Source organism: Hemicordylus capensis, chromosome 1 (genome assembly GCF_027244095.1).
Source record: "Hemicordylus capensis ecotype Gifberg chromosome 1, rHemCap1.1.pri, whole genome shotgun sequence".
Classification (NCBI taxonomy): domain Eukaryota; kingdom Metazoa; phylum Chordata; class Lepidosauria; order Squamata; family Cordylidae; genus Hemicordylus; species Hemicordylus capensis.
This window is the reverse complement of record NC_069657.1, coordinates 434,994,394-435,243,851: the sequence shown is the minus strand read 5'-3', so window position 1 is coordinate 435,243,851 and position 249,458 is coordinate 434,994,394. Positions and strand designations below refer to the sequence as shown.

The 249,458-nt window shown below is 43.3% G+C and overlaps 2 protein-coding genes across 10 annotated transcripts; both read right to left on the bottom strand.

The window, feature by feature from the left end:
* Window positions 1-6,932: 6,932 nt before the first annotated feature.
* SOS1 (SOS Ras/Rac guanine nucleotide exchange factor 1) lies at window positions 6,933-106,653 on the bottom strand. Its single transcript, XM_053242998.1, has 22 exons — window positions 106,038-106,653; window positions 94,550-94,675; window positions 93,097-93,228; window positions 84,813-84,977; window positions 78,841-79,050; window positions 75,794-75,937; window positions 66,958-67,068; window positions 66,778-66,876; window positions 64,521-64,648; window positions 63,213-63,868; window positions 39,940-40,021; window positions 38,586-38,708; window positions 36,541-36,644; window positions 34,103-34,325; window positions 33,261-33,380; window positions 31,446-31,608; window positions 27,967-28,084; window positions 21,718-21,890; window positions 20,512-20,628; window positions 20,064-20,328; window positions 16,611-16,729; window positions 6,933-12,861 (listed from the first exon to the last, which is right to left on the bottom strand). The coding sequence occupies exons 1-22, from the start codon at window positions 106,122-106,124 to the stop codon at window positions 12,367-12,369; spliced, it is 3,960 nt and encodes a 1,319-aa protein (XP_053098973.1). The 5' UTR covers window positions 106,125-106,653; the 3' UTR covers window positions 6,933-12,366.
* Window positions 106,654-124,952: 18,299 nt separating this feature from the next.
* Window positions 124,953-247,256, bottom strand: MAP4K3 (mitogen-activated protein kinase kinase kinase kinase 3). 9 transcript variants are annotated; one of them, XM_053242928.1, is made up of 35 exons: window positions 246,910-247,256; window positions 237,112-237,169; window positions 229,796-229,886; window positions 226,869-226,933; window positions 223,620-223,675; window positions 222,258-222,305; window positions 218,823-218,865; window positions 218,062-218,134; window positions 217,153-217,284; window positions 214,990-215,052; window positions 214,819-214,900; window positions 214,216-214,326; window positions 203,019-203,094; window positions 200,720-200,778; window positions 190,043-190,105; window positions 180,109-180,167; window positions 179,024-179,062; window positions 178,618-178,674; window positions 176,246-176,344; window positions 175,004-175,046; window positions 172,209-172,368; window positions 171,185-171,297; window positions 170,286-170,327; window positions 167,576-167,660; window positions 164,228-164,307; window positions 160,081-160,141; window positions 159,879-159,996; window positions 150,880-150,938; window positions 145,845-145,948; window positions 143,609-143,780; window positions 132,018-132,086; window positions 131,835-131,927; window positions 130,764-130,834; window positions 129,611-129,666; window positions 124,953-128,019 (listed from the first exon to the last, which is right to left on the bottom strand). In XM_053242928.1, exons 1-35 carry the CDS (start codon window positions 247,015-247,017, stop codon window positions 127,932-127,934), a joined length of 2,796 nt encoding a protein of 931 aa, XP_053098903.1. In that variant the 5' UTR covers window positions 247,018-247,256; the 3' UTR covers window positions 124,953-127,931. The 9 variants fall into 9 exon arrangements, with proteins under 9 accessions (XP_053098903.1, XP_053098910.1, XP_053098921.1 ...); XM_053242935.1 differs by lacking the exon at window positions 179,024-179,062 and having other exon boundaries at window positions 170,286-170,328; window positions 171,183-171,297; XM_053242946.1 differs by lacking the exon at window positions 190,043-190,105 and having other exon boundaries at window positions 170,286-170,328; window positions 171,183-171,297.
* Between the last annotated feature and the right edge of the window lie 2,202 nt (window positions 247,257-249,458).

Here is a 249,458-nt window from a genome sequence, read left to right as displayed (position 1 = left end):
ACCAACAGAACAAGTCTCTCCCTGCCCAGAGGTGAAAAACATAAGATTGAACATTATGCTCATGGTAGGATATTGGTTGACCACTCCTGGGTATTCAGCAGCCCTTGACCTATTGAACATTCCATAAGCTCCCTTGGAGCCTCCAGCATGTGCCCGAACGGTACTCAAAGTTAGCACTTTAAGCCTAAGAGGAAGAAAGAAAAACCCACATCTCAAACTCGAGAAGAAATAGGACACATCAGACTCCTTGTAAAAAGAGAAAGGAAAAATTGCTTGCGAGAAACCCTATGTAAATAAGAGTCAGCCGTTTGCTTGCAAACTCCGCAGGAAAGCTTCAGCTTGGGCCGGATTGCTGTAGCGATGCATTCTGCCTTCCTGGATGCAGCAAAGAATGGCAGGATCTTTGAAAAAGCAGGTTACATGCTTTTCTCTAGCCCAAATCCTGCAGCGTTGAAATTTCTTCCTTTGATCCAGGACTGCCTTTGGGAAATCATGAAATAGATAGATCCGACCGTTATCTGGGCCCCATCGAAGAGAACCTTTCTCTCTGGCCCATGCTAAGAGATCTTCTTTGGTTGTAAATCTCAGCAGTTTTAAAATGATGGCCCGAGGTGGAGCACCTACTGCTGGGGTGGGCCCCAGGGCTCTATGAGCTCTCTCAATCTCAAGGTCGTAGTCGTTGGGGAGGTCCAAGGCTTGACGTAGTAAAGTGGTAACAAAGTCAATCATGTTGCGGTCTCCTGAGCCTTCTTCCACCCCCACTAAACGCAGATTATTTCTTCAGTTTCAACCCTCCAGATCAATCAGCTTATCTCTAAAAGATGCCAGTTCACAACTGGTTTGTAGAAGAGAGGCCTCTGTAATGGAGGCTCTATCCTCTACTGCCGAGATGCGTTCCTCAGTTTCTTGTACCCTGGAAGTGAGCTGTTCCACGGAGGTCCGGATTTCACCTATCTCTGCCTTAATCACCTCCTGACCCATTTTTATGCTTTTGGTGTTACTTGCCACTTCCTTAAGAAGGGAGAAGAGGGCTTTGATATCTACCCCTTCCTCAGCCATGCTGTCTGAGCTTGACATCTTAGGGACTGCTTTAGTCCCACTTTTGGGGACTCCCTTACATTTACTTCATGACCCCAGGTTGCCGCCCTCTTTCCTTCTGTCCTCTTCTTGCTCTGCTATTAAGAATGGCTTAGGGGAGGGTGTTGATGATTTATTGTAACCTGCTTTAGATATTTAAATTTGTAGACTAAGCCAATTCCTCCTCTGTAATTCTATATTGCCCACTTAAAACAATGCCAAATGATCCTTCTCTTTTTTTGTCCTCTTCCGATGGGCTCTCACCTCTCAAGGAGTAATTCAGGAGAAAAAGCAAAGGCAGGGGAGGGCACCCCCCCTCCAAAGCCGAATTTTGAGACAGCAAAGGAGCTTTACTTGATCTCCTCCACCTCAAATCCCCACAACTGTTATTCTGCCACGTGGCACGGCCCTCCCTCCTCTGGCTCTCCAAGTATGCAAATCTGCACCTTCCCGCTCTCTCAAAAACAGCCAGAGTTGCCAACCAACTCACTCAGGAGTCAGAACAACAATAACAATGGCAATGATAACAGTTTCTGTGACCCGGGAGATAAGGAGGGAAGGGGAGATAAGAAAGATTCGGCTGGAGGAGGACCGAGGACCTGTTGCTCGATAGTCTGTTGTTTGAAGTCAGATATAGCAGGGGCAAGAGCTTCAACAAGCCATCTGATATGCTAAATAGGTAGCTACAGATGTGAGCTTTCTCTGAAGGTGACAATCAGTACTTAACGAGCTCATGAAAAACTGGATTTTTAGGATGCAGGTGGGGGCTCATGGAGCTCACTGGGAAGCCGCCATTTCAGCCGAAAGAGCCCACCGGAAGTCTCACTTTGATCTGTTTTAACCCTCATCTGGATGTTGGGATGGATTTCTAGCCCCGACTGCGTAAAAGTGCATAAACAAGCAAACCACTGTGCTCCCAGCCATGCTCTTATAGTTAAACTCTTACCTGCACTCTGGCGCACAATATATCCACAAGTATGGCCCCTCACCAGTTATATTTATGTTATTAAGAAAAATATGACACAGGTATCTATCCCATACCCATGTTAAGCACTTTGGGATAGGGAAGAGCTCCCTGTTCCTCTTTGGAAACTTGCATTCTGTTTCCCTTGATGATGATAGTGTCTCAAAACCAGTCTGAGGCAGTGTTCCCTCTAACAGGAATTCCCAGATGCTGTTGACTACAACTCCCATAATCCCCAGCCAAAGGCCATTGCAGCTAGGGATGCTTGTAGTCAGCAACATCTGGGAATCCCTGTTAGAGGGAACACTGGTCTGAGGCACTGCATAGATCCACTGGCACTGCAAGAGCCAGCGTGGTGTAGTGGTTAGAGTGCTGGACTAGGACCGGGGAGACCCAAGTTCAAATCCCCATTCAGCCATGAGACTTGCTGGGTGACTCTGGGCCAGTCACTTCTCTCTCAGCCTAACCTACTTCACTGGGTTGTTGGGAGGAGAAACATAAGTATGTCGTACACCACTCTGGGCTCCTTGGAGGAAGAGCGGGATATAAAATGTAAAATAAAATAAAATTTATAGATAGATAGCGCTGTTGGGACCACAATTTCCAGCCTATTTTTAAATGTTAAAGTGCTGCTCTTTTAATTCGTGGGCATGCAGGGGAGAAGCAGCAATATAGTACAAATACTGGCTTTAGTGCTCAAAAAAAGGTGAGGGGCGCACAATAGAAGAGAAAGGGATGGATAAGTTAGTCATAGTCTGACAAAGAAGGCATGGAGGATGAAATCGGCAGTTGCTGCTGCCCCACCTGGCTATTTTAGTCTTTCTTCCCAGTGCTCTAGCTATAGACTACAATACGAAATTACCAAAACACTAATAACCTGCTGGCGGTTACTTAGCTGAATGGGATGAAAATTCCATGCATGGTGGACCCTTGGGAGGCCACTATACCATCTCTAGGTGCAAGGGTGTCTGTCCACACATGGCTTCAGGATCTCAGAGCAGTGAGATGGAGACAATGTTTCCAATTCCCCTTTGATGTAGCTTCTCTTTTTCTGCAACATTGAATGAAGAGAAGCAGGCCTGTCCTTTGGGCGGGCATCCAGAGTGGTCACCCCAAGCCCTGTGCTTCTCTAGGCCACCCCCGGCAGTGCATCTGTTGCTTGGAGAATATGTAAGTTACATGTCGCCTCCCCCACCCCCCGGGGGTTGCATGCGCTTCCTCCTGTGACCATGTCCCCTGAGCAGCTGCCACTCAGAGGGAATGTGTGGTCCAGGCTGGGACTCAGCCCTGCTCAACTTCGGCTCCCCAGCTGTTTTTGGACTACAGCTCCTATGATCTCCAGTCACAGTGGCCAACAGCCAGGGATTATGGGGATTGTAGGTCAACTGCAGGAGGACTAAAGTTGAACAGCCCTGTTGTAGAGGCAGCAGTGGAGAGGAAAGCAGGTGAGGAGAGCAGCAGGTGCACACTCCCTGGTGCCTGCCTGGCACCTACCTTCCTACCCTTTGCCTGCTATGGCCAGGAGAGTACCCTGTCAGGTGGTGGGGCACCCAGGCAGGCAGTGAGGGGGGGTCGTCACCCCAGCAGGCTTGACTTGTGGTGCCCCTAACCCTTGGGTTGGCCCTGGGGAGGAGACTCATCCCCCCAACCATTTGTGGCTGCACACATACTGTCCCCCACAACCACCTCTCCATCAGGCGCCACACATGCTGCCAATTTTGAGAGGTCAAAACAAGAACCAGATTAGTGAGCCCTGTTCAGGCATTATAACACCTGGCAATGCTGTAGTCATTTACAGCATTGGAGAGAAGCACTGAATCCCCATGTTGACATTCTCAGGAGCTCCTCCCCACCCCCATGGTTACAGTGCTTGTCTCTTGTAGAGACAAACATTGTACTCATGATCAGATTCTTTCTGTGATGCAGAATAGTGGGATAACCCAGCATTCTGAAGACACAAAGCATCAGTCCACAAGTATAGCTTTTGTCTATACAAACAAATGCTGTAAGCCTAGACAGCAGGGGCGGGGGAAACTTCTGAGTAGGGATGGGCCCGGACCGGTCTGGACCTTGGTTGTCCGGATTGGGGGTGGGGGGGTCGCTTTAAGAGTGGCGGGAGGGTTTACTTACCCTTCCCGCCGCTTTCCTGATCTGGCGCCGTAATCAGTAGTGTAATTGGGGCGGCAGGATATCTCCCTGCCGCCCCTTCCCCGCTGCGGCTCGCTCGGCAAAGCTCCCAGTAATGCTTTGCACGTGTGCGCGCACGTCAGTGACGTGAAGCGCGCGCACATTGTGCGCGCTCGCAAAGCATTACTGGGAGCTTTGCCGAGCGAGCCGCATCGGGGAAGGGGCGGCAGGGAGATATCCTGCCGCCCCAATTACACTACTAGTTACGACGCCAGATTGGGAAAGCGGCAGGAAGGGTAAGTAAACCCTCCTGCCGCTCTTAAAGCGACCCCCCACCCCAGTGCTGGACCGCAATGTGGCGGTTCTGTGCACACCTCTGATTCAGAGCATGTCCATGGGGATTCAGAGCATGCTCTTGGGGATGCTGTATGCAAGTACAGTGTCACCAGTTTTCATAACATCTGAAGAGGGTTTTGATGGGTAGTCTACCCATCCCAAATATAGGCCTATTGGGGAATCTTCAGCTGAATTGTGGTTACCCTTCTAGCAAGCAGTTGGCCAAGTAGCTGCAGAGACCCGGAGGAAGATGGGTCAGTGGACTCAGAGTACCGCACTGGGAGAGCGCTGGTGTCGGGCACATCCTCTGCCTCCACCTCCCCCACCGCAGCAAGCGTGGCTGCTTTCTGGGCTGTTTGCCCTTCATGGCTGCCTTGCAGAGGGAGCGGGGAACCACTTTGCTCCTTTCTATTTTCTTGGCCACGGCTGAGAGAATTGCCATCTTCCACTCCTGCCGACACATGGCAGTAGGGATGTGCAAACTGGTTCAAATTTGAACTGGTTCAGTTTTGGTTCTCATAGGGTATAATAGGACTCGAACCAGCCCATTATTCCCTATTGCAGAGCACCCATGGGTGCCAACACCCAAACCCCGAAGCAATGGGACATTCCTATGATTTTTTAATGCATATTTGAAATATTTTTAATTATTTTTCTCATAGGGTATAATGGGACTTAAACCACCCCATTATCCCCTATTGTGGGCAGGGGTGCCTACCACTCACCAAACTCCAAGGCAACTGGACATTCCTCTTATTATTGGTGAATTTTAAAAGTATTTTTGAATTCCTCATAGGGAATAATGAGGAGTCTAGCAAATGTATAGCTTCACATTGGGGGGAAGGGGGTGGCCTAGAGTGGAGTGTGGTGAGTGGTAGTGCCCAAGGGGGGCAAGGAAGCTATCAGAATTATTTCAAAGGAACTGGGCAAATGGCTGGTTTTTAAAGTTTATGTGTCTTTAAGGTTTTTCTCCATAGGGAAGAATGGAGGTTTCAGCAGCCCCATAACTGCACCTTGGAGGGTGCTGGGGTGGCCCAGAGTGAGTGGTGGTGTAGTGCACAGAGGGTGCTAACCCAGGGGGTACTGGGTTTTGTTGTTTCTGAGGTGTTCTGAGTGTAGATTCTCTGGTAGCAAATGAGTGGAGTCATGGTTTGTTGTATTAGAACACTCGTAGGAGTGTCCAATTGCTTTGAGGTTTGGGTGGTAGTTGGCACCCATGGGTGCTCCACAATAGGGAATAATGGGCTGGTTTGAATCCCCTTATACTCTATGAAAAGAAAATATAAAATTTTTCAAAAATTCATAACAAATAAAAAATGTATAGCTTCACATCAGGGGGAAAGGGGTTGGGTGGTAGGCATCTATGGGTGCCAACTACCACCCCACCCACTTTTTGAGGTTCAAACCAGTTTGAAACAGTTCAGATTTGAACCGAACACAAAACTGACCCTCCCCCTCCAAGTACAAACTCAAACTGAACTGGGCAAACCGGTTTTATGCACATCCCTACATGGCAGTGGTGTCTTCCGAGAGAGAGGAAGAAGCCTCTCTCTCCTTGCTGCCTGCCTGTGCAACCATGGTGAAAAACTCTGCGTGGGAAGAATCAGGCTCAACTAGGGGAACCACGACAGCGGCGTTATCCGTCTCCCTTTCCCCCACTGAACTACTGGCTGGATCAATTAGGAAAGCCGGGGTCGGGGCAGGGGAGACTACAAGATAATTGCAACCCCCCCCAAAAAAAACCCACCAGTCGCACCAAGCGCCAAACAGCTCCTTTTCCGAGCGAGACATGGTGAAGACTAGAGCCTGAGGGGGTGGATCCTCCGCTGGGGCTGTGTGTGTGTGTGAAAGCTTATTGGCCCTTTCTCCAGGCAGGTTGGAGGATCAACCCATCAATCTGAGGAGACACTCCTACACTGTGGGAGAATATAGGGTTGCCATAACCAAAACAAGGCATACAACAGTATGGCAGAGCCAACAAGCTGAGTATTTCAGTTCCTCACATACTGAATTCTAGCCTTGAATTTCATGGTGTCCCCCGCCCCCAAAGTAATTCACATTTTATTTGTAGCACATTTTCCTGCAGACTTATCTAACCTCATTGTTTACGTTGTATTAAATTTTTGCAACATGCACATAGCCAGGTCCTCAGCTTCTCTACCAGCAGACATCAAATGGATACAGGAAGAACTGCAGGATGCAACTATACTATCAGACCTGCAATTGTGGGACAACGGGCTGGCATTATGTCAACTAGTCCCACTCACTGTTGTGTTTTCTTCCTATGCGAGACAGGAATACACCTTTGAGAGGTAACAATACTGTAACCCTGATTGCTTTGTAATAGAACATTGTATTAAACTGAATAAAAACAACTGGGCAGACTGATGGACCTCAGTTGTTACATATACAATATACACTTATGGAATATGTAAGGCATTTTTATTTATTTATTTTTTAAGAACAGATCTCTTGAATGCCAAAAAGTAACAGCCACTATTAATTTTTCACTTTAAATGCAATCGAAATACCATTGCAGACATAGCATACAAAGCTCACCTACAGACATGATTAGGTACACACAGGCCCATAAGATGTGCCAGTTTAGATATCACCACTTCAATCTTACACAGCTGGATTGGACTGCCATAGCTTCTTAACCATTTAGCAAAGTATCCACACCATTAAACAAAAGGCAATACATTTTAAATATATTATCAGAATTCATCAAAAACTTAAACCTGTACATAGCGAAAGCAGGAGGTTTGGTTTCTATCAAGTCAGCCAAATAAGAAATGTTACCTGAAATAAGACTCCACCAAACAAGATAATCTACTGTTTGAGGGGGGAACCAAAATATTTTTTTCAAAAGGCACAGTTGGCAGCTACTGAAAGTTGCATACATCTGGCACAAGATTTATTTTTCCCTTTCACTCACCTAGGTACAGGACTTCATGTTTGTTTTACAAAGGTCACTCAATCTGCAATTTTGCAGCAGTTAACTGCTTAATGCACTATTTTGTCTTTAAAGGCAAAAGGGGAATTTGCTCACAGTCAACAAAAAATGCACTTTAAGGTTTCTTCTTAATAAATGGCAAATAAGGCGTGAAATTTACATAAAAACCCAAGTGCTTTTGGCTTTACATCTGTTATCAGCAATAGGCCCACATTTGTTTCATAGGTAGTAGAGAAAATAATTTAGCTCATAAGATATGTGACATGACCGTTTAGCAGTTGAAGAGCACAATTTACAGCAACCATATGCAAGTTAGCTCCTGCACTGGCTGAGTCAGGCCTTAAGTTGTTTTCTTTTGCGGGGGGATCCCCAAATGGGGGTCATCTCTCACTCCCCACCCTTGTTAATTAAAAACAGAACAGGTTTTACATCAAGCTCCTCCCCTTAATTTTAGGAGGAACAGAAGAGATTTATTCTCTGCATTTCTTTACATGAAATAGTAGGCAAGACACACTGACAAAATGGAAAAGCATTCAGAATACAGCAATCCCATTTCCACAGAAATAATTGAGGAACTTTGAATTCAAATGCAAGGCTACCCAAAATGGATACATCTGTACAGAAGGCTGATCTTCCACAGAGCTGCTAACTACCACCACCTCCTGCCAATGGAGCTTTAGCGGGACAAAATACTACTTTCTTGAATGTATTGAAATTGACTACTTCCCTCAATTTCAAAAATCAGTTACAGAAGCAAAGCAGCCCTGTGCATGAGTGGGAAATAGTTCCATGGGTGCCAATTCCTTCCTGCCACTGAAGAGACTTTTTCAGGGAGAGGGCAGTGTACAGTGGGGATGCAAAGTACCAGTATATGCATGGACCACCATATGTGGCTGTTTGGATCCCAACCAATTTAAGTATCGCACACCTAGGCTATCTGAAAGACAACTGAATTCTATGGGAGTGTTTCTAGCTAGAGTTTTCTAGCTAGAGAGAGGGCTTGTTTGGTAGTCACACCTCGTTTATGAATAGCCTCCCCAGTGAGGTTTGCCTGGCACCATCACTCCTTTTAGACAACAGGTGAAGACGACCTGTTTACCAGGCTTTTAAAAAATTGATTTTAAAAAACCAAATTTTAAATCATTCTGTATTGTGTTTATTTTTTGGTGTGTGGTATTTTATTGGTTGTTTTATGTGTCTTTATGGGATGATTTAATGTGTTGCAAGCTGCCCAGAGAACAATTTGTTATGGGGTGGCTAACAAATAATAATAATAATAATTATTATTATTATTGGTAGCTTCATGGAAAGCATGAAGAGGTGGACTTATGAGGGCATGGGTACGTGAGAGCAGTTGCAACGCATGCCATCATACAAAATCCTTATTTTTGAAGTGTCCCAAGACCAAAATATGACCAGCTATCTGCCCATAGATTTCAAGATGTTCTTCCTCCTTTAATTCTTAGACAGACTGCCACTGTCACACTAGTGCCAGATAATGGAGAGAAATGTATTCTCCACTTCCAAAAATAATATTTGGTTGAGTAATAAGTTTATCTTAGGAAAGGCAAGGAAAAGGCTTTCCTTAGGCAAGGAAAAAACTATAGCTCTGCTACCAGGCACTCTCTGAATAAATAGGTACTCTATTCTGTGTGATATACAATTATGAAACTAAACAACTGAATGCTCCTATTCTAACAAACATTGGTTCTACAAAGATAGTGGCCAACATCCAGAGCAAATTGTTGGGGATACTGTGCTAGTTAGTTGCACTAAGTCTTGAACTTATACTCCAGAACAGTGCTGTGCTTCTGCAAGCATGCTTGTGCACCAGTTGTGCAACTGTGGCATGCCTCATTTCTTTAATGAGGATATTTGTGCAAGAATATTCTAGTGCTATAGCACCATTCTGCAAGTCGCCATTTTTAGTGCAACTAAGCTAACTTGCACTAGCACAAATTTGCTTGCTCTGCCAGAAGTACATTGCTCTGGATGTTAGCTCATTTGTGTTATTTCTTGTTCTTTAAGAGTCCTGTGCAAGTCAAACATTTGCATACATTAACATACTATCTTACCTCCCTTATATAAAATCGTAAGTGATTCAACCAGTCATGAAACAGTTTATGGAGAATGCACTAGCAACTCCTGGCAATGGATTTTGAAGCAAGCAGCAAAGTTCACTTCTGAAAATCGCTATCAAATCCCATGGCAAGAAGCACATGGTAATAAGCAGTTACATGAAAATTAATGTTTTGGAGGTGCATGAACCATCACGTAGAAAATGTTCTCCATGCTACAAATGGGGCATTTTTAAAATAACAGACTCTAAAATTGTGCTTAGTAGGATACTTGAGGCTCAACCTACAATTTGCTTCCACACAGCCTCAAGCTCAACAGGTTGTGGAAATCTTTATCACATTCAGATGAAGATGTGTAATTTTGGAATCTGACCAAAGTCTTACTAAATATTTTATCCCAACCACTGCAAGAGATCCTGAAGTCCTCTAACAGAGCATTGACTAAAACTGCAAATTCTAAACATGCTTAATAAGGAGTAAGCCCAATTGAACTGAACTTACATGCATAGGGTACCACTATTGCACTATTTGTATCTTAGCTCTCTAAACCAGTTAATTTGGCATCTGGGGCTAGGTATCTGGGTCATTTAGCAACTCTGGGGGTTGGTGCAGATATTAAAGTGAACTTAATTTCCTTTTTGAGAGATTTCTCACTCAAGACGGATTTGAATAAGAAGCTGCTGCTTGAAGATGCTAAATGGAATGAGCAAGCATCAAGTCTAGACTCTCTTCCCCTGCCACCCACTTCCAGTGGCTTGAGTGGGAATCTCTCCAAGCTTTTCCCTTCCAGAGTGGTTCAGATGGGAGTGATAACATCTGCAGGATTTTAAAATTCTTATGGATAGGACCTTTGTGTTAAGTGCTATGAACTAGGAACAAAATGAGTAGGGGCCCATTTCCCAGCTCTCTCTTAAAAAGGTCAGCCACTGTAGCGTATCCATTGCCTTCAGCTGAATCTCAGCTTATTTATCGGAGTCCAGAATTATACAGTTCCCCCCAGAATGCCCTTCCAAGTTGATTCTGCACATTGTACATGTAAAGTTTTTTAAAAGATTCAATAAATGCAGATGAAATGAAAACATTTTCTGAAATGCAGAGACCATTGCATAGTGCTGAAGAAATGTCTTAGAACAGTAGGCTTCCCTGGTGACAGGCTTCTACTAACACTGTTCCAACAACATGACTTTCTAGCTTGCTGAAATGTATTTTTGTTTTGCCAAAGAGTCTTAGTTACTAAGGATACAATACAGCACCATTCACAAATCTAATGTACAGAGATGACTACAGTTTCTTCAATAAGTGGCATGCATTACCATCACAGTACTGGAATCAGAAGCGCAGTTCACAGGTCTATGGAAAAATCCAAGGCAGGTTATTCTTGTAGATTAGTCTCTTTCAAATATTTCTGACGTAGTAAAGATCACCTTAAAGGTTAAGAGGTTAAAGCAGAGTTTGGAAATCTAATGCATAATATCCATTACATTTTAAACACACAATTGCTCACTTTGAATCACCCCCAATTCACCTTTATATGCCAAACCTTGGTTTCTTCTCAGCTTGTTCTTTATAGACAAAACAATGAGCAAAAAAAGAAAAGAAAAGAAGTGTGTGTACCACAGCATGTGCCGCCTTCTCAGTGCTTCAAACTGAATTGTACATTTAGCAATGTAATAATTTAATATATGTCAGCCAGACAAAATATCTGTATCTTTATTTCAATTAAATTAAAAACAATTTGCAAGTTTATTTAAGCAACATTCACTATATACATATGGTTTATATGCAACTACAAGGTAATCCTATGGGTGCTGATTATTCATCTACCTACTGCTACTTAAAGCATGGTGATAACTAGGGAATCCTTTGCTTTTCCATGACAGCCAAAGATGTTGCATTGCCAGCCATAAAGTGGGTTACTGGTAAACCTTAAGATGAAGACCACTTAACCTAGTCTAGATTTAACAGTTTTCTAAGGGTAGGAGCAGATTTAACTGACAATAGTGCTGTTTTGCGGATATTGTCATTTGGTGTCATACATATAAGACTTAGGAACATAGGAAACTGCCATATACTGAGTCAGATCATTGGTCTATCTAGCTCTGTATCGACAAATCTCATTTGTTTCTATGCAGTAAAAGTTAGGCATCCTGCTTTCTGGCAAAATTTGTTTTTGATCTGGCACCATAATATTAATAAAGAAAGAAGGAAAGTACCTCTTTGGTGAAGCCTAGGTACCCATATATGTACTAGTAACTGTAACAGTTTCTGAACAGGACTGCAGTACAGTGCTATGCTATAGCTCTATGTTGGTTCAGTACCACAGATCTTCCTCAGTCCAGTTCATGATTTTAAAGCAGGGATAAAACAAAAGGAAATTAAAAAGACTGTCAAGTTCCCTGTTTGAGATATTTGTCTTTTTTAAAAAGTGCATATTTTCGCTCCACGAATTTATGTTGCAGTGGACAGATGATTACAGGACTATGATCCATCAGTTATAGGTAAGCAGCCTGTTCTTCCCCCATCTCTCACTGGATATTATACAAAGCACAGTGTCTGCTTATTGGCCTGAAGAGATCTGCAAGTCTGATTTCTGGTACATTCAGATGTCCAGTGACTTTAGATCAGTGCCCTGCATACTATACTAACAAACAGCAACAGTTTATTCACGAAAAGATTCATTTTTGTACACCATATCTCAAACGTATTGTAGAGTCTTTAGTGTTAGGAGCAACACAGCTCAATGCCCTGGTGCCAAAAGGTACAGTGCATCTATTGCCAGCAACAGACTTGGCACCAGGAAAATCACTCTCTCAAGCACAAGGGAGAATTCAGGTGGAGTGGGCATTCTCCAGCAATGGGGGTCCATCACGATGCATCGATGGATGCGTGTGCTCCCTTTTGTAAGTTTTTGGAGGAAGCTTTGGGATATGTTGAGAAGTGCTTTGCCGTGGAGGAACAGGTGGCCCAGCAACAGAATGGAGGTCTGTATCTTGGGGTATCAAAGGAGGTGACGGCAAATGCCTCCGTGGTACGTGAGGAGAAGGTGTTTGAGGGGGTGGTGGAGTAAATGGAGAAGGACTGTTAGGAAAAAATGTGTTGCCAAGTTCACTTTTTCTGCCTAAAGGTGGCGGCTGGAGGTGTAGAGGTGAACTAGAGAAAACATCCGGAGTTCGCACAGGTTCTCGTGGCGGCAATACAGGTGGACTTTCTGGGGGGTCAGATATTGATGTCCTGTCTGGCACTGAGTACCTTGGTGAATAAATTTTTGATGTTGGCTGTCGAGGAGGGATTGCTGGTGGATTGCCCAGATTTGTAGAAGAAATCTGAAATAAAAAGAAATATTCTTACACAAAAGTTCAATGGCTTCACTGTTGAACAAATATACTAACATTATGCCAACACATTTTAACACACAGCTTTCAGGTTTAGCTACTAGAAATCAGGCAACTGAATTAAAACTCAACATTTTCAACGCATCACAAAAGTTTCTAAAACCATCCGAGGCAAAAGGAGTGGAATGTTTTAGTTGTGCAGAGAACCCTGAAGGTCTAACCCAGAGAAGCTATGGGCATGAAGCACACTTTTTTTTTGTTCCCTCAAGGCATATTCACTTGGATAAAGTTGCTAAAGTTATCCTTAGCAGATGGATTGAGAATTATCCTCATTTATCAGTCCTAGAATATCTTCTCACAAGCTGGCATTCTGACACATGCTATTGGAGGTACCTCAGTGGCCTTTCCTTCTCCACCAGTGGTATATGTCAGTGGAGATCAGTTTATCACCTATAAAGGAGCATCCACCATCCTGTGGCATTATCAGACTGACACATTTACTTCTGTGAAAGTTTCTTTTGGACAAAGGGTGTTGCAACAGGTGGTGTAAGTTAACCAAGGCAAGTGAGTAAAAAGAACCTTCATGGTAAGTCTAAGATTCTTTTATGTGAATACTGACTGATAATATGAACAATTATCACAGGACACTTCCCACGATCTCTCTCCCTACAGCAGCATAATCAGTGCAGACCAAAAACTTAATGTCTACAGTCAGAAAGAGAAAGGAAGAAAGTATACAAGATTAAATTTAGAGCACTTCAAAATATGTTTTGGATTTAAACTCAGGGAAAAATAAATTTTCATGGTGGCTATTTGTTTGTTCACCATAGCACTATTTTGGACTAACCATTATCTCTCCCAAATGCAATAGAACAAGAGAAGGAATGCAACTGGTTGGGTAGTGTGTGCTCTGGCTAATGAGGTGGAAACATTTGAAAGCAAGATAGACCGAGTTAAAGGTGAACCTGTCTAAGATGCAATTTTTCCAGCAGGGAAAAACCTTGAGAATACTTCCTATAGGACTGATGAGAGTTTAAGAAGCTGCCAGCAACAGAGAGACATAAGACTTGTTCATTCATTCATTCGATTTCTATACTGCCCTTCCAAAAATGGCTCAGGGCGGTTTAAACCAAGAAATAACAAATAAATAAGATGGATCCCTGTCCCCAAAGGGCTCACAATCTAAAAAGAAACATAAGGTAGACACCAGCAGCAGTCTCTGGAGGTACTGTGCTGGTGATGGATAGGGCCAGTTACCCCTCCCCTGCTAAATAAAGAGAATCACCATGTTAGCAGGGGCTAACTTAGTTCACACAATCATTTGAATCTAGGTTTAATGTGGGTTACCAACTAGGGGCGTGGAGACAACCGTCCTTTGGATGCCAGGATCTGGGGGTGCCACCAAGGCACGCCCTCAACCTCAGCCAGGGCATCCTCTTGCCCCCTCTTGCACCCAGCTAGCAACCGAAGCGTGCATCGGCTGGGAGTGTGAGACATACCCCTCTCCTCCTCAGCCAGCATTTAATTGAAACACTGGCTGGGCTGGGGGCCGCGGGGGCGGGGGGAAGCCCAGCCACTCAGCATTTCAATGCAATGCTGACTGGAGAGGATGGGAGAGAGTCCAAATAGACCCTCTCCCAGGCAGTGGCCACCCCACTTCCCCACATCTGATGCAGGGCCGTGGACAATACTGGGGGCATGGCCAATCAGCCCCTGCAGAGCTTCCCTAGTCAGCGGTTTGTTGAATCGCTGACTGGGAGCAAATTTCCCTGCCTCCTTGGACTGATTTGACTGAAACCAGTGGGCCACCTCAGTAAAATGAAGTAAAATGCTGTTTACTACAAACTGAGTTTTATCTCTTCTTTAAGTGAATCTTTTACGTCCTTATGTAGACAACTTTGTCTGCAAATGATATTACTCATCTCCTATCCTGCAAGGGAAACAGTTGGCCACTAATACAAAAGAAGGAGGAGGAGGAGGAGAAGGAGAAGGAGAAGAAGGAAGATGCAACCATTGGGGAAGGATGAAGTCTGTAAAGGAAGCCATATGTAAACTTGGCTATTCATAAACATTACAGTTCTGTCTTCCATTTTTATGGTACCTGTTTTGACAAATGGACAATGAAGGAGATTAAATCATCCTTGTTGCTAACTGTCCAGTCAACCATCAGACTCATGCACTTAAATACTATATATACCAGAACAAAACCTATATACTGGTTAAATGTCCCCCCCCCCCCCAGTAAAACAAGTTTGAACTCCAAGGAGGCAGGGAAAGGAGCTCCCAGTCAGCGATTCAGTGAACCACTGACTGGGGAAGCTCTGCAGGGGCTGACTGGCCCCATCCCTGGTATTGGTCAAGCCACCTGCATCTGTCATCAGATGCAGGGGCCGTGGCTTGGGGCGAATACACACTTCGTGCACACAAGTAAGAATCAGAAGGGGTGGTAGAGCTGCCGGGCAGGACTTCATCCTCCAGCCACAGGCAAGCTCCCTAGGCCTGTTACCAACATATAAGTGATTGTATGAATCCATGCCACGGTGGTTTATAGCCTGAGATTCCCACCTTGGGATGGGTTCACACAACCACTTCAATGCTGGTAACCCACTTTTAACCTACATTCAAACGGCTGTGTGAATAAGGCCAGAGTGTGCCTCTTTCAAAATGGCACTAGGCTGCTAGGCTAAGTATGGATTGGAGGGGAGGAGTTGCTCAAACTCCAGTTTGAACACACAATCCAGTTATTGCTCCTTTCTGTAAGACCTTTACACTGGGTACAAAAGGGATGCGCTTCTTTTGCCTCTGTAGAGGCCAGCCAAAATCTGTAGACTGTTCTTACTAGAGCAGCCAAATCACCACCACCATCATGGCGTTCACAAAATCACATAAGGTGAGTACATGTAGTTTATCACCAGCCATATTAAGCATATTATTTATTTATTTATTTACACAGTCAGACAGGTGTTATTGACTGGTTTGTTTGATCCAGACATTGAGTCCTTCCCAAGGACCTGGGATGGCTGGCTTGCTTGCTTGCTTATTTATTTATTTATTTCTTGTTTACACAGTCAGACAGGTGTTATTGGCTGAATTTTATTGTCAATTGTTATAGATATCGTCGCAGAATATAGGCTGTTCCCAGTAAAGCTGCTTTTTGTAATTGGCTGATGGTGATTTCTGTGGCCCCTATGGTGTCACAGAAATCACCATCAGCCAATTACAAAAAGCAGCTTTACTGGGAACAGCCTATATTATTATTATTAATTCAATTTCTATACCGCCCTTCCAAAATTTCTATACAATTTCTATACCGCCCTTCCAAAAATGGCTCAGGGCAGTTTACACAGATATTCAATAGGTGCTCATGATAATCATGAATCCACATTCCATTTTGTAGCAATGGGTGTGCTAGCAGTGTAACAACTGATTGTTATAGAATGCTACAGTTTGATTGATGGAGAAAAAGTAATGTATTGATGTACTGCTTTGAGGGAATAAATCTGAAACCTATCCAACAGATTAGTTGGGATAGGTCAGAAATCCTCATCCTCTATTGCACTCTGGCCAACTTCATTTATATTTACCACTCTGTAACAACAGTCACAGAGGAAAACAAAAAACTGGTTTTAATTCTATCTGTGAACTTCATGATTACTGCTATTCTAACACATCAATATGATATGAATGGGATATTTCTATTCACATCCCACTGTTCTGCACAGGGAAATGGAAAGAGTTACCTTTGATGGAGAAGATTCTGCAGGAGCAGATTCTGGGCGTCTTCGGGGAGGAATAGGTGGGGGAACAGTCATTTCATCAGAACTTTTGGGAAAGGTTATGGAGGACACAGAAGCAGACCCTGAAGATACATGAAAAAGTCATTATCCATCTCATTTGGATTTCATTCTTTTCTAGTACTTTAATGGACAATTCTAAAGCGCAGCATATAAAATATGGATAAAGACTGGCTGAGTGGGTTCAGACATCACACTAAACAATAGTTTAGTTACTAGCACAAGCATGGTAAGATATTGCGGCTTAAGAAAATAAGAACAGCCCTGCTGGATCAGGCCCAAGGACTATCTAGTCCAGCATCCTGTTTCCCACAGTGGCCCACTGGATGCCTCTGGGAAGCCCACAAGCAGGTGACAAAGGCATGCCCTCTCTCCTGCTGCTGCTTCCCTGCAACTGGGATTCAGAGGGATCCTGCCTCTGAGCCTAGAGGCAGTTTATAGCCATCAAGTGTAGTAGCCATTGATAGACCTGCCCTCCATGAATTTATCTCAGCTCTGCTTGAAGCCATCCAGGCTGATGGCCATCACCACATCCTGTGGAAGAAAGTTCCACAGTTTAATTATGCACTGTATGAAAAAGTACTACCTTTAGTTGGTCCTAAATTTCCTGGCAATCAGTTTCATGAGATGACCCTGGTTCTAGTGTTGTGTGAGAGAAAAATTTCTCCCTATCTATTCTCTCCACACTATGCATAATTTTTATGACCTCTATCATGTCTCTAAATTTGATTTAGAAATTTTTAAATCAAAAATCCTCATAAGGAAGGTGTTTGAGGCCCCTGATAATCTTTGTTATTTATTTATTATTAAAACTTGTATACCACCCTTCCAAAAGGCTCAGGGCGGTTTACATTAAACCACCATTAAAATCAGTTAATAATTAAAACAAAAATTATAAAGCATAAAACAATGATTAACAATTAAAAACATCGTTGCCCTTTTCTGCACCTTTTCCAGTTGTACAATGTCCCTTTTGAGATAGGGAGTTCTGGTCATCGTAAGTTGCTGTGATGTCATGAAAACTCTAGTCCCATTCAGATGTTACTGAGCGCAGCAATGCTCACAGTGAGGGCTCTGAAGGCAGGGAGGAAGTCCTAGCCTGCTGCTGTCATTCACCCCCTCCTGACAGCCATTTGTGTGAAGCACTGTAACTGTGATGGCCAGCACTTCTGTGAGTGGCAAACTTGGGTGACAAAGATCTGATTGAAACCAGTGGGCCACCTCAATAAACAATAATCATCTGAAGTAGAATGCTGTGCACTACAAACTGAGTTTTATCTCTTCTTTAAGTGAAGCTTTTACACACGTGGACAAATGTGTTGGTACCCCTCCACGAAAAAAGAACCCACAATTGTCTCTGAAATAACTTGAAACTGACAAACGTAATTGGCACCCATCATTGTTTATTCCACATTTAACAAAAATCAGACTTTGCTTTAGAGTTTTGATGCAACAGAATATTTCAAATAACACACAAATGAAAATGGTATAGACAAAAATGATGGGACTCTTAACCTAATATTTTGTTGCACAACCTTTAGAGGCAATCACTGCAAACAAAATATTCCTGCAGCGCTTAATGAGACTTCTGCACCTGTCAACAGGTAGTTTGGCCCACTCTTCCTGAGCAAACTGCTCCAACTGTGTCAGGTTTGAAGGGTGCCTTTCTCCAGACTGCATGTTTCAGTTCTTTCCATAGATGTTCAATAGGATTCAAATCAGGGCTCATAGAAGGCCACTTCAGAACAGTTCAATGTTTTGTCCTCAGCCATTCTTGGGTGCTTTGAGCTGTGTGTTTTGGGTCATTATCCTGTCGGAGGATCCATGACCTGAGACTGACAGAGCTTTCTGACACTGGGCAGTACGTTTTGCTCCAGAATGTCTTGATAGTCTTGAGATTTCATTGTTCCCTGCACAGATTCAAGGCACTGTGCCAGATGCAGCAAAGCAGCCCCAAAACATAACTGAGCTCCCTCCAGGTTTCACAGTAGGTATGGTGTTGAAAGCTTCATTTTTTCATCTGTGGACATAGAGCTGATGTGACTTGCCAAAAAGCTCCAGTTTTGTCTCATCTGTCCAAAGGACATTCTCCCAGAAACATTGTGGCTTGTCAAGATACATTTTAGCAAATTCCAGTCTGGCTTTTTAATGTTTTTCTTTCAACAGTGGAGTCCTCCTGGGTCTTCTTCCATTGATCCCAGTGTCACTCAAAAAGCGATAAGACACTGATGGACCTTGACCTTGGAGTTCAGCTTGTATCTCTTTGGAAGTTGTCCTTGGCTTTTTGTCTACCATTCTCACTATCCTTCTGCCCATTCTGGGGTCGATTTTCCTCTTGCGGCCACGTCCAGGGAGGTTGACTATAGTCCCATGGACCTTGAACTTCTTAATAATATTTGCAACTGTTGTCACAGGAACATCAAACTGCTTGGAGATGGTCTTACAGCCTTTCCGTTTAACATGCTTGTCTATAATTTTCTTTCTGATCTCCTCAGACAACTCTCTCCTTTGCTTTCTCTGGTCCATGTTCATTGTGGGATACACAATGATACCAAACAGCAGAGTGACTACTTTTCTCCATTTCAATAGGCTGAATGACTGACTGCACGATTGGAGACGTGTGATACCAATTTTAAAAAACAGCCAATTTGAAAAATCACTCTAATCCAATTGTTTATGATCTTTCTACGGTACCAACAAATGTGTCCAGGCCACTTTAAAATATCTTTGTAGAATAAGCAATACGTTATTTCTTTTCACACTTGCTTTGCTTTACTCGATGACATATCAAAGGCATGCAGGTATACATGGGACAATTGCTTTCCATTTAATTGCTTTTCAGGAGGCATAAAACACTTTTTCAATGAGCTGTAAGCGTACCAACAAATTTGTCCATGTGTGTATGTCCTTATGTAGACACTGTCTGCAAATGAAATTACTCAACTCTTATCCTGCAAGGGGAAAAGCTGGCCACTAATGCAAAAGAAGGGAAGATGCAACCATTAGGGGAAGGATGAAGTCTGTAAAGGAAGCCGTATGTAAACTTGGCTATTCATAAACATTATAATTTTGTCTCATTTTTATGGTGCCTGTTTTGACAAAGTGACAATGAAAGAGATGGAATCATCCTTGTTGCTAACTGTCCAGTCAACCAACAGACTCATGCACTTAAATACTATACATACAAGAACAAAATCTATATTTTGATTAAGTGTTTCCCCCCAAAAGCAACTTTGAACTGAATCAAATTTAATCAGCAAGTAGATTCTGTTCTCACAGATACAAGTGCCAACTCATCACTGTGCTTTTGGCATATGACACCACCATCAAAAGCCATTCAAAACATGATAGAAGCAAAAGCTTTTAAATCAAGAATGAACTCCAAGCTATAGCACCTACTTGAATGAAAGGGGCTTGAGGGATCAGAATCAAACACACTGCAGACATCTGTAGTGCTGGAAGTGGAGGATTGAGGAGGTGGGGTGAGTGGTGTTCGTGGAGAGTTCGGTGCTGAAGCTGCGCTTTCTGTTTCACTCTCAGGGACACGACTGTAACTGATTTTTCTAGGCTCTTGTTGCAGAGGTGTAGGGTGCCTCATAGTGCCTGGCCTTGGGTTGGAAGGACGAACACCAGGGGACTTGAGAGGATAGCTGTATTTTTTTGGCTGCAAAGACAATGCAAACCAATATTCAGATGAACAGATTTAAATTTGAACATTTTTACTATATGGTTACTTTCCACTGCTTTCTTTAAAAATGACTTGTATACAATACCACAAATAAATCCAAAAGAGAGCAACTGTAACTGATAGGAAACATCTATCAAGAATGAAGTCATGAATACTCACAAATCTTGGGGGTGGCTTGACGTTGCGTGGCTCTATTTCTAGGGATTTGTTGAACAGATAGTCTGCACATTCCTTTTCCATGCCATTTATCATTGGATTCAGATTTTCAAAAAACCTCTGAAATCCAAAACATTCAAGAAGATTAGTGCACAACAAGCAAATCTTGAAGGCAATGGGATAGACACTTGAGCAACAAGGCAACTGTCTGTCGACTCCCAGAAAAACTTTGTGATCCAAGACAATGTTTCCTAACATGTGCTACATGCAGTTTGCTCAAGATGCATCATCTCAAACAAGAGCATACTTGTCTGTTCTAAAAAATAACATAAGCAATGGCAGATTTTCCTTTCAGGACAATAATCAGCATTTTACAATAAAAAAGGAACAGACTATAATGACCCATGAGATGACACTCAGGGCCAAACACTGCCCCTTTATTGCTTGCTTGTGCTCTGTGAAGTCAGGTCTGTTTCAGCTGCCTTTTTATATTTCTGCTACTAACTGTTTTGATTGTTAGTTAATCTTTGTTTTTAAAGCTATGTTTCCGTTTGCTTTGTATAGAAAGGTGGTATATAAATCACAATATGTATAGAGACTTGCATTTTGGTATACAAATGTGTTAAATAAAAAATATATAAATACAGAATATTGTGGATGACAGATTTGTTAAGAAGAGCAAAACCAAATAAAAACAATTTCATATTTGACGAGGAAATAAATCCTGAAGAAGTTGATTAGGAATAAAAACACTATAGGAGAACCACAATCATGAAAGTGCAATTTAGACAACCCAAGACTCTTCTAAAAATAAACTCAGAGGGCAAGACCACAAAATCAGCACTCCATGGTAGTCAGCAAAGATGCTTTACTTTCATGCATGACTTGTCCCCTTAGCGAAGCCCTCCCTGGTTGCATTTGAAAGGGAGACTAGAAGTGTGAGCCCTGTAAGATATTCCCCTCAGGGGACGGAGCTGCTCTGGGAAGAGCAGAAGGCTTCGTTCCCTCCCTGGCTTCTCCAAGATAGGGCTGAGAGAGATTCCTGCCTGCAACCTTGGAGAAGCCGTTGCCAGTCTGTGAAGACAATACTGAGCTAGACAGACCAATGGTCTGACTCAGTATATGGCAGCTTCCTATGTTCCTATGCATTTCCACATTGCTTCCAACAAGGAAGTTGATCCAGAAAGAGTAAACACAAGTCTTACTTACCCTGATGTCAGATTCTACTCTTAGGCAGTATGGCTGGTTCTGGTACTGTTGGATCTCCCCCGTTATCTCAGCCACTTTCCTCCGCTTGCTGAAATTGATAAGCTCTTTCCCGTGTCGTTTCAGAAATTCAGGATTGCCTTCTTCCGTTTTCAAGATGTTTGTTAAATAAATTCCTAGAAGTAACATGCAAAATTGAACATAAAACCCATTTAGGTGTTTCAATAGAAAAATGGAGCTAAGATTTGAGCTACAAATATTTTGGGAAATGTTAAATATACATGTCGACAATTTATAATGAGAATATAGTATAGATTTGTAGATACCTGCTTATCTGTTCACTTTCTTATAACCTGGCAAAAAGGTTTTAGAGAATTGATCCTTTTAGGCTACAAACAGAAATGTAAGGGCAGGTAGGCTAATAACAGTATTATTATTTATTATTTAAAATATTTCTGTACCATCCAAAACTTGCGTCTCTGCGTGGTTTACAATTAAAATCATTTAAAATATCAAATCAATTAATTAAAATCATTTAACACATTGAAAACATTTAAAACCCAATATTAAAAATATTAAAACTATAAATCTAATTAAAAGCCTGGGTGAATAAATGTGTCTTCAGTGCCTTTTAAAAAGTTGCCAGAGATGGGGAGACTCTTATTTCAATAGGGAGCGCATTCCAAAGTCCAGGAGCTGCAATGGAGAAGGCCCATTCCTGAGTAGCCGCCAAACGAGTTGGCGGCAACTGCAGATGAACCTCTCCAGATTATCTTAACAGGCAGTGGGACTCATGGCGAAGAAGATGTTCTCTTAAATACCCAGGGCCTAAGCTGTTTAGGGTTTTATAGTTAATGACCAGCACCTTGTATTTTGCCCAGAAACGTATCGGCAGCTGGTGCAATTCCTTCAAGACAGGAGTAATATGGTCACTCTGAGATGACCCAGAGACCAACCTGGCCACTACGTTCTGAATCAACTGCAGTTTCTGGACTATGTACAAAGGCAGCCCCACATAGAGCACATTGCAGTAATCCAGTCGAGGTTACTAGCAGATGCAACACTGTTTTGAGGTTGTTCATCTCAAGAAATGGATGCAGCTGGCGAATCAGCAGAAGCTGATAAAAAGCACCTCTGGCCACCACCTCAGCCTGGGACACCAGGGTGAGGTTTGGATCCAGAAGCACCCCCAGACTGCGTACCTGTTCCTTCTGGGAGAGCGTGACCCCATCCAGAACTGGCAGATCAAAATCATCTCCTGAGTTCCGACCCCGCATGATAAGTACCTCCGTCTTATCTGGATTCAGCCTCATTTTGTTATTCCTCATTTTGAAGAACAACAGTCTCCAAGAGACACCATTTGGAATCTGCCTGTAAGGTAGGAGTGGAACCACTGCAAAGCAGTGCCTCTCACCCCCAATCCCCTCAAATGTTCCAGAAGGATACTACTGTCAATAGTATCAAAAGCTGCTGAGAGATCCAAAAGGACCAACAGAGTCACACCTCTGTCAATTCTCAAATGGAGATCATCCATCAGTCTAAGACAACTAAGGCAGTCTCCACCCCATAGCCCACCCAAAAGCAAGTTTGAAATGGGTCTAGATGATCAGTTTCCTCCAAGACCGCCTGGAGTTGGGAGGCCACCACTTTCAATCACCTTGCCCAGCCTTGGAAGGCTGGAGACAGGCCTGTAATTGCTTAAGTCTGAGGGATCCAAGGCAGGCTTCTTCAGAAGCAGTCTAATGATTGCCTCTTTAAGACAACGCGGCATCCTGCCCTCCCTCAGAGAAGCATTTATAATCTCTACCAGGTAGAGATTTTCCCTGTTCTGTATTGAAGAATCCACTTTTACCATATTTCATATATCTGAAGTATATTCAGTTGTTGGATGTGCATACAAAATTTGCCTAAACATGGAACACTTTGAAGCATATATTGTGGCTCTAGCTGACCCTGAGAAAGCAAAAGGATTGAGATGCGTGTGTGCTCCAAATAGTGCTTAAGAACATACACTGAGGGAAATAAGTATTTGATCCCCTGCTGATTTTGTCAGTTTGCCCTCTGACACAGAAATGACCAGGCTATAATTGGAATGGTAGGTTGATTGTAGCTGTGAGAGACAGAATAACAACAAACAAACCCTCAAAAGCCCAGTGCCCAAAAGTCAGCGATGGATTTGCATTGTAGTGAGGGAAATAAGTATTCGATCCCCATCAACCAGCAAGATTTCAGGCTCCCAGGTGTCTTTTCACTATATGCAGGTAACGAGCTGAGATGAGGAACACCCTCTGTAAGGGAGTGCTCCTAATCCCAGCTTGTTACAGTACCTGTATAAAAGACACCTGTCCATAGAAGCAAGCAATCACTCAGCTTCCAAACTCACCACCATGCCCAAGACCAAAGAGCTGTCGAAGGATGTCAGGGACAAGGTTGTAGACCTGCACAAGGTTGGACTGGGCTACAAGACTATCGCCAAGCAGCTTGGTGAGAAGGTGACTACAGTTGGCACGATAACTCGCAAATGGAAGAAACACAAAACAACTGTCAATCTCCCTCGGTCTGGGGCTCCATGCAAGATCTCACCTCGTGGAGTTGCAATGATCATGAGAACGGTGACAAAGCAGCCCAGAACTACACGGGGGGAACTTGTCAATGATCTCAGGGCAGCTGGAACCATAGTCACCAAGAAAACAATTGGTAACACACTACGCCGTGAAGGACTGAAATCTTGCAGTGCCCGAAAGGTCCCCCTGCTCAAGGCAGCACATGTACAGGCCCGTCTGCAGTTTGCCAATGCACATCTGAATGATCCAGAGGAGAACTGGACGAAAGTGTTGTGGTCAGATGAGACCAAAATCGAGCTCTTTGGCATCAACTCAACTCGCCGTGTGTGGAGGAGGAGGAATGCTGCCTATGAGCCCAAGAACACCATCCCCACCGTCAAACATGGAGGTGGACACATTATGCTTTGGGGGTGTTTTTCTGCTAAGGGGACAGGACACCTTCACCGCATTGAAGGGACGATGGACGGGACCATGTACTGTCAGATCTTGGGTGAGCACCTCCTTCCCTCAGCCAGGGCATTGAGAATGGGTCGTGGATGGGTATTCCAGCATGACAATGACCCAAAACACACAGCCAAGGCAACAAAGGAGTGGCTCAAGAAGAAGCACATGAAGGTCCTGGAGTGGCCCAGCCAGTCTCCAGACCTTAATCCCATAGAAAATCTGTGGAGGGAGCTAAAGGTTCAGGTTGCCAAACATCAGCCTCGAAACCTTTCTGACTTGGAGAGGATCTGCAAAGAGGAGTGGGACAACATCCCTCCTGGGTTGTGTGCAAACCTGGTGGCCAACTACAAGAAACGTCTGACCTCTGTGATTGCCAGCAAGGGTTTTGCCACCAAGTACTAAGACATCTTTTGTGAAGGGATCGAATACTTATTTCCCTCACTACAATGCAAATCCATCACTGACTTTTGGGCACTGGGCTTTTGAGGGTTTGTTTGTTGTTATTCTGTCTCTCACAGATACAATAAACCTACCATTCCAATTATAGCCTGTTCATTTCTGTGTCAGAGGGCAAACGGACAAAATCAGCAGGGGATCAAATACTTATTTCCCTCACTGTAACACAAGAACACTTGATCTTAATCCACTTATAGGGGTGTGCACGGAACCGGCTGGCCTGGTTCAGTTCGAGGCCGGACCAGCTTCAAACCCAACTGGGCCAGTTCGATACACCACGCCCACAAACCCCCTCGCCGGTTCGGCTCAGTTGGGGGGGGGGGCGGTTCGCAAGCCTTTTTGTTTTTGTTATTTTAATCTTAAACCCCCCTTCCAGCAGGTTGCCGAAGGCGGCAGGGGGGTCCATGGAGGTTCCCTCTCCCCCCATAGGCCTTAATAATCATCTCCGCAGCTGGTTCTATAGCCCTTTCTGGCCCATTCGGGCCTCTGTAGCGCAGTGTGGCAGCAATGGCCAGTTTGGTCCGGCACCGCCTCATACCTCCCCATCAGGTTCGGCTCATGGGGGTGTGTGGTTCGTGAGCCTTTTGTTTTTTTAAAAAAATATTTTTAACCTTAAACCCCCTTTCTGGGGGGTTGCCGAAGGCGGCGGGGGCGCGGAGGTTCCCCCTCCCCCCGCAGGCCTTAATAATCATCTCTGCGGTGAGTTCTATAGCCCTTTTCAGCTCATACGGGCCTCCATAGCGGAGCGCGGTGGCAATGGCCGCCATGACGCGCTACAGAGGCCCGAGCGGGCCGAAAAGAGCTATAGAATGGGCCACAGTGGTGATTATTAAGGCCTGTGGGGGGAGGGGGAACCTCCACAGATCCCCCACCGTCTTCGGCAACCCCCCAGAGGGGGTTTAAGGTTAAAAGAATTAAAAAAATATTTTTTTTACAAAAGGCTCACGAACCTCCCTGGACTGCCAGGGGTGTTTGGCTCCATGTCGAGCCAAACCGGGGTGGGGATGGGGGTTCGGCTCGACAGCAAGCCAACAAACCATTGAGCCGGTTTGAATATCCCTATCCACTTATAACGCTTATTGCCTGCTTGCTCCTGCTTCCCCTGTGGGGCTGCTGCCTCTGTGTAACACCTGTGGGGAGTGTGTATGGGACTGGGACCAGCTCCTGAGTGACTCAGCAGTTCCTGGGGTCACCTTCCCAGCTTTGGGCCTTTATAGGAACACTGCCTGCCACTCCTTTGGGGGAGCCACTTCGGGGAATAACGAAGGTGAGGGCCAGGCTGTTTGGCTCAAGGTCCCTCATGGGTATGTAAACGATGGTGGGTATTATAATTGGGATTCTTTTTGAAATCTTGGGTGAGTTGAGTTTTAATGTGTCTGGGTCTGTCTGGAGACAGGGAGACAGGGGGTGTATCCACTAATTAGGGGGCAGCTATTCCAGTGGTGATGGGTAATAGAAGAAGTAACATTGACAGGTCAGCAGGCCGTTACAGGGGAAGGGAAATCAGAAATTTAATTCCTGTTTCCCCTTCTGGCTGTCTTGCCAGCTCTTTGACCTTGGAAAGCAATGCCAACCACCCACAGAGCCTCATCTTGCTCCTTTGTAATGCTAGGTTAGTCCAGAATAAACCTGAAATCATCCATGATCTGATTCTGGATGAAGGGGCCGATCTGGTATGTGTTACGGAGACTTAGTTGGGCGAGGCTGGTGGCCCGGTCTAGTCCTGGCTTCATCCTCCAGGGTACTGTGTTGAGGAGCAGGTGAGGAGATGTGGGTGGAGAGATGGAGTGGCTGTGGTCTATAAGAACAATATCTCCCTGACCAGGATCCCTGTTTGACCATATTGAATGTGTGTACCTAGGTTTGGGGACCAGGGATAGACTGGGACTTCTGTTGGTGTACCGATTGCCCTGCTGCCAGATGGAGTCCCTAACTGAGCTGACAGCCTTAGTCTCTGGCTTGGCATTGGAGTCTTCCAGGCTTGTGGTACTGAAGGACTTCAGTGTTCATTTGGGGGCCAATTTGTCCAGGGCGGCTCAGGAGTTCATAGTGGCCATGGCAACTATGGGCCTATCCCAGGTGGTCAAAGGACCGACGCATATTGTTGGTCACATGCTTGATCTGGTCTTTCACTCTGAACAGGGTGGTGCTCCATGGGTGAGGACTCCTGTTATTTCCCCATTGTCATGGATGGACCACCATCTGGTTAAGGTTGGACTCACGACCACGTCCCACCTCCTCAGGGGCAGAGGGCCCATTAGGACGGTCTGCCCAAGAAGGTTACTGACTCCAACAGGATTCCTAGAAGCTTTGGAGGGGTTTAGTGTTGGCTCTGCTGGTGACCCTGTTGACGCTCTGGTGGAGAATTGGAATAATCAGCTGACCAGGGCAGTGGACACAATTGCTCCTAAGCATCCTCTCTGAACCACTTCGAAACTGGCACCTCGGTATACGGAAGAACTACGAGGGCTGAAGTGGTGAGGTGGACAACTAGAGCCCAAGTGGAGAAAGACTCAACTCAAATCCAACAGATTATTACATAGAACGCATTTGAAGATCTATGCTCAGGCAATACGTGCCTGAAAAGCGTTGCCTGAAAAGGGAAAATACGTGCCTGAAAAGGGAAAGGGGTTTTCAAGTTAGGTTGCCATTTTGATGCTCCTGGTTATTTTAGCCAATAGCTGAACTGCATTTAAGAAACTTTACTTTTATATTTTAACTGATTCCACAGCTTAGCTCTTTAAAACAATGTCTATGAATGTTTTCATTGAGAATAAAAGCTTCTTACCAAAGAAAGGCACACATGGAGGATTAATAGACCTGAGTTTTGCCAAGTATTTCTTATGGTGATCCTCGCTCAGTTCGTGAGCTTCTTCTAAAATCTTTTTCTGACGGCTTGGGATTTGCTGAAGTAACAAGGAAACAAGAGATAAGTTTTGCTCCACTAGCAAACTACATCAGTTAGCACTAGCTGTGCCCCGATTTGGTTTAGAAAGTCACCTAATAGGCTTTATTCTTGATGAAAAAATGAGTGGAGGCAATAATATTTAACACAGTAATCCTATATATACCTACTCAAAACTAAGTCTTTACAAACTTAGTGGAGACTACTTCTGATTCAACATGTTTAGGTCTAGGTTCAAAAATACCATTTCTGTGTAGAGTTGATGGATTTAAAGTTGTGCATAGCAGTGACCTAGTTGTCATCTTAAAAAGTACAATTTAAGTCTGGAAAGAGTCATGGAAATAATAAGCTCTTTAAAGACTCCTTGTTAATCCATTCAGCTGGCCGAATCATCATTGTGATGCATACTTTTTAAGCCATCTAACACAAGGTTTTCATATTGTGAGCCCTCTTTGGACCGGGAACCATCTCTCATAACTTTTGCTGTACAGTTTTAACATTTTCCTGAAAAACTGTGTATAAAAGAAACCAAACAGCAGAAATATCACATTATTAGGTTTTGTCATTTTCCCCCTTTCACAAAACACCTTTCTAGCTCTCACTCACAGTTTTTATTTACAAAGATGGGTCATGTCAAATGTTATGCGTTTCCTATATGGAGAGTAATTTTATATAAGATGATGCACGAAACCTGCATGTAGATAGATACGTGTATATGCATCACATACGCCTGCCACATTGGGGTTTCCCCCACCACCATCAGAGTTCCACAAATTTGCTGGCCGTGGTGAGCCTTCCTCCTCCCTTTGGTAAGCCTTGAGCCAGCAGGCATGTGGGGAGAAAGAAGATTGTCACTGTAGTCACGCAGTGCTTTCAAGGTGCTACTCAAAGACAGAGAGAGAGAGACAATCTCCAGCTGCCCTCCACAGCTCAAAACCTGCAAAGAGGATTGGGGTTCATCTTTGCTGGATGGCATTTCAAAGGCACACCATGTGAGTTTTGAGGTGGGGACAAGAGATTGCCATGGAGTCACACCGATCTGCAATCCCTCCTCCCCACCTTGCAAGGAAGGTTGAGGTTTGTAACGCAGGGAGGATGATGTTTTAGTTGATATGGAAGCCAAATTATTTTAGGCATAAAAGAGGGGTGAGTCTTTAGTATGGGGTGGGGTGGGGTCTAACCTTAATGCAGTCAATTCACTGACCTTCCTTGCAGTTGTTATAGTTACCAAAAAGGCCATGTTTAGGGTTAACAATTTCAACCGGGCAGAGGCAAGTGGTTCAAATGGTGTCTCCGTACAAGAAGGAAGTATAAAGAAAGGCTCCATGGTTCTAACGTGGTGCTTCTCTTTTTTTAGTGGGGGAGAGTAACTCGCCCTATCCACCCCCAGCACAGTACCTCCAGTGACTGTTGCTGGGGTCTATCTTGTGTTTCTTTTTAGATTGTGAACCCTTTGGGGACAGGGATCCATTTTATTTATTTATTATTTTTCTGTGTAAACCGCCCTGAGCCATTTTTGGAAAGGTGGTATAGAAATCGAATCAATAATGATGATGATGATGATGTTGATGATGATGATGATGATGATAATGATGATGATGTTTTCTCACTGGGGAAAAAAAAGTTAATACCTCTTTGAGTCAGGGTGGGAGAAGAGTGTTTTAGTGTCTCAACCTGGGTGAGTAGCTGAAAGAGCCACCATGTAGGACTTGAATAGAAGAGTTAGAAAGTCCCAACTGTTTAAGGGAGGTAAGATAAAAGCAAGACTTGTGTTAAGGAGACCCAGAAAGGGTCAAAGTTTGTTTTTTGCATACTGGGAGGATATTTTCCATTTGCAAGAGTGATTGCACCTAGTGAATGTTTTTCTTTCATTTAGTAAAATGTTGTTTAGTAATATAATTACCACACCATCAGATTCAAAGTCTGAAGATTGTGGTGGACGACATGGCCGTTCGTTTGAGACAATATATTTTGGCACTGAAGGAGGCAGTGGTAGATTCCCTTGGAGAGTCAAGGCAGAAGAGTGAACACAGTGGCCTTGGCCACAATGGAATGAGAATGATTTTGTTTTTTCTTGTAAAATTTTGTTTAAGACTGGTTAATAGCGGGAAAAGAGGAAATGGGTTAAAAAAGCCATCCTTCCATGGCATTTGGAAGGCATCCCCAAGAGACCTTTTCCCTAGGCCCGCTCTTGAGCAGTATTGCTTACACTTCTGTTGGATGCAGTTACAAAGAGGTCTACCACGGGTGTCCCCCATTGTTGGAATAGATTGGTTGACTTCCCATTCGTGTTGTTGAAAAGGATTTGAAGGCATCGGAGAATTGCCCGTGCCCTTTATGTGGAGAGCTATAGGAAAGACGTTGTGCTGAATGCTCCAATACCAAAGACTTGAGGTCTCCGCTGGGGTAGTTGATTCTGTGATCAATGTTGAGGAGGAAGTCTTATATTCAGAACCCGAGCACGAGGAGGAGGAGTCCTCATAATGTTTCCGCTTCTTATGGTGCTTGTGATGTCCTTTATTGGAGAAATCATGGGGCTTCTTAAAAACTTCCTTAGAGCACTTCGAGCTGGTGTGCTGGATATGGGAGGCTCTCTCGAGTGAATGTTTCAACATCAACATCGACTTCAAGCGTCAATCGTTGGGCAAGATTGAAGCCATGGATGTTGACAGCAACAGGGGTTGTGGAAGGCACAATGCTTTTTCATATAAAGCAGCACTCAAACACAATTCTCTAGTTTTTCTGGTCTGTTTAGAAAAAGAGAGGCAGATCTTACACGTCCAGATGATATGATCGTCCTCCAAACAGAGCAATCTAGTCATGGTTATCCGACAATGGAAGAGTCCCCCCGCAAGATGAACACTGTCCGAGTCCAAGCCTTGAAATACAAGCCAATTTCTTTGAATTCTCACAGGAACCGAGGTGAAGACGAGGAGCAAACCCTAATGAGGTACATGCTGTGGCGGTTGAAGAGGAACTGAGCTACAAGACCTCTGCAGCTCAAGATACTGAGCACACTTTGCATACAGAGGGCAGAGCTTCAGAGCACCTAGAGGAGCTATCAAATCCTTCCATTGGGCTACTGCACAGGTACATTACCAAAGCTGGGAATGATCCTGGATCACCAAAGTTGATCGTGCTCTTGTACTTGAGGCCAAATCTTCATAGCACACTTTGCAAATGACACTATAACTTAACCCAAAATTATCTGGGTTAAGAAAAATGTGTTTAGCAAACTTCACAATACTCAAACTGAACACTGCAAAAGAAACAGATCAAATATATATTTCACTCCTTTCAAATAAAGTCATTATATAACCATAGTTAAATCACTGCAGTCCATAGATCTACATCTGACTTACTTCAAAAGTGTGATCTAGTCTGTAAATAGGTGCAGAATTCATAGCACTGACAACCTCAAGGACACCATTAAAGTTGTTTAGTTCTTGAAAGACTTGCAAGATCTCGATTATCCGACATACTACCATTACTCTTTCCTCTAGATTTTCAGTTTCTACGATGCATCTAAATGTTAAATAAAGAGAGATCAGAAACATTATCCTAAAACACAAAGATTTAATCACTTCTCAACAAAAGTATTTTTCGTAGTGCACCGCACAATCAAGGGATTCCTTGACCCCATCTGACAGCTGAGGTCCACCTCTTTTCTGAATTAAAATAGTGCCAGACATTACACTTACACATTGGAAGAAAGATTACTTTTACAAGTGTAGAAGTCAAAAGCCCACCCCATGTTTCTGTACAAGTCACTGATCTGTGCACACTTTCCAGTAGAAAGAAGCAGCCCAGAACAATAAAACTCATACAGAGAAGCAAACAGGTAATTGCCTCTTATGGTGGGTATTTTACTGTGTTTTTGCACCAAGAACAACAAAGATCTGATCGTGCCTGATTAACTGCCCTCAGAAGTTGCTGCTGCTGAGGTTAACTGCAGCAAAATTTAACTGCCCTCAGGACATGGTACTTCACCATAGCTACCAAAGCTGTTTCTATCCCCAAACCAGGCCTCAGGCCAGATTGAAATGGATCTGGATCATCCAGGTGCATCTGGAAGATATGGATTATCTAGATTCATTTCAATCTGGCTCCAGTCCTGGTTCTGGGATGGAGATTGCTTTGGTTGCTGCAGTAGATGAACAATGTCAGGAAGTGGATTGGGGGAAAGCATCCCTGTTGGTTCTGCTGGGCTTTATCAGCAGCCTTTTGATACCACCAACCATGGTATCCTTTTGGAGCACCTGACTGGGCTAGAAGGCACTATTTTTTGGTGGTTCTAGTCTTTCCTGGAGGAATAGTTCCAAAAGGTGGTACTGGTGGACAACAGGGGGACTCCTGTTCAATCATCAGCCAATGGTCCCCTTGTCCACTATCTTATGATTGAAACACAAGGTTCAAATTTGTCCCCCATGCATTTTAGTATTTATAGGAAACCATTAGGAGAGGTCATCTAGAGTTTTGGGGTCCAGTGTAATCAATATGATATCCAACCTCATTACTATTTTCCCCCTCACAGTCTAGGGAAGCTCTCAAAATCTCAATCCACTATGTAGTTCCAGGCTATAAAGCTTCTGCCCAAGGCAAGTACGCCATCCTGTCTCTGGTGGCATTTGCCATTAGTTGAAGCTCTTCCAATTCATCCAGGCTTTGAATATCCTAGTTGTGAGATAATCTTTTATTTTTATCTTGAGAGTCCACAGAGGGTGGTGGTGGTGATGGTAGTAAACTGTCATATTTATTGGTGCTATTTTAAAGATATTTTGTAGTTTATTTCACTAAATATAAAGTTTTATGCTATTCAATTTTTCTGATGATAGCTGTCTTAAACATTAAAATACAAAATGGAAAGGTGAGATACAAACATTTTAATAAATAAATGAGGACAGACTAGATAAGTGAATCATGAGAAGATACAATGTTCAATGGAGGGGCACTGGCCTCACATAAGCCTTTATATGGCTTCTAACAGCAAAGTGGCAGTTATCTAAAAGCAGCACATAGTGGTCTGGCTCCAGATGATCTGACTGACTATAAGCCAGAATCTCTTCCTAGACATTTCCTGCTTTGAAACCTGTAAACAATTTGCTATGTTGCATCTCAGGACCCATATTAATACAATATGCAGAAGATGTCTGAATTTTGGAATTCAGTTAACTTACTTTTCAAACCACAAGGTAAGATTAGTGGTATGCCGTATCATTTTGAGAAGGTTAGGAGAATTAATTTCTTTATCTTCTTTTGTCCACACACTTCCAACCAGCTCCGATGGCTGCACGGCTCTACAAAATTAATATAAAAATCAGTGTAAAACAGGAAAGGATAAGTCTCCTTTTATCAATTAAGCAACCTTTCTCAATTAGGTTATCTCAAATAAATACCACTTTTATTTGGTGTTATGATTATAGAATTATTAATGAATGAAACAACTGGCATTCACATTTAGGATTCTGTTTTGCACCACACAATACTGCTAGCATCTGCTTAAAAAAACCCAGCTCTCAAGCTCCAGTAAGTACAGTCTACCATTTAGTTGTATACAAGATTCTGAAATAAAAACATACAATTTGCATAATCCTGTTTTCTATACTTAATTTCAAAAGTGTGCATGACAATCCACAACAGGTGAAGAATCCTTATTTTGTACGACCATACCAAACACACTGATACACATTCAAACCACATTTTATAACGTTTTATACAAAGATGCAATATAAACTCACTATCTAGTAGAATTCATCACTTCATTATTTATTTATTCAATTTCTATACTGCCCTTCCAAAAATGGCTCTGGGCAGTTTACACAGAGAAATAATAAATAAAGAAGATGGATCGATACTTTGTGTATTGTTTGGGTGGAAAAACAGTATAAACATGTAACTAAGTATGTGAGAGAGCGTGAGCGTGAGTATAGCAAGCAGAAGTGACCAGGTCAGAAGAATAAATGGCTCATATATCATAGCATAAAAGAGAACAATATTTTTCAGGAAGAAAATATGCTACCTGTAAAGTTCAGATTCAAGCAGAGTGAGCTGTCTAGCAATTTCTATTGGATGTAAGGTGAGAAGGTCAAATGATTCAGTCTGTCCAGCCCTGCTTATATGCCACTCAATCGGAGGTGGTAAGCTTTCGAAGGTAATATTGTGACTTGGTCCAATAGCTTGTGCTTGCTTTTTCCTATGGATTATCTTTGTGATTGACTCTACCCATTTCTTCATAGCTTTACCTGGGAAGGACAAGAAAAGATAGATATATTTCAGCATTCATACTTAAATCACCTAGCCATTAGCAAGTTCCAATAATAAACAGCTGGTTTACATATAGGAACACAGGAGGGAAAGAATGTAATTGCTACTTAAAAATAGGTCCACTTAGTTCAGCACTGTCAACAGGAGACTTACAAGATGTACCCATAAAGCCTACAAACAGGACATGATGGACACACTATATTGCTGGTCACCAGATGCTAGGGAATACAACAAATATTTATATACCACTTTTCAACAAAAGTTCCCAAAGCAGTTTACAAACATACATAAATGGCTGCCTGTAGCTAGATTAGAAAGTTAAGATTTATTTAGCTTTCATGGCTAAGCAGTGCTGGATAGTCTTATCTTCCATGAATGTCTGTTTAAAACCATCTCAACTAGTCTAGTGGCCATCATATCCAGGACTATCCCTAGGGGTGTGTGGGGCTAGGGGTGGAGCAGCACATGTGGGGCCTCCTTAACATGAGGGCGGGGGCCTTGATCAGGGGTCCAGATCCCTCCATTTTACTGAACCACCGCCAAACCTAATCACCCATGTTTTCAGTCCCCAAAGCATGCTATTCTCTTCCCCAGCCCTGCAAAAAGTGTCTCCCCTCCAAAAAAACACAAAACAAAACATAACAAAAAACAAAACTGAAATGAGGAGTGGTTGGTCCTCAAGGAGCAATCTCTGTCTACATCTGGGTCTCTTAGCTTGCTTCCCCTCCGGAATGGAGGGTGTGCACTCACATATTGGCCAGATTTGCCCTGAAGTTCCTGCAAGTTATTGGGGAGCACTCCAGACAAGATTTGGGCCTGTGGCAGCCAGCAGTCCTGCGCCAGGGGTTCTGGCAGCCGCCAAGGAGGCACCAGGCATCCTGTCTTTGCTCGGAGGGATCCAAGTGGGAGTGGGGCTCAGGACTCTCTTCACCTGCCGTGGGACGTTGGACCTTGCAGGCTCTTTTTCGCTGGCAGTGCTTTGCCCTGGCGGGAGCACCCCAAGGGAAGAGCGGGGGCTGAAGGGAGGCTTTGACTTGGCAGAGTTTAGCTTGCATTCCCTCTCAGGTGAACCCCGGAATCTGGCCCCTCTTCCCAGCCTCTGCCCTCTTCCAGGCAAGCCGCCTAATAATGGGGGTGGGAGCTGGAGGCTGGACCAATGAGCCCCGGGAGCACATTTCTCTCCTCCTGTTGGAAGCGGAGCCTCCCCCCGCTTCTGCAGAGCTTGTTGGACTCCTTGAAAAGTGCCCATTTGAAGGGGGGGAGTTCTCGGGTGGCAGAGCAGGGAGAAGGGGGGGGAGCGTGAGAAAGTGAGGGCCTGGGGAAGCGCAGAGCCCAAGCTTCCCCTCTGAGCAGCGGCCGCCCGCTGGCTGGGCAGAGGCGGTGTGGGCAGAGAAAACAACAGTCGCCTGCTCTGTGTCCCACTGCTGGATGGTGTGGCCACGGCGAGGTGGGAAATACCTGGAAGAGCTGCTGCTCCTGAAGTCTGCAGACTGAGGGAGCAGTGCAGTGGGCAGGGGCAGGCTGTTTGGTGCGGGGTGATCACAACAGTTGCCCCGCCCTAAGGACGGCCCTGATCACATCATATGCTAGTGAATTCCATACAGTAATTGTGCTGCAAGTGCTTCATCTTGTCAGTACAGTAACTATTTCCAATCAATTTCTTGGATGACTCTTACTTTTAATATTTTGAAAAATATCAAACATTCTTCAAGCCATTCATGATTTTATAAACCTCTATAGTGTCCTCGTTTAGTTTTTCCTCTCCTAAAGTAAAAAGCTCTCAACCCCTTTAGACTTAGTGTGGGAAAGATTTTCCATTCCCCAGATAATTTTATTTGCCTTTTTCATAAGCTTTTCAGCTCTACTATATCTTTTTTTGAGACTGAGTGTGTTGAGCTAAAATATGGATACATCACAGATTTTAAGTGAAGACTGTTCCCAAAACAGCTTTGCTGATATCCAATTGACCTTGAATATGGATACTGGACTGCAGACTGAGGGGAACATTTTATTCACTGTTGTCTGGACTGTGATCAATATTTTACGATTACACTGTTTTACCTTGATTTTCTATGGTTTTACTATATGCCACCTTGAGTACCTTTGGGCACAGAAGGCAGCTGACAAAGATAAAACGTTAAAGGGCTACAGAGGGGGTGAAACACACAATAAATGTTTGATGTAATCCAATACCTTTGACTTTGCCAATGAATTCTTCCAGTTGCTGCAAAAGTTCTACATCTCTCTCAAAATCATAGAAGTGATGCTCTACCCAGTGTCGGCATACATTTAACACTCTAGAATATTAAGAGATAAAGTAATTGGAGAATAAGAAATATTCAATACCTTTTTGACAGTACCTACCACAGAAGTTGACAACAACTCAACGGCACAACTTTACCTTTTACCACAGCTATAGAACTAACCACCTCCTAGAGCAAATGATACAATACTGCACTGGGGAAGGACTAGACAGCTGTAAGTATATCTGTTGAAACTCCAGTCTGACTTGCTGGATACAGAAAAGGATGCCCCACACCCAAGTTTACCAATCTCCATCCTAAGCTCAGGTAGGTGAGGTAAGCAGGGGTAATGTACCCAGCAAAAGAGAACTTGGGTCAAATGGTGCCATCGAAATGGTCTCATTGAATTATGAGTCAAGACTCACTGAACTAGGAGTCTAGGGTTGTAAACCTATGCATGTTTATCTGGGAGGAAATCCCACTGAACTCAGTGAGACTTACTACTGGATAAACTCACACAAGATTAAGCTGCATGTTCTACTATGAAAAAGTACAGATCATGTATTCAGTGAATGACACACTTCATATTTCATATTACATATTTACAAGAGAATACTTTATTATCTGAGGACCTGTGAAACACTTGCCTTCTAAATACAAGAGGACCTTATCTGCGTTTCTATTACTCGCAGTTTCACATATCCACAGTTTTAAAATAGTGAATGAGCCTCATTAGCTGTGGTTAAGGGGTTTACATATCTGCGGTTTTGCTGGTGAGAGAGGGGAAAAAGAAAAGGAGCGCTGTTCTTTCCCCATGAAGGTGACATCCAGCACTGGCCTCTCTCCATGCCGAGGTTTCTCCCAAGCACTTGCTTTTCTCCCTGGCAGAGCACACTAAGGCAACATCCCCTGTAGAACAGGGCTGCTGGAGAGCCAATCGCAAGCCACCACCGCTGCCCTGGACGCTCCTCGAGCCCTAGCCTCTTTCCCTCTCTTTAAAGAGACACACACACACAAAATGTAGGCACCCGCTTCTGCCCTCACTTGTCTCTCCCTGCAGCGGGGTCAAACAGCCACTGCCCTGCCATTTGACCGGATCTCATGAGACTTGTGAGGCCTGGGGGTGTGGGAGATAAGGTCAGATCTCCGAGGAAGACCCTGCTCGTGCCAGCACTACCCTGCCTCCAGCGCTACCCCGGTATGTGGGGATGTCCCATTTGACCCCCATGGGTAGAGAGGGTGCTGCGCCAGCACCGCAGGTAAAAAGGTGTGCGCTCAAGGAGCGTGCAGGGCAGCAGCTGTTCAATCCCATTACGGGGAAAGATGAGAGAGGGCAGGGGCATACAAGGTGTTTTTCATGTCTCTTTAAAGAGAGGAAAAGAGGCCAGGGCTCAAGCAGTGTGTGGGGCAGCAGCAGCGGCTGGCAATCGGTGGCCCACTCCACAGGGAACGTTGCCTTAGCACGCCCTGCCAGGGAGAAAAGCATGCACTTGGGAGAAAACCTGGCAGGGAGAGAGACCAGTGCTAGGTGTTGCCTTACCTGTGATAGTGTTGCTAGAAGATACTTGCTTTCTGGAGCTACTGTATGGTGTCCCTGAGGGCTCAATTCTATCTCTGATACTTTTTAACATCTACATGAAACCACTGGGTGAGATCATCAGGAGATTTGGAGCAGGGTGTTATCAATATGCTGATGACACTCAAATCTATTTCTCCATGACATCATCATCAGGAAATGGCATAACCCCACTCGCATTACAGGCAGTAATGGACTGGATGAGGGATAATAAACACAGTGTATGTGCAGGACACTGAATGCAGTGTTCCCAGCCTTTGGATCCCAGCCACTAATTTTAAAAGATGAGGTCCAAATAAGATACCATTTTTACATTTTCTGCAATTCCTACATTAATGACACAGAGCTACCAAATTTTGCAATGAGAAAACTCTGAAGCACTTCTGAAAACTGAGCATTTACATGTCTATGATACTTACCGAAGCTGTACAGGTTGTATATATTCCTTTCTAAACCTTTTAAGCTCTGCACTAAGAGGCTGATCTCCATTCTCAATAGCTATGCGGTCTGCTTCTGTGGGTTCAGGTTCTGGAATTTCAAATCTAATGCAGGGTAGTAAGGAGAAATTCAGATGACTTTGCATGCAGTGAATGACAGTGTTTTTCTCATCTAGCTAACTATGTGCAACAAACACATAGTGAGAATACTGAAGTATTTCATTTCTGAAAAGAAATGAAAGTGATGTGCTAGCAGGTAGGGGAGGGGGCATAACTTCTATAGCATTTTAAGCTTTGTAGAGGTTTCCAGCTGGCATAGGCACAAATCCCATGAGATGCAAGGAAGAACTACATATCCAAGATGATCATTTACTTACTTTAAACAGATTACATAAACAAATACATATTACATACATGGATTACATGTAAATTTTGTGCATTAAATACTTTACATTTTACTTTACATTAAAAATAGACACATAGGCATAAACAAACCACTTAACACTAAACACACAAGTGTTACTACCTCATTTGTTCAGATGTACATATATAGCACAGAATGAGGAGTTCAGGCTTCCTCTATATTTAGGTAAACATTAATGGGTTTTCACTCAATTCACATTTGGGATTTCCTTCAATACTTTTGAATCATTAAAAGATAAAATAAATAGTTGACAGTTCTTCCTAAAACTTTCCTACCCAAAAAAAGTTTGGAAAAAATTCATTTTACGTAGTAAAAGTTAAAATGCACACTAGAGCTTTCGTTTGAAAGTAGTAACCATGCTGAACAATGAGCAAGAACTGCTTCTATTTAGGTACATTGTTAATTGAGCACTCATGAGGCTTAATCTGTCCCTCAAAGCATGAGTGGATAACCATCCCTATCAGTTTAGTTGGGAAAATAAAATGATTTTCCAGTGATTTTGTAGTAGTTCATAGCCTCAAAACGATTCCCCTGCTAAATGAGCAAAGAGGCATCTTTTAAAAGTGGTGATTCTCTTTATTTAACACAGGGATAGCGAGTGGCCCTATCCATCCCCAGCACAGCATCCCTCCAGTGGCTGTTGCTGGTGTCAATCTTATGTTTTTAAAAAATAGATTGTGAGCCCTTTGGGGACGGGGAGTCATTTTATTTCTTTCTTTCTATGTGAACCACTTTGGGAACTTTTGTTGAAAAGTGGTATATGAATATCTGTCGTATTCATATTCTTACTTGCACTTTTTTCTTTTTTTTTTTTTAAGTAAAGTATCTCTCCTTCCAAAAGATGACAGATGCCCAAGAACTTCTCTGGTGGACAAAACAAAATTTGAAAGAATTTTTTCAGAAAAATCTTACCTTTCTATCAGGAGACTTAATAATACTCGAGGCTTACAAAAAGATCTATATGTTGTAAGAAATGTCCGAACAAAGTTGGGATCTAGGTAAGAAAAGAATGCCTATTTCAATACATGCTTTTAATTAGATAGCAAAAGAACCAGTCACATTTTAACGTTAAGTTTGAATCCCCAACCATTAGGGTCTATGCAGATGTAACGGCAGCTGCTTGTTAACCATGGCTAAGAGACTGGGAAAAGGAAATTGTGGATTTTTGTTCCTTTTGTAGATTGGGCATTCCACTCAAGGAAGATCCCGTCTCTGGGACCCGGTAAGCGGAGCTAACAAACACTTCCTAAGGAGGTGGGATCTCTCCTGAGGTTCCCAGGAAGATTTCAAGAACTAAAAAGTTATTCTAGTAAGAACTAATCAGCCTACTTTCCTTTCACTGTCTCTACAACTGGACTATATCTGGTTCAAATCGAGGTCCACAAGTTAGATCTCCTGCACCTCAAATGTTCATGCGTCTGCCAACGTGGATTGGGGTGGATGACAACATTACAAATTACACCATTGAGGTTTCCCTGTGCATCACGCACTACAACGTACTGAATTTAGTTCAAATTGGTTAGATAGTCCTCACATTAGTGCACTTGCACCTCAAAAGTTTACATGCCTGCCATCTTGAATTGGGGTGCATGACATCATCACGATCTATGCCGCTGAGGTGTCCCTACAGCTGTACCAGATTTGGTTCAAACGGGTTAAGCGGTTTACAAGTTAGCCCACTTGTGCATCAAAAGTGTATGCGTCCACCATCTTGAATCAAGGTGGATGGCATCATCACAAAATATACCATTGAGGTGTCCCTGTATGTCACTCACTGCAAATGTATCTAATTTGGTTCAAATTGGTTAGACAGTCCACAAATTAGTCTGCTTGCGCCTCAGATGTTCACACGGCCGCCATCTTGAATTAGAGTGGATGACATCATCACACATTAGGGCACCCCTATGTGTCCCTACAGCCATAGCAAATTTGGTTCAAATTGATTAGGCGGTTCACAAGTTAGCCACTTGCGCATCAAAGGTTTACGTGTCTACTATCTTGGATCAGCGAGGATAACATCACAAACTATGCCATTGGGGTGTCCCTACAACTGTACCTTATTTGGTTCATATTGGTCCAGGTGTTACAAAGTTGATGGAAAGTGTGCGCGTGCAAACACACACTGCCAGGTGATCTCATAAACCTACTGGAAAGTAGGCTAAAAATTAACACAGGTGAGAGAATGGGGTGACCAAACAGCTGACTCAAAGCACAAGAATACATTCTCTACACTTTCAGTTGAAGGAGCTGGTGTTGCATCATAGGTGACACATGCAGACTCCCCTGTCTTCCAGAAGAGCAGAAAACCTATCAGGTAAAAATCTCCTCTTCTTCATTTGAAGGCAGGAAAGCAATTCAATACTGAGGTGTCAAAGCAGTTTATGTCACAGGGCAGGAAAGTCCAACACTGAAATAACTAGGTCCATACAGCCCAGGTATCCTGTAAGACAGTGCTTAACGATTTTAACGAGCTTGCCATGGTGACTAGAAATTTAGATGTGGTGCTTGAGTCAGGTGATTGACAGATGTGAGCAAGCATAGCGGGTGTGAGCTGCTGCTTCCTCTTTCTATCTGGCTCAGGAAGGTGCTGAACCAACACAACTAGGAGGTCAAGGGAGCAACTTTTCTCCACTTTGCTTTCTCATTTCTCTTCCTGGTCACATCTGTCCATTGACTGCCTGGGCCAGATGAATAGGTCCAGGAGGAGAAGTGAGCAAGCAACAACAACTATTTATATACCAATTTTCAAAAGTTTCCAAAGCGGTTTACAAAGAACAACAACAAATAAATAAGATGGCTCCCTGTCCCCAAAGGGCTCACAAGCTAAAAAGAAACATAAGGCAGACCCCAGCAACAGTCTCTGGAGGTACTGTGCTGGGGGTGGATAGGGCCAGTTACTCTCCCCCTGCTAAATAAAGAGAATCACCACGTTAAAAAGGTGCCTCTTTGCTCAGTTAGCAAGGCAGGGAATCCTGCCCCCTCCATGGCGCAGAGCACATTGAAGGGGCTGAGTGGCAAATCTGCACCCCTCCCCACACCCATGGAGTAGAGGGCAGTTTGACATCCAGAGTCAGACATTTTTTTGAGACTCGCTGTAAAACAGGCTTCTAGAGACCCTGGACAGAATCATTTGCTCAAAATTCCTCAGGCAGACTAGCTAGGGACTGTCAGAGCAGGGCAACAATAAGCAGCTTGCTCAAAACAGGGGAAGAAACTTCAAATGATTCTCTACAGTTTCAACTTTGCTGGGTAGCAAAGACAATATGGCTGCTCCCCATAAGGATAACCTGAAATGGATTATTCAGAATAGTAAGATATTCATAGCGGCAATCATAAGACTTTTGATATTGGACTCTAAAGTTTAAGAAGCTGAGGGTCTGCGAGGAATCATCGGGGGAAGAAACAACTGCAAGATTCATGTTTGGAGAGTTAATATTCATTTGCTAGGATGAATAATGGGGATGTGGAGGGGAATGACTCAACACACAGGGCAATCAAGGTGTGATACTGGCTATTCCAGTTGCATGGTCTCAAATTGGAGGATGGGGCCAAGACAGAGTACTGTACTGGACCCCTGCCATCACTTCTATAGGATGCCAGTAACTACTGAAGGCTCGTGTTGACAGTTATGGTCCCTCTAGGTTGGAAAAATGGGGGTGGAGATGGTATTCAGAGCTATTGTTGCTGTGTAACATGAAGTAATCATTTGAGTAATAGTTGCCCCAGTTGCTGCCTGTCCCTCCATAATAGACTAGTCCAGCAAGCAAGTGTGGTGTGACTAGACTGCCTCAAGCTTCTAGCCCCGAGAGGCATAAAGCCCTTATGTTATCTCTCTAATCTTCTACTTCTTCTATTTTGTTGTTGTCATTTCTCAGCTCTCCAAGGAAGCCATGCCTTGCCTAGTCTCTGTAGAAAGATTATCTGGAATCTAGAGAGAGATATTTCATTTTCTCACTATTATGTTAGCCCTACCTGGTCCCAGAGGAAGGATCATGACAACTACAGGATCATGACGACTACCTCCAGGCTCAGAGGCAGCATGCCCTTGACAGGCATCTACAATCCACTTGCCAGTGCAGCAGTGGCAAGTGTCCCAAATCCTCTGGCAAGCAGGACAACCAAGCACTACAATGATCTCCTCACCAGAAGTCTCATTTCCTTTCTGAACATCATGAGATGGCTCCTCCTGTGTTTTTTTTAAACCCACCTTGATTGATTGATTAAGTGCTGTCAAGTCGGTGTTGACTCTTAAGTAAAGTAAAGAGTGCCATCAAATCGATTTTGACTCCTGGCGCCCACAGAGCCCTGTGGTTTTCTTTGGCAGAATACAGGAATGGTTTACCATTGCCTCCTCCCGTGCAGTATGCATCTTCCTATATCGCTGCTGTCCGATAGTACCAGCAGCGATTTGAACCGGCAACCTTCTGCTTGTTAGTCAAGCATTTCCCCACTGCACCACTTAAGGTGACACTGTTGACTCTTAGTGACCACATAGATAGATTCTCTCCAGGGTGATCTGTCCTCAACTTGGCCTTTGAGGTGTCTCAGTGGTGCATTTGTTGCTGTCAAAATCGAGTCCATCCACTTTGCTGCTGGTCGTCTTCTTCTCTTTCCTTCAACTCTCCCCAGCATTATGGACTTCTCAAGGAAGCTAGATCTTCGCATAATGTGTCCGAAGTATGATAGTTTGAGCCTGGTCATTTGTGCCTCAAGTAAAAATTCTGGATTGATTTGTTCTATGATCCATTTGTTTGTTTTCCTGGCTGTCCATGGTATCCTCAAAAGTCTTCTCCAGCACCAAAGTTCAAAAGCTTTAATACTTTTTCTATCTTGCTTCTTCAGAGTCCAGCTTTCGCAACCAAAGGGTGTCACAGGAAAAGCCATTGTCCGAACGATTCTAATCTTTTACAGTTGATGGTTGATCCACTTCTCTCTCAGCCTAACCTACTTCACAGGGTTGTTGTGAGGAGAAACCTAAATATGTAGTACTTTTCTCTGGGCTCCTTGGAGGAAGAGTGGGATATAAAATGCAAAATAAAAAATAAAAGGCAGAAGCTAACCACCACTTCAATGTCTTAATTATCAATTCTGAGGCTAGTTGCTGTACCTGTTGTCATTCGTTTAGTCTTCTTTACATTTAGGCGTAGTCCCATTTTTCCACTGTGCTCCTTTATCTTATTTATCTAGCATATTTTATACTGCCCAAAACTTACATCTCTGGGCAGTTTACAACAAAGTAAAAACAGAAAAAGTAAAACAAAACAAAAGAAGTAAAAATGTTACAATTAAATTTTTTAAAAATATTTTAAAACAGTAGAAAAACCATTAAAACAATATATTCAAAAGTCTGGGTGAATAGATGCATCTTTAAAGACTTTTTAAAAGCTGTCCGAGATGGGGAGGCTACTCAGAAATGGGAGTGTGTTCCAAAGCCTTCCAATGCAGAAGGCCCGTCCCGGAGCAGCCAACAGATGAGCTGGTGGCAACTGCAGATGGACCTCTCCTGATGATCTCAATGGGCGGTGGAGTTCATGACGAAGAAGACGTTCTCTCAAATACTCAAGGCCCAAGCCATTTGGGGCTTTATAAGTTATAACCAGGACCTTGCATTTTGCCCGGAATCATATCAGTAGCAGTGTAGCTCTTTCAATACAGGAGTAAAATGGTCTCTCCGAGATGACCCAGAGACCAACCTGGCCACCGTGTTCTGAATCAACTGCAGTTTCTGGACTACATACAAGGGCAGCCCCACACAGAGTGCATTGCAGTAATCCAGTCTGGAGGTTACCAGCAGATGTACTACTGTTTTGACGTTGTTTATCTCAAGATACTGATGCAGCTGGCATATCAGCCATAGCTGACAGAAGGCACTTCTGGCCACTGCCTCAACCCGGGACAGGTTGATCCAGAAGCACCCCCAGACTGTGTACCTGTTCCTTCCGGGGACGTGTTACACCATCCAGAACAGGCAGATCAAACCCATCTCCCGAGTTTCAACACCGCACGAGTACCTCCATCTTATCTGGATTTAGTCTCAGTTTGTTATCTCTCATCCAGCATATCACAGACTCCAGGCAGGCATTTAGGACTTTCACCATGACTTTCATTTCTAGAGCTTGCAGATCATCCACCTTCTCAGTTATCAGAGTGATGTTATCAGCGTAGCACAGTTATTGATGTTTCTTCCTCCAACTTTAAAACCATGCTCATCATCTTCCATTCCAGCCTCTCTCAGTATATGTTCAGCATATAAGTTGAATAAGTTGAATAAACAAGGAGAAAGTAGACAGCCTTGTCTTACTCCTTTGCTGATCTGGAACCAGTCTGTTTCACCATGTTCCATTGGACTGTGGCTTCCTGTCCTGTATATAGATTTCTCATGAGAACAATGAGATGTTCTGGGACGCCCATTTCCCTAAGGATATTCTACAACCTGGCACGGTTGACACAATCGAAGTATTTTCTGTAGTCAATGAAGCACATATTGACTTCTTTTTCATATTCTTTGGTTTTCTCAATTATCCAGAGTGCATCAGCAATGTCGTCTATATTCCACTGCAAATGACAGAAGACCCACATTTCTCCTCTGCCTGTATACTAGAAAGGGATCTGAGGGAAGAGTGGGGATTGGGGGTGACAACAAATAAAGGCTTGCTAGTGAGCTAAGCCTAGGTTTATGGATCCTTGGCCCCTGAATATCAAGTGCAGGGAAGCAATAGCAAGTGAAGAATATGACTTCATCTCCTGCTTGTGGGCCTTCCTCGGGCACCTGGCTGACCGCTGTGGAAAATAGGATGCTGTACTAGATAAGCCTTTAGTCTCAATGAGCAGGGCCACTCTTAGGTTACTTTACTTTGCTGAATGCCCTTCTGCCTACAAGGACTGAACAAATGACAGGTACTCCCTTCCCCCAGCTCCTCACTGCTTATGAGCAAATTTCTCCCTACCCCACCATTAACCACAGTTTGTTGTGGGTATACTGGCATTCATCATTATTAAATGGGATGTTGTCCAGTATAAGAGAGGAGGTACTGATAGGAAGTATACAATCCATGGCCTATTCCTGATTGTTCAACTATAGCTTAGGAACGTCTACTAGTGGTGTGCATGGTTCGGTTCGGGGCCATTAAAAAAGCCTCCGGACTGGTCCGGAATTCCGGCGGTCCGGAAGGGCGGGGGAGTGTCGCTTTAAGGGGTGGTGGTAGTACTTACCCCCCCCCGCCGCTCTTCCCCCTCTGGCGCTGGTGCTTTTAAAAACCTTCTTGGGGCGGCAGAGTTCCTCCCTGCCGCCCCTGCCCCCGTCGTTGTCCTTCTAAGCCTTAAACGAGAAGAGCTGGCGGCGCGTATGCGCCCTTCATGGTGCACGCGCTCGTTTCTGCTGCTGGTGCGCGCTGCGTAACATATGCAGTGCACGTACGCCAGCAGCGGAGACAAGCACACGCGCAGCGAAGGGTGCATGCGTGCCGCCAGCTCTTCTCGTTTAAGGCTTAGAAGGACAACGACGGGGGCAGGGGCGGCAGGGAGGAACTCTGCCGCCCCAAGAAGGTTTTTAAAAGCACCAGCGCCAGAGGGGGAAGAGCAGCGGGGGGGGGTAAGTACTACCACCACCCCTTAAAGCGACACTCCCCCCAGTGCCGGACCACCCTTCTGTGGTTCCGTGCACATCCCTAATGTCTACTCTTACACAGTTCTAGTACCAGTGCAGAGGTAGTTATATATACCATTCAACATGCGCATTTATATATAAAATACACTATGTCTTTTGATGTTACTAGATATTATGTATGTTTTTCCTACAAAACAACTCCAAGTAGCTAGGTTAAAAATACACACACCTAGCCAGTCAGGATGTTGTGTGATAAATCTCTCTTCAGCTCAGCCATTTTAAAAAGCTAGAAGAACAACAGTGTCTTTAAAAAAAAAATCATAAATAATCATTCCTGAATGCCTAAAGCAAGGAAATGGATGCTATGCTGACGCACAAGCATTCAACATATCAAAGCTCTAAAAATAGAACAGTGCAGCCCTACAAAAGGAAAAGTTACAAACTCTTTCAAAACTGGAAGCTGCAAATCAGGAAATGCAAGGTAAACTGAAGCACACATACAACCTTCTGAGGAAAAGCCATTTGGTAAGATTCAAAGTTCTATTCAAACAACCCTAGCACTGTCCACCATATGGAACCCAAATGTCAATGACTCAATATGAACACCTTCCCCCATCAGAAGCAAACGTTGTTCTGAACATCCCAGTTTCACTTTAGTCCACGCGTACTGGTATTGCTATCAACCAAATCACCCCAAAAGATTGGGTGGTATGGAAAGGATACAACAAATCTTCTCTGCAAGATGAGGGTATGCATGCATACATCCACCCTCACTTATTTCTACTGGCAGCAAGCAAAACCTCTACATCCAAGACAGGGGGCGGGGGAATGAAGTCCCTGTTCTCCAAATATTCTGAATCAGAAGCCCCTCAACTTGTAAGGGCATACAATTCCACCATCTGATGGAGTTACAATTGATTATACTTCCTTACATACAACTTTATTTATTTATTATTTATTTACATTTATATCCCGCTCTTCCTCCAAGGAGCCCAGAGCGGTGTACTACATACTTGAGTTTCTCCTCACAACAACCCTGTGAAGTAGGTTAGGCTGAGAGAGAAGTGACTGGCCCAGAGTCAAGTCCAGCACTCTAACCACTACACCACGCTGGCTCCTTTACAGAGTATACAGAAATATCTTGTGCACTGGATAGTTTCAGGATTTCTTGGCTACAAACCTTCATTTGTTTAAAGCAGTTACAGAAAAAGGGCATGAGATGCTGTAGCCAAAAGCATCTTAGCATATTCCTAGTTCAAATTTGGGATACAGGACATATGAATAGAGATCACATGAGCACAGGCATATATAAAGGGTATTCTACCAGGTCTAAGTTACTAACAGTTTTTATGTAGTAATGTTCAAGTATTTATACCTCAGCCAATCTAGAACAGATGGCCAATGAAAAGTGCTTGATCTTTTGGTGATCCATGTTAGCTCACAAAATGGGTTCTGTACCTGCACAATAACCTCCATGGAAAAATTCCTCAAACTCCTCAAGGCCCATCTAGACCCATTTCAAACTGGTTTTCGGGCCGGCTATGGGGTGGAGACTGCCTTGGTTCGCCTGATGGATGATCTCCAATTGGGAATGGACAGAAGTGTGACTGTGTTGGTCCTTTTGGATCTCTTGGCGGCTTTCGATACTATCGACCATAGTATCCTTCTGGAACATCTGAGGGGGTGGGAAACACTGTTTTACAGTGGTTCCGCTCCTCCCTCTCGGACAGATTTCAGATGGTGTTGATTGGAGATCGTTGCTCTTCGAAATCTGAGCTTAAGTATGGTGTCCCTCAAGGCTCTGTACTTTCTCCAATGCTTTTGAACATCTACATCAAACCGCTGGGAGAGTTCATCAGGGGATTTGGAGCTGGGTGTAACCAGTACGCTGATGACACCCAGATCTACTTCTCCATGTCAACTTCTTCAGGAGCTGGCATATCCTCCCTAAATGCCTGCCTGGAAACAGTAATGGGCTGGATGAGGGAGAATAAACTGAAGCTGAATTCAGATAAGACGGAGGTACTTATTGTGAGGGGTCAGAGCTCCAGAGATGATTTTGATCTACCTGTCCTCGATGGGGTCACACTTCCCCAAAAGGAACAGGTTTGCAGTCTGGGAGTACTTCTGGATACACACCTCTCCCTGGTTTCTCAGGTTGAGGTGGTGGCCAGGGGTGCTTTCTATCAGCTCCGGCTGATACGCCAGCTGCGCCTATTTCTCGAGATCAATGACCTCAAAACAGTGGTACATCTGTTGGTAATCTCCAGACTTGACTTTTGTAATGCAATCTACGTGGGGCTGCCTTTGTATGTAGTCCGGAAACTTCAGTTGGTTCAGAATGCGGCAGCCAGGTTGGTCTCTGGGTCATCTCGGAGAGACCACATTACTCCTCTGTTGCTGGAGCTACACTGGCTGCCAATAGGTTTCCGGGCAAAATACAAAGTGCTAGTTATAACTTACAAAGCCCTAAAAGGCTTAGGCCCTAGGTATTTAAGAGTACATCTTCTTCGCTATGTGCCCCACCACCCATTGAGGTGGGGCACATAGTTGCTGAGGAGGTCCGTCTCTAGTTGCTGCCAACTCGTTTGGTGGCTACACAGTGACGGGCCTTCTCGGCTGCTGCCCCAAGTTTGTGGAATGCTCTCCCTACTAAGATACAAGCCTCCCAATCTCTGGCAACTTTTAAAAAACTTCTGAAAACGCATCTCTTCAACCAAGCTTTCTCAGCTTTTTAAAACTTGTTTTTAAATTGTTCTGGCTATTTAATTGGTGTTTTATGATGTTTTAATTGTTAATTATTATTTTATGCAGTTTTATAATTTCTGTTTTAATTGTTAATCTATTTTAATGGTGTTTTAATGTAAACCGCCCTGAGCCTTTTGGAAGGGCAATATAAAAGTTTTAACAACAACAACAACAACAAGACACTCGACTCTGTCCATGAGGTGCATCCATTATTTTTGGCTCCTGTTGCTCAGTTCCTGAAGACCTCTGAGAGGATCAGAGAAACATAAGGTAAGCGATTATTACTGTGGAAGCATCCTAGCAGCAAGGAAGGGGTCTTGTGAGTGAACATGGATCACACCAGTTACAGGTAAGCAAACTGTTTATCTTTAAGATGATCCCTGTTTCTTCACAAAATGGGTGACTGGAGATATCACCTGAACAGTGGCAGGTGCTAGGATGTAGTTACAGCACCTTCTCCAGAACTGCCCAACCAAAGCTGGCCTCTGCCATCGAGCAGATGTCCACAACATAATGTCTTACAAAAGGGAGGTCTGAAGACCATGTTGCTGCTTTACAAATGTTCATCATATAAATGTCCATCAGACATAAGAGCTGCTGAAATAGCTATTGCTCTCGTATAATGTGTCTTGACTCTAGACAGAGGATTAACCTTCTGTATACTGTACCACATGAAAATTCCTTCAACTAGCCAGTGTGAAAGTCTCTGTCTGGAGATGTATTGTCCTTTTTCCTTTCCCTTAAAAAATAGTCTACGGGATTTTCTGAAACATCCACTGAGTACATTGGCTTCTCTAGAGGAGTAGATGGACTGATGAAGAAAAAAGTTAAGACTATGTCTTGGTATATGTGAAACTCTGAGACTACTTTAGGTTTAAAGGTTAGATCTGTCCTCATCACAACTTTGACTTCCCTTACACAAAGTTATTTCCAGACAATCTTAAGAGCTGTAAGTACGCTGACTCTCCTTGCTGATGTTATGGACACTAAGAAAGTGGTCTTTAGGAAGAGCAACAAGTGGAAGCTAGAGATTCAAAGGGAGGCTCTGTTAGTGCCTAAAGGACTGATGAAAGGCTCTAAGGTTCAACAGGCTCTCTGAGGGAAATAAGTTATTGATCCCACTCAAGAAACTTTTTGAATCAAGTTGAGAGAAAATAAACCGTGCATCCCACCCCAGATGTCTTGTTGAGAGTGCAGCCATATGGACTTTTATGGAAGCATTTGACAGGCTGGAGTTCTTTAGATTAGTTAAGTATAAAAGAATCTGTTGGACAGAAGCTTTGTATGGATCAAGTCCCTTAGTTGCCCCATAGTGTGTGGATCTTTTCCATTTGCATTTATAATTGTGTCTTGTTGATTCCTTCCTTTCGTTTAGGAGGATGTCCTCTAAAGGTTGAGCTTCCATGCTGTCAAATTTAGCACTTGGAGGTTGTAGTGGAAGACATGACCCCCTCCCTAGTACAATAGATACTGATGGGGAGGAAGGCATAGGAACATAGGAAGCTGCCATATATCGAGTCAGACCTTTGGTCCATCTAGCTCAGTACTGTCTGGCAGCGGCTTCTCCAAGGTTGCAGGCAGGAATCTCTCTCAGCCCTATCTTGGAGAAGCCAGGGAGGGAACTTGGAACCTTCTGCTCTTCCAAGAGCAGCTCTATCCAGAGAGGAATATCTTACAGTGTTCACACATGTGGTCTCCCATTCAAATGCAAACAGGGTGGAACCTGCTTAAATAAGGGGACAAGTCATGCTTGCTACCAAATACCAGCTCTCCAGTGTTGTCCCTGTGACAAGCAGTGCAGAATGGGAAACCCTTTCTAGGGCAACTAGTTGTCCTTGTTGTTTGGGCAACTACGGGGTGAATAGAATGCATGGTGTGTCCTCCTGAAGTATCTTGCTCATTATTTTAGATAATAGGGGAAACAAAAGGAAGAGGTAATAAGAGGTTTTGCCTCCATAGCATTTGGAAGGCATCCCCCAACGAGTCTTTCCCCAGACCTGCCCTGGTACAGTAAAGTCTGCATTTCTTCTTGTTTTGTGTTGTGAATACTGTAAGTCTATCTGGGGGATGCCCAACTTATTGATTAGATTTACACACCACCCTTCCTAAAGTGGCTCAGGTTGGTCTACACTAAAACAAAAAATACAAAACTAAGCTAAAATAAAAAACATTTAAAAGCAGATTAAAATTAACATTAAGACTAAATATCATTAAAAACCAGGATAAAAAGATTGGTCTATCTTCCTTGGAGGCCTTCAGGAGAGCCTTAATCCCCTCATTCACTGGGAGCGTGTTCCACAACCTAGGAGCGACAACTGAGAAATCTCTATCCAAGGTCACCACCAGATGAATTGGTGGCACCCAAAGACAGACCCCTCCTGATGATCTCCATGAGCAGTGGGGATCTTGTAGAGAAAGGCGCTCTATCAGGTAACCCAGACCTAAGCCATTCAGGCCTTTAAAGCTAATAACCAGCACTTTGTACTTTGCCAGAAACATCAGCAGCCAGTGTAACTGTTTAAGAACAGGCGTAATGTAGTCTCTCTGGGATACCCCAGAGACCAATCTGGCTGCCGCATTTTGAACTAACTGAAGTTTCTGAACTATGTACAAAGACAGCCCTACATATAGCGCATTACAATAGTCCAACCTGGAGATTACCAGCTGGTGCACCACTGATCAGGTCATTCTCCTCAAGGAATCGGTGAAGTTGTTGAATCAATCACAGCTGGTAGAAAATGCTCCTGGCCACAGCCTCAACCAGAGGCACCAGGATGAGACCCGGGTCCAAGAACACTCCCAAGCTATGAACCTGTTCTTTCTGGGGGAGCATAACTTCATCTAGAATAGGAAGTCCTATCCCATTTTACAGGCTATGACCCCCACCAATAAGCACCTCCATCTTGCTTGGATTTAGCGTCAGTTTATTATCCCTCATCCAGGCCATTACTGCCTGTAGGCAGGCATTTAAAAGGCTAATACCATTTCCTGATATTGATGAAGAGGAGAAATAGATCTGGGTGTCCATCAGCATATTGATAACACCCAAAACCAAATCCCCCAATGATCTCACTGAGCGGTTTCATGTAGATGTTAAAAAGTATTGAAGAGGTTATGGAGACCAGTGGTCCCTCTAATTTTTCTCATTTCTGTGCAGAATTAGTTTTGTTCTGGGCAGCAGTATAATGGCAATGTGTGCACACGTGTTCAGAGTGGGACTTTCCTAATTCCATCTGAGAGGGATCTAAAATTAACTGAGCAGACATTAAAAAGCTTGTGAACACACACATGTGTGCACCCCTTAGAGGGAACAGTGATGGAGACTCTGTTTTATCTCCCATTTGTGTTGCTGGGGGAAGTTCAAGTTCCTGTTGAGAGTGTCTGCTAGTCCACTCCCTTTGATATGAAGGGCTATTGGGAGTACACCGTGATGCAGACTCCAATTCCACTGTTCAATTGTTAAATTGCATAAGGATTGGGAGACACCCTCCCACCACTGTTAGCTCTATTAATAGCACTGCTATTAGCTCTAGAAAGTCTGTATAGAGAATTCTATTGTGGGGTCCATTTCTCTTGAGTGCAGTATTGTGCACAATAGGCTCCCCAACCTTTTAATGAGGCATCTGTTACAGTTATTCAAGTAGTTGGAAGGCGGAAAGGAACGTTCTTGGACAGACTGCAGTTTTGTCCACCACTGGAAGGACCAAAGTACTGCGATTGAAAGAGTCAGCCACTCGTTCTGGTTGCCCGCATTTGGTTTGAACACAACATAAACCAAATTTGGAGTCGCCTCATCCTTAACCTCACATGGTTTATGTGGCTGTACAAGATGCCAACTAACCTATCTTTGAATGGTTCTTGCACTTTGTTTTGGAATGGCTGTGAATGTGGAGATTAAGTATATAATCAAGGGCCTTCTGCCCTCGGGGAAGTAGGCCCTTTTCGTTATTTATTTATTATATTTTTATACCACCCTTCCGAAATGGCTCAGGATACAGGTTTTGTGTATGGCTCAGGTATTTTGTATCCAAAACATTACCTATGTATTGTATTTTTCTTTGACGTAGGTTTGACTTTTCCAGTTATCCTGGATTCTAAGTTCTTTTAGAGGATCTAAGATGTTTAGAACCTGGGAGCTTAAGGTTTCCTTGCTGGGTGAAGTCACTACCCAGTTGTCCAAGAATTGAAGGATGGTTATACTTCAAGTCCATAGGTGTGCTATTCTCATGCTCATGTATTTTGTAAATATGTGAGGTACGGAGGATAGGCCAAGGATGTATAGAATATTGGAAGACCTGGGATCCCAGGGCGAACCTCAAACATTTTCTGTGATCTGGTCTTATTCCTATATGAAAATAGGCATCTTAAGTCCAATGTCACAAACCATTCTTCTTTGGCTAGCAGGAGAAGAATGCCCTGTAAAATTATCACTCTGAATTTTGGTCTCCATAACCTCTTCAGTGCTTTTGCATGAACTTGTTTAGGTGACCATAGGTCCATGATGGGACAGAGGCCTCTGTCCTGCCTGGGAATCTGAAAGTATCTCTAGTAGAAACCCTTCCTTTGAGAAACTGGTACTACTGCCCCCTTTTCCGGCAAAGATTGAACCTCTTCTCATAGCACAGGAGTTGGGTGGGTATATTTTATCCCTGAGAAAACAGGGAGGGTGGTGAACTCTATGGCATATCCTGTTATAATACTCAACACCCATGCATCGGATGTCATGAGATACCATGCTTTGGAAGAGTGGGCGAGCCTAATGTCTGAAGAGGTTTCTAAACGAGTGAGGCAGTTGACCAAGGGGTCAAAGATTTAGTTTTATCTGATCTTTCCATTTTGTTCTTTGTTTTTGTTTCTGACCATAGGAGTTTTTTAGGTTGCATCTGAAAGATCTTCTGTGGTCTCTATGATCAGACAGCTTGTACAAAAAATTTCTCTAGTGTAACCTCTGAATTTTTGGGAGGAGGAATGTTAGGATGGAGAGGAAGTAAATTTGCAATGTCACATGATTTCTTCATTTTCTCCATGGTCTCATCAGTCTGTGAGCTGAAAAGACCCTCTACACCGAATGGCAAGTTTTCAATCTAGTCCTTCATATCATTATGAAGGGAGGTTGATTGAAATCCACGCATGTTATCTTAGGGACCCTGCATTTGCAATGGAATGGGACTCCTTTTCTGTTAGGTGTTTAGTTGTGCTCAAGTGTTGTCTTGTGACATCAGCTGACTTGGCTAACACAGCTTTAAACTTATCTCCAACACCTTCTGGTACATTTTTTAAATCATCTTTGAAATTATACCAAATAAAATAGTATTTGGCCATGCAGGCAGCTATCTTTATAGACAGACATGATGCTGAGTAGAACCTACGGCCCATGGTGTCCAGTTGTCTACCAGGGCTGAATGTCTTTTCCCCAACTTACTGGCCATGGCACAATCCACCACTGAAGATTTTGGTGGTGGATGCTTGAAAAGAAAAGGGTATTATTCTTCCTGAATCCTATAGAAGCTTTCTAATCTTTTGGAAGTCAAGGTAGGGGCTGATGTGGTCTTCCAAGCCGATTTAGCTAAGTTTGTCAGAACTGGCAATATAGGTAACAATGCTGGCTATGCCAAAGAAGCACATAACATCACATCATAGATTGGATCTTTTACCTCTTGGGTTGGAGTTCTCAACTTCATACCCAGAATTTTAGCCATTTCTGCCACTTTGATACAGTAAGATTTTGTTTCTTCTGTAGGTGAGTTAGATGTTTGGTTGGGTGTATTTTTGTCTGGTGATGGATCTGAGGGATTTTCTGGGTTTGGGCAGAACCCCCATCAGAATCATTGGCAGCATCAATCAGGGGATTTTCCTGAAGGCGCTGGAGACTCTGGGATGGATGATTTCCATATCAGGTCTTTTATGACAAGTTTGACCAACTCCTTGAGAAGTTTTTTTCATACAACACTACAGTTGAGATGGTACTGAAGATCTTTTAAAAAGAAGAGTCTGGGCTTTTTGGTTGTCTAGGTTCTTTCAGTTTATCACTTTCAGGGTTTCTTCATAATTTCCTCGATTTCCACAATCTGTATTCATTTAAGTCATAGTTGAGTACAGGTGATGGAAAACAACAGGGATCCCTGAGCAGTCTAAAGCCATGTACATAGTCAGGGTCTAGGGCCCCTGGTGTACTCCAATAATCCATTGGGCATCCCATGGATGAATAGGTTAAGACTGAGTAGTGGTATCTCTCCAACAAAAACTTGATGGAGAAGACACAGGTGTCACTCTAGCTGGAGATTCTGGAGGAGTTTTTGGGATACGAGTTGCTTCCATTTCTTCATCTCTGTCTAAACTGTGCACTGAGAAACCTCTGAAGGTGGACTGTGTAGAACGCATCAATGACTAAGTTTTTTTGAAGTAGTCTTCAAAAATCCGGAACAGGTACAGCCTAGGAGGCTTCTTTAGAAGATTGTCCTTTCTCACTCAAATTAGAACCCTTGTCCTGGCCAGAATTGGTTGGGGAATTCTCAGGCAGGGAATCCACAATGACAGGTGAAGCATGGGAGGTGCCTGCAACATTCCATTGTGGGGTTGTCTGTGTCTTCATGAGGTGAATGATGTGATGCTCGGGAAGGAACTGAGCAATGGGTGCTCTAACCAGCAAAAATGCATGGTGGGAAGAATCAAGAGCACCTTGAGTAGCTTAAGAATTCTTCTGAGGGGGTTACTGCATATGCACAGAATCTCATTTTGTGATGGGACCTTTTGTGATCACCTTAAAGATAACTTCCCATCCATTTCTGTAGAAATGCTGTTCAATACAGTGTCACAAAATACATAATAATTTCACACAGTGCCAGACTCATTTTCTCACAACTGCAGTTTTTAATTTGGGGCTCATGACAAATGCATTTAATACTAAGTTCTTATTTGAGGATTTTTGCAAAGGACCAAATGAAGAAATTTCTCGGCAATATTATTGAACCATTAAAACTTGCTGGCAACTGGTTATCCTTGTGCCTCTGGGTGCAAGTGTGGAAAATGTATTCTGTTCATCATCTGCTACAAAAGCCTAGGCAGCGATATGGAGATTCAAACTAGCCAAACATATTAATTCCCCATCCTTGGAACCGCCCCCGCCCCATGGTATAAACAAGAGCAGAAGTAGCTGCCAATTAACTTGGAGCGACTGGGGTTGCAGATTCTTGGAAACGAATGCTGGAGAAACATGTATGCAGAACACAAAAGGTCCAAAGGGAAAGCAAACTGGAAATACATATAAAGGAAAATATTCCTGTCCAAAAGTATTAACACATGTACGCATGTAAAATGAAGGGCTGAAACAACTCCTGGAGAAGGCAAATATGATTTTTCCTGGGATACCCATGGGGCTGTGCACACACTACAAGTCTGCAGGAGTGCAGAATGTGGCAGAATTCACTTCCTGAGAATAAATTCTTTCATTTCATTTATTTATATTTTCTTATACAGTATACTGCCTCCTTCAAAGACTGTAGGAGGTGAACAATACCAATACCAATTAATTTAATAATATTAATGATAATAATAATGGTAATAATAATACTGGCTGCACAAGAATAGGCACTAAGAACAAATGTAATAAGAGCAAAAGTCAAAAAATCAACAACAAACAGCAAGTGCCGCCTTTGTAAAGAAGCAGATGAAATTGGGGACCACCTAATCAGCTGTTGTAAAAAGATCGCACAGACTGACTACAAAGAAAGGCATGACAAGGTAGCAGGGATGATACACTGGAACATCTGCAAAAAATACAAGCTACCTGTAGCCAAGAATTGGTGGGACCATGACACTGGAAAAGTTGTCGAAAATGAAGATGCAAAAATATTATGGGACTTCTGACTGCAAACAGACAAACATCTGCTACACAATACACCAGATATAACTGTAGTCGAGAAGAAAGAAAAACAAGTTAAAATAATCGACATAGCAATACCAGGGGAATAGCAGAATAGAAGAAAAAGAAATAGAAAAAAATCACAAAATACAAAGATCTACAAATTGAAATTGAAAGGCTGTGGCAGAAAAAGACCAAAACAATCCCAGTGGTAATTGGCACCCTAGGTGCAATTCCAAAAGACCTTGAAGAGCACCTCAACACCATAGGGGCCACAGAAATCACCACCAGCCAATTACAAAAAGCAACTTTACTGGGAACAGCCTATATTCTGCGATGATATCTATTATAACAACAGCAACAACACTGATAATAAAATTCAGCCATCCCAGGTCCTTGGGAAGGACTTGATGTCTGGATAAAACAAACCAGTCAACAACACCTGTCTGACTGTGTAAACAAGAAATAATAATAAAGTGCAAACATCTGGTGAAACAAATGGGTCTTAAGAAGGGCCTTAAAAGCAGCCAGGGAGGGGCCTGAACGAATCTGGTGGGTTCTAAAGAAGAGGTGTGGCCACAGAAAAGGCCCTCCTATGGGCCCAGGCACCACACACTACACCAGGGCCCGGGACACCAAGGAGGGCCAGCTGAGAAGACAACCAGTCAAGAGAGGTAATCCCAGATATATACAGGTGCTAAGTCCATAAGGGGTTTGTAGGTGAGAACCAGCACTTTGAATTGGACCCGGAAGTGAACAGGCAACTAGTGCAGCGACCATAAAAGAGGTGTGACACTATCAAATCTACGGCCATCCATAAAGAGGCAGGCCACTGCATTCTGGACTAGTTGAAGCTTCCAAATCATTTTCAAAAGCAACCCTAGGTAGAGCGCATTACAGTAATCCAAACAAGAGGTAACAAAGGCATGAGTTACTGTTGCCAGGGCCTGCAGGACCAGAACCATAACTGGCGAACCAGCTGAAGCTGGGCAGAGGCACCCCTGGCCATGGCCTCCAGCTGCAGTTCAAGCAGGCGCTGCAAGTCCAGAAGGACCCCCAGATCACAAACTGTCTCTCTTAAGGGTAGCGCAACCCCGTCAAGAGAGAAACTCACACACGGCAATTGGCCAGATAGCAAACTGAACAAGAGCAACTCAGTCTTGAAGGGATTGAGCCTGAGCTTGTTTTGGCCCATCCGGGTCCTGACAGCCTCTAGGCACTGAGCCAACACATGGCTCAGTGCCATTTAAAAAAGTATAGTAGGTTTCTAACCCTTGTGGCAGCAAAGGTAAGCCAAACATCTGTTGGTAATCCCTGCAGAAGTGTTAGAAGCCAGAAAGGTGATTAAGATTTTCAGTAGTTGGAGAAATGGGTTTCAGTGTTCTTGTTCCTATTACTAGCAAAACCATAATATAGTTTACAAATTAAAATAAATGGTAGAATTATGCATAATTCATATAGGCCATATGAATTCAGCTTTTCTTGGAACAGAATGAACTTCTTTTTTTTTTTTAAAGCACAGAATACATACAGTTTTAGATGCATTCTAAGACTGTGGTGCAGCAAACCAGTCACGGCAACTTCATAGTCCATGCTATTGCTGTAACAGCCTCCCTGCCCCCATCAGCCAATAAAAGAGAAGGGAAAGGTCCTCCACAAGAGGCTATATAAAGTATGCTTCTTCAGATTTAACTCCCTTTCTGAAACCAGATGAATCACCTAAACCTCAACAGAAACCTATCATAGACAAAGAATATCCTAAATCAGACTCATACACATACAATTTCTGTCAATGAATAGTGATTTAAGACATTAAATCACATGTTAGGATCAAACATTTCTCAATTCTATCCTTTAAAGTGGAATGGTCCTTAAGAAAAGTGCATTACTGACACCTGTACTGAATTAAACTACTGAGTTGTATCAACATTCTACAAACCAAGCACGCAGAAGTGGACAGGAGGGTGTGTCACTTTAATCAATTTAGACATCTGCATTCATGATGCACCCCAAAACATTATGGGTATTTCCACAATTGACACCAAGAACAACTTTCATAAAGATTCAAATGATATAACAGGTGCATATTTGCTTTCTTTTTTAATTAAATGAACTGATGTGATCTTGTACATCCTATGAGCACCATTACAGAACATGAACATGGGGTTTCTCTTTCTAGTAGTGTGACCCATTCCACAGTAGAATACTGTGAGGGTAGTAACACAGGAATAAAAACAATTTGCCACCCCACCTGCATAATGCTGTTCCTCCAATGAAAGCAACCCCCTCCACCTCTGCTCCCATCAACAATTGCATTCTGCTAAACTACTTAAGACTGTAATTGTGAAGAAAATTAGCCGACAGTATCTGCTTGTGCTCTTGATGTTAAGAAGCACAATTTCGTCTACCCTGCTGCCCAACCGACTCCCTAACTGAGCTGATGGAGCTGGTCGCGGAGTTGGTGTTGGAGTCTCCTAGACTTTTAGTGCTGGGGGACTTCAATATTCACTTTGGGACTGGCTTGTCTGGTGCGGCTCAGGAGTTCATAGCGGCCATGAAAACTATGGGCCTATCCCAATTATTTTCTGAACCAACTCATGTTGCTGGCCACATACTTGATTTGGTCTTTTGTTCAGATCAGGAGGGTGTTCCGTGGGTGGGGGATCCTGTCATTTCCCCATTGTCATGGACGGACCACTACTTGGTTAAGGTTGGTCTCACAGCCACAATCCACTCCTGGCACTCATTCCCTAAATGGTGGTGGATCTATTAGGATGGTCCGTCCGAAAAGCCTGCTGGACCCAATGGGATTTCAAAAGGCATTGGAGGATTTTGACGTTGGTGCGGCCGGTGATTCTGTCAATGCCCTGGTGGGAACCTGGAACAGGGAACTCATCAGGGCAGTAGACATGATTGCTCCTAAGCGTCCCTTCCAACCTGTTTCAAAAATGACCCCTTGGTATACTGAGGAATTGCGGGGGCTGAAGCAGTTGGGTAGGCGACTAGAGAGCAAGTGGAGGAGAACTCGGTTCGAATCTGACAGGATATAGCATGTGACCCATTTGAAGAGTTATGCGGTCACGGTGCGTGCGGCAAAAAAGAGCTTTTGGTCTGCGCGCATTGTGGCTGCAGGTACAGCTCAGTGGAGCTATCCCGGGTTGTGAGGAGTTTGGTTTCTGCTCCTTCTACTTCAAATCAGTCCCCCGGGGTTGTTCTGCTGTGATGCCTTTAATGGTTTTTTTGCAAACAAGATCACCTGTATTTGGGCCGACTTGGATTCCACTGTTTTTGCAGGATCTATGGAGGAGGTGTCCAGCAATCCCTCTTGCAGTATTAGATTGGATTGGTTTGGATGTGGACAAGCTGCTTGGAGCAGTGAGGCCTACCACCTGTTCTCTGGATCCTTGCCCGACTTGGCTGCTTCTGTCTATCAGGGAGATTGTTGGAGGTAGCCTAGTTAAAATCATAAATGCATCACTGAGGGAGGGTAGGGTGCCTCCTTGTTTGAAGGAGGCATTGATTAGACCACTCCTAAAGAAGCCTTCTCTGGATCCCTTAGTGATGGACAGTTACAGGCCAATCTCCCTTGGTTGGGCAAGGTGATTGAGAGGGTGGTGGCCGACCAGCTCCAGGCAGTCTTGGAGGAAACTGATTATCTAGACCCGTTTCAAACTGGCTTTAGGGCTGGCTAAGGGGTTGAGACAGCCTTGGTCGGCCTGATGGATGACTTTTACCGGGGAATCAACAGAGGGAGTGTGACTCTGCTGGTTCTTCTGGATCTCTCGGTGGCGTTCAATACCATCGACCATGATATCCTTCCGGATCGCCTGGGCGAGTTGTGGATAGGGTGCACTGCTTTGCAGTGGTTCCATGCCTAACTCTTGGGTAGATTCCAGATGGTGGAGCTTGGTGACAGTTGCTCCTCAAAACAGGAGCTGTTATATGGAGTCCCTCAGGGCTCCATTCTGTCACCAATGCTTTTTAACATCTATATGAAACCGCTGGGTGAGGTCATCAGGAGGTTTGGTGCTGGGTGTTATCAGTATGCTTGCTGATGACACCCAAATCTACTTCTCCTTTTCATCTTCAGGAAATGGCACTCATTCTCTAAATTCCTGCCTACAGGCAGTGATGGCCTGGATAAGGGATAACAAATTGAAGCTGAATCCAAACAAGAAGGAGGTGCTCATTGTGAGGGCTCAGAATCTGAGGGGTGAGTTAGATCTTCCTGTGCTGGATGGGGTTACACTCCCCCCAAAAGAGCAGGTGCACAGCTTGGGAGTATTCCTGGACTCAGGCCTCACCCTAGTATCTCAGGTAGAGGCCATGGCCAGGAGTGCTTTCTATCAGCTTCGGCTGATTCGACAGCTGCACCCATTCCTTGAAGAGGATGACCTCAAAACAGTCGTGCATCAGCTGGTAACCTCCCGGCTCGACTACTGCAATGCGCTCTATGTGGGGCTGCCTTTGTACGTAGTCCGGAAACTTCATTTAGTTCCGAATGCGGCAGCCAGGTTGGTCTCTGGGGCAACATGGAGAGACCATATGATGCCTGTTTGAAACAGCTACACTGGTTGCCGATATGTTTCCGGGCGAAATACAAAAGTGCTGGTTATTACCTTTAAAGCCCTGAATGGCTTAGGTTCCCCACTGCACTTTCAGATCATCTGAGGAGGTCCGTCTCCAGTCGCCACCGGTTCGTCTGGTGGCAACGCAGAGGCAGGCCTTCTCTGTAGCTGCTCCTGGGCTGTGGAATGCACTCCCGGCAGAAATTTGTAATTTGAGATCATTGCTGTCCTTCAGGAGAGCCCTTAAAACCTACCTATTTGGCCTGGCCTTCCAAGGTTTTAAATGATTAACTATTTTAAATTGTTTTAAATTGTTGCCCTGATTTCCAGGGCTTTTAGCTGTTTTATTGGTTTTATTGTGTTTTAATAGTTTGATTGTAATTGTTAATTTGTTTTAATTGTTTTTATCATGCTGTGAACTACCCTGAGCCATTTTGGAAGGGCGGTATATAAATCTAATAAATAAATAAACAAACAAATAAATATACAGAATTTTGTTTGGCGTAACTATTTTACAACAGGCTTTTAACCAATGGCCCACATTCTTTGCAGGGCAACACAGGAAGCAACTGTACTCTTGTGTGCTTCTAACACATCACTTGCAGTGCTGCAGAACAGGGCTGTTCTGTTCCAATTTCAAATTGCATAATCACAGTTGTGTGATGCCCATTGGAAATAATGGGCATTGCGCAACTGCGTTAGCACAATTTTACGTCAGATCGAACAGCCCTGTTCTGCAGGTAGTGTGTTAGATACACACAATAGTACAAGTGCTGCTGAACTGCCCCACATTCTTTGCAGGGTATTGATAAAGGTTCAGTAGATGCATGCTAACACTTTTGTTCAGTGATTACAGCTCTAGCTACAACTTAACCTTCACCTTACTGCTTGGGATAACTGCTTTTCCCAGGTGTAGCTTTCTTGCAAAAACTGAGAAGTTAGTGGCTCTGTCACTTTGCTCATGTAGACATTGTCACCAGCAGTCTGGTCCATGAAACGCACAAAGGAAAATGAGTTAACAGTTTTCTTCCTATGAGCAAAAGTACATACCTATAGCACATTAGCCCAGGGAAAAAACCAACCCTGGAGCATCCCTTTGGGTAACTTTGTATGTTAGCCCATATTATCTTATCTACTAGCCCATATTAAGAATTTAGGTAGACATTTACCCCATCTAACCTTCATTTGTTTATGCTATTTGCTGCAGTTGTTTACTCTGTTTTCAATATAATGTTTACTTTTGTAACAGAACATAATGGTCACTGGATACTCCTAAGTATGGTACCATAAAACATACACACACCACCTTACTTTTCTGAGGTATTAAAAATATAAATCATAGGCTAACCATAATTTCTTTGAGAGGTTTCAGGTATTTCAAAGATCTAGAAGGATTTCTTACCTGCATACATGTGGTAGGTAAGTCTCTCAATGAGTTTGAGAACAGTTCCCGCCTTGATAATAGGGATCCCAGATTTGGGCTGGATGTTCTCCTCAAAAACAATATTTTCCTCAGAATCAGGTTCTGCAAATCTATAAAGCTCAGGACTTGGGAACCTCATCTGCTCCTCCTTCTCTTCCTGTAACATTGTTGCATCTAACATGCGCTCAAGAGTGCTTCTGTACTGTAAAGAGATCAAGGCTGCCATCCAGTTGTTTTTTTCTTCGGCTGATTTAGCAGCAAAAATAACACTGTTCTCATCTTTTAAAATGATTTCAAAGGCATGCTTGTACTCATTAGTATCGTCTTTATCGTTGATCTGTACCTTTCGCATGAAAAACTTTTCTTTGAGACGATATTCTGCATTACTGGCACCAGGCAGTCTTGGCTGGCCATGATTGGACTTACAGCAAATCATTAGACCGTCAAAGAGAAATATATGCCTCTCATGCTTTGCACCCACACGTGTAAGAGTCCCCTCCATTATAAATTCGTTGCAGCACTGTCCAATATCTTTACCCTCCCAACCATCAATGTTCTTCTGGATTTCGTTCATTTTCTTGATTGCTAGTTGTTTCCCCTTCATTTGCTGACTATAAAACCGGCATGCAGATTCACTTCGAAAGAGTGATAAAAAACACATTAGCTCATATAGTAATACATACTAACTAATGCATGTTTAGTTCTGTTAATGACTAGTCTGGAGAAGTGTTTAATAGTATTTAAAAATATATGTGACAAAAAACCCATGGGCTAACTTCAATTAAGTACAATTTCAGATCAAACAGAGCTAGGCTTACAGTTTAATATACATACTTAATACAGAATTTCAGTCAGTCAGTCAACAATGAAACCTTTATAAGCAGAAATAAAAAACTTCTCAGCACACAAAAAATAAAGTAACACCATGTAATTATCTGCTTTAATCACAAGAGACACAACAATAATTGCATCATGAGTTTACATAAAAGTCTGTTAAGCATTTTAAGAGCATTTAAACAGTTAATGAAAAGTTATTTTTCCTTCTGCTTACCAGTAGATTCTCAAGATGCCTTCACTAAAAAGTGAGTGTGCAAGGACACACAGACATACAAGAGATTTAAAACAATAGCTATCTGGAGTTTGATGTCACTTCCTCTCAAAAAGTAGGCTTGCCACAAACTACTTTGTTCATTGTTTACTGAAAGAGGAAACTGGAAAGCCTGGATTTATAACAGAGCAATTCAGGGCTAAAAGCGGTGGGGGGGGGGGGAATGAAAGTGTGTTTACCTAAGCCTTCTCTTTGCAAGATTTTTGGAGCATATCCTTTCCATACTACTCTGAAGATTAAGCAGGGCTGTAATCGCTTGCTTCAAACACTCTTTGTCCTCTTCATCTTCACTTTTCTCTTCTAATTGCTATTAGTATGAGAAAGCAATAAGAATACAGTAATATTTTATACTCCTATAGAAGTTTTACAAAATCAGATTCTATCCTTCAGTGGATGCAATCTCTGAATTAACAACTCAGACCAGAGAATAATCTGTGCTAACAAAGCATAATTAGGAGGACATCTTTTAAATAAATAATGTAACTAAGAGCATGGACTGTGTGATGACACCAACATTCAACTCCCAGCTTGATAATCCACTAGCAGGAAGGTCTCTGTTTTAAGACTTTGGCACTCCTACCTGTAACATAAGGGTACTAATACTAGCCTTCCTTAGAAGGATGTAGCAAAGGTTACTGAGAATGTATATGAAACTTTATGAGTGATTAGAAATATTACTTATTGCAAGATATTTAGATCAGGCCTTGACAAAAATTAGAAGCCAGACAATGGATATGACAAAATTCTGGACTTTGTGATGAACATTGTGGGGTGGGGAGCATTAATGTGCTTCTCTTTATCCCCTTTACATGTAACATGCTTAGAACAGAAACTGGGCAGCCTGGGACAAAATATTAAACAACTATTGCTGAATATCCTAGTCAGGACGACAAGAGCCAAAAGACTCATATGAAAAAAGGTGCGTGTGCAGAGGCACACTTTTATATAACTGCATTACCTAAGCATGCCCCCCTCAAAAAGCAAAAATATACCATGGGAAAGGTGGAAGAAAGGCATCTTCTGCCCATGGGGAAAGCGTTTTGGCTCACTTGTTTTTTGAAAAAGGTTTTAAGTGTAGGCAAAAAAAAATAAATTACAGATGTTAGAGCACATACTAGGAGCGGAAGGAAGAAAGGAAAGACTGGAGGAGGCTACTTCCCAGTAAGGAAGGAATGTGCAACCCAGAACTTCCCCCTCTTCACAACAGCAAGCCCAGTTGTGAGCATGGCTGACATCTTTGCTCCTCCTCCTCCTCCAACGCTGTGGCAATCAATATCTCTGCTACTACCTTCAGCACAGAGCAGTCCTTACCTACCTTCAAGCAGTAGCACCAAGTTCTTACAATCTAGCAGCTGCTTGTAATATTGCTCCATTATTACATGTTCAGCTGAAGGAGGAGGGTGGCACACCCAGGAGCACTCAGAGAGGTGGCAGGAAGGGCGGTGTGACAGTAGGCTCCGGACAAGGGAGCAGAATTGCTATGAAGCAGTTGAGCCAGTTAAATTTCTAGGCACCCCTGACAGATATTTAGGCAAGCATAAATAAACTGAAGTCATGGCTCCCATAGCCTGTTTCTATAGCATGTGTGCAAGATACTCCTGTGGTAATCTAATACAGTAGGACTGAAGCAGTTCCAAAGCTAGATTTTTTTAAAGCATGTACATTCTTCTGCAGCAACAACCTCTCTTTAAAACACAGGTGTTATATATTGTAGTTCAACACCATCTAATGTCCAAATAGGGTAACTGCAGAAAACAAAATGAAAATGCACAAAATCTGCACTTAAGATTCTGAGAGGCATATTTTTTTACTCTAATTACTCTAATCATTTTTATTATGGAATTCAAAATATTAGAAGAGGCCCAGGAAAGAAACATGAATCAGTATGTGCCTAAACATTTAACCTTTATGTTGGCAGATAAATTTGGTATTGGAAGCTGATTCTAAAGCCTTTAACCGAGGATAAAAGAGGATTTTAAAAAAATGTTAATAGCTAGGATCCAAAGCATGAGTAAGATGCTGCACACAAGTAGTTTTTAGTTCCCACTTCTGGAAGCAACACCTGCCCTGCATCTACTAACCATCACCACCCTAAGGTCAGGGAAACATTTATATGCTTCTGCAGCAACAGTCTTTTTAGAGCAGAGGTATTATATATTGTAGACCAACACCATCTGTAATGTCTAAGCTCAGCTTATCTAATACTTTTAGCAGTTGTGGGTCAGTAGTTCTTTGTTCAAACAAATTAGCAGAGGACTACTGAATTACATTTACTGTAAAATGAAACCCATGCGGGGGTGGGGGGAGGATGTAGGGTCTTTCTTTTTAGCAGAGGTGGTCCAATGCCTTTTTTATGCTCCACTGACAATTTCTTCAAAACTGAAACGTTAATATAAAAACATACTTTAAGAATACTATATGGTATAGTTTTCTTACCTTCAAAAGTTCAAAATAGTGGAGGCAATGATAAACAGGAACTAGAAGTAGTCTAGGTAAAACATACTGAACAGCTTCTTTAAAACCATCTCCTATTGACTGAAATTAAAAAACAAATAAATCAGTCTTACGAACAAGTATGTTGCAACATCTCCTGCAGTGTCTATTATATTAACATACCTGTAAATAAAATGCTGCCCCAGGTTTTGATAACTGGCTAAGAAAATGGTCATGAAAACCAGTCCGTAAAATATCTTGAGTGTAGGATTCATAAGGATCAAATGCTAGCTCCTAAATAAAAGAATACAGAATAAGAATTTCAGTTGTCTGAAACTCAAATATCATGCAAGAGTGTGACATTCAGTCAAATTTTTAAATTCAAATATTTGAAGTGAGCAGCTCATATGCTATCTATACCTTCAAAGGCCGTATACTCAAAGGATTACATACTCCCCAAACCACAAGACCAGGAGGATACCTGGTAGGTACCCTCCTCCACTTCATACTTTATGTCTTAGCTAGGGAAAATCAGGAACTGGCCAACTATGTTTAATCTGTAGGCAAGGTGAAAAAAACAGGTTGCTTACCTGTAACAGATGATCTGGTAGTAGTTCCATACATTCATAACAAGTGGGTCCTGCGCCTGCGCAGATCAGCTTCGGGAAGAATTCGTTAGCTCCTCGCGATGCCAACTGCCCACTGCACATGACTGCAGTAGCCTCTAGTGGCGGTTAGGCGTCTCCATTTTCAATTTCTTGTAGGCTGACATAGCAGCCCAGGCTTAAGGACAGAATGGTAAGTGCAAAATAGTCAGTAGCTTGCAACCGTCTTAGCGGGGATGGATGGACGGGTGGGATTTATGAATGTATGGAACCACTACCAGATCATCTGTTACAGGTAAGCAACATCTGGATAGTGGTTCCAACATTCATAACAAGTGGGTGAATTACAAGCTACCCAGATGGAGGCAGGTAAGCATTGCAAGTTACTGTAACACCCTTTTGAGAACCGCCTATCCGAATTCAGCAGCCCTGGCCGTACGTAGATCTATGGCGTAATGCTTTACAAACGTCTGGTGAGACAACCAAGTCACAGCTGTGCAGATATCCGGGAAGCGAATGCCAGACAGATGCGCCGCAGACGTGGCGTAAGCCCTAGTGCAGTGTGCCCTAATTGACATCGGAGGGATGACACCCTGTTGGTCATACGCCAATTTGATCAACTCCACCAGCCAGAAGGACAATTTCTGTCGAGTAGGTGAGTGACCCTTACACTTGCCCTGCAAGCCAACAAACAGCTGGGGTGTCCTCCGAATGTCCCTAGTGGCCCTTAAGTAGAAGGAAAGGACTCGACAAACATCCAAAGAATGTATTGCCCGCTCAAGTGCGGATGTAGGATCTCTAAAAAAGGAGGGCAGCACAATTTTGGTATTAAGGTGAAAATCTGTTACAATCTTCGGGCGGAAATCGGGATCCAAGCGCATGATGACCCACTCTGGATAAATCCTCATATAAGGCTCATCGACGCGGAGTGCACGCAGCTCACTTACTTGTCTGGCCGTGGTGATGGCCACCAAGAAAAGCGTCTTCAAGGTTAAGTTTTTCAACGATGCAGACGCCAAAGGCTCAAAAGGTGGCTCCGTCAGTGACGAAAGTACCAAGGAAAGACTCCACTTCTCTGCTGGTGGGAGAACTGGAGGATACAAATTATTGATGCCTCTCATGAAATCTTTACATCTTGGATGGGTGAAGACCGTCTTTCCATCCCACCCATCATGTTGCGCCGATATAGCTGCCATATGCACCTTAATCGAGACATTTGCTAGGCCGCTCTGTTTCAGAGTTGTTAAGTACAGGAGGACAGCTTTCAGGCTTGCTTCCTTGGGGTTATAGCCCCTCGAGGCAACATGCGCCACAAACCTACGCCATTTTGCCCGATAGCTCCGCCTAGTTGATAGTTTACGGGTATTTAGGAGAATCTTCTTTAGAAGCCGATCCTCCGCGCTGTGAGATTCAGCACGGACAAATTGGGGTGCAGCACCTCTCCTTGGTCCTGAGTTATCAGATCTGCCCACAGTGGCAACCTCCTGTACCTGCCCTGGGACAGTCTGAGTAGCAGCGTGTACCATGGGTGCCTTGGCCACCAAGGGGCAATAACTATCGCTTAGGACTTGTCTTGCAGAAGTTTGGCCACCACCCTGGGCAGCATTGGAGTTGGAGGATAGGCGTAAAGCAGCTGATGGTTCCAATGATACTGAAACGCATCCCCCTTTGAATCTGGGCCGATACCCATCATGGAACAATAGTGATCGCACTTGCTGTTGTTGCATGTTGCGAAGAGATCCACCTTCGGTTTGCCCCAGGACTGGAATATCTATTCTATTATCACTGGGTTCAACTCCCATTCGTGCTGATCCAGCACTAGTTCCCGGATCAAAGAGTCCGCCAAAACGTTTAAGGTGCCCTTGATGTGAATGGCAATGGGATAGATCTTGCGTGGAATGCACCAATTCCACAACTGAAGACTGAGGCTGCACAATGACCTGGAGACCACCCTGCCTTGCTTGTTGACATACGCAATGGCTGTTGTATTATCCATTTAAACTAGACTATCTGCCCCACGAACTTCTCCTGGAAGGTAACCAAGGCCTTGTACGCAGCCAGAAGTTCTAGAAAATTTATATGTAGAAGTCTCTCTTTTGACGTCCATCGACCCTGAACCTTGTGTTGCAGCAGATGCGCACCCCAGCCTTGCAACAAAGCAACTGAGGTTACCGTGGCGGTCGGGTTCAGCGACTCAAACTGTACGCCGTTGAGCTTCTTCGACTCTTTTGTCCACCATGTCAGAGAGGCATGCACTGCGCCCAGCAGTATTAGCCGTTTGGACTGGGGATCCAGCATCGGTCTGTAAGCCCTCAAAAACCAAAGCTGCAGCTTGTGCATGCGAAGCCTCGCATACAAAACCGTGGTTGTACAGGAGGCCATCAGACCGAGAATAACCTGTATCGTTCTTGCTCTCTGTACCGGATGACTCTGACACATGTGGATGAGCATCTGTAGGCATGAATACCGATCCCTCGGCAGAAAAGCCCTCTGGGCCGTCATGTCCAACAGTGCCCCAATATATTGAAGGTGTTTTGCAGGTTGTAGAAAGGATTTCTCCCAATTGATGTTCACGCCCAGATCACTCAACAGGGAGATTACCATGTGTACATGCTCTTGCATTTCCCCCCACGTATTGGCTGTCAGCAGCCAGTCATCCAAGTACGGAAAAATGGACAGTCCTTTTGTTCGGAGATAGGCTATTATCACCGCGACACACTTCGTGAACATGCGTGGGGCGGTGACCAAGCCGAAAGGTAGGACGTTGTATTGACAGACTTCACTTCCCATGGTGAAGCGGAGGAACTTGCGGTGGTTCTCCTGAATGCCAATATGAAAGTAAGCATCCTTCAAGTCGAGTGTTGCAATCCAATTCTCCCCATGAAGGAGCGGAAGGATGGCTTGCAACGTCGTCATCCTGAATTTCTTTACCTCAATGTATTGATTTAGGCCCCGGAGATCCATAATAGGTTTTATGCCCCTATCGCGTTTGGGGACTTGGAAATAATAAGAATAAAAACCTGACTGGCTGAGAGCCTACTGGACCGGCGATATTGCCCCTTTCATCAAAAACTTTTCCACCTCCTCCCTCAGGACAGGGGTTTCCAGAGTGTACTTCACGCCCAGAAACGGAGGGTACTCCTCGAACTCTAGCACATAGCCCGTCGTCACTATGCACAAGACCCACCGGTCTGATGTTATGTGGTGCCACGCTTGAGCATGGCTTGCCAGTTTGATAGTAACTCTGGCAATGTTCAAGGAGATGGTGTTCCTTGCTTTGATGTTGATCAGGTTGTTTCGTAGGGGCAGGTTGCTTGATGGCAGTGGGCTCGCCTCCAGATCAAAGCTGCTGCTTTGATTGTGGTGCTCTTTTAGTTTGGCCAGACTGGCTGGTTCTGTTCTTGGGATAATAAGGGCACTTGTTACTGTTCCCAAATCGCTGGAAAGGTCGTCTAAAGTCTCTTTTATCCGACTGCCGGTAACTGCCCTGGTGTCTTTGATACTGATTGTACTGACCAAATGGGCGGTATCTGTTCGTATATCGAGGGTTGGTAAAAGAGCGTGCGGTGTTCTGCGATTTCTTCCATTGCTCCATGTTTTCATCGGTCTTGTCTGAAAACAGGTCCGCACCATCAAATGGAAGATTCTCAATCCTATCCCTCATATCCTGCTGCAAGCCCGTAGCTCGCAGCCAGGCGTGCCGTCTCAGAGTAATAGACGAAGTCAGTGTCCGGGATTCCGACTCAGCTAAGTACTTTGCATTAGCCAGTTGCTGACGGGTAGCCACAGTCGATTTTGCAAATACAGCCTCAAATCTTTTCATAAATTGCCCAGGGCCCAGTTTTGAACGCTGATCGTACAGAGCCTCCCACAGGGAATGTGTATATTGTGCCTGGCAAGCCACATAGTTGGCAATTTTGATGGACAAACAGGCTGTCGAGTAAGTGCGTCTCCCCAGAACATCTAACTTATGGCCCTCCTGGTCCACAGGTGTGGTATGACGCTTGCCGCCCTTAGAAGTCGTCGCACAATCAACTACCAACGAGTTTGGAGCAGGGTGTTGTACCAAATATGCATTCTCCTCCTCCTGGACAAGATAAAGAGCCTCCAAACGCTTCGAGGTTGGTGCTGACGTCTGGAGTACCTCCCAAGCCGACTTTGCTGCCCTGGTGATATGAGGTAGCATAGGCAAGTATACCGGCTTCAAACCCGAGGCCATCTTCATCATGTTGCAGACAGGGTCCTCTATGTCACTGGTTTTCTCCTTTAGGGATAGGCCCAAGACCTGAGCCACCTCTGCCACTTGTTGATGGTAGCCCTTCATTTCCTCATTAGGTGAAACCAATGGGACAACTGCTACATTAGAATCAGGATCTGGGAGGGCAGGTGCCTCTGGGTCGTTCGGATCCGGGGTTGAATCTGAGGCATAGTAATCTTCTATGTCATCATCTTCACCATCGTCAGATGGGACAGGAGAGTTCCCCACGCCAGTCGAGGTCACATGAACAGGTACGTATGTTGTCTGAATCGCTGCCTGGTGCAGGTAACCCGTGTTACATTAGCTTGCAGGGAAACCGAGCGTTGACGTGGTAAAGGCGCTGATGCCTGAACAAGCATTTCCATGCGCCGCACTGGTGTCAGAACAGCCTGCACAGCCGTTTCCTTAATAATCTTGGGGGTCTGATCTTTTACACGCAGCCACTCTCTAAACAAAGCATAGTCTGCGTTAGATATTTCCACCATGTCACCCCAACTGTCACCAAATGAAGGTCCTGCAATCGGTGTACCCCTCATTGACAATAAAGGAGTCTTAGGAATATGACCATGGAGTAATCACCCACGTGAAAACCCGTAAAGGTGCCCGTCGAGGGTGTACTCTCCTCAGAGTTAAGCATGAGAACTAGTCTAGCCTCTTGCTCGCTTGCCCCTGGTGTGGTTGGGGATGGCCCTGGTAATGCTTGAATCATTGACGCCGACTCATCCTCGATGTCAATGTGCTCTTCCTCGATGTGCTCAACATCAGGATCGGCGTCGGGTTCAGCGTCTTCAATCACTGCGACTGTAGATTCCGGAGCCACGTTCGACATCAATATCGACGTCGAAGAGTGAGCGACGGGTGCAGCATCATGTCAACATCGAGTCTCTGGACTTGAAGCCTGCCCCATAGACTCCAACCTGGGTTCAATCGACGTTGACCGCTCACGATGCCGAGAGCTTCGCGGTCGATGCCCAGGAGTCAGAGGGGATTGATAGGGCATCGGAGCTGGGGACAACGACGCTGCTCTGCGTCAAGGAATTACATAGCCCTGTAGTCCCGAAGGTGAAGGAGTATGTTCCAAAGCCTGGTCATGTTTGGGTTTCTTGTGGGCGGTGCCATGGCCCAAGGCGTCACCCCTGTGCTTTCTCTTCAGGCCCGACCTATGATCTTCCAGAAGTTTAAAGGTCAACGAGGATTCCGACGCAGAGACGCCCGATGTTGAGGCCCTCGATGCCGAGGCGGCTGATGACGACGGGACCCCTTTCGACTCTTTCGATCTGCCCGGGTCTTTAGACTGCGTTTTTGGCGCAGGACACAGCATCGCATCCTTCCACGCAGCCTTAGGCAACAAGGCGTCCTCCATCAGATAAACCTTAAGGCGCGCTGCTCGACTTTTAAGAGTCTGTTTGTTAAATGTGATGCACACCGAGCAAGCCGTATCATGTGCCTCCCAAAGGCAAAACAAACAGAGGGTATGGCTGTCTGTTGAGGGGATCTTCCCCCGGCAATTTGTGCAATGTTTAAAGGTCGTCTTGCCGGAATTACCCACCTTACTCACGCCGCTCATCCTGCTCAGTAGTCGTTCCGTTCCGTGGTCATAGGGGGAGAACCGAGATTGAGTCCGAGTTTAAAACGTAAAGAAGAGACGTCGTCAGGTCCATTCCAGGTCAAAACCGTACCGAGTTATTCCAAGCCAAATCGCAAGTCCGTTAAAGAAGTCCTAGTCTGTTTTCCAAAGTCCAAAAGCCAAAAATACCAATAACAAACTTTCCACGAGGAGCAACAGTCTCCGAGTAATGATCACTATGGCGGTCAGAAAGAAACTGAAAATGGAGAGGCCTAACCGCCACTAGAGAGTACTGCAGTCACGTGCAGTGGGTGGTTGGCGTCGCGAGGAGCTAACGAATTCTTCCCGAAGCTGATCTGTGCAGGCGCAGAACCCACTTGTTATGAATGTTGGAACCACTATCCAGATCCATAGTTTGCCAACTCAAGACATCATGGCAAACTAGGGAAGAGAAAACAAACTAGGGAAGGGAAAGCAAGGAGAGAACCCACTTGAGCGGAGAAGGAAGAGGGGAAGTAGTGTGTGAGCCCTCCACATATCAGCCTCTAAAGCAGGCATCCCCAAACTGCGGCCCTCCAGGTGTTGCTGAACTACAACTCCCAGCATCCCTAGACACAATTTTTTGTGGCTGGGTATGCTGGAAGTTGTAGTTCAGCAACATCTGGAGGGCCGCAGTTTGGGGATGCCTGCTCTAAAGCATGATCAAGAGGCTTGCGTTTGGGGGCATCTAAACCGGGCCCAAGCCTCAAAAACCAGAAGCAATAGCCTTGCATTGAGATAAAACAGAAACACTTTCAGGATGAGGATCTTGAATGTGTAAATTTTTATTTGCAATTACAAAGGATAAGCCTGACTTAAAGGAGTAGGGCAGTCACTTGATTTAAATAATTTTTAGTTGATTAATCAGATTTGCATATGCAATTCTTCATTTATAATGAAAAGTTATACTTAAATTAGGCATTCAAAGACAGGCATCTAAAAACAATGTTTTCCAGGTTTGCAACTTTAGAACATTATGCAAAGTAAGATTGCAGCATTTAGTTCTCTTAAGGCATTCTAGGAGAAAACAATTTAGTTTAAAAAAACCACTAAAGGCTAAAACTAATTTTTAAGAGTGTGGTTTTATACACGAAGACTCCAACTGACAGTATAAAAGAATTGCTTTGCAACACTGTACCAAGCACTCAGCAGGTACAGCATACTTTTCCCATCAGCAGCTAGCAAGATGGAACTGCTCCCCTCATACCACCATAAAAAACGCTGTACAAAGTTGTTTTATTTGCTTGAGAGCAGCAGTCACATGGAAAGTGTGGCTTGTTTTGGTTTTCTAAGCCCCAGATAAGAGACTGGGGATCTAGCATATAAGGGACTTGTTGGACTCTCCAGGACACCTCCCCCATCTCAACTAGAAAGACAAAACACAAAAGAGAACCCTGCCATACCAAACAGGGGCTCCCTCCAACCCCTTAACTCGCCCCCCACCCCAAGCTCCAGCTCCAGAGGGAGCAGCATTCAACTCTCTTCCCATCACATTGGTGCCAGAAGGACAAGAAGGAGCGAACAAGAACCACTGTTTTGAGACTGCTAAAAGGCATGAAGGATTTCTTCATTTCTTACTATGTTTTAGGAATAAGTTATATGCATTTGGAGAAGATGGGTCATTTTTCTCCTTGGAAAATACTGCATATCAGAACACTTTGGGAATAAAAGAACAATCCATGCAGCTATTTTTTCTTTGTTGTAATGAACAAGTGCTCCAAATGTTCCCAATAGGTTGCAGGGGTCTCTGGAGTGACCTCCCATTTCCTTATGGGGTGATGCCTAGAGGCAGTCTCTCATGCTCCTTCTAGCCCAACTGGCTCTTTGCAGCATGAAAAAATAAAACCACATTCCCACCCTTGACACCCCTCCTGCTGGGAAATGGGAGACTGTCCCCAAAGCCCCTATGATCGGCTGTTTCTTGATGGGAGGGGCATCTGGGCAAGATAAGGAGGCAGTGAAAAGCCACATATATGGCTTGATAACCAAAATAACAGTATCAGATGAGGTCTAGAAGCAGAAGGCTTCTATCAAATAAGACTGGGAACAGGCCACAAGCTTGCATGCTCCTTTTCTTTTCTTCTTCTAGTGTAAATTCTGCCTCTTTTTTGTTGGCTTTAACTATGGTTTAGCATTATGTCTGCACTGCTGCTGACCAGGTTTAACACTAATCAGGTCCCTCTTAACTCAAGTCTGGAGACCTGCTTAAAACCCTAGGAACCCTAATCATAGTTAAAATGGGTGCAGATAAAAAGCATGTTTAGGGCCGGGAAGGGTGGCAGAAATTTGCACTTGAGGAAAGAGCTAAGATCAGTTGTATTACATCCGCACTGGGCTTTGAGAAACCTTTACATGATTTTAAACGTCTTTGGTCAAAAAGCTGGAGTTCCCCTGCAGTGTTGCTATGCTTATTTATCTGATTTCTAACAAGTCCTATAGATTGGGAAGTTCAACCTTTTAGACAACAAAAAACTGCTGATAATGGGGCAATATAGGTATATATGATACACCAAGCATTTATCAGGACACAGGATATAGCCTGTTACCTACCTCTGCTAAGTCTTCAAAACAGCTCCCTACTAAGGGATGGGGACTGCCTTCATCAGTCATTTCTACTGTGTCTTCAATATGGCCCAACAACTTCACACTAAGTTCATGAATATCTGATATTCGACTGAATATATTTTCTACATCCTGTAAATATAAAGAGATTTAGAAATACTAATGGGAGGTATGAGAGCACCAAGACATTAAATGTAAACAAACAGTACACAGTGGGCAGGTTCAGATGACTGCATGTGCCATGGTTTAATGTAAGTCACAATTAAACCAGAATTGAATCTTTGTTTCAAAATGGTAGTTTAATTGTGGTTTGTAAGCACAATTAAAGTACAGCTCCAGGTTTCAATAAGCCAGTCTAAACAAAATCATGATGTCAATGGTGTGAGCAGAAGAAGGAAGAGAAAGGAGGAGGGAGGAGCATGTAGGATCTGCTCGTTCACAAATAAATCATTGTTTCTTTGGCTGTTTGAACCCATCCACAATTAGTGCTAGTGATATTATACTAATCTGTTATTAAAGCAAGAATACAAACCACTGGAAGTCAATAGATACTGCAGAAAGAAAAAGACTACATACATAAATGAGGATAATTTAAGAAATAGGAAACAACATACACTAACACTCATCAAGTGGGTTATCAACTACTAAAGAACAATTTGACTCTCAAAAAAGCAATTGACTTCCAGGCAATTGCTTAGATTTATAATTCCATCAAACAAATGACTTATTCATTCATTCATTCATTCGATTTTTATACTGCCCTTCCGAGCTGGCTCAGGGTGGTTTAGAATTAAAAACAGAAATCATTAAAAATAATTAAAATATAAACACCAATTTAAAAACATCTTAAAAAACAAACTATCAAAACAATTAAAACCCAGAAAACCAGGTTAACATTAAAACAATTAAAACTAATTAAAAACCCTGAAAGGCCAGGCCAAACAGATGGGTTTTAAGGGCTCTCTTGAAGGTCAGTAAAGAATTAAGATTATGAATTTCTGCAGGAAGTGCATTCCACAGCCCAGGAACAGCTACAGAGAAGGCCCGCCTCTGAGCGGCCACCAAACGAACCGGTGGTAACTGGAGACGGACCTCCCCAGATGACCTTAACGTGCGGTGGGGATCATGTAAAAGAAGGCGCTCTCTAAGATATCTCGGACCTAAGCCGTTCAGGGCTTTAAAGGTAATAACCAGCACTTTGTATTTCGCCCAGAAACTTATCGACAGCCAGTGTAACTGTTTCAAAACAGGCATCATATGGTCTCTCCGGGTTGCCCCAGAGACCAATCTGGCTGCCGCATTCGGAACTAACTGAAGTTTCCGGACTACGTACAAAGGCAGCCCCACATAGAGCGCATTGCAATAGTCAAGCCGGGAGGTTACCAGCTGATGCACCACTGTTTTGAGGTCGTCCTCTTCAAGGAATGGGCGCAGCTGTCGAATCAGCCGAAGACAATAGAAAGCACTCCTGGCCATGGCCTCCACCTGAGATACCAGGGTGAGGCCTGGGTCCAGGAGTACTCCCAAGCTGCACACCTGCTCCTTCTGGGGGAGTGTAACCCCATCCAGCACAGGAAGATCTAACTCACCCCTCAGATTCTGACCCCCCACAATGAGCACCTCCGTCTTGCTTGGATTCAGCTTCAATTTGTTATCCCTCATCCAGCCCATTACTGCCTGTAGGCAGGCATTTAGAGAATGAGTGTCATTTCCTGAAGATGAAAAGGAGAAGTAGATTTGGGTGTCATCAGCAAGCATACTGATAACACCCAGCACCAAATCTCCTGATGACCTCACCCAGCGGTTTCATGTAGATGTTAAAAAGCACTGGTGACAGAATGGAGCCCTGAGGGACTCCATATAACAGCTCCTGTTTGAGAAGCAACTGTCACCAAGCTCCACCATCTGGAATCTACTTGAGAGATAGGAACGGAACCACTGCAAAGCAGTGCACCCTATCCCCAACTCGCCCAGGCCATCTGGAAGGATACCATGGTCGATGGTATTGAACGCTGCCAAGAGATCCAGAAGAACCAGCAGAGTCACACTCCCTCTGCCGATTCCCCGGTAAAGGTCATCCATCAGGCCGACCAAGGCTGTCTCAACCCCATAGCCAGCTCTAAAGCCAGTTTGAAATGGGTCTGTCTATCATCATCATCATCATCATCAATTCACACAGTCAGACAGGTGTTATTGACTGGTTTCTTTTATCCAGACATCGAGTTCTTTCCAAGGACCTGGGATGGCTGAATTTTATTGTCAATATTGTTGCTCTTATTATTTATTATTATTATTACATTTATATCCCGCTCTTCCTCCAAGGAGCCCAGAGCGGTGTACTACATACTTGAGTTTCTCTTTCACAACAACCCTGTGAAGTAGGTTAGGCTGAGAGAGAAGTGACTAGCCCAGAGTCACCCAGCTAGTTTCATGGCTGAATGAGGATTTGAACTCAGGTCTCCCTGGTCCTAGTCCAGCACTCTAACCACTACACCATGCTGGCTCTCATATAATCAGTCTAGATAATCAGTTTGCTCCAAGACTGCCTGGAACTGGTCGGTCACCACCCTCTCAATCACCTTGCCCAACCAAGGGAGATTGGAGATTGGCCTGTAGCTGTCCATCGCTAAGCGGTCCAGGGAAGGCTTCTTTAAGAGTGGTCTAACCATTGCATCCTTCAGGCAGGGGGGCACCCTACCCTCCCTCAGCGATGCATTTATGATATTAACGAGGCCACTTCCAACAATCTCCCTGCTAGATAGAAGCAGCCAAGTCGAGCAAGGATCCAGAGAACAGGTGGTAGGCCGCACCGCCCCAAGCAGCTTGTCCACATCCTCAGGAGTCACAGATTGAAACTGATCCAATCTAATACTGCAAGAGGGATTGCTGGACACCTCCTCCATAGACTCATGCACTTATCCACTATACATACAGTATATTTTGGTTTTAAAACCTTTGACGTCTTAAGTATTTATGCTAAGATAGATTGCCACTCAGATTTTATTCCAAAATAATGCAAAATTCAGCATACTTACATGACCTGAAAACAGCTTGGGATTGGTAATAAAAGGCTCTCTAAAAACTTTTATGATGAGATTCAGTTCCCTTATATACTGCCGAACCTCTGCCATGAATGACTTTACAAGATCATAATAAGTTTGCTCCCCTGAAGTGGAGGGTTCTTCATCAGATAAATTCAGTGTACTCATGTCCTCTACATCCTGATGGAACATATCCATCAGCACCTGTTCAAATAAAGATGGAAAAAAGAGGAACAGTTTTTCCCTCCTCCAAAAACATGTACTTGTAAATCAAAGCTAAGTGGCACTGGAGAAGTTAGGTTTTTACAACCCAAGCTGAAATTAAATGGAAAAAAGTGAGCCCTTTATCTTGTAACAGGTTTATTATACCAGGCTCTGGTTTCAGAGAGTCTCTAAAAAACTGACATCTGTTATATATCCAAGTTTAGGTTACTCTAATATAAATCTGTTAAAAGTACTTAGTGTAGACAAGAAAGAGCAAAGATGTCTCTATATTCTATAATGTACAATAGAAAGTTAGGTATAATTTTGCTGGGCAAGTACTGTTCCATTCAAAGTATTAAACTGTTGCTGAATATGATACAGAAGTCAAGCAGTCATGCAAGGAAACAATGGGCAGCATCACTCAGACAAAGAATATATGATATGGAGCGTCAAATTGATCAGGGCTCTATTCCTGTTGGTGTCCATTTGGGTAACCAAGTTCTGAGTTTCAACCCTGCCAGATACCTAAGCCATATAACCATGCCAAAATATCGCAGAGCTCTGACACAGGCACAATGCAATGCCTTGCAATCAGTAGTCCTGGAAGGGAGATATCAAAAAATCCCCTACAAAGAATGTACTTGTCTCTGCAAGTTGGGAGATATTGAAACAATGGCTCATGTGCTCCTTTACTGTTAATTTTACCAAGATAAATGGCATAAACATATAATGCCTTTTATTAGCTGCTATCCAGGTTGTACAGAGCTTTTTATCTTGAATATCTTTTAACTGACCAGAATGACCTGAGATATTATAATGTGGCTAAGTTCTGCTTAATAGCCAGTAAAATCCGGCAGGAGTTCATTAGGAATAATTGTTAATTGATCTTTATGCTTAACTATGTGCTTAACTACTGTATCACAAACCTGTAGGTTATGTAGGGTTTTTTTGTTGGGCTTCTGTTTGTAAACTGTACTGGTCTGTGATCGTAATAAAGGAATTGATTGATGGGCAGCATCCAGGCTAAGTTAATAAAGACTAAGCCCCACTGAAGCTAGTGGGAGTTAATTTAGTCTTGACTAACTTGTCTCATTAATTTCAATAGTGACTCAGCTGTACTTCGAGGGACACCTCTCCCTCGTCCTCCTCCACATCTAGACCAGGGTGTTGGAAACCACGGAAGGTTGCTGTGGAAGGGGTGGACTCATCTGAACGGGGTAAGCGCTCCAAGTCAGGATTTCTGTCATCTGGGCTGTCCATCCCTGTGCTGTAAACTTCAGCTTCAATGATATGCCCGGTAGTGATGGTAGTATCATTTCTGTCAATAGTAGAATCTATGGTATTTGAGGGAGCAGCCCTAGTAGTAAGTTGTTCAAAAGACGGTCGCTCCGTCACTGTAACCCTTGACGTCGAGCCTCTCAATGTTGATAGGTCATTTGCTGAAAGGCTTGCTCTCGATATTGAAGTAGGCTTAGTTACACGTTGGTGAGTATGGGCACTTTCCCCCAGCTTTGCAATGTTTCCCTACTTCACTGTCGAGAGGTATGGGCATGGTGTTGATGGAGAAAGTTGCGGTGTGGGAGCAGGCAATGAAGCCACACAATGCTGAGTTTTTGCTTCCTGTAATCCCGTAGGGGAAGAGGTTGCCTCGGGAGGGTGGTCTCGCTTCTTGTGTTTTTTGGGAGGTGGGCTACTCCGCCTCCCAAAATCTGCCTCCGCAGATTTACGTCTGCATTTGGAGCCCATCTTGCTTTTGGTTTTTGAAATCTGGTGTCTTGGCTTGGCACCGAAACAGTCCGCCCCGCTCCTGGGAGTTTAGACTGCAATATTATGGCAGCTCCCGGGGGGGATCGCGACATAGACGGTAGAGGGCGCAGGGCATCCTCCATTAGCGTGATCTTTAGGCACGCTAATCTATTCTTAAGTGTTTGCTTAGAAAAGCCCACACAAATGGTACAAGTCGTGGCCGTATGGCCCTCCCGGAAACAAAGTAAGCAGGGCCGGTGCCCGTCAGTCGAGGGGAGTTTACTCCTGCAGCCCTCGCACCTTTTGAAGGTGGTCTTTTCCCAGGATTTTCTGCTCATTGACAAGGGGAGTCTTACCAGGGACAATCTATTAAACTTTATACTGTCCAAGATGAAGTTGCAGATACCACATTTGTGAGGTAAATCCTAATCACTAAGCAAGCCATAGTTATTTATTGGTCCATGGTCTTATAATCACTATTTCTTTCCTGAATCTGTAGGTTATGCAAAGAGTAGTCAAACTGTCCAAGTTCTAGCCATAATTTTTACTAAAATATCCAAATCTAAGTTATTTCTTTCTGAGGAGCTTAACAGTTTCTGAAGTGACTGAATGCTGAGGCGGTCAGAGAGAAACTGGTAAAACAGCCGCCTAGCTGCCGCTATAGGTACTGCAGGCTCGTACAGAGGTGGTTAAGGGCATAACGAGGAGCTAACCAACTTGACTGAAGCTGGTCTGCGCAGGCACAAAACCCATGTTTATGTATGTCGCTGGAATCACTATCCAGATCTGTTGCTTACCAGCTTGACTTGGTTGTGCCTTGCCCATTGTACCTGCTGCCTTCTGTCTATCTTGGACAATCTGCATGGCTTCTACCATGCCATCTAGTCGAATCAATGTCATTGCCTTTCAATGAGTGCTGATACAGACAGTGCGCTTTGTAAGATTGGAAACACATTATTGACCCTCAGTGACATGTTTCTGATGCTACAGAATACTGAGGCAAGTCGTTAAATACAAGTCTGTACTATCTTTCACAATACACTATGATTTTATTGTTGCAACTCACCTTTGGCATTATTTTAACTAAGATGGAATATAATTATCTGATAAAACACAACAAAATAAGAATGGATCAGCATGGCAACACCATTAATTGCTATTTGAAGCAACCCATCTTAGGCCATTGAGGCCAGGAATACAGTATATCCATGGGTACTGGCTAAGATGACTATTGGATGCATTGTAATGCTTGAATGGTTCCCTCAGATCTGAACTACTGAAAACTTGGAAGAAAACATGCAACAGTGTTACATGCTATAAATTGCTCAATAATATCTTAAACTAACATTTTGGAACTAAAACCTAACAGAGCACAGTTGATCCAGTAGTTTGGCTCAGCTAAGGCTAATCTGTGCTTCCCAGAGGAAGAGCAAGACACTCTTATCATAACAACTTAAAACTGATATGATACTGCAGCCTGGAGCAGAGTGAAGGAAGCATAAATGGCCTGGAACATTCAAAGATTTTATTTGATCAAATACACTTTCCATCAACATTATGCATGTTAGGGCAGTGGTTTTCAGGTACAATAAGGATTGCAGCCTGTGTTTGGGGAACCTTGGAGTTGTTTGGCAACTGGGGTTCCTCAATGAGAGGATCACTAACCACAAACAAGTTACACTGAAAGAGAGATTGGCCACTGCTGTTAATCTTCCCCTGCAATGTGCAGATACAGTAGAGAAATTGGTGTGTTTTAGTGTGAACACTCAGTTCACAGAGAGCAACATGCCGGGATAATGAAATGATTGCACACCCTATAGTACACCCCAGAATTTCCTGAGATAAACAGAAGTTCCACAGTAAAAGGTTTGAAAGACACCCATTGAATGGGACTTACTTCTGAGTAAACATGCTTAAATTTGGGCTGTTATATTTCATAACACTCTATGGACACTCCATGGACGCAAAAGCTGGACTTTGAAGAAGGTAGAATTGACCCTTTTGAACTTTGGTGCTGGATAAGACTTTTGAGGATACCATGGACAGCCAGGAAAACAAACAAATGGATCAATCCAGGATTTTAACTCGAAGTACAAATGACCAGACTCAAACTATCATACTTTGGACACATTATGTGAAGACACAAAGTTGAAGGAAAGAGAAGACGAGGACGGCCAGCAGCAAGGTAGATGGACTCAATTACAACAACAATGAATGCACCACTGAGAGACCCTTGATGAAGTAAAACTTTATTTGGGTCTGGTTCAGGCCTAGTCAAGTACATAGTGCACATCTGCAATATGTCACTCAAAATGCATGAAAATCATCAGCAGCTATTCAATTCTATTTTCATCAGGGGGGTGCTCAATTTGTTCCAGCAGCACTTAAATTATTTTTGGCTAAATCTTGCCCTCAGATGTTGTACGGATCGCAATTGGGTCCATATGCTAATTTTGCAGCTTTGGAGGTTGTTCAAATTTTGCAGCTTTGGAGGTTGTTCAAAGTTTTTAAGATCTGTTTTGCAGACCCCTAGATGCGTCCCAAACGTGATCCTGAGGCTGGAAGCTGGTATTCCTAGAGTGGAGGCCCGGGTGTGGCTTTCCATTTTAAGTTACTGGCTGTTAAGTTACTATTTCTTTCCTACAGGCCCTGCTCATCTTTCCCTTATGGATAGTTTTAACTCCTGTTGGAAATCTTCAATTTTTTGTAAGCCTTTATGGATTTAGCTTAGATGTCTTGCTGAAGATGAGATTCATCCATGTGAGATTGGAACTAAGGAACTAAAACAAACAGATATATGATATGGAGGTGCAAACTGATTGGTCTTTAATCCCCAAGGAAGTTTTTTTTTGGGCTACAACCCTATAACAACAAACCTGCGAGTTATTTAGATAAAACTTACAATTGCTAAATACTGCAGGATGTTCATGTTGGCCCGATTTAATATATTACCTTCAGCTCATTTGGATGATAGGTTCAGAAGGATTCCTAAAGAACAGAGACTGTGCCTGTGTGATTCTGGAGATCAGAAATCTATTTTTCACATTTTACTTTACTTTTCCCTTTACAGGGACTTTCGTCAGCATTTTATTGCTCTGCTATTGGTCGGATATCCAGGGCATACAGACATATTTTATGTTAATTACTTGCTTTCTGATCACAAGAAGGAGATAACAACTAATGTCGCAAAGTTCTGTGTGGTGGCTAGGAAAGTTAGGCATCAGATAGTAGACCAGCTTGTGTAACAGGGTTTATTTGTTATGCTGAAACATTATACCAAACTACTGTTGTAAGCACTGTTGATTCTTATTTGTACATATGTTTTGAATTCTGGTCTTTGACTGTAAATAAACTTGACTCTATTGCCTAGTCATGTATCTAAGCTAAACCTGTGAGTTATGAACTTCAGCACTGCTGTAAGAATTCCTATGGTAACATTATGTATCCATATGCTATTTGGAGGAAACTGAAAGAATTGGGACAACATATAGACTGGAGTGTTAAGAACTGCTGGCAAATGCTGATTGATGCATACTCTCAATGTTACTAGCTATATAGTCCGATGTTTGACTTTTACTGTAATTGGGTAACTGGTTATGTTATATGCTCCTGATTGGGGTGAACTTTACAATCCTTACTTTGCATAATGCTGAAACTTTGTTCTATTATGATTGGTTCAGACAGTGTGCTGTAAGCTCCTAATTGGTGGGCCTATGTTTGCATTAAGATCTGTAACTGTATAAAGCACTCTTGCCAAGTCTACTGGGTGTGCAGGCACCCGGCATGTTGTGATAATAAACCTTGAACCTGATGGATGGTGTGGCCTCCACTCATTAAAATGAACTCCTGGAGATTTTTCCAACACCCTAAAGGCCAAGACAGATCATCCTAGAGAGAATCTATGTGGTCGCTAAAAGTCGACACTGACTTGACGGCACAATCAATCAATCAATCTTATAAGTATTATTTGGATACAGAAATATTGGTTAACAACTGCAAATATGAATCATACCTACCTTATCAGCACACATTGCCACTTTAATATCTTGCTTTGTAATTGTTTCATGTCTTATATTGCGAACATAATTCCCAACCAGTTTTAAGATATCAGCAGAAATATATTCCAATACTGCTACAATGTAAACAGATACTTGGTGGTCAACCTTATAGCCGAGAACTTCCTGAAAGAAAGAGTTTGATGATAATTTAAAGGTCCAAAACACTAAAAATGCATATTTCGAAACACTGAACCTATTCAATCAACCATATTTGGCAGGTTCGGGGGTTTTTTTAGTCAGTGTTTAATATAACCAACAGTAACATCTCAGCTGGAACATTTATAGTTGACAACCATATCAATATTTTAAAATGTCATATAATGTATTTTAACAATTATGGATAACACCCACAGCAGTGCTAGCACCACAATATTCTTCTTCTCATCCTCCTCCCTGCAGTCTGAAAAGTCTTTTCCAAGGATAGAGGGGCCCACGGCAACAGTGTGGGCTATGACAATGCTGGGAGAGGGGAGTCCATGGAAAGCATGTGGAAGCAACTTCCATTAGCAGGTGTCTCCACACAAAGAGCCCCTGGTGGCGCAGTGGTAAAACTGCCGCCCTGTAACCAGAAGGTTACAAGTTCGATCCTGACCAGGGGCTCAAGGTTGACTCAGCCTTCCATCCTTCTGAGGTCGGTAAAATGAGTACCCAGAATGTTGGGGGGCAATATGCTAAATCATTGTAAACCGCTTAGAGAGCTTCCAGCTATAAAAAGGTATATAAATGTAAGTGCTATTGCTATTGCTATTGCTATTCTTCCCTCTCCCACTTTAGCCAGACATGCCACAGTTCATATCCCTCAACAACGGCTTTTCGGGATGCTAACTCCAACTTTCATTAGCACTGGTGTGGATGCTGCCCATTATTTCTTGTTAGCCAACTTGTATAAGAGTTATTGTATATTTTATCTTTTCATCAGATAAAACAAGTACAAAGAAAAACAGGTTGCTTACCTGTAACAGATGATCTGGTAGTGGTTCCATACATTCATAACTAATGGGTTCTGCGCCTGTGCAGATCAGCTTTGGGAAGAATTCGTTAGCTCCTCGCGACGCCAACTGCCCACTGCACGTGACTGCAGTACCCTCTAGTGGCAGTTAGGTGTCTCCATTTTCAGTTTCTTGTAAGCCGACATAGCAGCCTTAAGGACAGAGTGGTTAGTGTATAATAGTCAATAGCTTGCAACTGTCTTAGCGGGGATGGACTGGCGGGATTTATGAATGTATGCAACCACTACCAGATCATCTGTTACAGGTAAGCAACCTGCTTATCTGGTTAGTGGTTCCAACATTCATAACTAATGGGTGAATTACAAGCTACCCAGATGGAGGCGGGTAAGCACTGCAAGTTACTGTAACAACCTCTTGAGGACCACCCATCCGAATTCAGCAGCCTTAGCCGTGCATAGATCTATGGCGTAGTGTTTTACAAACGTCTGGTGAGACGACCAAGTTGCCAGACAGATGCGCTGCAGACGTGGCGTAAGCCCTAGTGGAGTGTGTCCTAATTGACATCGGAGGGACGACACCCTGTTGGTCATACGCCAATCTGATCAACTCCACCAGCCAGAACGACAATTTCTGCCGAGTAGACAAATGCCCTTTACACTTGCCCTGCAAGCCAACAAACAGCTGAGGTGTCTTTCAAATGTCCCTTGTGGCTCTTAAGTAGTAGAGAAGGGCTTGACGAACATCCAATGAATGCATCGCCCGCTGAAGTGCAGACGTAGGAGCTCTGAAAAAGGTAGGCAGCACAATTTCGGTATTAAGGTGAAAATCTGTTACAATCTTCGGGCGGAAATCGGGATCCAAGCACATGATGACCCGCTCTGGATAAATCCTCGTATAAGGCTCATCGATGCGGAGTGCACGCAGCTCACTTACTCATCTGGTCGTGGTGATGGCCACCAAGAAGAGCGTCTTCAAGGTTAAGATTTTCAACGACGCAGACGCCAAAGGCTCAAAAGGTGGTTCCGTCAGTGACGAAAGTACCAAGGAAAGACTCCACTTCTCTGCTGGCAGGCGAACCGGAGGATACAAATTATTGATGCCTCTCATGAAATCTTTACATCTTGGATGGGTGAAGACCGTCTTTCCATCCCACCCATCATGTTGCGCCGATATAGCTGCCATATGCACCTTAATCGAGACATTCACTAGGCCGCTTTGTTTCAGAGTTGTTAAGTACAGGACGACAGCTTTCAGGCTTGCTTCCTTGGGGTTATAGCCCCTCGAGGCAGCATGCGCCGTAAACCTGCACCATTTTGCCTGATAGCTCCGCCTAGTTGATAGTTTACGGGTATTTAGGAGAATCTTCTTTAGAAGCCGATCCTCCATGCTATGAGACTCAGCATGGACAAATTGGGGTGCAGCACCTCTCCTTGGTCCTGAGATACCAGACCTGCCCACTGTGGCAACCTCCTGTACCTGCCCTGGGACAGTCTGAGTAGCAGCGTGTACCATGGCTGACTTGGCCACCAAGGGGCAATAACTATCGCTTGAGACTTGTCTTGCAGAAGTTTGGCCACCACCCTGGGCAGCATTGGAGTTGGATGATAGCCATAAAGCAGCTGATGGTTCCATTGATACTGAAGTGCATCCCCCTTTGAATCTGGGCCGATTCCCATCATGGAGCAATAGTGATCGCACTTGCTGTTGTTGCATGTTGCGAAGAGATCCAACTTTGGTTTGCCCCAAGAATGGAATATCTGTTCCATTATCACTGGGTTCAACTCCCATTTGTGCTGATCCAGCACTAGTTCCCGGCTCAAAGAGTCCGCCAAAACGTTCATGGTGCCCTTGATATGAATGGCAATGGGATAGATTTTGCGTGGAATGCACCAATTCCACAACTGAAGACTGAGGCTGCACAATGACCTGGAAACCGTCCCGCCTTGTTTGTTGACATACGCAATGGCTGTTGTATTGTCCATCTGAAGCTGGACGGTCTGCCCCACGAGTTTCTCCTGGAAGGCAACCAAGGCCTTGTACGCAGCCAGAAGTTCTAAAAAGTTGATATGCAGAAGTCTCTCTTTCAACGTCCATGGACCCTGAACCTTGTGTTGCAGCAGATGTGCACCCCAGCCTTGCAACAAAGCATCTGAGGTTACCATGGCGGTTGGTTTCAGCGACTCGAACTGTATGCCGTTGAGCATGTTTGACTCCTTTGTCCACCACGTCAGTGAGGCAAGCACCGTGACTGGCAGTGTCAGCCGTTTGGATTGTGCATCCAGCCTTGGCCTGTAAGCTCTCAAAAACCAAAGCTGCAACTTGCGCATGCGAAGCCTTGCATACAAAACCGTGGTTGTGCAGGACGCCATCAGACCGAGATTAACCTGTATCGTTCTTGCCCTCTGTACCGGATGACTCTGACACATGAGGATGGGCGTCTGTAGGCATGAAAACTGAACTCTCGGCAGAAAAGCCCTCTGGGCTGTCCTGTCTAACAGTGCCCCAATATATTGAAGGCATTTCGCTGGTTGTATAAAGGATTTCTCCCAATTGATGTACACACCCAGATCGCTCAACAGGGTCGTTACCATGTGTACATGCTCTTGCATTTTTTCCCGTGTATTGGCTGTCAGCAGCCAGTCATCCAAGTACAGAAAAATGGACAGTCCTTTTGTTCGGAGATAGGCTATTATCACCACGACACACTTCGTGAACATGCGTGGGGTGCTGACCAGGCCGAATGGTAGGACGTTGTACTGATAAACTTCACTTCCCATAGTGAAGCGGAGGAACTTACAGTGGTTCTCCTGAATGCCTATATGGAAGTAAGCATCCTTCAAATTGAGCGTTGCAATCCAATTCTCCCCATGAAGGAGCACAAGGATGGCTTGCAACGTTGTCATCCTGAATTTCTTTACCTCGATGTATTGATTTAGGCCCCGGAGATCCATAATAGGTCTTATGCCCCCATCGCGCTTGGGGACTTGGAAATAGCGAGAATAAAGGCCTGACTGGCTGAGGGCCCAATTGACCGGCGATATTGCCCCTTTCATCAAAAACTTTTCCACCTCCTCCCTCAGGACAGGGGTTTCCAGAGTGTACTTCACGCCCAGAAACGGAGGATACTCCTCGAACTCTAGCACATAGCCCGTCGCCACTATGCACAAGACCCACCGGTCTGATGTTATGTGGTGCCACGCTTGAGCATGGCTTGCCAGTTTGATAGTAACTCTGGCATAGTTCAAGGAGATGGTGTTCCTTGCTTTGATGTTGATCAGGTTGTTTTGTGGGGGCGGGTCGCGTGATGGCAGTGGGCTCTCCTTCAGATCAAAGCTGCTGCTTTGATTGTGGTGCTCTTTTAGTTTGGCCAGACTGGCTGGTTCTGTTCTTGGGATAATAAGGGCGCTTGTTACTGTTCCCAAACCGCTGGAAAGGTCGTCTAAAGTCTCTTTTATCCGACTGTCGGTAACTGCCCTGACGTCTTTGATACTGATTGTACTGACCAAATGGGCGGTATCTGTTCGTATATCGAGGGTTGGTAAAAGAGCGTGCGGTGTTCTGCGATTTCTTCCATTGCTCCATGTTTTCATCGGTCTTGTCTGAAAACAGGCCCGCACCATCAAATGGAAGATTCTCAATCCTATCCCTCATATCCTGCTGCAAGCCCGTAGCTCGCAGCCAGGCGTGCCGTATCAGAGTAATAGACGAAGTCAGTGTCCGGGATTCCGACTCAGCTAAGTGCTTTGCATTAGCCAGTTGCTGACAGGTAGCTGCAGTCGATTTCGCAAATACAGCCACAAATCTTTTCAAAAATTCTCCAGGATCCAGTTTTGAACGCTGATCGTACAGAGCCTCCCACAGGGAATGTGTGTATCTTGCTTGGCAAACCACATAGTTGGCAATTTTGATGGACAAACAGGCCATCGGGTAAGTGCGTCTTCCCAGAACATCTAACTTATGGCCCTCCTGGTCCGCAGGTGTGGTGTGACGTTTGCCGCCCTTAGAAGTCGTTGCACAATCAACTACCAACCAATTTGGAGCAGGGTGATGTACCAAATATGTGTTCTCCTCCTCCTGGACACGATAAAGAGCCTCCAAACGTTTCGAGGTTGGTGCTGACGTCTGGAGTACCTACCAAGCCGACTTTGCTGCCCTGGTGATATGAGGCAGCATAGGTAAGTATACCGGCTTCAAACCCGAGGCCGCCTTCATCATGTTATAGACAGGGTCCTCTAAGTCACTGGTCTTCTCTTTCAGGTCAGGCCCAAAACCTGAGCCATCTCTGCCACTTACTGATGGTAGCCCTTCATTTCTTCATTGGGTGAAACCGATGGAACAACCACAACATTAGAATCAGGATCTGGGAGGGCAGGTGCCTCTCGGTCGTCCGGATCCGGGGTTGAGTCTGAGGCGTAATCATCCTCTATATCATCATCTTCACCATCATCAGATGGGACAAGAGAGTTCCCCATGCCATTCAAGGTCACATGGACAGGTACGTATGTCGTCTGAGTCGCTGCTTGGTGCAGGGTGGAAGGAAGAACCCATGGTACATTCGTTTGCAGGGAAACCGAGCGTTGACGCGGTAAAGGCACCGATGCTTGAACAGCCATTTCTATTCACTGCACTGGCGTCAACCATCACCGAATGAGGGTCCTGCAATCCGTGTACCCTTCGTTGACAATGAAGGTGTCTTAGGAATATGTCCAGGGAGGTAATCACCCACAAGAAAACCCGTAAAGGTGCCCGTCGAGGGTGTACTCTCCTCAGAGTTTAGCATGTGGGCTAGTCTGCTAGCTTCTCGCTCGCTTGCCCCTGGTGTGGCTGGGGATGGCCCCGGTATAGCTTGAATCACCGACGCCGACTCATCCTTGATGCCGATGTGCTCAACGTCGGGGTCGTCGTCGGGTTCAGTGTCTTCAATCACTGCGACTGTCGATTCCGGAGCCATGACCGACATCGACGTCGAAGGGTGAGTGAGGGGTGTGGTCTCATGTCGACGTCGAGTCTCTGGACTTGAAGCCTGCCTCGCAGACTCCAACCTGGTTTCATTCAATGCCGACTGCTCACAATGCCGAGCGCTTCACAGTCTATGCCCAGGAGTCAGAGGGGATTGATAGGGCATTGGAGACGGAGACAACGACACCGCTCTGCATCAAGGAATTACATAGTCTTGTAGCCTCGAAGGCGAAGGAGTACGTTCCAAAACCTGGTCATGGTGTTTGAGCTTCTTGTGGGCGGCGCTGTGCCCAGAGGCGTCACCCTTGTGCTTTCTCTTCATGCCTGACCGATGATCCTCCGGTCGTTTAAAAGTCGATGAGGATTCCGACGCCGAGACGCCCGATGACCTCGATGTCGAGGCGGCCGATGTCGATGAGGCCCCTTTCAACTCTTTCGATCTGCCCGGGTCTTTAGACTGCGCTTTCGGTGCAGGACCCGGCGTCGCATCCTTCTGTGCAGCCTTAGGCAACAAAGCGTCCTCCATCAGATAAACCTTAAGGCACACTGCTCGGTTTTTAAGAGTCTGCTTGTTAAATGTGATGCATACCGAGCAAGAAGCCGTATCATGCACCTCCCCAAGGCAAAACAAACAGAGGGTATGGCCGTCTGTTGAGGGGATCTTCCCACGGCAATTAGTGCAAAGTTTAAAAGTTGTCTTCCCGGGATTACTCGCGTTACTCACGCCGCTCATCCTGCTCAGTAGTCGTTCCGTTCCGTGGTCGTAGGGGGAGATCCGAGATCGAGTCTGAGTCAAAAGTGTAAAGAAGAGACGTCGTCAGGTCCGTTCCAAAGGGTCAAAACCATAATGAGTTAATCCAAGCCAAAGTGCAAATTCTTAAGAAAGGTCCTTGTCCAAAAGCCGAAAAAACCAATAACAAACTTTCCATGAGAAGCAACAGTCTCCGAGTACTGATCGCTATGGTGGTCAGAAAAAAACTGAAAATGGAGACGCCTAACCGCCACTAGAGGGTACTGCAGTCACGTGCAGTGGGTGGTTGGCGTTGCGAGGAGCTAACAAATTCTTCCCGAAGCTGATCTGTGCAGGGACAGAACCCATTAGTTATGAATGTTGGAACCACTAACCAGATCATCTAGCATCTGAAGTGCTATATATATAAGGCCTGGTTCTTTAGAAGGCTGGGAAGTAGTGCTGCGTCCCTCTAGCATGCTCATGCCTACCTGTCCAGGAGCCTCACCATTCTCTACCCAATGCTGCTTGAAAACTGCCACCATAGCATTGGCATTGGGGGAGGAGGCAGTGGCAGCTACTGCTGTGAGATTAATGAATTTCAATGTGAAGATGAGCAAAGGAAGAAAAATCCAGATTGGGCGATATGTTGCTCAGAAGGCACAAAAAGAGGTAACTGACTGATAAAGAGGTAACTGACTGATATAGATACTGAAGAGTTTGGCATTTGTATCAGTGGTGTTTTTTAGCAATTAATTCATCATAAATAGAGAGGAAATGTACAAAGGGACTGTCTGAATCCTTATCAAATATAGGCATGCTCCTAAACTTGAACTTAAAATCTTTTTTGTTTTAATCTTCCCTGGTTTCAGTAGTAGAGATCATGAAGATGTTTTGCAGAGGGCTCTGACAGCATACTACATTTGCAGGAGTTTGCTGCTGTTTTGGAAGTATGGTCTACCGAAACTACACTTTTGTTCGTGATATAACCAGCATCATGTGGACAAAAACAAAAAAAAATGAGAGCTTATTTTTGAAAAATAAAATTACAAAATGAGAAAAAAGTCTTGCAGTGACAAGCATCATGGCAAGCATCTCTCCCCTCTCTGACAAGTGTGACAAATCTCCATCCTTCTGAGCTTGGAGCTGGGGTGGGCACTGCTCCTGCAATCATGGTGTCTTTCTGAGGTGCTCCAAGTACCTTCAAAGCGCAGTCAGACATAAGCAAGTGCTTCCCTCCCGCAAGCTGGGAAAGAGTTGGGTATCATTCCTGACCTTGTGCAGTGCTGGAGTGTCTCTAGATCACAACATAATAACAGATAACAAAGCCCCTTCCCTCCCCTGAGCTGAGGCAGATGCAGGATTATGGTGACCACAAATTTTGGCTAGTACCAACACCAGTCAAAGTGTATGGGGTCTGTGGGTGGAACCATTTCTAGTTAAGATGGCAGACTACTTAGACACAACTTGATACATTAGAAAAAGAAAATCCAGGTATATTAAAACTTAGTTTCTCTCTAGAATTTGCATCACATATGAATACTACACATGGGTAAGTTTGACTAATCTTGCAACATTTTCATATATCATTCATAATACTTACTTTTAACAATGGGTGGATTTTTTCTACAGGGAGAAATAACGGATTTCTTCGCTTCCTCTTTTCAATTGCAGACTGCGCATCAGCTATTGCCCACTTATCAATAGGATGGGGAAAACTTTTTTGTACACGATCCTTTTGAAACAAAATATGAAGTACAGTTAAATATATAAACTTATGTTCAAATAGTGTTTTCTGAGTGTTCTGAATCACTGAAAGCTAGAGTAAGGAAACATTACCGAATTTTTTAATGGACTATCTATCTATCTATCAATTAATTATATTTGTACACCAGCCCAAACTTCCATCTCTGGGTGGTTTACAGCAACATAAAACAAATTAAAACAGAAATGAAAATCTTAAAACAATTTAAAAGCACAAGTCTAGTTAAAAGGTTTGGGTGAATAAATGTGCCTTCAGATACTTTTTTAAAAAGTTGTCAGATGGGGAGGCTCTTATTTCAGCAGAGAGCACGTTCCAGGATCATGGGGCTCATCCCTGTGTAGCCACCAGATGCGCTGGTGGTAACTGCAGAAGAACCACTCTGGATGATCTCAATGGATGATGGGGCTCATAGTGAAGATGTTTACAGATGTAAATATCCTCTGCCTAAGCTGTTAAGGGCTTTATAGGTTATAACCAACACCCTCCAGTGTAGTTCTTTTAATATAGAAGTAAAAACAGGTTGCTTACATGTAACAGAAACTGAGCGAAGGGACGCCTAACCGCCGCTAGAGGGAACTGCACACACGTGCAGGCGGCGGTTGCAGGCGTCACGAGGAGCCAACGATCTCTGCCCGAGGCTGGTCTGCGCAGGCGCAGAACCCACTACATTTGAATGCTGGAACCACTATCCAGATTATGGTCTTTTCTAGATAACCCAGACACCAACCTGGCTGCCGCATTCTGTACCAACTGCAGTTTCCAAACTATTTTATTTTATTTTACTATGTATGTACAAAGGCAGCACTGCCTAGAAGCTGATAGAAAGCACCTCTGGCCACTGCCTAAACCCAACACACCAGGAAGAGGTTTGGATCCTAGACTCTGTACCTTTTCCTTCTGGTGAAGTGTGACCCCATCTAGAAACAGGCATTCAAAATTGTCTTCAGTACCTCTGTCTTATTTGGATTCAACTTCAGTTTGTTATCCTTCATCGTGCCCATTACCACCTCCAGGCAGGCATTTAAGGTAGTTATGCCATTTCCCAATGAGGTTGATATGAAGAAACAGATCTGGGTGTTCATCAACATATTGATACCCTGCACCACACCTCCTGATGATCTCTCCCAGCAGTTTCATGTAGATGTTAAAGAGCACTGAAGAGAGTATAGAGCCCTGGGGGACACCATATAAGAGTACCAATGCCTACATTTTTACACCTAATTTTATATACATTACACACACAGACACCAAAATAGAGATTACAACGAACTTTAACAAACTTTTCTTGTACCTCTACATCCAGAAAACTTCTTGGCTGAGCTTGGCACAACATGTTTAATAACTGCAGAATTAACTCCTCAACATATTGCAGAGCATCTTCCTTAGATGACAGCTTAGGATGGACTTGCATCTGAACCTACATTCAATATAAAATTATCAGTCTTACATTTTGTACTACATTTCTAAGGAGCATCTTAGAAAATACTGAGCATTTAAAAGAAAAGTGAGCGAGTAGATAATACACGTTATGAAAAGGCTCATTTATCAGATCAGTCAAGCAGTTTTTTCTAAGTTTCTGGTTCTCATGTTTGTGAAGAGAATCCCTAGAAGTGCAGAAATAACACAGGCAAAAGAGGCAGAGACTACCAGAACTGATGTAGCATTATATTTAAGAGCAAGAAGTTCCCAGCTCAGCCTCAAGTCAGCCATGAACTCAGTGGGCAAGGAGAAAGTCAGAGAATTACTTAGGGTTTTTTGTCATTTGTGAAAATTGGGGAAGGGGGAGAGCTCAAAATTGAGGCCATCAATATGCCTGACCATGATGCAGTACATCCCTAAAAATAAACAGGTCTTGCTCTTGTTGGAGCCTGGATGGAAGACCTCATGGGAATCCTCTATACACTGCCTCAAGTTCAATGATGGAAGGGGGTAGGACATACAACTAAAAATAAATGAAGATGATTTGGGCTTAAAAACAATATGCAAACCTCAGCATTGGATACAAACAGAAGCAACTCATTTTTAGGCAGGAAATAAAAATCCCTATAATGCAATCAAGTAGCAAAATAATTTAGATGTTTGCTTATGCTTTATAAGGATGACTAATTTTGTTTATTAAGTTTATATCCCACTTCACTACAGTAAATAATATAGCCTTAAAAATAATATTCAAGTTTCTCTAATCAGAATCAGTGTCTGAAAGATCCACAGCTTAAGAAAATCTGGACTTTCACTTTGAGCTTCATGGATGTCAGAAGATGGGTTTGTACAAAATTGCAACAAGGTTCTGAGCTCTCTCTCTCTCATCTTAGTTTGTTCCTTGATTGAAAATGTTCAAACATTCATCAGTTTTTCATTGCATGCAAAATACAGAAAACCCAAGGCCAGTAAGAAGCAAGGGGAGTCATTTGAGACTGTTTTATAAAAGGTCTTGGCATCATGTGGCAAGAGCAAAATGCTTGTCAGACTCCCAGATTACACCCCTGCACCAAATGCCCAATATTCTGTATTCTGCAACATCTGCAACTACTTTTTCCAATGTCAAGTTCTAAGGTGCTGTTTATTTACTGATCCAGTCAATTATGGAGTAGCAATGTTCTGTAACTGCCATTAATCACATCTTCTTGCAAAGAAACAATACTGAGAGTTTTACACTTGGAAGAGAACTCTAGCCTATCTCATGAAATCTCCCTAGCACCTGGACAGACCCTTCCATACTCATGCACTTGACTCCAAACTCATTAGCCTTCATACAGGCTTTATCTTACAGTGTTCCCCAAATAGCCATGCTGCATTATGCCAGAGCTTCCATTAGGAATCTCTAAATAAAGCATTGAGTGACACATTCAGAAGATGCATTCAACCTGTGCACAGATACACTGAAAAATTAGCTTGTGAAGGAACATTTTTCCTTGCAGTTAAAGATGGGAAAAGCAGCGGGGATGGGCGAAGCGGTGGGGAGCCAAGAAGAAAGTGGCGCAGACGGGCGGCCAGAAAGCAGCAGTCAGGAGAAGAAGCCGGCCGGCCAGCCAGAAAGCAACTCAAGCGGGCGGCCAAGAAGAAGCCAGCGGCCAACCAGCCAGAAAGCGGTGGGCAGGAGAAAAAGCTGGCCAGCTGGTGAGCAAGAAAGCAGCGTGGGTAGGCAGCCAAGAAGAAGCCGCCTGGCAGGAGAAGCAGCTGGCCGGCGAGCCAGAAAGTGGCGTGGGTGGGGGGGGGAGAAAAAGGCAGCAGATGGGGCGGCGGCAGTGGGTGGGCTGGCCAGAGGCACAAACGCTATGCGCCTGGCCCAGCTAGTTTCTACTATTATGTGGAGGGAGAAACATTTCTCCCTATCCACTCCCAATACAATGCATAATTTTATAGTCCTCTATCACCTTAGTCATCTTTTTTCTAAACTAAAAAACCCAAGGTACTGTAGCCTTGCCTCATAAGAAAAGTGCTCTAGGCCCCTGATCATCTTGGTTGCCCTCTTCTGCACCTTTTCCAATTCTATAATGACCTTTTTGAGATATGGTGACCAGAACTGTGCACATAACTCCAAGTATGGCCAGACCACAGATTTGTAAAGGCATTATATTAGCAGATTTATTTTCAATCCCTTTCCTAATGATTCTGAACATGGAATTTGCCTTTTTCACAGTTGCCGTATACTGAGTGAACACTTTCAAAGAGCTGTCCACCAAGACCCCAGTCCATCTCCTGGTCAGTACCTGGAGAGCAAGGTACTATGCTTTGCTCCTCATTTCTCTCCCCACCCCAGTTTATGGGTCTCTTTGTTGGAGTGCCGGGAATCTAACCTCTGGATTCTCAAAGGGGTTTGGTTTCTTTATTCATGGTTTCTGGAACCACGCCTATAGGCGAGAATAGAATCCCCGCAAATAAAGAGGACCTGCTGTATAAGTGTTCGATTCATGGTAGCAGATTAGTTTAGGGATGGTTATAATGGTAGGTAGAAGTTAGCATTCCAGCATCTATTAGGTAGTAACCTGGATATAGATATCAGTAAACCCAAAACCTTTGATTTAAGATAAAAGATAAGGTGGCTACAATTTTCAATTGTGCTTTAAAAAGCATGGAAGCTGCAAGCTAAGGTACTCATCTTAACTCCCATGCCATTCAAGCTACAAAGGCTAGGTAGAGGCTCACAAATATATCCACAGCTTCCCAGGAATAGGTTGCTAAATCAATATCTTACACTAGATTTTCATTCTCATAGCATCCAGCTGTAGTCCTGAAATAACCTGCACCAGAGTTCACTCTAACAGGGATTCCTAGATGTAGTTCACTACAACTTCCATAATCCCCAAGCAAAAGCCATTGGAGCTGGAGATTCTGGGAGCTGTAGTCAACAACATTTGGAAATCCCTGTTAGAGGAAACACTGACCTGCACTGAATTGCGTTTCAGTCCTCACACCTTAGCCACAAATGGTACAAGCAGTTGAAGGAATTATTTATTTATTTATTTGATTTCTATACCGCCCTTCCAAAAATGGCTCAGAACAGTTTACACATAGAAACAATAAATAAATAAGATGGATCCCTGAGCCCAAAGGGCTCACAATCTAAAAAGAAACATAAGATAGACACCAGCAACAGTCACTGGAGGTACTGTGCTGGGGGTGGATAGGGTCAGTTATTCTCCCCCTGCTAAATAAAGAGAATCACCACATTAAAAAGTGCCTCTTTGCCAAGTTTACAGGAATTGCATACTGTTAGATCAAGTCTGATTCCTCCCAAGCATTTAAGAGGAACCTTTCCAAACCTGAAACGTGATGTGTTGATAGCATGTCTGCAAACAGAAAAGATTGCATAACATGACACATTTCCTCTCCCTATAAAAGCAAAACAATAAAAAATTAAGGGGGAAATAAATATGTTTGCATTATGCTCCCTCTTATTTGGCTTAGTTCTGAACATGCTGCACTGGTTGCTCAATTTCTCCTTTTGTATTTGCATTTTTAGTTAGCTGCCACCTCAACTTGCTTTGTTCTTGAACATAATAGGAATATATATCATTACTGTATCAAGTGTCATTGAGTTGCACAGATCATTTGGCAAAACTAATGGTTCTGAGACAACCAGGCAATGCTCTCCAGGTCCTTGTTTTGAATTGTCATGCCATGAAATGCTGTTAACAGTTTCTTGGAGGAACGATATACGAGACTACTACATATCTTGAATTTGTGACTGGACATTTACTATAGTACACAGCATTTGTGGAAAGAACTGACTTGTAGAGGTCCAGACAGAAATTTGTAGGAAATGAATGTGGCTAGATATGGGACCTGCTGGATTTCTAATTGGACATTTACTATACAGGTTTATTATATATTTGAGGGAAATGCTGTGCCTTGTAGAAATGCATTAAGCAGAAATTCATTAGAGCCATCTCTAGCAAGTGATTGGGGAAACTTCATCGGTTGGATTTCTTCATGGAGGCATCCCCTCCCTAGCCCTATCTTAAGCTGAAAGACCAAGGCAGTGTGTAAGTGCATGCAAGAAAAGTATAACAGTGACTCCCATTGCTGGCTAAGTGGACTCTCCTGCTCTTGTATGGTCTCATGCTTCACTGCTTCAATGGCAAGAGAAAGCAGCCCACTAACAGAAAAGGGAGAAGGGGACTCCTTTGGTTTAACTATAGAAGTGCCAGAGTGCTCCTAGACTCTATGTTCAAACTATGAACCAAACTATGTTCAGAACCAGGAAGTCATTCTCCAGAACTTGCCCCTCCCAGTTCTGGCTTGAGACCTTTAAGTAGGCAAAACAATGGATCTGCATTTTTAACTGATATTTATTTATTTATTTGAAACATTTAATATACCGCCCACTCCGTAGACTATGGGCAGTGTACAAAAACATGCAAAACAAGGCAAAAATTACATTCTAAATTAAAAACTAAAGTAACTAACAAAACAAACAAACAAAAAACAAATAAGTAAACAAGTAGTAAGTAAAAAAGATATGGAGCCTTCAGAGGTTCCCAGGAAATTCTGGATAGATTTTTTTCTTCAAAACACAGGATTATGCTGGAGAGAGAGAGAGAGAGAGAGAGAGAGAGAGAGAGAGAGAGAGAGAGAGAGAGATATATATATGGCACATTTTTAAAAAAAAACAGATATGTTATCTGATGGCTAACACTTGTCTTCTAGTGTTTAAAGGTCAAATTTTAGACTACTGAATCTCAGCCATTTTACTTCACATCTGCACCAGATTTGGGGGGGTGATGTCCAATGTTCGCTCTAACAAGAATTCCCAGATGTTAACTGCAGCTCCCAGAATCCCCAAGCAAAAGCTATTGTAGCTGGGGATTCTGGAAGTTGTAGTTAACAACATCTGGGAATCCCTGTTAGAGGGAACACTAGTGGTGTCACTTGTCAACTAGCTGATGTCTGCAAATGTTCAGGTAGGTTGAACAGATGGTTTTGATTTTATGACCAACAGAATGTTCAGGGTGTATAAGAGTAAAATGTTGAGACAACTCAGCTATACTGCCCCTACTGTGGCAGTATAATGAAACTGAGAACAGTGTCAAGTTGCTTTCTGCAAGTCTGCAGAACTTCATGTTTATTACAAATTTCATTTTGAATCTACATTTTTTCAACCACAAACACTTTGCTCCTATAACAGAATTTTAACAGGAGAAAATTTAAAATGTAACACTATAGTATTAGTCCTCATCAAAACTACTGAATTAGGAATAAATTTAGAATTGCATACAAGGCCTTCCTTTAGTAGGTACATACTGAAGCTAATAAATGGAGCTGCTAGGTGACATTTGTACAAGACGACCAAGGTGTATTCTTAGTCTGAAACTACTTGAGTCACTGCACTACATTCCATTGTAAAGTTCTTTAGACAGCACAGTGCTGTCCTGTGACCCATTATTTCAGCTCAACACAAATTTACATACCTCAAGGCACATTTGCTGTTCCAATTATTCCTTATATTACAACCACAACAGCCCATCTAATATTGAAAATGGCATAAAACTAAAAACTAAACAAGCCACTCAAATTCTAAACCAGTGAAATCAAAATATTCTTATATTATAAAATCTAAACTTCAAATGAAATGTTTCATGTATACAAACATTGACAAAAATGTCAGTATGAGTTTTAAGACATATCTTAAATCCATCTTATTTATTTATTATTTCTCCGTGTACACCGCCCTGAGCCATTTTTGGAAGAGATCCAACTTATTTGGAAGAGATCCATCTTCCATTTTTGGAGGAGATCCATCTTTTTTATTTATTATTTCTCTGTGTAAACCGCCCTGAGTCATTTTTGGAAGGGCGGTATAGAAATCAAATCAAATCAAATCAAATCAAAATCAATAAAATATCTACGTGTTAATGCCTACAAATTATTATTTTAGAACACCTGGTTTGCATTTGAAACATGTGTGAACACTTTAAGATATTACCCTTAGAGGATGGGACTGCTCTGGGAAGAGCATCTGCATGCTTGCATGCAGAAAGTTCCAAGTTCCCTTCCTGGCATCTCCAAGATAGGGCTGAGAGAGACTACTGCCTGCAACCTTGGAGAAGCCACTGCCAGTCTGTGTAGACAATACTGAGCTAGATGAACCAATCGGCCGACTCTATATATGACAGCTTCCTATGTTCCTAGATCTCATACACAACTATGGAAACAGTATGTAATTAATACAAGAAGAATGTTAGACTACTTTCCATGCACAAGTCCCACATAAAATGATAAAGCTAAACGGATATTATTTGACATTCAGCCTAACTCACCTGTAGCACTATCAGTTTTAATAGTCTCTCCTTCCCTTTGAAGTACATTGTGCTTCCATAAATATGCCCCTGACCAGTCACATGACCTTCGAGGACATATTTTCAGGAGACACATGCACTTCAGAGAGAAGGGGAGATCAGTAAAAAATGTCCCCACCACACTAGAACTGTATTACTCTGGATGTTTATCACTGCAATCCTAAGCACCTTTACTTTAGGTGTATATTCTATGGAATATTAAAATGATATTCCAAGCACAGTGTAGTTACAATTGAACTCCAAACTCAAGTCTGGATTCTCACTCGAGACTCTAAGGCAACAAATATTGTCCATGAGATAAAATATGCCGGCAACTGAAAGTCATATCCACAGATCCACATAAAAGCCACTGAACTCAGTGAGGTTTCAACATGGAGATAATCTGTTTTACTCCCCAGATTGTCTTTCAACATAGAGTAAAGCCAATCAAACTTTTATGCAGTTTGAAAACAAAACACAGCCTTGCCTATAAGCTTTTCATCTTACTTCTTAGTTAAGATATAGCAGCACAGCACAGGAATTATCCCATTATCAGTCTGTAGTCTCATTGCATTTCACAAAACCAAGTATTAAATAACAAAACTCTAGTTAGTGTTATAATTTCTGAATCACAATAGTGAGAAACCTCGTTACTTTCAGTGTAATGCGACAATATTAACAACCACTGAATTCATTAATGTCAAGTTTTTTTAAAACCTTAGAGCAGTTGTAAAAGTACTAGTGACAGCTCACTGAGATTGGTGCATTTTCAATATCTTAACTGTGGCAAGACAGGGAGAATGCAACAGGCCAGTACACTTCCTCCCATTCCCTTTTGAGAGCTAATCATTATGCTGGTTTGCACTGATGGTAGTGCTAGCCTTGTTTTAAATTTAACTTGTTTGAACAAGGTTAGGAGCTAGTTTTCAAACACTGGTTAGTATTTATTTTGGTTTAGGTAGAACATTACATTATAGTGAGCTCACAAAAAAGGGAAGGGGGAATTAATATAAGAGAGAGAAGAAAAAGAGCAACACATGATTGGGAAGATTATATCTGCTTTCTAGTTTAACTGATCTATTGCTTCCATTTCTGCTTTGGATTACTACAAATGCCAGTGATAGTGTGTAAATAATGTTTATAATATCTTTAACTGTGAGGGGAGAAAGTGATTCCAGAGTCACTAGATGAGAACTAAAAGCAATAGTAATACAAAGTATACACCTCAATTGCTGAAGTAAACAGATATACCAATTCTGCAATGTATTAGGTTATGCACTGTAAATTATGAAGGACTTTTTGTGGTTGTGGTGCTCCACAAGGTACTATTTCTAATGGAAGAACCACCTTTTCAGGGATACATGAGCTTGCGCAAAACATAGTGCAAAAGGTTGCTCAAGAGGTCATGCCATATATCATGTAACATGTTACTACCCTGTTTCCCCGAAAGTAAGACCTACCCCACAAGTAAGACCTAGCAGTAATTTCTGATGTACCGCTAATTGCCCTAGTGCATTTTTTGGGGCTAAAATTAATATAAGACACTGTCTTATTTTCAGGGAAACACGGTATATTGGTATTGTTATTATTAACTACATTTTTATACAACCTTTCTGCCTTGACAAAGGCACCCAAAGCAGTTTACAATATTAAAATAAGCAAATAACAGATTAATAAAAAGTTGTCTCAGGCTGTTGGTCTTTTCAGGAGCTGAGGACAAGAGCTCCCTGGCCTGGGCGCCTCCTTTCATGTCTTCCTTTCAGGGCACTCTGGTCTTTCTGTACTCCTGGGAAAGTAGGGGGTGGGAAGGGTTGCCCCAACAGTCCTCATAGGCCAGAGTTGGTCTCTATGGGGGCTGATGTTTATGCTCTCCCCTGCCCTGGGTGCCTTCCTTCTTGCCTTCCTTTCAGGGCACACTTTGTAGGGGTGTTGTAAAACATGCTTTCCCACCTGCAGCTACCACTATGGTGATTAATTTAGAATATTTAAATATCGTAGTGAAACATCTTCCACTAATGCAAGAACTTAGTCTGGACAGAGGTTACTTCATATTCCTCATGTTCATATTCCTACTACTTCCACACAGGTCCTGCTATGTCTACTTTGGGCATGTTAACTGTTGCATAAGAAAACTCATGTCACAATAAAGCGATTAGTCAATGAGCCACAGCACTTAATCTGGGATTTAAAAACCTGCAACAGAAGGGTGTCAAATCACTGAACAGAATTCTCTCAGTCCAATCTTTCACTTCAGACTCCTACTGTCTCTTCAGTGTGGACAAGTCTTTCATACTCTTTCATGGAAGACAGACCCACCAATGGCTACGAGTAGAGATGTGCCTGAACGGGTTCAGGCAGCCGTGGGCAGGGTGGGAAGCGGTTCCTGTAGGAAGCAGGTCCTTACTGCTCCGCTGCAGCCCCGCCGCTTTCCCAGACAGCACTCGCTATACCAAAAGCGGCACACAGGCCGCAGGGAACACCGCAGCTGCGTGCATGCAGTGAGTGCTGTGCCCAGAAAAGCAGTGGGATGCACTGTTCCCTCTAAGGCATGCACACGTGCGCACACTCACAAGTTTTTGGATGTCCATTCAGTTCATTTTAGATCCTGCTCAGGTTGAATCAGGAAGGCCCCATTCTGAATGCAGGTGCATGCACACTGCCTTGATACTGCCACCCAGAACAAAACTGATTCCTCACAGAGAATAAAAAAATTAGAGGGACCACTGGTGGGGTGGCAACAGAAAAGTAAGGACCTGCTTGCCTGCTTCTTAATGCAACTGCTCCCTGCCTCACCAAACTGGTTCGTCTGTGGGAGCCCGAGCTGATTCGGTGGTTCCCTAAGGAGGTACTGAACCGGTTTGTGCACTTCCCTAAGCTACAAGATGAATCCTCATATTGAAAGGCTCCCCAAATTTGATTGCTAGTAGCTCCAGAGTCAATCCAGGATAGCTCTGTTTATTGTGTATTTGTACAAATAAGGCTGTAGAATATTTGGAGAATGATAGCTGGACACACATATTTGTATAGAGTAGTATGTAATTTAATAATACCTAGTAGTTTTATTGTACTTTGTATACTGATGCAGAAGTGCAATACAACCTTGGTGACTGGTAGACCAAGCATTAAAATGCAGCCTCAGGATAAGGAAAGCAGGCTTCTCAAATTTGTGCTACTGATTCAATAAATAGCTAGATACTATGTTTGGATTAACTCTTCCTAGTACTCAGTTAACACAGTTACTCGGTTAGCACAGCAATCATGAAGCAGAAGTCCAGGATTCAAAACAAAGCTTCACTACAAATACCCTGGGCAAGTTGGAGTTGACACAAATTCCCAGGACAAATCAGAGTTCCTTCTCACGGTGAGAAGGAAAGAGTTACCTGAATGGATATTGAGGGACAGATTGTTTTACAAACCTAAATGAACACATGCATTTCGAGGACAAACTCCCTCATGTTCAATCCTAAAGATCTGACCCCAAAAATGTTTAAGAGCTCACAAAGCTTTTTAGTTTTACCCAAAACCCTTCTCTAAAATAGCAGGGTAGGGGATCTGGATGAATAACTTTTGTTTCTTTAAAGTTAATCCAATAAAATATAATTTTTCTTTTTTATATCACTCAGAAGATGAGAACCAGGGGCGTAACTACCATTAGGCAAGGGGAGGTGGCTGCCTGGGGGCCCCCATGCCTCGAGGGGCCCCCCAGAGGCAAGTCACACGTGAAGTGAGTGTGTGTGTATCAGCGAGGGGCCCATTTTAAAATTTTGTCTCTGGGCCCACTCCAGCCTCGTTACGCCCCTGATGAGAACCACTGGCACAACAGATTCCCACAGATCAGAATTACTGTCACTTAATGTCAAACTTCAGAAAACTCTGAACAAACAGATCTAGAACAGCTACAATGATACTTAAATACATTGAAAAGGGGCACAGCAGCAAGTTACACTATGTTCTTCGTAGGCAAGTATGTCTTAGTGACTTGTGATATTCCAGTTTGACTTAAAGATCCTGTGTAACTCAAACACATATCTATACTACCTAATACATTTGTACACACATTCTAACCAATACAATCTTATATGAACCATTTCAAAACCTGCCTCTCTTTCACTTCCATTACAAACTCTACAAAAGGCCTTCCTACTCCTAACTCTCACATACTATATTTTGCATTCCTGCTATATTTAATAATCTTTTAAACTTGGTGCATACTTCAATTCATATGTGCCTACAGACCTGCTACTTACAGCTAAGTTCCTACTAGACAGGATCTAGCCTTCCTAGAAGATCACTTCCAGAAGTGAATGAAAGTCAGTGAGCGAAGTTCCCTTGTAAAATGCTCTCCCTGCCGGGGCTCTGTTGACACATGAACACCACGTTCAAAACGTGTCTTTTGCTTCTAAACTGGCAACTAGGAATAAGGGAGCCGATTAGGCCTAGTTCCCAACTATGAGAAACAGTCACTTCTTGCATCTCAGTTGTTGCTGAAAAAAGCTCACATCTCAATAAAGCAGCTGAATAAAAGAGAGAGAAATGGTGAGAGACAAAAGGTGTACGCTTGCTCAGGAACAAGACAGCAAGCATCAAGAATCTGGTGAAAGTCCCGTACAATTTGAGTGATCATACTAAACAAGTGCAAGTGTCCAAAGAGGGAAAGATATATTTGAAAGATGACAATCTGCTAAAAGGGGTTCACAGCATTCACTTGTGCACGGTTTAAAACATGGTGGGCAGAGATCGCTTTTCAGTCACTGACAAAATTCATCAGAATACTCAGCAGTCACGTGAATGTCAACATTCACCAGACGTGGAACGTTCGCTACACGCACACACACAATGTTGTGCATGCACACACACGACGGATGCCAGGCCAGCTCGTTCCCCACCCATCACGCCTCTCCGCGGCCTTTTTCAATCCAAGCCCCTTTGGGGAAGGGAAGAGCCATTCACCTCCTTGCCACCCCTCACCCCCAGGCCAGCGGGCCCCTCTCCGCGGCTCACCTTTTTCAGGGCGGGCATGAGCAGCCCCCGCCACTTGGGCGCGTTCTCTTCGCTGAAGAACTCGTACTGGAGCGGCGGCGCCTGCATCTTGCTGGCCCCGTCCCGTCCCCTGTGAGGGGAACCGAGGGGAGTCACTGCTGTGGCCGAGGCCGGCGCTGTTCCCAGCCACGGAGAAGCGGCGGCGGCGGGCGACACCCGGAACCTGAGGAGGGCCGAAGCAGCGGGAGCCGCCGGGGGCGGCAGCGGCAAGAATCAACGTCGGGGGGCGGCGGCGACATCCCTTCCGCGGTCACCCACCGCCCGGCCCGGCCTTGTCTCACTCGGCTCTGGGGCCGGTCTGGGACAAGACACTCGCGGGCATCCTTTGCCTTGCCCTGACAGGACAGGGGCTGGCAGAGACAGAATGGACAGGCAACGGCAGGAAAGAGACGGTTACGCAGGGGCGGGGGGAGAGGGGCGGGGTCCCGTGCGCGGCTTTGAACTCCTCGGCGTTCCTTCCAAGCCGTGACGGTTACAACCGCCGCCAGCGCCTGCGCAGTGGACGCAGGGGTTGTCGGGGGCATGCGCAGTTGGGGTGCTCCGCGCTCCCTTCCCTTTCCCCCCACCCCTTGTTCGCTTTGCTTTCCCTTTTCCGTTTCTCTCCCCCGCCCCACTTCCTTTTTGGTGCGGAAGTGAGAGTTTGAACTCAACTACTCGTTCGCAATCAAGGCTTGCCAGTCGAAAACCGAGTGTGCTGCTCGGGTGAAGTGTGCTTCTCCATTGGAAGGGTAGCCTCAGCAGATGGGCTAGCCTAGCTCCTTCTCCTGGATCGATCGCGGGGTCCAGAAAGTTAGCTCCCCCCGTGGGAGGGGCAGCCTTCCCTTCCCAGACCGGCCCTGCCTAGTAAGCTGGTCGGATGCGAGGAGGCTTTTCTCCGACGTCGGAGGCTTCTCCCTCTTTCGCTCCCCTTTGGTTGGTCAAGCTAAGGCTGGGGCCTAGCATAAGGCTAAGAGGGAGTCCGGTTTTTCGGCTGTGCACTGTGCTTGCAGCGAGGGGGCTTTTTTCTGGTTCATATTGCCTCATTGCAACCCTGAAAAATCCCTTAAAAGGGATTCAGGGGCGATCTAGGAAATTACAGGCTGGTTAGCTTAACGTCTATTCCAGACAAATTGATGGAAAACATCCTCAAGGATAAAATTGTAAAGCACATAGAAGAACAGGCCTTGCTGAGAGAACCAGCATGGCTTCCACAAAGGGAAATCTTGCCTCACAAACCTTCTGGAGTTCTTTGAGAGTGTCAACAAGTGTGTGGTTCAAGGTGATCCAGTTGACATAGTGATGTGAATTCGGTTCGTCCCTGGGTCTGCCTTTTAGTCAATCAAACAGACTCAGTGGGAATCAATTAGAGGCATTTTATTGCACTGCAGTTGCAACAGGTAATCAGAGGGCTTTACGCTCTCAAACTGATTACAAATTGGTTATAGGTGCATCTTACATTTATACAAACAATCTGAATGATGCTGATACCCTAGACATAGTATATGTGGCAACAAAATGGTGGACTAAGTATCTAGTACGCATGCGAATGATTCATTGTTCATCAGGTGATCACTCCTTATTTGGTTACATCCTGTTTTCTTAACTGTCAGCAAAAGAACAGTGAGAATCCTGTGAGAACCAAGTTTCATTAGATACAATTTAGTGGAGAGAGATAATGATGTTGATCATGTGAGGCCGTGATGTTCCTGAGCTGGGCTGGGGTTACTTTAAGTTAGAGTGAGGTATTCTAAGTAAAATGGAGTTACTTTGGTTTTCTAAAACACATCAATAGTATACCTGGGATTCCAAAAAGTTTCCGACAAAGTTCCTCATCAAAGACTCCTGAGAAAACTTAGTCATGGGATAAGGGGACAAGTACATGTGTGGATTGCTAACTGGTTGAAACACAGGAAACAGAGGGTAGGTATAAATGGAGAGTTTTCACAATGGAGGGAAGTAAGAAGTGGGGTACCCAGTGCTTTTTAATTTATTCATAAATGATCTAGAAGCAGGGGTAAGCAGCGAGGTGGCCAGATTTGCAGATGATACCGAACTCTTTCAGGTAGTGAAATCCAAAAAGCATTGTGAGGAGCTCCAAAAGGATCTCTCTAAACTGGGTGAGTGAGTAGCAGATGCGGTTCAATGTTGGCAAATGTAAAGTGATGCACATTGGGACAAAAAACCCCAACTTCAAACATCATTAGGAAAGGGGTTGAAAATAAAATGGCTAATATTATAATGTCCTTATACAAAACTATGGTGCGGCCACACCTGGAGTACTGTGTACAATTCTGGTCACCACATCTAAAAAAGGACATTGTAGAACTGGGAAAGGTGCAGAAGAGGGCAACCAAGATGATCAGGGGCCAAGAGCATCTTTCTTATGAGGCAAGGCTACAACGCTTGGGGCTATTTAGTTTAGAAAAAAAGACAACTGCGGGGAGACATGATAGAGGTCTATAAAATCATGCATGGTGTAGAGAAAGTGGATAGAGAGACATTCTTCTCCCTCTCCCATAACACTAGAACCAGGGGTCATCCCATGAAATTGCTTGCCAGGAAATTTAGGACCAGCAAATGGAGGTACTTTTTCACACAACGCATAATCAACTTGTAGAATTCTCTGCCACAAGATGTGGTGACAGCCAACAACCTGGATGGCTTTAAGAGGGATTTGGATAACTTCATGGAGGAGGGGTATATCATCGGCTACTAGTCAGAGGGCTTTAGGTCACCTCCAGCCTCAAAGGCAGGATGCCTCTGAGTACCAGTTGCAGGGGAGTAACAGCAGGAGAGAGGGCATGCCCTCTACTTTTGCCTGTAGGCTTCCAGCAGCATCTGGTGCAGGGCCAGATTAAGCTAGTGTGGGGCCTGTAGCATATGTTATGAAGGGGCCCCAAATTTTTTTAAAAAGCACATATATATTAAAACATAAATTATTTACTTGCATAGTAAAGTAATTCAATTTTTTCATTTGCCTAGTGCCCCCCCCACCAACCACACCATGCCTCCACTCAGCTGAGCCAGCCAGTCAACAAACTTTGCAAAACACACACACACACTTTTGTGACTCCTGACCATGGGTTCTCCTTTGGAGTTCTTTTCACAAAGAGAAAGGGGGTGGGGAACAAAACTCTGAATGTTTAAATTAAAAGGTTCTCAGGAATTCTGTACTTTGAGAAATCTGAACCTATTAGCAATTTTGGCACACAGCAGTGGATGTTTGATTCCAATGTGTGCAGAACATATTGGATCCCAGCAGCCATCACATTTAAATGGCCATTTGACAATATTAAGAATATATGTTTAACCTCTTGTGCAAGCCTGACAGGAAAGCAGATGTATATTTAAAATAGTTGATGCATTGCAAATGAATGTGATTATGATGAGGCAACTTCCATGAAAACAGAAGTATCCAAAAGACAATCTTTTGGCAGGAGGCACAGCCTCTTCCAATCTAAATTACACTAACATGCTTAATATTAAAAGGAGGAAATGCACAAATCATTCAGTGCAACCCTAAGCATGTTTACTCAGAAGTAAGTCCCACTGAACTCAATGAGCCTTACTCTCTAGTAAGTGTCTTTAGGTTTGCAGCCTCCGTTTATCTTTGGACAATTTCAACGGGCATATTTGGCAGTTTCTTGAAAAGCATTGATCACAAATTCCCTCCCAACAGCACTAGATACTAAAGGAGGATATAAGTGACCTTACCCAACAAGACCATAATATAGTCTCCCTCCAAGCTCCCCTCAATTGATCCACTAAACTTTGAGACTCCTCTTGCCGTGCATCTTACTTCCGGCTTTCTTTTTCCTCTTAAAGGTACAAGTTCTCATTGTTTATCTTTACCCTCTCCCAGTGAGTCGGAAAACGCTGGCAACATTCAACTAGCATCTTCTTTAGCTTCCTTTCTACCGCCCAGCATTAATAGTTGGTTGTTTTTTAATCTAAACTGCTTTTATTTCTTTTACTCTCTTTGTGTATGTTTTAAAAAACTTTTACAGTTTAAACAAATAAGGACCAACTCCCTGTTGATTAAGTTATCTTTGAGACCCTTTTGCAAGCTATCTGTTCCTATTGTTGTTCTTACTACTCCCCTCCCGTGCTGCTTAACATAATAGCTAACCCAATCAACACCATGGTGCCAGGAAGACCTTGCTTAAACTCCCTCAAGGGGACCAACACCAGCCTGGGGGAAGGGATGAGCTCCCAAACCCTGCAGGGCAAGTCTGGGCGCCTCTGCTTCAATGGTGGAGGGGGTGAGTACTTTCAACTCCACAGTGCCACCTGTGCCCTTTCCAGACCTGAGGATAGTCTGATGCCTATCCTCAGTTTGTGCAATGGGTCAAGGGGCTCATTGTCAGCACAGTCAAGGGGTCTATTCCTATAGAACAGCCCAGGGAATGTTCTCTAGCCCTCTTTTCCCATAAAAAAAATAAGCACCAGAAAAGGAAGTGCAAACACACTTCAAAACTTGGTGATAATAAGTACAAGTGCAAAAAGTGGAGATGTATTTGTTCTTCTGCTTCCCGAGAGGCAGATTCGCCCATTTCCTCTTCATCCTCCCCTTCTCAGGAGCACCCACTTCCTAAGGAAGGCAAACACAAGCCTTCAGGGAATAGAATGGGAACATCTACAGTCCAGCCTTCCCCAGTCCTAATCTGGTCCTGCTGCAGTGGTGGGAACTTGGGCAGTTCTGCCAAACACAGACAACGACAACTCTGAGGTATCTGCACATTCAGATGGCAGGGGAGAAGGTGAGCTGTCTGAAGAAGAATTGGATGCCTCCGGGTCTGGGCAGGACAGGCTTTTTCATGTAGAATATTTCCCCATACTTCTGACCAAGGTGTGCTGTATTCTGCAACTCCAAGAAGTGGCGTCACCTAACCCAGAATGGCCAGGCTTTCTCCCACCCATGGGTGCTAAGGCTGTTTCCCCACAGGGTCTCAGTAAGTTTCTCTAAGTCCCCTTCCTGGAGTTCTTTGAGAGTATCATGAAATCAGAATGGGCAACACCAGCTAAGATAAGATCTGCTCCCAAACCCCCTAATAAACTGTATTCTCTGCCTGTCATGGAGTTTCTAAAGGTTCCCTCAGTAGACTCAGCAGTGGCAGCCCTATCATCCCCTGCAGTTATTCCTACAGATGGAGAAGGCCCCCCCCCCAAAGATTCTTGTGATAAGAGGGTGGAAACCTCTCTCAAGTGATCCTTTGAGGCTTTGGCTATTGCCCTCAGGGCTTCAGTGACTAATTCACTCTACTCTAGGGCAGTCTGAAAACCTGGCCACCCATCAGGGGAATGCTAAGGCTGTTAAAGATGGTCTTAAAAAGATTGCTTTGTCAGCTTCACTGTTAGCAGACTCAGTCCAGTTTTGCTCCAGAACCATGGCAGCCAATGTTATGGCTCAGCACAACATCTGGCTACAAAATTGGGAAGTGGACCCTGGGTCTCAGGCACAATTCGCTAATACTGTCTTTTTGAGCAACGAGCTGTTTGGTGAATCCTTGGAACCAGTCCTCATCGAGACGAAGGATAAGAAAAAAGGCACTGCCTACATTCAAAAAGAGGATCATAAGAAGAAACCTTCTCAGTCCTTCTGGAACACCAAATCTGTCTCAAGGTTCTGCAACACTGGAAGTTGCAAATTGCTGTGGTCCCGGATCAAGCCCTAATGGTAAGGGTACTTCTCGATCAGCCTCCAACATCTCAGGTTCCTTCTCTAAAGGAACGAAGAATCAGCCCTCATCCTGACAGCAGAAGAATGCTACCTGCACTCCAAGTAGGGGGTCGACTTCTCCACTTACGTGTGGACCCACACAGCAACCAGCCGGTGGGTGTTTCTCAGGGCAACTCTCTGAAGTTTGCACACAGGCTCAAACACAAATTTGTCTCATTCCAGGAGGCTTGGAATCCAGCCAAGCACTAGCCTTCTTGAATGCCATCTACCACCCTCTGGACAGCCAAGCTATAGAACCAGTTCCCAAGCAGTGCATCTGCTTGGGGGTTTATACAACGTTTTTGTATATGAAGACAATGTTTTGTATACAATGTTTTTTTGTATAATGGAGACACGAGACATATTGGAGCTCAAATGGCTCAACAATTTTTTTAAGAAGAAACACTTCCAGATGGAAATCCTGAAATCCATACCGGAATGTCTCCACCAGCAAGACAGAGCATTGATCGACCTCTCTGAAGAGTATTTGCATAATCCCATCAGGGACAAACACTACAAATTCCTCCAATTTGGTTGCAGTTATAGGCACTTTCAGTACAGGGCAATGTCCTTTGGACTGACCTCAGCACCGTGCATGTTCACAAAAATTCTGGTTGCCCTGGTGGTGCACCTCAGAACAACAGGTATGTCCATTTCCCTATTTTTAGATGACATCCTGATCAGCTCCATCCATGGAAGGAGTGCAGAGGGATGTAGAGGTCACAAATTTTTGCCTCCAGACCCACGGATTTGTGATCTACAAGGAAAAAAGCTCCCTATCTCCTGTTCAGGTTCTGGATCACCTGGGGTGACTATAGACACCAGCAGAGTCTACCTCACCAATAAGCATCAGGACAAATTAGTCTAGCTTCTCCATGCAGTCAACGGAGAAGTGAAGGTCAACCTCATGATTCTGGCAAAATTGTTGGGGATGATAGTATCCTGCCAAGACCTGGTCAGTTGGTCTCATTTTCATTTCATCTGTTGCAGACATTATTACTCCCTTTTCAGAAACAGATTGCTTGCAAACAGCAGCTACTGACTCCTGTTCCCCAAGAAATTGGGATGTCTCTGGACTGGTGGCCATCCCCGCAGCAACAGTCGGAAGGGATCAGCATGGAGATTTCTTGCAGACAGATTGTTAACATAGATGCCAGCCTCTTCAGATAGGGAGCTCATCTGGGGAAGAACATGATTCAGGAGACCTGGTCCATGGAGGCGATTCGATTGGCACTTCTGCAGTTTCAGGAGGACCTGGGAGGCTCTCACATTTTTATTCATATATACATACACACACATACACCACTTTGGGAACTTTGGTTGAAAAGCAGTTTATAAATATTCATCATATTCGTAATCCGGACAGACAACATCTCGGTGAAAGCCTATGTGAACAAACAAGGGCGCACCAGGTCCAAAGCCCTAGACAAGGAGGTGTGCTTGATATTAGAATGGGCGGAACAACACTTCTTAACCATCAGAGCAGAATACTTGGCAGGTATGAACAACACTGTGGCAGATTGGCTCAGCTGAATTTCCTTGAGGGAGTCAGAGTGGAGCCTTCACCTGCAGGTTTTTTGTCAGATTACACATATGTTTGGACAGCCTATAGTGGATCTTTTTACCACATGAGAGAATGCCCAAGTGCTTCAGTTTTACTCCTGAACTCTATGTACCAGAGCTCTGGGAGTGGATGCATTGACATAAAGCTTGGGCCAAAGACCTGCTATATGCCTTCCCACCTTTTCCTCTGTCCAAAGTCCTTCAGAAGGTGACAGCCGAGCATGCAGAAGTCATTCTTGTTGTGCCCCACTGGCCATAGCGGCTGTGGTTCACAAAACTAGTCAGTCTCTCATTGCGGAAGTACTGGCAGATCCCAGTACAAGAGGATCTACTTACTCCGGGACCCATCCATCACCCCCAGCTGAAACCTTTCTGTCTGACAGTCTGGCGGCTGAGCAGGAAAGTCTCTTCCTAATGGGATATCCGGATGCCATGTTATTCTCGCGCTGGGCATCCACTAGTAAGATGTGTGGCCATATTTGGATGCCCTTCATGTCTTGGTGTCAGGTGCAGGGAAGGTCTCAAATTGAGCCAGTGGTTGGGGAGGTCTTGGAGTTTTTCCAAGCTGGTCTGGACAGGAGCCTGAGTACCAACACGCTCAAAAGACAAGTGGCTGTCCTGTACGAGATTCTGGGTTGCAGATGGGTGGGATCTGTTCCATCCCACCTTGAAATTAAATACACAGAGTCCTGTCATTCTCCACTACCTCTGTGCTAAATTTCAGTGCTCTCTACTCAGCAATTACCACACTCTGAATTTTTTCTCTTTTCCCCAAAGATGGCTGTGTTCTTTTGTTTGAGAAGGTACTCTTGTGCACCTGGCTTTTCCCAAAGGATTTCTGATGTTTTCTTCCTTTTGCAATAGCGGGAGTGTGCAAGACCATCTTGCCAATCCAGAGATAGAGTGTGCTCAGAGAAGAGTTATCACTGCTACAATCGGGGGAGGGGGGTTGCAAGAACTGCAGAAAGTGGCTGGGGACGCCATTTTGTATTTCCACACCATTTTATTTTCTGGTTTTTCAACCATTTTAATGATATCTCTGGATTATATCCAATCTAATACAGGCTTCTGAGTACAGTACAAAGCATGAAAGCTGCTATAGATTTTGGATCTGCCTGTGCAATGTGCCTGTCCATTGTTCTAGCACACAGCAGCGCGCAAGGGCACCAGGGAAATTTTATTTTTAAATGATGTTAACGAGAAGTTGACTGCAGTGCACAGGAAACAAATCTGCCTGGTTAGGAATTGAGAAGGGTGGCAGGCATAGTTGAGTCACTCTCAGACAGGTAGCCATAACTCCTCCTCTGGTTTTATCTGTGGGGTCTTTTCATACAGTGCAGGAAAAATGCTGGCGTATCCTGCACTGCCATTTTCAACACTCTCCCAAAGTGCAACGTTTTAAACATACTTATTAAGGACCAATTGTCATGAAAAAAGCTGTTAGCTGTATGAACAAAGCTTTGCTATTACTATATTGAAGTTGCTGTAAATCCCTCCCTTCTATTATCTCCCTCCTACCTATGTGTAATGACCTATGTGTAAATGTCACCTTAAGTGGCACAGCGGGGAAATGCTTGACTAACAAGCAGAAGGTTGCCGGTTCAAATCTCCGCTGGTACAATATCGGGCAGCAGCGATATAGGAAGGTGCTGAAAGGCATCATCTCACACTACACAGGAGGAGACAATGATAAACCCCTCCTGTATTCTACCAAAGAAAAACACAGTAGCGATGTGCAAACTGATTTGGGTACAAATCGATTTGTACCCGAATCTAGCTCCTTCGGGTGATTTGGAGACAAAATAAATCACCCCTGTGGTCCATTGGCTAGATTTGGGTACAAATCGAATTGCTCCTGATTTGATTTGAAACAATTTGAGATTTGGATCCGTTCTATTAATTCCCCCAGATTCCCAGCTTTCATTTTTAAAAAAAGCTAAGTTCTAGCCCCTGTAGAAGTGGAGTTATGAAGCAAAATGTGTGGTCACTATTTTAAGTGTTTGGATTATTTGGTGTATAATAACTTTCCTTCAATTAATCCCTATGAGGATTCATTACACACCTTCATTTCTTCTATTCATTTTGACTGTTTTTGCCTGTTTTCTATTCATTTTGACTGCCATGTGCCAACTACACCCCACTCCCACCCACAAGGCAGTGAGTACTACTCAGTTTATGTTCTAGAATTTTTTTCAAGTGTTTAGGCTCTTTGGTGTCTAATAACCTTTCCTCTTAATGAATCCCTATGAGGATTCATTACACATCAAAGAGTCTAAACTCCTCAAAAATTCCTAAAATATAAACTGAGTACCCAGTGGGTTGTGGGTTGGGTGGTTGGAGCATGGGATGCCGCTAATTCCCCACACCCACCCTCAAAGCAGTGGGGTTAAAGTGAACAGAAGAAATGAAGGTGTGTAATGAAGACACCAAAGAATCTAAACACTTCAAAAATACCTAAAAAATAAACTGAGTACCGTGTGTGTGTGTGTGTGTTGACACATGGCAGTTGACAGTTGGCACTGTCCAATGATAGTCAAAATGAACAGAAGAAACAAATCCTCATAGGGATTCATTATGAGGAAAAGTTATTAGACACCAAAGAATCTAAACATTTCAATATACCTAAAAATTAAAATGAGTACCCCACTGCCTTGCAGGTGGGAGAGGGGTATAGTTGGCGCATGGCAGTTCACCGTTGGCACTGCCCAGTGACAGTCAAAATGAACAGAAGAAATGAATGTGTGCAATGAATCCTTATAGGGATTCATTATGAGGAAAAGTTATTATACACCAAAGAATCCAAACGCTTGAAAAATGACTGCACATTTTGCTCCATAGCTCCACTTCTACAAGGGCTAGAGCTTAGCTTTTTAAAAAAGAAAAAAGAAAGAAAGCTGGAGATCCATGTTAGGGTTAGGATATGGTAACTTCGAGTCCCCATTGTTTCCTATGGTGGAAATGTTCAAAATCAACCAAGTGTCCCACTGCCTTGAAATTTGGGTGGTAGGTGGCACCCATGGGGTCCTATCCACCATCCAAATTTGGTGCCCCCAGGACCTTGTTAATTGGTCCGAATCTGAATTGAATCAAAGCAAATACAAATAGAATCTGGGGTGATTTGGAGGGGGTAAATCGGAGTGATTTGTTTTAGGCACAAATCGAATAAAAAAAATCAATTTGTGCACATCCTTAAACCACAGGGCTCTCTGGGCGCCAGGAGTCGAAATCAACTTGACGGCACACTTTACCTTACCGTATATGTAGTGAAGCAGAAGTAAATTACTGTTTGAAAAACCTCCTGGGTGTCAGGCAATTGCCAGTGTGCTGGCCAGTTAAGTGGCCCAAATGCCACAAGCCAGCTCTGCCATCTTGATACATTGTGGCTGTCCACACAGCTGAAAACTAGGTAGAACAAGTGTCCTACCAAGGTTTGGGAGCTGTTTGCACTCCCAATTCTCAGCTGTATGGGTGCAAACAACTAATCAAGAGGAGCAATAATTGTGGGAGACAAGAGCTGGGTAGGAAAGTGTTATCCCACCCAGTTTTCATACCCAGCATTTGACCAAGGTAGGAGGAAAAGCTGTCCTTCCCAGCTCCTGTCTCCCACTCAGTCACTTCTTCCTCCTCCTACCTAGTTGTTTGTTCCCACACAACTGAAATTTGGGATCGCACACAGTTCCCAAACCTGTCTAAGACACTTGTCCTATGCAGTTGTTTGAACAGCTTCATTGACACTGGGCCTAGCCAAGTAAGAAGCAGAATTGGGCATTGCCCTATGCTGATATTACATCGCCCCTCCAAATTCCTTGCCTCTCAAAATCTGTATCACTGCCCTCTTACCCTCAGACAGTTTTGGGACTATTTTATTACTAGTTGCCCGAGGAACTACTAACATCAGAACAATTAACTATTTAATGAATAGGCTAAGTGAATGAGACTGAGGCTAAAATCCTGAAACTTTGAGTGACAACTTAAAACAGTTCCACATCGATTTCATAACAGCCCTGTTCAGACATTCTGTTGCCCCTGTGTTCAGACGTCTGTATACTCACACATTTTTGTATGAATGACTGTGTGACAAACTGGGGGTTTGTTTTGTTTTAGAATTACAATTTGAAAATTCTTGTTTGTGGCAAAGTATAAAGTTATACTGGAGTTTTGCACCAGATGTCTTGGAGGCAGCGGAAGCCCTGTGGTGATTGGGCAGTGGGGACTCCATATGCAGCTTGGGAGAGTCTGTGACAGTTAAGGTCAGTTGGAGTGTAACTGACCAAGAGAGCCAGTGTGGTGTAGAAGAGAGCCAGCATGCTGTAGTGGTTAGAGTGCTGGACTAGGACTGGGGAGACTCAAGTTCAAATCCCCATTCAGCCGTGAGACTTGCTGGGTGACTCTGGGCCAGTCACTTCTCTCTCAGCCTAACCTACTTCACAGGGTTGTTGTGAGGAGAAACCTAAGTATGTAGTACACTGCTCTGGGCTCCTTGGAGGAAGAGCAGGATATAAAATGTAAAAGATAGATAGATAGGTAGATAGATAGATAGATAGATAACTGTTTTTGGTTGGAAGATGTGCTTTACTGTATCTCTGCATAAAGGAGAAATGAGAACACAGTTACCCTGAGATGCTTGAGGGCTCAGCAGGGTGAGTGCTGAAAGTTTCCTCAGGTGCTCGCAGCCACTGATTATCCAGCTATAAACATCTCAAAACCTCAGGGTGAAGTGTCACCTGCATTCATTTTAAAAGTGAACTTGGGTCCAGGTAGGAAATATACTGCTGTACTTGCATTCAGTGTAACGTGAATAACTGTACCTGCATACAGATCTGTACCTGTGCACAGGAGAGTCTCAGTATTTGTGGGGATTCCGTTCGCAGTTACCACGGATAAGGAAAAAAATTCCTAAAATGGGTTAAATTGCCCTAAAATTGTGGGGGAAAGTGTCCTACCATGCTCAGTCTGTCCCCTGCTATCCAGCAATGCCCCCAAAGCACTGCAATTTGTGGGAGGTTTGGTGAAAAAAACTTTCTTTCTTTCTTTTTTTTTACAGAAATGAGCCAGAAAACGGCCCCCTTACACAAAATGGCAGGCAGAAATGACTTCAAAGTTATTCCTGCCCACCCCCAACCTGCGGATAAGTGACAATCAACCCTTTTTGTTGCTGGTTTTTTCCATGTATACTGAGGTCAGGTGCCAATTATCCAACCCCAGATACGTGAAACTGCGGATGTCAGGTTCACAATTAATGGGGTTTGTCTGTACACAGATTGTACAAGTATTGACCATAATGTGTGAATTAGGTATATCATGGTATCTATTCTTCATACAAATGATGAGAGGGGGCCCTCAGCTCAGGAGTACCTCAGGTTGCAGGGCTGGGAAAGGAATCCCCTCCCTCAGACCCTAGAGAATTGCTACTGTCAGTCAGAGTACACAGTACTGGGACAGATGGATGATTTGACCCAGCATAAGACCACCTCTAAAGTCACGTGTTCAATTAAGGGCCAATTCCCATACAGTGGTTTACCACTTGCAGGATAGTCCTTGAAGTTATCCCAACAACATGTGCACTTCAAAATGCTCAATACCAATCAGCCATGAGTCAGTAGGGGAACCTGTAAAAAATGAAGCTTGTTTCTCAAAGCAGACTTGGGAAACAGAACTTACAGTAGGCGGACATAGAGAGCCGTGATAACCAGCTGAAAGATAGTGACTTGCTGAAGGCTACCTAAGGAGTCCATCATCAATGGGATCTATCCAGGAAATCCAGCTTTAGTTTATGGAGCTGTCTGAGGGCGAGAGACACAGATGATGCATTCAGAAAAAGTCAAGTTATCACATTTACTCAGTAACTGTTTTGCCCCAATTTGTCGTCTTGTAACAAGAAGGGAAAACCAAGATGGCACTGGGCATGCAGTTTCCTTGTAGGTTTTGTGCACTACAGTCCTAAGCATGTTGAGCTCAATAGCACTTACTCCCTAGTAAGCATGCTTAGGATACCAGCCCTAAAATGAATGTTAGCTCTTGCTACTCTTATGAGACCTATTCCATACCTCTTACCACAATCTCTGTGGCCACTCTCTTAGAAGTAGCCGGATGGTGGGGTATTGTCTACGCATAAATGCATATGATAGGCCCGCTCTCCCATCTCCCAGCTGTCGATCTGAAACACCAGAGCATTTTCTGTCAATGTGAGACCTCTCTGTCTGGGCAAGAATTTTGTGGGCAGAGAGGAGCATGCAATTTTTCAGCTTCTGGTTTTATTTTTACATTTATATTCTCCCTTTCCCTCCAAGGAGTCCAAAGCAATGTACATGGTAATATTTATCCTCACAAGAACCTTGTGAGGTAAGTTAGGCCAGAGACACACATGACTGGCTCAGAGTCTCCCAGTGAGCTTCCTGGCTGAAGGGGGATTTGAACATGGGTCTCCCTGACAAGTCCAACACACTAGCTACTATACCACACTGGCTTTCCGTGATGAGTAAACAGTTATGCTAAGTGTTTCTAGTTCTTAGTTACTTGGAATCTTCATAGACAGAGGCAGCTAACAAAATTTAAGCAAGCATGCATTTGAAAAACACACAGCAGAACCGTGTGATCGCAGTAGAGCTATAGGGGAGGTGGTGGCACATGTACGTAGAGAGCTTGAACAACTGAAGACTATCTGTCAAACACAGCACCTTCAAGTCAGAAGGGAAGAGGGAGGCAGGGCAGACCTGGGCTGCTGTTTGCTGCATATATTTTTCAAGGAATATGCAAACCCCTGCTAACTTGGCAAAGAGGCACCTTTTGACGTGGTGATTCTCTTTATTTAGCAGGGGGAGAGTAACTGGCCCTGTCCACCCCCAGCACAGTACCTCCAGTGACGGTTGCTGGTGTCTACCTTATGTTTCTTTTTAGATTGTAAGCCCTTTGGGGACAGGGATCCATCTTATTTATTTGTTATTTCTCTGTGTAAATTGCCCTGAGCCATTTTTGGAAGGGCGGTATAGAAATAGAATGAATGAATAAAACATAAATAAGGGTAGTCTCAGAGTGCATGGCAATAGTCTGTCTACATACAAGATTAAACTTCTGATGATAGGTCATCAGATAAAAATAGCAAACCTTCACAGTAGTTGATGAAAGGCGGATTTATTAGCATTACTGAAATATGAAAATCCACATGCAGCAAAGAATCCAGGACTATCTACAGTTGAAGCTTAATTGACAAGGCTACCTTGCAAGTGCTAGAGACTGCTAATGGAACTGCCCCGGGGTGATTGGCGAACATCCTAAAATTGCTTTGAGGTTTTGTGTGAGGAAATTAGCTCAGAGTGAAGCAGTTCATGGCAGGAAAATGAACAGAGAGAGATTGCATAAGTTAAAAAACAAAGAGGTTTTATTTGAGGGTAAGGGGACAGTGGTGTAAGAGAGTCAATTTAAGTAATATTAGTGCTAAAAATACAAGATCAACCAGATAACTGCAAAGAGGAAATTTAGCTTAGTGTCTGAATTAAAATAACTTCCAGGCTGGCCAGAGAAGAGAGTCCGGAGAGAAACAAGTTTTTGGATTCAGGAAGAGAGCAAGGATAGGAACCCCAGAGGGGCACAGAGATGACTATACAACTTCGTCCTTCCTTTATTAGTGGCGTAGCCGACTTGGAAGCAGCGGACAGCAGCGGAGATTCAAGTGGGTTAGGTGGCTGAGATGGATCCAAAAAGTGTCTGCTCTCGTCCCTTAAGTTGGGATGTCATATTTCGGCAGACACTTGGGTGACATACTTTAAGACTATATATCTGGCCAACTGTATTAGGGGTACACCCCTACCACATCATTTGGATGCGCTTCCCACTTGGCCTCCAGTCACCTCTCAAGAAATTGCTAGTTTAGTGGCCCAACTAAAACCAGGCAAGGCACATGTGTGGACCTGATCCCTGTGGAGTTATTAAAAGCAGATCTCAATTGGTGGGCCCGTTTTGGCAAAACTCTTTTCCTATATTGAATGGGTAGGTTGTATACCAGAAGAATGGAACACAGCTGTTATTGTCCCTATTCATAAGCATGGTCAGCGCTCCAATCCATCTAATTATCGCCCAATAAGCTTGTTGAGCATAGTTAGCAAAGTGTATGCTCGACATCTTTGTAACAAGCTTATTGATTGAGCAGAGCAAGGTAACATCCTTAGAGACGAACAGGCTGGCTTTCGTGTTGGTTGATCTACATTGGATCAGGCCCTGGTTCTAAGACACTTAGTGAAAAAGTATACCAAAAATTTCTCCTCATTATACATGGCATTTATTGATTTCAAAGTTGCTTTTGATTCTATCCCTAGATCTTGACTCTGGAGCAAATTGGCCAATACTTCCTTAGACCCACAATCACTTTTCCTCATCCGTATCCTATACGAAAATACTTCATGGAGAGTAAAGTGTAATAATAAAGGCCACTGGTCTGAACCTGTTGCTATGCAGAAGGGGTTAAGCAAGGATGTATTTTAGTTCCCTTTCTGTTTAAATTTTACATTAATTTCTTAATCCCCCTCAGACAACCCTGACATCCATCAGCCTAAGCTAGCTAGCAGACCCATCTCAATTTTACTTTATGCCGATGACCCGGCCATACTATCAAGAACGCTAGTTGGTATGAGGAGGGCGCCACGAAAACTCACAGAGTTCTGTGAAGATGAGTCACTTGTTATAAATACACAAAAGACCAAGGACATGGTATTTGCCAAGAGACCAAAAGAACATAAATGGCATATTAATGGGTGCAGGGTCGAGCAGGTTAAGACCTATAAGTACCTGGGTCTAGTTTTCCATGCAAAAGGTTCATGGGGCCCACAATGTGAATACGCGACAGCAAGTGCACAGAGGAGTTCATCTTCTGTACTCAAATCTTCCACACTAATGGGGGACATTACATTCCTGTGGCAGTTAGGGTGTATCAGGCTAAAATACTGGCACAAATGTTGCATGGGGTTCAGATCTATCCCACCTGTAATTTTACGCCCTTTAGAAGTGGTGCAATCTGGATTTCTTTGTGCCATTTTTCAAGTCTCCAGATGCATATCGAATGCTATCTTGCATTTAGAAACAGGGTTGACCAGAGTTGAGGTACAGGTGTGGCTTTGTACATTTAACTACTGGCTTAAATTATATACCTGCCCCCAGGGTCTTGCCCCCTTGGTTCTGAAAGATGAGTTTCACTCATCATGGTGCAAGAGCCTCTATGACAATTTGGGCAGATATGGTTTCTCATCGCAATATTTATTGGCTTTGGGTCATGATGCTGCCAAAGAAATTATTAAACAGCATGTGGCAGATACAGAGACGCAAGTCTGGTTATCACCAGTAGCACTTGAGGTGGTTGTGCAAACTATCCCCAGCCACTATCCTCACCCACTTGACCAACTTAAACCAGAGGAGAGCCTTTTAGCTGGTGCGGTTTAATGGTGTGATTTAACGGCCTTCTGCCATTTTGGATGGCAGATTTAAGGGGATACCGCTAAGGAACTGGTTATGTCCATGTGGTTCGGGTGACATTTAGTCTGTCTTACATGTTCTTTTACACTGTGCCTATTATAGGGGCATTCATACTATCTGGGTTGAACCATTTTTTTTTTTAATAGGCCTGGTCAATCAGAAGACTATCACATCTCCTATCTTTTGGCAGATCAGCATGCAGTTGTTACAACAGGGACAGCAAGATTCTGTGCAGCAGCCTGTAAACTGAGACAGGAACAGCTTAGTTGTAACTGTGTGGTGTTATCAAGTTTTATTGTTTTGATTTTCTTTTGTTTTATGCTGATTTATATTTTGGTGTGTATGTTGACTGGCCATTGACTGTAATCAATTATTACTTACTTACTGTCTGCTCTTGAGTGGCCAACTTTTGGTGGCAGCAGGGCTGGCTGGGCAGATTGGGCGAGGCAAGAGAGCCTATCTGGAAGTGTGATTGGCACACAGAGCAAAATATGGCTGAGAGCAGTGTTCCCTCTAACAGGGATTCCCAGATGTTGTTGACTACAATTCCCAGAATCCCCAAGCAAAAGCCATTGCAGCTGGGAATTCTGGAAGTTGTAGTCAACAACTGTTGGGAATCCGTTAGAGGGGACACTGGCTGAGAGTATTGGCGGGTGTTAGGTCTAGCGTCCAAATGGTAGGTGACTCGCACTGGGATCCAAATGGAGCACATGGGAGGTCAAGTGGAGCATGCAGGGGAGCACACTGGCTCAAGGAACCAGGGGCAATTAAAGCCCAAATCATGTCCTGGGGCAACAATCCAGTTGCTCTTCTTTGTCAAATAGGACAGTTCCGGGGAATCTCAAAAGGTTCTATTGTTTGTGTTTGGTGTGCTGCACTACAACACAATGCTTTGAATGGATCAAGTGTACTCTAATGTTAATGGACGTGCAAACATGGTCAGAAGGACCTAATAAACTAATCAGTACTTTAATGGGTACATCTCTGTGTTTCTACCATCTGCTTCGCTTTCTTCTGATAGGGAGTTTGTATCGCAGTATCTTTGCTGAGGTAATTGGCTTTTAGCTCGTTTGAGGCACCTATGGAGGGGAGGCTGTCAATCTTCGAGCAGAGAAAGGGACCTTGAACGGCGAGTTAACTCTAGAGTCATAGTTATCTCAGCACAGGGAAGGCATAAGGCTAGTTCCCTTTCAATTTGGCTTTGGCAGCAGCTAAATCTGGGGGGAACTGTCCTACTGCCTACTAAGTGACTGATCCCCATGTGCCAACAAACGGAGCTCATGGTCCCATGAAGCTCCTGAGCATATTAAGAGTGAGAATCCACAAGCCTTTGGTCTCAAGCATAAGAAGAGGGACTTCTGGGAGCCTACAGAAGAGCAGTGCTAGCAACAAGACCAAACATGGATGTGAAACTGGCAAACTTGTTAGCCATATATAAAGTATGAACTGGTCCTGAGAAATTAAGTGACAGGTTGTCTTTAAGGTGCCAAATGGCTTACCAACTATAATTGCTCTTGTCTGGGTTCTTCCTCTTTATGGCTGAACACAGTGACACTGAAAGACCAGGGGAAAGGAAAGTGAGAGGTTGGCCATTCCTGTAGGGATGTTGTGTTTTCCCACCCTCTGACCACAACAAGGAACCTGGTTTAAACTGATAACTGCATAACTAAGACTAATTTCAAGCAGTAACTACATCATCATCTCAGCTTATGCAAAGGAATGAATCCATCCCTTTAGTGTTTCGTGTATTACGGAACTCTTTTCCTTGTGGTTGTATTTGGTTGTAGCATCTGAAATGCAAACAATTTAACAGCTCATTTATTTTCAGGGCTTTCCCAACTAGTTATGCGTATTCCATTTGGTTAGAAGGGTTAGTCATACATAAAAGACATCTCCTTTAAAAAAAAACACAACCCTTAATTCTCAACAACCTGCCCTAATAAAAAGTTGTCTCAATCTTCTGTTGTGCTCTCTGTTACAAAAAATCTCCACTCAAGTACAGAATTCCTCTCCCCTTATCAGTGTGCCGGTTCATTAAAAAAAAAAAATCTCCACTTGAAAAAGCTAATTTGCCAATTCCTTTGCCATCAGAGCTGCCTACATTCTATTAGAATGAATGGGGCTGCCCACATAAGCACTTTTAGACATCTTAATCACAGTGAAGACATCTTTAATACATTATTAAATTCCTCTTTTACATGCATATTTATAAGTAAAATAAACTAGCAAGTCTTGAATGCTGGTTAAAGCATAGAAAATACACAAATCTCAAAACCCAAATTAGGAAATAATTACATTTGGACTATACAGTATAACAGAAATATCAAAGTATACTTCAGATTAATGCACTCATGTTTTCTCAAATTGATTCTCATTGAAAACTTTAATATTTACTGGCTGACACCTGTAGATGTATTTCTGGTCTAACAGAGCACTTCTGGAGTGCTGGGAGAGCTCTGAAATATCCACGCTTTTGTGAAAGAACACTTGCGCTTCGAAAGTACAGCCAGCAGAAGCACTGCATGCATGATGATGTGTGAAGCACATATGCAGTGTTAGTTAGAATGTAAGTTGGAATTATGTTACCAAAAAAGACCTTTATTAGAAAATCTCCCCACCTATGGTTGAAAATGGATGTGCAACACCACAGAATTGTGGCAAAATTAACCCGTTTTATTAGAACAGGAACATAGGCAATTACGTATTTTCTTCTTCTTCAAGACTATTAACCATTAACAATTGGTTAAGCCTGATGTCAGTAAATCGGTCATAAATGTTTTTGTTCAGGCTAGATAGAAGCCTTTAAAAAAATATATGGTGCAATGTAATTGTAGTAACAGCAATCACTTTTTTAGTCTTGCTACATTTTTTATTGCAATCTATGTTGATTTAAGTTCAGAAAAACTTCCCCCAGTTGGCAGGTGTTTAATTGCTTCAGAAAATTATTGCAGAAATGGTAATTCATGTGTACAAACACACACGTTAAAAAAGTTTATTTTACATTATATACATTAGGAAATATTCAAAAGCATTACCAACAACCTCAGTACAGGCCACAAAATCACTTTTAATGTTTTGCTTTTAGTGTATATCACAGTATAAAGAACATATACAAAAAGGGGGCAATATGTGATTATTTTTTTTAACTTGGCATTTACATACTGCACTGGAAAACCACAAATCAAAAATAGCTGGCTCAAAACCAAGTTCCTGTGATGTGTAACCACCATTAAATTGCTTGAATGAGGTAGTAACTAAATCATTTTGGCCAGGTGTTAAGACATTAAGAGGGAAAGTGAAAAATAAAAGTGTTCATAAGGCCATACATGCTTTAAAAAATCATAACACTAAAAAAACCCCAAGATAAATTAAGACAATTACTTGACCTAACAATCTTCTTCTATGCATGGTAGTTGTTCCACATGTGCAACACCTTATAGCAGTGATTTTCAAGCTTCCTGCCCACACACACACAGAGACCCACCCACCCACAAACCTTTGTTGAGGACTGCCTCTTGTCTGCCAACAAACCTTATATGTTGCAGAGGGATCGTAGAGTGTGCACTCAGTTTACACGGGCTGCGTGTGCCAGCCAAGCCTTACTATCCACCTATCCATTTCATTTATATCCCGCTCTTCCTCCAAGGAGGCCAGAGTGGTGTACATGGTTTAGATTTATCCTCACAAACAAGCCTGTGAAATAGGTTAGGCTGAGAGACAAGGGACTGGCCCAGAGTCACCAAGTGAATTTCATAGCTGAATGGGGATTTGAACTCAGGTCACCCTGGTCCTAGTCCAACACACTAACCACATCACCATTCTGGCTATTGTCCTGCATGTACTGAGAAGACATTAAAGAGCATCTCTTACCCTCTGCTGAGACTGTGCATGGCAGGGGAAGATCAGTCATGGTGAGCACGCTATCTTACAAGAAAGCTTTCTGCTACTACTGAATTTCTCTATGGGGGAACCCCAGAGTCCCCTGGAATATAGTTTGAAAGCCACTTGCCTATGAAATCTCATTGTAGAAGGATCAAGAACTGATCAACTGCTTTTGCACATGGAAACCAATAGAGGATCCCATGATACAGAGCTATCCTACGCTAAATGGCAGAGAAGCACTGAAGTTTCACAAGGATATAATGTCAATTCAGTGTTGATATTCTGTCTTCCCAGGCCAGTTATTTGTATCTTAAGAGGGCAAATGCATACCTTCATCTCAGTACAACTGCTAATGAATATCTACAAAGTACTGCCTAGCTATCAGTTGTAAACAGCAGCCTTTTGCACATCTCTAGATCCAGCCCAACACATTTAACCACTTCCACAATGTTTAATCCTGTAATTCTTGACATGATATGAGTGGCATGAGTTAAGAAAAACTCATAATTCTTATTGTATACATTTATAATTATGCCAAGGTACCACTATTAATAATTAAAGAATTTCCTTAAATATAAAAATACAGGTATTCAACTGGATGGTTTCACAAAGAAAACTACCCCCAAACCCTGCAAAATTATGAAGCCCAAATCATATCCACAAAGTCACAGCTTACTTTTGTGACTAAATACATCACATATTAATACTTTGTGCAACCAAAACACCAGTGTACTTGCGTAAAATTAAAAACAAGATTGTAATAGGATTACAGCCTTGGTTACAATGTCTAAAAGGTAAGATTTATTTGTATTAGTAAATTACATAATAAAATACAATAGTGTTATTTAAATGCGCTGTGTTTATCACTAGCATCCAATTTTTTTGAAGTCCTTAAAATAGTACCCCAAATGCAATTTAATATCTTCAGTAGCTTTTTTACATTTGTACAAATAAGACACTGGACCACTATCTACATAAAACCAAGGGAGGCCTTCAGCAATACATTTCACTGAAAAATACTGCATATATGTACAAAGATTACATTATAGTGAATCAAGCACTTTTGTGGTATAAATGTGCTAATCGTGTCCATTCCATTCAGGTCAGATTCTTGCGCTCTCTCACTCACCACAATAAATTACAAAGCAACTGAAGTTGGGGTACTGAAGCTTTTGTGCAATTTTAGCCATCTGTAAGTGTTGAAGCAGTAGTGTTTTCTTTTCATGATTAATTGCCATGCATGGTGCCTCTCAGTAACTGTTTTCATGACCAGCCAAGGTGTATAAGTTGCTATTTGCTGTAGGGTTATCTGTTGGCCTACTCTCCAGTACCACAACTCTAGAAGAAGAAAAAAAGCAAGAAAAGAAAAGGAAAATACATGAAGGTATTTCTCTCATTAAGAGGTAAGCTGATCTCTCCTGCTCATACGGAGTACTCACTGTTAAGTATTTAGAGAATGCTTACTGATCCTAAATAATAGACAAAACCAGAAAAGGGAATATCCACACAAGTTGTTTAAGAGAAATCTTGCACTGACTTACTAAGTGAATTGGCTTTTGATCAGCCCAACATGGTCAAATACAATGTGGGCTGCTTGTTTATTTAGATTTATATTCCACTTTATAACCAATCAGGTCCTCAAAGCAGCTTACAACACTAGCTTTCTGTAATCATCTGGCGAGATGGCAGCTGGCCAACTCCTATAAGAACTTCACTGCTTGACCACTATGCAACAACACACTTGTACAATTCTCCCCACCGACACTCTCAAGCATGCAGTCTGCCTTCAATGCCTCCCCCAACTGCTACTGGCCGAGAGATGGAAGAGAGGTAAATTCCATCAATGAGGATACTTTTTTCTTAATGCCCTTAGTGCACTCTCTCTGTGTATCTAACAGACAGATTATTGTGGGGTCTCTCAAAATATTCTATACTGTCTATTACTCAGTATTGTCCATGGGAAGCATAAAAGGCATCTATTAGCAAAAAAGGTTTGTACAGTTTAAAATGGCTAACATATAGGTCAATGGAAGCCATTGAACATAAGAGCCAAAGGGCTCACCTTGCATAGATGCTGAGGAAACCAGTGATTACTGGTGTACTTTCATTTGCTATTTTAAAAGAAGGAACTGGAACAAGTGTCCAAGAAACAAGCAGCCTGGCCAAAGATTCAAGGCCCAGCTGAAAATGACGACCTATTGACTCAGTAGGGGAAATATGCTGTAACCTGCAAGTTGCTCACTTCTGGCGGAAACTACGAGTGAAACAGCAGAGGGTGTGTCCCTTCACTTGTTCCTCATGTTCACTACGAGACATTAGAAAGTGCACAAGATGGACGTAATACCTGTTAGTGTTTCTAAAATGAATTGTCATGTTGATCTAGGAAGCTTATATATTGGTTTTTACCTTTCATTCATGAGGTAATGTACACAGAACATTTAAAATAATCCCATAAATTAAAAAAACAGGTTTTGATATTATTTTGGTGGTTGTTCTACATAAAAACAGAAAGGCAAGATTGGGGGGAAGGGTTCTCAAAAGCAAACTGAACAACACTGTTCACTTGTTTGCAAAAAAATGGAATAAACAGACATCCTGTGAAGAATATTTGAGAGTTTCAGAACAGAAAAGGTCATAATTTATTTTATTTAAAATAATCAGGACTGCTAGAACAAAACTGAATGAAGTATATCAAAGCCAAAGTCTCTTGAAGTACTGTCAAAAACTGAAACCAAAAAGAGAGCACTACTGCCCACTGGTATATTGACAGGACCAGCCCTTTTGTTTATTCTTGAGGAGAAAGCTATAGAAGAAGTGGGAGGGCATGGGCATATGGGCTAAAACAAAGAGTTAAAATCAAATGCATTCAAGTACAACTTCCCCATCCTCAGAAATGTTCACTCTTTAATGTGACTGAGACTGATCATACCTGTCAGATCCAAGGAGTCTGAATATTCTTGTGTTGTCAGAAATTTCTTGTGTGATCTATTTGAAAAGTCACATAAATAACTTCAAGGGCTTCACATATACAAATTTGCAAGCATTTTACTTTGTAACATTTCATGAAGCTATTGATGCAGGAATTAAGAAGCAAAAGATAGTGCCCAGTAATCAATCTCTCTCTCTCTCTCTCTCTCTCACACACACACCCATTAGGCAGCATCCAGAATAAAAGTTGTGTAAACAAAACACTTCTGCTTGCACAATGGAGAGGATTTTCCAGTGATGCCTCTTGCCTCTACAGCCCGCTGTGCCACCCACCCTCCAATATATTCCTGAAGGCTGGGGGACACTCAGGAACATATTTTGGCTGGCATGGGGGCTACAGGGGGAAGGGGGAATAGCTGTAAATCATTCCTCTCTCCATGGCATGATCAGAAGCATTACCTTTGCATGACCTCTACTAAGGATGCTACGTACTGGGTGTCATCCATAGGGGTCTACCAATAGTGACAATGCTCTTGGACAAGTGGAAGGATGTTGCATGAGGTCACTGCATGGACAAAGTAACTTCTGTCCCAGAGTAATTATAGATCTAGCATAAGAAACTGCACAACATGTTGCAGTACCTCTTTCACAAGCTCTTCCACCACTAGTGAATCTTCTTATGCTCGGAGTTGCATAAATTGTGGAGGGAACACCACAGCTGAAATTCCTTCTGTGAGCATCACTGTGGATGCTACTATGACCAGGCAGTTAAGAATGCTGCCCTCTAATGATTCTTCAGGAAATGCGCTATACATAAATACTACATGCTTAAAGTGTTCTACACAGAATCTCAGTAATACACACACTTCTACAATGTACCTACTAACATCGTCATCTGGTTAAGGCTGAGTGGATTGCTTGAGACCAGCCCACGATCTCACAGGTGAGCCAAGATATAAACTGGGAATTGATAACTCATGCTTTTGAATGCTATGCTACAGACAAGTCGTTGCCTGCCATATTCTGAAATATCAGCTGGAGACTGATATTTCAATTATAGCTATTAAGAGGAAGAACAATCTTACTTTTAAATATTCTTTTTGAAAAAAATTCAAATGGAACGGCACTGACTTACTCCATCTTGTAAGACTTACCTCATTGGATCGAAAACTCCTGCCTTGCATCCCATGCTTCCAGAAGGCCAGAACACTATCTTGGAGGCAAACTGGTAGAGAAAGGCAACTCAAGTTAGCTTTTTCAGCTGCAGCTGGGAATAAACAGTTATCTACGTCCAAGGTGCACTGATTTCACACACACCTGAATATGTACAGAGTTGCAATTTTAACTTTTCATGGATTCCACTTTAAACAGTAAATCAGTAAATGGCATTCACAGTTTCCCTTGATCCCAGAACAAGGAGTCTTGATCCTTGTTAAGGGTAAACTCTGGTTGCCACCAAAAGTATTGCTCAAGAAAAACAATATACATTTAATTAGACTATGTTCACCCATTTACTTTAAAACATAAGGTGGGGTGGGGGGAGGATCTAAGATTACCCCAACATGGTGAAAACTCATTTAACACCACAATAGCCACATGAGGCTAAATAGAGCAGTTAAGATAAGGTGCTAACTAATCAGTGGGGTTGTATTCAGTGCTTCCACAAGCCAAAGGAAACTTGTGCAAGAAAACTTCCCCATCCTTTCCTTGTGACAGTAACCCCCTGCACCTCCCCAAAAGGTTAGGGGGCTCTCAGGAATGGCATACAGGGCTGCAAGGGCAAGAGAGAACAGGTGAAAAATCAATCAGAGATTGTTTCATAGCAGCAGCGAATAGGTTTAACCAGACTGCTCCTGCCTTTTCACTCAAAAACATATCAACATTTTTGTATGCATAATTACACTAAAAAAATCAGAGAAGCTAGATGATAAACTAGATGAGAGCCAGCGTGGTGTAGTGGTTAGAGTGCTGGACTAGGACCAGGGAGACCTGAGTTCAAATCCCCATTCAGCCATAATACTTGCTGGGTGATTCTGGGCCAGTCACTTCTCTCTCAGCCTAACCTACTTCACAGGGTTGTTGTGAGGAGAAACGTAAGTATGTAGTATGTAGTTGTGAGGAGAAACTTAAGTATGTACACTGCTCTGGGCTCCTTGGAGGAAGAGCGGATATAAAATGTAAGATAAATACATACATACATACTATGAAGGCTAAATGTTACTTACCTATTGATTCAATTTGGAAGTCAAAAGTGAGTTCTGAGGACAGATTTCGGCTAGATTTTAATCTGCCTTGCAAATTTACTATTTTTATACAGCCTGGAAATATAAACACCACATATTAATAGTTTTCCTTAAACTATGCAGCTTGTATGAATGTGTGTATCTTGGTCATACAGACATACTTACAATCCAAACAGACTAAAATGGTATCTCTCTCCAATTGTGTTACATGCACAACATTCATCTGTGTAGTATCTACAATAAAAACCCAAGTTAATTTACACTGGTACAAATATCGGAGACTAATTCAAAAGCTAGCAATTCTAATTGTACAAGATATGAACCCTACAAGGTTCCTTGCAAAAAACCATGCACATACAGGATGATCATTTGGGTGCTATGAAAAGAAGACCTTAAAGCACCTTGTGTGTTTTTCTCTGCAAAGTGTGTGTGTGTGTGTAAGAAAAATAATGCAGGGGAAAAGGGTTTTTTTTTTTTTTGTTTAAACCTCCCCCAGTGCTGTGGCTCCAATCTGAATAATCCCAACCCTTTCCCACAGCCCCAGTGGCTGCATTTATGAAAGAAAAAAAACTTCAAGACATCCGATTGTGAATCTCTCAACATCAAGTCTGGTTTGACTCTTAGCTGAAAGAATCAAGTGGTGTCACTTGCATATGTGAAATAGTAACTGCAGCTGAAACACTGAGGAGATTTCATATAGCTTGACACCACATTCAGCTCTAAGATGTTGCACCAAGAGATGCAGGCAAGACATGATGGGTGGCATCCAAACTTTGGGTAGAGTGACACACCATTGAGAAAAGCTCCTGGCATGAAAGAAAGGAGAGGTATGCAAGGAAAATGTCCTTGATTGATATGAGGGCAACTCACTGCGTCCACTGACTGTGGGGTGGCTATTCCAGTGTGGGGAATAGAAGAAGTGAAGTTGGCAAATCAGTGAGGCCTTACAGGGGAAGGGAAATCGGAAATCTATTAGCTGTTTCCCCTTCTGGCTGTCCTGCCAGCTCTTTGACCGTGAGGAGCAGTGCCAACCTCTCACAGACCCTCACCTTACTCCTCTGTAATACCAGGTCTCTCCAGAATAAGTCAGAAACCATCCATGATTTGATTTTGGATGAAGGGACAGACCTGGTATGTATTACAGAGACTTGGTTGGGGGAGGCTGGTGGCCCAGTGTGGTCCCAGCTTCTCTCTCTAGGGTACTCTGTTGAGGAGCATGGGTGGGGAGGTGGAGTGGCTGTGGTCTACAAGAATAACCTCTCCCTGACCAGCATCCCTATTGAAGTGTCTGACAATATTAGAACATAAGAACAGCCCTGATGGATCAGGCACAAGACCCATCTAGTCCAGCATCCTGTTTAACACAGTGGCCCAACAGATGCCTCTAGGGAGCTCACAGGCAAGAGGTCTGTGCATGCCCTCTCTCCTGCTGTTGCTCCCCTGCAACTGGTATTGAGAGGCATTGTGCCTTTGAGGCTGGAGATGGCCCACAGCCATTAGACTAATAGCCATTGATAGACCTCTCCTCCATGAATCTGTCTAACCCCTTTTAAAGCCATACAAGCTGTGGCCATCACCACATCCCATGGCAAAGAATTCCATAGATTAATTATGCGCTGTGTGAAAAAGTACTTCCGCTTGTTGGTCCTAAATTTCCCATCCTTCAGTTTCATGGGGTGACCCCTGGTTCTAGTGTTGTGAGAGAGGGAGAAAAATTTCTCTCCGTCTACCCTCTCCACTCCATGCATAATTTTATACACTTCGATCATGTCTCCCCTTAGTCGCCGCTTTTCCAAGGTAAAGAGCCCCAGATGCTGTAGCCTATAATAAGGAAGGTGTTCCAGGCCCCTGATCATTTTGGTTGCCCTCTTCTGCACCTCTTCCAGTTCTACAATATCTTTCTTAAGATATGGTGTGAGGAGCTCCAAAAAGATATTTCCAAACGGGGGAGTGGGCAACAAAATGGCAAATGTGATTCAGTGTAAGCAAGTGTGAAGTGATACATATTGGAGAAAAAACTCCAACTTCACATATATGCTGAGCTGTAAACAGGAGAGAAATCTTGGGGTTGTGGTGGACAACACAATACTGACAGAGTTGACTCAGTGCACAGTAGTGGTAAAAAAAAGGCAAATTCCATGCTAGGGATAAACAGGTTGCCTACCTGTAACTGATGATCTGGTAGAGATCCGTTGATATCCATAAGAATGGGTTCTGTGCCTGTGCAGGAACTGAGCGGTAGCTATGCCTGAGCTAGTCAAAGCACCCAAGCAACGCCCCCACGTTGCAGCGTGCTATTTAAGGCATGGCTGAGGTGCGAAGTCCCTCAGTTCTTGGACGACCGCCATGGAGAACGATCATCTATCAGGTAAGTTCATCCATGAGGTACAGTGAGGGAAATAAGTATTTGATCCCCTGCTGATTTTGTCCGTTTCCCCCTGACACAGAAATGACCAGGCTATAATTGGAATGGTAGGTTTACTGTAGCTGTGAGAGACGGAACAACAACAAACAAATCCTCAAAAGCCCAGTGCCCAAAAGTCAGCGATGGATTTGCATTGTAGTGAGGGAAATAAGTATTCGATCCCCATCAACCAGCAAGATTTCAGGCTCCCAGGTGTCTTTTCACTATATGCAGGTAACGACCTGAGATGAGGAACACCCTCTGTAAGGGAGTGCTCCTAATCCCAGCTTGTTACAGTACCTGTATAAAAGACACCTGTCCATAGAAGCAAGCAATCACTCAGCTTCCAAACTTACCACCATGCCCAAGACCAAAGAGCTGTCGAAGGATGTCAGGGACAAGGTTGTAGACCTGCACAAGGCTGGACTGGGCTACAAGACTATCGCCAAGCAGCTTGGTGAGAAGGTGACTACAGTTGGCACGATAACTCGCAAATGGAAGAAACACAAAACAACTGTCAATCTCCCTCGGTCTGGGGCTCCATGCAAGATCTCACCTCATGGAGTTGCAATGATCATGAGAATGGTGATAAAGCAGCCCAGAACTACACGGGGGGAACTTGTCAATGATCTCAGGGCAGCTGGAACCATAGTCACCAAGAAAACAATTGGTAACACACTACGCCGTGAAGGACTGAAATCTTGCAGTGCCCACAAGGTCCCCCTGCTCAAGGCAGCACACGTACAGGCCCGTCTGCAGTTTGCCAATGCACATCTGAATGATCCAGAGGAGAACTGGGAGAAAGTGTTGTGGTCAGATGAGACCAAAATCGAGCTCTTTGGCATCAACTCAACTGGCCGTGTGTGGAGGAGGAAGAATGCTGCCTATGAGCCCAAGAACACCATCCCCACCTTCAAACATGGAGGTGGACACATTATGCTTTGGGGGTGTTTTTCTGCTAAGGGGACAGGACACCTTCACCGCATTGAAGGGACGATGGACGGGACCATGTACTGTCAGATCTTGGGTGAGCACCTCCTTCCCTCAGCCAGGGCATTGAGAATGGGTCGTGGATGGGTATTCCAGCATGACAATGACCCAAAATATACAGCCAAGGCAACAAAGGAGTGGCTCAAGAAGAAGCACATGAAGGTCCTGGAGTGGCCCAGCCAGTCTCCAGACCTTAATCCCATAGAAAATCTGTGGAGGGAGCTGAAGGTTCGGGTTGCCAAACATCAGCCTCGAAACCTTTCTGACATGGAGAGGATCTGCAAAGAGGAGTGGGACAACATCCCTCCTGGGTTGTGTGCAAACCTGGTGGCCAACTACAAGAAACGTCTGACCTCTCTGATTGCCAACAAGGGTTTTGCCACCAAGTGCTAAGACATCTTTTGTGAAGGGATCGAATACTTATTTCACTCACTACAATGCAAATCCATCGCTGACTTTTGGGCACTGGGCTTTTGAGGGTTTGTTTGTTGTTGTTCTGTCTCTCACAGCTACAATAAACCTACCATTCCAATTATAGCCTGGTCATTTCTATGTCAGGGGGAAACGGACAAAATCAGCAGGGGATCAAATACTTATTTCCCTCACTGTAGCAGTGGAAATGGCAATCAAGAAGGCTGTCTTCCAAGAAATTAACCTTAGTGGAGAGGAGGCCATGGGTTCGAATGGAGCCTGGGTTAATGATGACAGGACTAATGACAGGCTCCATGGTTCCACCGGCGGCTTGATTGAAGTGTAAACATGCGTAAGACCTTTTAGGAAGGCCTTGCTCAATGGATGTGAAAATAACGTACATCCATTGCTCCCCGGGTGATATGAAGATAGGGCGGCTAAATGGACCTTTAGAGACATGTTAGCTAGGCCCTTAGATTTCAGAGTCGTGAGGTACCGCAGAATCTCACAGATTGAAGCTTTTTTAGGTAGAAATCCTTTGGAACGTGCATAGGCTTTAAACCGGCACCATTTGCTTTGGTAGTTTTGGCATGTGGATTCCTTCCACTGATTAAGCAGATTATGGTTCAACAGACTATCCGCCACACGGTCAGTCGGAGGATTAGGACGTCTGGATTTAGAATGCGACCCTCGTCCTGAGTGAGAAGATCTTGTCGGTGAGGCAAGTGTTCGTAGCAGTTCTTTGCCAGTCTGCGTACCTGTGGAAACCAGGATTGCCTTGGCCACCACGGTGTCACTAGGATACAGTTGGTTGGTTTGGACAGCAGATGAGCCACTACCATGGAAATTAGCGGTAAGGGTGGAAACATGTAAGGGGTCTCCAGAGACCAATCTAGCTGAAAAGCATCCCTGAGAGATTGAGGGTCGTGGCCTGCTCTTGAGCAGAAGCAGTTGCATTAGGTGTTCATGGAGCAGGCAAAGAGGTCTATGGTCGGTCTCATCCATTTGTCGAAAAAGGGAGACACAGCTTCCGTCTGGAGTTCCCACTCGTGTTGACGGTCCTGTAGGAAGATCCGGCTGAGATCATCCACCCAAGGTGTTGTCCAGACCCTTGATATGTATGGCTATCGGGTATATGTGGTGTTGAATGCACCAGTGCCATAACTGTACACTGAGGGCGCATAGGCTGCGGGATACTGTTCCTCCTTGGCGACTGATATAGGCCTGCGCCGTTGTGTTGTCGAGATGAATCTGGACAATTTTGCCCCGCAGGATAAGTAGGAAGGCTTGCAATGCCTGGAAGACGGCCAAGAGTTCCAGGAAGTTTATGTGCAAACGGGCCCACTGTGTGGACCACTTCCCTTGGATTTTGGGCTCCCCAGCCTTGAAGGGATGCATCTGTAGCCATCCAGATCATAGGTGACGGAACCTGGAAAGGGACCCCACTGAGAAGGTTTCTGCGCTGAGTCCACCAGGTAAGCGACTGAAGTACTTGAGATGGAAGCAGTAAAAGTTTCATCTGGCTGTCCCTGATGGGATGAAACACAGACAGGAAACAGAGCTGGAGTTTCCGCATTTTTAGACGTGCAAAGCGGATCACCGTGTTGCAAGACGCCATCAGGCCCAGTAGACGTTGAATTGTGTGGGCCGGTTGCCAGGGTTGCTTTTGAAAAAGAAGCAAAAGGTCTTGGATACTGACAAATCTGTCCACGGGCTGGAACGCTCTCTGTTGCATGGTATCCAAGGTCGCCCCTATGTATGAGCTTACTGGAACCAGTTCCAGATGTGATTTCTTCCAATTTATCTCGACACCCAGGTCCTGAAGCAGATCCACCACATAGCGGATATGCGAAAGTAACTCGTTTTTGTCTTGTGTGGTCAGGAGCCAGTCGACTAAATAAGGATAGACTCAAACTCCCTTGGTCCGCAGGTGCGCAATCACTACCACCATACATTTTGTAAAAACCCTCGGGGTGGTGGACAGTCTGAAGGGCAATACATTGTATTGAAACACTTGGTTTCCGACGGTGAAACGTAAGTATTTGTGATGACAAGGCCTTATGTTGATATAGAAATAGGCATCCTTTAGATCCAGCATTGCAAGACACTTCTCTCCCTGGAGCAGCGGAAGAATCTGTTGCAATGCCATCATACGGAATTTCTTGACGCTGATGAACTTGTTAAGGCAGCGGAGATCCATAATGGGCCGAATGCCCCCGTCCCATTTGGGGACTTGAAAATAACGAGAATAGAACCTGTCCTGCCTGTCTGCCCATGACACCAGGGCAATAGCCCCTTTCTCCAATAGCTCTCACACTTCTTGCCGCAATGCATCTGAAGGAGCAGTGAGTCTCATTCCCGAGAACCATGGTAGGGACCTGAATTCGATTGCATAACCAGCGGTTATAATCTTCAGGACCCAGCAATCCGATGTTATGTGGTGCCATGCGGGGGCATGGCTTGCCAGCCTGATAGTCAGCTGGGATGGCCGGATGGAATGAACTGTAGTTGGGACCCCCGCTGGTGGGGAAGGCGAGTTGAGAGGTGTTGATAGGCAGTCTTGAATCTCAAAGACGCTTCTGAGCGTCTTGCGATTTAGTATACTGGGACTGAGTGGCCTATGCCTTTTGATGGAAAGGGCGGCGCTGATAGGTAGAGTAGGGCCTCCTGAAGTCCCGTCGATCTTGGTTTCGGTAAGACGGGCAGAACTTATTATAATTAGAGCGGAATCTAGAGGTAGATGTTGAAGTAGACATGTGAGCGGTAAAAGTCTTGGCAGTAAATTTAGACTTTTTTAGTTGTTCCATGGTTGAGTCAGTTTTCTCACTAAAAAGGCCGGTGCCATCAAAGGGTAACCCTTCTATCTTATCTCGCATATCTTACTGCAGACCTGTAGATCTTAACCAGGCATGCCTCCTCAAAGTAATCGCCACTGTCATTGCGTGTGATTCACTTTCCGCCAAGTGTTTGGCAATACTGAGTTGCCTGCGCGTCAGGTCCCCTGAATTCTCAAGGGTCTGACGGAATTTGGCCTTAAAGTCCTCAAGGGGTAATGAGTCCAGGTCTTTCTCAAGAAGTTCCCATAAGCCATGGGAATACTTAGCTGTGCAGGCAGCATAGTTAGCTACTTTTATAGAGAGACATGATGTTGAGTAGACCTTCCTCCCAATTAGGTCTAGCTTCCTACCCTCTTTGTCAGGAGGGACAGTGTAGAATCTGCCGGATTTTGAGGCTGTGGCACAGTCGATGATTAAGGAATTAGGTGCTGGATGTTTAAGAAGGTATTCATTATCCTTGTCTTGAACTCTATAAAGACTCTCCAATTTCTTTGAAGTTGGGGTAGAGGTATGCAAGACCTCCCAGGCACATTTAGCGGCCCTGGTGATGACGGGCAACATTGGCAGAGCAACTGGGGCAGTAGTTTGTGACCTCAACATGAAGTTATACACTGGATCGTCAATAGTGGCGAGCTGAGAACGAAGATCCTGACCCAAAGCTTCAGCCATTGATCTTATCTGTTTGTGGTAAGCCTTGAGTTCGTCATTAGGAGAAACGTAGGTAATTGGGGCTACATCCGTGGGAGGTTCTACAATCGAACTGTCATCATCAGGGTCCGATTCAAAATCAGATGAACCATAATGCTCCGACAGCGAGCTTGGTGGAGGCCTGTCCCCATCTGTTGGTATAGCAATCATTTGTGTCCCTGCAGTAGCAAGAGCAGACGTCATAGGGACAGTTTGGGTGGACACTGAACGAAAAGACACCACAGTAGTCTGAGATGCCTGCTGAAGGAGGACCAGGCGCGAGGTCTGAGTGGCCACAGTGACAGCAACGCTGATGGGACGGGCATCCTGTGAGGGTGACACGGGTCTCCAGAGCCTGTTGCTCTCACAAACATAAGGAGCACCTGGTGAAGATGCACCCAGTGTGGTATGGCTGAAACCACGCGTATGCCACGAGGTGGAGGGCTGGAGTTGGTCGGCTGGCAAAGGAGCAGATGTAGAAGCAATAGCAGGAGATACGATATGTGGAGCAGGGTCGACATCAGCAGGGAGAAAACCTTTGAACGTCGACGTGGAGTGTGCACTAGAAGTAGAGTCCAGTAAGGAAAGTAGAGAACGTGTAGCCGATGGAAGGTTCTCCTCAGCATCAACGTCGATGGTCTCAAAACTCTGTATCGGGGCTCGGTATCGAGGAGTCACCTGTGTCGATGCGGAGAGGACTGGTGTATGCAGGGTGGAAGGCATTCTCAAAACAGCCTGTGGCGTTAAAGGAGAAGTCGAAGAGGCCAACGGTGTCAGAGCCGGGGAGAGCGAGCTGGCTAGCAGCATGGAGACCGATATCGACGCCAACATTGGTGCCGAGCGAACATTCACAAGAGGAGGCTCGACATCGAGCATCGTTACTGCAGACTGTTGCTGCGAAATCATAGCAGTCATCGATGCCGAAAGATCGGTCGATGTTGAAAGTGCAGATATTGGTGGCGTTTCAGTCGGAAGATCTGGCATCGTAGGCTGCGCCGAGGAAGGCGAAGGTGTACGGTTCTGACGATCGTCCTGGAGCATTTGGCGCTTGTCATCAGGCGAAGGGGCATGGTCAGACCCTTGATGCTTAGCAGACTTTCCAGATTCTTCAGAGTGACGGGACTTGGAAGAAGATGAGGAAGAAGATGTCGACTTCGATCCCGATGCCGATCCGGAAGGTCTCATCGATGTCGAAGGTTTTGTTCACGTCGACGTCAAGGGACAATCCTTTGCAGATGTCGAACTTGTCGATGTTGAGTCGTGACGCGAAGACTTATGCCTGTTCGGAAGCAAGGAAGGTGTCGATGCTGATCTAGGCACCAGTTTCGAGGGCAATGCCGAAGTCGAGGGAAGAGGAGTGCCCGGCGTCGAAGGACTGAGCACATCGTCATAAATCGCCGCCCAGAGGCGGAGCGCCCGATTCTTCCATGTCTGCTTCGAGAAGGACAGGCATATTTTACAAGTAGAGACATTGTGCTCCTCTCCAAGGCACAACAAACATAGGTTGTGAAGGTCTTTCGATGGCAATTTAGCCCGACAGCCCTCACACCATTTAAATGATTTCTTCTCGGCAGCCATATCGTGTCCTAAGTCCGTTCCGTAGATAACACACCAGAGGTCGTCAAAGCCAGTCCAAGTCAAGAGCCAGAGAGCACATCAAACGTTCCGAGTCAAAAAACCAGAGAAGAATTCAGCCAGTCCGAGTCAAAAACCAGGAAAAAATTAGCAAAAAAGGTTTGGATGAACTAATAAGGAGAGGAACTTTCCGACTACAGAGGCAGACCGTAGGTCCAAACGCAGAGGTGGTCGGAAAAGAACTGAGGGACTTCGCGCCTCAGCCACGCTTTAAATAGCACGCTGCAGTGTGGGGGCGTGGCTTGGGCGCTTCGACTAGCTCAGGCATAGCTACCGCTCGGTTCCTGCACAGGCGCAGAACCCATTCTTATGGGCATCGATGGATCTCGAACCAGATCATTAGGAATGGGATTGAAAATAAAAATGCTAATATTATAATGCCCTTATACAAATCTATGGTGAGGCAACATCTGGAGCTGGATGAGAAGTAACAAGCTGAGGATGAATCCAGATAAGACGGAAGTACTTATTGTGCAGGTTCGGAACTCGGGAAATGATTTTGATCTGTCAGTTCTGAATGGGGTCACGCTCCCCCGGAAGCGTGACCACATAGTTCTGGTCACTGTACCTTAAGAAGGATACTGTAAAACTTGAACAGGTGCAGTAGAGGGCAACCAAAATGACCAGGGGCCTGGAGCACCTTCCCTATGAGGCAAGGCTACAGAATCTGGAGTTTTTAGGTTGGAAAAGAGACGGCTACAGGGAGACATGATCGAGGTTTATAAAATTATGAATGGAGTAGAGAGTGGACAGAGATAAATTTTTCTCGCTCTCTCACAATACTAGAACCAGAGATCATCCCATGAAACTGAAGGTCTGGAAATTTAGGACCAACAAAAGGAAGTACTTTTTCACACAGTGCCATCATTAATCTATGGAATTCTTTGCCATGGGATGAGGTAATGACTACTAATTTGGATGGCTTTAAAATGGGCTTAGACAAATTCATGGGGGACAGGTCTATCAATGGCTACTAGTCTGAAGGGCTGTGGGCCACCTCCAGCCTCAGAAGCAAGATGCTGCTAAATAACAGTTGCAGGGCAGCAACAGCAAGAGAGAGGCATGCCCTCACCAATTGCCTGTGGGCTTCCCAGAGGCATCTGTGAATCAGGATTCTGGACTAGATAGGCCTTGAGTCTGATCCAGCAGGGCTGTTCTTATGCACATTTGCAAAAGGAGCTTCTGTTGATGGTGTGCTGCTCCAAAGGTCTGGATGCCACGCAATGTGTCTTTATAACTTATGTAAGTCAAAACAGAAAAAAGTATTGATGCATTTGAACTTTGATGCTGGAGAAGACTTTTGAGGATACCATGGACAGCCAGGAAAACAAACAAATGGATCATAGAACAAATCAATCCAGAATTTTCACTCAAGGCACAAATGATCAGGCTCGAACTATCATATTTTCAACACATTATGCAAAGACCCAGCTCCCTTGAGAAGTCCATAATGCTGGGGAAAGTTGAAGGAAAGAGAAGACAAGGACAACCAGCAGCATGGTGGATGGACTCGATTATGACAGCAATGAATGCACCACTGAGAGACCTTAAAGGCCAAGTTGAAGACATATCATCCTGGAGAAAATCGATCTATGTGGTCACTAATAATAATAATAATAATTTGATTTCTATACCGCCCTTCCAAAAATGGCTCAGGGCGGTTTACACAGAGAAATCACAAAAAAAGAAGAAAAAAAAGAAAAAAGTGTCTACTAAGAGTAGACACCAACTTGACGGCACTTAATCAATCAATCAAGTCACCTTCAATAAGAGCATAGAGAATCTGAAGGTTGTAGTCTCAAAAAACAAAACCAGAAACCATCTTAATGGAATGTACTGAAAAATAGTATCATTTGGGACAAAAAATGTGGATTATGTTTTGAATCCAAAATGGATTGTGAGGAGCTCCAAAAGGATCTCTCCAAACTAGGGGAGTGGGCGACAAAGTGGCAAATGAGCTTCAGTGTTGGCAAGTGTAAAGTGATGCACACTGGGACAAAAAACTCCAACTTCAAGTTTACGCTGATGGGATCTGAGCTGTCTGTGACTGACCAGGAGAGGGATCTTGGGGTCATGGTGGACAGCTCATTGAAAGTGTTGGCTCAATGTGTGGCAGCTGTGAAAAAGGCCAATTCCATGCTAGGAATTATTAGGAAGGGGGCTGAAAATAAAACGGCTAATATTATAATGCCCTTATACAAAACTATGGTGCGACCACACTTGGAGTACTGCGTACAATTCTGGTCACCACATCTAAAAAGGACATTGTAGAACTGGAAAAGGTGCAGAAGAGGGCAACCAAGATGATCAGGGGCCTAGAGCACCTTTCTTATGAGGCAAGGCTACAACACCTGAGGCTATTTAGCTTAGAAAAAAGACGACTGCAGGGAGACATGATAAACGTCTATAAAATCATGCATGGTGTAGAGAAAGTGGATAGAGAGAAATTCTTCTCCCTCTCCCGTAACACTAGAACCAGCAGTCATCCCATGAAATTGATTGCTGGGAAATCTAGGACCAACGAATGGAAGTACTTTTTCACACAACGCATAATCAACTTGTGGAATTCTCTGCCACAAGATGTGGTGACAGCCAACAACCTGGATGGCTTTAAGAGGGGTTTGGATAACTTCATGGAGGAGAGGTCTATCAATGGCTACTAGTCAGAGGGCTATAGGCCACCTCCATCCTCAAAGGCAGGATGCCTCTGAGTACCAGTTGCAGGGGAGTAACAGCAGGGCTGTTCTTATGATTGTATTTGGAAATCTAATCAACACAATTAATTCACAAACCTGTTTCTGTAAACCAAGAAGAGGTAGAATTTGGGTTGACAGTCTCAAACTTCACCACCTGACTGAAGTCTCTCCCTTTACTTACACCAACACAAACTAAAGGAAATTCCTGATCAGGTACTACCAGCATTTCAAAGAGTCTCAGTGGACAAGGTACAGGAAAATCTATGTGCTACAACAAACAAAACACAAAAAAGTTCACTACAATAATGTTAGGGAAATATTTGTTTAATACAATTAAACATTATTTCAACAATGTATTATCTTGGATAAAATAGAGACTTTCCTAAAACACATCCTTAGTAACTTGAAACCTCATTGGTAAAACAAAGAGAAACCTGCATGTAGAATTTGTCATTCTTGTTAACATAAAACATTTTTTGCGGTTCTCTGTGGCAAAGAACCAAAGATCCTTCAAATAAGATCACTGGGTAGCAAGCTTTTAAACATTCAGGCCCTCAAATCAATTGGCTAGCTGCTTGACTTGCAAAATCTTTGATCTACCATGACTATATCCACTAGAACTTACATTAGGAGGAGCATTAAAATATTTCAAAATACAAACCTGTGTTTTGTTTTCTGATCATATTTAATGCTTGTTCTACAGGAAGGGTGCACACTTTAATTATTGTTAGATACCTTAAGTCCCCCCACTTTATTTTTTCTTTTCCTTTTTTTAAAGAGGTAGAACGACAGTGAACAAAATTAACAAAAGAAATCATTGTCATCCTTCATGTTAAGGTTTGGTAGTTATAATTAAAAAGAAGTATTTTCTGCTGGTAACACTCTTTTTTTTTTTTCCCGCATTTTAAAATTTTATTGGTTTTTACAATATCTTAACAATCCAATTACATTTAATTAAGTAAATATTGACTTCCCGCTTACCAGTCTGCGCAGTTCATGTCAGCTATACATATAAACCATTGCTATAGTAATTCAAAACATATATACTCCACATTGCAATTCGATTTTGCCTTACCCAACCTGCTGTAATTACTAAATTTCAAACCCTGCTGAAAGGTCCATATTAGAAAAATAGTTCTTTAAAGTAGGAATGGTTCTCAATCTTCTTTGAAACATTCCAATGTTTCATCCCTTATAAGTGCTGTAAGTTTTGCCATCTCAGCATATTCCAGATTTTTTATCAACCAGTCTTCTTTTGAGGGCATTTTATTGTCTTTCCATTTCTGTGCATATACTATTCTAGCTGCCGTGGTTGCATAAATAAAAAATGTTAAGTTTCTTCTGGAGAACTCTCCTTGAGTTATTCCCAGCAGGAAGGATTCTGGCCTCTTAGGAAATATCATTTAAAAATTTTTCTTCAGCTCATTATATATCATATCCCAAAAGGCCTTTGCCTTCCCACATGACCACCATATATGGAAAAAAGTTCCTTCACATTGCCCAATTTCCAACATTTGTTTGAAACATTTTTATACATTAATGCTAATTTTTTCGGTGTCAAATACCACTTGTACATAACCTTATAATAATTTTCTTTTAAAGTATAACATGCAGTGAACTTTAAATCAGTTTTCCATAATTCTCCCAGGCTGCCATATCTATATTATGACCCACATCTTGAGCCCATTTTATCATAGTCATTTTAACCACTTCGTCTCTTGTCTCCTCCAAAAGCAACAACTTATACATCTTAGAGACTAATTTTTCATCATTTTCACACAACTCCTTCTTGAATCTCGACATTTGATCCTCAAATCCAGATCCTTCTTGTAAATTCCGTTTAAGCTGATGATACTGATACCAGTTACTAACCAAATTTTGTACTTCGATTAAGTTTTTTAATTTACAGCCCTTCTCTTGAAAATATAACAAATCCCTTTAGGTACCCCATTCAGATTTTATGTTTGTCTCTTTACGTGCCAAAGCTTCAATCAGGAATACCCATAATGGAGTTTTAGATTCCAGCAATTTTTTGTATTTTACCCACACTCCCATTAGACTCCTTCTTACATAGTGATTAAGAAAATCTTTATGCACTTTGCTTTTATCGTACCACAGATAAGAATGCCATCCAAACCTTCTATTGAATCCTTCCAGATCAAGTATTCTGGGATTTCTTAATGTTATCCATTCCTTTAACCATGTCAAACAAACAACATCAAAATACAGCCTTAAATCTGGCAGGGTTAAGACCACCTCTTTCTTTAGCATCTGTTAAATTTTTAAAGGTAACATTCTTAGAGAGTAGATGAACTTCTAAAATTGAACTTACCTTAATTAACATGAATTTCTGCATTGGCTCAAACCACTCTAATAAAACAATGCTAGACTGTAATGCTCCACAAAGATATTTGTGTCCACTATAAGGATTCCTCACTACAAGAGAAAAATGTTAAACACACCTCAGAGTATGTAAGAAGCGTAAACAGATTCTGTTGAATGCTCAAGATCTGGTCTACTAAAGTCCTGGGATGCACTGAGGTTACCCTCCCCGCAACTGATGCATCAGAGCAGCCAGCAAACCCTCGCAAACTCCATACAAACCTAGAAACCAGATACAACTATAGGTATAAAACTACAGCAGGCACTTCCCCATTCCAACATCCACATCCTACAGTTGCAAGATCTTCTGGCTAGGAATGAGGAAGCACCAGCAGTAGTCCCACAGCTGTCCAGGGGCGTAGCTAGGGGAGAGGGGGCCCGTATTTATCCTTCTCTCTGGCAGCTCCTCAGAGTGAGGGAGACAATGGAGAAAATAGGGAGGGAGGGATTTGGAGGGCCCTCAGGAGCTGGGGGCCCGTGTTCTTTGAACCCTATTGCTCAATTATAGCTACACCCCTGCCTGCCTCCCACATTTGCAGGGGGATCAGCAGCGGAAAGTATCACACCAGCAAAGGATGTTTTGTCCACTTGCCCAACATAAAGGGAGACAGTGCATCTGTCAAACTTCAGACTATGGTATGCTACTGGCTCATGGTCTAGAGCAAGTTCTTGTAGGCCAAAAGTGCTACTGGGGGGTGGTGTGTGTCTCAACTGGGAATGGTTTTAAAGTACAGCTAGCAAATACAGAATGCTGCAATTTTCTAAGGAATGTAACTTCTTAGGTCACAATAGCTATAAAGCAATTTCTATATTTGACAGCTCATGTATGTAGTCATCTGCTGAATGTATGAGCCCTGTCTGTACAGACAGCTCTAACTGTGTTGAGCTTGGTGGGGCACTGAGATTGTGCCAGCCTGCCTAATATCCATGTGCTGGTGGACATCAGATCCAAATGATTTTGTGTAAACAGCAGACACATAATTCTTCCCCTACTCCCTTCAATGGGATTGGGGGGAAGAGAGCTACTGCAAGCTATTCAACCAGATCAGACCTACATGTGTAGGCCCTCATTTCAATGCAACATCCAGCAAACACAAACACCCACACACACAGAGGCAGGCTGGTATGAGCCCAATCCCCCACAACATGAGGCTCTGCAAAATAAGAGCCATGTCTATGTAAGGCTATAGGAACAGTCCTAAGATTACATTTCAGAATGCCATCTTGCAAGACAGAAAGACTTCTCAGTTTGCAAGTCAAGCACAGGTGAAAGTTTCAAAAGCCTCATTGTGCAGCTTGGCAATTCCTCTCTCAGAAGATTATGAAAATTCATGTACAAAAAGATGAAAATGATAGTGCTATGTATACTACAGAGTAACATGGCTACCCCTCTGGAAGAAGTACATTACAGACACTGTTACCAATCAATAACAAAGCATTTATTTTTAAAAGAATCAAGTGTGATATGCAAGTTATATAGGCTGCTCCTGCTCTGGTCCTGCTTAGAAAAGGATTTGCTGGAAGCCAGGCTTGTGATGAGCAACCTTCCCTTTAAGGCGGACGCACACATTCCCCAAGCACTCTGCGCAGCTTCCAAAAACTGCTGCTCACTGTGGCTGCTGCTTCCCCCACACCCAGCTGCCTTTCCCTATCACCTCACCACCTCCATCTCTCCCTACCTGCCGTGGGCTCTTATTAAGGAGGAGGGAATCGTCTCTCTCTCCCCCCAGGCTCTTCCTTCTCTTTCCCCCTCAACCAGCTTGTCTGTTTCCAGCGCTTCTCGTGCTTGCAGCTTTCACCTCCCGACACCCAAAACCTCAGCCCTGCCCCAGGCTGTCTATTTTCAGTGCTTCTCCTTGGCTTTCAGCTCTAACATACTTTTTTGTTTTAAAAACCATTGATTGCTTATTGATGCAGAATGCTGCTGCATGCTTTTAGCTACTGAGAAAATGGGAGCTTGTTGCTTGTAGAGTGATGGCCTCTACTGTCCCATTTTGCATTTGCTAGGTGCTGGGGGAATACCTTACAAATGGAAAATGGGACAATACATGCTCTGCCTTGAGGGGGAATTCAAGACAGGAGAGCTGAAAGAAACTTCATAATATAGTGATACTGTACTATCTGTATGATTAGAACCAGTTTTAAGTTCAGCTTTGTTAGCTGGCTCCTGGGAGCCTGCAGACTTCAGCATGATTGTTTTCATATTTTTAGCTTAATATTTTTAACAGTCATTTTTATTATGTTTTTTAACTTTTGTAAACCGCCTTGGGATTGTTTTTAATGAAGGCGGTATATAAAGTTAACAATTAATAAAATGAATAAAAATGATGCAAGCTGTTTTCTGAACAGCAGCTTAAGACCTAGCTAGAGCTCATGCATCAATAATTGAAACTGTATTAAGAAAAATGTCATTTACCAAAGTTCTCTTTTTATATCTAAATATTTATTAAGGGCAAAAGTATTTGTTTGGACTCTTCAGAGACCAAGATTTATTTTCTGTCTTGCTTAAAATAGTCCCAAGGTGACTAATGGCAATCAAATAAAACAAAATAGTGTGATAATACTATTCTACCATCTGCAGCAGTGTGATAATACTATTTCTATTATACTAATTTGAATATTGAACTATTATCACTTCCAGTAATTATTTAAGCATTGCCTTATTTTTATTATTGATTGAGTGCCATCAGGTTGATGTCGACTTAGCAACCACATAGATAGATTCTCTCCAGGATGATCTGTCTTCAACTTGGCCTTTAAGGTCTCTCAGTGGTGTATTCATTGCTGTCGTAATTGAGTCCATCTATCTTGCTGCTGGCCGTCTTCTTCTCTTTCCTTCAACTTTCCCCAGCATTATAGACTTCTCAAGTGAGCTAGTTCAGAACTTCAAAGCAGTTCCTGTTGCTCTCCTTGAAAATAGTGGGAACATGCTCAAGATCATATTGTGGAAGCTGGACAGCTTTGTTTTTCTGCTTTAGCTTGACTTGGAACTTGCACATGAGCAGTTTGTGATCAGTTCCACAATCGGCCCCCGGCCATGTCTTTGCTGTTATAACTGAGCTCTTCCACCTCGTTGCACCAATAATGTAATCAATTTGATTTCTGTGTACTCCATCTGGTGATGTCCATATGTATAGGGGCCGCTTTGGTTGTTTGAAGAATATGTTAGCAATGAAAAGATCATTGGCTTGGCAGAAACTAATAAGTTGTTCTCCTGCTTTGATTCCAGTCTCCAACCACCAGCATCACATCATGCTTGCATGTTCTGTCAATTTCAGACTGAACTTGAGCATAAAACTCATCAACTTCCTCTTCTTCTGCATCAGTCGTTGGGGCATAGATTTGAAGAACTGTCATGTTAAAGGGTTGTCCATGAAATCAAATCAATATTAGTCAGTCATTGACCACAGTGTACCTAACTAAGTACTGTCATTGCTATATCCTTCCTGACCATGAAAGCAACACTGTTCCGTCTTTGTTTTTCGTGTCCTGAGTAGTAAACGGTATGATTTTCTGACTGAAAGTGTCCCCTTCCAGTCCATTTTAATTCACTGATGCCCAAGATGTCAATCTGTAGTCGATTCATTTCATCTTTCACTGTGCTGAGCTTTCCCATATTCATGCGTCTTATATTCCACGTTCCCATTGTAATTCTGTCTTTGCACCTTCAGATTCTCTTTTCCCGCACAGCAACATCAGCTGCTAGACGTCCAAAAGGCTATAGTCTGTGTCATAAACACCATCGGTACTCTGAGAAATCCTCAGCTCTTCCTCAGCAGCATGTTGAGTACCATCTGACCTGAGGGGCCCATCATCCGGCACTACATCGACAGTCATTCCATTTTGTCTATCCATGTGGTTTTCTTGGTAAAATACAGGAGTGGTTTACCATTGCCTTCTCCCGCACAGTCTGAAATGATGCCTTTGTCGTTGTCACTGAAGTGATCAACCGCCCTCAGCACCTTCCTATATCGCTGCTACCCAATATAGGTGCCTGCTTGCTTTAGCTGGGCAGCTGGGATGACCTTCGCCCTTTGGGGAGTATTACCCTACTAGGAGTATACCTCCTGGCATACTTGGCTCATCCCTCGCAGGAACACCCCCCCTCCCGCCATGATCAGGCAGCATAGCAGGACTTTGGGGGGGGGGGTGAGGTTATTATACTTGGTAATGCAAGAGTAGAATTCTAAGATACACTTCTTTTTTCTTCTAGATTTATGGTGCATATTTATGGTACTTAGTAATGAATAACTAGTTTCAGTGTTGATTAATAAGCTGCAGAAGAGGGGGGCGAGGTGTAAAAAACCTTTGCACACCACACTACACGTGACGCAGTGTTAACATACATGTGTGAGAGAGATAATTTTATGTGCACATACTGCCTTGAAACTGCTACCCGGGACAAAACTGTTTCCACTCACTGATGATAAAAATCAGAGGGAGCACTGGTGATGAGATGTGACCTTGTTGTGATAGGGACTTTTAAACTTGCCGTAACTTCAATTGTTTAACTTGGTAGCTAAATGTAATATATGTTAAAACAAGGGAGGAAATAGTCACTATAGCTCTTGAAAAGTATTGAGATTACCCCCATGGGCTGGAAGAGTAGTATTAAACCTCAACAACCCTTTCTTTGATTTCCATTCTTCACTTTACTCTATATGTCTGCCATCTGCTCAGATAAGTACTTAAGTAGTCCAAGCCACCCAAGCGGGGAGGCTTTTCCACCTGACTGCTGTCTTTCTCTTTTATACTCCTGTGTTGAGTACGTTTTGTCTAAAACAGAATCCTTCTCAGAGTGCATATTATCCAGTAATGAAATTACAGAGGCATTAAAGCAGGTTCCAAAATGTATCAAACATGACATTCAAACAAATGATTTTGATAGCAAGGCCATAAAGGATATATGCAAAATACAACTATCATTAAGTATTATCTGATTTGTTTGTAAAAACAAGTGTAGTTATTTTGGTAGCTTTACTTACCCACACAACACTTCTGACACCATTTGGTGTCGGGGATTTTTGTAGAAACGGCAAACTTCCTAGGGAAAAAAATACACTATAATACAAACTTAACTTCATATTTTCTCTCTCTCGATACTATGATCCTAAATGGGACCTTAACAGTTGGGGTCTGTGAGAGTCCACCCTACTTCAGGGTACCTTTGCCACCACCACTCAGATCTGATTAGGCAGGATCCGAGACAACCTCCTCACTCTTGTATGCGTAGTAATGTGGGGGTCTCCTGTCAGGTGAGGTGGGAGGGGAAATAAAATGTACTTGATAAAACTAAACAACAGGATTTATTTTTTTAATAATAGTTTTTTTTTTAGTGTGATGGTTACAACTTCTGGATATGCATAAGCCTAGTGGTTTCAAACTGTTGACTTAGCTTACAGAGATATTAACGGTCTTTCTCCACTCTGAGGCTCAGGTGCCTTGCTTGGTTACAGGATTCTTGCTGAGCCTCCCTTCTGAGGACCTTTTGGGTTTCCCCCTGAACAGGCACTGGCTTTCCAGTGGTGAACAGGTTCACCCCTGCCTCCATCTAAGCCACGCTTCTTTCTTCACCAGAGTAATCTCCTCTATTCAGAGCCCTTCTCTCTCCAAGCCTCTGGCTCACCTTCTCCCCTTTTCACCATCTGACTAACTGTCCTCCAACTGATTTTCTAATTGAAACCCCTCTCTGACTACCTGCCTCCTCCTGCATTCCAAGCAGGGTTTCCTTGTCCCTCCTGCAGGGGTCTCACTTCTGCTGCCACCAATCAACCTCCTGCACAGACATACACATATCTACCAACTTAAGTCCCAAAACACGTAAGAACAATACATTTAACAAGCAATACTAAAAAATACAAACCAGCACAGGGTCCCATGAAGGGGCCCAAATTCTACTCTGTCCAGTTAGAAGCTTACTCTGTGAAGAGCAGATACAGCTTTGATGTGTATTCCGGTTCGTCTTGGGTCCGCTTTTAACCAATCAAACAGACTCAAGGGAATCAATCAGAGGCGTTTATTGCGTCGCGACAGCAAGGTACACAATGGGGCTCACGCACCACATTGAATACAATGAGTTACAGCTAGAGATGTTCTTTTATACAAAACAACAACATGAATGCTAAAAGGCTCCCAACCCCAATACACATAGCAACTATGACCTAACCCCTTTCAAGTACGCATGCGTGACTTGACTATTGTTCATCAGGTGATTTCCCTAATATGGTTAGATCCGCTCTTTCTTCAGCGTTAGCATTTTAAGCGTTTCTCTTGGGAACCTGGCTTCGTTAGCATCTCAATTGTTACTTTGCCAGCTAGAGAGATAGGAGTAATGACGGCTATTGTAAAGACAATGTTGCAGTGTTTGTGTCCCTGAGCTGAGGTTACTCTAAGTTAGAGCCTTTAGCTTTCTAAGCAAAAAGGAGTTTCTTTGGTTTGCTAAGCAAAATGGAGTTGCTTTGGTTTACTAAAACACACGTAAGAACAATACATTTAACAAGCAATACTAAAAAATACAAACCAGCACAGGGTCCCATGAAGGGGCCCAAATTCTACTCTGTACAGTTAGAAGCCTAGTCTGTGAAGAGCAGATACAGCTTGAGGAAGTGAGCAAGCTTTTCTAAACAGAACAACATCTAGCCTTCCCCCACTTCAAACTAACTAACAGGAGAAGGGGAGATTTTGAGGGGCTGGTTTCTCTTTAAGGGATAAATCCTAGTCTCTCTCTCTCTCTCTCTCTCTCTCTCTCTCTCTCTGAGTGTTATTTGCTAGGGTTAGCATTTGCCAGGGCTAGCAAGCTCCAGTGTTTTTGTTTATCCCTGCCTGGAGGGAATGCAGTCAGCTAGGGCTGTGGGAGGCCCCACATTCCTTAGACCCACATCCTGAGTCTCAGTTGGAAGCCTACTCTCAACTTAAGAGGTGAAGGCCTGAGAGCATAGTGAACAGAGCATAGCCAACAGGGGTAGCAAACAGGACGCTGGAGTTTTGCAGGAGTTTAGCAGGAAGTGTGCGGGGGAGCCTGGAACAAGCCCCTGTGATCACAAGGAGCCCTGTGGAGAAGAGAACATAACTACAAATCCCTCCCTAATATTGTTGAGAAAGGCTGTTTGGACAGATAAATAGCTGACCATTACAGGTGAGACCAATACTTCTAATAAACTATCTCTAAATACTGTAAACAGCCAACAAAAACAGTATGAAGATAGGAAGTCAGCAGGCGAGGGGGCACTTCCCAGTGTATTGCACAGAGTGTCACATGCATGACTATTTGCCCCATGGGCAGAAGTCATGGGTGTGTGTTTGGTGCAATGAGCTCATGGCTCTCAGGAAACAAATTCATTCCCTTGAGACCAATGTGGGGATCTAGAGAAGTTCAGAGAGACAAAGAGGCATGCGGACGAAACCTTCAGGGATGCATCCCACTCCAGGGATGATAGCTCCTCTGCTGTCAGGGAGAATGAAGGTCTCGGAGAAAGAGAACATTGGTCTGAGGAAGAGGGAAATGCTCCTTTAGAAGGAACCCCTTCTGTGGAAGATGAGCCCATATCCTCGCGCACAGAGTATACTCATCCAAGGGGTGGGGGCCTCCTTGTAGTGGGTGATTCGATCATTAGAGGTATAGAGAGATGGGTTTGTGACCCACGTGTTGACCGCACGGTGACTTGCCTGCCTGGTGCGAAGGTTGCGGACATCACGCAGTGTCTAGATAGGCTCTTCGGCAGTGCTGGGGAGGAGACAGCTGTTGTGGTGCACATCGGCACCAACGATATGGGGAAATGTAGTCAGGAGGTCCTGGAAGCCAAATTTAGGCTGATAGGTAGCATTTTGAAGTCCAGGACCCTCAAGGTAGCATTCTCAGAAATGCTACCTTTTCCACACGCAGGTACAGTGAGACAGGCAGAGCTGAGAGATTTCAATGTGTGGATGAGACGTTGGTGCCAGGAGAAAGGGTTTAGATTTTTTAGGCACTGGGATACATTTTGAGGAAAGCAAGGCCTGTACAAAAGGGACGGGCTGCACTTAAACCAAGATGGAATCAGACTGCTGGCAGTTAAAATAAAAAAGGTTGCTGAACAGCTTTTAAAACGACGCCTGGGGAATAGCCGACAGGAGCTGGGCAGTATCCCGTTTGGAAAATGCCATCCTTTAAAGTGTGAGGGGGCAAAAGATTCAGATAAAACAGAAGGGGACAGAGCAGAACAACATAATAAGTAGTCAGAAGGCTGTGCCAGCTGGTCAAAGAATCAAAAGAAAGACAGCATAATCCAGGTGAGAGATTCGGCGTATAATTGCTTATATGCCAATGCCAGAAGCTTCCTAGCCAAGATGGGTGAGCTGAAGTGCTTGGCTGCTAACACAGAAATAGATATAGTGAGCATGACAGAAACATGGTGTAACAGTGAGAACCAGTGCAACACTCTTATCCCTGGATATAAACTCTACAGAAAGGACAGGGAGGGATGCCTTGGAGGTGGAGTAGCAAGGTATGTTAAAGAAGGGATAGAATCTAACAGGGTAGAAAACATAGGTGGACTGGAATCCTCCACAGAAACCCTGTGGATGACAATACAAGGCTTGAAAGGAAACGTGCTACTGGGGACATGCTATCACCCTCCAGATCAAAACGCTGACAGTGACTGAGAGTTGCAGCAGGAAATCAGGGAGGCATCAAGGAGAGGCAGGGCTGTAATAATGGATGACTTCAATTACCCACACATAGATTGGGTAAATTCACAATCAGGTAATGACAGAGAGGTCAAATTTCTAGATACTCTGAATGACTGTGCCCTACTCTATAGAAAGGAGTAGAAAGTTGGCGGAACCAACTAGAGAGAAGGCGACCTTGGACTTAATCCTGAGTGGCACCCAGGACCTGGTGCGTGATGTCAGTATCATCAACCCTTTAGGGAACAGCGACCATAGTGCCATCAAATTCAGCATACATATGGGGAGAGAATCACCAAGGAAGTCTAACACAGACATTTTGAATTTCAGAAGAGGAAACTTCTCCAAAATGGGGAGTATGGTGAAAAGAAAGCTGAAAGGGAAAATCAGGAGAGTCACTTCACTCCAGAATGCATGGAGTTTACTCAAAACCACAATACTAGAAGCCCAGTTAGATTGTATTCCCCAAAGAAGGAAAGGTACCACTAAGTGCAGGAGGATGCCAGCATGGCTCACAGGTACCATCAAGGAAGCCATAAAAGGGAAGACTTCCTTCCGAAATTGGAAGGCCTGTCCAAATGAAGAGAACAGAAAGGAGCATAAACTCTGGCAAAAGAAATGCAAGGTGACAATAAGGGAGGCAAAAAGAAAGTTTGAGGAACATTTAGCTAAAAGTATCAAGGGGAATAACAAAAACTTCTTTAAATACATCAGAAGCAGGAAACCTGCCATGGAGGCGGTTGGACCATTAGACAATGAGGGAGTGAAAGGGATTATTAAGGAGGATATGGAGGTTGCAGAGAAGCTCAACGAGTTCTTTGCGTCTGTCTTCACAGCAGTCGATACTGAGCATATACCTGTTCCTGAACCAGGCTTTTCGGGGATGTAGGCTAAAGAACTGAGTCAGATAGAAGTGACAAAAGATGATGATCTAAACTGTCTGGGAAAACTAAAAACTAACAAATTGCCAGGGCCAGACGGCATCCATCCAAGAGTCCTCAAAGAACTCAAATGTGAAATTGCCAACCTCCTTCTTGCCTCACAAACCTTTTGGAGTTCTTTGAGAGTATCAATAAGTGTGTGGATCAAGGTGATCCAGCTGACATAGTATACCTGGACTTCCAAAAATCTTTCGACAAAGTTCCTCATCAACTACTCCTGACAAAACTTAGCAGTCATGGGATAAAGGGACAAGTACATGTGTGGATTGCTATGTGGTTGAAAGACAGGAAACAGAGGGTAGGAATAAATGGAGAGTTTTCACAATGGAGGAAAGTAAGAAGTGGGGTCCCCCAGGGATCTGTACTGGGACCGGTACTTTTTAATTTATTCTTAAATGATCTAGAAGCAGAGGTAAGCAGCAAGGTGGCCAAATTTGCAGATGATACCAAACTCTTTTGAGTAGTGAAATCCAAAACGGATTGTGAGGAGCTCCAAAAGGATCTCTCCAAACTGGGGGAGTGGGTGACAAAGTGGCAAATGCGCTTCAATGTTGGCAAGTGTAACGTGATGCACACTGGGATGAAAAACTCCAACTTCAAGTATATGCTGTTGGGATCTGAGCTGTTGGTGCCTGACCAGGAGAGGGATCTTGGGGTCATGGTGGACAGCTAGTTGAAAATGTTGACTCAATGTGCGGCAGCTATGAAAAAGGCCAATTCCATGCTAGGGATCATTAGGAAGGGGGCTGAAAATAAAACGGCTAATATTATAACGCCCTTATACAAAACTATGGTGCAACCACACTTGGAGTACTGCGTACAATTCTGGTCACCACATCTAAAAAAGGACATTGTAGAACTGGAAAAGGTACAGAAGAGGGCAACCAAGATGATCAGGGGGCTAGAGCACCTTTCTTATGAGGCAAAGCTACAACACCTGGGGCTATTTAGTTTAGAAAAATGACGACTGCAGAGAGACATGATAAACGCCTATAAAATCATGCATGTTGTAGAGAAAGTAGATAGAGAGAAATTCTTCTTCCTCTCCCGTAACACTAGAACCAGGGGTCATCCCATGAAATTGATTGCCAAGAAATCTAGGACCAGCAAACGGAAGTATTTTTTCACACAACGCATAATCAACTTGTGGAATTCTATGCCACAAGATGTGGTGACAGCCAACAACCTGGATGGCTTTAAGAGGGGTTTGGATAACTTCATGGAGGAGAGGTCCATCATCAGCTACTAGCTGGAGGGCTATAGGCCATCTCCATCCTCAAAGGCAGGATGCCTCTGAGTACCAGTTGCAGGGGAGTAACAGCAGGAGAGAAAGCATGCCCTCAACTCCTGCCTGTGGCTTCCAGTGGCATCTTGTGGGCCACTGTGTGAAATAGTATGCTGGACTAGATGGGCCTTGGGCCTGATCCAGCAGGGTTGTTCTTATGTTCTTCTACCCTAAAGCAAGCAATCTCACTGGGAGGGAGGAAGTATGGGCAGGAAGGATATCAGGGCAACGTGTGCGGGGAGGGGTTAAACCCACTCTACCTATGTTGTATTTTCAGACCTGAACCTGAGCACCGTAGGGCACAGAAGGGCACTGCAAGCTATTCAACATGAGTGTTACAGCATGGGGAGGCGGAGTGAAAACCCAATGTTGCATATTATATTATAATATATTATATTATACTATATTAGATATTTTATATATGATAAATATATCATATTATTTATAATATGTAGAGCCCCAAACTTCTGCCTCTGGGTGGTTTACAACATAAAACAAATTAAGACAAAAATGAAAACCTTAAAAAAATTTAAAACCATAATCAAGTTAAGCTTGGGTGAAAAAATAAGTCTTTAATTTTAAAAACAAAAAAATTGTCAGAGAAGGGGAGGCTCTTATTTCAGCAGGGAGATGATTTTAGAGTCTTGGGGCAGCAACAGAGAAGGCCTGTCCCTGTGTAGCCACCAGATAAGCTGGTGTCAACTGCAGATGAACCTCTCTGGATGATCTCAATGCACGATGGGGCTCATGGCAAAGAAGACATTCTCTTAAACATCAGATCACTCTCTGCCCTATCCTTCTAGATTATTCCTTTTCTCCCACTGTTGAAGTGAGGGGGATGGAGGAGAGAAAGCGACCAATTCTTCCCCAATCGAACACTGTCAGAGTCAGCTCCAGGTTTGAAATAGCATTGAGGATTTGGCGGGGGGGGGGGGGGGGTGCAGCTGCTGCACAGCAACAAACTGCATTTTAACCACCATCAGCTCTCAAAAAGCGAAATGCTGCCACCAGCAGCTGCTGTTACAGATGATGTCAGTGGGGAGGAAAACACCTCTTATCCATTGCAACACCTACTGGCAAAGTATGGGGGTCTACCCAGCCAGCATCCATCAACTGCAGGCTGTGCCCTACCTAATACCTTCTCCAAATATGGAGAAATGATGGATGTGCATGGAACTGGGTGTGGGAAGTTTGAAGGCGGCGGCGGGTGGAGGGATAACTTTAAGGGTGGGGGAGAGTGCACTTACTCCTCCCTTCGCTTCCCCCTGCTGGTGCTCTGTTAGTAAAGGCTCCGTCGAGGCAGCTGCATACCTCCCTGCCGCCCTGTTCCCTCTTTGGCTGGAAGCGCCGGGTGTGTGTGCGTACGCCAGGTGTGCACGCACGTCACACTCACACATTGGGTACATATGCAACATGTGTGCTCATGTGGCCGGTGTGCACATGCGTACCCGGCACTTCCAGCCAAAGAGGGAATGGGGCAGCAGGGAGGGAGCCTTAACTAATGGAGCACTGGAGGGGGGGAAGGCGAAGCGAGGAGCAAGTGCACTCTCCCCTGCCCTTAAAATGAACACCCCCAGCATTTGAGCCTCAGAAACGCCCAGTATTCGAACCCACAAAAGGGCCTCCGAACAGCTTCATGTACATCCCTAGCAGAAACCCCTACCTTGCCTGTGGGTGGTCCTGTTTCAGTGCCTTACTGGTCAGCACAGGACGACCGAACTTGCTATTAGAGGGACTGATTATTCCTAAGTTTTCCTACTTCGAATTCTGATTAATATGCAACAAGCTATGGGTATGAGGAAGCAAATAATCACACTTTGCTATAATTAGAGTGTCAATGCCACAGACAGAAGAACTACTAAAACACCTACTCAGGTCAATCAGACAATGCCATGACAGATAAATTCACTGAGTAGGATCCAGTCTACCAGGGCCCAGGACTTGATAGCAAAACAAGCCTCTGTTGCCTTGTTTTCCCACCTTCCCCTGCATGTACACGGGTATAATGGGCAATGGGAAGTGTGTGTACATCTTCCATGTCTCCATACAACACAACCCACCCCCACTCAGTGCAATTAATTGTGCTTCTGTGCTTGCAGTGAGCTGGATCATGTGCACTGTCTGCAAATGTTACCATTGGCACCACCTCTGAACCCATGAAAGGGAGAAAGTGATCTCCAAGACCAAAAGCCTATAGACGCAATCCAGCCAAACACATTTAAATCCCACTGATTCGAATGGGAGAGCACGTTTTTTAAATCAACTAACTGTCAGGTTTTTAAGCAGCTTTAAACCCCCCCCCCCCCGCCCCAAACCCCCTATGTGTTGCAAAATATCAGTGAAAGGATCTTTTTTATGATTCTAAAGAAAAGTGTCAGATTCTTTTGAGATAATGCATGGCTTAGCAAACAAAAATTCTCTAACACAGCAACACACTAAATGGTTTCAAAATTAGGTTCAAGATTCATCCTTAGTGGGACAACCCTGATTTAAGACATGTCAACGCAGATTTTAATAGGAGATCTGCCTACTTTGGTTTCCTGTAGTTCTTGTTATTAGGGGGGAAAGCCACAATAGTTTCACTCTGAAAGGCAAGCTATGTGCTGGGTTTCAGTACAAAGCTAAAATGAAAAGCTATTTTTAGATTTCTTTTTAATCAGATCTAAAACAAGGAAAAGGGAATTGAGGCTTCATTGACATCTGCATTGATGCCTTTATGAGCTCCAAAATGCAAATACTTTGTCAGTTGTCAGCCTTGCTGATTAAAATGTTGGGCAAATTTCATTCTGTGATCAATGCTAATATTAGCAAGGACTGTGGATTGTTGATTTTCCTCCAGGGAAAGCGAACCTTTGGATCCAACCAAATTATGTTTTGCTGTTGAAATTACTATTTTAAAATTCTGGTGGTTCCTTAATAACCCATTCCCCTCCCACCCCCAGCCAGATTTCTCCTCATTAGGTCAGTTTCCTTTATGCCACCATTGTACATTTTAAAATGGAATTGTTATGTTTTAATAGTGTTTTGAACTATTTCGGGGACTGTAGTGGGGGGGAAAGTATACAAATCTAAAACAAATTAAATACATGTTTACCTGGGCAGTATTCTGTCAGGAAGTCTGTGTGCTGGTATAGCAACAGGTAACTTCTGCATTTGTCTTGCATAATCAAACAGTCCTGGCAGATTATGGGAATAAAGCTGAGAAGCTTTACCTGTAAATAAGAACACTCAATAGGCTTATAAAAGAGAACAGAGTAGAGATATTTGCATGCCAAATTATTTTTTAAAAGCCTTACCAGATATTGATAACAAGCAATTGTTCATGACGTACAGCCATGTGCACCGTCGGGGAAACAGCTGATAAGGGGAAAATGATTTAATAAATAAATTTTAAACTATGATGAATAAGAATTAAAATTTGATACAGTGCACTCTACTTAGCAGATATAGCTGTACCTAACCCAAACTGATAAATACTTGTCATAGATTACAATTATCACTATCATCCACAAGAGATGGCACTATGGTAGAAATTAGCAGTATGGCATTACTTCGAGAAAAATTGCAAGTATATATACCCATGTTGCTTCACACACACAAATGTGTTATATTTTAGTACAGTGTATATTTCGATGAACTACTAATAAAGAAAGTTTGGGATTTTTCTAACACCAATTTCCACAATCTCTACATGAAAGGGAAAAAATAAGAACCAGATGAGTATCTATGCAACCACATAAGTAACAGGATTTGGGGAAGTGGAGGGGAATAAGATAAATCCATAAATCCTAAAGGCGGCACAAGGAAGCAGAGGGAAGAGTTTGTTCCCCCCATGTTGAGACTCAGAGAGAAAAGAACTTTGGGAATGACTGACAGGTTACAAGATTAGTTAAAGGTCTGAGGTTGAGAACATTCAGTTTGGGATATGACAGTTTGATATTAGGTAAGATTTGTTCAGGGCTTGTACAATAAGAAATCAGAAGAACACCTGTCAAATATGTTGTATTACATTCCTGAGAACTATTAACTTATGTTAAGAGAAATGTTCAGTGAATAACAATTATTAGCAGTTTTTAAAGAAATATTAAAATTGGATAGTTGAGCCTAGAGTGATATCTTCTAACTATGCCAAATAAGGATATTGATCTGTAGTCCTCAAAAACTTTTCAGTTCTTTGCCATGGGATGTGGTGACCGTCACTAGCTTGGATGGCTTTAAAGGGGATTTGGACAAATTTGTGGAGGACAGGTCTTTCAATGGCTACTAGTCTGGTGGCTATAGGCCATCCCAGCCTCAGAGGCAGGATGCCTCTAAATACTAGTTTGCAGGGGAACAACAGAAGGAAAGACGGCATGCCCTCACCTCTTGCCTGTGGGCTTCTCAGAAGCATCTGGTGGGCCAGTTTGTGAAACAGGATGCTGGACTAATTAGTCCTTGGGCCTGATCCAGCAGGGATATTCTTATGTTCTTACACTCCAGCACAAAAAGGAGGTTGTATTACACTTGGGAACAGAAAAGGGAAGAAGCTTTCACTTATGGCTGGTTGGCGCACATAATATACCGGGCTATCCAAAGAATCAGAAGTCTCTGGACAAGCTAGTCAACCCATTAAAGTTGGCCCACTTAGAGCACAAAGCTGGCAAAGGCAATGACAACCTGGGTCATGTGAGAGTCAGGGTTGCCGCCCTTTGCTCCATGGCTGCCAGGCAATGGGAACACCTACCCACTTGCCCACCCTCCAAGGCAGTAGCAAGAAGGACAGACAGGTGAGCGGGTGGGTGAGTGGGCAGGTGTTCCCCATCACCTGCCTGCCCTCCTTGCTACCACCGCAAAGCGGCGGAGGTGAGGAGGGCAGTCATACAATCCCTGTCGCCTGCCCACCTTCCTGCCTGTTGTGGCCAGTAGGGTGCCTGGATGGGTGACGGGGGTGGTGGACTCAGGTGGATAGGATTTTCCCCAAGCACTCCTGAGCCTTGGGCCAGCCCTGCCTCTGGATCAGTACCTGCAAAGAGAAGGCTGTCTCCAGGAACAGTGCAACTAATGTTGGAACCAGATGGCTACATCCTGTCAGCTCAAAAGAAAAAAAGGCCACAGGAGTCCTGAAGATGCACCAATCAGTTTTCCTGGCCTTAAGATCCAAACAAGGCACCTGGAAAACCTCAGCTGAAGTCTGAGGACAAGGGAAGGGAAGGGAAGGGAAGGGAAGGGAAGGGAGGCAATTTCCATCCATTGCCAATGAAGATCGGAATTTCTGAACTACTGGGGGTGGGGAGAAGAGGTGGGCAATGTAGATAAACTTGGCAATTTTAATTTTAAATGGCAAAATGGGGGGGCATTTTTGCCCGATTTTTGGCCTTCTTTTGGCCAATTATATTATTAATATTTATTTACACAGTCAGACAGGTGTTATTGACTAGTTTGTTTTGTACAGACATCGAGTCCTTCCTAAGAAACTGGGATGCCAGAATTTTATTATTATTATTTATTATAATTTTATTATTTATTTATTTATTTAAATTATTTATTATTTATTATTATTATGCCAGAATTTTATTATTTTATTATGTTCTTGCTGTTATTATAGATATCGTCATGGAATATAGGCTGTTCCTAGTAAAGTTGCTTTTTGTAATTGGCTGATGGTGATTTCTGTGGCCCCTATGGTGTTGTGGTGCTCTTCAAGGTCTTTTGTAATTGCAACTAGGGCACCAATTACCACTGGGATTATTTTGGTCTTTTTCTGCCGCAGCCTTTCAATTTCAATTTGTAGATCTTTGTATTTGGTGATTTTTTCTATTTCTTTTTCTTCTATTCTGCTATCCCCTGGTATCGCTATGTCGATTATTTTAACTGGTTTTTCTTTCTTCTCGACTACAGTTATATCTGGTGTATTGTGTGGCAGATGTTTGTCTGTTTGTAGTCAGAAGTCCCATAATATTTTTGCATCTTCATTTTCTACAACCTTTTCAATTTTATGGTCCCACCAATTTTTGGCTACAGGTAGCTTGTATTTTTTTGCAGATGTTCCAGTGTACCATCCCTGCTACCTTGTCATGCCTTTGTTTGTAGTCAGTCTGTGCGATCTTTTTACAACAGCTGATTAGGTGGTCCACTGTTTCATCTGCTTCTTTACAAAGGCAGATAAAACAGTGGACCACCTATTTTTTATCATTATTATTATTATACATCATATTAGCCCGATTTTCCCCGCTTGGGAACCTAACCCACGCGGATCCATATCCACAATTACCCAGTATTCGCAGTTCCGGTATCCACAGCACTAGCCCCCACAAATAGTAAGGTTTTCCTGTATTTCCCCTGCCTATTCAAGAGCAAAAGACCTCACAGTTCATAGCTGTCATCCTTCACCACTGGACAACCTCAAATTCTTGTAGGATAAATCACATGCCTAGCACTTTTTTTTTAATTTGATGCTTAAAATAATCTTTAATACACTTTAAATAATTTAAAATAAAATATTTAATAAAATACGTTAGAATATTCAAAGTATAAAATAAACTATTTTTGGCATATCCAATAAACTATAACTACTACTACTATTTATATACCACTTTTCAGCAGAAGTTCGCAAAGCGGTTTATAAAGGGGGGGGGATGATTCCCTGTCCCTAAAGGGCTCACAGTCTAAAAAAATTAATCCTCTAAAAATGTAAAGGAGTCTGGCTTTATACTCAAAACATATAACTAGAAAATGTGGTAGTTATCATGATGAATTTACATGTGCCTTCTTTGACAATCTATTGAGATTTCTAATCAATGTGGTTCACAGATAGCACAATATATATTTTTTCTTTACCTACAAATTTAAGAAATAGATGAAAGCTGGACCAAGACAATTTCAGCCTAAAATGAAGGCCCAATTCAGGCCTAATGCAAACACATTCTTACGAACAGAAAACCAGATATTCAGTCAGTGCTTTTCTATTTGTCAGACAACACCTAAGTTCAGACATAATGTGAAACCATCGTTTGTGCTAAACACAGAACCCACACCATAGTTTGAGCTTCCAGATATACATCAACAAACTATGGTTTAGAACTCCTTCTCTACTTTTCTCCCTCATCTGCTCAGGACTAAGCTACATACACAGTCACTCCTGTTTCCATGGCACAGCAGCCTCCCTGAAGTGTAACAACGGCCCTAACAATGGTATGTCAATGGTCTGTGAATTTAAACATGACAGCAAACACTCTGGTTTACAAACCAGCTTCACAACTTGGTTTTGGAAGGTTTGCTGGTCCCAAACAAACTGGTCTGTAGACTAGTTTGGGTTCAGAAATTAAAATAAATTATGATTTAACTAAACTAACTATGGTTTCCATTATATCAAACCAGCCTACAATGGGAAAGAGGGATACATAGTCTTAAAATTTTAAAAGACTGTTTTAAATTATAATATTAAATAAAGATTGCAAAACAAACCTGTTCCATTGATGTTTCATGGAGTTCATTAAGATTTAATGTGTAAATGCCTTCCTCAGCCCCAAATATCAAGTACTGGTCTAAAAGGAGGCAAATGAAAACATTAAGAACCACACTCTTGGGGGGTAGGGTGGGGCTTTTTGGCTGAGCCCCAAAAGGAAAGTAGTAACAAATGAATTAGGAGCAGCTATCAGGTTTGCTGTATACTGGAACTAGTGATTTGGATTTTGGTAGGAATCTATACATATTGCAGAATTAGGCAGCAGAGTTCAGTACTGCAGAATGGGCTATCACTTCAGACCATCAGATACGGTGACTTTTTTTAAATGCTCCCCTATATTAGAAAACCTCACTACAAGAGGAAAACTAGAACAGCAGAGAGTAAGCTAGCCTATCATCTCTTTCTTCCCTGATGATATCTGAGGATTTATACTATGGCAATAAGCATGGCAAAGAAGCAATTCTTTTCTGCCCACATTGCATCTGCAAGTTTACGTCCAGTGGAGTTGTATTAGCCCGCTCACGAGTCTAGACAATCCCCTGCCCCTTGAATGCAAATTTAGAACCATCAGTTATCCACTGTGATGCTTTTAATGAGTTTTTGTGGACAAACCTCTCATAATCAGGCCGAACTGGATTCTACAATTAGGGAGTGTAGTGAATAGTTTCCCCTCCCTCTAAAAGGTTAACAGGAGGTGAAGCCCTGTCTTGACTGACAGGCTGGTGACTTCCAGCGCTCAACCAATCAATCCACCAGGTGGCTAGGACAGGAGAGCTGTGGCTGGAAATTCTGGGAACAAGAAGGGGGAAGTCAAGGCAGAGAGTGCGGACTATCAAGAGGTCGGCTGTCTCATGGTGGAGGCTGCAGGATAATCTCTCAGGGCGAGAGAGCCTTGATTCTCATCAGGAGCTTGGCTGAGTTAAAGGAGGACAAGAAGCCAGGATTCTGGGCTTCAGGAATGGGAATTTAAACTAGGGAACAGTTTGTTTAGTCAGATGATGTGTCAGGAATTTATTTTGCTTTTGTGTGTGCTTTGCATTTTCCTAAATATCTCTTCTTTGCAACTAAGATTTTACTGAATGCTGCCCCAGCTTTCTTAGCTTTCTGGGTTTGGAAAGTTAAAGATTTTTAAACCAGCCAGTCCGCTTCTCAAGCACAGGAAAGGGATGACTCAGCACCAAAGTCTCTCTAGTGCTGCAGAACTGGTTTAGACTGGTCAGGGAGATTATCCATTAACCTGGCAGGAGTAAGGAAGGAAAGGAAAAATTCCTTCCAGTCTACACAAATCCACTACAAGGAGGTATCCAGTAACTCCTCTTATGTGGTCAGACTGGATCACTTTCATTTTCTGACTCCTGAGGATATGGACAAGCTGTTTCAGACTGTGTGTCCTACCACCTGCTCTCATGACACTTGCCCAACTTGGCTTATTTTATCTAACAATCAGATTGTTAGAGAGGGTCTGCTAATCATCATAAATGCTTCTCTAAGGGAGGGTAGGATGCCTCCTTGTCTTAAGGAGGCTATCATTCGACCATACATGGGGGGGGGAAAAACCCTACATCAGACCTCTCAGATCTAGGCAACTCTAGATCCATTTCTAATCTCCCATGGTTGGGCAAAGTGAATGAGTGGGTGGTGGCCTCTCAGCTCTATATAGTCCTGGAGGAAACCGATTATCTAGACCCATTTCAAACTGGCTTTTGGGCAGGACATGGGGTTGAGACTGCCTTTCTTGGCCTGATGGCCTGGCTTGGTCTGCAACTGGCTATCGAGAGAGGGAGTGTGATTCTGCTGATCATTTTGAATTTCTTGGCAGCTTTCAATACTATCAATCATGGTATCCTTCTGGGTTGCCTGAGGGAAGTGGGATTAGGTGGCACTATTCTACAGTGGTTCCAGATGGTGTCACTTGGAGACTGTTGCTCTGCAAAATGTGAGTTACAGTATGGAGTTCTACAAGGCCCCATATTGTCTCCAATGCTCTTCTACATAAAACCTCTGGGAGAGATCATCAGGAGATTTGATGCAGGATGTTATCAGTATGCTGATGACACCCAAATCTATTTCTCCCTATCAACTTCATTAGGAAATGGCATAACTTCCCTAAAAGCCTGCCGGGAGGCAGTAATGGGCTGGATGAAGGATAACAAACTGGAGTCCTTATAAAGTGTGTGTGAAAGCCCAAGAGATGGTTTAGATCTGCCTGTTCTTGATGGGGTTACACTCCCCCAGAAAGATCAGGGACCTAGCTTGGGAGTGCTCCTGGATCCAAAACTCTCTCTGGTTTCTCAGACTGAGGCAGTGGCCAGGAGCGCTCTTTATAAGCTTTAGCCGATACATCAGCTATGCCCATTTCTGGAGGTAAATGACCTTAAAACAGTAGTACATATGCTGCTGACCTCCAGGCTTGACTACTGTAATGAACTCTATGTGGGGCTGTCTTTGTACAGAGTTCAGAAACTGCAACTGGTACAGAGTTCAGGAGCCAGGTTGGCCTCTGGGACAACACAAAGGGACCATATAACATCTATTCTGAAAAAATTGCACTGGCTGCTGCTATGTTTCTGAGCAAAATTCAGTCCTGGTATAAAGTGCTACCTATAAAGCCCTGAATGGTATTTAAGAGACTATGTTCTTTGTCATAAACTCTGTCGCCTATTAAGATCATCTGGGGAGTTCCACTGGGTAGTCTGGAGGTGACTCGGGCTGGGCTTTCTCTGTGGCTGCCCCAGGACTTTGGAACGCACGCCCTGTCAAAATAAGAGCTTCCTCATCTCCAATTTTGTTTTAAAAGACCCTTAAGGCACACCTGTTTTCTCAGTCTATTAAAATTAATTTTAAACTGTTTAATAGTTTATATCCTGTGAAATTATTTGAGTTGTTACACTCTGTGAATTGTTTGTTTTTATTCTATGAAAATGTTTTGTTTGCTTTTTAATTTTTATATTGTAATTTGGATTGTGTACACCACAGAAATGAATATATCAGGTGGAATATAAATATGATAAATATGATGAATGAATGAATGACTAAATGAAATGAAAGGGGAAATGTCCAACTCTTCACAGGGCAAAGAACAATGCCCAAAAGAGAAGTAATGTGTGGGTCCCCAACAGTGTTCCCTCTAACAGGGATTTCCAGATGTTGTTGACTACAATTTCCATAATCCCCAAGCAAATCCATTGCAGCTAGGAATTCTGGGAATCCCTGTTAGAGGGAACACTGGTACTCAAGGGATAGCCAGGCCTTACACAATGGTTTCAAAGGGTAGGTCTCATCTTAGCACAGACTGAACATGACACATTATTACAAAAATGTCAGGAAAATATACATGAGATTATTACCTCTTGTATCAGGATTTATCCATGAAGTTGCACAATGAATTTTTAAGGGGCATCCATTGAAAACCTTTGAAAAGCAAGCACCCATCTGTAAAATATATTAGAAAAAAATCCCAATGCCATGTGAAACAAGATGCATTTTGCATATGGCTGCATTGAATATTAACTAACTTCAACATTCACCTTGAAATTCAAACATTCAAGGTAGCCAAATTTCTGGGCAGGCAGTGGCGGTGGGGGTACTAATCTTGCCAAACATCAGCATTCTTTCACTGCTATCAGGCATCCTTTCCCATGCCAAGCTACCTTGCTTCTTGACACTATTTTCCTCCTCCACTGTGCTATCAGCCTCACCAGTCCACACTGCTGTTCAATCGAATGACTATGCCAGCCAGCTTGATTTTGCAAGGAGAGCTGGTCTTGTGGTAGCTAACATGAATTGTCCCCTTTGCTAAGCAGGTCTGCCCTGTTTGCATTTCAATGGGAGACATGTGTGAGCACTGTAAGAAATTCCATTTAAGGGATGGGGCTGCTCTGGGAAGAGCACCTGCATGCTTGCATGCAGAAGGTTCCAAGTTCCCTCCCTGTCATCTCCAAGACAGGGCTGAAAGAGACTCCTGCCTGCAGCCTTGGAGAAGCTGCTGCCACTCTGGGTAGACAATACTGAGCTAGATGGTCCAATGGTCTGCCTCTGTATAAGGCAGCTTCCTATGTTTAGAGGCACCCATGACATCACTATGTCAGATGCAGCATCATGTCAGCAAGAGAGTCACATGGGTCACCACAGTCAGATTAAATGGACAAAATGGAGCAGAGTACAAGCAGCAGCAGCAGGTGAAATAGTGCAAATGTTTGCAACAAGTGTTGATGAGGGGCACTTTTTGATACAAACAACACAAGGTTTGGGTTCAGCTTTAATCTTTATACTACTCTGTATGCTGCACTTGAAAAATCTGAGAAACAGTTTTTTCTTCAAAGGGCTGAGAAGCACAATCAGTTGAGTACCTCATAAAACCACTTAGCAAGCAACTAAAAAGCAAGCTTTTTTTTTAAAAGGTTTTTTTAAAAAAAGAATATTCTAAGAATTATGAGAATTCTGGAGAAACCACAGACAGTTGAACAATGTTGGCACTCACTGAATGAAAAAGGTACCAGTGACTAAATGCTTCCCTGTTCAGACAGGGAATTTTAAAAGGAGACACAAGGATCTTTCAGGAAGATCCCATGTTCAAAGAAGTGGGAGATTTCCGGGTTTAGTTGTTCACTTCTCCTTGCAATGAAGTATTATGTGGTAGTGGGAGAAGTACAAGAGGTCAAGGAGCAGAATTCTTCTCCAGTACAACCCCAGGGAGAAAAGAGTGTTTGAACCAGCTCTTAGTCTTGTATATTTGACTACCCAGAGTGTATAAAATTGCATCTCTCAAGACCTCCACAGCAAATTCCTTCCATATATCTTTTGAAGGTAATATTATGTTGTTTTAGGATTAAACCCTTTCCTGTCATCTTGAAATTTGTATAAGCTTTACAGAAGAAAGCAAAGAAAGCCATTCCTATACATTTACAAACTGGAACTGTATTTCAGTTTTCAAAACTGAAACTGCATTTTTCAACTTTGACATTCCTAGAAATCAAATATCCTATACCAGCTGGGATCTTCAAACTAGAGACTATTTCCTTTTAACATGATATTGCAGCACAAGCAGATACGCCATCGCTGAAGAAGATAACTAAGTGATAATTGAGAAGTTGCCAAACAAGAAGCCATCATTCTACTTGAACAGTCAATTTTGTTGATCACAATACCATATGGAAAAAATATAGAGATTAATGTTTTGAGTCACTGCAGTGAACGACCATGGGTTGCAACCAAAGCCCTTGCTCTGTTCACAGAAGGAGCTTCCATTTATGGAAAGTTCCGTTTTGTGAATGCACATCTCTTTCCATTCACAGAACGAGAACTTCTGAGGTAACCCAACAATATGTAGCTTGTAGAGAGGGGAGAAAGCAATTTTGACATGAATAATTGGAAAACAAGTAGTTCTGGTAAGAACTAATCTGCCTATTTTCCTTTCTCTATAATCTTAATTGATAATTACCATCCTCACAAGTTCACCTACTTCAGCCAAACATTCACAGATCCACCATCTTGAATTGGGGTAGATTACATCATCATAAACTATGCTGTTGAGTTGTCCCTATGTGCCCCAACAGCTGTAGCAAATTTGGTTCAAATCAGTTAGCTCTCTTGTGCCTCAAATGTCCACCATCTTGATATCATCACAAACTACACCATTGAGGTGTCTCTTTCACTCACTACAAGTGTTTCAAATTTGGTTCAAACAGATTAGATGGTCCACAAATTAGCCCACTTGCACCTCAAACATTCATGCACCTGCCACCTTGAGTTGGAGTGCGTGACGTCATCAGAAATTATGCCACTGAGGTATCCATACAACTGTACCCTATTTGGTTCATATTGGCCAAGGCATTGCAAAACTGATGGGGGGGAGGCACACATACGTACACACACAGATTGCTATTTTAAAAGGAAAGTAGGCTAAAAACCGGTTCAACTACATATTTATTCTAACAGATACAATATTTCCAGCACTGAGATGGAGCTAATCTTTAATAGAAACTGCACTCAACAATGTCCTCAAGCAATATTTAAATTAGTATGAATAGTTCATCTTGTTCAGAACTTAGTACTTACATGCACTTGTGGCGTAGGAGGAAGACCATTACTAACTGGTTTCTAGGAAACAAAAATATATATTTTTGGTTTTTAAAGATGAGCTTTGTATAACAGCTAAACATTGAAAAGCAGAGTGCCGATTGAGACAGAAAGATAAACAAGAATACTCCTCTCTACAATATAGCAGACAAGTAATTTGCAGTTGGAACAGACAATGATCATTAAATTATAACCCAAAGCTACTTCAAACATATTCAATTAAATTAAAAATCTAGGTATCTGCCCAAAGTTTTTCAGACTCAGAGTCCTTTGGGGGTAGTAAGCCATCTTTTCATTCCTTTTGCTACATAAACCACTCTGAGAATTCTATTTTGCGGAAGGTCAATGCATAATTTTATTAAAACTAATATTTCAAAACCCCTGATGTGTACACCTGCCCTACCCATCGCCACCAATGCGAAGGGCGGAAAGGTGGGTGATGAGCAACACCTGCCTGCTCGTCCACCCTCCTCACCATCTCCACTCGCTGCAAAAGCGGCAGGTAGAGGTGGTGGTGAGGAGGAGAGGCAAAATGGGTGGCTGTCCATGCTGCTGAGAAGGCATGGGGACAGAGGGCATGGGGAGGGTGCAAAGGGCAGCCGAGCCTGGAACCCATGTGACCCAGGCTGCTGCTGTCCCTGCCTGCTTTGCACCCTAAGTGGGCACTTAGTTAACTTACTGGGCGGGCCGGCCATGGCCATATCCAAAGACTCCTAGCAAATGCAATATTGTAGACTGATGTTGAGAATATAATAAAACTGAAAAAGCAATCAATGTTCTGTGAAAAGCTAGAAGAGTTCACTTTGATTTTCTCCATCTCTCTATCTAAATAAACATAAACATAAATAAAGAGGTAAGCAGAAATGTAGGACTTCTACCAGTATTTCCTTCTTTTCTTTCCTGGAGAGATTAGTGTGCCTGTTCTCATTTGGCTCTTGATGGGGAGATCCTTCTCTGTCACCATTTAATTGCACAGAATTCCATCCATTTCCTTCATTAAAAACATTTAAAGACAAAAGAAGAATCTTGAGCATAAGGTTAAACATCAACATAACTAAGTCTTGAACACAATACCTCCTGTCATTTGCATGAATTTCAGGATCCACAGAAATTGCCCACTTAAAGATACCATTAGTGCCTCCAATTTAGGCAGCAGGGATGCAAATGGGTATTGTTGGAGGCTGACTCCTAAATAAAGTAACCCCCTCCCACTACAGACTTAACAAAATCCAAGCCTAAGCACCTTTCAGAAGCATGTGAAGCCTTTAGAACTGAGGGTTACATTGAAAAGGGTTGGAATTCCAATAAACTGGATCAAGTTTTATTCTGTACTATTTGAGGGTGTTGCTTGTGTTACCTGCACTATGTTTTCAGGTAGAGCGTAATATAAAACTAAGTATATTTGAAAGACTGAAATCTTCAGTTATAGAATACTGTAGAGCAGGGCTGTACAACCTCAACCCTCCAGCTCTTGGTGGACCACAACTCTCATCATCCCCAGATAAAGTAGCCAACAGTCAAGGAGTTGAGGTCCAAATGAAAGGCTGAAATTGTGCAGTGCTGCTATAGAGCCTACATATGCTCCAGAAAGATTTTTTATTTATCTGCTCTGACTAAAAAAAACAAACCCACACCAGCTTGACATTGCAGATATGAAGTTTTAACAGATTAAATTTTAATGTATTTTCTTAAGAGTTTTTAGCTATGCTGTGAAGAAAGCTACCAAAATATGACATCCAAGGTGAGGGAGAAAGTGCGTCAAAATACTATATTTGCTACTTAACCACATACTGTACATGAGCTTGTACAGGATACTTCTGGGACTGTACATAAGAAAGCAAAATCACCCATACTCCCCCCAACCCACTCCCTTATAAGAAATCTCTCAATACTCCTTATTACCTAAAGCATTAGATTTCTGCGGAGGTAATCGAGGAGGGGGTGGTCTTGGTGGAACTTGAGTGTTTGATTTTGCAGGGCTCTCTGAAACAGGGCATCTTTTGATGGTTCCTTGATTATCATCAGAAGAGTGCGTCTCCTGTGGTATGCAGATGGATTTAGGCTGAAAAGGGATACATTATTACTTTAAGAAAGTTGTCTAGCAGTATATTTGAGCATTTATATCATGATGATACCTCATCTTATAAAACTTCTACATGAAATAAGAATTGCACGAAGGAATACAATTTTCTTCAATAGAAAAGAATGTGCAAGTAAATGCAATAAGAAATTCTGAAGCTGAAATGCTACAACTGTTACCGAACCACCAGAATATAAAGAGATTTTGAATATATCTTAGTTTTATATATCCTATAGAATCTATTATATTAATTATCCTGGGTGTACCTTGGAATGTGCGTCCCAGAGCCCAGCTGATTGGCTGGGCAGCGGACGCACCTGATTGGCTGAGGCACACCCAGGAGGATTGGTTGCCCTGGTGGCGGCCCAGCCATGGAGGCCAGAGGTGGCAGGCTCGGCTCGGCCGCGGAGGCAAGGCCCAGGAGAAGGAAAAGAAAGGGGGGCAGAAGTAGCAGTGGGGAGGAGATGTGGCTGGGCCTGGAAGCAGAGACTGGGGCAGAAGGGGTGGCGGAGAGGTAACCGCCGGCCCCAAAGAGCACACAGATGCTCTGTGCAGGGTCGGCTAGTTAGACTTTATTACTTTAACCTGTGCAGTGCATCTGCGCACTAGTATTTGATTGCTCCCCTCACCCCTTGCCACAGCCCCCCCCCCACCTCAGATATCTCTCCAACTTCATCTGAGCCGCACTCCTGCTCCTCCTCCATCCTGTTGCTTCTATCCCCCTCACCCCTCTTGGTCATGGCTGCAGCGTTGCTGGCACCTACTGGACAAGCTGCAGACCCCCATCCCCAGAGACCACCCCACCCACACCTGAGCCCCACTCCTGCTCCTCCCCACAGGAGCAGCAGCGGTTGACCGGGCCCTTCCTCACTGCCACCAGCACCATGGCCGCTCGTTCCCCTCAGGCCACTGACAGGCCCGGGCCCATCCCTTGCCTGCCTGCTAGGGATGTGCACGGAACCACGGAAGCTTGGTCCGGCACTGAAGGAAGTGTAGCTTTAAGGGCGGGAGGGTAGTACTTACCCATCCTGCCGCTCTTCCCCCTCCGGCGCTTGACTTTGCCGAAAAGTTTTGGGGGCGGCAGAGTTCCTCCCTGCCGCCCCTGCCCCCATCGTTGTCTGCAACAAGTAGAAGTTGGCGCTATGCATGTGACTGTTGCGGCGTGTGTGGCGGTGGCAACGGGCACATGTGCGCCGCGACAGTCACATGCGTAGCGCCAACTTCTACTTGTTGCAGACAACGATGGGGGCAGGGGCGGCAGGGAGGAACTCTGCTGCCCCCAAAACTTTTCAGCAAAGTCGAGTGCCGGAGGGGGAAGAGCAGCAGGATGAGTAAGTACTAAACCACCCACCCCTGCCCTTAAAGCCACACTCCCCACTCCCCGGCCGGACCTCCGGACCGGCCGAAGTCCAAACCGTTCCGGAGGCCTCTTGCATGGCCCCGGACCGGTTTGGGCACACTCCTACTGCCTGTCTCCCTCCACCAATGGCTTCAGTAGCCCCAAACAGCAGCAGTGCCCTTCCTTGCTGCCAACAGGCTACACCATGGCTGTTCGTTCCCCTCAGGCCACTGACAGGCTCGGGCCGGTCTCTTGCCCTTTCTCTCTTCCCCTCTCTTCTTCTTCTCTCTCCTCCATTTGCTCTTCCCCTCTGTCTTTCTTCCCCTCCATTTTTTCTTTCTCTCTTTCTCTGTCTCCCTTCCTGTGTTAACAAATCTTGTTCATCTTGTTTCCTCATCTAATTCACACAACGGCAGCCTCCTTCTCCTGAAGGGGCTCCTTCCTCCCTCACAACCCCTCCCTTCGAAAACCCCTGCCTGCTATCCTTTTATATATCTCTATATAGCTATATCTATATATTCCTCTCCTTTGCAATCAAGAACATCTTCCGACCAGGTACAGCTGCATTCCAACTGACCTTAACCATCACAGGCTCCTCCTCCCTATCTGCATATGGAATCCCCATTGCCCAATCACCATGGTGCTTCTGATCTCACAGATCCCTCCTCCCTATGGATCTCCACTGTCCAATCACCACGGTGCTTCTGCTTATGAACTCTCGTGAGAACGGCCACACATGGGATTAGCCATGGGTACGCCTTAGAGAATTATATAGATAGAAGATTCCTCTCCTCTACAATCAAGAAAATCTTCTGACCAATAACAGCTGCATTCCAACTGACCTTAACCATCTCAGGCCCTCCTCCCTTTCTGCATATGGAATCCCCACTGCCCAATCACCACAGTGCTTCTGCTTATGAACTCTCGCAAGAGCTGCCACGCACGGGATTAACCACGGGTACGCCTTAAGGTAAGACTCATGAGAATTGGTGCAGAGAATATTACAGGTAGGATTATAAAGGGAAATGAGTTTGTGCTGCATGCAGCAGGGACTGCGGAGTGAGTATAAGGATTTAAGGAAGAGCTTTGCTTGTTTGTGGAGATGAATTATCTGTAATCTGCATGGACATTTGCTTCTGAATAGCTCTATACTAACAGATACACAAAACATATCAATAATGCACTTCCATGAGAAGTCTGTCTGGATGCCGCCTTTGACAACTAATGTTTCAAAAGCTTTTAAGTACACTTCTTATAGCAAGTGACATTTGCCCTTACCTTTGGTGGTAAAGGAGGTGGCACTTTAACCTTCATAGTTGAGCTAAGAGAGGGAAGTCAAACATTAATTATAAATACCCAATAAGAAGAAGCAATATACGTGATAGCACAAATGATTTTTAGGATATCATCTAAATCAAAGGTTCTCAGCCTTGGTTCCCAGATGTTGATGGACTTCAATTGCCATAATCCCCAACCAAAGGCCATTGGGGCTGGGAATTATGGGAGTCGAAGTCCAATAACATCTGGGGACCCAAGGTTGAGAATCCCTGATCAAAATCATCTAAGCTGGGGTGGGCAACGTAAGAACCTTGGCCGACATTCAGACTAATTCTGCACCAAGCTGCCAAAGTTTTCTGTCATGCTGCCGGCGGTGTTCCTGCAATCCAGTCTACCCTTTGCAGCCATCGAACACACTCAAAACCTTTTCTCTGAGGGTTAATAAAATGAATGCAAAGTGTCTCCCCCACCACTGCCTAGAATTCACTGTACTATGAAAATATACAAATTATATATTTAATAAATAAAATCTGTAGAAGTTCTACACCCCCCTCTTGTATTATCATTTTCAGGTATAGCACTCAGTAGTGATCAAGTTGCCCACACCAGACTTAAATTCATAAAGTGGCTTTGTATATTGGAATTTACAGTAAATATTTTTCCAGCATGCCTTAAGACACCACAATTAGAAACCCAACACCTATTGGAGAAAACCCATCAAATCATGTTTCAACATCAATCATTTGTGGAGGATGTTGGAGGAGTAGGAGTACAGCAAGAAGCACCAATTTCTCAGAGGAAAATGTCAGCAGAATACAAAAGTAAGAATCTAAGGTACACTAAACTCTAGATCATGATAATTTAGCCAAAGTCATTCTAAGGGCTGAAATCCTGTGTCATTTGCATATATAATGCCCAGTAAAATCAATATGATTTAAATATGTGCAATTGTCAGCTAAACAGTAGCTAGACTTTTAAAAATGACATGCTATGACAAAATTTGCACCTCTCATTCTCTAAAAAAAAAACCCCTGTTGAATATGAGTAATATCTTTTTTCAAAGTAAATTTGATGTATCAGCTTGCACACAATCTATGTTAACCCAATATAATATGCAGGGAATATGTATTTTTGTTTGCAAATAGGCCCATGTTGCTCAAAGAAAATCCTGCTTATCAGCTCAGCCTTAGAAAATGAGGTGCCAGCAGAAAATTAAAATTGATTATAAAGTACTTTAATTACCCAGAACTTTGGTTTAAAGTATTGGCTTGACTCCCTGCATACTGCTGGGAAGTCACATTTTGCCTCCTTGACTGTCTTTTCCAAAATTCCAATAATGTCCTGTTAAATAATAGCACTTTTATTATCTTTTACAAACACAGATTACTTACTATAAGCAGATTTTGAAAATACAGGCCTGCTTTACCTGCATCAAATTACACTGCTCAAAGCAACATGAAGAAGGGGTTAGAAGTCAGGATCTATTGTGGGTTGTCTCAAATGTTGGCAGAACTCTCACAACAATTCAGAGGGGGGGGGCACACTAAAGTAGAAATTGCTTTATTTAAAATATTAAATTCTAACCCTCCAGTGCAATATCGCTCAGGACAGCTCACAATAGGCAAAAGCAATAAACACAGTATAAAATTAAAAACAAAACAGTAAAATAGATAAAACATGAGACAGTATAACATTAATAAATCAACTAAAACAGACTAGTTGAAATTAAATTATAAATATTTGGGGTTTTAAGTATGGCACATGAAGTATTTACAGCAACAATGTTCTCCTCTGGTATGTGAAAGAGTGCAGTGAGACACCACTACCTCGGCCTTCAGCTGATCAAAGATGCACATGACAACTTTATGACATCTATTGAAAATCCTGTTGAAAGTTCTTAGTGGGGGTTGGAGGTGGCCAGCATAGGCTTTAAGTAGCCTATGCTCGCCACCCTTGACCTCCACATGGAGCAAGCTCCATCCCCCCATCAGCGGAGGCATCTGAACACCCCTAACCTGAATCATGGGGTTCCTGAGAATGAACAGGTGGAATCCATCGCATTGCAGAGTTGCCGAACACATGGGTATCATGGTTCTTCCTACTCCAATCCACCACAAAGTTGACAAATTGGTTGGTGCAGCTGCTGGTCCTTTGCAGCAAGACAAGGCAGTAATATTTGTGGTTGATGAACTGGGTCTCCTGTCTGCTGGGTGCCAGTATGTGGCTATGGCAGCCGTCAACAGCACTAACGCAAAAAGGAAAGCCCATTTCATCAAATCCATCCATGATTTAAAAAAAGGGGTGGGGTGGGAGCAATGCTTTAGGGTTGCTGCAAAATCCACCTTCTTATATTGTGTTTCTAGGCTGGATTTCCCCACATCTTTTCATCCTCACCACTGTCCTGAAGTAGAAGCCCAGTTTGCCTTTCACAGGACCTTGGTAGTAGCAGCAGTTGCCTCATTTGATGACTCATGCCATGTTGCTGAGCACAATTGGTGATACCTTGTCTGCCAGTTCATCTCATCACCACTGCAATTCTCACTAAAGATAAAGGACTTGGGTCTACTTGAGATATGTTCCATGTTTCACTTTTCCATGAAATATTCCCATCATAATGGCCTACAATTTTTTCTTGAAAGAAGTGGCTGGACTCCCACACAGATTGTCATCCCTCCTTCTTCTGCCATAGTATCCACTGCTTTGCTTCTGCTGCCATGAAAATTCAACACGTAGGTTTTACTGTTTCAATTCTAAAAATGAAATCGACGGCAAACACAGCAAAGAGTCTTGTTGCACTGTAAAGAGTATCACACCTATTGCTGCACAAGTCTTTGCTAAATGTGTCAAGTCTTTAAAGGTGCCACAAGACTTGCTGTAACAGATTAACACGGCTATATCCATCTGGAAGTTGTTAAGATAACTGCAAGGTCCTTTAAAGCCACCACATATCTCCAAATAAGGTAAAGATTCCAAAGTTGTTCTTTCACATTTAGCAAGTAAGCACAAATAGAAGTATTGGAATGTTAACAGGTTTGTAACCAAGATGAGCAAGCGTTTGTAACCAAGATGAGGAAGAAGCCACAAGTCTGGGACTTGACAATGATCAGTTTCTGGTCAAGTGCCGTCAAATGCTTCAGAGTGTAAGGCAGTGGGAGGGGAGGTTTTAAGCGTCCCTGTGGGTTCAGGATGACATCAAATGCTTAACATGAGTTTTCTGTATTGGTGCCTCAGAGGTGTAAGCAACCTTAAAACAAGTTTTGGTGGGCTGCTTCTGATTTTTCGTGTGATGGAAATGTGTAGATATTTGGCAAAAAGCTGTGTATCCAGAGGCAAAATGCACTCACATGTCAGCCTGCTCCACTTCCACATGAAACTGGACCCCACCTGCCTGTTTTCCCTCACTTCTGCTGTATAGCAAAAGTTCAATGTCATAGTGGCTCTATGTGTCAAATCACTGGAGAAAGTGACAGCAATCTATGGAGATTTCCACCAGCCAGAACGGGCCCTATAAGGAGGGCTGTATTTAGGTAAGAGAAACACATTCAAGCAGATGATGTTTTGAACAAACTTTCCTCAGTTATCTATTAACCAGAGATACCATTAGCAAAACTTACTGTTTAGCATCATCACTGTCCACTTCTTCCTCATCTTCTAAATGTGCCACATGGCCCCTAAGTAATTGAACAGAATACAATGTCTGATTTCAAGTTGGTCCATTTATCTGCAACTATCTAATATCTCAAGTCAAGTCAATCTTCATTATAGTCTATGACCAGGTCTCAACTATCAAATATTTGTTTTCTGTCATCCTAAAAAGATCAGCACCTTTAATGTTGATATATTTAATTAAAAAACAAAAACAAATCACAATTGCAAGACAGACAAGCATGGGATCTTCTCTAGGTGCACGAAAACAGGGCCACATGAACATCATTAGACAGAGAGATACGAAAGTCAACATATACATGAACGTAAGGGGGGAAAGAATTTGCAATCAAGAGAAAGAGAGTTAAGAATTACCGCTGATGCAGTTCTTCTTCAACTGATTTTAGAAGACTCCTTTAAAAACAGAAGTAAAATTCAAGGACTGGACACATTCAGCAAAAGCACACAAAACCAGACAAGTTTTTTATGTGATTTGACATACGAAAGCCATGCAATAAATTATATCAATTGCTTCAGATAATAAATGAAACATTTGCTTTAGATTGAAACCATTTTTAGCCTAATTACAGAGTATATTCTGCAGTACATAGGCATGCTAATTATTGCACCTGACAATCATCTCTATAGGCTAGGGTGGATAGAGCATATTCTAAATATAGTTACTAGTATTAAAAAAGAGGGGAAAATTATCTAGACTAAATAATGCAATGCCATAAGAAAAACTATTGGCAAATCCTAGGAACATGAAGAACTGACAAGTCTCTAATTTTTATCACATTTAGACTGTAATTCTAACATACTGACCAACATCCAAACTAACAGTTACATACAACAAAAGCTTCTGCCCAAGTATGGCAGGAATATTTTTTGTGAGTCCCTCCTTCCCTTCCCTATGCCTCCCAAAAATATGCCCCTGATGGTTTGGGGGACCCCTTCAGGGACATATTTTCAGGAGACACAGGAGGCTACAGAAGGACTGTTGAAAATTGCCTCTCCCCTACATGAGCGAGTGGAAGCGTTCCCTGTGCACAATTATCAGTTTGGCTGTCAGCCATATATTTGAACTCCCTGGTTTGCCAAATTAATGGGTATTTTTTACAAAAGAATTTCCTTCTTAAAAGATTCTATCACTTAAGATGCAACAGGTATTTTATCCAAGCCATGACATTAAAATCAATGCATGTACACAGACACAGGGACCTATCAGTATTAAGATGCACATGAGAAAGCTTTTTATACACCTGCCAAAACAAAAAAATGAAAACACTGAAAACATTTGCAAGCACAATAGCTGAATGTTTCCCTCAAACCACATGCTAAATATCTGCTTATATTTTGATCTGTCCTCACTGTATAAAATGTCAACATCCTGTTTAAATAAAGCAATAAGTGTAATGTCATTGACAAAAAAGGAAAGAACACCTTGTTAAAATACTTACTTATTTGCACCCAAGAAATAACTGCCTTGAGGGCCTTGACCATATTCTAGTTGCAAATCCTATTGGGGAGAAAATCATGAAAAAAAAAAAATTGAAACCAATGGCTCCCTCTCATCTCATGGCATTTTAAATTGAATTATATCTAAACGGCTACCCCTCTTCTTATACGGTCTTCAGAGTCACATGACAGTCTCACAGCACATGACAATATGCAAATACTGCACTATGAATAAAAATGTCCCTCTCCTTGCTTCCAATAGGAAACTTTTGCATGAGCAAAAGATGTTGATGGGCAGAAAGAGAGACAAGATGTTTAGTGTATTCATTTACCTATTTCTATACCATTTGTAACTAAGTCTCAAGATGGTTCACAACCAGTTAAAACTTTAATAAATGTAAATAATTAAAAACAGATAAAGAAATTAAATTAAAAATCAATTTTAAAAATAAGTTTTTTAAAAAATCAACCAAAAGCTTAACTGAACAGGTTTGTCTTCTGGGTTCTTTTAACAAACATTAGAGATGACCACAAACAATAACGTGTTTATAGTTACCCACTACAGGTCCCTATGCCCCTAAAAAGTTGCTGCTGATTGTTGAAGAAACACAGGGAAGATAATGATAGGGGAGGATAAAGGGGAGAGACAAATTTGCTAAAATTGGACAGAGGCAGTTTGTGCTAGTTCCCACTTAGACCAGGAGTCTCTGGCAGATTTTGGCAGATTACTGTACCCCCCTCTCCCCACATAATCCTATTCCTGAGGATCCCTCCACCATCAGGAGCAGCTTTTCAGGGGCACAGGGGGTTGCAACGAGAGAGGCAGCAAGTGCCTGCCATGAGCTTCTGCCTGCTCACGCATCTCTGGAACAGCATTTCAGAGATTTGAAGGTGGTACAATTGAGTCATTGTGACCCACAGTACATACATTCTTACTCCCCACTGTTTGAAGCACTATAATAATGCACAAAACAAGTGTTACTATAGAGGTGCAGGGGGAAGATGAATGTGTGTGTCACAGGTAATTATAGTTCAATCATGGTCACTTAAAGTCTCCGAAAAGGTGTAATTGCATATAGTCCTTAGCATGTTCAGAGATCACAATTCCTCCACCACCACCTATGCAGTAACAAAACTGCAAGTCTTTGTGGATGCAACTAGATGTCGACTGAGAATCCTAGTGGGTTTTTTTTTTTTTAGCATAGATATAGGCCTTCATAGTCCTGGAAGCCTCAAGCTTCCATAAAGGAAAAAAGCAAGTTTATAATCAACATAGTTTTGAAGAACACTTACTTCCTTAACTAAACATACACACAAGCACCGCCAATATTAGAGGAACCAGAATATCCAAGAACGTCAAGTGATCAGTTTGTATAGTGTATCTTCCTTTCTGTGAAGACTATTTCCCGTTCCCTGTGGATGTGAACCCCTACATCTTACTGTATGTACTATTGTGCTCCTATATCCCATTCTAGGTGCTCCTTGACCACCAAGTGTTTCAAAATATTCCGAGTGTCGGTTGATCTACTGGGAAGAGCACTAAATGGGGGCATCCTGACTACAGCAGAGGCTTTAACTAAATGGCTCTTTGGTCCCATCCCCTCCATCTTTACGATTCTGCATAATGATGCTCCAATGATGAAGAAAACCACTTTTTTTAAAAATAGCACCCTCTAAACTTGCTGTATCACCAATTTTGCCTGTCAATAAGATGTTTAATTGGAAATAACTGGAAGCATGACTTTTCTCTCAAAAGAAAAAATGTTGAGAAGACAAGAACATTAACAAGAATGCTGGGTTAACTTCTCTCTCAGCCTAACCTACTTCACAGGGTTGTTGTGATGAGAAACTTAAGCATGTAGTACACCACTCTGGGCTCCTTGGAGGAAAAGCGGAGTATAAAACGTAAAAACTAAAAACTAAAAACCATGAAGGAAGTCAAACTGAATCTCCAAAGGACCTCTTGGAGAGTGATGCAGTATCTAAACATTTCAGGAGTGTTTACAGATCGGAGGCATTTGGATGAGAAAGGAAAGATGCATTGAGTTTTCAATTGATTTCAAGGTTTTCAATTAATTCCCAGCACTGCAAGTTCCCCTGCCTTACAAATTTATACAGTCCTAGCAATTTCTATAAAACTTCTTAAATTACATTAATTTACGCTTATATATCTTTACAAGATCAGCAAGATCTTGTTGAACATGATAGAGGTCTATAAAATCATGCATGGTGTGGAGAAAGTGTATCGAGAGAAATTCTTCTCCCTCTCCCATAACACTAGAACCAGGGGTATTCCCATGAAATTGATTGCTGGGAAATCTAGGACCAACAAACGGAAGTACTTTTTCACACAACGCATAATCCACTTGTGGAATTCTCTGCCACAAGATGTGGTGACAGCCAACAACCTGGATGGCTATAAGAGGGGTCTGAATAACTTCATGGAGGAGAGGTCCATCATAGGCTACTAATCAGAGGGCTAAAGGCCACCTCCAGCCTCAAAGGCAAGATGCCTCTGAGTACCAGTTGCAGGAGAGTAACAGCTGGAGAGAAGGCATGCCCTCAACTCCTGCCTGTGGCTTCCAGCGGCATCTGGTGGGCTAGTGTGTGAAACAGGATGCTGGACTGGATAGGCCTTGGGCCTGATCCAGCAGGGCTGTTCTTATATTCTTATAGAGCTTTAGAATGGACATTTTCTGGAAGCATTGTGCAGCATCCAGGTTGGCCTTGTGCTAGCATTAATGCTGTGGCACTAGCATAAGGACATAGCACAATGCTGTCGCATGAAGAAAACAACCTCTGATCAAGACTAGTTCTTGGACTAGTGATAGCGCAACATAGCACAGAAGTTAACTGTCACACAACACGCTGCACTACTTCTTGCCCAATCCCATATACATCCCTGAGAAGGGTCCTCTTCCACTAGTGATAACGCAGCATTTAAAAGTACTTCCTGTGAGCATTACTGTGGATGCTGGCCACTGCAAGTTACCTGGGGGAAAGTACTCCTACAAAGGAGCCATGCTTTAAATGGCAGACAATAGCCATAAATCGTGGCAATGCTAGTGAAAGACTTGAGGATTCTTACTTATAGCTGTAGAGAAAGCTGTAGCAGCTGCACCTACTAAACAAATGTGCAGAAAAATGGAAACTGAGTATCTTATGGCTAGGCAGAGCCACAGTGTCTCTTTCAATTTGTAAAACACATCTCTATGACAGTATGCAGTCTACAGTAGTGACAGAAAAATTAATAAGAGAAAATAAGCAACTCTCTACAAAATGTAAAGACAAATCCTTCATCTGTCATTGTATATTAGGAATCTTACAGGGAATTTTTAATGAAAGGTGACATCTGTCACCGTGGTTTATATTTGTTTTATTTAAAGGTCTAAACTTTTGTTTATAGTCAGTTTAATACCCTGTCTGTCATCATTAATAGACTAAAACTTGAGTATAATATTTTTCACATCTCTTTCTAAACTACTATTACTACATGTTTTAAAAATAACCAGCATTTCATCCTAGATATAGTACATCAAAACACTGGGAAAGAATTTTTTTGCATACTGTCGCAGTGTATTTCTGTGGGGAAAATAAAGCTTGTAAAACTAGAGCACAAATAAAAGACCACTAACACTTTAAGACTGCATAGAATTTTCCTAACACAAGATTTATTGTGCATAAATCATATTTCTGGAAACAGGCATCTGAAAGACAAAAGGCACACATCTATGCGCTTGCAAATTTAGCAGTCTTCACACATGTATCGCACAGAGGACTGTACAGACAGATGTAGTTAAATCCAAAGTGTGCTAAAAACAAGTGCCACCTTTGTTTTTTCTAAACCACTTTGTGGGATATTTAGCCACCAAAGTCCAAGGGACTCAAACTGCTCTGCATTCTGGTAGTTCTGCTAATCTAGATCAGCAATTGTCACAATAGCCCAGCATATCTATTATGGCAATTACCAAGGTCTAAGGTTTGGGAGGGCTTTTCCCAATGGCAAGGGATGCGGTGTGGGGTAGCCTTGCCATGTCCCCTGGAATTTAGGGCAGCCCCTGAATTTTGGCTCCTTCACTAGGCTGCTAAATTCCACCTGGATTTACACGGATTTCAAATGTGCTGCCCAGACTGCCTGGCTTTTACTCTGAATCCGATCACATGGGAGGATAGAGGAGTGGGAAGTATACAAATCTGTCAAATAAATAAATAAATGCAAATTAGATGTCACATAATTTACATAATGTGCAAATTAGGCCACCCGGATTTGGGAAGCTTGAATATGGCAATGCTGGGGTGGGGGGTTTGCAGTCATCTATTATAATAACCTTTTAAAAGGTAGGCCAGTAATACTTATGCAGACGAGGGCATAGATAAGGAGAGAATAGTTTTCAAAACTAGTTCAATCCCTTAGCCACTATGCTACCCCAGCCCTTGAATACAAATGTACAGGTATGATATATCAGCCTGGTTCTCATACAGTGCTTTGGCATTTTAGATAAAGGAAGAATGAGAAAGTGAAACTGTGTGGCTAAAACTTTAGAGAGAAACGAATTAAAACTAAGCTGAAATGAGTATTTACTATCCTGATCGGTAGACACTATAATGTAGCAGGAAGCATATTAAAAAGATTCCTTTGTCAATAATCTGCTTACTGCTTAATATATACATTCATATCCAGGGAATGATGGAAGGTAAAAGGCTCCAAAAATTTGGAGAGGAATAGTCACATTGATTTTTTAAATTTTTTAAAAAGATGATCTACTTCAACCTTTGGCAAGAGGCTTGCAAGGAAATGCTCTCAAGGGAAAAAAGTTGTCCTGGGCACCCAACTGCTGGTTAGCACAGGGTTTGTTTGTTTATTTATATACCGCCCTAAACCAAGGTCTCAGGGTGGTTCACAACAAAACAATAAACAAACATTGAAATCAATTAAAATTGATTAACTGAAAAGAAACAGTTAAAACAAATCAAGAACAGTCTAAAGTTTAAAAGTTTAAAAGCCTGGGTAAAAAAATGAGTCTTCAGACACTTTTTAAAAGCCGCTAGAGACAGAGAGACTCCTATTCTCATGGGAAGCGCATTCCAAAGTCTCGGGGTGGCAACAGAGAAGGCCCTGCTCTGGGTGGCCACCAGATGACATGAAGGTAGCCACAGACGACAACTCCTCTAATATACGCAGTGGACGATGGAGATCACACAGAAAAAGACGCTCTCTTAAGTACCGTGGGCCTAAGCTGTTTAGGCTTAATAACCAGCACTTTGTATTTTGCCAAGTAACTTATTGGCAGCCAGTGCAACTCCTATAATATAGGAGTAATATGGTCTCTTCAAGATGACCCGGAGACCAACCTGGCTGCCGCATTTTGTATTAATTGTAGTTTCCGGACTACGTACAAAGGCAGCCCCACATAGAGCGCATTGCAGTAATCAAGTCTGGAGGTTACCACCAAGTGTACTACTGTTCTGAGATCACGAACCTCAAGAAACGGACGCAGCTGGTGTATCAACCAAAGTTGATAGAAAGCACTTCTGGCCACTGCCTCAATCTGGGGAACTAGGGAAAGGTGTGAATCCAGAAGCACTCCAAGACTGCGTACCTGTTCCTTCTTAGGAAGTGTGCCCCCATCTAGAACAGATAGATCAATATCGCTTCCTGAGTGATGACCCCGCACGATAAGTACCTTTGTCTTGTCTGGATTCAGTCTCAGTTTGTTATCCCTCATCCAGCCCATTACTGCTTCCAAGCAGGCATTCAGGAAGGATATGCCTTCTCCTGATAATGTTGACATGGAGAAATAGATTTGGGTGTCATTTACTGACAGCACGCTGGACCAAATCTCTGGATGATCTCTCCCAACGGTTTCATGTAGATGTTAAAAAGCATTGGAGATAGCATGGAGCCCTGAGGGACCCCATATAAAAGCTCAGATTTTGAAGAGCAACAGTATCCAAGTGACACCATCTGGAATCTGCCAGAAAGGTAAGAGAGGAACCACTGCAAAGCAGTGCCTCCCACCCCCAACTCCCTCAGATGTTCCAGAAGGATACTATGGTCGATAGTATCAAAAGCTGCCGAGAGATCCAAAAGGACCAACGGAGTCACACTTCTTCTGCCAAGTCCTAAGTGGAGATCATGTCAAGTCCTAATTGGAGATCATCTATCAGACTGACCAATGCAGTCTCCACTCCATAGCCTGTCCGAAAACCAGTTTGAAATGGGTCTAGATAATCAGTTTCCTCCAAGACCTAGCTGGGAGGCCACCACCCTCTCAATCACCTTGCCCAGCCATGGGAGGTTGAAGACAGGCCTGTAGCTATTAAACTCTGAGGAGTCCAAGGCAGGCTTCTTAAGAAAGGTCTAATAATTGCCTCCTTTAAACAAGGAGGCATCCTGCCCACCCTCAGAGAGGTATTTATAATTGCCACCAGGCTCTCCACAACAACCCCCTTGCCAGATAGTATAAGCCATGCTGGGCAAAGGATCAAGCAGACAGGGGGTAGGACGCACTGTTCCGAGCAGCTTGTCCACATCCTCAGGAGTCACAAGCTGAAATTGATCCAGTCTAACCACACAAGAGGAGTTGCTGGATACCTCTGTATCTGACACTGTGATAACTATGGAGTCTAAATCTAGATCTAGATCGACCCAAATACGAGAGATTTTGTCCACAAAAAAAACTCATTAAAAGTGTCACAGCAGGCAACTGATGGTTCTAAATTCTGATTTGAGGGAGTAGGGGGCCCTACTATCCCCCTCACAACCCTGAATAGCTCCGCTGGATGAGAGCTTGCGGAAGCAATACGGGCAGAAAAGAAACACTTCTTTGCTGCACGTATAGCCAGAGCATAGATATTTAAATGCGCTCTATGTTGTAATCTGTCGGATTCGAGTCGTGTCTCCTCCACTTGCGCTCCAGTCATCTACCTTGCAGCTTCAGCTCCCGCAGATCTTCCGTACACCAAGGAGCCATTTTTGAAGCGGGTCGGAGAGTACGATTAGGAGCGATCATGTCTACTACCCTGGTGAGCTGACTATTCCAGTTCTCTACCAGGGTATCAACAGGATCACTGGCAGAGCCAACATTAAATCCTTCCAAGGCTTCTTGGAATTCTATTTTTTAATTTACTACTACTACTACTACTACTACTACATTTATATCCCGCTCTTCCTCCAAGGAGCCCAGATTACTACATACTACATACTTGAGTTTCTCTTTCACAACAACCCTGTGAAGTAGGTTAGGCTGAGAGAGAAGTGACTGGCCCAGAGTCACCCAGCTAGTTTCATGGCTGAATGGGGATTTGAACTCGGGTCTTCCCATACCTAGTCCAGCACTCTAACCACTACACCACACTGCCTAATGAAGGCAGCGAGAGATATGAGGTTACAGAAATAGGTTGGCAGACAAGCCTGTCAAACACACAGCTTTGAGAAACAAATGAATTCTGAGTCCTCCCATTTAATCATCTAGCAAAAGATTCAAGAATAGTGGTGTGTGAGTTTGACAAAGTGGCACATTTTTGCTTCAGAACCAGGAAGACTGCTTGTATATAAAAGACTCAAATGAGATGCATATCCAAAAGATTATTTCCCCCCCATCAAGCCAGTCATCCTAGAAACAAACACAAATGTGGAGCCACACAGACTGGGCAAGATGCCTTAAATGTTTTGATTTTCAGGTGGTGACAGAAACATGAATTGTACTCAATACAAATTCCCTTTAAAAGTGTGTCAAGGACAACACACCAAAACTCACGGGTAATTCTATCAAGGTTAGATTACAGTTTGCTAGGCACTAACAGTTCCAATGTCTGGCAATAATGAGTCCTGCCAATGAGATCACTCAGGAGAGGTCTAAATCTGCAGAACAGAATGAGAGAATTTATTGCTTGAGATAAGCTTAGAGACCAGACCAGACCAGACCAGTTGGAATGCACCACCTTTATTATGCATGCAAGACAAAAACAAACAGACCTAGCACCACATCTATTATGTCTTGTCTTAATTCAGCAACACGAGCTTTTGAGATGTATTTTGTGTTGATGTTTATGTTGTAAATACTTTGCATTTTTATAAGAAAAGTGGTTTAATAAACAGTGGGAGGAGTTATTGGGTCACAATGCATGCAATACCAAACCAAACCATACAAGTGAATGAGCACAAGGCTTATCTGCCCAGCACCAAATCATAGTTTGGCATCATGTGTGAACTGATCCAATCTCTCTTTACTACATATGAATTAATCATCAGTCCAAGATCTACACAATATTGCACCTGGGGTTTCTAAAGGGGTAATCCAAAAGTACAAACCATTGTACATTCAAAAGCTTGGAAAACAAAGAGCATCAGGAATTTCAAGTAGATGGGAATTGTCTCCCTGTGTACAAAATGTTACATCCTTGTACCATTTCACAGGCCCAGAATGTCCCAATTCCCCAGCCGAATCAAAAACCTGGGTAAAAACTATGATCTCTTCAAAGGGTTCACTTCATTCCCATCAACGCCTTATTTGCATTCTAATGGAGAGTTTATGCTTAGCAACTTGTAACTGAACATCAGAAAATGACTAATGATTAACATGGTTGGTGCCTATCTTGAACTGTTTTGAAGGTAACAAGTATTCTGAGATTCAATTCAACACTACTTTTCTCCTTGTATTTGGGCCTCAAGTTCACCCATTTCTTCTCATCATGAGGAATGAGCAAATTGAGAGGTCGCTTATTCAGACATGTGTGCTTTCAGACACTGTGAGACAGAAGCCAAGGCTCTATCTTGCAGAGTATGGGAGAATCCTCCTGTCCTTTGAGAGAGGAAGGAGTATGTGAGCTTAAGACCTGTACCTGCTCCTGATCTCACCATGAGTAGCAGCCCTGGGGTGAAGCAGTATTTGAACATGGCTGTTGACAATGCCACTCACGTGCACAAGTTACTATACACTTTCTGAGAACTACACAAGCACTGAAGATGTCAACGAACTATCTAAAAGACAAGCCTGTTCTCACACTTTTTGACAGTTCTCTAACTATACTTGCTGTGTCAAATTATATCTGGCAGAAAATCAAGTTTGAAGTTCCTAATATGCACGATAGTCTTTGTAAAAACAGATGATGAACACCACATGTTCTGTTCAGTGCAGATATCCATAAACTATGTACTGGTGTGTTGTGTGGTCTCCTGCTATTAAAGTGCACGTTTCTTCTGCAGAGTCATAATTATTGCACATTTTGCTCCTCCTAAGCCTCCCAGAAGTACAGGCAGAAGTTTAAAAATTTTATTTTTTTAAAAAAAAGAAGGTAAAGTTTAATGATGTCAGAGTGTTTTGAGAAATGGTGATAGCAAGATGGTTTAGAGATGCAGTCACAGGCCAGCTGGAAGAACCATATGTTCGAAGTACCTGGAGCAGAGTTATAAAGGGACAGGCAAATTCCTGAAGATATACATTCATGTGCCACAGACAAAATCAAGCACCTGCATCAAAATGAAAGCTGCTGGCTATAGTAAACAAGGGGAGCTTTTGATGAAGTATAAATAAATACCCACTTGCTGCTGTGTGTTTACAGAATTACTCAGCTTACATAAGCAACTATAAGCCCGCACTCCACCCCTTCCCTTTTCCACACCATTCATCACCTTATGTATATGCTCAAGTTTCTCTGATAACTTTAACATAATACAATTACTAGCCTAGCTAACACTATTGTCAAAGTTTTTAGTATAATACTTCTGGGAGATTGTAAGACTCATTGTGAGAAGTGTTAGTGTCAGAATGCTTAATTAAAGTTAGTAGCTTTATTGCACAAGTATTAACTGAATTTAGCACACATCTTGAATTTTCTATAGATGGAAAAAGAAGAATGACACAAAACACTGAATTTTGAAAAACAAAGGACAAAAACATACACTGACAAAGAAAAAGCAATAGATGAAAATACCAGATTAGATCTTGCAGTGTAGTATATTTCTTCAGAACTGTCCAAAAAATCGTTACTGTCGGGCTGTTTATTAGACAAAGACCAGAAATTCAAGTTAATTACTTTAAGACAGAAAGACATCCAAATACAAGGGAATTTTTTGTACAATAGCTGGCTCTATTGTTACCACTTATTAAAGTTTCTAAAGGTTTACACAACATAACAGCTGGATTAGTATAGCCTGCAGACATGAAGCAAAAATGCATGAGCAGGTAAAAGGTGTACATTTATAAGTGGACTTAAGCTCTACCAATTTCAATCTTTCTGCCTTCTTGCACAGACAGATTAACAACATTTTGTATATAGTCAGCTGCATCATTCCCGTGGACAGTTCAACCAGAAGAACCATCTGCCTTATCTCTCTGGGGTTGGCAGACCATCTTCAAACTGACATCTTAGCCAAAAGCTAACAAATCAGTTGTGATTAACACCATTCATATCTAACTTTGGTGTTAGCAGAGAACTAAAGGTTGTATGAAACTGTCTGGAAAAATATGCCTAGAACTACATACAATAAAATATTAAAGTATTATTTTCCAGCAAGGAGGCATGAGAGAGACTGGCTTAGAAATGAAGTGTGCCTCCAAATCAAGACCCCACCAAGTCTGTCTTCTTCTTCAAGAAATCTGCCTCCTAGTGGATGGACAGGGGAGAGGAGAACACCCTGGTGTCTAGACTACTAGCTGGTATCAAGCAGGAAGAAGTATGATTTTCACAGTTTATTTTCCAGCTGAGCTAGCTATTTTATACAGCTACTGAATAATGTAATAAACCTTCTCAAAGGCGAAAATGACTCTGATGGTTTTGGGTGGCTTATAGTATAAAAGGAGGAATCAGACCAACACAGGGGCGTAACTACCATTAGGCAAGGGGAGGCAGTCGTCTTGGGGCCCCACTGCCTCAAGGGACCCCCCAGAGGCACATCACATGACTCCCCACCTGCCCATGTTGCACCCCCTATGAATTATGTTGAGTCTCTTGGAGATTGGCAGGAGCAGAGAGTAAAAAAAACTAGATTCAATGTGAACTAGATATTCACCATATTCATAATGGGGATGTGAGTGCACTATATATTGTGAAATGTGTTTGTGTGCGTGTATCAGCGAGGGGCCCATTTTAAAATCTTGTCTCTGGGCCCCCTCCAACCTTGCTACGCCCCTGGACCAACACCTCAACTGTAAGCATTTCAAATGTAGCACTGCAATTTAGTGGACAGCTTGTTGAAAGTGTCAACTCAATGTGTGGCAGCTGTGAAAAAGGCCAGTTCCACGATAGGGAACATTAGGAAGGGGATTGAAAATAAAACTACTAATATTATAATGCCCTTATACAAAACTATGGTGCGGCCACACCTGGAGTACTGCTTACAATTCTGGTCACCACATTTAAAAAGGACATTGCAGAACTGGGAAAGGTGCAGAAGAGGGCAACCAAGATGATCAGGGGCCTAGAGCACCTTTCTTCTCCCTCTCACATAACACTAGAACCAGGGGTAATCCCATGAAATTGATTGCCAGGAAATTTAGGACCAAGAAACAGAAGTACCTTTTCACACAACACATAATCAACTTGTGGAATTCTCTGCCACAAGATGTGGTGACAGCCAACAACCTGGATGGCTTTAAGAGGGGTTTGGATAACTTCATGTGGGAGAGGTCTATCAATGGCTACTAATCAGAGGGCTAAAGGCCACCTCCAGCCTCAAAGGCAGGATGCCTCTGAGTACCAGTTGCAGGGGAGTCACAGCAGGAGAGAGGGCATACCCTCAACTCCAGCCTGCAGGCTTCCAGAGGCATCTGTTGGGCCACTGTGTGAAACAGGAAGCTGGACTAGATGGGCCTTGGGCCTGATCCAGCAGGGCTGTTCTTACGTAACTTGCTTCCAAGCATTATCACATCGGGGCATATCCTGTTCTTGTATGTTAACCACAACTTGGCTGTGGGCCAAAGGTTAAACCTGAAACTGCTACAAAGCCATAAATCAGCTCTGCACAACTTCAGCCCTCCAGTTGGATTTGGACTATAATTCCCATCATCCCATGTTTCAGTGGCCAATAGTCAGGAATCATGGGGGCTATAATCCAACATCTGTTGGAGGGCCTCAGCTGTGCAGCCCTGCCATACATTGTGGCAAAGAATGGTGAATCCTAGAAAGAAAAAAAGCCTAAGGACTTCTAAGCAGCTCTGTTAATCCCAGCTATTGTCTCAAATGTGCAATTTTACCTACAAGCCAATTCATTAAGATTATAAGGCCTGAAAGATGCATTAAGACAATATGGTAAGAGCTGAAAACTGGATATATATTGTTATATCCTCTCCATTTTGGATTTAGCCTGTATACGAAGAGGGTCTAAGAGAGACAAGAGCCTAGTGCCAGGAGGGTCAGGTTCCATTTCGGCCAAAAAAATCAAACAAACCCCAAAACCAAACCAAAAAAACCAAAACCACTTAAACTTGGGCAGAAAGCCTAGGAAAGACACACCTGAGGCCCTGCATTCTAAATAAGGCTAAATTACATTTTGGAACAACAAGGTCCCAGAATAATAATCATGTCCTAGCAGACTGACCACACCCTAATGCAATCAGAGCAACTCTGAAGTCACTTAATTAGATTTGTCCTTTTGTCCTGGCACCTCTATCTGAGTAAAATATCTCTACCCATCCGATCATCCCCCTAACTCAGCAGTAGAGCTTCAAAGTACACATTCTGCCATCCCCTTTATTCTAAGCCTTTCCCACCTCTGCAGCCTTGAACTTGATCTCCTTCCCAAAACCCTATACATATTTGTTGCTCCCAAGACATCTTTCCTAAAGTGATCCCAGACATAGGACGGCAGCAGCGAGGTGTACCCTTTACTGTCCCCAAACTTCCTCCTGATCCCATCCCACCTTGACACGAAGATCCAAAGAAGGAAGTAAACCTGACCTACTCAAGTTAATCCTATGGGAGGGCCAGAACCTACCTCCTGTCACCCAAGCAAAATCAATGACACTACCCCAGATACTTCCCTGTGCAATTTTGCTTCCTGCACAAGATTGTCTTGGAGATCCCTTGACTTCTAGCTGAAGTCAACATAATTCTGTACGGAATCACTGACACTGAGCCATTCCAGACATGGGTTTCCTGCAGGCTCCAATTGCACTGAAACCCAGTACTCGCCCTCGACTATCAGCATATGGTATTCCTAGTCCCATTTGGAATCAGATGCCAATTCAGCCACAAACTTTAAGATGTCTACCTAGGCATATAGCAGTGGGGTGGACTGTCTCTCCCCACCCTCAACTGAAGAGCACAGCTGTGGTGCAGAACACTTTATTTCCCCATTGAGATACATCCCTCAGGCACTGCGCTCAAGTCAGCAGACTCTCAGAAAAATATAAAGATTGCTCTTTCTCCTCCCTTCATTTCCCCTTCTTGGTCAAATGTTCCACTTTCACTTCTGCAGCTGTAGCACAGCTCTGAGAGCCCCACTCCCTTTTTCCCTCTGGAAAATGACTTTATCCAACCCCAAATATCCAGTGACTGTTCTGTATCAGATACACTAAGTAGTGCTAGATATTGAGTTGCAAGTTGCTGCAACCTGAGGTATCTAGACTTGCCCGATATTTTACCCGCTGAAAGTTAGAGAGGATAGAATTGAAAGATGCTGTAAGATGATGCAGCTTATAGCATTTACCCAAATCTAAGAGGTCCCCCCCACATTTCATTCCTGTTAAATATTGGGGGGGTGGGGTTTGGTTCCATCTTAGATTCAGAGTCTTCTTTCTTTTGGGTAAGTACAGATATAAGTTGTATTTAACTTCAGTCTTTTAAAGGCACTGTCCGAAATTCAGAGTCGCCTTGTATTTGGGTAAATACGGTATCCTTCTATGGGATCAAGAGTAAGCAGATTTCAAGTTACCCAGTTTAAATGTTCAGATTTCTCCTGAGGCTTTGCTACCCACAGCAAGCCTCTTGTAGCTTCTGCCCCCTTTCTTTTAACTTTTCCACAAAAGCAGGCAGGTCTTGTTTCCTGCAGGAGGGAAACCACACAGTGTCATAGTCCTACGAGGCGAGAGCTCGAAGGAGATCTGCTCTTGTGGTAGTGAGCATGAATTGTCCCCTCTGCTAAGCAGGGTCCACCTTACTTTGCATTTTTTAAATTTAATGTTTTTTGACATTTTGTATTTTACATATATCTTTCTCCATTTCCCCCCATCCCTTCCCCCAACCCCGAGAACCCTGCCTGCAACCTTGGAGTAGTCACTGCCAGTCTGTGTTGACAATACTGAGCTAAATGGACCAATGGTCTGACTCAGTATGAGGCAGTTTCTTATGTTCCTATGAGAATACCTCCAAGCTGAACAGGGGCCAAATCAGGAGGATAATATATCCACCATTCTCCATATCAAGGTGGCAGGCCAACTAGAGGAAAACAGGCAACAACTCACAAGCAAAGAAAGGCCCTAGAAAGGCCCTCTAGGTCTGTATGCTCCCCTAGTAAAGATAACAGTGCATCCCGTAATGGCTACATCTGGGATTTGAGAGTTATATACAAATTCTATACTATTCAGGATTGTAATTATACAGTCTTTTCCATTTGTCTTACATAAAACATCTTTGTGTTACATAATTAGATATTATTTTGAAAGAGCAATGGGCAGAAAGTGAAAATATTTTAAAGCCATGCCTTGTAAAGCATTTCTTGCATCATTCTAGGCAAGAAAATGTTTCACGAGTTTCTCGCCACCCCACTCCAGTTTTTCCTTCTCTGGCCTTGGGGGCAGGGGGAACATTTTTACCAAGTTTTTCCATTTTATTTTCAGGCCTTCACATCTCTAGTAAGACCACACCAATGTACCATCTAAGTAAGTAAGTACCGCCCTGAGCTTTTCTGGAAGGGCGGTATAAAAATTGAATAGATAGATAGAAAGATAGAAGGGACAGACAAGTTAAAATAATCGACATAGCAATACCAGGAGATAGCAGAATAGAAGAAAAAGAAACAGAAAAAATAATACACAAAGATCTACAAATTGAAATTGAAAGGCTGTGGTAGAAGAAGACCAAAATAATACCAGGAGTAATTGGCGCCCTGGGTGCAATTCCAAAACACCTTGAAGAGCACCTCAACACCATAGGGGCCACAGAAATCACCATCAGCCAATTACAAAAAGCAGCTTTACTAGGAACAGCCTATATTTTGCGACGATATCTATAACAACAAGAACAATATTGATAATAAAATTCAGCCATCCCAGGTCCTTGGGAAGGACTCGATGTCTGGATAAAACAAACCAGTCAATAACACCTGTCTGACTGTGTAAACAAGAAATAACAACAACAATATACTAAGTAAGAAGATCAAACAGAGATGGAACGAGTATACTGAAATTCTGTACAGCAGGGACATCAACATACAAGATATTCCAGAAGATATTCTCTACTTGCAAGAACCTCCTACAGGAAGATGAAGTTAGATAATCACTCCGGTCATTATCAAGTCCAAAGGATACAGGAATTGATGGAACAGCTACAGAAATATGGCAGGCAACAAAAGAAGAATCAGTCAAGGCTCTAACCAAACTATGCCAGCAAATCTAGAGAACGACACAGTGGCCAACAGATTGGAAGAGGTCAGTCTACATACTCATACCAAAGAAAGGAGACTTAACTAACTGTGCAAAACATTGCACAATATCTTTAATTTCACATGCTAGCAAAATAATGCTCAGGATCATCCAACGCAGATTTAGAGCCCTACGTGCAAAGAGAAATGGCAGATGTTCAAGCTGGTTTCAAAAAAGGCTGAGGAACAAGAGACATTTTTGCTGATGCACGCTGGACAATTGAAAAATCCATAGAAAACCAAGAAGAGGTTAATATGTGCTTTATTGACTACAGAAAAGCCTTCAATTCCGTTGACCATGTCAAGTTGTGGAATATCCTTCGGAAAATGGGTGTCTCAGAACATCTCATTGTTCTCATGAGAAACCTATATACAGGACAGGAAGCCACAGTCTAGACGGAACATGGTGAAACAGACTGGTTCCAGATTGGCAAAGGAGTAAGACAAGGGCTGTATAGTTCCTCCTTATTTATTCAATTTATATGCTGAACATATACTGAGAGAAGCTGGATTGGAAGAAGATGAGTGTGGTTTTAAAGTTGGAGGAAGAAACATCAATAACCTGTGCTACTCTGATGCAACTACTATGATGGCTGAGAACACAGATGATCTGCAAGCTCTAGTAATGAAAGTCAAACAGCACAGTGAAAAAATGGGACTACGACTAAATGTATAGAAGACTAAACTAATGACAATGGGTACAGCAACCAGCCTCAGAACTGATAATGAAGATATTGAAATGGAGAATAGATTCTGCCTTTTCGGATTGACCATCAACAGTAAAGGATCCAGCAGTCAAGAAATACGCCACAGACTAGCACTTGGTAGGGTTGCAATGAAGGCCTTGGAAAGGATATTTAGATGCCATGATGTGTCTATAGCTACAAAGATTATAATTGTTTGGACAATGGTTTTCCCCGTGACACTCTATGGATGCGAAAGCTGGACTTTGAAGAAGCAGGATAGAAAAAGTATTGATGCTTTTGAACTTTGGTGCTGGAGAAGACTTTTGAGGATCCCATGGACAGCCAGGAAAACAAACAAATGGATCCTAGAACAAATCAATCCAGAATTTTTACTCAAGGCACAAATGACCAGGCCCCAACTATCATACTCCGGACATATTATGTGAAAACCCAACTCCCTTGAGAAGTCCATCAAGCTGGGGAAAGTTAAAGAAAAGAGAAGAAGAGGACAACCAGCAGCAAGGTGGATGGACTTGATTACGATAGCAATGAATGTACCCCTGAGAGACCTTAAAGGCCAAGTTGAAGACAGATCATCCTGGACATAATCTATCTATGTGGTCGCTAAGAGTGACTTGACAGCACTGAATCAATCAATCAACTTGTGCTGTCTCTGTGTCCAAATGGTTCTGCAACAGCACAGCTACTCTAAGATTGCAATCCTGGGCATCCTTTCTTAAAAGTAAGTGTTGCTGAATAAAGCAGAACATAGCCTTAAGAGATGTGGAAAAGGGTGGATCTCTCAATCACAATTCAGTGAGGGATGAAAAGATACAGATGTTTAATTCGTTATTTTAAAAAATTATCTAGAAATGCAAATTTTAAAGACATAGAGTGATGTAATCTGCCTGGTACCTACTTCTCTCTCCCCCCTCCCTGGCCTCACCCCTCCCACTAAAAAAGATCTTAAATATCCAGGATTAAGCTGTTAAATAGGTAGATCATTAAAAAAAAGTAGTTGGACAGAGTTCAAACAAATGTTGAAAGCCAGAACATTTCTAATAGATGAAGACAGCTCAGGACTGAATTTTACTCATGAGTATTTTAGCAACCAAGACTTTCTAATTTCTAGTGACATCTTGCCCGGTTTTAACAGTGTACCAAATCTATACTTGTTTCCCAAAGAAAACGGAACGTACATGATGATGAACTGAAATAAAGGAATTCCTTTATTTTGGTATTGCAAAAACATTTTCCACATGTCTATATCTTGGCTAGCTGTTGAGACAGACATGTGAAAAAATTTCTTGCAGTAATTATGAGGCACAATGCATCTTTTTAAGGGACAGTAACACTTCTCAGAATGAGAACCCCATGTGATTATGATCTGAGAAACTGTAGAAGCTTATCCAACAACACCTGATTGCTCATATGCTGATTGAGGGTTTTGTAGAGTTGCCAGCTCACAATGTGAAGAGCCTGCCTTCCCCTTTAAAAGGTATAAGATTCTGGAAGAGGATACAGCTGTTGTGTCTACAGTGTGGTTTCTCCTCCAGGCCCTCCACCCACCTGTTTTCCCGCCTGCTGTAGCAAGCAAGATTCCAACTTCAGAGCAGAAAGGGAAAGAGGGCAAGTAATGGTTCCTGTGGGAAGAACTGGCCAAGAGGCACAGCCGCCAATTCCACCCCAATACTTTGAAACATTTAAAGCAACAGGAAGACTATCCAGGCTGTGTTCTGGCAGCCTATATATTCTAGGTTGTTGTTGCCATCAGATGGAGACTTTAGAATGCAATATTTGCAAGGGCAATCTGAAATAAGCTGTTTATTTCTTACTAATCTACATCCTGCTTGCCTTTAAAAAGAACTAAAGTGACTCACAATGAATAAAATTAAGAACAAACAGGCTGTTTCCTTCCTTACATTCTAATGATAGAGCAGGGACCAGTGTTCCATTTTTTTTCCATGTGTGTGGAAGAAGTTTAGTACTGGGCGGAAGTATCAAGCCAGTTTGTGTGTGTGTACGTGCATTAAGAGTGGGGTCAACCTGAGCAGGATCTAAAATTAACTGAGTGGACCTTAAAAAAAAACTTGTGTGTGTGCACACTTTAGTGGGAACACGGGCAGGGACTAATTTGTGCTAGGGGTGGTGATGAAGCACAGAGTGAGGATGAAGGCCCTGAATCTCAGACATAACTAATAATTGTAATTGTTGGGACAATGACTTCTGCTGTTGCACAGGAGTGGCAATTAAGGCATTAGTGTAATGGAAAAATCCAGGCACAACTGAAAAGAATGAAGTGGGGCACCCACAGATTCTAGGGTTAAGCGGTATAGCCTTAACATGCCTGGAGTATGATTTTGTGGGACCTGGAACTATCACATGACATGAAAGGATAAATAATCTCTCTGCCTCCTGGCACTGCCACCAGACCTGTATCAGTCTTTGGCTAACTGGGATGGTTACACATGAAACTTATGGAAGTTCCCCTGCTAACAAAGTTCCTCTTTGCTCAAAGAAGCAATTTTTTAAAGTAGTGATTCTCCTTATTGAACAGAGGGAGAGCAACTGGCCCTATCCAGCCCCAGCATAGCATCCCTTCAGTGGCTGTTGCTGGTGTTTAGATAGTGAGCCCTTTGAGGACAGGGATCCATCTTATTTATTTGTTATTTCTGTATGTAAAACACTTTGGGAACTTTGTTGAAAAGTGGCATATAAATATTCATCTTTGTCATGGTTTCTGCTCTTACACAACCTGTTCTGAAACCTGAATAAAATCTGGGGCCTGTTTTATCCCAGGTCATTATCTAGGTCTCTTCTGTCCTTCACCTGTGGGTGCAGACAAATGCTTTTCACTACCGCTACTATCCCTCCTTCCCTGCTGAGTCCACTGACCTGAGCCATGAGAAAGATTAACATGTACAGGTCGAGAATCCTTTATCCGGACTGCTTGGGACCAGAGGTGTTCTGGAGTCTTCTGGATTTCGGAATATGTTCATAAATGAGATATCTTGGGCCTGAAAGGTTACTGGGTTTTTTTCCTCCAACAACCCCTGAAGTTCCTTCCCGCCTTCCAGCCAAGCTCCTTCCCGCTTCCCCTCCTTCCCTTCTCACAGACCAGCTTGAGAAGCGTGTGAGTTGCAGTGCAATTCCATTCACAAAACCGGCTTGGCTCCACGCCAAAGGAAGGCTCTTCCCCTGTTCGGAGTGCCATTGCAGACAGAGCCCTGGGTGCTGCTTTGCCTCCCTGGCCCCTGCCCTGCCTGCAAGTGCCCTTAAATGCCCTTTTAAATGCCGCCAGCAAAGTGCCCATCCATGTGGGAAGGGAAGAAGAGCCAAGGCTGAGGAGGGGCCAGGCAACTGCCATTACAGACAGAGCTGCGGGTGCTGCTTTGCCTCTCTGTGAGTTGCGGGGACTGCTTAGTTTGGGAGCATTTGCTGCTTTGTCACTGTTAGCTGCTGAGTTGGGGCTGGGATTGGTTTGGGGGTTTTGTGAGTGGTTGAAGCTACAGGTTGAGAATCCAAGAAGAAAATACAGGCAGGGTTTGTTTGTTTTTCTCGGCGTGGTGTCCGGATTTTGGAGCTTTCTGGATTTTGGGAGTCCGGTTAAAGGATTCTCGATCTGTATAAGTGGTAGCAGTGGTCTTTTAAGTAGTTAAAAGACAGTGTACATAGCGGGTGAATGATCAAACGATGCACAACATACAGAAAAGCACTACAAAGAGAAATTCAGATAATATGTAAGAAACCTCAACTAATGCGGTATCTGTGGTGTTTCAAGAAGTGTAGGCTGCACACGAGACATACGTAAACAAGTTTGTGGCCTGTAATAATCTGAGGCAAAGCCTTCATAATTAAATTACAGTTATGTAAACTTTGGTCTACTGTTTCATGACTACAGGGCCTTGTTGCATCAGGACAAGAGGGCAGAGGTTCTCTCACATCACAAGCAAAGTGGTCCCCACTTCATTAACAAGCTGTTCCATCACCTATTGATAAATATTGTTAGGGAGGTATGTTCAAAATACCTTTAACACATATTTGACTTAGAATGCCAAATATATACCTATGGGATATTGAGCGGGGTTAAATTCATGGAAGAAGACTGACAGATCTGATGTCCAATTAACTTTTAGAAGATCCCCAAAATCCAGGACAATTACACAGATTGTGAAACAAGTAGTGTTTATGTCTTGAACAAATGCACGTTATACAGAATGACAGGCAAGTTCTCAGGACTCCTCCTTCTTTGCTTCCTCCAATTTTATTCAACAAATCAGATTTTTTTCACCATCTACATGGGACTGTTTCATGTGACACCCCACATACAATTGTATTACTTACAAACTCATGATGAGGTTCTGTCTCCTTTCTTAAAGGTGGATCAAATTTTACTTGGCCAACTATTAAAGAATCAAAAGATAAATTAGGTCAAAGAAAAAGGAGACATGGTCAAAGGATGTGAGATAAAGGACAGGGCTGTAATTCATGTACAGTGTTTTGTGGGTAAAACTTAACATGGAGCAGCATCCAGACCAGTCAGTCATTACTAACTTCTGTTGGAATTAATGAGAGTTACAGAAGTCACGATTAACAGTCTGGATGCTGCCCATAATAAATAATATACAGTAGAGATTGGCACTCATTTTTCCAAAGGCTTTAAATCATCATCCCACAAAAGATGGAGAGGAGAGCTGGTCTTGTGGTAGCAAGCATGACTTGTCCCCATAGCTAAGCAGGGTCCACCCTGGTTGCATATGAATGGGAGACTTGATGTGTGAACACCGCAAGATATTCCCTTCAGGGGATGAAGCTGCTCTGGGAAGAGCAGAAGGTTTCAAGTTCCCTCCCTGGCTTCTCCAAGATAGGGCTGAGAGAGATTCCTGCCTGCAACCTTGGAGAAGCCGCTGCCAGTCTGTGAAGACAATACTGAGCTAGATAGATCAATGGTCTGACTCAATATATGGCAGTTTCCTATGTTCCTAAGCAGCACTAAGGAAACAGAATCCCGTGGAAGAATTTTGGTCAGTTCCAAGCAAGTACGGCCAACAAAAAGCTAAGATATTTAAAGGTTTTTAAAAATCTAGCTACTTTCTCTCTCTCTCTCCCCATTCAGTCTTGTCCAACTCTCAGTCACTCTATGGATCACTGCACTCCATGCTGTCCTATCTCGGACAGCTTCCTTTAAGTCCGCCATGGTCACTCCTTATCTCATCACACTAATTTTATCTCTAGCTAGACTTAAAGGTTAAAGCCATGACAAAAACCAAACTTCTAGACATCCATTGTCTAGGTCTTTCTCAGTAAAGATGTTGCTACAATGACTATGGGTTTCACAGACATCATCATTCCAGGTTCTCCTAATGCTTTTGCCATAATGGAATGTAAAATTTAAAAGAGTTTGGACAATGCAAAGAAATATGAGATGTCTTTCCCAGGCATTAACATAACTCTATTTTGAGAGATACTATTATAAGGATGGTATCTGAGGTCCGTAATTACCCTCAGTGTTAATTTCTGTGAGGTCTCAAATACTCTCAATACTTTACTCATGCATTTAAACTCAAGCCCTCCTGGAGGAGTGAACAAACACAGAATGTTTAATACTTTCTTATCTGCATCAGCACAGAGTAGCTACTGCCTGGTTGGGCAAACACAGCAGAGCTAGTTCCTGTGTTTGTTTCCGCTGCTCTTCCTCTGCTATAGTGAAGAACAGAGAAGCAGCCAACCAGTAGTACTGTGTTTAGTTTGCCACAGCAGGATCAGTTTTGATTACTGATGGGTGTGGGGAGCAGAGAGGAGCAGAAGGAGAGGGTCAGTCCAACCAGCTCCCACCTAGGCAAACACCTCATGCTTAGAGTGATACTATGGATGTTGTGGGCTGAAGCTCTAATAATGGCATAATATCCACAAACAGAAGCACACTACCTTTCTTGGGACTAACTAAAACATTACAAAATAATAAGCAAGCCTTCCAGTTCAAATCATGCTTACTCATTTCTGATGTTTAGTTGGTCCTAAGAAGAAAATTACCCCCCACTACAGTTATGTCTGCATTTTTTTTACAATGGGTCATCATGGCTACCTGCAATGTGCATGTGCTTTTTTAAAAAGGAAAAACAAAAGACACAAGTTTACTACATGGCCATGACTGCCACCCACCCATACACGAACACACACACGCATGCACATACACCCAAGATGGTGTTTCATTTAAAGACAAAAATATTAGCCTTTATGATTGCAGAGAATAGCATTACAAGATTAATAATTCAGTGTTTGTTGAAAGTGCTGCCTTCAAAGGCTGCAACCTTTACTCTCTCACCAGGGAGTAAGTCCCACTGAACTCCCTATTCGTAAGTGACAAGTTAGTGCTTAGAGTGACACGATAAAAAGGTGGCCAGATTGGCCTCTCAACAGCTAGTTATGGAGCTGCTCCACTCTTCAGTTTCCTATCCCTTCTTCTCCCTTGCCCACTAGAATTCTTCCATGTACCTCAGCTCCAACATCCCTTCTACAGTTCCACAGTAGGTTATTTTGCAGTTAGGAGAGGATACCTAAAGTAAGATACATGGTAACTGCTACATGTATGGCTACAGAAGACATACCCACAATTAAATTTAAAATGTGCTTACGTACTTACAGTTTATTTCAGAGCGTGTTTTTTCTTCTCTCACATTTCTACTTGTTGAGTGAATTCTATGAGGCACAAGAAGAGGCTAGAAAAATATTATATTAAGAGTATAGTTTAGCAAGTGAACACACAGCTGCTCTCTTTGCCTCTATTAGATTTTCCTAAAATATTGATATCCCGTCTTTATGCTCAATTGTTCAAGGTGGCCAACAACCAATGAAAACAGAAACAGACTGATACTTAAAGACTGATATCCTGACTACAGAAGCACCAGCTCTTCCAATGGAGTGCTGGTGCTGCATTTTGGAATAAACACAGCAAGCATGCCCATGGGGGCATGTGTGTGTTTTTCACTTATCTCCCCTACCCCCAGAAATGTTCTCTGGAAATAGGTGGGTTGCAGGGAATGCTTCGTGGGGGCAGGGGAGATGAGCAAGAATTGCACCACCACCACCACAGCTTCTCCAAGATAGGGCTGAGAGAGATTCCTGCCTACAACCTTGGAGAAGCCACTGCCAGTCTGTGAAGACAATACTGAGCTAGATAGACCAATGGTCTGACTCAGTATATGGCAGTTTCCTATGTTCCTATGAAAGTGTTTAAAGCACTTCACATGCATTACCTTGCTATAATAAAAAAAGTTAAATGGTAATTATTACTCCCATATTGCCTAAGGCCCCTAGTGAGTTTATGGCAGAGGGGAGATTCAAACCAGGGACTAAGGATGTGCACGAACCACTCAACATTGAACTGGTCCACAACAAACTGGGCCAGTTCGACGGTCTGATTGCAAACTGAACCGACCTCCAGGAAAGAAAGGCTGTTCCACAACTGAACTGAACTGAGCCCACTCTGCTCGTGTGACATGTACGGAGAGTGCGCACGGTGACAGCGAGTGCGCACGCGCGCCAGAACGGGCGCATGCGTGTGGCGCATTTGAGCTATGGAAGGCTGACGACGGGGCCAGGGGCGGCAGGGAGGAACACTGCCGCCCCAGAAACTTTTACAAAAACTACAGCGCCGGGGGGGGAAGTACTACCCCCCGCCCTTAAAGCTACAACCCCCCCCCCGTGCCCATCCGGACCGGTTCGGAGGGATGCACATCCCTACTGGGGGGAGTGTTGGGGTAAGGAGTGGTTGCTGGCGGACTTGGTAAGCACCTACTTTTAAAGGTGCCTTTTCGCTGCCCTTAGAAGCTTTCCCCCATTGCAAGCATAGCCCTTCGGAGCACTGAACCGGGTCAAACCAGTTTGATGGAACAGCTGGTCTGTTTGACCTAACCAGTTCATGGACCAGTGGTTGAGTTCGAATTCAGCCTGAATTCAAACCGAACTGCAAAAATTGGTTTGTGCAACCCCTACCAGAGACTTCCCAACTCATAGCTCTGTCTTTTTGCCACTATGCTACATCAGCTCATGTACCTCCTCTTTGCCATTTTCTCTAGTAACACTGCTACAGCTGAAGTATCGTTTGGTGAAAGCTCTTTGGGCAAGAAAGATACAAAGTTAAATTGGATGAACAGAAGCAAGCAGATAGGGAGATTGAGGTTGTTGTTTTTAAAGTGTGTATTTGCACTTCTGCACTTAGTTGTTTGATATGGGTGCAATGTGAAGATGTGAAAAAAATACAAGCGGGTACTACTCTAGAAATTACACTTTAGCAAAAAACCCACGTTCCTTACCTGTAACAGGCTGATCTTTTGGTGATCCATGATCACTCACAAAATGGGTTCTACGCCTGCGCAGTAACCCCTGAGGAAAAATTCTATAGCTCCTCAAGGTACTTGACTCTACCCATGAGGCATATCTTTTGGGGGGGGGGCAGTTAAAGCACCCGTTACTCAGTTCCTGAACGACCGCTATGAGGACCCGTGGAATGGGGACAGATAAGTGATTATTACCGTAGAAGCATCCTAGAAGTGGGAAAGGCCGGGCAGGTCTTGTGAGTGAACATTAATCACCAAAGATGACCTTACAGGTAAGCAACCTGATTATCTTAAGGTGATCCCTCACAAAATGGGTGATTGGTGATCTGAATGGAAGTGGCTGCTAGGATGTAGTCAGAGCACCTTCTTTAGAACTGTCTGACCAAAGTAGGCCTCTGCCGCTGAGCAGATGTCCACAGCATAATTCTTAAGGAAGGTCTAAAGACCATGCTGCTGCTTTGCAAATGTCCATCATACTTATTTCAGACATATGAGCTACTGATGTAGCCATTTCTCTCATAGAGTGTGCTTTGACTCTAGACGGAGGCTTAACCTGTATGTTGTAGCACATGAAAATAACTTCAACTAGTCAGTGTGAAGTCTTTGTCTGGAGATGGGTTGTCTTTTTTCCTTTCCCTTAAAAGGAGATGAGTAGTCTATGGGATTTTCTGGAACTTTTTGTTCTTTCCATATAGTAAAGAATAGATCTGACATCCATGGAGTGCACTGACTTCTCCAGAGGAGTAGATAGGTTCATGAAGAAAGAATGTAAGAGTTTGTCTTGGTTTATGTGAAATTCCAAGATTACCTAGGTTTAAAGATTGGATCTGTCCTCATAACAATTTTGGCTGGAAAGAACTTTGTGCAAGGAGAGTTAATCCTAAGAGCTGTTAGTCTGCTGACTCTCCTTGCTGATTTTATGGCCACTAAGAAAGTGGTCTTTAGAGAATAACCTAAGTGAAGTACAGGCTAGAGGTTCAATGGGAGGCTATATTAGTGCAGAAAGGACCAACAAAAGGCTCCAGAGTTCAACAGGCTATCTAACTGGGGGAAAGAACAAGTCACTGATCCCTTTCAAGAACCTTTTCGAATCAGGATGAGAGAAAACAGACCGTGCATCCTTCCCCAGATGTCTTGTTGAGAGTGAAAATCATCAAGAAACAACAAGATCTCCCACCAAACTAAACACGATCTATAATTGAAAATATATACAATCTAAAACAAGACAAAAACAATTGGAAAAGATAGCAATCAATGAAACAAATATATAGCGTAAGAGGAATAATGAAGTCCATAGTGTGGAGATTGATGTACTACATAAATAAATAAGTCCACACATCTACAATGGTGACCCAGTGACCTCCGCTTCGATGTAGGTCTTTCTCAAGTGGAAAGCTGTCTTCAAAAAGTAACATTAATCCACATGCTCCAAAGTCCAAATTATCTTTACAGCCACTTCTACTACTTTTGAAATACTTTCTCAAAGAACCAAGTTCTTGTCAGGTACAAAGCTATTCACCTATTGTTCAACAATAGGTGTCACAATTGTCTCAACAAAGCAATTGTTGAGAGTACAGCCATATGGACTTTTATGGGGGCATTTGACAAGCCAGAGTTCTTTAGGTGAATTAAGTATAAAAATCTTTCGGATAGAGGCTTTAGAGGCATCAAACCCCTTAGTTGCTGCGTAGTGTGTGAATCTCTTCCATTTGCATTTATAATTGTGTCTTGTTGATTCCTTCCTTTTGTTTAGGGGGATGTTCTCTAAATGTTGAGCTTCTATGTTGTCAGGTTTAGCACTTGGAGGTTGTAGTGGAAGATATGACCCTCTCCCTGGTACAACAGATTCTGATGGGGAGGAAGTCAGTAGTGTTGTCCCTGTGACAAGCAGAGCATATGTGAAACCATGGTTGTCTAAGCCACTATAGGGCAAGTAGAATGCATTGTGTCTCCTCCATAAGAATCTTGCTCATTATTTTGGATAATAGAGGAAACAAAAGGAAGAGGTAATAGAGGCTTTGCCTCCATGGCATTTGGAAGGCATCCCCCAATGAGTCTTTCCCCAGACCTGCTCTGTAAAGTCTGCATTTCTCGCTGTTTTGTGCTGCAAATAAGTCTTTCAGGGGGGTTCCCCACTTTTTAAGAGGTTACGGAGAATCTCCTGGTTTATCTCCGATTCATATTGCTGGAAGAAGTTCAAGAGCGCTGAGAGTGTCTTCTGTCAGGGAGTTGTCCACTCCTTTGATGTGAAGGGCCATTGGGAGTATACCATGGTGCAGGCTTCACAGCTAAATTGCTAGATTGCATAAAGATCAGGAGACCATCTCCTCTTGACAAATGAGATGCGCAACTGCTGTTATATTGTTTAGAAGGATTTGTACAATGCAGTTTTTTTAATTAGTGGAAGAAAGACTCCAAGTGCATATAGCACTGCTATTAGTTCCAGAAAACTTATGTGTAGAGAGTTTTATTGTGGGGTCCATTTCCCTTGAGCATGGTATCGTGCACAATGGACTCCCCAACCTTTTAATGAGATGTCTGTTACAGTTATTGAAGGAGTTGGAAGTTGGAAAGGAACATCTGGTGGGCCACTGTGAGAAACAGGATGCAGATGGGCCTTGGGCCTGATCCAGCAGGGCTATTCTTATGATCTTATCCTTGGACAGAGACTGCAGGTTGGTCCACTACTGAGGACCAAAGTACTAGGGCTGGAAGTGTCAGCCACATGTTCTGGCTGTCCACGTTCAGTCTGAACACCATCATGAAGACAAATATGGAGTTGCCTCATCCTTAACCTCGTATGCTTTACTGTGGCTGTACAAGATGCCATCAAACCTAAGAATCTATGAATGATTCCTGCCCTTTGTTTCGGATTGGCTGTAAATGTGGAGATTAAGTGTACAATCAAGAACCTTTTGTCCTCTAGGAGGTAGGCCCTTCTTGTCCTTGTGTCCAAGACACCCCCTATGTATTATATTCTCCTTTGATGTTGTAAGTTTGACTTTTTTCAGTTTACCTGGATTCCAGGTTCTTTTAGAAGACCTAAGATATATTGAATCTAGGAGATTCCTTATTGGGTGATGTCACTACCCAGTGATCCAGGAATGGAAAGATGGTTATACCTTGAGTCCCTAGGTGTGCTATTATTGTGCTCATGCATTCTGTAAATATGTGAGGCACCACGGATAAGCCAATGGCATATTGGACTTTTAAGTCCAACGTCACAAGCCATTCTTTGGCTAGCAGGGGAACAATGCCTTGTAAGTTTATCATTCAGAATTGTCTTGTTTTCACAAGACAATTGCACTATAAGATATGTCCCTTAGGGGATGGATCTGCTCTGGGAAGTCCATCTAGGTGCAAAATTCCCTCCCTGGCATCTCCAAGATAGGGCTGAGAAAGATTCCTGCCTGCAACCTTGGAGAAGCTGCTGCCAGTTTGGGTGACATAGGTCTATGATGGGACGGAGGCCTCCATTCCTCTTGGGAATCTGAAAGTATCTCAAGTAGAAACCTTTCCTTTGATAAACTGGTTCTATTGCCTGCTTTTCCAGCAAAGATTGAACCTCTTCCTGTATGGTAGGAGTTGGAAGGGGTTTTGGGGATACGAGTTGCTTCTATTTCCTCATCTCCATCTAAACTATGCATTGAGAAACCTCTGAAGATGGATCCTGATTGGGTGGATTATGGATTGGATTATGTACAACCCATCAATGACTCCAAGTTCTTAGTAGTAGTATTATCTGGCACAGGTACAGCCGGGGAGGCTTCTTTAGAAGACTGTCCTTTTTCACACAAATTAGAACCTTTGTCCGGGTTAGAATTGGCTGGGGAATACTCAGGTGAGAAATCCACAATGATAGGCAAAGCATGGGAGTTGCCTGCAACATCCCATTGTGGGGTTACCTGTGCCTTTGGAATTGAAAGAGGCAAACTTGAGACAAGGATCATAGACACTGGTGTCGATACCGACATCATCGTCAATATCAAAAGCTATAAGTTGCAACAATCAATATCAGGGTTGGTGTCCAAGTTGGACCCTATATCGACAATGATGTCAATGTTCAAGGGGATACTTGTGTTTTTTGACTTGAACTGCAGAGGTGAGGGTGTATGGGGACATTTCCCCGAACCCGCCGTCATAGGTGGTGTGGTAGTTGAACTTGAAGATTTGGAATGAAAACTGTCCCTCAATGTTGGGTCAGGTGTCGATGTCAAGATGTGTCTATGCTTTGACCCTGAGCAGATAGGAAAGTTATCCCACTGGTGCTCCATTTTTTATCACATCAGAGATACCCGCGCTCGTTGACATCTTCAGGCCTCTTAAACATAAATTCAGAGTGCTCTTTCTCTGCATGGTGGGTCTGAGATTCTCCTTTTGATAAAGACTCTGACATTGACCTCGATCCCAAAGGTTGACTATCAACCGACATCGAAGATGTTGAAGTTGAAGGTACTGGCAACCACAGCATCAGTGTTGGAGGTCTGAACAGGTTTTTTGTATAACGCCGCTCTAAGTCGAAGTTCCAAGCTTTTTGTTGTTCATTTCAAGAATGACAAAAATCTTGTAGGCTCTAACATTATGATGTTCACCCAAACAAATTCAACACCAATCATGCCTGAGGAGGGAAGAGTCCCTCTACAAGTAGTACATTTTTTTAAAGGTTTTTTTTACTGTCCATTAGTGCCAATCTTAAGCATGATCAAGAAGAGAAACGTTAAACTGTCCGAGTCCAAAAACCCGGGAAAACTATACCAATAATTTATCACAGGAACAGAGTTTGATCAAGGAACAAATCCTTCAGGAGGTGACCACCACAGCGGTCAAGAAGGAACTGATCAATGGGTTCTCTAACCACCGGAAACAACAAATGCACCTCGTGCGTGGTGGTCGGAGTCAAGAGCGCCTTGAGGAGCTGAAGAATTCTTCCGCGGGGGTTACTGGCGTAGAACCCACTTTGTGAGGCAACATGGATCACCTTAAAGATCAAAAAGCTATAAGGGTTGAAAGAGAGGTAGTCGAAGGTTGTGTTATAGAGGAGATTAGAGCAGACAATTACAATAGCCCTACAATAATCTAATATATTTACCTTGGCCAGTTTTACAGGGACTAAATCCAACTAAGCTTCAGGATGCTTCCCAAAGGGTAAAGCAGCCTAAGACAGCTAAGAAAGCACCACATACTAATGAGCTCCTGAGGATTTACCTTTAATATTGCTAAGTGGTACCCTGATGATCTGTCAATCAAAAAGATCAGAAGGGCTTATTTTAATAAGGAGTCTGATACTTGTATTACAGTTTCAGAAAGCTAGTTTATAAAAGCTCATGAGAAGGCACCCCAAATACTCTAATCAATGGTGTAGTAATAATTTGATTCCAAACTTTCTGGAAACATTTAGGCTGATCTTGTGGCAGCTAACATGTGCCTACAGCTCAGTGTATAAAGAGTAACTTAAGTAACTTCAGAACTGCATCCTGAATGCATAGCAAAATGCTTAATATAGTTTACATTTTTATTAGGTGATTTATTTATTTTTAACAATAAAAATTGTATTAACTGTTTATTCATTGCAAAGGCTTGGAACAATGGTTTGGGGAGTTCTGAATCCAATCTGACAAAAAACAGAAATCAAGGAATTTCTGATCTGAATACATATATAAACATTTCACTTGTGTAAAAATATTTAATTTTTACACAAGTGAAATGTTTATATATGTATTTATGCAAACATACTGTGTAACATGGAGATGTTGTGCAAGACCTTCTGAAACTGCTGGCAACAAAGAAATTGATGGCTGCTGTGGCGTACTATCTACCGCTAGCTGAAAGATGTTGTGACCACTCCAGCCAGCTGCAGAAGTGCTGGTGTGGCTGAAGCATGGCATCTCAGTCCAGCTATGCCCTGGGCTTTCGGGGCAGGAGAGAAGTTGGGTCCATTGTACATTTTACTCTCTTGCACATTTTATTTATCATTTTTTTAAAAATTACACATTTTTTTAAAAAAAGATTTAAAATATATAGAGAAAACTTAATATGTAACCGTATATAAAGCAGCAAGACATCTACATACTTAAAATATATAAATCGGTTGCTCACCTGTAACTAATGATCTGGCAGAGATCCATTGATATCCATTAGAATGGGTTCTGCACCTGCGCCTATTTGCTTTTGCCGGATAAGAAGTGGTAGAAGCAGAAGTAAATGTTTTGGAGGTAAATTTTGAGTTTTTAAACTTCTCCATGGCTGTATCAGTCTGTTCAGAGAACAGGCCTTTTCCATCAAATGGGAGACCCTCAATTTTGTCCTTCATATCAACTTGAAGAGATACAGAGTGAAGCCATGCATGTTGCCTTAGGGTGATGGAGGTATTCATTGCTCTTGATTCTGACTGCCAAGTGTTTTGCGGTACTGAGCTGTTGCCTGGTAACCTCTGCTGATTTTAGCAGCACTTTCTTAAAGTGGGCTTTAAATTCCTTTGGGGAGAGAGTGTCCAATTCTTGTCCTAAATTCTCCCAGAGGCAGTAATAATATTTTGCTGTGCATGCTGAATGGTTGGCAATCTTGACAGATAAACATGATGTTGAATATACTTTTCTGCCTAAGACATCCAACTTCCAGCCCTCTTTGTCGGCAGGAGTGGTGTGGCGTCTACCTGACCTTCCAGAAGTTGCACAGTCTATAACAAGGGAGTTAGGCACTGGGTGCTTCAATCAGTAGGTGTTTTCCTGTTCCTGCACCCTGTAAAATCCCTCCACTCTTTTTGAAGTTGGGGTTGAAGTATGTGGCACTTCTCATGCACACTGTGATGCTTTGGAGATCACTGGTAACAGAGGCAGAGCCACAGGTTGCACCAAGGACTTGCCCATAAAATTATATACCGTGTCATCCTCAGTGGCTAACTGGGACTTAATGTCTAAGCCCAGTGCCGCAGCCATATCTTTAAGATGAACATGATAGGCTTTCATTTTCTCAGCTGGAGGAAACATGTGTTGGTGCAGTCACATCAGGAGAGAGATTTGGATCGATAGTTCCTGTATCAGACTTAAAATCTGAAAAACCGTGGTGACTTTGTTTAGAAGGATCTGACAAGGAGAGAGGCTGTTGATCCATTGGGGCTGGCTGAGTAGGAGTGGGCATCATTGGTTCCCAAGGATCTGTTTGAATAGCTACTGATTGAAGTTGGAACCCTTTAGTCTGAGTTGGTTTTGTAGCTAAAATAGGTTCAGCTGGTGGTAAGACCAATGACGTTTGAGTTGTTACATTAGCTGTCAGAACTGGTAAAGTTTGAGTTGTTGCCCCTGTCATCGACACCAGAGGGTGTATAGGCATAGTGACGTCTCCACCAGTCAGAGTAAGCACAGGAAGTGCTTGGGTATAAGCATGTGTTTGGGGATTCTGTTTATGTAATCCAGAAATTTTCCATGGTCTATCTTTCTCATAATCATATGCTAGACCTGGAGAAGTCTGGCCAAACGATACAGTATGAGAGGAATGGGATGTGTGATGAGTGAAACCACAGATATGCCACGCAGTTGAAGTTTCCAGCTGTGCAGCAGTCAACGTGCAGGATGGGGTAGAAACAGGCTCTGTTGGCGGAAGGAGAGTTTCTCTTTCTGAGGGAAACCTCTGAAATTTGAGGGGGTAGTAGCAGCAGAGTCCAGCATCAATAACAGCGACTGGGCTGTATTAGGATCCAATGTAGTTGATCCGTTCTGGTTTTCATCGTCTTTGACTTTGAATGCAATCGCCAACCGAGGTGTTACAGCATCTCCTATTACTGGAGTATTTAAAGTTGAAACTGGTGCATTGGTTCTTGGCGTCGATGGGGATCTTATTGGCATAGGTGCTGGGGACAAGGAGATCGCTTTCAGCATTGGAGGTGGTTCTGATGTCAATGGTTGGAGAGATATCGGTGTCGAAAGTCTCTGCGTCAAGGGTAGATGCATCAATACCAAGGGCACAATATGCTGTCTTGATGTCAAAGTGGAAGCCAGCAAGACACTTGTTGATGGGGTTCTCGACGCCGATACAGAATGATCTTGTGCCAGTGTCTTTGGTGCCAAATCCTCCGGTGTCGATGGCTTCTATGCCAACACAAACACTACCTCTTGCACTGATGAAGGGGACAGGGTAGCATTCGATGTTGAGGTCTTTTTCTTGGCAGGTGCCAACGCATCTGCCACTCTATTTCCATGCTGCTTCAGCATCTGCAAAGACTTAAACTTCAATGTCAAGGGTTTAGACTGGGATTTTACCTCAGCCCTCGAACTTCCTTCTCTGGATGACTGTGCACCCTCCTTAGACAGACCTGGGGGACTTAAAACATCATCGTAGAGAGCTGCCCTTAGATGAAGTTCTCTGTTTTGGTGAGGTTGTTTAGAGAATGATGGGCAGACTGTACAAGTGGAGGTAACATGCACCTCCCCCAAACAAAGTAAACACAAGTCATGCCCATCTTGTGAGGGTTATTTTGAGTTACATTTTGGACAGCATTTGAAAGTCTTTTTCTCTATCTCTTTTTCGGAGCATTTGGGGAGGTCTGTTGTCGTTATCTGTGCTCTGGTCCAAATCAAGCCTAGTTATCCGTCCAATCTATCATCTAAGCTGTAAGAATTTCCAAAAAACGTAGTTGATTAACAGTCCAAAGACCAAATACTGAATAATTTTTTAAAAAAGAACTCATGAAGACAAGGAACCAGAACGAAGGAGCCGCAGTGATGGAGGAAGTGATCGCTACAGTGGTCATAAAGGAACTGAGGTTCTTGTGCTCCTCCCGCCTTAAATAGCCATGTAGTCATGTGGGGTGGGGCGAAAGTACAGAAAAGGAGCTATGGTACTCCATATCGAGAGGCTTCCATGCAGGTGCAGAACCCATTCTAATGGATTCAACAGACCAGATCTTATGTATGTATGTATATATGTATGTTTTTCCTTAACTGTTTTTGTAGGGATGAACAATGCCCGTCAATGTCTGGTGAACACAAGTCTTGCTATCCTTGGGTTCAACAAGTCCTACTAAGAAGGCTGATGTAGCACAGTGGATAAAGAGCAAGAGTCCAGAAGGGCTCAGTTCAAATCTCAGCTCAACCATATAGTCAGTGTGTGGGCTTGAGCAATCCTCGCTCACTTTCTCAGCCTGAGCCCCACTTCCCACTGGCAATATGGATTATTATTTATCGTATTATGAAATACATCTCCCAAAAGAAATGCCCAAGGCAATGTACAATATAAAATATATATTTTACACACACCAAGTACGCTACATAACTTAGTAATGGCCTGCCTCACAGGGCTGCTGTAAAATAATGTATGCAATACACTTTGAGCCCTTATAGAATCTGTATTTATATATTATCTTATAACAATATTAAGTTGTTATCGCCTGGAATTTCTCCATGCCAGAGATGATGAAAAATCAGAATTATTTGATATATAGCAAAGGTGTCTTGAATATAACAGCAATTAGAGATTTGGATGTAGAGCCACACAGAGTTCTCCTACCTCAGGATCATCATCATCAAAATCATGGTAAGTGGAATGATCCGGATTATTCATTTTATCCAAAAGCTCAATAGCCAGGGTTCGACTCAAGGGCTGAGTAACAAAAGGATGCTAAAAAAAAAAAAAAAAAGACAATGTGTGAGATTTGAAAATTTTAATATAAACACTGGTTTCTCAAAATATTCTCAGAGAGATCCCTTAAGCCAATAGAAAAACTGCCTTAAGCCTCCCCAAGATTAGCAGAGACATGTAGTTCACTCAGCAGTGCTCCTTCTCCTAAGCATGAGCAACAGGCAAACTAAAAGAAAAAAGAAGACAGAAGCCACACAACTGCATGTGCTTAAGGAGAGAAGAGCAAAGGGAAGCAAAAAACACATGGAAAAGAAGGAGGGTCCTACAGGACCTCAACACAGCATCAAACTGAACCAACTGATCCAGCAGAACAGAACAAGAAGCCCCCACCAACTGGCCACACAACAACCACAGTTCCACTTCAATCCTGTGTGTATGTGCAACCAGTCCACCCCTCCTAGGGAAGATTTCTTCAACAAGAGTCATAGTTTGAAATTTAAAAACTGTTGGAAAACAATAAATGAGTTCTACCTGTAATAGTTTTTCAGCAGTAGGTCTTTTTTTAGGATTCTTTGTAAGTGCCATTTTCACAAAATGATGGAAGCTATTTGACCTTTAAAATGAAATGGCAAACTTTAGGAAGCCATTCATTCAATGAACACAATAATCAAAACAATGTAACTATATAGCTAAGGTATTTACCATTTCATTTTGTCCTTTAGCTTGGGAGGCTGAAAGTTGCTTTTCGTCATTAAAAAGAGTGCTCTGAAAATTAAGAAGAAGACTTGCAGCTTAAGCACTAAAAAACCAATGACATAGTTCTACATCCAGAGGAGCAGGAATGCATTAGTCTTTAGTAGTAAAAAAACCTGTCACTGGATCATGGCAACTTAAGCAGACAGAGCAGAATAAAAACTGATTATAGATTTTTATCCTTCTTTTATCCCTCTAAAAATTAAAAAGGAGGCAATATTTTTTAGGCATTCAGATAGTCTTTAGTGGATGGTTGCAGTACCTTTCTGAAACCTTGGGAGTGTGTAGATAATGGATGCAATCCTGCACTCTGGGCGTTTATGTTCTCCCAGGATCTTAAAACCTGTGATGCAAAGCCAGTGTGGTGTAGTGGTTAGAGTACTGGACTACGACCGGGGAGACCCGAGTTCAAATCCCCATTCAGCCATGAAACTAGCTGGGTGACTCTGGGCCAGTCACTTCTCTCTCAGCCTAACCTACTTCACAGGGTTGTTGTGAAAGAGAAACTCAAGTATGTAGTATACCACTCTGGGCTCCTTGAAGGAAGAGTGGGATATAAATGTAATTAATAATAATAATAATAATAATAATAAATGGTTTAACTGCTGCTGTTTTACTTTGTTCTCAAGTTTAGGTTGCTTTTTTTAAAAAAAAAGCACCCTGTTTTAAATTTAAGGACAGAATACAGATTTAAATAAATAATAATAATAATAATAATAATAATAATAGAGAGTCCTGTAGGAGCTGCTATGCATAATGTATCCTGTAAATGCAAGGTGCAGGGCTGCATCCAATACCATTTCAAAGGCCTAGATAGAGCCATTAATGCTCATTGTATACTATTCGTTTTTCTGTCTTGGGGAGGGGGGTGGATGACAGACATTTTTTCTGTCTCTGGCCGAACAGGTTTTTGTTTCCGAATATCTATTGTCTATACACAGCCTTCAATTGGAAGAACTATGTTTATACTTCAAAGTTAAGAGCACTGTACTAGAAAGGGCTCTTTCCTTGTCTCCCTTTTTGTTCACTTTCCTTTAGCCAGTAGAAAATCTGAAACTGGTATAATCAAAAGAATTCTACTGCAACAGTAGAAAAGCAGCCGCACAGAGCATCTGTGCGCTCTTTGGGGCCGGCGGTTACCTCTCCCCCCCCCATTCTGCCCCAGTCTCTGCTTCCAGGCCCAGCCACCTCTCCTCCCCACTGCCACTTCTGCCCCCCCACCCCCCCGTTCTCTTATATTTAGAAAGGGGAAAGCAACTATCCCTATCCAACTGAAGCACAGGTTGCTGCTGGTGTCGGCCTCATGTTTCTTTTCAGACTGTGAGCCTTGTTGGGACAGGGATCATCTTATTTATTTTTCTCTGTAAACTTCTTTGAGAACTTTTGTTGAATAGCAGTATATAAATATTCATAGTAATAACGGTAAATCACAAAAACTCAATGAAGTCAATGCAATCTAAAGTTGAAATAACTAAGACTGAAGCTGTGTAAACACAATACCAAGTGTAGATTTATTTGTTATATTTATATATTGCTCCATCCAATGGCTCTGAATTGTTTACAATAATGCCCCAATTGTATGGTAATCTGTACAAGGATTCCCTTCCTGAATTCTGTCCTACACAAGCAAAAAGGTACTCTCCTTGCAAGATCAGCACACACAATGCTCAAGGCTGCATGTATAATTTCTGAGTGCACATCCCCTGACAGATTGTTGGTGCAGACAACTTTACCACCGCATGTGGTGATGTTGGGAGAATGAGAAGACAGGGTCTGGACTCTAACACCCAAACAAGTGTCAGGAGAACAGAAAATGGAGACAGACATGTTTAAACAATGGCAATTGTCCATTTAAGAATGGGGATCCAATCCAGTCTTGGTATCTCTCCTGCCATCTTTTCCTGCTTCCTTCTGCAGAGTTTTCAAAAGATGACTGTGTAGGCCATTTATTCTATTAAACAGATAGAAAGGTTCTGCACACAGTTTCTGTGGATTGGGGCTGTGTTCTCAGTAAGAAAACTTGTCTTTGTTCACACATACATACATACACACCACCTTTGCCTAAACTTTTAGCCTTATATACCTTAAATAGCCTTATATACTATTACCAACCTCATAGGATGTAAATCAAACATAGGGGGCTGAAGTTCTGCTAGTTCTATAGCAGTTATTCCAACAGCCCAAAGATCACAGAGTTGATTATATCCACCTTTCCTTTCAACTGCAGCAACTTCAGGAGCCATCCTAAAAGTAAGAGAAAACATTTTGAAAAGAAGTTCTCTTTCCTGCACTGTGCAAGTCAATGCATCCCAGCCATTTTTCATCTGTGTCAGAGGCAGACATCTGGACTTATATTTCACACAAGCAACAGGGGAAGGACAGTTTTTGCCCTTCTGTCTGCAGCTTACTGCATTTCCCAGAATCATGTCCCTGAGGGTTGTGCATTGTTTTTCAGCATGCACAACATTAGTCTGGATGTCAGTCAACACTGATATTCCTATTGCTCATTACACTTTAATTGCCCTTGCAACTGCAAGGATAGGTTTTTCTTCCCCTCACCCTTTAAGGCTGCCAACTTTAACAGAATGATTCATAGACATTAGCAAGCAAACTTTATCTGCATGTTATAAAAAGCTTTTCCTGTTGATTTCTGCACATCAAGTTGCTCTTAAGACCTAAAACACAGTGTGTTTTACTTCTGGCAATCTGTCAACCCCAGTTTTGCTCCAAATACTGTATGCATTAATTAGGCTTAGGAAGCCTCAGCACAAGTCATTCAATACAGCTTGAATCCCTACTTAACAAAACCTTTGAAATTAAAAGAAGTAGGAAGGAAAAGTCACAATTCAGGAGATAATTTATATATCCAAACACGGATTCTACACAGATCTGTAAAAGGCTTGGTGTACACAAAGATTTCCTCATTCATTTCAATATAAATGCCAGTTCTGGACATGTATCCCTTTATATTTCTAGTAATGCAATGGCTGCTATTGTATTAAATGAATAAAGGACAATTACCAATATGGAGTTCCAATGAAAGATTTCCTTTTGGCAATTGTAGCTGTTATTTGTGCTGCTACTCCAAAGTCAGCTATAAAAGATTGAAAACAGTAAATAAAGGAACAGGTGCAAGAAATTACACTTAACCTAAGTCTACAGAGAAGCCATTTCTTCTGAATTCTTACATAGTCTCTTCCTTCTGAATACTGTCTATAGTCTGCTTTTATTCCCATGTTTTTCCTTAAATAACCTTATGCAATGGATACTTCATTGCATGAAGTTCACCAAGTTAAATTGTTTGTCACCAAGACAAAATTTTAATGCTTGTACAATCATGCAAGTGAAAAATGAATGTACAAGCAGAGTTTTCCACTTTTCAGTACAGCAGTTCCAACACATTAAGAGTCAGACCTTTAAAAAGAAGCAGCTGAACAGCAGCTTATCTCCAATTGAGGAAGCTCTACAGTAAAAACCTCAAAGCATTCAATCCCCCCCCCGCCACACACAAACACACAGAAATTCTTTGGACTGTGGCCAAAGGCATTGCACTTTCACCAGTTGAGATCCTGACAATGGGGAAGAAACCAAAGTTAGTCATGACTAAGCAGCACTGAAATAAATAAGACATGACTAACTGAAGTCCCATTAAATTCAAATGGGACTCAGCCATGACTAGTAAAATTGACCACTATTCAGACTAAACTACGCTAAATGCTTCACTTTTAATATGTTATAGATTGCAAAAACATCCAAAAGTGAATGAATATGGAGGAACTCACCTAATTTCACATGACCATTGTCAGTTAAAAGAATGTTTGCTCCCTTTGAAGAAAATGTTTAAAAATTCAGAATTGTTTTTTGCTGTGTAATCACACTAATACGTTGTAACATATAATAAATATATTTATCTAATGCTCAAAATTATCAGGGTGGTTCACATAAAAGATAAAACTCATTTTAAAAATATACAGTATTCTGTGACATAATACTAGAAGTAAAACTGAAGCACCATATTAAAAATATCTTATCTTAACCATACATAGGGGTGGGGAGGGCATACAAACACCTTCAAAAGAGAATGAGGCGAGTCTCGCGATCAGTAAGACTCGCTGGAAGGTGGTTTGCGGGAAGAGCAGACTTGGCCCGCTCTCCCCGCAGACGACCGGAAGGCAGCCCTGGGTGGCTGGATCGGCCACCCAAACAACTGCCAGCTCCATCACGGAGCCGGCGGGGGCTGCAGGGATCCCCCGCGTGATCCCCCACATCCTGACCTCCAAGCCTCCCGGGGTCAAGCAGCCTCCTGGTCAGGGGTCTACTCATGTATCAAAACGTGCCGCGGCAACACACAAGCAAAAAGACATGGTTAATGGAGCAAGCGCTCTGTTAATCTCGTTTTAGGGGAGGGGTATTTTTGAGGGCTAGCTACCAGGAACCGTGAGGCTCCCGTTGCAACACACGGCCGCCCAAAAGCGGGCTAGGCTCCCTTAGCCCGCTTTTGGGTGATCGTGAGAATCGCCTCACAATCATGTCACTGTCTATCCACATATAAAGAAAAATTAAAGTAAATGCCTCCAAGTGGACATCCTAACTGAATGTAATAAAACACTGTGAAATATAGGACTGAGGACAGGATCCAAACTAAACAAGCAATGACTAAGCAGCACTGAAATAACTGGGACAAGTTAGCCATGACTAATTTCAGTTCCACTGAATTCAATGGACTTAGTCTAGATTCTGTCCAGTACATTATAAAATAGAAACAAACAACACTTATGCACCAGGTATTGTGCCTTAGACCCTCCCTTTGTCTTTATCCAAAAGTTCTTTCACTAAAAGTACAGTACCAAAAAATATGAATTTGGATACCCAGCATAGTGTAGTGGTTAGAGTGTTGGACTAGGACCGGGGAGACCCAAGTTCAAATCCCCATTCAGCCATGAAAATCACTCTTTGGGAATAGTCACTTGCCTCTCAGCCTAACCTACCTCACAGGGTTGTGTGAGGATAAACACAACTATGTATACTGCTCTGAGCTACTTGGAGGAAGAGTGGGATAAAATGTAACAACAAATAAAGAAGATGACTTCATAAGGCACTGTCTATACAAATGACAGTGTATAGAAAAGCAGGGTTTGGGCTTGGACCTCATCTAGCAAGAAGAGATTGCTGCTCATGGAACTGGGCTTTCCCTCCTCCCACTTCCTTCTGTACTCCGCAATGATTTGCTGCTGAGGATGGAGTACCTTCCAGAATGGCATGGGATGGGACCCAGGAGGCCGCAGCAGGAAGGAGGAATGATTTATTTAAAATATATCTATCCTGCCTTTCTGGAAACAGACCTCCAAAATGGCTTACAACTGAAGAAAATTAATGCACAAATATAAGGTTTTAGTATTTTTAGGCAATTTAAGACAATGATGGCATATGGAGATGTGTGATTGGGGAGGAAGGTGGGATGGACACTTGTAAAAATGTCCACTTCCCAATCTTTAGACATTATTGCTGCTTCAGGACCCTTCTCTATATAAGTGCACCTTTAATCCAAGTTAATTTCCCACCTAATACAGTCATCCCTTGACAACAACGGTTTTACCAACCGTTTTGAGTATATGAGAACAGGAAATTGTGACAAGTCTTGCCAACCGTGACCCAAGTATCTGCGGTTGGCAAGGTTTTTTAGGGAATGGGGGGGGGCAGGGTTTCCCAGGGATTGGGGGGGGTGTGTGTGTTCTAGTGGCTTTGCTCATTCTTCTTGGTGACTCTTGGTGATATTACAGGACTTTGTTGTGATTTTTTTGGGGTATTTTTTCCTTTATTTTTAGGTCTTTTTGCAATCATAGTTCCCCTAACCCCATTTCCCATCTATTATATTAATTCTCCTGGGTGTGCCTTGGAATGTGCGTCCCAGCACCCAGCTGATTGGCTGGGCAGCGGACACGCCTGATTGGCTGAGGCGCACCCAAGAAGATTGGTCGCCATGGCAGTGGCGGGCCCAGCCCAGCCGTGGAAGCAATGCCCGGGGGGGGGAGTGGGGGGGCAGAAGTGGTGGGGGGGGAGGAGAGGTGGCCGGGCCTGGAAGTGGAGACTGGGGCAGAAGGTGGGGGGGGGAAGAGGTAACCGCCAGCCCCAAAGAGCACACAGATGCTCTGTGCAGGGTCAGCTAGTAGACTTTAATGCCTCACCAATTGCAAATTTGCCAACAGCAAGGTTTTGCCAGAACGGAACTCTAGCGGTTGGTGAGGAATGGCTGTATATACACTTTTAACATTAATGAATAGAAATTTGACAAAATGCCAAACTGAAAAAATCCAGGGCTTGTATACAAGTAGTCCTGGTTATCCCTTAATTGCAATTAAGAGACTGCAAACAGGATGTAGGATTGTCTGCTCTTTTCAATTCTCAAATCCCTCCCAGTTACTTAAATCACAGCTAAGTGTCATGTCAGCGTTCACCTTGGATAAAGCTAACCAGGGTTTCCTAACCAGCTTGAAACCCTGGCTAAGAGCAAATATTTATTAGTGCTATCCATTGTTGAGATCACTGCTTATGCAACACTCAACTATGGTTAGGAAGCCTGAGAAGAATTGAGAGAAGTGCTGGGAGGAGGGACCCTACTCTTCAACACTTAACCATGGTTAGAAGCATGACCACAACAGGATGTTTCTACTCCTTCCTTATCTTTGTAACCCACTGCATCACCCAAATAACTATTGCCAAGGGTTGGGGGACCCTCTAATATAACATGGGGTACAGTAGGACTACAGTTGAAAGGGGGAAATGGCACAAGTCAGCAACTCCCCTCCACAAACGAAAATGCTTTCAGTTCATGCAAGAGACTCCTTGCCTTATCTCTTTCCCAAAGAGAGAGAGAGAGAGAGAGAGAGAGAGAGAGAGAGAGAGAGAGAGAGAGAGAGTGTGTGTGTGTGTGTGTGTCATTTACCAATCTACAATTATTACAAAAAGCACAAATACCAACAATTAACTTAAGGTCCATGCAGGACATTTGACCATAAATACTGCTTTTGGGCAAAGCTTCCTCACCCAGCCCAGTATATACAATTTTTAAAAGGCTTTTTCCTCCTTCATACAAATCATTTTATGTTATCCCAATAGAAACATCCCCAAAATTTTAGTTTTTATTTCACTTTTCAGAATGCTAATACTTTAAACTATGAATTTTATTCATAAAGGAGAAGTTTAAAGAACAGTCCTACCTTTATGTCTCTGTGCATTTTTCCTTTACTATGAAGATAATATAATCCCTATAGTTTAAAAATAAAGCTATTAGAGAAAATTGCTCCAATGTGTTTTCATGCCTTATCATCTGGAAAAACCCAAACAGATTAAAGAGTGAAATGTGTCTGTAGCTGTCTCATCATTTTAACTGTATCAATATCACTGCAAGATCAACCCATGCCTAAAGGGAGAACAAAAGGAAAGAAGAAGGGAACAAGAAGCACACAGGTAAGGAGCAGAGGAGTCCATTCTCTCCTCTAAAGACTGGTAAAACGTCATCCTTCTGGACATGTTCAGTGCCATCTTCCATGACTGAAAGTTACGCCACAGCAATAAGCACCACAGAAACACACAGGGACACTGATACCTGCAATCCTAAGGCCCACTATGTGGGGGGAAAGCACCACTGAGAACAATGGTCCTTCCTTCCGAGAAAACATGTTAAGGTTTTGGGCGCCAGACATTTTTCCTTGAGCACAGGGGCATAATTGTAACACATCCATCCCCAAAAGGTCACTGAGGGCCCCTCACTTGCCACCCCCCAAATTACCTGCCACTTCTCACCCCCAGGTGGGCTTCCTGTTCACCTGCTGCCTCCACAGCGGCTCTGCTAAGCCCACTCAGAGCCCTGGTTTCAGTGCCTGGTGCCATGCATCTTGGTCCTGCTTGCTGGCAACAGCACAGTATAATGATGTCACAGCCCAGTACTAAGCTGTGATGTCATTCTATTGCACTGCTGCCGGTAAACAGAACCAAGCCACACTACACCAGCCATTGAAATCCATGGCTCCGAATGGGCTTAGTGGAGCCACTGTAGGCAGCAGGTGAGCAGCCCAGGGAAAAGAAGCTGCAGTTAATTGCGGGGGGGGGGGGGGAGAGACGAAGGCAGGTGAGCAGGGGGTGGTGGCAGTGCACCAAATTTGAACATGGGCTGTCACCATGCAACTGCTTGAACATGTACTGGCTAGTGTAACAACACTAAAGCAGAAATACACAGAATCTTTGGGTCTATCAGAGCAGCTCACCTTGTGCCCAAGATTCAAAATCAAAGCCTCTGTATAAGTCCTGTAACAGGCTTATCTCTGTGCAGCACCCTAAGCCAGAACACACATACGTAAGGACAGATGAATCAGCTACAGCACTGACTTTTTAATTTTAATGGCAACTAAGAATCAAATGAGGAGCTTTACTTTTAAGCAAATGCTAAGAAGAATATCAACATAGTTACCTATATTTTATATAGAATTCTACACCCATCATTATCCAACACAAACATCTGCTATTTTATCTTTTTCCTCCAGATTATCTACCCCCAAAGCCAACACAAACATTTTATCTACCTGTAGCGTTTCTCTGCTAACATAAGCAATCTGCTGTTCTGAAAGAGGTCCAGTCACTGGAAAAAAAAACCACCCCCACAAAGAGAATACAAATTAGAACGTGTATTACATTTTTTCATTGTTAATCTTGAACAATCCATCCAGATTTCTCATTCAAAATTATTTCCAGTAGAGAGAATACTGTCCTCTAAAACTCAGTCAGAAAGTCAAAAATGCTCAACAAATAAGGATTTAGGCTGGGATTTGCAGCGATCCTCCAAAGAACTAAGCCATCTAAGTTCCATCTCATTCTCTTCAGTGGATGTCTTACTCCTCTGGCCCCAATAGGGGAAAAAGCATGATCAGCATCCAGAGCAACACTAGCAGAAAGCAGAGTTAGTGCAATTGTCACCTGCTCCCCAAGCAGCCCCTTGAGCCTCTGAAAAAGCTGTTGCTGAGGATCAATGTGCTCTTGGAAACAACACTGGCTGCAGCATGGGTGGCTAGAGCGGCGGGTGGGGGGGAGCGCCCTGGCAATCAAGTGGAGCTCTACTAATTGAAAAATTCCTCACCCCTACAGTTGCTTGGACCACAGCCTATGTCACTGTAGGGTTCTTGAACAGCAGCTTCCCCCAGGAGGCTTGACAGCTTACCTGGGGAAGTTAATGCACTAACTCTGCTTTCCACTGGTGTCACTCTACATGCTAGCCTGTCTTTGCCACAGAGTGAAACATGCTATCACCACATATTTGTCTTTTGTTTCTCCTTTCTTATCTTTAAAAAGCACCTGGATTGGAAACCCTCTTGTTTTGCAGCTATTTTTAGTGAGTCACTGTTGGTCCTTTTTAGACATCTCTTTCTTTCCTCACATGTGTCCCCCCCCCTTTTTTTTAGAAACAGGTTTATGTTTTTATTTTTGTAAATCCTTGAGTACAGCATCTTAAAGTGCCCCAAGAGCAGTGGACTAACATTGTGTTGGGGGAGGGGTGGGGTGTTAAATAAACTTAAAAACTCTCAAAGTACAAAATGTAAAAAAGCAACTTAAGACTTTTTAAATTTGTTCAGGCTTTTACTCGGGGGTTGCCAGTATCTCCCCTCACCTGCTGCTCTGTTTTGGTCTGTTCCATGGCTGCTGGTTTTTCGTGTCTTCATAGTTTTTTATTATTATTATTATTATTACATTTATATCCCGCTCTTCCTCCAAGGAGCCCAGAGCGGTTTTAATTGATCTTAATGTTTTAATGTTATTTTTATGGTCTTTTATTGTATTTTAACTTTTGTAAACTGCCTTGGGATTAGTTTTATGAAAGGTGGTATAGAAATTAAATATAAATAAACTGAAATATTAAGTGTACTCCAATGACTTTGGTGCAACTATAAAATCTGTTCCACTATATTAATTTCTCTTTTTGCAGAATAAGATTACAATTAGATCAACTGAACTGAATCTAATTCAGTTCATAAGATGAACTGAGCTGAATTCTGGATTTTATGTTACCTACAAAGGTAACAGACAGTTGTAACATCTAATTTAAATTGTCTTAATACCAAGAAAAGAGCATGCTGAAATTCTCTTGATTTTACTACTTGTGAATCTCATTGTTAAGGTTGGCCTAGTGTGAAGAACAGCTTGGAAATTAATTAAGACACAGAATATTTCACTCTTTTAAAGAGCAGGTTTGCAGCCAAAATCAGTAGTAACAGGAAAGCATTGATTCCCGACATCTGTTCAGCCACACATGTATAATAAGCTCATTTCCTAGCATGCAGGTGGCAGCATTACAAGGGCATCAATCATAGCATTTAACAAAGAAAAAAAGGAATAACTAGGCATAAAGAAAGAATGTGGCATACTTGTGCAAGTAAAGAACTCCTTTTTATCCTCAGGCATAAGTTACGATGGCTTCAGCATCATAAAAGTTATACTAGGTCATTCAGTTTTCCAAAAAATGAAAGAAAACCCTCATCTTCCACTCAATAAGTTGTTTGCAACTTTTGCAAGTAGGAAAAATTGGGTCCAAAAAACGGAGAAGAAGAGGAAGTCAAGAAGAGCTATAGTTAAGATGATCTCTCCACAGCTCAGCAACAACCTGATCATGCAGCCTAACATAATCATATCATACTGTGTCAATGGTGTGGGGTGGGATGTTATTTACTAAGATAAGGTTGAGTGTCACATTCTCCATACGGTGGGTTGAATGAGACTGTAGAGTTTAACAGGCTTTGTGACACGACAGTTTTGGACAATAAACCCTGCCCCTGGCACACTGAAAACTATATCACCCGACACGGGTGGGAGGCGTCCATGATCACATATTCGTAAGCAAGCAAGAACTGAAGCAGAGTGGGCACGGCATCTTAATTTCCTGGCTTCTCAGTTTTTATTTGGGGAATGACAGTGCATAAACAAACAGCAGCATCTATAGTAGCACTTGCAGAAGGACTTTCTGCAGTGCTCGCAAAGTCACATTACCGCCAGTGAGAGGAACCAGCCAAATACATGCTGCGTTTGCACATATCCTGGCTTGTTCAAAGTGGCTGTACAAGAAGTACCTCATTTGCATATACAGAGTTGTGCAACAGTCTAACCTAAGAATGTAACAGCCCTGCTGGATCAGCCCAAGGCCAATCTAGTCCAACATCCTGTTTCCCACAGTGGCCCACCAGATATCTCTGGGGAGCCCACAGGCAAGAGATGAAGGCGTGCCATGTCTCCTGCTGTTGCTCCCCTGCAACTGGTATTCAGAAGCATCCTGCCTTGGAGCCTGGAGGCAGTCTATAGCAATCAAGACTAGTACCCAAAGAGTTTATTGTAGTTTACGGCTGTAAGAAAACATAGGTGCCAGCTGCATATATTTTGGTGAAGCAAAAGTTTAGGTATGTCTGACCCATCCTTTAACCTCCTTTTCACTCAACTTTTTATGTAACTACCCTCTTACATTGCAACCATTCACAAACTTTCCAGGACTAGTGATTGTGAAGCAAAACGAGGCAGCATTCAGAAAAACAATTAAGGAAGAAGGGCCGCTATCTTGAGTAGTAGTTCTAGTCACAGCAAAGATTCACATTATTGTCAAGAGGCTTGCCCTGTTATTTCCTGGTGCCTGTAGATTTCAATAGGTACATTGTGTAGACATGCTCTAGGCTTCAAAACAAACTTTTCTGTATCCAACATTACAGTATTGAAGGAGACAACAGAACTTCCTCAAATTTTCAACTTTCTATTTGCATTTTGCGGTTTTTCTCATTAAAAGGGTAGCTTTAGCTTACCATGATAAATGTCCTGCAATGAACCACCTCCGCAGAACTCCATGCAAATCCACAGTTTATCACGTCTAAAAATAATAGATTGTATTAATTGTGCATATTTAGAAACACTGAACATATGACAAAACACTGAAGTGTGACAAAACGGAATGGTAGTCAAGGCTTCGTTTTCTTATGTAGTTTTACTATTAGCAAGGACAATTTTGCTGGGGGCTGGGTGGGATAAAAGCAAAGTTCTACTGCCTATTTCTTTGAAGTATTCCTTTTTATGAAACTGAAGGAGAAGTCTGCATATTGCAGTGAGTGCCTTGGCTTGCCCACATTCTTCTCCTTTAGCCCCTGCAGAAAACTCTGTGAGAAAGAGCATTCTCCTCACCAAAGTGTGTGCCAAGACCGTATAAGAGCATGAACAGAAGTGTTCTCAATGGCTGAAGCATAACTAAGGAATTTTCTAATCAGGAGGCTTGCTAAAGGGAGAGATGTTAAACCATTTTGTTTGCACTGGGTCTGGCAGGGCTAGTGGCATTTCATTCTCTAGTGGAGTTTCTCGATGCGTTACTGTTGAATTTTACGCTTTTAATTTCAAAATGACGCAATACACTCAGAGCCTTCAGAATAGGCAGGAAAAACAAGGAACATAAAACACCAACATTATTCAAAACACTGCCAAAATCGGCTGTTTGTTTCTGATAAGAAATAGTCATACAAGAAAAGTCTTCAAGTCTTTTCTAGAAGTAACGGGCAGAAGTTCTCATCAAAGCCAGAAGGTTTTAAGTCAAGTCATGGCATTTGAAGCTTGACATTAAATAACAACCCTGATCCAGTCTGTGGGACATGATGGATACCATTTTTAAGCCTGTGGAAATATTCAGCTCCCAATAGCTGAAGTTGAATAATCTGTAAAAAAAACTGTTTCTCAGGTACTGTGAGACGGCAAGAGTTTCCAATGTGCACCTCCATGCAAGGCCCAAATCCCTCATCGATTCTGAGGGTCCCTTAAAGGGCACAGAGCTTTGCTGCATATAAGTGGCATTTTTATTTTTATATTATTATTAACATTTTATATCCCGCTCTTCCTCCAAGGAGCCCAGAGCGGTGTACTACATACTTAAGTTTCTCCTCACAACAACCCTGTGAAGTAGGTTAGGCTGAGAGAGAAGTGACTGGCCCAGAGTCACCTAGCTAGTATCATGGCTGAATGGGGATTTGAACTCGGGTCTCCCCGGTCCTAGTCCAGCACTCTAACCACTACACCACGCTGGCTCTGTGGCTCTGTTTTACAAGGCGTGTGGAGAGTGCTGGAGGGATGAAGTCCTTTCCCAGAGTTTTCCACATCAAGGCTTCATACAAATAAGTTCCACTGAGCTCAGTGGAGAAAGCTCTAGGAAAAGACACATACTACCTGTGTGTCTTCCAAGACGTGGTGAGGAATTCAGGTCCAGCATGCAGGTGCGCACTGGGAATGCTAAGCTCCGCGAGCACACTACCCAAGGGACTGTGCTGATTACTTGGCTTTGGCTATCTGGACTCAAAGATTTCCACAGACCTATCATTTTTATGCACGGAACATTTTTCACTTAGAAAAAAATTGCAAAATGCTCAAAATCACCAACTCAATGAGGCTTAATCAAACTTCTACAAATGAGAAAGAAGTAACTTTAAACAAACTGCTCTAGATAACATTACTCTTGGCTGAGGTTCAAGAGCACATGTCAGAAATGTGGCTAAATCCAATCTACTGTCCTGAAAAGATTCAAAACAATGTTTTTAGGCTTTATGCACTGTGAGCAGTTCCATTGTCATTGTAGGATTTAGAGTTGTTATTATTATTATTTAGAATATTTATTGTATCCAAGGAAGCCTTGCATCCAAAGGCACTTACATGAGCACGATGCCCCAATTTTTGATGATTTCCCACCTCTTACTGTAGTCCATCCCCATGCACACCCATCCTACACTGTTCTGGAGAGACCCCAGATACTCAAGAGCACAGTTTGGGAAGCACAGGAACCTGTAGCAAGGAGGAAGGGGCAAAACACCCCATTACATGAGCAGAGTTCCACTTGCACAGTAATTTGGGTGACACAACCCTACATATGCTCTTATACGAGACTCCCAGTGATCTCCCAGCCAGACTGCTGATAAAAACCACACACAGTAATTTTCAGTAATACCACAGGAATGGGCATTCACAGACAATTTACAGGGTTCACCTTTAGCAGTTGCCATCACAAAGAAATTCAGCAGAATAGCATTCTCTCAGCACTAAAACTAGATGCCAGGACCAACTTCACTATTAGATTCCCACTTGTTAGACAGCTGTTAAAGGCCAAGGAATTCTGCTAGAAGAAAAGCTAGCATATAGATCATCAAGAGAACAGCTAGAAAAGAATGCCTTAATACAGTGCAGGGAAAGTACTGAGTGGGAATGTAATAAAGGTCTTTTCAATTGAGAGATGACAGCATTAATTGATTCATCGGCATGACTAATTGATTAATTCCTTGATCACAGATTTAAAGGATCATCTGGACTCTCAGACCACAAGAATTAATCTGGCTCCACCACCTGTTCCCTTCACTTATATTGTGCTCCATCCCAACCTCTCTTAAAGGTGTTGGCTAGAGAGGCAAGCAAGAAAGCCAGTTGAAGGGAGGTGGAGTCAGGGAAAGCATGCATAATAATTTTCCAGGAAAAGGATAAAGTTCTGTTGTGCAGAATCTAGGCTAGGAATAAGCAAGGAGTCTGAAGGGATTGGTTATGGAGATGAGAAAGCAGACTCCCTAAGGAGAGGGGGATGCCACAGATAATTAGAAGTTGGGACTGATATTCCCTCCCATTCTCCCGCACACAAGGTCACAACCGGTCTTTCATTTTTGCAAACAGTAAAGAACTTTTAGATGAATAAAATAGGCTATTAAAAAAACTATACCTGAGATAGCTGCCAAAATAAGCAACAATGTTGGGATGCTTACAGTCTTTCATCATAATGATTTCCTGCTGCACTACAGCAAAATCTTCTCCTGGGGAGGAGGGAAAAAAAAGAGTGTGGGCTTCTTAATTTTAGTTATTCAATTTTAATGAAGAGGATACAATTACTGTCCTACTTTACAAGAATGTTGTAAAGGTTACTGAAATAATGTATGTGGGGAAGAAGATTGAACATTTGTATACAATCTTCTTTATTATAAGCTTATTTATTCAGATATTTTCTACATAAAACCTCTCTTAGCAATAGTTAGCTTATGGTGCTATCTTCTGTTAAACTGTACTAACAGGTATTTAAATACTGCGTTACCAAAAGAGTTTGGCTACTGAAGTTTGACAGCAAGAGTTGGAGTTAGACATGATGCTTGGTATGAAGATGATGTTACCGATGGCTACCTCCTGAGAAGTTCTCCTGTCTTAATAATATTTAAGGCAGACTTGAATGGCATCATAGCATGGGCAATTCTACACCTCACATTTTTGGATACCGCTGGTGGGAAAAGGAAGAGGCAAGAAACCTTCCCTCCTAGAAGTAATAGGAGGAGAGACAACATCTAAGATGCACTTGGTATGTGCCATTTACTGGGTTCAACATTCATCTAAATAGGCCCTTCCTCAGAACACTGGGTTCTGTAGTCAATGTGGCAAAATAGTCAGAATTGTTTTACTACACAGAATACAGAACACAATATCCTTCAAGGAAGAATATATACTCTTTCTAGTGTACCTTGGATATTGTCTCTCTCCTGCTGTATCTGCTGCTGGTGGGTGAGAAATCAGCGTAAATGAATCCAACTACCCTTTACAGAAAGATAAATGAGAACTTGACATAGAATTGCTCTTTTGGGTGGCAGCTCTGTGCCCAAATATCATGTCCAGTTCATCCTCTGGAGGCTGCAACCCACACGAGTTCCTATGCGGATATGTATAGGAACCACATATTTTAGTCCATACTTGATTATTTACATCTGTCTATTTTGCTGTGTTTGGAAGTTGCAGAACTCTGCTAGCTGCTGTCTAGCTGGGTTAATCTACATACATGCTCTTATACAGAGCATGATTTATTTGCTTTCCTATGAACACAGGAAGCTGCCTTATACCAAGTCAGACCATTGGTCCATCTAGCTCAGTATTGTCTATAAAGCCCTGCAGCAGCTTCTCCAAGGCAAGGTTAAAGGCAGGAATCTCTCAGCCCTATCTGGAGATGCTAGGGAGGGAATCTGGGACCTTCTGCATGCAAGCATGCAGTTGCTCTTCCCAGAGCAACCCCATCCCCTAAGGGAATATCTTACAGTGCTCATAGGTAGTCTCCTATCCAAATGTAAAGCAGGGCAAACCCTACTTAGCAAAGGAAACATTTCATGCTTGCTACCACAAGATCAGCTCTCCACCACAAACTCAGGTTTTCAAAAGATATGTAATTTTGAGCAAGAATAACGACAGAATATATTGGGAATGACAAAATAAGAGCAGAGATCAGGGAACAGCTGCTATAGTGCACACTGAAATGTCATGTCCACGACTGCTAGAAGTTCTGCACAGATCCAGTCATAGCTAGATGGTTCACACATACTTTAAGCATCTCTCCAAAGCCACAGGCATTCAGAATGTCTGCATTTTTAAAGTGAAATCTGATATGCTGAGGGAATCTACACTGGTCTGGCTGTATGTTACACAATCTAATTCTGGATGTCCAGATACTGGAATATTTCTGTGTGTCCACCTTCGCTCCAAAAACCTGCAGCCTTCTCATATGTTTGCCTTGGCACAGTCTACTCTATAGAAGGAAGTTTATCCCTTTGCTCTTTCCTCTGTACACTGATACACTGGTCTCTAGGTGTTCTGTAACTTACAAAGGTCCTTGAAATATGGCCAAAGCGTTACCTACAGGCACTTCCCTGCTTAGATCATCTTCTTAAATAGAACAAATAATTCCATGGTAGCGTGAACTTAAAGCAAGCCAATTGAGCATACAAAGGCAAAAACCTTTGGTTGATCCCCCCGCCTTGCCATTTCTGACCAACTTGCTAGCATGCTTGCTTGCTTATTTATTTGATTTATATACAGCCCTTCCAAAATGGCTCAGGGCAGTTTACAACAGAATAAAACCAATTAAAACATTCAAACAGCTAAAAACCCTGGAGTACCAGGGCAAACATTAAAACAGTTAAAACAAATTAAAAACCCTGAAAGGCCAGGCCAAACAGATGGGTTTTAAGGGCTCTCTTGAAGGTCAGTAAGGAATTAAGAGTATGAATTTCTGCAGGGAGTGCATTCCACAGCCCAGGAGCAGCTACAGAGAAGGCCCGCCTCTGAGTTGCCACCAAACGAACCAGTGGTATCTGAAGACGGACCTCCACAGATGACCTTAACGTGCGGTGGGGATCATGTAAAAGAAGGCGCTCTCTAAGATATCTCGGGCCCAAGCCATTCAGGGTTTTAAATACCAGCACTTTGTATTTTGCCTGGAAACATATCGGCAGCCAGTGTAACTCTTTCAAAACAGGCATCATATGGTCTCTCCGGGTTGCCCCAGAGACCAAACTGGCTGCCGCATTTTGAACTAAATGAAGTTTCCGGACTACGTACAAAGGCAGCCCCACGTAGAGCGCACTGCAATAGTCAAGCCAGGAGGTTACCAGCTGATGCACCACTGTTTTGAGGTCATCCTCTTCAAGGAATGGGCGCAGCTGTCGAATCAGCCGAAGCTGATAGAAAGCACTCCTGGCCATGGTCTCCACCTGAGATACCAGGGTGAGGCCTGGGTCCAGGAGTACTCCCAAGCTGCGCACCTGCTCCTTCTGGGGGAGTGTAACCCCATCCAGCACAGGGAGATCTAACTCACCCCTCAGATTCTGAGCCCCCACAATGAGCACCTCCGTCTTGCTTGGATTCAGCTTCAATTTGTTATCCCTCATCCAGCCCATTACTGCCTGTAGGCAGGCATTTAGAGAATGAGTGCCATTTTCCTGAAGATGAAAAGAAGTAGATTTGGGTGTCATCAGCAAGCATACTGATAACACCCAGCACCAAACCTCCTGAGGACCTCACCCAGCGGTTTCATGTAGATGTTAAAAAGCATTGGTGACAGAATGGAGCCCTGAGGGACTCCTGTTTTGAGGAGCAACTGTCACCAAGCTCCACCATCTGGAATCTACCTGAGAGATAGGAACAGAACCACTGCAAAGCAGTGCCCTCTATCCCCAACTCCCCCAGGCAATCCAGAAGGATACCATGGTCGATGGTATTGAACGCCGCTGAGAGATCCAGAAGAACCAGCAGAGTCACACTCCCTCTGCTGATTCCCCGGTAAAAGTCATCCATCAGGCCAACCAAGGCTGTCTCAACCCCACAGCCAGCTCTAAAGCCAGTTTGAAATGGGTCTAGATAATCAGTTTCCTCCAAGACTGCCTGGAGCTGGTCGGCCACCACTCTCTCAATCACCTTGCCCAACCAAGGGAGACTGGCCTGTAACTGTCCATCACTAAGGGATCCAGGGAAGGCTTCTTTAAGAGTGGTCTAACCATTGCCTCTTTCAGACAGGGGGGCACTCTACCCTCCCTCAGCGATGCATTTATGATATTAACTAGGCCACCTCCAACAATCTCCCTGCTAGACAGAAGCAGCCAAGTCGGGCAAGGATCCAGAGAACAGGTGGTAGGCCGCACCGCCCCAAGCAGCTTGTCCACATCCTCAGGAGTCACAGATTGAAACTGATCCAATCTAATATTGCAAGAGCGATTGCTGGACACCTCCTCCATAGAACTTGCAGAAATAGTGGAGTCCAGGTTGGCCCGAATACAGGAGATCTTATTCGCAAAAACCCCACTAAAGGCATGACAGCAGAGCAGCTCCAGGGACTGATTGGAAGAAGCAGAAACCAAACTCCTCACAACCCGGGATAGTTCTGCCAAGCATGAACCTGCAGCCGCAATATGCGCAGACCAGAATCTCTTTTTTGCCATGTGCACTGCCACCGCATAAGCCTTCAAATGGGTCACATGTTGAATCCTGTCATATTCGAACCGAGTTCTCCTCCACTTGCACTCTAGTCACCTACCCAACCGCTTCAGCCCCCACAACTCCTCAGTATACCAAGGGGCCATTTTTGAAGCAGGTCGGAAGGGACGCTTGGGAGCAATCATGTCTACTGCACTGTTGAGCTCCCTATTCCAGGTTCTCACCAGGGCATCGACAGAATCACCGGCCGCACCAACGTCAAAATCCTCCAAGGCCTTTTGAAATCCCGCTGGGTCCAGCAGCCTTTTTGGACGGACGATCCTAATAGGTCCACCACCCCCGCAGGGGTGGATTGCGGCTGTGAGACCAACCTTAACCAGGCAGTGGTCCGTCCACGACAATGGGGAAACCACTGGATTCCCCACCCATGCAACACCCCCCTGACCCAAACAAAAGACCAAATCGAGTGCATGGCCGGCAACATGAGTTGGTTCAGAAACAAATTTGGATTGGCCCATAGTTGTCATGACTGCTAGGAGCTCCTGAGCCGCACCAGACAAACCAGCCTCAAAGTGGATATTGAAGTCCCCCAGCACCAAAAGTCTAGGAGACTCCAACACCAACTCCGCGACCAGCTCCGTCAGCTCAGTTAGGGAGTCAGTTGGGCAGCAGGGTGGACGGTACACCAACAGAATCCCCAATCTATCCCTAGTTCCCAGCCTCAAAAATATGCACTCACTATAAGTCAGCTGTCTCACAGGGGCCCTGGTAAAGGAAATGGTATTCTTGTGGACCACAGCCACTCCACCCACCCCCCGCCCACTTCCCCTGGCCTGCTCCACAACAGAGTAACCTGGTGGGAGAAGCTGAACCCACACTGGACCACTCGCCTCCCCCAAGCAGGTCTCAGTTATACATGCCAGGTGGTGGACAATTTAGGTCTGATTCTGAACTGACCTGGCATTGCAGATGAGCAAGGCCAGATTCTGTGGGTCACTGGAGCTGCTCCCCAAGGCCTGAGAGTTGACAGAGCAGTTGGAAGTGGAAACAGTTACTAAATTACTGATTTCACTTCCCCTGTAACGGCCAGCTGCTCTGCCAGCGCCAATTCTTCTATTCCCCACCACTACAATAATAGCTGCCCCCGAATTGCCAGGCACACTCCCAGCACCATTCCACTCAAGAGAGCCCAAACACATGTCTGCAAAAGGCCTGGCGCAACCCAACTCCCCAGCCCCACCCCTGAAGGCCCAGCCCCAAAGGCTGGCCCCCTTTGGTGGCCGCCTACAGGCGGCCTGACAGCTACGCCTTTGGCAAGCCTCCTTGCTTTTAAGCTTGCAAGCTCCAGAAGCCACCCCTCTCATGAGCAGCTCCCAGGACAGGCAGCAGGTGGTAGAGCTCAGCAATCTGGGACACTGGCAACCAGCCAGCTGGAACTTGGCAGCCAACAAGCAGGCTGCACTCCGTCTGTGCTGGAATGTCCACAGGAGGCAGAGGGGCTAGATGGTGAGTCCCAGCAAGGCAGATGGAATGGCCCTGCTCCCCCTGTTACCTTCCCACTTGCTTCTGGCAGGTCTCCTTGCTTAGTCATAACATATGACTAAGTTATGCCAATCTTTCTGCTGCCAATTTTTTTTTCTAGTTGTCATTAACCCTTGAAAAGAACTAAGGTGGATTGTGCCTCATTTGAGAAGGGACAAAAATCATAAGACTTTGTTTTCAGTGTTTTGCGACTCCTGTGTTTCAGGTCAGGATCAACCTTAATGAGGTTAAGTACTCTGTGGTGTTTCACTCACCACCCCCTTGTAAAACTGTGTAAACTGCAGTTTATACTAATACAGATCTAGGGGTATTGCCAACCATCATTGCATTGCATTGGAAACTGAAAGTTCTATGCACATATAGTGCAGGGATCAAAGAGACGCCACACAATGCAGATTAATAACATAAACCACCCTTTATGCCTGTAGATGCTTATACCAGAACCTGTTCTTTCCATTTCTTGTAGGAAAGGAGCATTGAGGCAAAACACACAATATATTTTCTATACCCCTAAACAGACCAAGTTCTTATTTCTTTCACTTTCTCTTCTAATGGTCTGGGGGGGTAAATAAGAATGAACCATCTGCTTTACAAACCTGATTTGTAGAAGCTTGTTTTTCAGAGTTAGAATCTTCCTTGTGAATTAATTATTTGACTAATGGCACTTTGCTGATTTCCACCCCCTTCTCAAACGGGGTACGATCCACCCCCATTCTTCCCAAGTTAAAAAGCTTAGAATGGAGAATTCTGCCCTTTGTGATAGATAAGCTAAGGAACAGAACACTGGCATGCCTTAATCATTAAATTGTGAAGATGCATTAATAAGCCATTACTTGCTAGTTATCCGGACCTTAGATGGGCAAGGCTACTGAAGAAACACACAAGAGCTTTGGAGTTGTGGCACCCACTCTTTGTCTTTAGGTTTTTCACTTCAGCTAAGACCCACTCTTAGGAACCACCTTGGGCACTGCCACAGAATAGAATTTGTTGCCCTTTTGCCCTTGGTTTTTAATACTTTTAATGCAATTTTAACATTGTTTTTATTTCTTTACATCATTTTGAGTATTGGGAGGCAGGGACAGAGCAATACAAAAATTATAAAGAAAAGCAAATTTCAAAATTCTCACAAAACTAACATAATATGCTACAACCAAAAAGCTTAGACTAAAGATAATTGTCTGCAGTGCCCATACAAAAATTACTATCAATCTGAAACAAGAACATTAGCAATATAAATATCTATTTTATTCAATTGTTTCTATTATGTATTTTAATTTGTAACTTATAATATTTTAAATTTCGTACACCACCAAGAGATGTAGATATCAGGCGGTATAGAAATATGATAGATAGATAGATAGATAGATAGTCAAGTCAAAATATACATACCTAGAATTCTATAATAAAATATCTACAATACTGTAACACATATCTTTACAAATTTCTCTAAACACTAAAAATTTCTCTTTGAAGAACTTTGAAACAGATACATTAGGACACTGTACTTGGTAATATTCAAGAGATACAAAATATACTTAACATTTCAGTAAGTGCTTTGTGGCAATATGCATTTTCAGGAGAATGAAGAACTGAATACTGTTTAAAAGCACTCTGATGAGAGTCTATAATTAAGTGAAATTAGTCACTAAGTAAATTATTTGTGACATTGATATTCACTACAGAGAGAGAGAGAGAGAGAGAAAACGAGGGAACTGGTAAATACAGGAATCAGAAATGTAGAAAGAGCAAAATGCTCACCTGGTTCTAACTTTATTACTTTAATCGCAGCCAATTCACTTGTGATAACATTCCGAGCCTATTTAGAAAAAGAAAAATAAGATTTTAAATAAGAAGGATAACAGTGCTATTAAAACATTTCAAACATTAGAAACAGGGGACCTGACTTCAAATGAAAGAACCTTTAAGAACCCTGGTGGGTTGAAAGGCAGAATTTTAAAATAATTGAATGCTATATGGTGGGAAAGTGGCAGACCACACAAGATTTTGCTTTTGTTAAAAATCATGAACAAAGATACAATGCATCTAGTTAGTTTATGGAAAAGACTAGCTATTGGTATTAAATTATTTAAATTATAATTAGTGATACAATTTATTGTAATACAATTTCTTTTTTCCAAGTCATTACCACCAGAGATAGCTTTAACCGTTTGATGTGCCAGTAATTAATGCATTTGTATAATTCTTCTAATAGACCATGTCTCTCATATATACAGCTATACAGTTAATAATGACAATTATTTAATATTACTAAAAGGCTTGGTACTGTACTGAAAACTGTTTAATTTAGTGAAGTGTGAAACTAATGTCTGGCTTGTATCACTGTTCAGGACAGGCTCTTACATAAATAAATGCTCTTCTGCACATGTGTTTGCACACATACCTTCAACAGGGGGAAAAGCCATGTTAGAGAGGACAGTTCTAAGCCTAGCTCTCTCCCTAAGATCTAGTTTTTCTACTTGCAGTGATTTATTTATTTATTTATTGGTACAGAGGAGTGTAAGCCACCTAATGGTGCAGCAGGGAAGTAACTTGCCTAGGGAGCAAGAGGTTGCTGGTTTGAATCTCCGAGACTATGGGAAACACCTATATTGGGCAGCAGCGATATAGGAAGATACTGAAAGGCATTATCTCATACTGCACGGGAGATGGCAATGGTAAACCCCTCCTGTATTCTACCAAAGAAAACCACGTCGACACCGACTCGACAGCACAACTTTACCCTTACCATTACAGAGGAGTGTATTTAATCATGTCTCCTTTTCTGCATGAATCCCCACCACACATAGGTTTGCCATGCCATGAGAACTAGACTGTTCTGAATAAACAACATACTTCTTCCCACCATCACACTCTGCTGGATTAGTAACTTCCTCATGTTTGGCAAACCTAGTTAGTCATTTGATTTAAACTAACATATCAAGCTATTTACATGTCCTGCAGAGTTTGAGCCTGGCTCCCAACTCTGATCTCAAGGATTCATGCAAACGACAGTTTGCCAGTTTGGGTGCAATGGCAAACCATGATTTGCTGAAAACCCAGAAGTTACCGATCAAGCAAAGTGTGTGAGGGAGAGCATGCAAGCGCAGGGCTACTCTAAACCACCATTTATTACATACAAACCAACTGAGTTATTGGCACAACCTAAACTTTTATAATTAGAAGTACACATTGTCATAGACCCGATTAGAAGTTAAATTTAAAGCCACCAAGACAAGAGAGTGAAAAACATAAGCATCACCTTCACCAACAGCTAAATGTATCTTAAATACCAAGAAACACATGTATGGGGTCTGCTTACATCGGACGGATCCTATTTTCTGACTGAATGAAAGCCAAGTTATTAAAAAGGGAGTTAAAGAAACCTGTGTAACTGTTTTTCTACGTGAATTAGTTCACAGATCACACAGAATAGTAGGTTTTAGCTAATGGAATAGTAGGATTTAAATAACATTTCCCCTTTATTTCCATTTTAAACATTCACTATATTTGTGAAACTTTTCAAATGGTAAAAAGACTGAGTTCTAACAACATTTGAATAAGTTTACATACCCTAACCAACTTCACAAGGTTACTGCTAAGATTAAAACAATGGGAAGATCCATGTACATTGCCCTGAGACCCTTGGAGGAAAGGTGGGATATAATGTAATCCATTTTTAAAAAGCTATATAGAAAGGCCATTTTGCTGGTTATGCCTATTAGTCATGCTATACTTCCAGCGTATGTTAGAGGATGGTGTGAGGACGGGCCAATATGATCAATCGGTAATGTGGAGGATTTGACCTTGGAAATTCTAACCTCACACTTCCCACATCTAGCTTATTTTATAGCTTTACCAAACTCCAATGTGCCCTGCTGCCAACAAATCTCTAATTAAATTGCTGTAACCTTTCCCACTTAATAAATGGTTAAAGGCTTTAGATGTGGTAGAACCAAAACTCAAAGACTTCTTTAATTTTTTTAAAAAATCTTTTATTAAAATATTATATGTTATGTTTACATACTAAAATAAAAAGATGTTTTAAACAAATAGAACCATTTCTCCTGTGAATTATTGATTACTAGCTGGCTCGCGCGCAGAGGATCTGTGCCTTAAGTTCACCCTCATTCTCGGCCCCTTGTTTTCAGCCCTCCCCCTCCTCTTCCCCCCCTCCAATGTTTTTTCTCTCAGCCACTTTTCCCAGCTGTTTCTCCCCCCCACCCCGCCCAGCTACCACTTTCTCTCCTCCCCCCCCGCCGCCGCCACTTTCTCCCCTCCCTGCAGCTGCCACTTTCATTTTCTCCCCACCCACCCCTGGCCGCTGCTTTCTCTCCCTGCCAGCCCACCTGTTCACTGGCCTGCCCGTCGGCCTTATCTTCCCCACCACTGTCATTTTCCTCTCCCCCTCCTCCCGCTCGCAAACTCTCGCGAGAGCTGCCATGAATGTTATTAGCAACGCGTACGTCTGAGAATTATATAGAGAGAGATAGAGAGAGATTTTTGGTGTAGATCAATTCCAGCTCTTAACCCAGTCGAAAGCCAGATTTCTACTAGCACCTCCCCAGTGGAACCTCTACTGTTGTAAAAGTGTGCTGTCTCCATAAATGCTCCAGGTCTCTCTGCTGCTCTGGGTCCAGCCTGGCACTTGGCAGTTGGAACTGAACCTTCCTTCCTTATAGGTTCATGCATTTCCGCCATACTAACTAAAAGGCTTCCAGACATGCTGATGTCTTTTTTCTGGTCCTTCTCCAGACTTCTGGAGACCAGTCATAACTCTTCCAGGTGACTCTTCCTGGAGGCTCAGCCCCTTAGCTCCTAGGAGAGTCCTAGAGTGCTGCCACTCCCTAAGTGACCAGCTCTCCTTGCCTGCTCCAGCTTTGGCTTGTCTGAGGAAGAGGACTGAAGGCAGAAAGCCATGTGTTCCTTTGCTGTCTTCTCCACCCCATCTCCTCTCAAAGCTCTTTATACAGACCTCACTTTAGAACTGTCAGGGCCTCTAACCAATCCCTGAGAGAATTATGTCAAGCCACCTTTTCACCAGTGTCAGTGTCCAGGTGAACAACTGACCAATCCTCTGAAGCACTGACCCTCTAAGGCATGCACACGTGTGCACGCTCACAAGTTTTTGGATGTCCGCCCAGCTCATTTTAGATTCTGCTCAGGCTGAATCAGGAAGGCCCCATTCTGAATGCACGTGCACACACACACTGCCTTGATACTGCTGCCCAGAACAAAATTCATTCCGCACAGAGAAATAACTACTCCTTTAGAGGTCTCTCTTTATAGTTCCCAGGCCTATACAACACATTGTGTCTCTATTATGTCCCCTTCAACCTCTGTATACCAACAACAACACTACATGTTTAAAAACACCATGAAGAAGGCGGACTCTCCACAGAAGGAAACCAGAGCAGTCTTCCAAATTCTGCCTCTCTACTGGTATACTGAACTCTTATGAGTTACTGCATCTTATCTTAGAAATGATTCAAGAGTGCTATCTGGCAGGCTGTACAGGTTTTAGTGTAACCTTGGTCTAAGTAACAAATGTCAAGCCTATCAACCTATACCCACCCACCAACCCCCGCCTTAGGAGAGGTTTCTGGATCCCAGTCGCTAATGCAAGTCATGGGACCTTGCCATGGACATAATCTGAACCAATGCAAAAGAAGAACAACAATGCAAGTGGTGGCTGAATCAACCCCATCCCTCAATTTAAAATCATTGCTACTGCCTTATAAAACCATCAAGTGTCAGCAGCAGAGTTAGAAGCCAAAAACAGCCTACACTTGTCATCACTTTGCTGCCCCTGGAAGACCAGCAGCCAAGAGAAGGTCCAAATTAGAGATGTGAACAAACGCCAGTTTGTGCAGTGGTTCGTATAAGAACCAGTTTGTGGTTTTACAAACCAGTTTGTGCCAGTTCAGCCCAACCCCAAACCAGGAGGCAGTTCGAGGGTGGTGGCGGGGGGCATCTTTAAAAGTGAGTAGAGCAGATCCTTCCCTGCGTGCCCACTGCTCCAGCCTATGCATGGTGCCAGCACAAACATGGCATGGAGTGGCGGGCATGCAGGTAAGGACCTGCTCTACTCACTTTTAAAGGTGCCACTTGCCACTGCACCACCACCCCGGCACCACCCTCAAACTGCCAAACTGGTTTGTGGCTGGGCCAGACTGCCACAAACAGTTTGCCAAACTACAGACTGTTTTGTATTCGAACCACTGCACAAACCAAGGTTCGTGCACATCTCTAGTCCAAATCCAGCTCTCCAAGTTTCCAACAAGAATATTTTTTCATATGAACGTTATAGTTCTGTACTGTAATTCCAAGCAATGGTGATCTTGTTAGCTGCCTTGAACACAAAGGAGGGTTGACTGTGCAACAGACCCAAACAAGATAGCTGCACTATCTCCAACAGCAATGGGAAATCGTATCAGTAAACTGTGGGATTTTTACAGCTGTCAAATGATTAATTCTCTGCTTTACTCTTCAAAAACTACATTTCTGGGTGAAATGTGAGGTTCTCTCTGCCAGGTTTTATAACCGATTATCATAGTTCAAGCTCCAACAAACAAAGCCAATAAGTAAGTAGGCACCGTTTGGTATGAAATGCCAGCTAATGAACAACAGAATGATCAACAAGCTGCACAACATGCTTTCTTGAAAAATGGTTAGGTGAATTAATCAACTTTATCAGAACAGTACCACATATGTTAACCAAGAAACTCCAAGGCTCAGATCAGATGTATAAAACCTCTCTATATGGCAGTGAGCATTTTACATATAGAGTGCAGGTTAAACTCCTGCATTCTTATCCTATATGAGGAGTAAAACCAGGGAGAGAATATGAATACTGCATGCAACTTTTTAAGTTCTCTTTTTAAAGGAGAAGTCATTACCACCCAAGTAGGGCCTTCCACATCTATTCCCAGAATGCCTCTGTCCATTAGAGAGAAGTACTACTTCTTTTGAAAGCAAAAGAGTTGGCAGTATCCTGGGAATTTTTCCATTGCAAGATGACTCTGCACTCACTATATAGCACTGATTCATATGGAAAAGGGTCCTGTAAAGGGTCTATTATACACGAGGAACACAAGCTGATTTAAGCATTGCAAGTCTCAAATCCCAAGTTGTGTGGAACTTTCTATATTCCACCACCACATGCACCTACACGATGAGGAGAGCACCATAAATCATCTTGCAATGAGGAGAAATCCACTTATATTTCATAATTTTGAGCTAATTTTATATATTTTGATATATTATTTTTTGAACTTTAGATGGGTGGTAAAAATTAGGACTCTGGGCAACTCTGGCAGCATGGATTCAGCAGCTGGCACACTCTACTGACATGGACTTGGACTGAGGTTCTCAAACATACCACTAAGTAAACCCACAAATTAAATTTTGTCTTTGCTCAAAACCCATACCTTTAAGTTCCAATCCCTGGCTTGGCATGCAGCACTCATCTCAACAAACACTAGCACCACTACTATGATAACAGCCAGAAGGCTTCCATGACCCCACCCCACCCATATGTATGACCCCCATAGTCCGGCACTCAGTGCCCTGACCATGGCAAGACACAGCCATGCCGAAGGAATAAACACAATGCAAACACACTGTACTATCCCAATTTTGTTTGGACAAACACAGACCATTTCTCATACACTTTCAAGACAGAACTCCTCAAACTAAAGACCACTGTTAGGAGTACATCTACAAATGGAAAATGTAAATGTGACACACACACACTTGCACTCATCAGTGAGCTGCAATTGGTTGCAGCTCCTGTTGAATGTATACTCAGTGGCATACAAAGATGCCACAATTTGCAGATGCCACAAAATATCCCATCCCAATCTTTTTATTTCACTCATCCGAAATGTGAATATTAGCTAACAGGCAGAGATCCATAAATTTTGGATGCACTTGGTAGCCAACACAGTTCAGTTTTCTCACTTTGTACTCCACTGAAGTAAACAAACCAAGAGAATATTTTTGCATCCACTGTCTGACAAAGGGATTTTACGGGGAGGAGTGGCAGGCAGGGTACAAATGTGTTTGTGCAAGCCCTTCCCATCGGTTTGTACCATCCCAGCAAAGGATCCAGCTAGCCTGATTTTGAAAGAAGCACATTCTGTCTCCCATGATGCCAGGAGATTTTTAAGAGCTTGTTACTCCTATCAAGGAGTGTCCTGGAAACATTCTCTGTTGGTTGTCAGAATGAAATTTCTGTTTGCCACTAGCATCCACTTGTGAACTCCTGCTAATGGTTAATGCTCCATTAGCTACAGATTGTTTTGATTAAGCCAAGTTTGTTAGTGGCTCATTAACTATTCAGAATTACACAACCTTAGTTAAGGTCCTCATAATGTTCACAGAAGCCAAAGAAAGACCTCTGGCTCACATACATGCAAAAACCACACATTTAAGAACATTTTGCATGTGCAAAGGGGGAAGGGCAATTTTTGACAAGCCCTCTTTTTTCTGCTGTCCCCACTGCCCCATCCCCCCTCAGGGACATATTTTTGAAGGAAATTGGGGAAAGCAGAGAAGAGGGGGTCAATTATTAAAAAGTCACCCCCTCCTCTGTTGTATGTGCAAAACATTCTTAGATGCAGATGTTAGTATTCAAATAGCTCACATACTGTTAACTTTAAAATGCACTTCCTGATTTTCTTGTATTATCCAACATATTATGCCACTATCCTTTGCAAGTCATGTTTTAAGTTAGCATGTTGTGGTTTTTCAACATTTTAAGATGTTCATGGATTGGGGATGCATATTCTTTTGAGCATCATTTCCATTTTAGGAGAACAAACAAATGTTTAACTATTCAACTAAGCACTTCAATGAATTTTTACAGAATCAGAAAAGTCAATGAAATCAGATCTAGTTCTAGGCTTTAGAAATCACGCAAGCAATATGTACTTATTTTGCCCAAATCTTTTGTGGTTTGGAGTATGTTTTACATGCGTGCACATGCACAGCCCCTGTTGTGTACAGGAGAATAACAGATGCATTTCTAGCATACTTTTCTCCCAACTGCCAGCCATGGTGGTATCAGAAATAGTTTTGCAGTAACTGAATACATAGTGCTCTAAAGGCGAGAAGCCTCTAAAAAAATTAAAGAAAAATGACCAGATTTATCTCAAAACCTTAGTAAAAGGCAGATAACATCCAAGTGTTTTACACTATTTCCTTATTTCAGCCTCAAAACCACCCTGATAAGTTACCAGAGGCCTGAAAGGTTGCAGAAGCTTCTTTAAAGACAGCAAACTGGGGCAGTAAATGCCTCCAAAGTCACCCAATGGAAATACAACTTTAGTGATATTTGTATCTACATCCATCTAGTCCAGCAGTCTATCTACTGACTCACTCTTTTCTATGAGTAGCATTCTCAAAACCTCTAATCCGACTACCTCTAACCTATGTACTTTCAGATCAGAGTGGTTGATCTTTTCCTAATTTTTTTTTAAATTAAAGGATGCAAAAACATTTTAATAGGAACGCCAATGAAAACTGACAGTTCTGTTCTATAGATGTTCAGTTCCCAAATGTTCAATAGGGCTAACTTCCAGGAAAGCATATATAGAATTGCAGCTGGAATTACTGATCTCCTCAGTCCAATTTGCTAGTTCAGATCTGCCTCTTAATCTGGCCCATCCCCGAGTCACTCCTCCAGGTTCTGTAACTTCAGTACACTAACTTATCTGCATCCCAAACAGCCCAAATCCATTCATTCCTCTTATTAATTTGTTTACAGTCCTCCTGAACAGTGATTCCCATTCCTCCCCAGACAGGTTTAGAACTCAGTTTAGAACTACATGCACCTCTGGATCAGGAACAACAATATTTTAGGTATAATTTTTTTTATTGAAAGCGCCACTGGATCAGGGGTATAATATACGCTGTTTGAAGCTATTAATGAAGTACTTGTCATCATGCTTTATCATACTACCTTTTGTCATTTTTCATTGTTGGGGGCAGGGGAACTCAAAGACAGACACAGACAAAAAACGGCATTGTTCTGTCAACTGTTTTCAGTAGCTCTTATACTGAGCACAGCATTGCTCCAAGTTCCAACTTGGATTAAAAGACATGTTAGAACGTTGCTATGAACAAGCCCTAAGGAGCCTGTCAAAGGAAGGTGTTGGTGAATGACAAGGCAAGCGCAGTTTGTTTCCTCGCTCCTTTCCTTTGCAAAGAGAGGTGAGGGAAATTCATTTCACCTGTTTGTATGGAGTTACAGCTGTAGCTCTTTGACATCCCTTCTTATTTCAATGCATGGCTGTGCCAGGAGCTGTGCCCTAGTTTATGGAAACGCTGGTTCAAAGGAGTCCTTTCCACACCATGTGTGTGGCAGAACTTCAAGAATGACACCCTCACCATCAAGAGCTCAACAGGCCCAAAAAGCTTCATTCTCATAAAGGGGAAAAGATCTCATCACCACCCCACACACACTCTTTTGATATCAGACTGACAGCTTCTAGCAGGAAAGAGAAAGCCTCCAGCTTAGCAACCCTCAAACAAGGGAGAACCCCGATTACTAGCCCCAGGGTCAGCTGAAACAGATTTGGGCTGATAAGCCTCTGGGAGCAGGGAGCACAACATAATGGGCTCTAGGGTGGTGGGGGAGAAGGGCTGAGGGCTGTTTTGGGTTGGGGGGTGGGGAGAACTAACAAGATCACAGAAGAAGAGAGGTCTTGGTTGAGGGACCAGGAGGAGTGAGTGTGCTGGGCTACAGAGTGGGTCAGTGCAAGATGACTGACAAACCTGGTAAGGGAAACTGGATCTCAACTGAACATGCTCTTCTGGGAAGTACGAATCTAACTGACAGATTAGGGAGGAGAGGAATAGTAGGAAAGGGGTGGTGGGATGGTTTGGCTTATGATGCAAACCAATGATCACACTGACATGCCACCATGGGCCTTGACAGATAGTCTGCATCCCCAAGCCAACCCCCTGCATCTTCCACCCTGGGGGGCAAATTAGGAAGACTGCCTGCCTGCTGCACTCAAGAGGCCAGCTTAGCATCTGGTTTTCTTGTTTAGAGAGAGCGTCACGTTTGTGCCAGGATGACGAAGGTATGTGTGCGGAGCCACACCGACTAGTCAAACAAGGAGGATGGAGCTCTGTGGTGGCAGCAGGCACGAGAAAGTGCAGAGGGAGCAGGGATGGGGCATGGCGGGGGTGACATCTCCCATGCCTCTCACAGGAGGGAGAGGGCATCAGAAGAGGATGTGGATCGAGGCTGCAAAACAACAAGAAGGAAGGGTGGAGGTGCAGAAGGGAGAGATTGGCGCGCGGGGGGGGGGGGAGGTTGGAATAGAGTGAACACTGTACAGAGACAAGAGAGGTCAGGCCAGAAGACCCTGGGGAGTGGGGGGAGTCCTGTTGCTTCTCCCTAAAAATATAACGGGGGGGGGACAAATCTGTGCAGCGAGGTGGTCACAAATTCCTGTTGGGGGGGAGAGGAGTGCCGAGCTGCGCAGGATGAGAGACGGGAGGCGGGGAGGGGAGTCTCCCCCTGCGCCCCCCCCCCAATTTGCTTACCTTGTAGACGTCGCCGTAGGTGCCGCTGCCGATGCGCTGGATGAGCTCGAAGTCCTCCTGGGGGTTCCTGCGGGACAGGTCGCACACCCGTCCCCCGCCAACACTCATGGTGCGCCGCCACCCGGAGAAGGGGGCGCCTCCCTCGCCCCGCTCCGTCACAGCCGCCTGCGGGCGGGCGAAGCGGAGGGAAAGGGAGGAAGGAGGAGAGAGGGGGAGCAGGTTGGCGGGTGGGGGGAAAGGAGGGGGGAGGGAGCAAAAGACTCGGGAGCGCTCACCACCAACGCCACCTCCCCCTGGCCTGCTGCTCAGCCAACATGGCGCCCGGAGCCGCTGTCTGCGCAGGCGCGGAGGACCTTCAGCCGCCCGGCGGCTGTCTGCGGGGCAGGGGTGGGAGGAGGTTCGCTGTCGCACTCCTCAGAGCACGCTTGAGGAGGCGGGGCCAGCGCGAGGGCCTCACGTGTTGGCGGCGGCTGAAGTTCCGAAGGAGGACAGGGGCGCCAAAGCGCGAGCTTGAGCGCGGCAGGGAGAGGCGCTATATCTCTGGGGTCGCGACGTCGCGTACGTTTTTTTTTTGCTAAAAACGCAAAAGCCCTCTCTCGCTTCAGCCTGCCATATGTTGGTGGGTGAGCAGCGGGCGAAGTCCTCCTCCGGCAGTTTCTGCACCTGTGTCTTGCTGGGTTATTACCATCCATTGCCCCCTTCTTCGCCCCTTGCCTTCAGGGGTTGCCTCCGCTCCTTTCGCCTCCGAATACACACACTACAGAAGGGAGACCATCTGTGCCTGGCAGGCAGGCGTCTAAAGCCGGACTTGCCCATACAGACATTTCACCAAGGCGGCGGGACACACAGTCCAACACATACAAAATAGCAAGCTAGCAGACTCGTCAAGGAATCGTCCGTCCCACCCTTCAGACGAGCTGGTATACACAGGGAAGGTCCGCCGCCAGGAAACGCACAGGGAGCTAGCACAAGACGAGGGCAACATTCACACGGCATGTTCAACGGCGCATGTAATCCACAATGAGTGTATGCACGTACAATTATGCACGCTTTATATCCAGCACATGTACAGCAGCAGTCAGTCGTCGGTGTCCTAGCTGGAGCCTGTGCCCTTGAGGGGGCCTGTGCCTTTGGACCAGCCAGTCTTTCTCAGACCATCCTACCAAACTGTTCTGAGGATAAAATGGGGGAGACTACTTACTATGAAACCTATAAATGACTCCAAACAGTGGGACAAAAGGCAACAGGGTGGCCAAACTTAGGAACAAAATCTTTTTTCTCCTTTCTGAAGTGCCCTAATTGCTCTTCTTTCTCAGTGGGTTCAAAATGTTCAAGAGATTGTTAAAAGAATCAAATAAGATTTCAAGGCTTTCTTTTAAATCTCCTCAGCACAAAAGCCAAATAAGCAAGCACCACAAAAATACATCTCCACCAGTTCCTCAGGTCAGGCAAAGGTGCATGCCAGTGTCAGTGATGGGTAGGGAAAAAACCCATTGTACATTACTCTCCCCTTTATATCTGTTCTTTACTTCGTACTAAGCTAGGACGATTCTCATTCTCCATCACTTTGCTTTTTCCTCCCCTTCCACATTTCCAAGACAAGATCCCCTAAAACCAGATTTGTCTCAATAACACACCCTCCTTAGAGCACCACAAGTTTAACTCCCCCTCCTAGCTTAATGACTAAGAGACTAATATGTTGCTTTCTTAACCTCTGGTCAGTACATCTGTTCTGCTTCAATTAGTTCAAAATGATTCTGCAGATTGTGGTTTTACTACAAATATTTCTATGCCCTTTATCCTACTTTTGTGTTGCTTACTGTCGCTATCTTGATTTAAAATAATGCTAACTGTGGCCTAGTTAGCATACTAAAAGCTGGTCTTCAAGGCTGTCTTTATCCCAAGACATACCTTTGATTGCCTCACATTCAGTGAACATTTATCTGGGAATGAACCTCTTTTAAAACAACAAAGTGTCACAGGGGGGCTACCTCTCTGGAAGTATTTGCAATTTAACATAGTGACACTTACTTCAGAGTAAACATGCCTAGGGTAGTGCTGTAAAAAAACAGAATGTGCTCACTCTGTATAAGGGTTATGATTAAGCACCATCAAAATCAAAGAGACAGGTTAGTCATGATTAACTTAAGTCCCATTCAGGGACACAGTTATAACTGAACAAGGGGGGGGGACCACAAATGTCCCTGGGCCGGGTGGGGGGCAGTGTCTGGACAGCAGTTCATTCTTTGCTGTCCCTCTCCCACTTCCAGCGGCATCTGGTGGGCCACTGTGCGAAACACGATGCTGGACTAGATGGGCCTTGGGCCTGATCCAGCAGGGCTGTTCTTATGTTCTCCACGATTCACTGGCACACTGTCAACTCCTGATTGGAGGACTCCTCTCAGCTTCAAGCAAATCAAGTCTTCTTAGGAGAGGACAGGGGAGAGGCAGTGCCTCTCCCTCCTGACTGTCTGGCTAATACTCAGGTTCAGCCCACCCCTCTTACATAAGAACAGCCCTGCTAGATCAGGCCCAAGGCCCGTCTAGTC

What these genes read in the sequence shown, in the direction of transcription:
- SOS1 (XM_053242998.1), bottom strand. Translation starts at nt 106,124, where the DNA reads ATGCAGGCGCCGCCGCTCCAGTACGAGTTCTTCAGCGAAGAGAACGCG. An exon ending in GAAGTTTTCTGGATGTAGAG is followed by an intron (nt 93,229 to 94,549) that starts GTACAAGAAAAG and finishes TTGTTTCAAAAG; the next exon opens with GATCGTGTACAAAAAAGTTT. An exon ending in TCAAGCCACCCCCAAGATTT is followed by an intron (nt 20,329 to 20,511) that starts GTGAGTATTCAT and finishes TTGTCTTTGCAG; the next exon opens with CCAAAAAAATACAGCTATCC.
- MAP4K3 (XM_053242928.1), bottom strand. Translation starts at nt 247,017, where the DNA reads ATGAGTGTTGGCGGGGGACGGGTGTGCGACCTGTCCCGCAGGAACCCC. An exon ending in TTGATGATGATGATCCTGAG is followed by an intron (nt 203,095 to 214,215) that starts GTAGGAGAACTC and finishes ATATTTTTCTAG; the next exon opens with CCTCTTCTTGTGCCTCATAG. An exon ending in GAAGAAGAACTGCATCAGCG is followed by an intron (nt 178,675 to 179,023) that starts GTAATTCTTAAC and finishes TCAATTACTTAG; the next exon opens with GGGCCATGTGGCACATTTAG.